This window comes from Drosophila ficusphila, unplaced genomic scaffold, assembly GCF_018152265.1.
Source record: "Drosophila ficusphila isolate 14025-0441.05 unplaced genomic scaffold, ASM1815226v1 contig_412, whole genome shotgun sequence".
In the NCBI taxonomy this organism is placed as follows: Eukaryota; Metazoa; Arthropoda; class Insecta; order Diptera; family Drosophilidae; genus Drosophila; species Drosophila ficusphila.
The window spans coordinates 1,932-253,133 of record NW_025064326.1 but is presented as its reverse complement, the minus strand read 5'-3'; the positions used below and the strand labels follow the sequence as shown (position 1 = coordinate 253,133).

General features: G+C 44.8%; 24 protein-coding genes and 5 long non-coding RNA genes across 52 annotated transcripts; 14 read left to right on the top strand and 15 right to left on the bottom strand.

Annotated features, from left to right (window-relative positions):
* The first annotated feature begins 1,037 nt into the window (after positions 1–1,037).
* LOC108091423 (protein arginine N-methyltransferase 8) lies at positions 1,038–2,626 on the top strand. The gene is made up of 3 exons (XM_017190614.1): positions 1,038–1,308; positions 1,367–1,596; positions 1,759–2,626. The coding sequence occupies exons 1-3, from the start codon at positions 1,099–1,101 to the stop codon at positions 2,393–2,395; spliced, it is 1,077 nt and encodes a 358-aa protein (XP_017046103.1). The 5' UTR covers positions 1,038–1,098; the 3' UTR covers positions 2,396–2,626.
* A 19,159-nt stretch (positions 2,627–21,785) lies between these two features.
* LOC108091417 lies at positions 21,786–22,765 on the bottom strand. Its single transcript, XM_017190609.2, has 2 exons — positions 22,148–22,765; positions 21,786–22,080 (listed from the first exon to the last, which is right to left on the bottom strand). The coding sequence occupies exons 1-2, from the start codon at positions 22,657–22,659 to the stop codon at positions 21,987–21,989; spliced, it is 606 nt and encodes a 201-aa protein (XP_017046098.1). The 5' UTR covers positions 22,660–22,765; the 3' UTR covers positions 21,786–21,986.
* Positions 22,766–48,593: 25,828 nt separating this feature from the next.
* Positions 48,594–49,512, bottom strand: LOC108091523 (ubiquitin-60S ribosomal protein L40). 2 transcript variants are annotated; one of them, XM_017190784.2, is made up of 2 exons: positions 49,392–49,512; positions 48,594–49,123 (listed from the first exon to the last, which is right to left on the bottom strand). In XM_017190784.2, exon 2 carries the CDS (start codon positions 49,108–49,110, stop codon positions 48,724–48,726), a length of 387 nt encoding a protein of 128 aa, XP_017046273.1. In that variant the 5' UTR covers positions 49,111–49,123; positions 49,392–49,512; the 3' UTR covers positions 48,594–48,723. The 2 variants fall into 2 exon arrangements, with proteins under 2 accessions (XP_017046273.1, XP_017046274.1); XM_017190785.2 differs by having other exon boundaries at positions 48,594–49,118; positions 49,392–49,472.
* Positions 49,513–49,724: 212 nt separating this feature from the next.
* LOC108091522 (cleft lip and palate transmembrane protein 1) lies at positions 49,725–52,101 on the top strand. The gene is made up of 2 exons (XM_017190783.2): positions 49,725–49,869; positions 49,947–52,101. Exons 1-2 carry the CDS (start codon positions 49,828–49,830, stop codon positions 51,855–51,857), a joined length of 1,953 nt encoding a protein of 650 aa, XP_017046272.1. The 5' UTR covers positions 49,725–49,827; the 3' UTR covers positions 51,858–52,101.
* A 2,519-nt stretch (positions 52,102–54,620) lies between these two features.
* LOC108091491 (cadherin-related tumor suppressor) lies at positions 54,621–79,360 on the top strand. The gene is given in 10 exon segments (XM_017190714.2): positions 54,621–55,134; positions 58,093–63,673; positions 65,988–66,296; positions 66,387–66,620; positions 66,693–66,894; positions 66,965–67,254; positions 67,828–68,136; positions 68,138–70,591; positions 70,652–74,205; positions 75,313–79,360. Coding segments are annotated over 9 exon segments (15,555 nt in total). The 5' UTR covers positions 54,621–55,134; positions 58,093–58,177; the 3' UTR covers positions 78,020–79,360.
* Positions 79,361–79,918: 558 nt separating this feature from the next.
* LOC108091493 (cysteine-rich with EGF-like domain protein 2) lies at positions 79,919–81,786 on the top strand. 2 transcript variants are annotated; one of them, XM_017190718.2, is made up of 3 exons: positions 79,919–80,469; positions 80,572–81,000; positions 81,471–81,786. In XM_017190718.2, exons 1-3 carry the CDS (start codon positions 80,022–80,024, stop codon positions 81,527–81,529), a joined length of 936 nt encoding a protein of 311 aa, XP_017046207.1. In that variant the 5' UTR covers positions 79,919–80,021; the 3' UTR covers positions 81,530–81,786. The 2 variants fall into 2 exon arrangements, with proteins under 2 accessions (XP_017046207.1, XP_017046206.1); XM_017190717.2 differs by having other exon boundaries at positions 81,080–81,786.
* On the bottom strand, positions 81,662–84,387 carry LOC108091492 (sodium/hydrogen exchanger 8). The gene is made up of 5 exons (XM_017190716.1): positions 83,605–84,387; positions 83,146–83,549; positions 83,029–83,093; positions 82,639–82,970; positions 81,662–82,584 (listed from the first exon to the last, which is right to left on the bottom strand). Exons 1-5 carry the CDS (start codon positions 84,282–84,284, stop codon positions 82,113–82,115), a joined length of 1,953 nt encoding a protein of 650 aa, XP_017046205.1. The 5' UTR covers positions 84,285–84,387; the 3' UTR covers positions 81,662–82,112.
* A 361-nt stretch (positions 84,388–84,748) lies between these two features.
* LOC108091510 lies at positions 84,749–85,371 on the bottom strand. Of its 2 annotated transcripts, XR_001771400.1 has the most exons (3): positions 85,220–85,371; positions 84,962–85,152; positions 84,749–84,908 (listed from the first exon to the last, which is right to left on the bottom strand). It is a non-coding gene; the product is annotated as an uncharacterized LOC108091510 (long non-coding RNA). The 2 variants fall into 2 exon arrangements; XR_001771399.1 differs by having other exon boundaries at positions 84,962–85,371.
* A 67-nt stretch (positions 85,372–85,438) lies between these two features.
* On the top strand, positions 85,439–92,316 carry LOC108091509 (S-adenosylmethionine synthase). Of its 6 annotated transcripts, none has more exons than XM_017190757.2 (7): positions 85,439–85,498; positions 86,244–86,465; positions 88,223–88,300; positions 88,664–88,786; positions 89,762–89,874; positions 90,551–91,230; positions 91,297–92,316. In XM_017190757.2, exons 2-7 carry the CDS (start codon positions 86,342–86,344, stop codon positions 91,403–91,405), a joined length of 1,227 nt encoding a protein of 408 aa, XP_017046246.2. In that variant the 5' UTR covers positions 85,439–85,498; positions 86,244–86,341; the 3' UTR covers positions 91,406–92,316. The 6 variants fall into 6 exon arrangements, with proteins under 6 accessions (XP_017046246.2, XP_017046248.2, XP_017046242.2 ...); XM_017190759.2 differs by lacking the exon at positions 85,439–85,498 and adding an exon at positions 85,599–85,762; XM_017190753.2 differs by lacking the exon at positions 85,439–85,498 and adding an exon at positions 85,770–85,887.
* A 246-nt stretch (positions 92,317–92,562) lies between these two features.
* LOC108091507 (ATP-binding cassette sub-family G member 4) lies at positions 92,563–97,772 on the bottom strand. Of its 3 annotated transcripts, none has more exons than XM_017190752.1 (10): positions 97,688–97,772; positions 95,297–95,616; positions 94,884–95,007; positions 94,741–94,828; positions 94,587–94,688; positions 94,377–94,522; positions 93,807–94,320; positions 93,571–93,739; positions 93,256–93,512; positions 92,563–93,197 (listed from the first exon to the last, which is right to left on the bottom strand). In XM_017190752.1, exons 2-10 carry the CDS (start codon positions 95,502–95,504, stop codon positions 92,769–92,771), a joined length of 2,037 nt encoding a protein of 678 aa, XP_017046241.1. In that variant the 5' UTR covers positions 95,505–95,616; positions 97,688–97,772; the 3' UTR covers positions 92,563–92,768. The 3 variants fall into 3 exon arrangements, with proteins under 3 accessions (XP_017046241.1, XP_017046240.1, XP_017046239.1); XM_017190751.2 differs by lacking the exon at positions 97,688–97,772 and adding an exon at positions 97,349–97,475; XM_017190750.2 differs by lacking the exon at positions 97,688–97,772 and adding an exon at positions 95,934–97,263.
* A 145-nt stretch (positions 97,773–97,917) lies between these two features.
* Positions 97,918–99,601, top strand: LOC108091440. The gene is made up of 3 exons (XR_001771397.2): positions 97,918–98,078; positions 98,613–98,695; positions 98,783–99,601. It is a non-coding gene; the product is annotated as an uncharacterized LOC108091440 (long non-coding RNA).
* On the bottom strand, positions 99,531–106,540 carry LOC108091477 (ATP-binding cassette sub-family G member 1). The gene is made up of 7 exons (XM_017190698.2): positions 106,042–106,540; positions 103,189–103,306; positions 102,199–102,388; positions 101,119–101,952; positions 100,882–101,050; positions 100,713–100,813; positions 99,531–100,651 (listed from the first exon to the last, which is right to left on the bottom strand). The coding sequence occupies exons 1-7, from the start codon at positions 106,223–106,225 to the stop codon at positions 100,151–100,153; spliced, it is 2,097 nt and encodes a 698-aa protein (XP_017046187.1). The 5' UTR covers positions 106,226–106,540; the 3' UTR covers positions 99,531–100,150.
* Positions 106,541–109,431: 2,891 nt separating this feature from the next.
* On the top strand, positions 109,432–111,748 carry LOC108091481 (glutamine synthetase 1, mitochondrial). The gene is made up of 2 exons (XM_017190701.2): positions 109,432–109,658; positions 109,869–111,748. The coding sequence occupies exon 2, from the start codon at positions 109,876–109,878 to the stop codon at positions 111,076–111,078; it is 1,203 nt and encodes a 400-aa protein (XP_017046190.1). The 5' UTR covers positions 109,432–109,658; positions 109,869–109,875; the 3' UTR covers positions 111,079–111,748.
* A 415-nt stretch (positions 111,749–112,163) lies between these two features.
* LOC108091483 lies at positions 112,164–112,953 on the top strand. 2 transcript variants are annotated; one of them, XM_017190704.1, is made up of 4 exons: positions 112,164–112,314; positions 112,438–112,542; positions 112,616–112,734; positions 112,815–112,953. In XM_017190704.1, exons 1-4 carry the CDS (start codon positions 112,271–112,273, stop codon positions 112,820–112,822), a joined length of 276 nt encoding a protein of 91 aa, XP_017046193.1. In that variant the 5' UTR covers positions 112,164–112,270; the 3' UTR covers positions 112,823–112,953. The 2 variants fall into 2 exon arrangements, 1 of the variants encoding a protein (XP_017046193.1); XR_001771398.1 differs by having other exon boundaries at positions 112,250–112,369; positions 112,438–112,953.
* A 2,127-nt stretch (positions 112,954–115,080) lies between these two features.
* On the bottom strand, positions 115,081–115,720 carry LOC108091411. The gene is made up of 2 exons (XM_017190602.1): positions 115,640–115,720; positions 115,081–115,584 (listed from the first exon to the last, which is right to left on the bottom strand). Exons 1-2 carry the CDS (start codon positions 115,718–115,720, stop codon positions 115,081–115,083), a joined length of 585 nt encoding a protein of 194 aa, XP_017046091.1.
* A 108-nt stretch (positions 115,721–115,828) lies between these two features.
* Positions 115,829–117,356, bottom strand: LOC108091480. The gene is made up of 3 exons (XM_017190700.1): positions 116,411–117,356; positions 116,116–116,329; positions 115,829–116,062 (listed from the first exon to the last, which is right to left on the bottom strand). Exons 1-3 carry the CDS (start codon positions 117,228–117,230, stop codon positions 115,855–115,857), a joined length of 1,242 nt encoding a protein of 413 aa, XP_017046189.1. The 5' UTR covers positions 117,231–117,356; the 3' UTR covers positions 115,829–115,854.
* Positions 117,357–117,373: 17 nt separating this feature from the next.
* On the bottom strand, positions 117,374–118,865 carry LOC108091478. The gene is made up of 3 exons (XM_017190699.2): positions 117,967–118,865; positions 117,694–117,907; positions 117,374–117,630 (listed from the first exon to the last, which is right to left on the bottom strand). Exons 1-3 carry the CDS (start codon positions 118,781–118,783, stop codon positions 117,420–117,422), a joined length of 1,242 nt encoding a protein of 413 aa, XP_017046188.1. The 5' UTR covers positions 118,784–118,865; the 3' UTR covers positions 117,374–117,419.
* Positions 118,866–119,789: 924 nt separating this feature from the next.
* Positions 119,790–120,573, top strand: LOC108091482 (RNA-binding protein 7; the record flags this gene model as incomplete). Its single annotated transcript, XM_017190702.2, has 1 exon — positions 119,790–120,573. A coding segment is annotated over one exon (672 nt), but the record flags the coding sequence as incomplete, so codon positions are not given.
* Positions 120,568–129,536, bottom strand: LOC108091484. Its single transcript, XM_017190705.1, has 9 exons — positions 127,393–129,536; positions 125,240–125,587; positions 124,697–125,184; positions 124,435–124,516; positions 124,339–124,381; positions 124,107–124,275; positions 123,847–124,046; positions 123,670–123,778; positions 120,568–122,299 (listed from the first exon to the last, which is right to left on the bottom strand). The coding sequence occupies exons 1-9, from the start codon at positions 129,403–129,405 to the stop codon at positions 120,730–120,732; spliced, it is 5,022 nt and encodes a 1,673-aa protein (XP_017046194.1). The 5' UTR covers positions 129,406–129,536; the 3' UTR covers positions 120,568–120,729.
* A 1,297-nt stretch (positions 129,537–130,833) lies between these two features.
* On the bottom strand, positions 130,834–131,469 carry LOC122320025. The gene is made up of 3 exons (XR_006245450.1): positions 131,434–131,469; positions 130,959–131,021; positions 130,834–130,866 (listed from the first exon to the last, which is right to left on the bottom strand). It is a non-coding gene; the product is annotated as an uncharacterized LOC122320025 (long non-coding RNA).
* Positions 131,470–133,642: 2,173 nt separating this feature from the next.
* LOC108091412 (ionotropic receptor 21a) lies at positions 133,643–136,534 on the bottom strand. The gene is made up of 5 exons (XM_017190603.1): positions 136,142–136,534; positions 135,741–136,022; positions 134,794–135,673; positions 134,534–134,726; positions 133,643–134,471 (listed from the first exon to the last, which is right to left on the bottom strand). Exons 1-5 carry the CDS (start codon positions 136,532–136,534, stop codon positions 133,643–133,645), a joined length of 2,577 nt encoding a protein of 858 aa, XP_017046092.1.
* Positions 136,535–136,747: 213 nt separating this feature from the next.
* On the bottom strand, positions 136,748–169,349 carry LOC108091512 (mucin-5AC). Its single transcript, XM_017190761.2, is given in 16 exon segments — positions 136,748–138,097; positions 138,160–138,358; positions 138,425–138,596; positions 138,599–138,861; positions 139,081–139,306; positions 139,792–139,985; positions 140,043–140,129; positions 141,616–144,594; positions 145,196–145,681; positions 145,980–146,026; positions 146,191–146,262; positions 146,265–146,703; positions 150,134–150,330; positions 150,475–151,046; positions 168,202–168,303; positions 169,269–169,349. Coding segments are annotated over 15 exon segments (6,171 nt in total). The 5' UTR covers positions 168,272–168,303; positions 169,269–169,349; the 3' UTR covers positions 136,748–137,929.
* Positions 169,350–172,746: 3,397 nt separating this feature from the next.
* Positions 172,747–173,241, bottom strand: LOC108091439. Its single transcript, XR_001771396.2, has 4 exons — positions 173,193–173,241; positions 172,994–173,087; positions 172,857–172,919; positions 172,747–172,765 (listed from the first exon to the last, which is right to left on the bottom strand). It is a non-coding gene; the product is annotated as an uncharacterized LOC108091439 (long non-coding RNA).
* A 6,120-nt stretch (positions 173,242–179,361) lies between these two features.
* LOC108091527 (apical junction molecule) lies at positions 179,362–183,885 on the top strand. Its single transcript, XM_017190789.2, has 4 exons — positions 179,362–179,984; positions 180,190–180,321; positions 180,385–182,858; positions 182,922–183,885. Exons 1-4 carry the CDS (start codon positions 179,847–179,849, stop codon positions 183,211–183,213), a joined length of 3,036 nt encoding a protein of 1,011 aa, XP_017046278.2. The 5' UTR covers positions 179,362–179,846; the 3' UTR covers positions 183,214–183,885.
* A 235-nt stretch (positions 183,886–184,120) lies between these two features.
* LOC108091528 (galectin-9) lies at positions 184,121–187,612 on the top strand. Of its 5 annotated transcripts, none has more exons than XM_017190790.2 (4): positions 184,555–184,699; positions 184,765–185,125; positions 186,216–186,331; positions 186,398–187,612. In XM_017190790.2, exons 2-4 carry the CDS (start codon positions 184,766–184,768, stop codon positions 187,419–187,421), a joined length of 1,500 nt encoding a protein of 499 aa, XP_017046279.1. In that variant the 5' UTR covers positions 184,555–184,699; position 184,765; the 3' UTR covers positions 187,422–187,612. The 5 variants fall into 5 exon arrangements, with proteins under 5 accessions (XP_017046282.1, XP_017046279.1, XP_017046281.1 ...); XM_017190792.2 differs by lacking the exons at positions 184,555–184,699; positions 184,765–185,125 and adding exons at positions 185,387–185,467; positions 185,766–185,863; XM_017190793.2 differs by lacking the exons at positions 184,555–184,699; positions 184,765–185,125 and adding an exon at positions 184,121–184,304.
* An 80-nt stretch (positions 187,613–187,692) lies between these two features.
* LOC108091422 (galectin-9B) lies at positions 187,693–189,157 on the top strand. Its single transcript, XM_017190613.1, has 2 exons — positions 187,693–188,945; positions 188,999–189,157. Exons 1-2 carry the CDS (start codon positions 187,772–187,774, stop codon positions 189,058–189,060), a joined length of 1,236 nt encoding a protein of 411 aa, XP_017046102.1. The 5' UTR covers positions 187,693–187,771; the 3' UTR covers positions 189,061–189,157.
* A 5,085-nt stretch (positions 189,158–194,242) lies between these two features.
* On the bottom strand, positions 194,243–199,214 carry LOC108091576 (protein atonal homolog 8). The gene is made up of 2 exons (XM_017190853.1): positions 198,823–199,214; positions 194,243–196,145 (listed from the first exon to the last, which is right to left on the bottom strand). The coding sequence occupies exons 1-2, from the start codon at positions 198,893–198,895 to the stop codon at positions 195,127–195,129; spliced, it is 1,092 nt and encodes a 363-aa protein (XP_017046342.1). The 5' UTR covers positions 198,896–199,214; the 3' UTR covers positions 194,243–195,126.
* A 7,916-nt stretch (positions 199,215–207,130) lies between these two features.
* LOC108091535 (lethal(2) giant larvae protein) lies at positions 207,131–214,129 on the top strand. Of its 7 annotated transcripts, none has more exons than XM_043207921.1 (9): positions 207,131–207,311; positions 208,494–208,645; positions 209,742–210,520; positions 210,585–211,776; positions 211,832–211,937; positions 212,073–212,715; positions 212,782–213,227; positions 213,533–213,641; positions 213,930–214,129. In XM_043207921.1, exons 2-9 carry the CDS (start codon positions 208,562–208,564, stop codon positions 214,063–214,065), a joined length of 3,495 nt encoding a protein of 1,164 aa, XP_043063856.1. In that variant the 5' UTR covers positions 207,131–207,311; positions 208,494–208,561; the 3' UTR covers positions 214,066–214,129. The 7 variants fall into 7 exon arrangements, with proteins under 7 accessions (XP_043063856.1, XP_043063857.1, XP_043063855.1 ...); XM_043207922.1 differs by having other exon boundaries at positions 207,146–207,233; XM_043207920.1 differs by lacking the exon at positions 207,131–207,311 and adding an exon at positions 207,366–207,462.
* Positions 214,130–216,335: 2,206 nt separating this feature from the next.
* On the top strand, positions 216,336–231,028 carry LOC108091438. Of its 3 annotated transcripts, XR_006245441.1 has the most exons (9): positions 216,336–216,410; positions 216,473–216,528; positions 216,625–216,765; positions 216,824–216,935; positions 222,652–222,714; positions 226,019–226,081; positions 227,849–227,911; positions 228,905–228,967; positions 230,734–231,028. It is a non-coding gene; the product is annotated as an uncharacterized LOC108091438 (long non-coding RNA). The 3 variants fall into 3 exon arrangements; XR_006245442.1 differs by lacking the exon at positions 227,849–227,911; XR_006245443.1 differs by lacking the exon at positions 228,905–228,967.
* Positions 231,029–251,202: the final 20,174 nt, after the last annotated feature.

Below are 251,202 nucleotides of genomic sequence, written 5' to 3'. Positions count from 1 at the left end.
TACGAAATTTTCTACTCCTACCCCTACGCCTGCTAAAAGAAGCAGGTTTTCAAGTACTCTAAAAACCTCCTTCCCACTTTCCCGCTGGGAAGCTCTTGACTCTCGGCCGGCATACAAAACAAAAAATTATTGCCCAAGTTCAAAACGAATATGTACATTTTTCTATACTTAAGGTGAACACTAGTTGATGCGTTCGTGATGCAAGAGAGGCTTTAATTAAAGGGCATATTTCTAACGTTCACCAAAATTTCTATGAGTGTACCCATCCCGGGAACCTGTCTTGTCATTGTCTTTTGACGCTGCGAGCGTTTATCGTCCGTCTGCGAGTTTGGGTGTGTATCATCCGCCTTCCTGTTTGAGCTCCGGCTGCTTCCTGCCCTCTTCTTGTGTGTATTTTTTACCGACGCTGATTTTTATTCCTCTGCAGGATGTGATATTTCATTTAGGGCCGCTTGCAGAGCAGCTTAATGCCCCCCTGCTCACCGCTGTCCCCCAGATATGAAGCAGATAGCTATTTCTCATCTTTATGATGTTTTCACGCTCTGCCGTGCCCTGCTTAAGTCAAGAATACTGCGATGCTGCGGTTGTTGCTGCTGAAGGCGGAAAAAATAAGGACAACGGCAAATGAAAGAGCATCTTTCACTTTTCACTTTCTCGGTCCCATTCCCACAATCGAATTGGGAATGTCCGGAAGCAATGTGGCCATAATTGCGAGCCCGACTAGACGAAGACATTGTTTTCTGTGTCGGAGGGATAAGACGACGATGACTGCGAGGACGGGCTGAATGATATCCTGCGTCCGGGCGCTTCCCCCGCCAAACTGGTTTGCTTCCCCGACCCAACATGGTCCATTGTTCCGGAGTATCTTAGAGGAGCTGGCTGGATGTATTAATAAAATTTATGTTTGCATAACGCTTATTTATGTGCGCTAATGAGCTTTATAATTAGTCAATGCCCGGCCGGAGCGGGAGAAATTTAAGAAATTAATTAGGAAAAACTCTGCGAATTAACCCATTTTACATTCTGCCCGACATCAACATACCTGGGAGATTTCCGTACGACGCATTTTACATGGTTTCCAAGAATTAACCTTCTCAGATGTTGGCCAACGTAGCAAATAAGGACTCAATGGTCGATGGCAGCTGTGCCGGAGCAGATCAAACTGCTGACTTGCCAAGGGACCAACAAGAGGTCCTGTATTTCACGCTCTATGGTCGTGTCGAAGTGCAAGAGTGGTTGCTGAAGGACACTGTCAGGAAAAATGCATTCCGCGAGGCCATACTCTGCAACGAGTCGTTTAAAAACAAAGTACGTAGCGCATCTTTAGAGTAAAGAGATTGATTTAAAATGTCCTGAAATTCCAAAGACTGTTTTGGACGTGGGCTGCGGAATGGGAATCCTTTCACTGTTTGCAGCAAAGGCGGGGGCCGCAAAGGTCCTGGCTGTCGATGCGTCGAACATTACAAAGTTTGCTCATCGGATTGCACAGGACAATGGATACGGCAGTGTTATAACTGTAATAAGTGGAAAAGTGGAGGACATTGAGCTGCCCGAGGATGTCCAAGAGGTGGACATCATTGTGTGCGACTGGATGGGGTACGTTAAATACCAAAGGCAAAGCTAAGTTCAAATGATAGCCACTCGAAAACCTAAAACTTGTATAATATTATTTGAATTTTTTGAGTTTCTATCAACTAATGGCTATTTTCTTACCTATGCTTTTCTTTTTCCCGTCCCAACCGAACCCCATTTCGTCAGCTACTGCCTTTTCTCTGAGAACATGCTTGATTCACTGATACTTGCGCGGGACAAGTGGCTGGTGGCCGGGGGCCACATCTTTCCGGACACAGCACAGCTTTATCTGGCGGCCATCGAGGGGCGGGACCAGGACCTCGGCTTCTGGCACGACGTGCACGGCTTTGACCTCTCGGCTATCCGGCGCAGATGCGAGGCAAAGGCGGTGGTGGAGCACGTGACCGCCGGTCAGGTGATGAGCAAGGTGTGCCTGGTTAAATCGCTGGACCTGTACAGCGCTGGCCGCCAGTCTGCCGACTTTCGATCCTTTTTCGAGCTCAAGGTCACCCGAAACGGCATGGTCCACGCCCTGACCGCCTACTTCGACGTGGGGTTCAGCAAGAGTCCGCAAGGAGTCAGCTTAAGCACTTCGCCCTGTGCTCCCTGGACCCACTGGAACCAAACCGTTTTCTACTTGGAGACCCCGCTTCCTGTCAAAACTGGCGAAACCATTAAGGGCGTGTTCGGGATGAAACCCAGTTCGGAGAGCATCTTCGACCTGGAGTTCGACATCTACATAGATTTCGAGGGCCGGAAGCAGTCGGTAACCACCCAGCAATGCTTCGTCCTGTCCAACTCCCTTGCATTGGGCGGAGTGTAGGAAAGAGGAGCCACAAAAAGTATCCCCGGATATACAACAAACGACCAGTAAAATGAATTAAAAGCGACCCAGGTTGCAATGTTTATATAATTTTATTGTGTGTAGGCACACAAAACAACATCTCTGTGTTGGTTTGCAGTCACAAAAGTATGAAGGAGAACAGGGAAGACGCTTGGTTCATGCCAACTTGCTCCCACTCTTTACATAAAAAATGTATACATATGAGTATAATAATGATTTTATTATCGATAACGAGGAAATATCAACCTATATTTTTTTCGGATTTAGTGATACATAAATCCGGTCCTTTAGTGACTTTTTTAAAGACGGCTAGTACACAATGTACACAAAATTTTGAAGTAAAGGGCACCTCGTGTTTGTAATTGTATTTCCATTTTAGGTGGTTTTCCATCCGCAGCAAGTGGCTACAGTCTGGTAAATGGTGCAAATAAGTGCAGCGCCAGCATTTAATTATTTAAAAATATTTTCCAATGTGTGTGCACCTTTGTGTGCGATGTGGTCGCATCTAGTGTGCACTGCTTTTAATTTATGCGTTATGTTCTTATTTTATGCACTTTTCCCTGTCTTAAATTTTTTATATTTTTACTGCTGCTTATTTATGCCTGTCAGTTAAAGCCATAAACCTGTGCATTAAGCGGATTCATAATATGGTCGCCGTAACAGTTCGGCTTTGAAGGCAAGTTTAAACCGCAGGTCCTGTGGCGTGATAAATGCTTTTAAATCGGACGGCCATTGCCCCAGTGAAGATTTTTAGGCCACTGTTTTATTCTGGATCACTCCTCGCGGACCTTTCAATCAAATTACAAGCTGTCGGCTTTTGCTCTGGCCCGATTCCCGCCACATTTCACTCGCAAATTGGCCCACAGAGGAGGGGCTTCTTTTGCGAACCGTTGACGGTTATGCAAATGTTAGGTAAATGCGCATAATAATAATTTCAAATAAATTTAATGTTCTCTGCACACTCCACACACTGGGCTGCAGGGCCCAAAGTTTGCTTAGCACAAGGTATCCGTCCGTAACTGTGTGCGTTCTCCTCCACGTCCTCGTCCTCGTCCTCGTCCTCGTCCTCATCTTCGTCCTCTACCTCGTCCTCGTCCTCGTCCTTGTGTGTACATGTGTGTTTGTAAATGGCGAACGAAACCGTTAGACACGCGGCGCCATCGTCAAAGCTGAAATGTGGGTGTGTGCGGGCGCGGGACCCCGTGCATGTGGGTTTGTTTGCATAATGTGCAACATTTTATGTTTTTATTACAGGCCAACGGCAGACACTGCCTGCTAGGCGTGTCTAATGGCTTTGCGGATACACTGCGAGATCAAGGGGGCAGAGCAGCAATGCCTAGAGGTACAAGTCTTTACTCAAGTTCCGTCGCAGCACCCGCAAAAAGAGGCAATGGTTCTCAATATTGTTATTATTCGGTTTTTTTCATTGTACTTTGAGCACGAGATCTCCCTTCATTTGCAGTGTAAAAGCTTAGGCTTTAGCCGCTACCCTTTTTTCGCCATTTACCTGGGCGCTGCAGAAGTGATGTGTAGACTGTTTGCGCTATAAATATAATAGTTCTCATTTCGGACTAATGCATAGTAATCCCAGGGCTTAGACCATTCATAGTGGGCCAGCGAAACTAAATGCCGCACGACGGTGATTGTTGACTTACCGCGGTGCCCGAGAAAAACAAGCCAACTGCAGGCGGCCAAACAAATCATTTTGCAGGGGGATACAGACGACGACACTCGGCTCGCGCGGACTTGGAAGCACGGCTTCGACAATTGGCAACTGGAAAGAGTTCTGCAGAGGCCGCTCCGATAAAATAATAATCCGGACGATATGCAAAGAGACTGCAGAAAATTTACGACCGCTGAGCGGAAGCAGCGGAACCGGAAGCGGCGGTGCTTTGACCACACATCCCCTGGCAGGACTCTCGGTTCTGCCAAAAACTCACAGCGACATTGACGTACTCGCACACAGCCCTTCCAGCCTTGATTTAGTGGCATATAATGTGCTGCCTGCTGCCTAGAAAAGGGGGGCGGTGGGCAGGGCATAAATCATGCAGCATTAACAGCTGCTTGGCCACATCAAATCCGAGTTAAGTTTTCCGCGCCGCCGGGTGCAGCGGAGTGGAATCCGGAAGCGGGTCCGTATCCGGGTCCAGAGCGGTCTGGTCTGGGTGCCTGTGAAACAATGCTCGAGCAGGGCCATAAAACAAATCGCTTTGGAATTGCAGTTTAAATATTTCTGCACAATTTTTCATTGGCCCAGTCAATGTGGCAATTTCCCTCCCACATAAACTCGCATGCAGTGCCGGTCTTGCATTATTTAACTTTTGCCAGCAGCGAAGGCGAGGGAGCCGAGGATGATGCTGAAATAATTTGCAGCTTGCAAACTGAAAATTTATGACTTCAGCAGTTGATTTCTTAGCCGTTTGAGTGATTGCACAGGGAGCTGAAAGGAGCCCTTAGAGTCCTGATCGACTGGCCACAACGTAAGCACTGCATGCACACCCTGATGCCCCAACTCGTACCAAACCTGCTATCTGTGTATTCTGCAATATCTTCGCTTTGTGCAGACGCATTCGGCAGGAAAATTGCTTCCTTTGGCTCTCGATGGCTCCGGATATGTGTCTCTCAATGCAGCCACCGGAGTGACTTCTGACCTGGTCCTGGAGGTCCCCCACTTCAGCCTTAGCAAACCGAACACTTCCGACTGCTCTGCTGATTTCGATTTGCTTTGCACTTCTCGTGCCAATGTATGCGAAATTAATTATACGAATTGCCATTTAAAGCAACTCAAGTGTTGAAAACTAATTAATTTGTTGGCTGGAGTACACACAGTCCGACGGATAGGGCAAATGTTTTCGAGATTGCAGTCTCCACTTGAAGACCGGATTCGTCCTTACCATTCCGGGTGACGCTTCCACATTAAAGCAACCCTTTCGGCCTTAAAGTCTAGCTTTGAACCCAGTAGGATCGGTTGGGTTTAACACGGATAAACATCCGCCAGGAAATGCCTTAGTAGATGACAAAGAAAACTTTCACTTCCTTTTGAAGTCGCCTCGAACGGCGAAAGGAGGCCCATCTTTATATTCCACCAACAATATATGCAGGCAGCCATGGCATTTAACGAGTTTCCCTTTGGTCGTAACCCAGGCTTCGTTGTGTGCTCCTGCCTGGCTGACTGCCTGGCTGCCTGACTGCCTGTTGTCGCTCGTAAATGCTTCGGAGAAGCCTTTGAATTGAACAATTTAAGGCCCTGCTGTCTGCGTGTGTGTGCGCCAGTATGCGGTGGCTATTATAGCTGCCGCAGTGGCTTTCGAATGGAAAGCGCCCTTTGTTGTTATTTTTTAGCGCCCCGGGTTATGAAAACTAAAACATGCACACTCATATGCGAGTAAAGCGAGACAGGGCAGCACTTTGCGGTAAACTATACACTTGGCACTTGACACCTGCAAAGGCAGCGCAGACACGACACGCATACGCCACGATGTCCCCAAATTGCCCTAAAAGCACAAAACAGCTAAAACATCTACCATACAAGCGACCGCGTCGAGGAAGTCTCAGATGCTCTTGCCCAAGCCTCTCTTGGACCTATTTTTCCGTTCCGTGGCCATTGTTTATGAGCACTGCTGGCTTTTCCCGCAGCCAGGCAAAGGCACAAAGCAAACAACTTCTATGTGTTGTCTGCGGACTTCCACGGTGTTGCTGTTGCGACTACACAGAACGAAAATAAATGATAAGTGGTGTGTTCTTTTTTAAGCATCACCACCGAAATGTAGATTTGCGATATCGGAAATGACGTACGAGATTTCCTTTTGTTGTATTATAAATTGCAAAAAAACCGCTAGCCAATAACGAAATCCTGCAGGAGGATTCAAGCCTGCCAACAACGAAGGGAAAAGGGAGCCGAGCTGCTTTTCTTTCTGTGCTCCAAGCTGCCTTTTGCATGCGGCTGTTGTCGCTTTAGGTCACCGTGTCAGCTCCGCTGCACCAGCAGAGCAGGGCTCCGAGAGCCGCTACGGCCAAGCGGACGGCCTTCACCCGGCTTTCCCACTCCCTTATCCCATATCCCAGATCCCTGGCTTGGCCTGACCTGAACTGAGCTGAACTGACCTGACCCAGCAATCTGCAGCGCGATTCCTCCTTTGCCGTGGAATCCGTTCGTGTGCCGTAGACACTTTTTACAATGCTGCTGCAACTGCTGCGGATTTTGGTGCAACGAAAACCGGCAATTAAGGGAGCGGACAATTAATTTTTTCTGCCTTCGTTTTGCCACTTTGGATAAATACGTATAGTACACTAAAAATTATTGAGCTAAACACGCAACAGAATGTCAAGCACGTGTTTTTTATTGTCCGACTTTCTGACAAAGTACAATAATTAAAGCGAGACACTTAGTTGGGCCTTTCTCAACTCACCGTCTCCGATATGCAAACAATGTGTTCCTAACAAGCGTCCGAGCACATCAGGCCAAAGAGCCATACAGCAAAATCAGAATCAGCAAGGCAAGCCAGAACCGGCGTAGCCTTAACTTTAACCACCATCATGCCCCTAACCCACTTTTTCCAATGTGCCAGCTGGCAGTCAGATACGCCATTCCCTGGCCTCTGGACACTTTCTTGCGGTGCGCCGTTAACTGATATGTCCATTGAAATCTAGCATGGCTCTGGTCCTCTGCGACTTACTCGACTCGGAAGTCCATAACAGAATCGTATCGTCAGGTTCTTCTGGCCCTAACTCGGTCTTCCGTTATTCCTTTGAGGAGGCCGGCAGTTCTTTAAGCTGCTTGACAGTGTGGTTTTTCAGGCAGCGTCACAATCGCATTAATGGCCAGGAAGTCGTTGGGGTGTGTGGAACATTTCAGCGAATTTTGTGCAAGCCATTCAAGTCCTTTGACTTGCTGATGTGCCAGCTGACGGAAAAGCAGTCGGAAAAGTGGCCTGGCCCTTCCGCATAAGTTGTCCCTTCAGCTGTTTGACAATTTCTGTTATTGAGACATATTAATACGGAGTCCCTGGTCAAAGGATGTTTTTGTGGTTGTTGTGGTCCCCACTTCATAGCAGCGCACTCGTAATTTAATGAGTGGTTGAGTTTAATCCACTTACATGCTTTATTGTGGTCGATTCTACATGACGAAAACGAATAAATGGATGGATGGCAGTCTGCCTTCTCACCCACGCCTGTCTGGATTCAATTGATTGCGTTGCGGTTGGCAAATCTAAAAACAAATGCTGACACTACATTTGATCTTTTTGTGCAGGTTCATCGGTTGGGCATTAGAGCCGAATTATGCATTTGATTTGTGTAATTTTGCGGTTCATTTCTTTATTTTATTAACTTTGCCTACGCGGTTGTTTGACGAAGCTGTTGGTGATAATGAACTGCCGGTGCCTCGCTAAATTAAAAATCCTATTCCCACAAAGGCCGCAGGCAGGCAATAAAATGCAGCGAAAAATCGAAAATATAGGACCAAGAATTTGACAGAGACATTTAACCTGCGGCCAAAAAGGGGAGAATCTGTGAAAGGGGAACCACTTAAGAGCAATCGGCGACGACACCACTGCCAAAGCCAAAAGCCGCAGGAAAATTAATTAAACTTTGCTTTGGCTGCCGGTGCCGGTGCCTCGAAGGAAATTACCCATAGGCAATATGCCACCACTCACTTCACTCCTCGCCAAAAGTCGAGCAGCCGAAATGCATTTAGCGCCCGGAACGCTAAAATGCAACACCCGCAACGAAAAGGTACACAGATAAAAATAACAGCTCGCCTTGAATTTATTAGAGACAATTTGTCATGCATGTACTTTGGTTCCCCTATTCTAGTCAATCCTCTCCGATTCAAATAGGAAACTTGGCCCACAATGTTTTGAAATATCATTTAACTGGATCATACACTTTTTATCTGTGCATGCAAAAGCCGTCAGCAAAGTTAATGAAGTTAAGCGGCATCATTTTGGCGGCTTAAGGAGCGGTGTCTGGAGGTGCAGAGTTGGGAGTGACAAGCACTTAGCAGCCGAGGTTCGCCTGAAATACGAAACTATTTGGGCTCATCGAAGCTCACTTTTGGTAAACCGTGGAAAACGGCAGCAGCGAGCGAGCAGAACATTAGGCACATATGTATATTCGGCAGTGATTTAAGCATTTTCAATTGTGCGGTTGGGTGAGAAACGCATACTTAATAAACACTACCTCAGGAGATGAAAAGGGGGTTGCCCGTAACTACTTAGATATGTTTTATAAGCTTCAAATACCCAGAAGATTTACTAATTGTTTGTGGTTTTAAAGGCATAACTTTAAAATACTATCACACTTCCATTCCCATGATGAGGTCAAATAAATTGTTTGATAACCATAAAGTTTGCTGCGTTGCCAAGATATACTTAGACTCAGCCATTGTAAGGAGATTTTCCTCAGCAAATCAGTCACGATCCCATTTAAATTTTTCCATTGCGAGGCTGCCAAAGTTTGAGTATTAAAAAATCACGACTTACGCTGCCAGGCTTTCTGCTCCGCCCGTCGCATTTATAATCTGCTTAAGTGTTGCAGGCCTGGCAGCTCCGAGGCTCTGGCCTATGTTAATTGAGCAAACATCAAAGGATGCCCAACTTTTGCCTACGGGCCTCTGAATTGAGATTCACGCCGACTGTGGGCCGGAATTTGCATAACTTCGTTAGACACGCGGTCCCACAACTGATTAAGGCGGCAGAGCTAAACTTCCCGTGCAACACAAACTCTTGTTTCACCTCAAGATGCATGCGTACCAGGGTAAGCCCCCTTTTCCCGCGTCTGCAAGTGCTTGTACTATCGAGCCAATAACTCATGTGTACTCTGCCGGCGGAGCAAGGACTTTGCAAGGAAGAGCGGGTTCAGAGGCACTGGGAGAAAGCCGCACACTGAAGTGACAGCCGAGCTTTCGAGGCACCAATATGGCAAAGTGCAAAAAAACTAATGCGCCAGCAGTAAAAGGAATCGTTGGCATTAATCTCTCAATAAATCAATCGGCCGAGAATGGGAGCAAAATGCCATTTGTGGGTGCGTGAGTGGGTGATACCATTTTTCTAAACGAGCATGAAGGCAGTCGTCTTTGACAAAGGACAGCCCCAAACGATTGCGAAAGTTTTGCAGATCTCGAAAATATTTAAAAACAAATAGCAACAAAATTTTTCCTAGCAGTTAGTGTACGTTAGTGTGTATATTTAAAAGTGGAAGTATGCAGTGAGCTAAGCAAGATTTAAGGCACTGAGCTCCCTTTTTAGTAGCAAATATTTTCCTTTCATCCGCCGTGTTGCTGGTGCGGAGCACCCAGAAATATGCAATGCTTATTCTCATTTTTGATTATTGCCGCTGATTGCGCGAACGTCGCACTTGCCATTCGTCTTTGTCAGCAGTGGGGGAGGAAGTCTGGGGGAGAAGGGGTCTCCTGTCAGCAGTTTCTATCTGGGGGACATGGAGCCTCAGCCCTGCGACGCTAACAAATTGCAGGCGTGGCAGGTGGTGCCCTCGAAAACATATTGATCTCAAAAGCTCGTGTCATAACGACAGCAACACAAGAGCTGCAGCAACGGGGGACTGCAGCCAGGTGCTGATTGCATTCGCATGCCAAAATCGAATAGTCGAAGCTTCGTTATGCTCCAGATATGCTCCAGATTCGCTTGTGACCCCGACCCGAGTTCATTTTTCATTCCAGCAGCAGTTCCCCGGCCTCGGAACTACTTTCGCCCGTACCCAGCCAACATTCACAGCTTAACACTTTTTGCCAAAGAAGATTTCTTCGGATAGCCAGAATGTTTTCGGGGCAGATAAGCCAGCAGAGGAGAGGACCTGCATCAGTAGGAGCGTGGGGAAAATGGCAACTTTTAATTCAATTCGGAGCGCTGCTTCCTGTTCATAGGCGAATAAAAATGCCTTTGTGCAAGTTTCCAATTGTATGAGCGTTGTTGGTGGTTCTACTGCCGGTAGTGGTTTTTCTTTTGCGCCCGAGCGGTTGGCTTCACTCTCATTTTATTTTTGCGGTTGCCACAATTTGATACAAATAATTCTATTATGGAACCCGAACGTGGACCCACACGTATTCACCAGTGGGCGGCCCAAGAAAAGTCCAAGGCAGACACCAGAACTGAAAACGTAATGCAATTGAAATGGAAGAATTACGAAGGAAACTGAGAGGGGTATTTATGTTATGCTGAGCAGATAGGGAATGCCAGTACAGCAACCAAAAAGTAATGGGTTGCCAAACCAGAAACTTTTCCTTTCAGTCAAAAAAATCTTTAAGCAAATAAATGAAAATTAAACTCTTAAATAATGAGTTATCGATGGCTATCAATGATTAATAGAACACAAGGCAGGGTATCACCGGAAGCTAAGGGAGTGGAGAGGAAATCAAGCCATAAAATCAGCTAAGTTGCAGACAGTCAGCTGGGCTACTTCTAGAACAGAACAGCAACAAAGTAGAGCTAACAGCCAACAGTCAAACAAAATCATAAAGCAAACGAGAGGGTGGCTGCACAAGGGCCTGGAAAACGGGGCCAGTGAGGATGGTGCAAATATCGAACGAACAATGGCGAGCTGAAGTAGCCGAGGAGTTGGGAAATTGAGTCGACCACTCGCTCTGCATTGGGTTCTTTAGAGGACAGCCGTTGTTGTTGAATAATCAAAGGATCACTGGGCGTCCTTCGATGCCACGATTTACGATTGGAGCCGAGTCCCTCGCACATTTATCAAAACCACTTTCACTTGGCGCAAATTCGCACATTTATCTTATGCAAGCCAGAAGAAACACCAAGAAGCGAACGGGCACAGGCACAAAACCAATTCTATTACAGCTGCTGGCATGGATTTCGGATTCTATGGCCATGGCACACAAAGTGTCCACGAACACGGCGACGGACTTTGGCCCGGCGAATGTGGGCAGTTTGCCACTTGCACGCGTGGCACAGGATTCATCCACCCACCGAATATACTATTTCATTTGCATTTTGTATAAGTCACATGGCTACGTGACCCACATGCACAAGACTCCGACTCTGCCCGAGTTTTTGCCAATAACAGAGTACAAACGAGCTCGGGCGAGGCGAGAGTGGGTCAGAAAGGGCTGCCAACGGGCATGGGAGCTGGGAGCTTGGAGGCTGGGACTTGGGCACGAGGACTATTGTGCAAAGACAAGCACAAATTTGTATAAATTTTCAATAAATTACATCAAATCAAGCTGCAAGCACTTGAAAACTACTAGACACGTGATTCTGAGGGACGAAGGCAACACTGTGTACCGACGGAGATTGGACGAACTTATTCCCAGCCCTATCACCTTAAAAAAATGTTCCGAGATCCTCTACTGCTTGCCAAATGCCAAATGAGCCTTAGGTAACAATTAATATTTACAAACAAAATTCGCTTTTTAATTGAAATTTCGGATGCCTAAGAATTCGATAAAATGAGAATTTAAAATTTACTTTTAAATTATATATTACATTTCAGTAACACAGTGCGGCAATCAACAGCTTAGGGGACAACGTACAGAAAAAGCCAAGAAGACCCTTCCGGACTAGAGTGTATTAAAAATGTGCCAATGTGCACGGAGCGAAGTACTTTGGTTGCAAATTTGTTTGCTGTGCCCGGCAAGGGCAAACTCCAGACAACGTTATGCATATGAGCTGCCTGCCGAGGGGGAAAACGTAAAGGGTTGCATTTGGCCGGGCAAGAGACGTGCGGAATTGCCGGCTTAGGCCTGTCCAACTTGATCGGCAGATAGTGCACGTAGCTGGTTCTGGCATTGGCTCTTCGATTCGCAGCCGAGTCAATGTATCTCAATTGCCATGTAGCCGTGTCGCTGACAGAAGGGCGACTCGACAGCCACGCGGTTTGACAAAGATTAATTCTAGTGTAGCACTCTCGATGATGGCCTGCAGGAGGGGCTTCACGGCGATATCCTCTCATAGCTCTCCACTGAGTTGACCCCTGACCCGCAGAAGCACATCAGCCCCAGCCAACGAAGCCACATAAAGCGTAACGACAAAAACATCATCAGCAGTCAGGAGAGAAGTGAGTGGAAAAAAAATGAAAAAGCAAAGGAAAACTGCTCAGTATCTGTGTGTGAAATTTGGCACTGAACCCGTGTTACACTGAAAAAACTAAAACTGTCCAAGAGCTTAAAACGGAATAATTACTTCAGTTTCAGATTTTCGAAATTCACAATGAAACCAACTCGTTTTGGGATTGTGCAAAAATGTTAACTAAGAAAATTCCAGCATCCGTAAGTTGCAACTAACCTTGCACAAATATTACTTTAGCGCCCAGAGATTCGCTCAATGTATTTCGGCTCAGTCCGGGTCCTGACTGCCATAACAATCTACACTTTTTTCCTGCTGATTCTTCGCACTGCCTTTCTGAAGCGGAGGAAGCGAAAGGGGCGACACATGCGGTCGACATCAGCGAAAGACAAACTCAAAACTTATTTACACTGAGGCAGGCATCCGAACACACATACGCATACTCTGCTCCTCCCATTTACAATGCATTTTGGCATGACCGCAGCATAAAAATTTGTAAAGAACTCTCAATGGGGCTCCCAAAACCAAAAGCCCAACCCTTCCGCCCCTTGAAACAAAACTGGGATCGTGGGCAAGGCTGTGGAATAGTTGGCCAGGAGCAGAGGCAAATGCGCAAAAAATTCAAAGGGGAAATGAATAAAAGGCCGGAAGCAATATGCATTTCCGCTGCCAGAAAAAATGTAAGCACTTTCCACTCTCCACCAGGACGAAAGGATGGGGATTGAAGGAGCATGCAGTGTAAACTAGGAGCATTGAAAAGTGCAAATGGAAAAACTGAACTGGCTGACTTGGCAGAACAGGACTCCATGTTTATGCTTTCCCTTTTGCTTTCTCTGTTTTCCCATTCTTTGGCAAGGTTTTTGCGGAGCAGAGCAGCCCCTCTCTAATATACATACTAAACCGGTAAACGTAACCGAAAAACTGTATTAAATTTGTGAATCCTGCTGCAAGGAGAGCCTGGCAATGTGTCAAGACACACGAAAGGACCTGCAGACTGCCTGGCTACACAAAAAAAAACAAAGCGGTTTTTTTGATACTTATTTTCATACTTCGACAATATTAACAGATATTATTTGTGTTCAATTAAAATCTAACTAGATTTCTTCATAAGAAGCTGAACTACAGAAGACAAGAGGACACAGTAGTGAAAGATGTCAACTTCCCCGACAATATTCGGAAACCAACAATTTTTGGCCGTGTAGCAGAGTTTTGGCTAGTTTCGGGTGGCTTTTAACTTTATTAAAATAGATGAAAGTGGGCAAAGCCGCCAGTGCTGGCTGGAAGAGCACTTTGCCAGAATTGTTAATACAGAAAGTGAGGGCGAGATGGCGACGCCAGTGTAACAAAAGATTTACAGCGTCCATAATGGGGACGAGCAAATAGTCGTCGTGCACTGCAGTCGAATGGATCAATCGAAATTCAAGAAGCGGGTCACAGAAAAGAACGCCCAGAACGAAGAGTTTCCACCGCTGCCCAAGGCACAAAGAGGCCGGGCTCTTCTCTGTTCCACTTTTAACGTCGCGAAATTGAATTATTAATTTTAAAATAATGCCCAAACAAAAGTCGATAATCCAAGAAGTGAAATGGCAGCTCAGCTACACCAAGCTACACCAGCCAAACAATCAAGCGAACACAATTCAAGCCCGAGGACTCGAGGACTCGGCTCTCCTCTCCTTGGCCCGCTGGCAGAAGAAGCAGCATAACATCCTGGCAAGGCGATACCTAAGAGCATGTCGATATTAGGCAAGATAAATTGAAAATGAATTGCACAGAACAGAGCGAAAAACGAGGGCCTGAGGAGTCAGTCGAAAACTTCCGCACCGAAATAAACATCAGCCAACACTTAACAACGGCTTTGTATTTGGAAACGGGTCCAAGTCGAAGTCGATGTCGGCGGCATTAAGTCAGTGGAAAACCATTGGCGATGGCATCGGGAGGATTGAATGAAGCGGAAACGGAAAGCAGGCTAATGAATGAAGCACAACGAACCAAATGAATGGCAGGGTCCTGAGTTTGAGTCTCGGCCTGGCCAGAACAACACGCTTCACTGCCTTCCTGGGAATAGTAAGGCGGGGAAGCGGCTTGTTGCGGTTTGGCTGCCTTCATAAAACGACCTTCACAGCTTATACACAAATGAATATTTGTATATGGCGGCGACACCGACAACGAGTAGAAGACAATGGTAATTTTCGCATTAGCCTTTGAAAGCACTACAGGCTGAAAAAATGTTTATTATTGACACATTCATTAACTGACAACTATATTTTTCAGATCGTGTGTTCAAGAACAATTGTTATTCCAGACTTACAAGCACCTTTAATGGGCCTACGCCTTTTATTCAAAGTGCATTTTGCAAAACATTTCTCTCAGTGCATAAAAGAAGAAAAACAGGGGCCTGGATATGCTGGGCTGATACAGAATTGCCACGTTTTCCGGCTTTGTGCGGGTTTGTTTTTGACTATACCATCACCATCACCATCGACCATCGACCATCGAGCGTCGAGCTTGCCTACCCACGTCACACTTCAGATAAGAGCCTTTGCATATTAGCCCCGTTTTTCAGACCGAAACCAGTTGCTTGTTGGATACCCGACAGGATATCTGGCAGGATATCGTTCATTAGAGCTCTAGAAGTCGCAGGCGAGACAAATGAACTGTTGCCACCCCCTCCTCCGATTCATTTGTTTAACAACGCCCCCGAAATGTGACCCACAGATCAAACACAAATCACTCGATGAGTAATCGCCGCGACAGTAATGAGAGTGACTTCTATTTTGACCTCGGCCTGCAAAAGTTTGCCATTTAACTTTCTAAGTTTGTTGTGGTTGTTGAACTCCCCCACTTCTCTCTTTCAACTCAAGTAAATCAAATAACGGACCCGGAACATTTTTTAATATTTGGCTTCTGATTTTGTACGATTCGGTCCTTCTGACGATGTTGGCGACTTTCTTTACCGGCGCAATTAAATTTTGGCTGTGTATGGGCATGGCATAGAGAAAGTTTTCAGTAAAAAGTTTGTGAAATGAAAACAATTTATGCTTTACATAAAGTTGCTGGATTGAAAGTGGTTATCGACGAAGAATTGTTGATCAGCGGATTAACAAAGTGCAACACACCTCACTCTAAGCTTATGAACGAATACGAGCACATTGGAAAGAGCTTTTCCAGTTTTAATGAGTTTCAATTCAGTTTTTGTTACAACTTTACAAGGTATATTAAAAAAAATTCGTCTAAGCATGTTTTTAATTCCCCACGGATGAGTTCCTTCCGAAACCTTTTAACCCAATTGCAATTGGCCTTTTCCCTTATCGGATCGGACGGAAAAAATTGTCGTTATTAACTCCATACTTCTTTATTTCGGGACTGCGTTGCACTTTACGGCTGCCGTCGGCCAAGTTGAACGGGCTTTATACGATTTTCTTGTCATTTAGCCTTGTTTATGTCCTTCTCGGTTGTGTGCGAGTATTTTCCGGTCAAATGTGTGTTTGCTGTATGGGGGAGCACAATCATGTACATTTTCCAGGCCTGCAATGTATACATTTTGGTTGGCTTACGAACTTTATTAACATATTCCAGAAAAAGCGAGACGTCGTGCCAGAAATGGCACATAAAAAATGAATCTGCTGGTCGTGCGCTGTCCATGCTCGGAATTCAATATAAAGGGCACAATGATAATATTATAAAATGCTTAACCAGAATATTGAAATGGGCAGAAGCAAACGATTTCCTTTATTGCCCAGTTTATGTGTAAAAGGGGGTAGGCGTTTGACTTTCATTAAATCACTTCGATTTTTGACTCTTGTATGCACAATTGACTTATTTTTGCTTCACACAAGAAGATTACTTGACTGGAGACAATGCACTTGCCCTCGCAATTTCGGTCCAAAAGCTTAAAGAGTCTCTACATTCTAATTAAAACTCGAAAATCATCTCCCAAGTCGCTTGCCTTTAATTAACTGTATGCAATATGAAAGCATTTGGCATTTTAATTAAAATTTCTCGGCAAGTCCAAGACGAAGCCTGGCGACGCGGTACTGGACATCTGTTCTGTTGTTCGTCGCTGATCAAATGCACAAAGCAAACAAACCTTAGGGTAAACAAGCAACAGCCATAGCCAGATAACTGGAAGAGTGGCCGGTTGATGGCAGCGATGATATTTCTGCTGAACAGAGAGCAAAACTGAACCAGAGCGCCCGCCACGCAAAATGTCAATAACAATTTACACTTGAGACGATATCTCAATATTGTTGCAGGCCAACAACACCAAGGCAGCAGGAAGAGCCACAACAAAAGCAATCAAGTGGATGGGAGTCCAGTCAAGAGCAACAGGAGGATACAATGCCGCTGACGGATTCGACGGGGGTCAGCTACTTTGTTTATTTAGCCGGCAGTACAACACTCCAAGCGAAAAGGAAATCGCACCATTTGTAGCTTCAAGTCCAGTTTTGAGTCGTCCCTCCCAAAAAAATCCTAAAAATCAAGGGAATAAATAGCCCGTCAACAGCTAATTCGACCAGGAATTAAGCATCGGACAACAAAGTACCAGCCATCTTATAAAGCGACTCCACTGACTTTTTATTTTTATACCCTTGCAGAGGGTATTATAATTTCAGTCAGAGGTTTGCAACACAATGAAGAAGACACCTGAGACCCCATAAAGTATACATATATACTTGATCACGATCCGAATCGATATACGTCTGTACGTCTGTCCGTCTCTGCGCCCGTCTGTTTCTATGTAATCTAGTCTCTCAGTTTAAATGCCGTCTTGCTGAAACTTTACCAAAAGTTGTGTAGTTATTGCACGCAGTATATAAGTCAGAACGGGCCGGATCGGGCGACTATATAGGATAGCTCCCAAAGGAGAAAATTAAATAAAATTCTTACGCAAATTTTATCAAAATCGGATAAGTATATCTTATAGCTGCCATAGAAAAATCGAAAAATCTATATATATAAGCATTTTTACAAATATTCTATTCTTGTTTGATATTATTGATTGTGTTTGATTTTCATGAACTTCAAGTTCATTATTTGATAAAATTTACCTTTTCAATTTTTTTGGTGTTCTTGAATACTTTCAAATCTTTAACTGTTGCTCTTAATTTCTAAAAAAAAAAAAAACTAGCCTACCTTAAGTCGTATTCTTCATCTTATATAAAATAACTTAATTATTTACTGTGTAATTGATGTACTCACTGCGAAAAAAAACTTGGTGCACTGCATCCTGATAAGCAGCTCCAAGTTACTTGTAAGATGATGTCAGCAATTTTTTTCTGCAACCAGTCAAATACACATCCAAAAACCTGAAATAAAAACAAAATAAATATTTAATTAAATTATTGCACTTCATTTACAAAAACCACGTCATCACTTATAACCATCAAAAATGGTACTCACATCTTTAGGTTTTGATGCACTGCATCCTGAAGTCCACTCCATGCAGGAAGGTATCGAGCACCTTTAAGTTCATGCCAAGTCATGATGCAGTGCATCCTCTACTCCGAGCAGGAGGATATACAAGACTCTATGCCAAGTCAAGTGATGATGCACTGCACCCTGATCCACACAGCAGGAAGCATCTGGCATCCATAAGCACAAGCCACGTTAGACCATGATGCACTGCATCCGGGAGTGGACTCCAGTAGGAGAAGTCCACCGGATACCCGCTCTCCCACTCTGGAACCACCTCCAACACACACGCACATACACACTTTTCCAGAGACCGGAGAGAGTTTCTCGGAGAAACTGCCGGTCATCCCGGAGAACTAAGAATTTGACCAAAATCATGTGGTATCCCATTAAGAATCAACCAGAACCACTTGAGAATTATAGGTGCAAGAAAACGTTAAAAAATTTAAATTATCATTTTCGATGACGTGTCCATATTAATGTTATTAACATTAAGTTAACATTTAATTTACATTATAATAAATTAACATTAAATTAACATTATATTTACATTATATGGATTTAAATTGTGATTTACCAAAATTGTCAACTTTTCTTTTCCAAATCAGTTTTTATGAACTTACTAAGGGATAAGTTAATTGACAATTAAATTGCAAAACCATTCGGTGGCATAGATGGTTGCGATTCTCTGGTTTTCAAATCTATACTCTGTTTGGCTGTAAGTTGTTTCTTGCCCAAAACAACCCAAAAATCATGTAAACTATTGCATAAAATAATAAAAAAAAACTTCGTTGATCTTAATAGAGAATGTCCTACATCGATGGATTCGTAATAAAATTTTTAATCGGCAAGGGTTTCATTTTTAATTTCTAAAGTAAGTAGTTCAAAAAGATGTCGTTATATGTATGGTGAACAACACCGTTCAATGTACCACCATACTTTGAATGTAAGACCCAGAAATAAAGTTCAATCCTTTTTTTCTATAGTTTACGAGTAAAGCGGATATCTCAAGAGGGTACGGATGATTGTGAATTGGGAACGGGAATGACCGCCCCATTCGATGAGTACTGCTCATTGCCTCGGCAAACACGATTCCTGTTCGACATTTTTTCTAAGCTTTGAGGGGATACGCATTCGTCCAAAGTAAACACGCTTTGAGTGGATGGATGTTGGCACAAAGAAAAGTCCAAAAGCGAGGCCCAAAGAGATTGAGCCATCCATCTGGTCATCTGACCCAAGTTGACTCCCTGGCCAGAGTTCGGCACTCCAGGGCCAAATGGAGCACCCTCTGGAGGATGCTGCTCTGTCCAGCTCCTTGGGTATTTATGCCAATTAGCTCTTGTAAATGCTAATTAGGAGCCGGAGCAAGAGTACACAGCTTGACGGGACAGCTGATAAATTAGCCATGAATATTCAGGGGCCGCGCGCAACAATATTTTCTGCAAATTAAATTATACATTTTTAAGCTGCCAAGCGCACAACTCAAAGGACATAGGACCAAAATGACGCCCTGGTTTTATATGCCTTTATATATATTATAGTTTTTTCAAATATTCAAAGTTTATTTTTAGCTTTTATATGATGTTCTTATCGTGTATCATTAAAAATATACCCAATAATTCTTGAATTTTTTCGAAGTGTAAACAGAGCCTCGTTATAATTATCCACTTGAATATGCAGCCTGTCGTCTTTGGTTTTAGAGCGCACCGCGATGATGGCCTTCATCATCCAGCAACGGTTACCAAGCCTACAGCCTACAAAAAGTCAATGACAAGTACGTTTTCCCTGGCCAGCGGTTGCTGGTTGGCAATGTTCCGGCAAATGCATTGCGCAAAACAGCGTGGAATTGCCTTTAAAAACGCATCAAATTATGCCAAAAGGAAAGCATTCACTCTGCGACGGAGCTGCCGCCCCTTCAAATTAATGCTCACAAAGCCCCGCCAAGGGGAGCGGGAGGTGGTGACTAAGTCTAGATGGCTACTTGGCGTATTTACCAGGCGCTTAACCGACTTTCTGCACGCACAGGACTCTTGCTGCATTACCACAGCCAACAGCCCAGCGCTCACCGCCCACCGTTTGGTGGGAAACATATTGGCAGAGCGGCTGCTCCACTCCGCTGGCAAAAGTGCTCCACAATGGCACTCGTTCAGACAATGTTAAATGCGCGTTCGTTGCGAGCTGTCTGTCAACTTGGCTCAAGTGGCCCCAGTCCCCAATCGCTCTGGCCAGAGCCAATAGCTGCTCCTCCGGGGCATCGCAGCCACTCGATCGATTCATTCCCCGCCTGACAGCGGCACAATGCGACCCGAATGCGGATGCGGAAGCGTAGTGCACTTGTCGCCATTATTGACATCAATGCATCGGAGCTGGCTTTTTAGCTGTCGCGCCAAATGAGGAGCGGCGGAGGGCGAAAGGGGCTATGTGGGTTATGTTGGCTGAACACTTTGGTGTAATTTCCAGTGAAGAACTAATGGGCGTGGCTTGGGCTTTGGAAACTGCCAAAAAAAATCCAGAACAATAGTTAGAAAATCATTCTGAGAAGAGTCAATTGGAACCTAGCCACATTTTAAAAATTAATACTGCAGTTTTAACTACAAAATCTGTACAGCCATTTATTTCAACCGTTTTATGTATTTCTGAGAGGTGAATTCGTGTTGATAGTGAAAAGCGTGTTGATAGTGTATTTAACGATTCGGGAAAATAAAAACGAGCATATTAAGAGCAATATTTGCCTTTTCTGCCGAGTCAAAAGAAGATACCCTTTCGCTTGAAAGCCATTTCTCTGACTTTACCCAATGCGCATTTGCGAAATGAGTTTTTTTCTCCAGGAAGCAGTCACCTCGTGGCGTTCGGAACAGATTTTACTGTCCGAGCAGACTCAAAAACCCTTTTATGCATTCTGCATACAGCCAAAAAGTTACTCAGCGCACAAATTGATTGCATAATACGTATACGTAATGCCGTAAAGGCCCCATTTCTGCCGGCGCACGCACAGCCTCATCAATAACTAAAGCCGTCAGCTTCGCCCTCCCATCGAAATGAAGGTGAAAAGTGGGCTGAGGAGGTGGGTGTGGCTGCCAAGTTGTTAGCACGCTCGACTGATGTTATTTTTTCCACCTTTATGAATTATTCGCAAACGCATTGATTCGTGTTCAGCTCAGTTCACCGCCGCACAAAAGCAGCAGGAAAGGAACTTGAAGGAGTCGAAGAAAAGGCGTTTTGCTGCGAAATTTTCATTTGGGTTTTATTTACGTTCAATCGAGGTTTCGCGAAATTAGTTAAGTTTCGCGTGAATTTTGTTATACTCGTACCTTGGCAAGGTAAAGTTCACATAGCCCCGCCTCGGGCGAGCAAACTTCTTAATTAAAAGATTTGCCCACTGATTGGGTGTTTGCCAAGGGAAAGGTAAAAGCAAATTCTGCGCCCGGATTGAAGCCATAGGAATTTATATTCAATTTGTTAAATGCATTCGAGTGCCATTGTCTGCTGAGATAATTGCCAGAGTTAAAACTGTGGTCGGTTGGCCGGATGAACTGCGGCCAATAGTTGGTGACCCCGACGGGTGACAGCGACTCCCCACCACAGACAGAGGAATGCCCACACCCACTCGCACAGGCTGGCCATAAATCTCATTTCAGTTTCGCATTGCGAGCGAAAATAAATTCATAGATATGAGCCGAATTACCCTAGCTGAACATTCGGCGTTGCACATTGAACAAATTTATTTACGGCAGTTTTCATTTTTACGACAGACCCTGCACAAAATAAAGACCAGTTCACTATAAGCCAACAGAATTCTGCACACTGCACACTAACGAAATTTTCCTAAATTTAATATCTGGCCCATGCCTGGATTTTCCCTTTAAGACAATGCTAAGTGCCCCTATAAACCAAGAAAAAAAGAAAACAGTATCATCAAATCCAGATTGACTAAAGATTTGTTTATTTAACAGCTAACCTTTCTTAGGCAATACTGCTTTAATTAATTATTATACAAAAAAACTTCCTTCGCAAAGCTAAACACTCTTAAGTGAAAAAAACTTTACTTTGATCCAATTACTTCCAAAACTCTTGGCAATATGCGCAGTTAGACACCATTGACATGACGCCTTTTACACATTTCAGGTGCTTTTGATTCTCAACTGGTTGAAGTTGAACTTGCTCATATATGTAGGGACAAGTTTGGAGCCGGGTTCCCTGCGAGGTCCTTGCTTGCTGCAAATTATGAGCAGGGATTAAAGGATTAAGACAACATTTAATTTGTTCTAATTTTCAACTTTACCAAGCGCTGTGGAAATGGCTCAAACTCTCGTTAGCTTCCCTCCTGGTCTGTTCGAGCTCGTCCATTTGGCGGCTCGAGTATTTCTGTTTCAGGAAGGACTTCAGTTGGTCGGCTCGCATGCGTTTTCGGCAATCCTGGCGTGCCACCTCGACAAACATTTTGGTCAGCAGCTCCTCCATCACCTGCTCGGCATTGGGCTTGCTCACCAGGCGGGGGTTCACGTAGTGCATCACCTGCTGCACGGTCTGCTCGTAGTCCACCGGCAATCCCGTCAGCCTGTCCAATCGGAACAGCTTTGGCAGGTTAGTCTTCGGTTTGAGCTTGGTTTGGACTGCAGTCCGCCGCCAGACACGCAGGTTCGGTGGCACAGAGAATTGCTTTGAAACTCGCCTCGAAGCCTTGAACCGTGTCTTTAAGAAGCGCTGCTGCTTTGGATTCCTTATGGGCACTTTCACCACCAAGTTCTTTCTCTTGCTACGGGCTTTACCCGAAATTCGCTTGGAGGTAAGCATTTCTGTCTCTGCCTATTTTTCAATAAAAACGATACAATTTTGTAGGGGTCCAAATATGTGTAGTGCCTCTAGAGGTGGAAAATTTCTAAACACCGCCTTCTCTATGCCAACTAGAGAGTTGAAACTTAAAAGCCTCGACAAAAAAAAATTAAATGGAGACACCAACGAGTGAGAAGGCGTTAGCCAACATAATTTCATACCGCGTCTTATCAACATTGCGAATACGTAATATTTTACTTACAGCCAAATATTACGTATCCGCAATGTTTCCGGTCAGATGTATTATTTTATGGCTAGCACGCACACCCAAGACGCACATCCATAATTTGTGAGCTGATGTGGCCACAGCTCAAATATGTGTAGTGCCTCTAGAGGTGGATAATTTCTAAACACCGTCTTCTCTATGCCAACTAGAGAGCTGAAACTTAAAAGCCTCGACAAAAAATAATTAAATGGAGACACCAACGAGTGAGAAGGCGTTAGCCAACATAATTTCATACCGCGTCTTATTAACATTGCGGATACGTAATATTTTACTTACAGCCAAATATTACGTATCCGCGATGTTTCCGGTCAGATGGATTATTTTATGGCTAGCACGCACACTCAAGATGCACATCCATAAGTTGTGAGCTGATGTGGCCACAGCTCAACTTAACTTTGAAACATTGTCACAAACAATACACGTGTGTTGCAATTTGCCTGTGATGTATCTGCTCTGCTGGTGACGTTGTGTGGGATGCGGGGTACCCAACGTTAAACCGCATTGTTTCAATGCAGCGATGGCGAGCAATATAAATTGTACATGAAAGCGGCATATGCATAAGTATGCAGATACGTTTAAATTATACGAGATACGGACAGCACGCAGAGTTAAAACTCCCGCCCACACACAAACGCGTACAACTACTATGGTGGCACACTCAGTTGGATTGCAAGCGCCGCAGCAGAAATAGAACAATAGCAATATAATTAATCATCCAAGAGCAGGCTAAGCAGAAACGGCTTGCTTTTAAGCAACAGCAAAACAACATCCCGATATCAGGATTCCAGCCGGAATTGCGACCGTCGCCCGTCAACCTCGTGGCAAGTCTTGAAACGACAATTGCAGACCAAATATTGTTGCAGCATTGGAAGCAACATAATTGTCGTCGACTGTTAGGAGAGTCGCATCTGAAATGCCCTACTTCAGTTGCAGATTGATTGAAGTTTGAAAGTTGTCAGTAGCATAAGCAGAGTGTCATTTTCTTTATAGTCATTATATTGTTTAGGATATTATCGTCTGTTTTGACCAAAGCGTTGCCCGAAATAAACTTTCCTTACCCGAAAAAATTCGCACACTGCAGGCCTGATTAAAGATTACTAATGGCACTCACTTGTTTATGGCACGGGGCGGGGCCAGGATGGGCGTGGCACTCAGTAGCGTTGTGTTCATGTTGCACAAAGATGCACTGCTGATGTAACCCGATGTATCTGCTGCTGCACTCTGTGTGCAATCAATTATGCTGGCAGGGCACCACCAATTCCAGACGCTCGCCCAAAACGATGCAGTGTGCAGCTGTCAGGAATCGGAAGCCCATCACCGATGGCAGCCTGACTACATTTCATTTCACTGGATTCCATTCGGAACTCTCAGGGGTTTATCCCCGGCTAAGTTCAATTAGAGCGGGTGTACGCAACGTGAAATTGGAAGGCATAAATGTCATTTTCTGTAACAAACGTCAAATTTGATTTTTTTTTTAAGCACACAAAGCCGGGCAGAAGCTTATACACCAAGGCAATGATTTCACACCTTTTCCCCTTCTCAAAGCTGGGGAGAAGGAAATGGATCAAATATAGATTTATGTGTTTCATGTCAAAATAAATGGATTTTACATGTTGCCACAAAGCGTTCCACGCTCGCCCGTCGCCAGAATCCTTGCGTCACACGACGTTAGGGCGCAGCGTCAGGACGATGACGACGAGCCAACCAACGGCTACAATGGCGACAACGCCCGACGACCGACGACCGACGACGGCGATGACAAACAGCAACAACAACGAAAATATAACGTGGCATTAAAATGTCATTTCATACCCATACAAACAAGCTCATATAACGCTTCCTTTCGTTTCGTTGGCGATGCAGGGCGGGTAGCGAAATATTAAGTTAATATGTTTGATCTGGAGAAAACTCCGCTTTGGTGCTTTGAAATTTAGCAAAGTGCAGACAGGATATTGGCAGCTGCTTGCAGCCACACAGGATATTAAAGCCATAAAGATGAAATATATCAGCACATTCCCGCTGGCAATCAGACCGAGTAGCTGCTTCCAGGTGCGGTATTCACCAGGATCCGAGGCTAGACAATTCGCCCTACAATGAGGATTATTCAAATTACTTTCTACTTGCGCTGTCTCCGAATTCGATAACCAGTCATCTCCGAGGAGGCCTTCCGCAGAACCTAAGAACCTTGCACGTCTATTTGTGTTTGCTTTCCTGATTTCCGATTCGCCATTCTATAGTATTCCCGTGCGACACATGATGCCGTGTCACATAATTTATCAGCGCGTTTTTGGCATTCAGCTCGCGTCCTGACATTGCCCCGAAAAGCCAACAAAAAATGCCTGCTCGCTGCCCTGCAGTGTCTCCAAAGTGGCACATGGCCTGCCCCAACTCATTCGCACACCACTTTGAGAAAATGCACGGAGAGCGAAAAGGCGTTTTGGCTTTAGAATTTATAATTGTAATTTTAAACCTGACGTAGCTCACTTTTATGCGCCTTCATTTAACAACCAACTTTTAACAAAAGCATCTTTAATAAGTAGTTGCAAGTAGCCCCGGTTTTTCCCAGTGCTGCAGAGGCAACCGCAGTTCGGATATGCCAGGTCCCTGGAGCTTTGTTTTCGTTTCTCTTCGTTCCTCCTGCTTTTCATTTTGATAAATATGTGGAGAGCAGAAATCTATCATTTCGCGTGTCGCATAAATAAATACATCAAGAGGCACCACCCGCTCCACCCTTCCGGGGGAGGAGGGACTTCAGAGGGCAAAGGGCAAAGGGAGCAGCACACAAACTGTTAATCAGCGGCAAAGGAGAGCTCCCTCCCCGGAGCTTGGGTTATTGTTGCTTTGGCTGTTGGGGAGTTGGCAATTTGTTTAGTCGTTAAACTTTTTTAGCGTTTCGTTATTTAATGCAAATTGATGATAACGGGCAACGCGCTAATGAGTGTAGAAATATATATACAAAGTGACGGGAAAAAGGGGCGGACATAACCCACTCTTTGGAAATACCCTAAACATCATCATACTCTTCGCTGGTATACAAATTTAATAAACGTCCAGTTTTCAGGGATCCATAGGTTATCAAAAGAAGCAAAGTACTGAAATAAACCTTGTCTACCTCTAATATTGAATGGATTTTTTACACACTTCTAAAAGGGCTCCTAGCTCCCACTAATTTATTTTCTACTGGACTTTCTATTTTCCCCTAAGCTTACACACATTCTTAAAGCCACATGTATCACGCACAATTGAAGCCCTGTGGTCGTCGTTTCACCCTTTTTGGTGCAACACCTTTTATGTGTCCGGGGAGCCGCAGTTTGTTAAATGAAATTCGTTAAAAGTCTTGCAGAGGAGTGGGGGAATCCCCGGATAAGAGAGTGAAATGCCCCGCAGCCAGCTGTTGGCATTGCCGAGAGCACTTTTCCTGCGTTCTCGGCTTGGCTTGGTTACGTGTGCAGTCAATTCCACTCGGCTGCCCATTGAAAAGTTTTGCACTTCGCTGCACAAAGGACATGAAGGCGAGCCTTCAGATGAATAAAGGGAAGGGAAGCATCATGGCCATGAGGGCGGGTGGTAAGTGGACCTTAATCGACGCGTGTCGGGCCAAAACTAAACACTAAGCATAATAACACAAGTTTGACTAACCTCCCACTGACGCAAAAATAATGTATGCGCCGTGGAAAGAATGTTGCAAGCTACACTTCCATTCTCGACTCATTCCTCTGACCTTTGGCACTTATATTAAATCACCACAAAAAAACGTCATACACCGAAAACAAAATTAGCATTTTATACCACCCAAACCTCGCAAAAACCGAAGGACGGAATCCTCCGAAGCGGGTAGCCAGTCCATTTCCTTTACTACCCGAAATACTTGATGGCCAAGAGCTCGATCGTAACATGTGGTATGGGGGCTGAACAGAGTGGGAGTGGAATGGAGTGCATATGACCGCCGGTCGGTGGTGATATGACCGCAAAACCAATACGAGTGCCAGGACGATTCGATTTAATGGAAACTCAACCGCAGAAACAGCAACAACTTAAGCGATTCAGAAATTGCAGCACACGCCGCCCAGCCCGCCTTCAATTGACACACTTTCCGAACAGCAGACACACTCTCGACGGCAGAAAGCAGCGAGAATATGGCCGAGATGAGAGGGCGTCCGGTGTCACGGGCCACGCAATTAGGGGGCTTTACCACTGACCGTCGAGCCTTGAACTGCGCTATCTGCAGCTGAAGTATGCGAAACCCATTACCGATATATTGAAACTTGGAAGTATTAAGCGAACGGCGAACCAGCAAAAACCCATGCGAACCGCGGCGCAATTACGGCCCAGAGCCGCGAGACCGAAGTCCGCAGTCCTCTTCAACGCGAGGGCAGTATCAATGATTCTAAGAAAATTATAAGAAATATGAAAAAGGTTATTTTATAAAGTAAAAAGAAAATAAATTTTGGTTTTAAATAACCCCACCACAAATGTTCAGAGGTATTGGCAAAGTTATGGGTTGCGAAAATGCCGTCTAGGGCCACCTTACTGCACATCATGGTAAACTTAAATAAAATCGGACATGAACAGAGGCCTAAAAATGGACCATCTGCAAACCGAAAACCTTGAATGCAGTTTCTTTAAGAATCCCACCACAAATGTTTAGAGGTATGCCACTTTGAAATCGCGTTAAAATTGGCGTAGTTATAAGTTGTGAAAGTTACCAGGGTTTCAGTGCATCTTATCAGCTGTTTAACTCTCATAAACCTTCGCGCAACCCTCGCCATTCTATACCTAAGCAATCGCACATTCAACACTCTTGGCTACACAGATGTAATAAAGTCAGTGAAAGCATAGCCGAATGGTGGGTCGATAGGAGCTGGCGTACTGGGCATGACGTCGATGCCATCGAAAACAGAAGTTTTACGATTAAGCCAAACGAAAAGAGCACAAGTCCTCCAGCAGTGGTTGGTCCACTTGCCTTTGGTGCTCGGCGGTTCCTGAAAAACAATTCAAGTGTTCCGTGAAATGAGTCGAAAATTGACATTCGATTTGCAAGACCATTGCACATAGCCGGCTGTCGCCAGTCGCGAATCGCGTATCGCGTGGGTGGGCGTGGCCGTCAAGTGGGTGTGGTCATGCAGCGATTAAAGCCGAGATCTGCGGTTAGGATCCGGCACGAACAAACAAAGCCTTAAAGTCAGGGCAGCCAGCTATTAATTTGGCGATTGCATGTGTAGTGCACATAACAGGATTGCAGAGTGAATTGGCAGCAACATTTCATTTGCACAGGGAAACTACTGAGTACGTGGCCGAAACCAGTTCCACGAATCCTGGCCTAAATAAATTCGACATGGAGCTCTGGCCGGGAACTCCCGGCTTCATTTGCATGCCAGTTAGGAGAGCTGCTCGGAAATCGTCACTTCTGAACTGAATTTGGGATAAATCATGAATACACATCGAAGGTACAAGAAGAAAATGTGTCGGTGTCGTCTGTGTTGACTCATCTGCAAAGTGCTGGCAGTTATGCTGGGTCTAAAGTGCAACACCGCCTATTTGTCGGCACGATTACTCAAACCTCCACTTCCTCTGGCTTCTCTTGGCTTAATGAGAGCACCGCAATGCTGACTCCGCAGTCGCCCGTCGCAGCTCATTAAATATTTAATTGTGAAAATTAGGGAATGTACCAGCACTGCAAAAACCTACGACAGCAGGACTCTCCTGTCTTATCACCCAAGTGTGCAGTTGCAGCTAAAATTCTGTCGGCAATTATTAACACAAGTTTTTAGAAAATTGCATTTACATGGTGTTCTTTTTCCACACAGTGCTATTGGCGCCAGGGGAGGGGACACAGCTTAACCTCCTCAACTGCTGTTCATGCAAATTCCTAGGAACTACACGGCCCTCGTCCTTGACCTCGTCGACGGCGCCTAGACCTGTTCTACACTCGCACAATTCCAAGACTCTCCCAGTTCCTTATTGATCGCTTGCGGTTGTGCACAATTTAGATCAAGGATACCGATAGGGCTCCGTGTTTATGCCAAAACCGTTTTGTCAATGCTGAAAACATTTATGCCAATTTGTTTTTTGGCGAGCTGACAACTCGACGCGACATCGAAAAGTCGATAACGAAAGTGGAGTATTACGCGGCTGAGGAGGCAGAGTCGTTGGGGTCCTTTGCGCCACGTCGTCGTCGCCTTAACGACAAAATTACGAAATTAAATTATTTTCAGGCGAATTTATCAACGTGAAGCCAACGCGGCTCCCGGAAATTGCTAAATATCTTTGTTACCAATTGACTTTTTACTTCCTCCAAGCAGCTCCCTTATAGCCCTGCTACGATTTCAGTACAAATGACATAATTATGACATAATTATGCAAAGAACACATGGCGGTTGATTTTGATCTAATGGCTGATCAATAAATTGGGTCTCTGGTCTGGGGTCTTAAAGAGGTTCCCCAGAACCCAGATTAAATTTCAAATGTTTAGCGAAAATGTTCAAATTATTAGCGAAATGTCAATATTATTAATTTTGGTATTTACATTTAAGCTAAACTTATAATAGTTAGTTGGCAACTGTGGTTCGAATTTAGGGAGAGAACGACTGATAAATACTTTGGCTGATTTAGAATCGGTGGTCTTAAGCCGCGTGGATGTGGTATCTCAAATTACGGACCGTAATCCAGATCCGGCTGTCCGCCGGCGGCGTCGACATTAAATCAGAAACTTTGCGTATTAGATCAGACCGAAACACGAACAGACACAAACACACATTGCCCATCAGTTGGTGTTTCGAACTATACCAATTTATTTGCGACACTGATTGGCGTATTGTGCTCACTCCGGCCGCACACTTCCTTTCTGGCTCCCACTTAGAGCCCTGTTCGTGTCCCGTGTTCCACCTCATGCGCCCGGGTTAAGCTGCAAACTAAGCCTCATTATACGAGCCCTCACTCTCCCACTCCACGTACCGTACCGGTAAGACATAGACAAGCTGCGCAACTGATTGCTAAATAGACAGGCAGCAAATACACATCGATAAGGCCGAGATAACGGACAGATTGTCTTTGGGCGGGGAAGGTGTGTGAGGGTGTGGGCGCGGGTGTGGCTATGGAAACGAAGACAACGTCGATGCGGACGCTGCCTGATTAATTAGGACATTAATTTTGCTAAATTACTCCAATACATTAGGGAGATCGAAGCCATTTGTCAAAATTAACCTGAGGACCAATGTAAATGAATTCGCTGCGCCGTAATGAAGTCCGGGATATGCCAAAGACGCAGCGGCGACCGGAATCGAGCTGCCGAACTTGGCGTAGATTGCGGCAATGACAACGATTACGAAGGCGTATCAATGACTGATGAGGGCATGGCTGGATGCCAAGCACGTGGTCCGTCTGCCTCGATTACTTTGCGAGGTCCGCCCCAAAACAGAGGGCATCAATCTCCTCCAGTCCTGCTACTTTAATTCCCTCGCTGCGACTCGGACTCCACCAGTCTGCTTAGTTTTAAGAACTTCGTCCCAAAGCGTTTCCGGTTTTAAAATACTATGCACTTGATTGTGCAGGCACCTAATAAGCGGTTTTTTGTTAGTACCAGGAGAAACAACTTTAATAACTAAGATTTATCTAGGCAAATAATTTTGTTGTTTCCGTGGGCCTCTTCCTTTAGTATGCTTTTCTCCACTATGCAGGACTCTTTCCCCCGACGGCTATGACTCAAATGTCAACGGCAGTCCGACTGCGGCTTGCTTTGATGTCCATCTGTCAGCCATTCAGTCTGTCAGCCAGTCAGTCTGTCAGTCAGTCAGCCAGTCCGTCGTTCAGTTAGGGGAGTCAGTGAGTCATTTAGCTGTAACCGGGAACAGGTTACCGGCGGACAGGTTACCGAATCGCACGGACCGCAAAGCTGAGCTTACCGATCCCAGGAGACGGAGTCAAGTAAAATTGGAAAAGTGGAAGACGCAAGCCACTTTTGTGAGGTCCGCGGGTGCATCGAAGAACTCCCCTTTCCTCTGCCTATACAGACCCCACTGCATTAATGGGCATGGACGACATTTCCCACTTACGATTGCAGGCATATGATGAAAAATGCAGAACGAGCCATCAACACACTGAGCTTCGGCGGCTCCGAAAACTGAGAAAATCCAACTCTAACGACGTAGATCATCAGCTTAAAGTTTCCAGGCAGCCACCGAAGACAAAGACGCAGGATGGAGGGCATGAGTTACAGGATAGTGACTACCTGCTACGCTGCTTTACATTTTTATGTGTGCTATTGCTGCTAAAGAACGGTGTGTGCAGGGTGGGGGGTGGAGGTGTGAGCGGCAGCATTAATAATTGAAATAGTCACTAACAGGAAGTTGAAGACGTTAATGGCGCCCAGCGAGGGCTCCCCTTTGCTATCTTCCCTCGCGCTTGATTGAGGTTTACTTTGCTGTTGCTTCTAATGCATAAACCATGCACAGACATCAGCAGGCGGCTCACATCACATCGGCGTCGCCGTGGAGTCCGGGTTTTAGCCTTAGTCCGGGCTTTTGCTGTGGTCTAGGCAACTTATTTTTAGCTCATTAAGGGCAAACGACTGCGACGGACAGAGAGCGCTGCTCAAGATGCCTCCTTCAAGTCCTTGTCCTTTTGCGCTGCTTCCTGTTTGTCACCCCGCCCTCCGCCCTCCGCCCTCTGCGGCGGCTTCTTGTGCGAGTTGCTCGTACTTTAAACTCGTCGTATTCCCAAAACGCTGGCATGCGTAATGAGCCTGGGCTCGGGTTTCTCCTCCGCTTTCTTGTTTTGTAATTTCGAAATCATTTTGCCGCGCTCCTAACACGGGAATGCGTGTTACACTGCTCCCGAGCAAAACAAATTTTGAAATCATGCTTTAAAAGCTGTACATTTAAATTTTACAAATAGGAATAGTTTGCACAGCGATACTCAAAATACCAACAGACCAATATGTGTGCCCGGATGAGGCAAATTTGATAGGAGAATGTAAACCAGGGTGAGCATCACTTTTCTCTCAGTGCTTAACTTTTGGCTACCGTTGAGGTCCTTTCCCTTCCTTCCGAGCACCCTTGGCTTTGTACTGCTCGGTTTTCTGTCTTCCGTCTCCCGTTTCTGTCCAGGGGCAAAGGCGTCGCCTCCCCAAACTCCCCTAGCAGTCATTTGCGTTTATTATCACAACGCGTTGACTTGCCCACCCCACTGCTCCCCCGCGGTAGCTTCAATACTTCGACTCGTACCGGGCATAAAGTGAGGTTATTCGAATTCTTTAAGGCAATCCGCTGCGACTTTAATACGCGCATGAGTGGGTGGCAGTGGCAAGGCGAAAGATGTGAGTGGCTTGGGGGAACGATGCGCCTGGCGCAAACTGTAACCGCCAAATGCCAAAAGGAAATAAATGTGCGACTTTGCAATGAAACAAGCATTTATGGTGCCATAAAACAAACCAAGCACGAATATTTCTAACTCATCTTAAAACAAATACATGCAGCGCCAGTTCTGTGTTTGTTTACTGAGCACACACACAGAGGCGCGCTTACGTAAGAGCAGAGCGTCCTCGTTTTCCCTTTGGTTCTGGTCCTGGTCCGCATGTGTTTGATTACATGGCCAAAAATGTTGTGTGTGTTTTGCGTTTACCACGGCTTAGGAGCTCGAAAATGAGGCTGAGGACAAGGACGACGGGTTCGAGGCGGTGGCTGGGGTTAAGGCGAAGTCAAGCACAAACTTGCTCCGATAAAGTTTGATTAGTGCGACAGACTACAACCTATCTGCCGGCGTCGTGGTTAACAGACACTTCTGTGTTTCGCTCAGTGCACACTCGCACATACGGTCTGGCAGAGGGCTTGTGTAGACCTCGACGAATTTCTGAAATTGTGATATAAAAAACCAGGCAAAGGCGGCCCGGAAAAGGACCGTGCTGTACTGGATCTGAGCATACAAAAACCGCAAAATACAAAACGCAAAATTACTCCCCTGGGACTGGGGGCAGAATGGTGGGGGCGTGGCCCCAAGCCAAATTACCGTCAGCTCGGCGGAAAATACTGAGAAGTAAGAAATGACATGTCGCATTTTAAAGTTGCGTCAACGTCAGCGTCAGGCGTCTCCTGTTCGGGAACACAAATTTCAGAACTTGAGAATGGGTGGTAAATTGTTTTAAAGTGCTTTGTTGGTTTTAGCTGCCTCGTGCTGTTCTTTTGCGGTGTCATTTAAATATGCACGCCTTGAAGCAAAATTATTCGCGTGCTAGACCCCCTCCCTTTTTTTCGACGGGCCACTCAGCCCCTTCGGCCGCAAGACACATTTACGGGTAAACAGTGTTAATGAAGTCGCATTAATTTAAGTGCGTTACACAGGACAACGCAGAAGGACTCGCCCAGGCACCGAGGCGACTGGCGAGGAGGCGCATCCATAAGACGAACAGCAACAGCTTTTCACTATTATATATATAAAGGGTTCAGAGAAAAATGATAAAACAATTACAGTTCGCTTTAAATACACAGCATAAAACTCAACCGAAATGGATGGAAAAATGTGAAATGTGTAACCGAAAATTTCTTGCTCATTCAATTTTCCCTCACTCAAGGCCGCATTTTCCCGCTGTGCACTTGAGAGACTCACACGCGAAGACAATGACAATACAAACATCGAGGAGCAGGGATAAATGGCCGAAACGGAGCAAGGACGAGCCCGGCAAAAGAGTTGCTGCCTGTCGTCCTTATTCTGGCGGGTGCTCCTGCTTGCTCCAGAATGAAGGAGGACATCGTAAACCGGCGACGCCAACATGAAAATCTTGTCATATTTTTCTTGTTTACACTCAACATCTTTGTACTTGAAGTCCCATTATGGTAATTATGATGAAGTAAACAGGACACAGTTGTTGTTTATTATAATTACCAGCAGTCGAGTCAGCAGACAGTCAGGACTGGAGTTTCATAATGAATTTGTTGCACTCTCCGTCAGGCCGAGGGATTTTGAAGAGCGGTGGGTGGGGTGGCCAACTTAACTAATTCAATTAGGCAAAGTCTTGGCACTGAGAACTCGCATCACATTAGAGCTGAGCGACGCTCGCCTGAAGCAGAACATTTAAAAGCCGACTATTTCCAATTTTTCTTTCACGCATTAACAGTTAAGAGTGCGAATGGTATTGGTTTTCATTGAAACTTTGTTGTTCGTCCTTTGTTTTGCGGTTATAATAGAAATTCTGGGCATACTTTGCTGCTGCTGCATTGTTTTCCACCAAGGACGAAAGGGAGTTCAATATAAACAAAAATAATCAATAGAAATTGTTATGCAAACAGCCTTTTAGCCCTTTGTATGCGTGTCTCCGCTTATTTGCCCAGGCAAGTGATGGGATGTGATGTTTGGCCTGCGCCCACGCAGGCAGACAAAGCACCCAGCCGAACGAAAAACCCGACAGCAGGGGAACCGGCAAAGGCGTTTCCGCTTCGAGCCCAAGGAGGTCCACAAGAACACACCCCCCACATCCCCACCCACAGACCCCCCAGTAAGCACCCACAATTCGTCCCTCACCCTTTCGCCGTCCTCTGCCAAATGCATTTTTAATAATGCAGCGGACGCTGCGCTGTCAAAAAACAATGACATTAATTAGCCGCTCTTTGTGAGTGCTGAACAAAAAGTAAATTTCTATGCAGCTGCGCTCGTTCTCCCTTATTTTCTTTCTCTTGTCCTGGCTCCTGTTGTTGTCCATTTCTTTTATGTGCACCAACAGCGGAAAAATTCATTACACTTTTTCACATTGTGCGCGTTTTTGTGTTCAGAACAAAAAGACGTGCCCAGACCGAGCAGAGAGCGCAGCGTGAAAAAGTTATCTAAGAGTATAGAAAATGGCCGGTGGCGGAGGGCTGCGCTGAAGGCCACCACTTCATATGCCTCCCACGGACCGCTGGATAATGAGTGATGGTTGTGGCATGGCCATCGGGGCGTATACGTAACGAGAGGGTGCCAATCAATCACACCTCCTGCGAAGTCATTCAGTAGATAGCTGCGTTTTACCTGGCTGAACAACTCGACCTTCCAAGCATGTGGAGAAAACATAAACCATATAACTAGTACCTGAAGTAATTTAACCAATTCGAATTGCTTCGTTCGCATTACAATTTTTTTACCCAGTAACTGTGTCAACTTTTATGATTAGATTTGCTTAAGTTATGTGAACGGCCAAGTACAACAACGTGGTACTAAGTATCTCTTTGTCGGTAAAGCACCACATCCTTGCTATTTCTTGCCTGTGACGTGCGCTCTTCTGGAGAATGCCGGGCTGACCGCTCTGTTTTCCCTGCTGCGTTTCATGTATTATTGCATACTTCTGCTCAATATGAGGACCTCCCCCCTCTTGACCGCCTGCCCGCTGCCCGCTGCCCGCTGCTCGTAACCCTCCCTCAACTTCCTCCTTCCGACAAGTGGAACGGGCTCAATGCGAATGGCGACTAATGTCCAGCAGGCACGTTTTAAGCGCACAAAGCTGTAAAATATGTAGCAGACTGGCACGCCCACACAAACACACGTGCACAGCCCCCACATTCGCACAGAAACGTAGACACACACACATCTGACAGAGCGTGTGTGCACACATCTGAGAGAGAAACAAAGAAAAATGAAAATAAACAAATCGCGCCATAAATTGCAACTTGGCAATTTTGAGAATGTAAACAGGAAATGGTTTCCTTCCTTCTCGCTAGATTTTTCATTATTCTGCGACTTGAATAAAATGTCATTACCGAAATGAACGCGGGCTTTAGCCAGGTTCTCGAACGGGGCGGAGCCCTAAAGTGCTAGGATTTTTATGCGCCGTAAGAAAAAGTTTCCTTACAAATGTATTTTTCCCCGCTATGTTGCATTAATGGTTACTACCATGTATGCAATGTGCAGTGAAACCGCCCCCTCTTCAGCTTTTGGGACTGCAGCTTCAGCTGCTCAGCTGCTCAGCAAGTTTACTTCAAGTTCCATAATTGCAGTTTGAGTGCTGCTCGGAGATCCCTCGCCCCTCTTTTCAGGGCAGCCCCACTCCGCGCCAAGTATTCGCACAATAAACAGGCGCACAAATCGGGCTAATTTCTTTTTTGAAACTTTCGGCTTGACTTCGGGCTTCGCTCACAGAAAAGTTAATTTGTACGCATCGCGACAAGGATTTGACGCATCAAGAACTTTGATTAAAAACACACACACACATTACAACTCTGAAATAGGATTTACACCTCCCATCACAAACACAAGCGCACGCCCGAATCGCCATATAAATTTGCACATAAAGTGTTCAGCGGCAGGCAATTCTGAGCGGCAGAGAGAGTTTCAATGCTACGGAAAAATATATAAAACAAATTTATAACAAAAACGTGATGTGGTTATAGATGGATGGGCTGAATGCCTGGAATTGTTTCTGCCAGGTCGGGTCAAAGGTAGCGCTCCGAGCGAGGTGCTTCGCACACATGCAGAAGAGAAAATACACACGAAAAATTTGGAGTTAACCAACGGCCCGCGAATGTTAAATCTCAATCAATTTAAAAATCAAAAAATTCCGAAATAGTTCATTATTTTTAAAAAGAACGACATTTGTTTCCTGCTCAAAAAATATTCCTTGCTTCTTCTTATTTCTTGCAGTTATCTTTTTGTACACGAAAACATTTCCCACTCGAACCGCGTTGCACGCCCTAAGGTCAACTGGTCGGGATCACATGTGGATGCCGATGCCGGACCGCTTGTTTCAAATAATAATTATTTTCCTTTGGCTGACATCTTTAATTATTTTGACATCCCAATGCCAGCAACCAGCAACTGCAGGGACGTGTCAGATTCGTTTATTAGGTGGGTTGGATTAAAAGCTCTAAGCAATTCAGCTGCCTGACCGAGAAGATGGGGAAAATCACGTGCTGGCAGACCGCCTTTTTGTTTGGCATGGCAACCTACACCGTAGTCGACATCGGGGCCAGATCGATACACGAGTAGACGGGCCCGTCAATAATCAATCCACTTCAAATTTGTTTGGCTTGGCCTCGTCTGCTTTGCTAATTACGGAAACACGTTGTGAACTGATGCTCCCAAATGTAACTGTTCGTTATTTTGGGATGATTACATAGACCTAAGAACTCAAACATAAAACATTTCCTGGTGTGTTCAGGTTAGCTAGTATTACATAAGTGAATTTTTAAATCCGAAGATGGCAACATTTGAGCAGGACGCAGCCTTCTGGCACTCAAGCACATGTCACAAGGAAAGGGAAGGAAGGAACGAAGGAGGAAGGAGCCCGGTTATTGTTGCCCGTGGCACTCACGGTGTTTGGTTAATGCGTCGTCTTCTTCCTCGCAAAACCCACTCCTCCGGCGACCGTTTTCTTTTCGCTTACTCGTTTTATTTTATTGTATTTCGTTTGCGTTTGCCATTACTCGTAGAATGCCATCTCGAAGTCCCTTCCTTCGTTCCTCCGCCCCATTTCCAATCAGTGAGCAGCAACAATCGAACGCTCCCGGCTCTTGGCAGTCGACAGTCTGAAGTCTGGAGTCTGGAGTCTGGAGTCTGGATTCTGAAGCCGAAACACCACCAACTCGGGAGGAACTGCAGTTGGCAGTTTCCAGGCGAAATGCTTTTTACTTTTCTGGCTCTAATGGACTTTTTTGCGCCATCTCCGCTCCTTTCTGCCGGATGTGTGAAATCTTTCACATTTTTCAAGTCACCCCAAGTGCACATTAACCTCGTCGCAAACTGCTGAATTTTACCAGCAGCCTATTTGCATGTGTTATCTGTGTGCTGCGAGTACTCCGCAATTTGGCGCTGGTCAGCCCGATGATCTGACCCGATTCTCGGCCATTATGTTCCGAACTTATCGATGTGGCCACGCTCCGCTGCTCCCGCCCCCTGTGGGGAACAGAGGCGTGGCCTGGACTTCGCCCCAGCCGCCGAAATTTTGAATTTTGATTGGCATCAGCGTGCGGTGCAGTGTTCCGTGATTATCGCCTAGTTGGGTACAGTGTCCGCTGTCCGAGATTCAAAGTACGGTCTTTGAGCCACACTATGTGTGTGTCAGTGGCCGGTTTATGCCAATTTGGTCATCAAAACTGCATAGTGTTCATGATGCTAATTGCAGGGCCGCCGTGCTTTGCTGACTAATTTTATTGTTTGCCACGAGCGTTGATAATGCAAGAGGACTCGATGGACCGCCAATATGGCCAGCCTATGAGTTTATCCGATTTCAATGAAAAAACCTGTCAGCGAAGAGAGTGATTAGCCGATTTGGCACTCCCTTTTTTTTTGATGAACTGGCTTATATAATTCAAAGGTATCTTAACATAAATCAAATTAAAAGAACCCAAGATTGTATACATGCAAAAAAAAAGTGTTTTCATTTTAAAATAATAACCAGCATTGGAACATTAACTTTGAATACTGCCCTTAATAACCAAAAAGTTGAATTATAAAATCATTTGAAGGAACAGTAGAAATTTCTTTCAATAGAGGACCATAAATAGAAGCTCGAAAAAGGACTCGATGAAATCGCAAACGATTTCGAAAAACCCTAATTTTATTACGGAGCATCAGTGTGCATTCAGCGAAAAATTTAATTTTCCAAATCACAAATTCTTTATTTGTGACCACGAGCGGCTTTTTTAGCTGCGCTTTTGCAGCCTTGAAAGGTTGAAGGAAGGCTTCTAAAAGTCTGATTTTGCAGGGCTGTTTTTATTGAATTTCTGCATTTGGTCTACCCAATGTGCGCATCTTCTCTGGCCTGGATATACAAGCTTTCGTCTGGTGAGTCTGCTATGTCAAAGAAAGAAGAAAAACCGGGCAGAGCCAGCAAAGCCATGAAAAATACAGTAAACCCGCTTTACTTTCGCATTCTATAAATTTTTTCGTTACGTTGCTTCGTATCCTTTCCTTGTTTGCGGTCTGCCTGTTCCTTCAGCAAGACTCCCCTGATGCATTTCGCTCTTGAAAGGTAAGAGAACCGACCGCTTGCAGGTGGATGGGTGGTGTTCCAACTGACTGAAGCCAAGCACGCGATATAAACTCACCCAGCAGCCAACCAAAATAGATATATTTTTCGGGGCATCTCACAGAGAAAGCAGCTTGGGAAAATAGCACAAGCGGCAGAGCGGAAACGGAAAAGAAAAATATTGTTTCAATTCAATTGAAACTAAAATTGCACGATTGCAGCCAAAGCAGACGATAGAAGGACCGAACCGGATGCCAAGGAGATGGCGCAATGTGCCAGTTTCCAGTTTCCCCTTTTCTACTCTCATAAGGTACTATAGTATAAACAATAAACAGGAGGAAATACAAATGAGCGGACGCAAAGTGGTATCAGGATTCAAGTCTTAGCCGACTTACGGGAAAAGGTAAGAACTAATGACATTACATAATCAATTACTTAACTTACAACATGAAATTAGTGAAACTAATTTTCCTTGTTTAAGTTTGGTCCGTCGCAAGCCCAAATATAAATGCCTAGACTCTCTTGAAGGCCGACTCCCGAGTAATCTGCCGCGTATAAAACCGTGCATCTTTATAAGCTGCTTAGTCCTGTCAACAGTCGCCGGAGTGTCTGGACTCCAGATTCCTGAGCAGAAAGTATCTCAGCTCCCTCGGCGAAGTCATGCAAGTATTCTGACAGGAAGGTGCTGGTCACGACGTCAATCCCCGGATTGGGTCAACCTGCCATCTCATAAACTCTTGATGTACTGACAGGAAGACAGCAGGCGGGGCCGTGTAGCAGCGCATAATAATGTTTGCATAGCTTTTGGGTTTTATTACTCGGCTGTGTAAATGCCAGCAAGGCACCGTGTCGTTCTGGTAGCTACACGGCAGACAAGATCTATCTGAACCAGAGTTCGATCACTCCTAGGTAGGCAATCGTAATCCCCTCAGGGTACTTAGAATAAATTGTACCAGTCAAGAATAGAAATTTATTTACATTGACAGAAATACTCGAAGTAGTTGTTTTCGTAGCTAGCTGACTCCGTAGCCAATTGATAACATTGGTAACATTTGATTCGTTTTCTAAGCTTCAAGTTAAAACTAAAAAGGTGCTTGCGTCATAGTCAGACGTACATTAGTCGTAAATGAGAGCTCAACTAAAATAAAAGGCTGTTTTGCACTGTGTACTGAAACCTTTCCATGGCGCTGTCTGAGTCCCCCATCTTGCCGCGTGACAGCGGCAAGCCACTTCGCTCCACCCCCGGCAGTCATTTACATGTTTCAGCCGGCTACCATCTTATCTGGGGGCTCCTCGGCTGTCTGGACGAGTTTTGGCCGTCTTGGCCACTTTCTGTTTTGCTTTTGTGCATTTTTGAGTTAATATGCTTAGCAGCGCATTTTGTTGTCCCCGACGACATCGTCTTCTTGTCGAGGAGGAGAGAAATTGGGGATGAGGAGCTGGGATAAGGACAGTTCTCCAGGAGCTTATCTGCTCGTGCTTGTCAAAAATTTTGGGGCTGCCCATCCGACTTTTGCTTTAAGAACTCAAACATTTTACCCTTGTACTCTTGCTTGTTCTTTGACCATTTTTCTTGGCCGCCTTTTGTTTTAGTTGGTCGCTTTGTTCTGCTTTGAAGTTTGCTGACTGGTCTTTAAGGACATTGGAAATTGCGGTCAGGACAATTAATTTCCGGTTGAAGAAACTTTGCTTCAGTTTTTTGGCAGCCACACGATGCGATCCCATCCCACTTCCCCGATGGTATTAGGTGGACATTATTATTGAGCGTAAAGCAAAGCAAAACTTTCGTCTTGCTCGACTCTAATCGACCTTGTTCTAGTCTCCCCGGCCCGTTTTCTTTTTTATTTAGAACAAAGAAACTTTTTAGCAAAAGGTGTGGATAAGTCTTAGTTAAAGGCTGGATAGAGAGAGGACTCCAAGACCGCAAAAATTCTTTTAACACAGACTTTTATAAGTTAAAAATCACTTGTCTTAGTTTTAGCGCACGTTGCGTATGCCTAACAAAGCGGCATTGGGTTTTCACGTCTTTATGCATAAGAAAACTTAATATATTTAGAAAAATGCAAACTCTAACTCGATTTTCATTTTGAGTTACGACAATACATTGGGTAGATTTGCGAGGTTTGGCTTGCCTATACATGTTCTTTAATTACTGATGTCGCCGAGTGTGCGCCTAAAGTACACAAAAAGGGGCGCTCCCATGTCCCTTGCAGTCTATCAAACGCATTTACCAACACATTCCCACTACTTAGCATATAAAGGAAAAAGGCTAAAAGTGTCGGGTCCGTTGGACGCCTCTATCATGCCTCTATCAGGACTGCGGAGGGAGTTTATTAATATTTCAGCTCACGTGCACAATCTGCACTTAGAGGACCCTTCGAGGTTTGAATTTTTCACATTTTCGCCAACTCTTGAGATGGTTTCTGCCTAGTCTGTTTGCCCCGCTTTCTATTGGGAATGGAAGCTAGTCGTATACGTAATACGCATAGCACTATTCTTCCTTCTAAGTGCTTAGCTATGTTGTACACGCACTTCCGTGTGTCCATGTGTGTGCAGGGTCAAGCAAACAAGCATTGTTAATGGTAAGGAAGATATTTGCAATGTCCCGACACAATGCGGCCGCAAATATGCTGGCTCCTTGCTGGGGAAGTGCTCCTGAGCAGAATGGGGAAACAAAACAAATTTGAACTGTAAAAAATGGAGGTCCCTTCCGGCTGCTTTCACGGATGCTGCCGCAGGTGCTGTCCTTAGTTGGTGGGTGGGGCCAACTTGACATGTCATCAAAAACACATTAAATGCGTTTTTTACGACCTCGTTTATCCAAACTGTCGTCCACCTGTTAAGCTCAGCGAGGGGGGCGGGAAACGATGCGGAGGCGGAGAAAACCGCCGTCAGGACTATGACCGGAAATTGCCGTTGCGTGGTAATTGAAAAGTTTTTTTCTGCCCTGTGCGCCTCTGAAGCTGTTGGCAACAAAGTGGCATTTCGGTAAATTAGTTATATAATCGTTGTGCTCACCAAGAACCACAGCTTCAACACAAAAAGTTGCAGACGACTTGACAAATTTTAGTTTTTTGTCATGCGAATTTAAGTTTTGTCACTACGAACATTAGCAATTATTTTATTTTCCAACATAAGACACATCGCTATACGGGAGAATGTTGTTAGTGCTCCCAAAAAGTCTAAGTCAGCCCAAACAACTAGACTTGAGCCAAAGCTGATAATAATAGAACTGAACATGATAAATGTGGAAATTCCCAAATTGTACATAGACTTGGGACATCATTTTACTAAGGTTCAATGCAAGGCAATAATAAATTTAGCGACACAACATTCCCCCTCATTCGTCGATCCACCACATAAATGACTTCTAGGTAGACATTTTGTGGGCGCTGCATTTCAGCTTTCACTGCTTTTGTTGCTGCATACTTCTTCCACTGGAGTAATGCCTCAGACTAAGTTAAGTTAATTAAGATAAGTGGCCAGACGCAATTTACGTTTCAAATTTATATAAGCTTGTCCGCCATGTAGTGTACTGTGGTTTTTGCTTGTGAACTTTGCAGTGTCAGGTTGCAGCTGTTTTAAAAGCGGGCCGTGGCAACAAGCATAGGGGACAGAACACAATTCTACGAAGTCCTAAAAAAACCAACGTTGCAAGCTTTTTTTTGGGACCGCCTGACTGCTAATAATTATTGTGTTAAAATTCACGCCTCGTTAGATCGAACTTGTCACTTTATGCCCTAAAGTTGCCCAGTCGGAAACTTTGTCTTTTGCGGCTCTCATTAACTTTCCTAATTAAACGGCTAGCGAGTGGTGGAGGGAGAAAACCAGCTGGTTAGTAGGAGTTCCCCGTCCACTTCCTGATTTTATACCCTTGCAGGGGGTACCCTTGATAACGATCGCCATACTGAATCCTATATCTGTCAAAGATTAAGTGTGCGAATTAACAAACTGGGTTATTTTTGTGCGTTTGGTTAATTAAAAGATTCAGTTTTGACTGCAAGGGTATATAGCCTTCGGCTTGCCGAAGCTAGCTTCCCTTTTGTTTTTATTTAGTTTCGCATTACATCAAAGTCAAATGTGAGTAAGCCCAACTTGCAGCGAGCATTTGAACGAGCTAAGGATTAGGTTATCGCTCAAATGCGTGCAATATAATTATGTGTTGCCTGACATGCTTGCTAAGTACATCACAATGGGATCAGAGGTTGGAGGTCGTTGGATCATGTGCAGTGCCATAGATAACTTAATTTGCACTGTTGCGAAGGTTAGGACAAAAGGAATGTCTATTTGGCTAAATGGCATTGTATCGTGGCTTAGCTTCGCTTGTTTAGTTTTCTTTTCTGAAAAGAAAACTAACTTTTTTACATATGGCAGGGATGGGTGAGATGCACTTATGGCATGAACCTAAATTAAGGGCAGCTAGGGAAGAGCCAATTATTTAGTGTCCCAGCCTGGCAGCTAACACATAGTGGACCTCCACTAGGATGCAGATGGTGGACGGTCCACCTTGGAGCGTTTGCACAAAACTAAAACAATGCAGCTAGCACAGCAAGTTGCGAAACTTTGGGCAAATGTTTGTCGCCTAACTGTGGACATTATTCAGAAATGCATGAAATTTACAAACTTGCGCTGGAACGTCATTCCTCAGGGAGCAATGGTAATCGAAGGGTTGCAGGCTGCTTGGAAGTCCTAGCCGGGAACGGGCACCTCCAATTGGGAAATCGATGAACGCCAGTCGGGGCGCATAATTGCATGAATAATTAGGTGCATAGCTGTAAACAGCGAAGTGGCTGACACATATTACCCGTTCGCCTGCCCCTTCCCCAGCTACTACAAGTGTCGATGGAGCTCGGCACAAAGTGCTAAGAATCAATGAGCCACTTGTCAGGGACATCGGCGAGTCAGTTGACAATTTTCTGGAACATCAATTGGAGGTACAGAGAAAAAAAGTCTACATATAAAGGTAATCTTATCACGCAGTTTAAAAAAAAAAAACAACATACAAGAAAAAAGAGTTGGAAAACCAGTATTAGAAGTAATGTAGAATATAATATTTAATCAAAATCTGAAAAAATACACTTGCTTCTTGAACCAACAACCACAGTCAGACCAGTAGAGCGGGGGCTTTTTTCTATGCTTGGCCCACAATCCTAAAAAATCACATTTGATATGCAGAGCAGTTGTGAGTTACAAAGCATAGGAGCTAGAAGTTTTTACTGCTGTGGGAGATTGGAGGTGAAGCAAGGATGTTCTCAGCCTTTCCGCAAGGGACAAAGCGCACCGTAAATTAGGAATGCGCTTTTAATGCATCGAACTGCATCCATTCTTGCTTTCCCAGAGAAAGTTCCATTGTGCACAAGGACACCTGTGAAGGCTCCCCCTATACATGTATTTTTATACCTTAAATCTGCAAACTGACTATCTGCCAGATTTAATTTATGCAAAAGTAGCACTTTTCAGAGCAGGCCCGCAGCTGGGAAGGTCGACTGCCTTGGCCTGGTCTAACGCAGGAGCAAGGAAGGAGCCCGGAAAGGCAGTTTACTGTCGATACAGATGGTCAAAATTAACAAGTTCCAGCGCATGTCCCTGGTTTCTCTATTTCTCAAGCACCCGTATTTGTGTGTGTTTGGGAGCACAAGCAATTTGTTGCAAACTTTTTTGATGCTGGCTTTTGTTATGCCTCTCTCTGGCTCGAGACTACACCACCACCATCTTCTCGGTCTTGAACCTCTGCAGGAATCTGGAGCGAGTCCAAAGGCAGCTACACTCAAATAAAGTTCCCTCCTGCTGGGAACGATGAAGATGATTACTTAAAACTGTGAAAAAGGAAAACCCAATAAAACAAAATAAATTCAAATAATATTTGGATAAGTTAAACATTTTTTCGGACCCTTCACTTTTTTAATAAAGAAGCTGCCTATAGATCTATAGGGTTTCTGGACGCACATTACCTTCCGTGTTTTTTGGAGATTATCTTTGCTAGCTTTGCAGGAAACTTTTAAAAGATCGTAAATTTCTGTTGTTTTGTAAAATTGATGAAGTAATTTGTTTGGTGATTCGCAAACTTTACGTGTCAATATTTTTAAAATACAGCAAAGTTACCCAAACTGTGCGTACATACACAACAGTCTTGAGGGAGTCAACAGGGACACGACCACTTGAAGTGGGAGGCGAAGAGAGATGGACTGGTCAAAGTCTGTTCTGTCTGGCCAATAAGCCGTTTGCATTTTTAATGACTCGAAATTGTGCAAAGTGCCACAACTCGGTCTGAAAGGAAGCAAACGGAGGTGAAGTGGCAGGAAGGACAGCAAGCCAGAGAGACATTCGAGAATATTTGATTTGAGTTATGCTTTTATCGCTGTGGCACCCCTGACTAAGTTTTTACTTGAGTTTTGGAAAGTGAAAAAAAGTTGCTCGGGGAACTGATTCTATTTACCACCTATACAACAGGTCCTCAGAAACCACATTGCTTAGGAAAATTACTGAAAAGGGTGCAGGGAACTCAGGATGCAAACGTTGGAAAACAGCAAAAGCTCAACAGGAAAAAAAAGTTTACTCTGTTTACCCTCAAATAGTTATAGAAATAATATTGTGGATAATGCAAATAGATTTGGGCTTGTAACTGGGTTAAGCGCTTAACTTAAGTCGGCAGTGCCTTTAAAATGTCAGGATGACTTCGCGCGACCCCGCAGAAAATCAGAATTTTACAATTGGATTGTTTCCACCCACTTGGAGCTAGCGAAGGGCGGCACTTGAGTGTATTTTTATAAAGTATTTATCAAGGAAATCAATATGTCGCCTAACCGATTGCCCATCCCGTCCATATGTACGTACATATCTGTATCTGGGTATCTGCCTACTCCTAGAAGCTTCCGCTCATATCGGGCATATGAAATCGTGAGCATTTACTTCCGGCCATTTATCCGCCCTGCACCCTCCGCACACCCTCCGCACTCCCTACGGACACAATTGAAATTGAATAAAATTACTTTTCATATTATTTGCGATTCAACGAGAGACAGAGACGGCAAATGGTGGTGCCAGAAGTGCTTATCTATGGGAAAATGTTAACTGTATGAGAGCCATAAACTGTAGATATGCAAAGCTCCCGCCATTCTATCGGAAGAAGGCTGAGAATACGTAAAAACAAATAACAATTTTGCGCTCAAAATAGAACACAAACAACACAAAAGACAAAGGGGATGGGATATCGATGGAAGGTGGGGAGCAGAAGTCTGCAGCCAATCTCATTCACATATCTTGGTGGAGGTAGTAAGGGGTAGTAAGAATAAGAAGGCAGCCAAGTATCGATTTATGCATATTAAATTACACGCACTGCCTTTACAGTTCTCGCTCGAATTCGTATACGCACACTGAGAAAAACATGGGGTTTTCTCTTTAAAATAAAAATATACCTAACCCATTGGAGCCCTTCCATTAGGTTGAATTAGAGATTATTTATCTCAAAAGAAGAAAGTGTACATTTATCCAACTAATTATTAGCCCTTCAAGTTTATCAAAAACAATAAATTTGCCCACATTCCACATTATCTTTTGCAATTTAGAAATTCATATTTTTTCGATGACTTTACGCTTTTTATTTATCTGTGTACGCCGAAGCAATTTATATTTCCTTATTGCGTGTGTATTTCTGACATCTCAGTTGAATAGCCTGGACTCGCACTCCTTTCCGCTAGCGCCTTCAAAATCATTACCATTGGGATTTAATACATACTAGCGCCCAATTTATTAACGTTTGCCTGTTTCCCTTATCTGGGATGGTCCTGCCCTGGAACCGTTCTTTTACGTTGGCAGGACACATGGCGAGTCCAAAGAAAGGAAGAAAGCGCTCCGCAAAAGATGCAGTAGCACGGATAAGAGCAAGGCAGAGCAGGCAAACAAATGCCCCAGCAGAGGCAGAAATTTATTTCAAATTGAAAATTCTTTCCGACGGAAAAAATGTTTTACTCCCACTAAGCCAGTGGGTCCGCTCCATCTCAATCCAAATTCCAAGCCGCGGAGTGCATATTTTAGAAAAACTTACTGATGGTTGGAGAAGGTGGAATCACTTTCCTCTGCAGCAAGCGGGAATTGGAAAACTATCCAGGCTCAGAGGAGTTGACTTTGTAGCACCAGCGGCAGTCATAACTCACGCAATCTCCAACAACACATAGAAACAAGGAAGCCGCCAAGGAAGCCTCGAAAAACGTTTAATTTTTAATGAGCACTTTTCGCTATGAAGTGGGTTGAGATGAAAAAAAAAGGGCGGAGACAGTTAGGGTTCAAGTAGTTGTTCCTGCTCGGCAATGCTAATGGTAGCCAGGATCTACACCCAAAACGTTTCCAGTGTCAGACCAGTGGAGGCATCCCGGATGGGGGCATTCGGGTCACTCGAACCCACTCTTAATTATTCTGGTCACATCTGTAATGTAAACTGCGACCGGGCCATAAAAGTTTCTACCCACACAACATCGAAGGCGGAGGCCAACATGATTATTTTTTGGGATTAGAAGACAAAGCTCAAACTTAAAGGGGCGGCGGGTGTCCGCCCTCAAGCGTTGAAAAAATTAAAAACGATATGGCTTCACAGTGATACCGAAATTTGCAAGGTTTTTTCATACTCTACTTTTTTATGGTATCCTATCACAATTACAATTTATACTTTTTGCTACTATGAATATATATATTTTATCAACGAAAAATTTTACCTATTTACAATTATAACACCACATCTAACTTTAAAAAAAAACACTGCGTCAGCTTTTGTGTGACACAGCGATTTAAACTCTGGCCAGCTTAGGCTGCTTTTCCCATCACCTTTCCCTTTATTTTCATTAGGGCCACGGTCATTAACAGTTTACAACTTAATTTGATCCGCTGTTTCATCGTTTGTGCCCTACAGGTAAAAAAGCGCTGTCCAGCACAACCACTATCCCGTTCTCGTCCTGGGACATCTGCCTGGGTCACCCTCATCAGCAATCATAATTATAACTTTTCAGACTTATTTTTAACTACTATTAAATTACTATCTACATTTTATAAAAACGGACGACATACAACTTCATTATGAATAGCAGACGATGGAAAACATCCAAGTCTTTGTATCCACAAGGATACGTATCATTCAGCTTGTCGAATCTACATTCCTTTCTTGCTTTTAATTAATGTTGACCGTAATTAATGCCGAGTCTGCAGCCGTTCTTCGTTCCCCGCATGTTATCAGGAACAGTATGGACCATTAGCAGGTAGCGACAAGAAACCGAGATCCTAGCCTTTGGGTTATAAAGGAATTCATAAAAAAGCTGGTCGTTGGCCCACCAAGTGCTAGAAATGGCCAAGATGGTCAACAAAGTTTGCAATTGGCAGCAAAATTGCCCAATGCGCCGGCAAGTACGCGCCGCTTTTAGCGGTCAATGAAACCAATTAACTGTACTATAAGTGGTTTTGGCTAAAAAGGTCTGCATCCATCCGTGGCCATCCGCAGCCAGAGCTCCAATCCTCTTCTGCCAACTTTCGCAGACCAGACCGCAAGGGTTTCGTGGAGCAGGCATATGGAATATCAATTACTTGCGGTGGCTCGCCCGCTTCCTGGTAGCTAGCAGAACCTGAAAAGTAGCTCAATAACCAGCTCCCATCTCGGAGAGGCCAGCTAACTTCTGTATAAGAGCTTCCTGGAGACTTTGAAACTCGTTCTGCACAGACGAGACCAGAACAAAAACATAACATAAACATACACGGTGTAAATAGCTGTGCCTTGCTAGCAAATACAATACATTTCAAGAGATGTGATTTCACAAAATGTACATATATTTACTTAGATGGTTAACCATGGACTTGTCGATAGAAAGACCAGCTGGGATCGTCGGATCAGCATCTACTTCAACTTCTTCTTGGGGCGCAGATTGTTGGTGTGTCCGCACTTCTTCTTACGGCAGTTGGTGGCACGCGGGTGCAGGCGGGCGTAGCACTTGCGGCAGATCATCTTGTCGCAGTTGTACTTCTGGGCCAGGATTCTCAGCGAGGGCTCAATAATACCACCACGCAGGCGAAGCACCAAGTGGAGGGTCGACTCCTTCTGGATGTTGTAGTCGGACAGGGTGCGTCCATCCTCCAGCTGTTTGCCGGCGAAGATGAGACGCTGCTGATCTGGGGGGATTCCCTCCTTATCCTGAATCTTGGCCTTCACATTCTCGATGGTGTCCGAAGGTTCCACCTCCAAGGTAATGGTCTTGCCGGTAAGGGTTTTAACGAAGATTTGCATGGTGGCGGCTTCGCTGCAAAGCACAATACTGTAGTAAGACCTACTGAGATTTTCAAGAATACTTTGTTCCGAAAGCATCACATTTCTTGTTTGTGTGGCGCGGCTTCGAGGTTAGGTCCGACCCTCTGGCATGTTTCCCATTGTAGGAATGTCAGCTAGGATCTTCAGCCTCGGTTTTACGCATTTCTCATTTACAAACACATCACTTTATTATAGGATAACAGTTTGCTGCCATGCCTTCGGGTTTTTTCACGTATTTTTTCTTTATTTTAGTAACTTACCAGAAGAAACGTGCAACCAAATGCTATTCACAAGAGAAAAGAAAGTGTGCCCGCCGCTTGGCACTTAAAATATACCGCTCAGACTTGAAATAAATACTGAAATTTAAAGGGCACTGGCGTGAGTACACAGGCGATATTTGTCAAGTGTTTGCCTTCATCACTTTGTAAAGAAAACAACGAAAAGGTTACAACAACAGCCATTAAGTTTCAACAAGAAAACCTACTAAATAACATCGGTAAAATATTATCGGCACAATATCGAGTGTCACGAAGTAATATGTGTTGATGGTGTAAAAAGTACATATTTAAAAACCGGATGATTATATTTACTTTCGAGATACGGGCACACTGTTTTCAACTATTTGGGCAACTGGAGCGCAAGACTTGCGGAAAAAGGGAAAAAGGGGATAGCGTGGATTACCTTTAAAAACACAACATGTCGAAAGCAGGTGAAGGGCTGCCCGCAGAGGAGGGAGCGGTAAGTAGTCGGGAATGAATCCAATCTTTGCCCCCCCGACTGCCTGAAATGCCGACCTGGTTTTGTGATTTTTCTAGGTGGTTGCTGGGAACGGGAACGCTGAGCTGGCCAACAAAAATGCGGGCGGCGCTGAAGGTCAGCAGCAGCCCCCTCAAAATCAGCCCACCCGCATGGAGTCATTCTTTGCGATGACTAAGTCCCTGATCCTGCGCGCTCTGATCATCTACTTCGTGAGTTCTTTCTTCCGGCGTCCTGCTCCTGATGCCACCTCACAGGACAAAAGCGTGACCAATGCCGGTCCCAAAATTACGGCGTGGAATTACTTCGAGAATGGAACGAACTTTGACCTGCACGTGTGGTTATCGGAACATCCAGATGTAGTTAACTTTCAGCAGAAGGCGAATCTTCTTTGGCTTCAGGAGGACCTTACTTATGGAGATTGGATCTCAGGCGCCAACGGCGATGGCATCTATACACACAGTCTAAAACTAAAGACAAGTCAGCATCTAATGAACAACGGTAGTGTTTACCTGCATGCATTCGTGACGCGTTCTGGAAAGAGTCCCGATCCCAAATCCCCACACTATGCGACCAACGGGCATATGGGCCACCAGCACCATCAGCTGAACAAGTTTAAGAAGCTGCGCGTCAACCGAAACTATAATCTCCTGGCTAGCGAAAAAGAGAAACTAGAACACGAGCTGAAGCACGCTAATCTTAAGGACACTATTGTCTCCCACTGGCATCCCAATCTCACCGTTAACTTGGTGGTGGACCAAACAAACTGGGCCCAAGGATCGGTGCCGCCGCCACTCGACGAGTACGTGAAGTTCGTTGATGGAGGAAAGACTTATCTGCCCATTGTTTTCGTTAACGATTACTGGAACCTGCAGCGAGAGTACCAACCCATCAATGAAACTACTCCCGAACTTGAGCTTCACCTAACGTTCCAACCGCTTGGCATGTTTAAATGGCAGTTGTATGCCGCCAAGCAGATGAAAAACAAATGGGCCGGCAACATGCTCGGTGAGCTGATGGCCGCCAGCCAGCCGGAGGAGAGCGATGAGGACCAGGACTCTTTGAAGGAAACGCTATTAGACACGAACATATATTTGCTTGGTATAACGGTGGCCGTGTCTATCCTGCACTCGGTGTTCGAGCTGCTGGCCTTCAAAAACGACATCCAGTTTTGGAATAACCGCAAGTCATTAGAAGGACTGTCCGTACGGTCCGTGTTCTTTGGGGTCTTCCAGTCCCTTATCATTCTGCTGTACGTACTGGACAACGAGACGAATTTCATGATTCGCATATCCTGCTTCGTGGGCCTAGGCATCGAGGTGTGGAAGATTCACAAGGTGGTGGACGTAAATTATGACCATGGCCAGAAGCTGCTAGGCGTGTTCCCGCGAATAAGCTTTCAAGACAAGGGCTCCTACTCAGAGAGCTCCACCAAAGACTACGACAAATTGGCCTTTAAGTACCTGGGCTGGGCCTGCTTCCCGCTGCTAGTGGCTTACTTTGTCTACTCCCTCATCTACAACGAGCATAAGGGCTGGTACTCGTTTGTGCTTAATATGCTTTACGGCTACCTGTTGACATTTGGCTTTATCCTAATGACACCGCAGCTGTTCATCAACTACAAACTTAAATCGGTGGCCCACATGCCGTGGCGCATGATGACCTACAAGTTCCTCAATACCTTCATTGACGACATCTTTGCGTTCGTCATAAAGATGCCCACCATGTACCGGCTGGGGTGCTTCCGCGACGACATTATCTTTTTTGTGTTTCTGTACCAGCGCTGGCAGTACCGCGTTGATCTCAAGCGAGTGAATGAGTTCGGTTTCTCTGGCGAGATGGAGCAGCTGCAAGCCACCAAGAAGCTAGAGGGACAAACTCCCAACGGAGCTATCGAGGCTCCTGCATCGGTACCTGCCTCTAACACGTCAACGAACAAAAAGACAGCCGCACAAAAAAAGCAGGACTAGAAGGAGTATCACTATTAGCCACATTATGCAATAGCATTAGAAGACTCGTTAGGGGAAGACGCAATACCCATATACTCCACTCCCAATATGTATGTAATCACTCTCCAGTATACATAGTCAAGTAACCCGCTTGCATCATTCTTAGGGCTAATTGTATGTACGCATGTTTGTGTTTTTGTTTTTTCCGTTCCTTCGCGCTTTTTACAGCAGCGCTGAAAGATCAAATAAATTAAGTGTGAGATGAGCCATGTGCGTCGTGTTATCTAATCTTTCAAATATTGCGCGGGGTCATAAGTATCTAAGAGATAAGCAGCTCTTCAGATATAGATAATGGGATGTAACTGGGTGGTTGAGATTAAAGTTGCCTGGGTAAAGGGAATTGTTAAATTTTTAAATTTTATTTTAAGCTATTCTGATTTGAAGAAGCCGGTTAATAACAAACAAAATAAAAAGATTTTACAACACTATACATCGTCAATTTACAGCACTGGGGATTAAGCGCGCATTCATTTGAATTCAATAACAGTTTTTTACTTAAATCTGATTGCAATTAATATGTTATAATCAAAATATTAAAGCGGAATAATGTTTTTGTTTAATTAGCCAATTAGCCTACACAAAGAAACAAAATAGAAAAACAAATTAAGGGTGGCTAATTGTGGGTCAAAACTATGCCTTCGTAAGAGGAACTACAGAATCACACCTACAAAAACGCTACGGAGCAGCCTCTGGACTTGATACCGACTTGGAATTCGTATGGGTTCACTTCCAAAGCATCGCCCACACCTCCTCAGGTTGTGCGATTAAGTCGGAAATGGAACCGAACCAGCGGTACCTGATGTGGTAGAAGTAAGAGAACTCGCGAATTGAGTTCTGAAATCGAAAGAGCCACAATAAATGCAACAACAACATGTTGCGTCTTAGGCTCAACTATTTTTATTGCTTTGCCTTGGTGACTCCAGCTATGCCAGTACTTGGAGCTGGAGCTGGACTTTTGCGTGTTCTTGTAATATTTCTCAAAAGATAAGAATGCGACTAGACCAGGCTGCTGCTGCTGAAGTTTCTCTTGCCGAGAAGGCATTTGGCCTGGCATTTAGGCACCGACCACGACCAAGACGACATTCATAAAGAAATAAAATCGGACAAAACTCTTGTTATGCTCTTTTTACTGCACTAAGTGACAGTTTTACGAGCCAGCCAGCAAGTCGCGGACTCGGTTTAGGTTGCCTTTTTGATTCGCCGATTCTGTGGCTCTCTGAGTCCCAATCTCCCAGAAAGGTACATGTGGTATGTTTGCACCCGACCCTATTCCCTAAGCATTGTAGAATCCCTGAATTTTCACACAGATAACAATCAATGCAAAATCGGCGGTCCGTTGCTTAGTGCTTTTTAGAGTGCTTTGAGGTATTCCTGGAATTTCTCCAGTCTCAGATTCGAATTTCCAGCCTAATAAGAATAAATATGGCTAGCCAGCTTTCAGACCAGACAAAATCTCATTCTTTGTTGATTCTTTTCTTGAATACACTGAGAAAAGATTAAAAAGCAATCCTCGAAAAAAATAAACTTCATTTTGACCAGCGATTGCCTGATAGATTAGTTTATCCAAATCTTTAAATTGTTACTTAAAGGAGGAAATCCAAGTGAGGATTGGTTTGGAGAACCTAATTATTTTTACTGTACGCTTACACGTTTAGGGCGCCCAATGCACGCATGGAAAGGGAAGATTTGAAGCAGAGATGGAGACGAGAGCTCGATTCACACCAGCAACATCACCATCACAAAAAACAACAAAACCAGCGACAGCTTGCTGGAACAGCGAAGGGAAGTAAAACGCAGGTCCCAATCACCAAACACCGAAATTCCAGAAAGCCAAAAAATGAGGCACCACCAGCAGCAACAACAGCGGCAAAGTAAACGACAACTAACCATAAGAAAAATGACCAGCGATAATTTTAATTTGAAACCAGTTTCTATGCTAAACAAAATTCTACGGCGCTGCCCAAGACGGTCCGATCGGAGCGATCCAGGGAAATAACCAAATAAAAGAGCCCACAGAGAGCGACTCTCGGAGGTTGGGAGGCCAAGCCAAAGAGAAGTTCGAAAGAATTTCTTATTCCAAGTCCGTGTCTTTGAAGTGAGGAGGGCTCCTCCCTCTGCTCCTTGGACTGCAGTGGGACCGAGTGAGCACGACTGAGCGCAATAACGAAAACAACTTCTGCACGAAAACCAATGATATGGATATTTGCTTTTGTCAGATTGATGAATGTAAAAATAGAAGCGATTATTTTTGCGATTATTATGTAAGGCAATTTAAAAACGATTTTTAGCCTGCTAGTTGGATCTTAGTACTAACAGTCAAATAGCAACGAAAGAACAAAATGTATCTTTCAGTGTGCCTAACTCAGAGAAGTACCGCCGTACCCTCAGCGGTCTAGTAATTTTTATTGTTGCTGTGTATGGGTCGCCGGTGGCTATCCAATCTCGTTGAACTGGACTGGACCAAGACCGAGATGAAGACCGAGACCAAGAGAGCGTCGTTCCGAACAAGAAAATGAAAAACGAAACTGCAACAAGTGAAAAATGTGTTGCAGATACAACAGGTAGAGCTGGGAGAGAAGAGCCGAGGAGTTAGAGAGCCGTTCTCCCAACTCGGGGGTTTCTCTCTTGCTTGGCTCAAAACCCGTCTGACGGCTTTTCTTTAGCCTGGCTCTCAGGCGAATCTCTGTTGGACCCAAACTGAAGCCACTCAGTTCCGTTGCGACCACTAAGCGAGTGGTTTAGGCCGACTTCTGAAATTCAAATCCGTGGGCTGAAAGCGCGCGTGCCTTGAACGGTTGACAAGAAAGTGAAGGTGCGTCCGTGTTCTTCCAGGGTATCCCTGTAAAGTTTCCTCCTTCGAAAAGAGCATCCTTTGTTACCCTGTGGTGCGCGATATACCACCCACAAGCTGATTCGAGTCCCGAGCAGCTGGCCCCAAATCGCCCAACAAGTTTACCAGTGTGTTTATGTGTATGTGTCGCCGTTGCAAATTTTTATAAGTGAAAAATTCCAACAACGTTGCTGCAAGCAGCGGCAACAACAGCAACCAGCTACAAGCTATATACAAGAGCGAAAAATGAGGCAAAACACGTTTTGCTCAAAGAAAAAAAATATGCTGCGTTTGATGTCCGTACGTGTGTGTTTGTGTGTGCCCCCGTGCGCGTAACTGTGTGTGTGCCGTGTCCGTGTGTGCGAGTCCACCAACACCAAAATGCTTGTAAAAATGTGAAGAAAAATGGTAGGTACTCATAAACATTCATAGTGGAGCTATAGACTTTGGTGGGGACAGGACACAAAGCCATTTGAAACTCGATGAGGTTTTCCTTTTCCATGTCTTGCCAATTTTAGCCAGTGCATTTGCATAAAATCAATTATCGAGCAGATCGCAAATCACTTTTACCCTACCCACGCGCCCTCATAAAGCAGTTTTAGCCAATGCATTTAAAAACCAAATCCGAATCTGGTATAAACAATTAACAAGAAAGCTTTTGATTACTTTAAGCGTATGAAAAAAGTCTGCCTACTGACAAAATAATTCTGAAATAATTACAGCTTTCTAAGCATTTTATATAACAACTGCACTAAAAATATATTTCTATAACAAAAAAACAAACACAATGCAAAGGGCGCACAAGATTATTTGTAAAACTTTTATAAGTACACGGATATAAAGGCAGTTGTGTGGGTAAAGGTTGGCTTTTGATGTTGTGGTCGGATGCTGGGGCTTAACCAAAAGCAGCGCTGAGATCTCAAGTTATGTTAAGTTGAAACGTTTCGGTGCCACGTAATGACTGAAAACTGTCGTTTTTAAAGGTTTATTTGTTAATGTCGGAAATATCGAAGAACGGGAGAAAGAAGAAGGAAAATATCCCTGGGCAGACTTGTGACTCTGGTTGTCTCTCTGCAAACCTTATAGCTGGTATCTCTCAAGAGGTACATAAATGTAAATGAATATGGAAATATGAAAACACGTTTTTAACTTGGCTGTGAGATGTAAAGTGAAAAGCTCAAATAAAACAAAAATTAACAATAACAAGAATTACAATCGGACATGCTCCCACTTTTTTGCTGCCGCTTGGGGCAACATCACAAAATTTGACCGATTCTTTCGATTCTGCGTGTTTTTTTAGCCATGATATTTGGCCGGACCCTGCCTTTTGCTGTGAGTTTTTCGGGGTAAATTTGCATTGCAAATTGTCGCATAAACTAGCCGGGTCAGGCACAGGCTATGCTATTTATGAGCTCTTAAAAATAGCTCGCACAACAGCACAACAGCAGAATAGATTTTTATGGCGTGGAAACCAAATGCGCCGTAAGCCAGTACGAGAAAGTGTAAAGGAGATGGATAAACAACATGCACACATTAATCAAACAAATGTCTATTTTTGGTTTTTTTTTTTTGTTCGACTTATAATTTTCATTTTTCCATACTTAAGCAGTAAATAAAGAACTTCAAATGGGTTTAAGGGGGTCTTATTAATCTCGAATCTCAACCATTTTAACTGATGTGTTTCAATATTTCCTTATGGCTTTATATTTAAAAGATTCGCTGAAATTATTTTTTCACCTATATACTTTTCGAGGGTTATCAAAGGCAGTTTGGTTCATACTAGTTATGTTTAGAAATTGGATTGCTAATGCAATCGGTATTCCATATAACCAGAAAACCGACAGTCTCGGACACGGACATACACCTTTATATAGCTGTGTCTTTTTGGGGTTCAATAAAGAAAACAAAACATTAAAACGTAAAAAAAACTTTTGAAAGAAACCAAAACGGAATGAGAAGATTGCCAGGAACACTCCAGCAACAACAACATTAAGAGCTAACAATACCATTAGAGCAGGTAGATTTTTAAGATTAATGAACGGGTCGGCGTCTAAAGCGTCAGACAAAAAAGAACGAAATTTACTACCCATTTTTAGTTTCGTATCTGAGGACAACGAAATCTTATTCGATTCCAACCAAGCCCTCGGACCCGTCCCCAAGCCCGCATTTTGACAGATTCTGCGGGTTCGGTGCCATGGGTTCTGCCTATTTTGTTCATCTAGTGATAGTACACAGATATTATAGGTACATATTTGCAATAAGCAAAAATTATTTTTAAGCATAACATTTTTGGAAAACCAACAATGAGAAACTGAAAAATGTATTCACTAAAATAAACCTCCTATTTCGTCGATAGTCAGGGTATTTCACTGCCTACCATGATCGATTCGGGAGGCTGTGGCGTTTATGGCGTTTGAGTGTTAATACGAATACGAATCCGTTTGCTGGTTTAATGCGCTGCTCTGTTGTATGAAGGTTTTTAAGCTTTTCGACTTATGAGGAAGCGGTGGTAAGGGGGCTAGTCGTCTTTGTATTGATGTCTGAGAGTCTCAGGTTAACAAGAGATTGCCCACAAAGCATTAATTTGGTCCAAAGCTGACACGCATGCTGTTAATGGAAATTTTCCCTTCATTCGGTCGTTGTCTCCTTCACCGTTTCTGTTCCAGCGGGTCGGAATTTCGTGTGATTAATAGACGCCGCCGAAATCTTGATTAGATTTTCCTTATAGTCGAAAACAGCAGTCCCACCGGACGAGGTCTCTGATTTTCAATATAGCTCAAGCTGGTTCAGAACTTTATTCTTTTCCGTTTTCCCGAATTTCTCAGTCCGAACGAAGCCAGGTTGTTAGAAGGGATTTGTTTCAATATCCTGGGGTCGATAAATGTAAATAGTTATATTAAAAAGCCTAACGATACATAGAGGTATATAAGCTCCTCTGTTGGCCACCAGTGAGAAGTGTACAAACAAATGTTAATCAAACGATTTATTTTATATTTTTAAACTTATTAGTACCCAAGTTAGTACATATTGAAGTAATACTTCTGTGTAATTAGTGTTATCCTTAACTGACCGTTTCTATCAATGTTTGTTTATCATTTCCAACTATTAAATTCAGATATTTATGGTTTGCCACATTTTTGTTGCCAGAAACACCAAAACCATAACGATAGTCAGCTTCATGGTTTAGCGCCTCATATCGCAGTAGATTACTTTTTTATGCTCGGCGAAGTATGAAATTGTAGAGATGCTTAACACGCGGGACTTGTTTATTTAAAGCATAATTTCAACAAGTGCAGCTGCTAATAAGCACTATAAACTATTTTAATTTATATCGTTTAACTTTATTGTGTTTTTCTTTCGTTTCAGTCATCGGTCGGTGAATCAGTCGAGTGATGTTAAATGATGAATTCCAGCATTCATTCAGAGTGCAAGCCCCAAGAAAAAACGACAAATGACAATACCGCAAATTAAACAAGTGCGAAGAGGAAGTAATAAAACAAGAGTGAACAGTAGACCGAGCTTCCTACCCGCTCCGAAAATGGAGCGGCTCCTGCTCCTGATTCTCCTGCTCCTGGGCCAGGAATCTTTGTGCCAAACAGGTGACACCAAGCTGGAACTAATGGCACCGCGTGGCCGCAGTTATGCCACCACATACGAACAGTACGCCGCCTTTCCGAGGCGGAGGAGCTCCTCGACAGCGGGCGAGATGCAGTCCCGCGCCGTGGATACCAGCGCCGACTTCGAGGTGCTTGAGGGTCAGCCGCGGGGAACCTCGGTTGGCTTCATTCCCACAAAGCCAAAGTTCTCCTACCGCTTTAACGAGCCTCCACGAGAATTCACGCTCGATCCGGTAACGGGGGAGGTGAAAACGAATGTGGTGCTCGATCGCGAGGGAATGCGCGACCACTACGATTTGGTGGTGCTCTCCTCGCAGCCCACCTACCCTATTGAGGTGCGCATCAAGGTTTTAGACATAAACGACAATTCACCGGAGTTCCCCGAGAAAAGTATTGCCATATCCTTTTCTGAAAGTGCCACAAGTGGAACAAGACTGCTCCTCGATGCCGCCACTGATGCCGATGCCGGCGAAAACGGTGTAACTGATCAGTACGAGATTGTGGCCGGTAATGTAGACAACAAATTTCGATTGGCCACTACGGCGAATCCTAGTGGAGACACTTCGTATTTGCACTTGGAGACCACTGGTAATCTCGACCGCGAGTCGCGCGGCAGCTACCAGCTGAACATCTCTGCAAGGGACGGAGGAACTCCGCCACGTTTCGGCTTCCTGCAGGTGAATGTCACAATTTTGGATGTGAACGACAATCCTCCAATATTCGATCATAGCGATTACAATGTGTCACTAAACGAAACAGCGCTCCCGGGAACTCCGGTGGTGACTGTCATGGCTTCGGACAACGATTTGGGGGATAACAGCAAGATTACCTACTACCTGGCTGAAACGGAGCACCAGTTCACAGTCAATCCTGAGACGGGCGTCATTTCCACAACAGAGCGAATAAACTGTCCCCAACAGACGAATGTCAAGAGCTCTAACCAGAAAAGTTGCGTCTTCACAGTTTTTGCCCGGGATCATGGATCTCCCAGGCAGGACGGACGCACCTATGTCACCGTCAACCTGCTGGACACCAACGACCACGACCCCATTATAAGTTTTCGCTACTTTCCAGAAGGCGGCAAGGTGGCCACTGTGGATGAGAATGCCGTAAACGGTACTGTAGTAGCAGCCATAGCCGTAAAGGATTCCGATTCCGGTCTGAATGGCAGGACAACGGTGCGAATTGTTTCTGGCAATGAGCTAGGGCATTATCGCCTGGAAGAGGCAGCCGACCTGCACATAGTAAGGGTGAACGGAGTCTTAGATCGGGAGGAGCTCGGAAAATACAACTTGACTGTGGTGGCAATGGACCAAGGAACTCCAGCAAGAACTACAACGGCCCACTTGATTATAGATGTGAACGATGTTAACGATCATGAGCCGGTGTTCGAAAAGTCGGAGTACTCAGCGGTTCTGAGTGAGCTGGCCCCCAAGGGCAGTTTTGTGGCCTCGATCACGGCCACGGATGAAGACACCGGCGTTAATGCGCTGGTGCACTACGACATTCTCTCGGGCAACGAACTCAAGTGGTTCTCCATGGACCCTTTTACGGGCCTTGTCGTGACAGCCGGACCGCTGGACAGGGAGGTGCGTGACAGCGTGGAACTGAGCATCTCAGCGAGGGACGGAGGCCCGAATCCGAAGTTCGCCTATACGCAGCTGAAGGTGACCATTTTGGACGAAAACGACGAGGCACCTCAGTTCAGTCAGAGCCAACAGAACATAACTCTTGGTGAAGATGCTCCGCTTCAAACGGTTGTGGCCTTGCTGACAGCCACTGACCACGATCAGGGCACCAATGGTTCATTGACCTTTGCCCTGGCGCCCAGTGTGGAGCGCCTGTACCCGCGACAGTTTGCCCTCGACGCGATAACGGGCCAATTAACGACCCGTCGGTCGCTCGATCGTGAGAAAACGGCAAGCTACGAAATTCCTGTCATCGCCCGCGATCAGGGAGCACCCACACCCCAATCGGCCACTGCAACCGTTTGGCTGAGCGTGGCTGACGTGAACGATAACGATCCCGAATTTTATCCCATTCACTATATCTACACGCTCAGCGATGGCGATATCCAATCTAAGGAGAAGCCGAAGGCAGGCGGAGAAAGGACCCTGCTCCATGTCACGGCCACAGATCAAGACGAGGGCGATAATTCCTTAATTGAGTACAGACTTGAGGCAGGTGGCGAGGGCCTGTTCCAGCTGGACGCGAGATCCGGAGCCGTCAGCCTGCGCGGCGATATTCCCCCGTCCATGCACTTAAAGTCCCACTACAGGCTTCAAATCTCAGCACGTGATGCCGGGCAGCGAAGGAGCCAAAGGGATGCCGTCGTGGAGATTGTGCTCAAGTCCAAGGCGGAGACTCTCGAATGCGGCCAGGAGGGACAGAGCGGTTATGAGTTTCAGATGGTCGAGGATCACGAGCAACAGAAGCAGCTGCCGGGTCGAGAGGTAGGGATCGTGCAAGCAAGGGCCCAAGAAGGAAAGCTCATGCTGCCCGTCGAGTATGACATCATCCACGGCGACCCGGCTCAGAGCTTTGCCATCGACCATAGGAGTGGTCGCATCACCACGGCCCGCACTTTGGATCGAGAGGAGCAGGCACACTATCGCTTGACGATTTTGGCCAGCTCCAGTTCCAGTTCCAGTTCCATTGTTTCGTATGGTCTGTGCAGTGTGCATGTTGCCATAATCGATCTGAATGATAATGCACCTATTTTTGCCCTGGATCGTGATTCAGATCCCACGATCTGGCTGCCGGAGAATGCGGCGGTGGGCCAGGAGATCTATTTGTCGAGAGTGCGAGATCGGGATGCGGGTGTAAACAGTAGAATAAGCTACAGCCTTACAAATAACCCCGAGCAGCAGTTCCGCATTGGCCAAGTTACGGGAGTCCTCTACCTGCAACGACCCATAAGAGCGGAGCCCGGATCGGTGATCCACGTGGAGCTGATGGCTACAGATGGGGGCAGTCCACCGCTCTCCAGTAAGTTGAGTCTTTCAGTCAGAATAGCGGATGTCAACGACCACACGCCAGTGTTCGATCACACTTCCTACGAGACCTCGCTGCTAGAGACCACGAAAGTAAACACTCGTTTTTTTGCTCTGGGCGCTACTGATATTGATCTGGGAGACAATGGCCGAATCTCGTACGAGATAATCGACGGCAACTCCGAACGCATGTTTGGTGTTTTTCCCGATGGGTTTCTCTTTGTAAGAGCTTCACTGGACCGCGAGGAGCGAGATTACTACGCCCTGACAGTTTCTTGCCGAGACGCGGGCCAACCGTCCAGATCATCCGTTGTGCCAGTGGTGATCCACGTGATTGACGAAAACGACAATGCGCCACAGTTCACCAACAGCACATTTACATTTAGCATACCAGAGAACGCACCCGCGGATACCTTTGTGGGAAAGTTGACAGCTGTGGATCGTGATATCGGGCGGAACGCAGAGCTCAGTTTTACTCTTTCCAGTCGGACCCAGGACTTTACTATAGACGCTAGAAATGGTTTTATTAAGACTCTGCGTCCCTTTGACCGCGAGGCTTTGGTTAAATTGAGCCGAAGCACGGAAGCGGGCAACGAAGAAGAACGAAACGCTGCCAGCCAGGGATCCCTGGCAGGCAACTACATGCTGCTGGAGGCCACCGTGTCGGATAATGGCAGTCCTCGTTTGCAGGACAAAGTCAAGGTAAAGGTGATCGTCACAGATGTTAACGACAATGCACCGGAATTTTTACGAGCCCCTTACCATGTCACTATCTCTGAGGGAGCCCTAGAGGGAACTCATATTACACACGTGTTCACCCAAGACGCGGACGAGGGTCTGAATGGAGATGTTTATTACACATTAGCCAAGGGAAACGAGGCCGGACTCTTTACCCTGGATAGCGCCACAGGGCAGTTATCGTTATCCCGCAGATTGGACCGGGAATCCAAGGAAATCCACATCCTAGTCGTTGTCGCCCGGGACGCTGCTCTCAAGCACCCGCTAAGCTCCAATACCAGCATAACGGTTTTAGTTCTGGACGAGAACGATAACGCTCCGGAGTTCACACAGTCCAGTAGCGAAGTGTCCGTACTTGAAACTAGTCGAACGGATACGGAGCTAATGCGCTTTCGAGCTAGTGATGCCGACCAGGGAGTCAACAGTCAGGTGGTGTTCAGCATATCGGCGGGAAATCGCCGCGATACTTTCCACATTGACAGTCTTACCGGTAGCCTCTATCTGCACAAGCCTTTAGACTACGAGGACGTCACCAGCTACACCCTTAATATTACGGCCTCCGACTGCGGCACTCCCTCGCTCTCTACTACTGTAATATACAACGTTCTCGTAGTGGACGACAACGACAACCCACCGATTTTCCCCAGCACTGCGATTGTTCGTCAGATCAAGGAGGGAATACCACTAAAGACGCCTATTGTGACCATTACGGCTGATGATCCGGATTCGGGACTTAATGGCAAGGTAAGCTACGCTATTAGCAAGCAGGAGCCGCAACTTCCGGCAGGACGACACTTTGGCATAAACACGGAGACGGGAGTGATCCACACACTGAGGGAGATAGACCGCGAGACTATCGACACCTTTCGACTAACTGTCGTCGCCACGGATCGGGCTCAACCGTCTGAGCGGCAGCTCTCCACCGAGAAGCTTGTTACAGTCATCGTCGAGGACATCAACGATAATGCCCCCGTGTTTGTGTCCATGAACGCGGCAATCCTGCCGCGGCCCAAGGTCCCGACATCCAAGGGGAGCACAATTGTTATGCAGGTGGTGGCGAAGGACGCGGATTCATCGAGCAACGGTCTCGTTAGCTACGAGATTGTTAGCGGGCCACAGGAAGTGTTCCGCCTTCAACGGAACACTGGGATCATTACCTTTAATCCCGGTCCCCAGTTCAAGCCAGAGGTGCGCTATCAGCTGACCTTGAAGGCCACAGACGAAGCAGTCCAAAGTGAGCGGCGCAGCAGTGAGGTGTACATCACAATCATTACGCCGGGAACCGGCCAAGGTGAAGCTTCTGAGCCGCAGTTTGAGCAACCGAATATGCTTGCCGGCTCAGTGTACGAGAACGAGCCGATCGGCACGAGCATTCTTACAGTGAACGCCCATCTAGAATCCGCCGAGATTGAATATTTTGTGACCAATGTTACGGCGTTTGGATCTCACAAGCAGGTGGATCGGCTATTCGACATCGATGCCAAACTGGGAATCCTTTCCACAGCCGCTGAGCTTGACCGAGAAGATGGACCCGACGCATACGAGGTGGAGGTGTACGCTATCGCTTTAAGCGGACCACCACGAACGTCCCGCACCACGGTAAGTTTTCCTATTTTCGCAGACACAAAAATCAATCAAATCATTGTACTTAAATGTAGTTTTGTTAAAATTTTAAAATTGCATGTTTTTTAACTATGCAACTTTTGTGATAACAAGGTTTTTGAAACCGACGAAAAGTTTAATCAGATTCCGATTACTAACATAAAGAGGTCTTTAAACTTACTTTGAGGCCAACTTTTCCTTTACTTTGTAGCCAAAGTCTGAGTTGGGAATGGTGTTCGAAAGATATTGTGAATATGGTTGCTTTTCCCTGGTGTATGGTGCCGTGTCGGCCATTTCTGGGGCAGTCTCAAGGGCTTATCAGTGCAAGTCGAGACCGCACTAATGCGCTTTTAATGTCTTGTGCTGATATGAAATGTTGATTACATGCTACAGAGTTCCAGAACTCTGGCCTCGGCCCTAAGTTATCCTTTTCTGCACATGCACGCGGTTGTGCCTTCAGATGCAAATTAACAGAGCAATGCAGACCCGCCGAACACGTCCCTGAACCCTTCTATCTGTTGAATGAATTTGATGGGGCCGGGTCGCAGGAGGAAACCAGACCGACCTGTGTATCGAGAAAATATTTTACATCTCAGCGCTGCATAAATGGGCCGCAGGGATAGAATTATAATAAGTTGCTTCATTGGCAGATGCCTTTAATTATGCCCAGTACCCTACTCAGCCGAGTCGAAGTCTTGCGATCGCTCAGATACCGCCCCTCTTCGGTCGAAGGGTATTCTCAGACCTCAGAAGACTCTTCATACTGGTTTCGAAGCAAAAACCGAGCGACAGAGAACAAAGGCAAAAAAACGCAGCTCCGAAATCCATTCCACTCCAGTCGGCTCCCGGCAGTCGGCTCATTGGGTCCAGATCCCTCTCCCCTGCAGGCAAGCATCGGAGTCCCTCTCCAAAAACTTCTCCTGTGCCCCTTCCTCAGTCGTGCCACCGCGTGTTCATGGCCAACACGTCGTATGCGTAGGTATGCCAACAATGCACGCATGCAAATGTGTGTAAGTTGAGTTCCAGTTTTGGGGAGAAAGATACACACAGATGCACTCACACAACCTTGGGTTAGCACAAGCAACTATGGTTTAGTGGATGTTTCGACCGCTGGTCCTCGCGTGTGAAGAGCGTTTCAATCAATTCCTTCCCGCACTGATTTGAAAGGATTGTCATGTTTTTAAATTTGTTCATTTATTTTAAATATTTTCGACTGGGGTCCTAAAAAGCAACTTCATCAACTCTCCGATTCGATATCAGTGGCATTAGTTTATTGATTTGTTATATTTAATTTTTAACCAAAGAATGTGAGTTCTTTTTAATCCCTAGTAACACAATGGCTTTAGGCTTTAACATTTGTAAACTAAAATAAGTTGAGATTTGTATCCATCATAACATGCTAATAATAATAATTCCATTTATAAGAAAGCAAGCCAGCAAGTCAATGTCCGCTGATCCAAATCTGGATTAGAGTTTTTCGCAAATTTATGGACATACCAACACAAGTTCTTATCCCGTTCCGCTGCAAGTCGTGTTCTGCTGGGCTCAATCGTGGCCATTAAGCGGATTGACAAATGGTTACACTTTCTGCAGCTGCACCCGCTTTCCACCTCCTTAAATTAGCTAAATTAGCCGTACACATTTCACACGGCCTCGGGCGGGCGATCGGTGTTTTACTTATATGGACTTCCAACCAATGCACTCGTGAGTGAAAGAAGATCCCCAATAGCAGCGCGTCACATTCGTGTTTTTTAAGTTCGAGTAGACTCATAATTCTAATTCGCATACATTGTTTTTATAAATTTAGTACCACCTCTCCCAGCACCGTATTAACTCAGTCGTTCTATTCAACTATGTAAAGAATTCTGCATATTCTTTTATTTCTGTTTTATTTCTTGCTGTTTTGACTAAAGGGTTTTGAAATGGTTTTTTGGTTTTAAATATTGCATTTACTGTGTTTTCTCCTGCTGAACTAAAAAAACGCGGTCTACACTATAATTCGCTCGATCATAAACAAGCGGAATGGTGCGCAGAAAGTTCAAGCTGACAACTGGCTTTCTGGTATATGAAAGCCATTTCCGCGTATAAGCGGGTCAAGCCGTGACCAGGTTAAGAAAGATGAGAAATGCGATTGACATTGCGACAGAAATTTGGGCACATAAGTTGATGCTTGTACATGGCATATTGTGGGCATTTAGTACCATAAATGGAACTAGTTTCTGCTCGTTGCCATCGCTGATGTCAGTTTGTAATTCTTCTCCCAAGTGGGTCAGTGATATTGACGCAACGAATACGCTTTATCCCCCTGCAGGTCAGAGTAACAGTTCTGGACAAGAACGATAGCCCCCCGCAGTTTTTAGACACCCCGTTTGTATACAACGTCAGTGAGGACTTGGAGATCGGGCACACCATTTCCACACTGCGAGCCCACGATCCGGATACTCTTGGTTCGATGACGTTCCTGCTGATTGACGGACACGATGAAAAGTTCCTCGTGGAGGCCACAACTGGCAAGCTTCTCCTAAACGACACTCTGGATCGGGAGACGAAAGACAAATACGAGCTCCGTATCCGCGTATCCGACGGAGTGCAGTATTCAGAGGCATGCGCAACCATCCAGGTAGGAGAGCTACTCAAATGAACACTACTAGCGATTTTAATTCTAAAATTAATACAAATAATTAAATAATATTATTTTGCCCCTGCGCAGGTAAGCGATACCAACGACAACCCGCCCATGTTCGAGGACACCGTGTATTCCTTTGACATACCGGAAAACGCGCAGCGAGGTTATCAAGTAGGCCAGATTGTGGCCAAAGACGCTGATCTGGGCCAGAATGCCCAGCTTTCCTACGGAGTGGTGTCGGATTGGGCCAACGACGTTTTCAGTCTGAATCCGCAAACCGGGGTGCTGACCCTGACTTCTCGACTAGACTACGAAGAGGTAGGAGCCCAACATTTGACCCTTGAACTATACTAACTCTACTCAATTTTTTCGTTTGACCCTTGCTAATAGGTTCAGCACTACATCCTAATAGTGCAGGCCCAGGACAACGGTCTTCCCAGTTTGTCCACAACTATTATAGTGTACTGCAACGTGCTAGACCTGAACGACAATGCTCCAATTTTCGACCCAATGAGCTATTCCAGCGAGGTCTTTGAGAACGTACCTATCGGGAAGGAGGTGGTCACTGTATCAGCCAAGGACATTGACTCGGGTAAGCCGAGCAAATCATTTGCTGCAACCTTCTGCAGATCCCCAATGCCTAATGCCTTGGCTTCTTGCAGGCAACAATGGGCTTATTGAGTACAGCATCACCGCGGGAGACGCAGACTCCGAGTTCGGGGTCGACAGCAACGGCACAATTCGCACCCGCCGTCAGCTGGATAGGGAGCACCGATCGGCCTACACACTAACAGTCACCGCTCGCGACTGTGCTGATGAGTTCGCATCTTTCACCGAGCTGGAGGAGACGCAGCTTAAGCTCAAGTACCGCTCGCCCAGACGATATCAGCAAACTCAGCAGCAACAGTTTCTGGCCCATCAAAAGCAGCAACGGCTGTCGTCGACTGTGAAGGTAATTTGCTTAAAGGAGTTGGGATTTTTAGCGCCATATGTTTGTATTATTAAAATTTTTTTTTCCATTTTTATTGTAAAAATTTCGTAAAAATTTCGAGTCAATTAGAGTCAAACTAACGGAGTTACAGCGTTTTAAACGACCGAATTCGGACGTATTTTCACGTATAAAAATACTTTGAATCGATTTTCCCGAAAACGTTATTTTGAAAGTCGGTGAACATTAGAACTCAAAATCTTTACAACGCACATCACTTTTTATTTTTAAGATGATCCGTTAACGCCCTATGATGTTCACCGCAAAACAAATTTTTCTTTAGGCGCTTCGGTAGATTAACCGACACAGTCTTATTTATAAATATTTTTTAATAATTTTCTAATACTCGTCAAAAGTTAAAAAATAAAAAGTAATTAAGCTCAATAAAATAAACTTACTCATTTCGCCGCAAAAAAATTCAAACTTGGCCCTTTTTTTGGCCTTTAAAACCTTACACATTTAGTTGTTATTTTAAAATGGCAAGGAATACAATTAGCAAAGTACTAATCCCCACTATCTGCTTTACCGCACATCTAGGTAACGATACTCATCAAAGATGTCAATGACGAAGTGCCCATTTTCGTTTCCGCAAACGAAACCGCGATCATGGAGAACGTGGCCATCAACACAATCGTTATCGCTGTCAAAGCCGTCGACAACGACGAGGGCCGAAACGGTTACATCGATTATCTCATGAAGGATGGCAACAAAGAGGGCGCGGGTCAATCGGAGCCCCTGCCCTTCTCACTCAACCCCACCGACGGACAGCTTCACGTAGTTGATGCTCTCGATCGCGAGTTGCGTTCCAGCTATCTTCTCAATATCACAGCCACCGATCGCGGAGAGCCCCCCTCAGTCCACGGAGTCGCAATTGCTAGTCCGCATTCTTGACGAAAACGACAACAGTCCCGTTTTTGATCCCAAGCAGTATTCCGCCTCCGTGGCAGAAAACGCCAGCATTGGGGCCATGGTCCTCCAAGTATCCGCAACTGATGTGGACGAGGGCGCCAATGGGCGCATACGCTACTCCATATTGATGGGAGATCAAAACCACGACTTTAGCATAAGCGAGGACACGGGCGTAGTACGGGTCGCTAAGAATTTAAACTACGAGCGGCTATCGCGCTACTCACTTACAGTTCGCGCCGAGGACTGCGCCTCTGAGAATCCTGCTGGCGACACTGCGGAGCTGACTATCAACATCTTAGATATAAACGACAACCGGCCCACATTTTTGGACTCCCCTTACTTGGCGCGCGTCATGGAGAACACGGTGCCCCCCAATGGCGGATATGTGCTTACGGTGAACGCCTACGACGCGGACACACCGCCGCTCAACTCGCAGGTACGCTACTTCCTGAAGGAAGGCGACAGCGACGTCTTTCGTATCAACGCCTCTTCGGGCGACATTGCGCTGCTGAAGCCTTTGGACCGCGAGCTGCAGAGCGAGTACACCCTGACACTGGTGGCTATGGACACGGGGTCTCCTCCACTCACGGGCACTGGAATCGTGCGAGTGGAGGTACAGGACATCAACGACAACGATCCGGTGTTTGAACTTCAGTCCTACCTCGCCACTGTTCGCGAAAACCTGCCGCCGGGCACTCATGTCCTGCAGCCGAGGGCCACAGATAAAGACGAGGGACTAAATGCCAAGCTCCGCTTCAACCTTCTTGGCGAGCACATGGCACGCTTCCATATCGACTCAGAGACGGGGGAGATCTCGACAGCCGTAACTCTGGATCGTGAGGAGTCAGCAGTTTACTATCTGACGCTCATGGCTCAGGATAGATCCGTTACCGAACCCCGCGCCTCATCTGTAAATCTAACGATCAGTGTGTCCGATGTCAACGATAACGTACCGAAATTTGATTCCGCCAGCTACAGTGTTGCAGTTCCGGATAGGCTCAGTATGGGCGAGTTTGTCTTTGGAGCCAGGGCTCTGGATTTGGATGAAGGCAAAAACGCCGAAGTGGAGTACAGAATCAGTGGAAGAGATCAGCGTTACTTCGACATTAACCCCAAGACGGGAGTGGTAAGCACAAAGGTGGAGCTTAAAAGTAATGGCAAGCTTGCCGCTGATTCGACCTACACAATTATAATATCTGCCATTGACCACGGTGAGAGTCCCCAAAGTTCCACTACTGAGCTGACGGTCGTGTTGCGACCACGAGAGCTTTTTCCCACCTACTCCTACATGGCCAATAGCCACTTTACCATGTCGGAGGATGTAAGGCCGGGCAAAATGGTAACCAAAGTTAGTGCCACATCTCCGAAAAAGGGATCGGCGGGCAAAGTTCGCTATGCCATAGCCGGCGGAAACTTGAGAGATGCGGTTAGAGTAGACGCCAACAGTGGGGTTATCAGCGTGGGACAGGATGGCTTGGACTATGAGTTGACCAACCTGTACGAGATATGGGTAGAGGCAGCCGACGGAGATTCCCCAAGCCTACGTAGCGTAACTTTAATAACTGTCAACGTAACGGACGCCAACGATAATGCGCCCATCATGGAGCGACCTTTTTACAATGCCGAAGTTTTGGAGGAGGAGTCGCCGCCTCAGTTGATAGCCGTTGTTAAAGCCAGCGATCGCGACTCCGGCGAGAATGGAAGGGTTACCTACCGCTTACAGAATGATTTTGATGGCACCTTTGAGATAATGGAATCGGGCGAGATTTATACCACGATGCGACTTGATCGAGAGGAGATTGGCGACTACGCTTTTGTGGTGGAAGCTGTCGACCAGGGCGCACCCCGTCTGACGGGAACGGCCAGTGTTCTGCTGCACCTGCTGGATAAAAACGACAATCCTCCAAAGTTTACTCGCCTATTTTCACTAAACGTAACCGAAAACGCCGAGATAGGGAGCTTTGTGATCCGTGTAACTTCTTCAGATTTGGACCTTGGTGCCAACGCAAATGCCACCTACTCGTTCAGCGAGAATCCTGGCCAGAAGTTTCGCATTGAGCCCCAAAGCGGGAACATTACTGTGGCCGGGCATCTCGACCGCGAGCAGCAGGATGAGTACGTCCTCAAAGTAGTGGCTTCGGATGGAGCTTGGCGTGCCGAAACACCGATCACTATAACGATCCAAGACCAGAACGACAACGCGCCAGAGTTCGAGCACAGCTTCTACAGTTTTAGCTTTCCCGAGCTGCAGCAGTCGATTGCTCTTGTGGGTCAAATAATAGCCACTGATCGGGATAAGCAAGGACCCAACTCTGTGATCTCCTACTCGCTGCAGCAACCTTCGCCCATGTTTAGTATTGACCCGGCTACGGGAGAGGTCTTTAGCAAAAAGGTTTGTATTTGTATATATTTTATTATTTTATTTGATATAAATTTCCAAAATACAATTAAGGTGGTACGCTTCAAGCACTCCCAGTATACTCGCTCCCCGGAGAATATGTACGCCTTCACCGTCTTGGCAACCGATAATGGTAAACCGCCGCTGTATTCCGAGTGTCTGGTAAATATCAACATTGTCGACGCCCACAATAGTCCCCCTAAGTTTGAGCAGATGAAGTATCTTGCGCCGTTGCCAGAGGACGCGGTGCGTGGCCAGCGCGTTGTTCGAGTGCACGCGAACGACAAACAAGATATGGGCGCCAATGAGATAGACTACTCCCTGGTCACCTCCAATCTCAGCTCAACCTTCGCGGTCAACAGACATGATGGCTGGATCACTTTGGTGAAGCCCCTTCAAGTGCCTCCTAACTCCCGATATGAACTCACTATACGGGCCACCGACCGAGGAGTTCCGCCCCAGACAGATGAGACTGAAGTTGTTATTGTGGTGACCGGGGAGAACCTAGACACCCCAAGGTTCTCGGTTAACAGTTATCAGGTGATTGTCCCAGAGAACGAGCCCATTGGATCTACCATCTTAACAGTCGGTGCAACAGACGATGATATGGGGCCAAATGGCATGCTTCGATATGCTATTTCTGGCGGCAACGAGCGTCATGACTTCAGCGTGGACGAACTAACAGGAGGCATTGTGATTCAGCAGCAGTTGGACTATGATTTTATACAGGAGTACCATTTGAACATTACGGTGCAGGATTTGGGCTACCAGCCACTTTCCGCCGTAGCGATGCTTACTATAATCCTAACAGATGTCAACGACAACCCGCCTGTATTTGATCAGAAGGAATATCATGCTTATATAGCAGAAAACAAACCTGTGGGCACCTTTGTATTCAAGGCCCACGCAACGGACAAGGATTCGCCGAAAAATGCTATTATCCATTATGCATTTCTGCCCAGTGAAGCGGACAGGCATTTCTTCAGTATTAACCAATACAATGGCTCCATATCCTCTGCTGTTTCCTTCGACTACGAGGAACGCCGCACCTACACACTTCAGCTGAAGGCAAAGAATCCGGACTCGAGCATGGAGAGCTACGCAACCCTCTATGTGCACGTACTCGGCGTCAACGAATTTTTCCCACAGTTCCTGCAGCCAGTTTTTCATTTCGATGTATCGGAAACATCTGCTGTAGGCAGCAGAGTCGGCGCTGTTCAGGCCACGGACAAAGACAGGGGCGAGGATGGACGCGTTTACTTTCTACTGGTGGGCTCCAGCAACGACAAAGGATTCCGAATTGACACGAATACTGGCTTGATTTATGTAGCCCGGCATTTGGACCGCGAGACGCAGAACCGAGTGGTATTAACAGTGATGGCCAAGAACTTCGGCAGCATTCGAGGCAATGACACCGACGAGGCGCAGGTCATCATCTCGATTCAAGACGGCAACGATCCGCCCGAGTTCATAAAACACTACTATACCTCTACTGTTTCCGAGGCGGCACCAATCGGTACAAAAGTCACTACAGTTAAAGCAATTGACAAAGATGTACGGCCACAAAATAATCAGTTCAGTTATTCAATAATCAACGGCAATCTCAAGCAGAGCTTCAAGGTTGATGTGCAGACGGGTGAAATTAGTACGGCAAGCCTTCTGGATCGCGAGGAGATAGCCACTTACAACTTGGTGATTGGAGCTATAGACACTGGGCTGCCCCCCCAGACGGGAAGTGCTACAGTTCACATAGAACTAGAAGATGTGAATGATAACGGCCCCACCTTTACACCTGAAGGTCTCGTCGGATACATTTCCGAAAACGAACCGGCTGGTACTTCGATTATGACCCTAATGGCCAGTGATCCAGATCTACCGCGAAATGGAGGGCCATTCACCTATAACTTAGTGGCTGGAAAGCACAAGACTTGGCTTAGTGTGGATAAACACACGGGTCTGGTTAAGTCGACAACCACTTTCGATCGAGAGATCACAGCCATTCTGGAGGCCGTAATCGAGGTGGAGGACAGTGGTAAGCCCAAGCAGCGATCGCAGCATATGCTCACCATCTCAGTACTCGATCAGAATGATAATCCCTCAACAACAAGAAGTTTGCATGTCGCTGTCAGCCTGTTTAACGGCGATCTTCCCTCTAATGTGAAACTCGCTGATGTGCGTCCGAACGACATTGACATTGTAGGCGATTATCGCTGCCGTCTTCAAAGCGCCACCCAGAGCCAGTTGCAACTTAGCATTCCGCGGGCTTGTGATTTAGTTACCACATCGCTTACCACGCCGGTAGCTTCTGTTTTTAGTTACACAGGGAACGATGGCAAGCATGGGGATGTAAGCTCTAAAGTGAGTGTAGCATTTCAGAGCTTTGACAACGAGACCCTTGCAAACTCAATATCTATTATGGTGCGCAACATAACTGCTAACCATTTTTTGGTTCATCATTACCGCCAAATGCTAGAGATGGTTAAGTCACGTCTTGGTAACGAGGACGAGGTCTTTTTGTACAGCCTCCTCGAAAGCGGTGGCGGAAATTCCACAAGTCTGCAGGCCCTGATGGCAGTACGATCGGCCAAGAGGATTTACCAGCAGCCCAGGCATTTAATTGAACACCTGCGGGAGAAGCGGGGCGCTTTTTCCGAACTCCTGCAAAAAGAGGTGATCGTAGGCTACGAACCTTGCACCGAACCGGGCGTGTGCGAAAATGGCGGCGTTTGCAGTGCCAGCATTCGGCTGATGGACGCCCACTCATTCGTTATCGTCGACAGTCCCTCCCTGATGTTAAGCGGGCCCCGCGTCGTCCATGATTACAGTTGCCATTGCACCAGCGGTTTCTCGGGAGAGCAATGCAGTCGAAGACAGGACCCATGCCTACCAAATCCCTGCCAAATGCAAGTCCAGTGCCGTCGTCTCGGCAGCGATTTCCAGTGCGTTTGTCCGGTCAACCGGGACGGCAAGCAGTGTGAGAAAGAGCGCAGTGATGTCTGCTATAGCAAGCCATGTCGCAACGGAGGAAGTTGTCAACGCAGCCCCGACGGATCGTCCTACTTCTGCCTGTGCCGTCCTGGATTCCGTGGCAGTCAGTGCGAGAGTGTGTCCGACTCATGCCGACCCAATCCGTGTGTCCATGGTGGCCTCTGTGTCAGCCTAAAGCCGGGATACAAGTGCAACTGCACGCCGGGGAGGTATGGACGGCATTGTGAACGCTTCAGCTACGGATTCCAGCCGCTCTCATTCATGGCTTTTCCCGCCTTGGATGTTACGACCAACGACATCTCAATTGTCTTTGCCACCACGAAACCGAACTCCTTGTTGCTGTACAATTACGGCATGCAAAGTGGCGGGAGGTCGGATTTCCTGGCCATCGAGCTGGTGCACGGTAAAGCATATTTTTCCTCAGGTGGAGCACGTACTGCCATTAGCACAGTGGTCGCCGGGCGGAATCTGGCTGACGGAGGATGGCACAAGGTTACGGCCACTCGAAATGGACGAGTAATGTCTCTGAGCGTGGCCAAGTGTACAGATTCCGGGGACTCGTGTACAGAGTGCACGCCTGGAGACACCAGCTGCTATGCTGACGAAGTGGGACCCGTGGGGTAAATATATTTCTTTCTTACCAAGTCATATTAAGCTTTGCATTTTTTATGCCATGTCTAAATAATATTATAACGTTTAAAAAGTACCAACTTTTTTGTCATTTTTATGCACCAATCATTGTGTGCACCAATTATTGTAATAATTAACGGGACACTTTTTTATATGTACCCTTGCAGAGCAAAAGGGTATAATTTCAGTCAGAAGTTTGCATCGCAGTGATGGAGACACCTCAGATCCCATAAAGTATATATATTCTTAGTCAGCATCACCATCTGAATCGAAATACGTATGTACCTCTGTCCGTCTGTCCTCCTGTCTGTTTCCACGCAAGCTAGTCTCTCAGTTTTAAAGCTATCTTGCTGAAACTTTACCAAAAGTTGTGTAGTTATTGCACGCAGTATATAAGTCGGAACGGGCCAGATCATCCGATTATGTCGGATAGCTCCCATACAAGAGGTCAAAAAAAATGGAAAAAAATTATAACGCCGTAGTTTTTTATCAAATTGACTTGATTTCTTTCAGATAGTGTGGATAACTCTATCATATACCTGCCATAGGAAAGATCAAAAATGTACATATAAATATTGAAAAAGAATTATAACGTCGTTGTTTTTAATCCTATGAGCATGATTTTTGGAACATCGAGTTTTTCAAATACCCTTGAATAGAGAAAAAAATTTAATAAAAATCAAACTACTATATCATATAGCTTCCATAGGAAAGCTCAAAAAATCTATATAGAAATAACGGAAATAAAATGATAACATCGTTGTTTTTCACAGGCAGTCATGATTTTTGGAGATGATTTCTAATGACTCTTGAATTTCAAATTAAATTTCATCAAAATCGGACAACTATAACAAACAGCTGCCATATAAACAATAGTCGAAAATTTGGAAAATTAATAGAAAAATCGTCATACCTTCGATGTTGTTAATCCTTTATGTATTTTGTTCGACATATTTGACGACTGCAAGGGAATATAAGTTCGGCTTGCCGAAGCTAGCTTCTCTTCTTGTTTTGTTTTTGGTTTGGCCAAAAACAAGTTATCTTTCGCAAAATATTTACTAAAACGAATGAACAAATCTTTTGGTAATCTTCCACAGAACACTCAACTTCAACAAGCAGCCATTGCTAATTGGGGGCTTGTCCTTAGCCGATCCAGTCCTGGAGCGACCTGGCCAAATACACAGCGACGACCTTGTGGGCTGTCTGCACAGTGTGCATATCGGGGGACGTGCCTTAAACCTGAGCTCCCCACTCCAGCAGAGGGGCGTTTCGCCGGGATGCAATCATCAGGCCTGTCAACCAGCACTGGCTGCCGAGCGCTGTGGAGGTTTTGCGGGGCAGTGCATTGACCGGTGGTCAAGTTCTCTTTGTCAGTGCGGCGGATACCTTCAGTCGCCTGACTGCACGGACTCCCTAGATCCCATTACCCTCAGTGGAGGCGCCTTTGTGGAGTTCAGGATCTCCGAGATATATCGCCGCATGCAGCTTCTGGACAATCTTTACAGCAGAAAGAGCGCGTGGTCCAACGATGAGCCGCGGGACCTTCGTCAAGCCGAAGCTGGAAACACTACCACCGTCTCCCAGGACCATGAGGTGCCCAAAGTACTAAGCGTGCTTTTCCGCACTTACAAGGAGCAGGGTCAGATTCTTTATGCCGCCACTAATCAAATGTTTACCTCGCTGTCGTTGCACGAAGGCCGCTTGGTGTACTACTCCAAGCAGCACCTGGTCATTAATATGACTGTGCAGGAACCTGGTTTGCTCAACGATGGAAAATGGCACAATGTAAGCTTGTACAGCGAAAGTCGAAGTCTGCGGTTGCTCCTCGATGGCCGCCAGGTGGGAGATGAGCTCGATATTGCCGGAGTGCATGATTTTTTGGACCCCTATTTAACCACATTAAGCGTGGGCGGAGGAGTCCAGGAAGATGCCTTTGTTGGTTGCCTAGCGAACTTCACACTGAACAACGAGCTGCAACCGCTGAATGGATCCGGCAGCATCTTCCCCGAGGTTCGCTACCACGGGAAAATTGAGTTCGGTTGCAGTGGAGACATTGGTCAAGACGCGGCTCAAGTGGCTGATCGGCTCAGCATTGGCATCACTTTGGTCATAGTTTTCTTTGTCATTTTGGTTGTGGCCATACTTGGTTCCTATGTAATCTACCGATTTCGGGGAAAGCAGGAGAAGATCGGCAGCCTAAGCTGCGGCGTGCCTGGGTTCAAAATCAAACATCCTGGCGGAGTGCTAGGTGGCAGTCCATCAGTGCCGCAGAGCCAAGCGGACCATGTTTTGGCCCGCAACATGCATCCTAGCGATGTACCATCTCCTCCAATTGGCGGCGGAGACCACATGCGACCGCCTGTTGGACCCCACCACTTGGTGGGCCCCGAACTGCTGACCAAGAAGTTTAAGGAGCCCACCGCGGAACTATCTCAACCGCAGCAACGTCCGCAGCGTCCGGATATCATAGAGCGCGAGGTCGTGGGCAAAAGCCCGCTCATACGAGAGGAGCACCACCTGGCAATTCCGCCTCTCCACCCTCTGCCGCTCGAGCACGCCAGCTCTGTGGATTTGGGTTCAGAGTATCCGGAGCACTACGATCTGGAAAACGCAAGCTCTATCGCGCCCTCGGACATTGATATTGTGTACCATTACAAGGGCTATCGGGAGGCCGGTGGTCTGCGAAAGTATAAGGCCACAGCACCGCCCGTTTCTGCATATACACACCACAAGCATCAGAGCTCCGCCTCTCAGCAGCAACAGCACCGACATGCCGCTCCGTTCGTGACCCGAAACCAAGGTGGCCAGCCGCCACCTCCGCCCACCAGTGCCTCCCGCACTCACCAAAGCACTCCGCTGGCGAGGCTCTCGCCCAGTTCCGAGCTGAGCTCCCAGCAGCCGCGCATCCTTACCCTACACGACATCTCTGGAAAGCCTTTGCAAAGTGCCCTGCTGGCCACAACTTCCAGTTCTGGCGGCGTGGGTAAGGACGCTCACAGCAACAGTGAACGTAGCTTGAACAGCCCGGTAATGTCGCAACTATCTGGCCAAAGCTCCAGTGCCAGTAGGCAAAAGCCAGGAGTCCCACAGCCTACGCCGCAGCAAGCTTCAATGGGTCTGACTGCCGAGGAGATTGAAAGGCTGAACACGCGCCCGCGGACCTGCAGCTTGATATCCACCCTGGATGCCGTCTCATCCAGCAGTGAGGCACCCCGAGTATCCAGTAGTGCGCTCCACATGTCCTTGGGCAGCGGAATGCACAACACGGATGTGGACGCCCACAGCTCCACCTCCACCGACGAAAGTGGAAACGACAGCTTCACGTGCTCTGAGATCGAGTACGACAACAATAGTCTGAGTGGAGACGGGAAGTACTCGACCAGCAAGAGCCTTCTGGACGGGCGCAGTCCAGTGGCCAGAGCCCTTAGCGGGGAGCCCAGCAGGAACCCTCCGAGCGTGGTCAAAACACCGCCCGTTCCGCCGCACGCCTACGACGGCTTTGAGTCATCGTTCCGCGGATCGCTGAGCACGCTGGTGGCCAGCGACGATGACATAGCCAACCACCTAAGCGGCATCTACCGCAAAGCCAATGGCGCAGCATCCCCGTCTGCCACCACGCTCGGATGGGAGTATCTTCTCAACTGGGGGCCAAGCTACGAAAACCTAATGGGTGTGTTCAAGGATATCGCCGAACTTCCCGACACAAACGGACCGTCGCAACAGCAACAACAGCAGCAAGCCCAAGCCGTGTCCACGTTACGGATGCCATCGAACGGACCGGCGGCTCCAGAAGAATACGTCTAAGCTCTAACATTGCACTTAAAACTGCGTGGAAGAGATCAGAAATTCCAGGAAAACGCATGTGTACATTTTGTGAAAAGTTGCATCCTTCCTTAGTAACTGTTAAGTAATGCCATTTTGATTTGCAATGTACAACGAAACCGTAATGAGGATAAACGATAAGTTAAACAATCATGCACGGGTAGTAGGATCGTGTATTTATAGGATTACAATGCTTATGTGTCTTATCTTATCCGAATGCCTTGTATCAAGGCCAAACATCCTAAGTGCACTTCCGTTATGGGTTTAAAAGCAACTATATTGACTGATATTACCGTATATTAATATACTCATATATGAAGGACAATTTTTTAAATTGATTTCTGTACTTGTGTAAATGTTTTCTGAGTGCTATATTAAGATAGTTTGGACAACAGTATGTAATCATTTTCATTGCCACTTAAGAAAAATTAACGTTGTTCTAATTTATTAACAATTTCGCCAACACCCCCAAACTACCTTAGCCGTAGTCATAGTAAATTAGTTTCAAAAATACTTCGCATTCATTTAGATATAATTGTACATGTGTGTAAGTTTGTATTTCTAATTTTTAGAAAAATGTTATTTAATACATATTAATCATAAACAAACATTTTGGGTTGCTTGCATAGCTCGTTTGTCTTTACAGTGATTATAGTATTTCAAGTTATGCGCTGGTCAATAAACACCGGAAAGAGAATATGGCCAACCTGAACAAGGCAATTACAAAATAATTTTTCTAGAAGTGCCGTTTTGGACATGAACAAAAATCCCACCACAAATGTTTAAAGGTATGCCACTTTGAAATCGCGTTAAAATTGGCTAAGTTATAGGTTGTGAAAGTACCGCCTAGGGCCACCTTACTGCAGATCATGGTAAACTTAAATAAAATCGGACATGAGCGAGAGCATAGACCATCCGTAAACCGAAAACCTTGAATGCAGTTTCTTTAAGAATCCCACCACAATTGTTAAGAGGTATGCCACTTGGTAATCGCGTTAAAATTGGCGAAGTTATAGGTTGTGAAAGTACCGCCTAGAGCCACCTTACTGCAGATCATGGTAAACTTAAATAAAATCGGACATGAGCGGGGGCCAAAAAATGGACCATCCGTAAACCGAAAACCTTGAATGCAGTTTCTTTAAGAATCTCACCATAAATGTTAAAAGGTATGCCACTTTGTAATCGCGTTAAAATTGGCGAAGTTATAGGTTGTTTCGTTATGAGCTTTGTAGGTGCAACAAAGGGTCCCTGCTTCAGAAACTTAAATATAAGAACTTCCTAATATAATATTTTAAAGGACGTAAATTTATTTGAATAAATATTAAAAGACACATAATCGGAGAGTACTTACAGATAGCATTTGTCCAGATTCATATATTTGTCTACTCATATTTTAAAGAACTTAATGCAGCTTCAGAGGTACTGTCTTACTTTGATCACACACACAGAAACAAAAAAAATATGAAAACAATGTCCACACTTGGGGACCATTTTTGTATGGTAAAAGAGCCCGATTTATTTATTTTTACATTTTTTATTGCACTTAGCGCGAGTTAAATTTAATTTAAACTTGAAGAATTACGGGAAGGCAAGTCGAGCGAAAAAATGGCGAAAACAAGATGGCCGCAACAAACTTTCAATCGTCAGCGTTTGTATGCCTTTTTGTTGTCTCTTTTGTAAGAGGCAAGCTTGGTAAAGCTTGTCGCCTAGTTTTCTTACTGACGATATCGGTTAATCACAGTAAATAAGTAGTTTCACAAATAAAAAAACATTGCACAAATAAAAACAATCAATGTGGGTTGTGGATTTGATTTCGTATGTCTGTTAACCGGCACATCGATATTATCAGTGTTCCAACAACCGATAACCGCTACATATGAATCGATGATATCGGCAAGACCCCATGCGTTTTCCAACACTTTTGTGTATTTTAATTACACGTAAACTTGTGATTCGCCGGGCAAAAAATCTTTAATCCTTTAAAATGAGAGCAAAGTCCTATTGGCCAATCCTACTGCCGTTCCTAGCGATGGCAACGGCGTCTTTTTCGGGCGAAAAGCCAGTTCCTCCACCCTGCAGGGCCTGCAGTCAGCTGGTAGGCTCCTTTAAGGCAGGACTCGAGCGTACCAAGCGTGGACACGGGGGCGGGGACACTGCCTGGGAGGAGGAAAAGTTACGTTCCTACAAAAACAGCGAGGTGCGGCTTGTGGAGATCCAGGAGAAGCTCTGCTCGGACTCGGAAGTGGTCAACAAGGACCACTGCCACAACCTGGCCAATGAGCACGAGGCGCTTCTCGAGGACTGGTTTACCAACAAGCAGGGAGACAGTCCCGACCTGCAGTCCTGGCTCTGCATCGATCACCTAGCCGTCTGCTGCCCAGCGAACAGTTACGGACCGGACTGTCAGCCCTGCACTGACTGCAACGGAAACGGTACGATTTGATTTCTATATCCTGTTTTTTCTTAAAAGCAGGCTAGCTATGAGTATTTTTTAAGCAGTTTGAAAGCGATTAGTTAACCCTTTAATGTTTCAGGTAAATGCAAGGGTGACGGAACTCGAAAGGGTAACGGAAAATGTAAGTGTGATCCAGGCTATTCGGGACCGAACTGCAACGAATGTGGACCGGAGCACTACGAATCCTTCCGCGACGAAAAAAAGCTTTTGTGCACGCAATGCCACGCCGCTTGTGGCGAAGGCGGCTGCACTGGAGGCGGTCCGAAGAGCTGTCGCAAGTGCAAGGAGGGTTGGAGCATGGACTCAGAAGCGGGCTGCGTAGACATTAACGAGTGCTTGGAGCAAAAACGCCCAAACTCGTGCCGACCGCAGCAGTTTTGCGTGAACAACGAGGGCTCCTTCAGCTGCCTGGAATGTGATCGGTCCTGTGATGGCTGCGACGGCGATGGACCGGACATGTGCAAGAAGTGTGCGGATGGATACGCGATAAGGGACGGCAAATGCCACGGTAAGATACACAGGCTTTGAGCTACTAAAATAAAATCTATATATATATATCTACATATTTTGCGGCTTGACCAACAAAGACCTTTCTGCGGAGCAACGCAGCAACTACGTGAGCTATACGCGAATGCTCACATACTTTGGAATGTGCGTGGCTACCTGTGTCATCTTTCAGAGCTCCACCCACATTGCCTGGGGTTGTATTGTTGGGGCGGCGGTGGCAGTGTACATTGCTGTTTCCGAGTACTGGATTAACTCGGAGGCAGAAGGCGGGCGCCAGCCCGAATTCGACACGAAACAGCTGGAGGAACTAATCATGAAGTCGTTATAAGTCAAGCTAAGCTGGGTCGAGGGACACTCATCGGACCATAGTGTTAGATTTATTCTATGAATAAGATGCACGAGGGCTTTGAACCGCAACATTCTTGATTTACTGTTTGCTTGCGCTCTAACGTTTTTGTATTTTGTTTGCAGTCAGCAGCGAATCAGATTCCGAGGTGCACGGTGACGAGTCAACGCACGAAGAACTGTAACGCACAGTCATGCACATCCTTTAGTCAATTTTAGTTTATTAGATCATATTATTACCAATCGATATCGGAATGTGTATTGCCAAAGTGTATTTAAAAAACTAATCTTTACCTCCAAAAATGTACAAAAGTTTATAATTTTGCAATTATCTTGTTAATGGTATCACAATTAGATATTTATTATATTTGGTTTCAAAAATTTTAAAAATAACAAATACAGCCAAAACATGCATACATTTTAGTATCATTAACCATTTTAAGCGTGTGTTTCTGACTTGGGCTGGTTTTGTCACGTTCAAATTGCCATTTTTAAGACCAAATGTCTTGTGCAATGGAATACTGCTCGAAGCGGATAAATAAAGGAACTAGCATAATACAAACTTATCCTTGCAATTGGGTCTAACAAGATAAGCGTCTAGAAACGAGGAAAATATATACACAAGTTAACAAGTACCACCACCGTTTTTCTAAGTAACACGGATAAATAAAAGAACTATAAAAAAAAAGTAATAAATACGATCGTTGACTTTTGGCCACCAAGGTGTCTTAACACAGCCACAGAGTTCTCCAAAACATCCCTGAATCACTACGATCGCGCCAGATGGCTCTGACTTGTACTGGCCGCCAACCCGATCTCTTCATCCGACTCATCCGAATCTAATGGACTCACACGAATGGCTTGATACCACTTGTTGGTCAGGTCGGCCATCTGCGACTTGCACTCGTGCAGTTCCTGACTGTTAAAGCGTCGTGTAAAGAACGGAATAAAGTACTTGCGATCCATGCGGCCAAAGCGATCCCTTGCTTGTGTAAAGGTTACATCCTCCTCTTCGGTGAGCTCCGACAAGTGTTCTGAGTCGATTGCCTGGCCCCATTCGCGGGTCTTTGACAGAGAAATCGACTTCGACCGCTTTCGGCCGCTGGCCCGACGTCCTCCATCTTCAGTGCTATTTCGCACAGAACCACGTGTGCGGCGTTTCTTACCAGGCTTAAGGTATTTCAACAGAGGCATAGTAGAGCCTCCCAATACTAGCGTGGTAAACAGCACGATGATCAATCTAAAATTTAGAAATTTTTAATGACTGGGAGTTTTTTAGACCGGATCCGCTTACGTAGTTGTTATGATGACGTGGCGCTTTTCCTGGCTGTCAAGGTTTAAGTGCAAAGACAACGCGTAAGAAATGGCTCCTCGAAGACCCGAAAACCACATGATGAACTGCATTTTGTTGTTGATCTTATGCTCGCGGAATTTGTTAACCAAGAAGGCCAGAGGAAAAATGTTGCAGGCCCGGCCAATTAAACAGAGCACTATAGCCCATATAACAAAAGAGAGTTCTACTTGGTGCTTGAATGAGAAAATCGCCAGGCCCAGATAGGCAAATACACATGTTTCAGCAATAAATGCCAGTGTCCTCATTGTCTGTTGCATGGTGATTTGAGTGACCTGCCGTAATACCCTTTTAATAAATGTAAAGTATAGTTTACTTAGGCAAAACTCTTACCGTGGACAGATTGAAATGCGTATAGTGAGACATGACGATTCCACAAAATAGTATAGCCATGATGCCTTTTGGCGAAAAATATTATTTTTAATTTCAAGAAAGAGAGGGCAAACTTACCACTTAAGTGTATTCCCTCGGCCAAAACGTAGGGGGCGTACGTAAACATAAGCATCATGGCAAATTCAAGGGACGGATGCTTCCGCAAATCGATGTGCTTGAGGAGCAAAGCAGATATCAAGGCAAAGATAACTCCAATACCCGCCGACGCGAAGAACATAGCGCAGAAAGTCTTTAGCGCACTAAACATTGCCTCACCAGTGCTGGCCTCTGCGTTTGCGTTGGCCGATTGGGTGATGGAGGCGGTGAGCACAATAGATATAGCGTCGTTTAAGATACTCTCACCGAACACCAACATGTTTAGAATTGGGTCCACGTCAAGAGCATGAAAAATAGCGACCGTCGCGACAGGATCAACAGCCGAGATAAGCGAGCCAAAGGCAAACGACTCCGAAAAGCTCAGGCTATGGAATTTAAGAGTTATAAAAACATTGGTTAAAGAATTAATTTGTAAATTACCGAAACGCCACCTCTGCCAGGCCTAGCAGGTAAATTCCAGCTCCAATGACTAGTGCAGAAATCGTTGTGCCGAATATGGCAAAAACCAGGATGGAACCAATGTTCTGAAAGAAGTTTCCTTTGTGCAGATTGTAACCGGACTCGAATATAATTGGCGGTAAAAGGACCAAGAAGAAGCCCATTGGCGAGAAAACCTCCTCGCGCTTCCAGCTGCCATTCTGTCCGGACATTATGTTCAGCGACAAGCCGATGAGGGCGCCCAGGAAGACCACGACAATGCTTTCCGGCAAATACTGAAATCCGGTCTGCAGCATGGAGTGGATTAACAGGATACCTAGCATGATCACGCAAATTACAAAGAACAAGGAAAGCGAGGAGTTGTGCTCCTGCTCGACGGCATGCGAGTCAATGAGTGGTGGCTCCGTGATCACTGTGGATGCGTTTCCCTTCCTTGTGGTGTTTACTGCACTCACAGGAGCAGCAGTTGCCGAGGAAATGTTCCCCAGTGGACTGTTGACCGCCACATCGAATGGGGGGTGAGAGTTACTACTTTCAGGCGTGGAGTTGTTGATGGTCGTGATGTTGTTTTGGAGCTCCTTTTGTTGTCCACTGCTGTCTTCCGCCAACACATGTAGGAATATGCAAAAAACAGCCGCGTTGCAGGCGAGCCAAAAACGCATTTTGACCGAAAAATTGTGACGTGTTCGTTAATAAGGATCGCATTTAACTTTGCACAATTTGTTAAATTTGTTTTTCTTCACGAACAGCTGTTTATCGGCCTATCTGACGTTTATCAAAGCAGAGTTGCCACACTATTTCGGTAAACAGGCGCGTGCTTTTCCAAAAATTCAAACTGGAATTGTGCATGTAATAGCGTTTAATTGATTTAAACTATACTGCACAAACAAGAATATTAATCATCACTTCGCAATATGCCCAGTCACGCGGGGCTGGGGTCAGTGCTGATAGCTCTTTTGCAGTTATTTTTTTTTGAAAATGGGGAATATTAAGAAAGATAACTTATAATCCATCTTATTTTAAAACAAATAGTTTGACAGCTGCAAATTAAAATTGGGGGGTTTACTATATATACCTTTTTAACAATAAAGATAGCTGTTGCCAAGGAGAACAATTTGAAATAAAATAGGTGAGGGAAACTTTGGTTTTACATGAAAAATTCTACAAATTTAATTCATTGGCATTTATAAATAATGTACATGCACATCTGTCCAAAATATTTTTAAGGCACACGCGATGTTCTTCGGGCCCCAGGGGGTCACAGCTAATTTGGAAGATAATGGGGCCTGTTGTTTTCGGTTATTTTCAGTGGGTATTAGAAATTTTAAAATCTACATACATGCACAAAGCTGATTGCCAAGCGCCTTGATCTTGGCAGACCTTGTTTGTCTTTAACATGACGTAAGCACTTTTTCGATTACCCAGATTGTAGGAATGGTAGAAAACCCTAAATTGGTGTTCGATTTCCCTTGACCAGAGAGTGTCGGATGATCTTTTCCAGCCAGGTCAATCACTCCAGTCTGTGGGAAGCTAGGATTTCAACATACTTAGATTTCCATTTAACAAGTCGCCTCGTATTGCGATTTTAAAATATCACCGTATATGTAAATCTGAAACGCTGTACATAAGAAAAACAGAGAGTAATCCTAAGCAGATCCCAAAAAGTGAGAATATATACATAAGCGCCAAACGCGGTGTCACATAGGTTTATTCTGATAAGCTCCTATTTCCTGCCTACTCATCTCGCCAAGCTGGCTACGCAAATTTATAAATTAGCATTCGCCTCTAAAACTCGACCGCAGTCAAACACTGGCTGAGCAGGAAGCAAGTCGGGACTTTAAGCAGAATCTCGTCGAATCCTTCGTTTAAATTCGAGGTGAGTATAAAGGATCAGTAGCCAGATCCAGTGAATTCGCTTCCTAAAAGGGTGGCAACGCCAGGCGAGGAAACAGCTGTTTTCCCATCGGGCAAAATCAAAAACGTGGAGATGCTGATGAAGTAAATTTACCCGAGAGTCCCAAGAACGCCCGAAAAGTTTTGCGGCCCCCACGAAGAGCGCCAAAATAAGCCCCAAAATACGTACTCCGCCAGCCAAAGAGAAGCAGAAGCCCGCTCTCCCGCTCTCGCACTCGCCTCAGAGGTATAAATTCAGAAAGCCGTGAAAAGTGTGCGCTCTTTTTCTACAGAACCGTCGCCAAGATAGGACGTTTGTTGGCTGCGCCGCTGATTTGGTTGCCGTCGCTGAAACAGTAGAATTCAGAATCAGTGTGTATAAATTATTGAACTAAAAGCCGTCAGAACACGCACATAAACCAGCTCTCGCCCAGCGACTAGTTTTATTTTTGACCCCGCGTAACGTACGTGCCGTGTGTGTAGCTCCAGTTCCATTGTGTGGTAAACAGCACGCCGCATAAAACTTCATGAAAGAAAAGCGATTATGTAAAAAACTATACACAGCACGAAAAGCGAGCAAAAACCGGAAAATCCCAACAGCCTCAAGGCAGCGGGGCGCGGATTCGCAAATGCGAAAATAGCTGTGTTTTGTGAGAGTTCGGAAAATCAATTTCGTCAAGCGTTTTTAGCACCCAACCAATGTGCCTGTTCTCTCTCTGTTCCCACAGCTCCACCAACAGCCAATCCGACCGGAAATCGTGTTGAAGCCCTTCTCCTCTGTCAGACCGACCAACTTTGAACTACAGACTCCCAATTATCCCGCAAAATGCCGCAAAAGACAAACGGACACAGCGCCAACGGCTGCAACGGCAGCAACGGAAACTCCTATGACATGGAAGACGGAGCCACATTCCTGTTCACTTCCGAATCCGTGGGCGAGGGCCATCCAGGTGAGTCTTCGATTGCATCCGCGCCACCTCAAATTGCATCACTGCGCCAGGGCCCCTGCGTGCGCGCTGTGTATTTGGACTCGAGCATACACAAATGCACACTCGGCTGCGCTGAGGGATGTACGTCTGCGTCGTCTGGTGGTGCTCATAACCTTACCAAACTGCTTCTCCAGGGTCTGAGGCCTAGCTGGCTGTCTGGCGAAGCCCCAACCCCTGAATTCCCCGCCCATTCCCACTCCTCCGCCGTCTGCTGCCTGAGATCTAACAAAATGGCGACTGAGTGCTTTGCCGCATACCTTTGTTGATTGCTACCCAATTTGCGCTTCTTTTGTACCGGCTGCGAAGGGGATAGATGGGTAGCGAAAAACGTGCTTGTTTGCTCAGCGTCTTGATGTGTTTGTGAATTATTGTTCCACCAGATCGCTGGAAGTCAGTCGTAGCAGGCGCCTTTCCTTGCAAAACCAAGGACTCCGAATCCTCTCTGCACCTCGCGGCGCCACTGCCGGCAGCCTGGGCCACCAAAAAACAGCTGGTCACTCTCAGACACCCCCCACAGCGGGGAGGCCAAACCTCGTATTTGTGGGGCCGACGCAATTTATAGACTGGTTCTTTATCGCTCGCGGCTCTCACACACTCATGGTACCTGCGTCATGCGCACCATGTGCTTCTGGCTCGCTGGGAGCGTTCTCTGCCAGCTTTGGCTTGGCGCTCTTCGACATTGTTCATGCACTTGTGCCGCGCAGAAGGTGATCAAAACAAGGGCCAAACTAAAACAAACCCACGTTGCCTTTGTGGAAACCCACGAGTCAGTTTTCAAAGCTTATCTTTTAGGCGGAATCGCTAACCACGTGTTCTGCTTGAGCTCGGGCTCTCCGCCGCTGCCAGAGTTTGTTTATATCAGCGGGAACGAGCTGAGTATGAATGTATTTGACAACATATGCTGATAAGGGGGAGCGACCTTTTATACTACGCATTGATTACTTTTACTGCTATATTTTATAATGCTAATTAAGTCGGCTTGGCAAGTCAGCCCTAGACAGCCCTGATAATTGGCGCCGGAAGCCACCCAAAAGAACCCACCCCGAAGGGTTGACATTAATTTCACCTGTCTTCCTGAAACGAATGACTGACGGACTTATTGGAACAGGAGTAGTCTAGCTGGAAACAGGGAGTTTTTTTTTTTCATTTCAAACGAAAGTCTGAAACCCATTTTCAAACCCCAAACTTACACTCATCCCTTAACCCAAGGCGATCATACGAAAACGAAACGCCATTTATGTGAGTCAACACTTTTGCAGTTTTGCCAATTTAGTATCCCGGTGCTGACGCAATATTCCACTTCAATAACGCTGTTTCTACGGAGCCCCTAAAGCCGGAGGGCGGGCTCCGGTTACGCAGCAAGTTTTGGCACAAAGCACTGGCAATGCGACTGGTATCGAATGAATCCGAGTCTAAGGATTTCATGCGCGAGTCGGCGTCGTTTTCCGATATATTTTGTTTGGACAACGCCATCGTTGCTGTTGGGCTCGTGTTTTGAGTGATAGACATAAAATGGCATTGAATTTCGCTAGCACTCGCAGAGTGAAAATTAAAATAAACCGCATGGCCTGGCAATTTTTCGGTGTCGCCTAGCAGGCGACAAACGTTGGGGGAGCGCGTGAGTATTTGGCACATCCGCTGCCCCCTCTACTCCCCCGGCGATGCTTGGCAGTGCACCTTCTCGTACCTCTCACTAACCTTCTCCCTTGTGTTTGCAGACAAAATGTGCGACCAAATCAGCGACGCTATCTTGGATGCCCATCTGAAGCAGGACCCTAACGCTAAAGTGGCGTGCGGTAAGTAATGGGAACCATGAACTGAGTGCTTAGTGGACCCTAAATCTGAAACCCCATACGCCAAGGCTGCTGACCTCTTTAAAGCTACCGAAATCGGTGTTCGGTTAAGCTCTCCCAAAGGCGCAAAGGGATCATATTTGTCTTCGAGGGCGGCAGACCATCAGAAAATAAACTCATCCATAAAGTAAACATTTGCGCAGCAATCAACGCGTGTGCAATGTTTCTGCAAGTCGCCAAAACCGATGCCCATGATCAATAAACAAAGTCTAGCGAGCCGCCCAAGCTATGGGAAGATTTCGGACCCACTGAGGGGACTCGCTCTGCTGTCACGTCTGTTATAACTCTTTGTTTTACTGCATCTAGAAACTGTTGCCAAGACTGGCATGATCCTGCTGTGCGGCGAGATCACATCAAAGGCCGTTGTCGATTACCAGAAGGTGGTGCGCGAGACAGTCCAGCACATTGGATACGATGACTCCTCCAAGGGTAAGCGTCCATCTAGCAAACTAAGCAAATATATTTGTGGGCGGGTTGCAGGATTCGTTACTTAGATCTCTACCAAACACAATATATATATTCACCATAAAAATAAAATCAAAAAGGTTTCGATTGGAAGACCCTGAATCTGCTTGTCGCCATCGAGCAGCAATCTCCCAACATTGCCAATGGCGTGCACATCAACCGCGAAGAGGACGACGTGGGCGCTGGTGACCAGGTACAGCAAAGCTTATCCGTTCTTCTACTACCGCCTAGCACTAAGTGATGCGGAGAGTGTGTGTGCGTTCGTTCGTTTCGTTTCCATTTTGTTAAGTGTTTCCTAAATCCTTTATTTCGCACATTAACTTGGCCCGCTCGCAGGCCAACAAGGGATTCGTCATACCCATTCAAGTTACCCCAACACATTTCAACAAGATTAAGTTTAGAGCTGCTGATTGGAATTCAAAATGAATTCAATCATTACCAACCTCTCCTCCTAACTGGGGATGCAAAGTAACCAGTGCAAAAACGAGAAAATAAAAAGGAATGGACTACATTACATACAACACATTTGGGTCTCGCTGCGGGTGTTCTAACCACATAAATTGCATATTACCAGTCATTCGAGGCCACTGAAAGTCAGATAGTTGAACTAAAAATATCCTGGGGAAATCGAACTTTTGCATGCGGCATGTATCCCTCCATCGGAGAAGACTGTAAGTTCTACGGAACAAAACGATTCAGAAATTAGGGTAACACATTGTAATTCTGATGATGAATCGCAATTAATTTTAATCTAGAATAAAAGGGCGAAAAAACCATATTATTAACATTACTTACAGACATTTTCCTGTGTGTGTGCAACATTGCTGCGCTCTTTTCTTTTATCTTTCTCTTTTCATATGTGACCAAACACGATACAAACCTAAACCATATTTTTTACGATAACGTGTAATTCGCCATCGCGATTTAAACTCACTAAAGGTTTTGATTTCAAAACCTGCAACGTGCTTTTGGCATTGGACCAACAATCGCCCGAAATCGCTGCCGGAGTGCATGTCAATCGCGCTGAGGAAGAAATCGGTGCCGGAGATCAGGTCTGAATTAGAAGCAGTAAAGCTGGCAGTCTCGGCAGGCCGGGATCGAATGCCCTTTTCAAAGAGCGACGTTTTCCAATTCCTAAGACTTTTCATTTGACTTGACTTCGGGTCGGATGTCAGATACTCATGGTGGCTGGGCGCTTATGAGCTCTTTGGAAGGGGCGTTCCCGCCAAATGTAAAATTTGTGTTTATTGTTTCCTTAATTTATTCTCGTAACTAATCGAAGAGGTATAAGACGATTTTAATGCTATAATACATCTTTAGTTCTCTTTTGCCACTTTGCCATTTGTAGCGCTGCAATATTGCTCAAGAATGACACTGCCCACACCTAATCGCCTTAATTGTTATTTGAAGCTCAAAATCTATTTGTTGATCGATCAAAACATTTCGTTATTTTGTTTCAAATAACAACTGCATTAATTAAAGACACACCACCGCATATGCACCAATAAAAACATTTATGTACTCACATCTTGGCTACCAAGTTTCATAGCGATCTTTCGCAAACCAAAACTCGTCACACATCTTACCATATGTTCTTTATTCACCCTCAACTTATCTAACATTATTGTTTTTATCACTAACGCTACTGACACTTATTGGTTTTGGTTGCTTCTGTTCGGTGATCTGATTCAAGGAACTTTTCTAAAGTGACAAATGAACTCTTTGCAGGGCATCATGTTCGGATATGCCACCGATGAGACCGAGGAGTGCATGCCCCTCACCGTCGTCCTGGCCCATAAGCTGAACGAAAAGATTGCCGAGCTACGCCGCTCTGACGTCTTTTGGTGGGCTCGCCCCGACTCCAAGACGCAAGTCACCTGCGAGTACCTCTTCAACCAGGGGTCAGCAGTGCCGAAGCGAGTCCACACCATCGTGGTGTCCATGCAGCACTCGGAGAAGATTTCGCTGGAGACCCTGCGCTCAGAAGTAATGGAGAAAGTTGTGAAAGTCGTCATTCCTGTCAAATACATTGATGCCAACACCATCGTGCACATCAATCCATGCGGTCTCTTCGTCATCGGAGGACCGATGGGTGACGCAGGTCTAACGGGCCGAAAGATCATTGTGGATACCTACGGAGGCTGGGGCGCCCACGGTGGCGGAGCCTTCTCTGGCAAGGACTTCACAAAGGTAGACAGATCCGCAGCTTACGCGGCTCGCTGGGTAGCCAAGTCACTGGTAAAGGCTGGGCTCTGCAAGCGCTGCCTCGTCCAAGTTTCGTATGCCATCGGTCTGGCCGAGCCTCTGTCCATAACTGTGTTCGACTACGGCACTTCCCACAAATCACAAAAGGAACTCCTGGAGATCATCCGGCGCAACTTTGACCTCAGGCCCGGCAAGATTGTCAAGTAAGTGGGAGTCTCTAGTTACTGCAGCATTGTGAATGTACTCACTGTTTACCTCGTTGTCCACAGGGACTTGAACCTGCGTCAACCGATATACCAGCGCACCAGCACCTATGGCCACTTCGGACGCGCCGGCTTCTCGTGGGAGGAGGCAAAGCCTTTGGAAACTGGCAACTGACTAGACGCTGACGCGCCACTACCGCAGTCACCGTGTGCTAAGAGATGGAAGCCATCGTCATCGTCATCAGCGTCAACATCAACAGAAACCATAACACCAACGTAATTTTTAATTCGTTTTTAAAGTCAAAAGACGGCGGAGCTAGCTGCATTGTCATGCGACTTCCTTTGGGCTTACGTTTCTTACTACACCTGCGCTCTTCGCTATATAATTTAAACCAATCTGATGTGTGCAGTCTTTTCACACAACATTAGTTGTAGACGTGTAACTATCCGCATATATATACTTAATAGAGAGCTCCACCACAATTGATGAGCTTTAGTTATTCATATACATAGTATAGTGCCGTCACTCAGTTTTGTTATCACAAAAATTAAAGTAGTTAGTCTGACCTTCAAATATCTGCAATATTGGAACTGTATAAAACTAACATCCAACGCCAAGAAGTGGTGCACCATTCTCATGCCCTAATTGTACACATATTTTTGTATCTTTTAATATTGCTATATGTTGTATATGTTTAACCAAAAGTTTTTAAACAACTCGATTGTATGTAAATTACACACTGTCTTTGTATTTTCTGTAACCAACCAACCAACCATAAGATAATGTATTTTCCTTTACAAAAATATATTAATAATACAGATGAAAAGTTTGTAATTCATAAAAGACCTGTTTACATAGACTTGGCATTTCCATTGTGAAAACAAAAGAAATCAGTGCCATGTCTGTGTTGCAATCAAAAACAAAAATAAAAACAGTCAACTAGTGTATCCTGCTTCTGGTATTTGACACAATTGTGAAAAGAAAAGTTTAACCTGGAATTAAGTAATATTGTACATGACAAGCTAACTTTTACATGACAATGATCATTGAAATAAATGTATTCGACTGTTTAAGATTAAACAATAGTACATTAAAGGGTTACTTGGTGTTTATAGAGCAGATAGAGCATACTGCGCAACGCAGTTTTGTTCCTATCGTTTGAGATCGATTGTGAGTGTGGTTCAAATTAATGGTGTGCTTTTAGGGATTATCTTAATCAGACATCATAGCATAGGGCTGCCTTAGCTGATGGTTGTTATAAAAAACTTTAGTCTGGCTTATGGAACGAGAGTTCACCCAAATATATACTTGAATGCAATGGTCCTCTGTCATTCACGTGCAGAAATTTAGAAAATTATTTCATTTTATTTCCTTAGGCTTATTAGGATATCACACAATTCCCCGTATCAATAGTAATCTTACTTCTGACGTGTTGTACGACCTACAAATATAATATATGGCTTATTTGAAGTTTTAGAACAATCACCTAAATCCCACTACAATTTTTTCACGGAACCGGCACCAACAGGCCCACTACTTAGTAATTGTATGATGTGAAGTTGAAATATTTAGTTAACAGCTGAAGGACGTAGGCGACAATCGGGTTGAACGCCGATTTTTTCAGTCGCTGTCTTATCATAATGTACGCTGCGACTGTGAAGAGCAGGTAGAAGCCAATCAAGCAGGACAGAGACCACAAATAGTGCATATTCTCGAAACCCAGAAAGGCCAGCAGGACCTTCGATTTCTTGAAGGTGCAAAAGATCTCCGTATCCTCGCAAATCGTGTCGGCGCGTCCGTAGTCGTACAGCGAGGCGACGAGTCCCTCCATTCCATGGCGAAGGTAGCTGAGGTGCATCAGAAAGCGCATCAGGGGGGATATGTAGGTTCCTCGGCCGTACCCTATGCCGTATATGGACAGCAGGATCAGCGGCACGGCGAGCACCGGCCCCATGAACATCGCGTTCTGGAAGAGGGGGAGGAGGTTAAAGCGCTTGGCAAGGAGACAGAGCTCAAGAGCTTACCACCAAGCTAAGCCTGCTGGAGATGAGCAAGCCAAAACTGTCGGAAGTGAGGGCCGTGACAAAGGCTATCGTAAACAGCATGGCGAAGCGGAACCACTCGAGTGGTTGGCTGGACATTAAGTACACAATGGACAGATATATGACGGCCAGGATGAACATGGACGGTAGCTTGGAGCAAACCATTGCGGCGTAGTATGAGCTCAGCCGGTACCATTGGTTGTTGTACTCCCTCTTCAAGAGATTGATTTCCGTGGGAACTGAAAAGCGGTGTTCGTTATCTAGCTCATGTGCTCGGGAGTGAAATAAGCCACTTACAGTATAGGAGCACTGGCATCATAGGCAGGTACAGGTATGCTATCACAATAGTGAACATAAAACCAAAGTTGAAGAGCGCTTTAGAGGCCGAGGTGCCCATTCCGAAGTAGAGCGACCCCACCAGCAAAGCCAGCACAATGTTCATGCAGAACTTCAGCTTGATGTACGACTGAGAAGTAATTGAAATTGTCATTGAAATAGCCACCAATACTGGCGCGCTCCCCCTGCTCACTCACTCTGTCCCTCCACATTTGGATGAGCATCCGCACCAGGAGCAACTTGTACTGCATCCACCAGCTGCACTTCGCTCGCAAGAGCTTCGGGCTGATCTCCTCTTCAAAATGCTCCACTTCGTAGAACGACGATGCGCCCGACGTGGTGTCCGTTTTCGTGGGTGTCGCTTGGCCGTCGTCTGACGGAGGACTCCAGCGGGCCACCTTGCCGTTGCCGACCGCCTCCACCATTGGCTCGTGGTAGGACTCGCCGTACTCAAGGCACGCCACCTCGATAATGAAGTCCGCCGGGTTGTGCGTTATTGGACAGTGCAGGCCAAGGTGCTGCATGTACGGCACAATGTTTGCCCCGCTCCCCTGGTAGATGCACTGACCCTCGGCCAGAACGTAGACTGCGTCGAGCATCTCGAAGATCTTGGCGGACGGTGTGTGGATTGAGCAGATTACAGTGCGTCCGCCGGCGGCCAGCATCTTCAGCAGGGCGATGCACTGAGAGCTCGACAAGTCATCCAGGCCGCTGTTGTTTTGGTGATTTATAAATCTTTAATAGGTAACTGATCCGTAAGTACTCACGTCGTAGGCTCGTCCAGAAAGATGACAGGCGGGTTGTTGACCAGCTCGAGCGCTATGCACAAACGCTTTCGCTCACCGCCCGACAGTTTTGGAGTCATCGTGTGCTGGGAACCCTTCAGCCGAAGCATTGTCAAAATTTCGTCAATCTGGGCAGTCAGAATAATTGAATCATGGCTTTGCCTTGCCACTCTCTCTTCAGATTCACCTTACCACTTCAAGCTTTTGCTTTAGATTGAGTTCGTTTCCCAACTTGAGGTTCGATGCCAACAGCATCATTTCGTGCACCGAAAACTGCGGATCCAAAACGTCTGTCTGTGGATTCAGAAGGTGTTTAGTGGAACGCAGTCGAGTGAAAATATAGTACCTGCATAATGTATCGGGACATTTTGCGGAAGACTCGCATATCCCGCGGACTGTTGTTGACCAGTATCTCGCCCGCACTACTGACAGCGCTATGAAATGGGATTAGTTATGGATTGAATTGCGTATCGACGATCTGCGCCTTACCCAAATCCCGCCAACAAGTTCAGAAGAGTGGTTTTTCCCGCTCCTGAAGGTCCCATAATCGCGGTGAGTTCGTGAGAATGGAACTCTCCGTTGACTCCCCGCAAAATCGCCTTCGTCTTCGAGACTTTAGGGAGTGAAGAAGGAGAAAAGAATTCAGTAGAACAACAATATTACATTGTGAGGTATCTTAGTTAATATTGTCATGTCATTAACCGCAGTAAATGTAGAATTATATGGAATAATTGCACGTTAAAATGTGCATTTTAACATCAGAAAACAAGCGGGTTGTGGAAATGGCAATTACTTTGGAAATTACGTCCAATTATCGTTCTTAATAATCCATTACCAGACACGAATATATCCATTACCAATTACCCAACTGTGATGGGCACGAGCAGAACCTAGTCACTCACCATTGGTCCGGTCGGGAACCTCATAGCTCAGTTCCGCGAACTGTAGGTTCACCGCTGGCCAGGATGGCAAGTACTTTAGCCCGTTGGCTGATCGAAAGTCTTCTGAATGATCGGGCAGCTCGAGGCTGACGGCATTAATGTCGCTGCTATATTGGAGCGAGCTGTGTTGAGAGTTCGTGCTGCCTTTTAAGCTGCTGGCAGTCTGCATCTTGAAATTCCTAGAGTTCCCCGATGTTTTGATCCGATGTCATTGCTCCTCAAGTGGACGATTTGGGAACTCTTGATAACAGACTTAAAAATTTCACTTCGGGTCTGAAACGCTAATAGAAATTGATTTAGTTCGCATTCGCACAGTATTTAGCTCTTGGCGATAACCCTCCGATGGGGTGTATGATCCCAGCACTGAAATCTCTTACTCGTCCGAACTCACTTGATGGCGCAGATGCATTTGTACACCGGAATTTAATTAGAAGAGATTACCGTACACAAAAAGCTAATAAGTTGGCGGGTTTAAACCAGTTTGTCAAATTTATCTTCTTCGCTTGTTTCGTTTGTTTGCTACTTCGAGTCGAGTTAATTATAAGCGGCAATTTCATTTTGCCTAAAATGGGTATTCGCATTTCTCAAAATTACTTACGCGTATCAGAGAGCTCCCTTTTGTTCTGGAAGCGAATTTCGCACTAACCGAAAAACATTCCGCGCAAATACATTCCCCACAAAGGGCGGGAATGCGCGATCGCTGCCTCTGAGCACAGCCCGAAAAAAAATAAGATTTTCAATTGATGGAAAGCAGTACACAGTTCGTACACGACTGACAGCCTGCTCGAGTTCTGACCGAATGACTGGCCGCCTGATTGAACGTCTGGGGGTCTGGAGATCTGGCAGTCCGGCTGTTTGCTGATCGAATCTGGGTGTGGGGGAAGAGCAAGTGTCACGGAGTGTTGTCGAGCGGCTTTAATCGGCCCTGCCAGCCGACTGACATACACTGGGCGGCAGTTTTGCAGTAGCCACTGTGCAGTTTATGTGCCACTGCACCACAGAACTTTCGGGGAATTTCAAGTGCTATCAGGGAGTGAGCGAATCCATAGCGGAAGTTTTACTCGACGCTATATTCGAGACGCTAGAGCGCTAGCTGATAAGCGGGCGGACAGTGCGGATGCGCGATCTGGGCGCTACTCTTTCCACGCTTTATGTTTCCCCGAAATTTACTGATTGCGCACATCAAGTGCGACCGAAACGCTTTTTCGCTTTTTCTGAGGAAAGCATTTACCGGCACCTTCTGAATACAAATTAAAACGGGAAAGTGGTGACCATTGCCCCCACTTTTGATACCGCTTAACTAGGCTAGGTGTGCGTGCTCGTTGCCTTGCAAATGCTGCCTTAATAATGAGCAAGGTGTTTCCTTCGGCTCGTCTAGGGTATTCGTTAGGCGACCTGCGGGAAGAGTCTTTGTCTTTTCGTCTCTGACCGTTTCTGTGTGAGTAATGGCGCATGTTAATGCATTGAAGCGGCGAATGTTGAACTTTGTTTCGGCTGGTGATACATGATCAACAATTGTTCGCCGGGTAATATTAATATACTTATGTACATATATCTAAGAAGCACCAGTTCACTTCACGACATATTCATCAGCTTATTCGTCGGTTAATCGGGACTTGTGCTTTTCGAAAACAAAGCAGTTGCGAGTCTCCAAAGCTAATGATCACACAGCTATCGGCCCGTTTTGAGCAACGTGCGATGCAGCAACCACGCGAGGGAGCAGCTGTAGTTGATAACAACTACCTCTGCTGACCCAGAAATCGATTAAATAATTGACTGTGCCCGTGCCACTTGGAAGCGTGGTAAACAGAGGTCTGTAATTTCTATCGCACTTGGTGCACGCCTGCAGGCACTCGCATTCTCGCAGTTGTTCCCGACTTTCGGGTGCAACGACCGCGGGTAGATACAGCTTGAAGCTCTGTGAGAGCGCCACTCGCTGTCACTCGCTGCCACTGGAGCTGCGGAGGGTGGATTGGTGGACTGGTGGAGTGGTGGATCGATAGGGGCACTTACTCCACTTTCTTTTCGCAGTGCTGCAGTCGCTGGCTTTCCACTCTCTTTCTCGTGGCGGCAACCGCGACGGCAGCGAGGAGGCACCGACTTGTTGCACCGACGGCTGACAATGAACTGAAGGCGAGCGCAGGAAGAACTCTGCGGTGACTGCTACTGTGGGCACTAGATTTGCGCAGCCGAGGCTCGGTTCTTCTGCCCTTCTAGCCAGGAAATCGCAGGCGAAACCTGTTTCTCAGACTGCGGAATCCACTGGAACAGGATGTGGCCAGTCTATTTATATCGACTCCACCCAGAGGAATATAAATTCACTTGAAGGGAACTTCGCTGCATCTGACCTACCTCAATTCTCTTCGTGGCTTTCGTTTTTCGGCCATTTCAGCAGTCACTGGTCGGAACTGTGTAGTATGTTATGCCTTGCGAAGCGGGAACGTTTACTTCTAATTGAATGCAAAACTCTTTTGTTGCATGAAATTGAAATTCATTCGCTAAAGGCTGGCCAAATGATGGTGATTATCATGAGCTGCACGCTGCCATTACGAACAATTTCTAGCACATCTGAAACTAAATTGCACACTCATCGCAAGAGCGTGAAGAGAGGGCTCTGCGATTTTACAATTTTTCCCTAAGGTATTCAGTTGTTTCCACCTGTTTGCGTTGGTTCTTAAGAACTTAAATATGGAACTTTGAAATAAAGCTTCAATATAATAAACAAGAAAGGAAGCTAACCTCGGTAAGCCGAAGCTTATATACCCTTGCAATAATCTCAAAAGTTGTACTTCAACATCGCAGTAATAACGATTTTTCTACTCATTTCTCCTATATTTTCACCGATTGTTCCTATGATATCTATATGATATAGTCGTCTGATTTTCATGAAATTAATTAAATTATTTATTAAATAAAATCATTAATAATAATTACTTTCAAAGGCATGCCACTTCAAAATCTGATTAAATAAAAAAGTTATGGACTTAGAATGAGTACATTTTGTCCAATTTTCAGCAAACCCATGTTTTGAAAATTTCGAAAGGGGTTGTATCATATTTCAAAATATTAATCAAAATTAACTAGTTTTTGATAATGTATTCTTGTTTTTGTAAATATCAGGATATCGGTTTGTTTTAGGCTCTTTTAATAAATTAACAACACCGAAAATTTGACTATCAATCAAAATGCAAAACCCAAAAAAAAGTATTTTAAATGTGAAATGTTAATTAAAATCTATATAATGTAAATACATATATATATATTATATTAATAACAGGCTGCAAAATCAAGGATTTATGACAGGGACTTGGGACTACTTGGAGTGATCTTTAAGATGCATTGAATCAATAACCCAAAGAGGTAAATACCTTTTTTACTAACAAATTAATACGGACTATTACTATTTGTATTTATTTATTTTATTTTTTGTTTCTTATTTAATTTCAGGGTAAAGTGTAAATGATGCGGATATAGTGGTTGCAGTGATTATCTAACTTCAAGAAGACGAAAGATTGCAGTGCACCAAGGTTTTTTCGCAGTGAGTACATGAATTAGACAGAAAATAATTAAGTTATTTATTTAAACATTAAAAATACGACTTAAGTTAGGCTACCTATTTTAAATAAAGAAATCAAGCATAAGTTAAAGATTACAAAGTTACGATAACAACAACGTTATCATTTTTTGCATTTATTTATATATATTTTTATGTATATCTCGATCTTTCCGATGGCAGCTATATGATACTTATCCAATTTTGATATACCTATCCAATTTTGATAAGATTTAATTCTAAATTCGATAGTAGTCTATAGATAGGTGTCTCCTTCAATGCTTTGCAACCTTCCAACTGAAATTATAATACCCACTGCAAGGGTATAATAATGTACGTTACCAAAAGATCGGACCTCACACATATTTTTTGAAGGGTGAAATTAGGTGTTAAGAAGGGTACTTGAAATATATCAAGTGTGTATAAAAACATTATGTGAAAGATATAGTGGGTCGAAATCAGAGCGGCATTCGACGGGTATCTTTCTTTTGACAGACGTTGAAGAACTCGTTCGATGTTAGCGAATTTTTCGGCAGATGGCGCTTCAAGAGCTTTTCTACACCCCAATTCACACAGATCTACAAAAAATGGGTTTATATGATCGGTTTACCCTATATTTCCTTAGCAGAAGCTCCACGATAGTATGTTGTATATAATTTCTTTATTTCCTCCAAGAATGTACTATTTATAAATACAAACGTGATTATAAAATATGTATATGTTGCAGACACTTAAATACCATTTGGATTTATAGTTAACCTGTATAGTTGGTATAAAATATTTAGAAAAGGCTTACAGTTCCTTGCATAAAAATATCTGTACTTGACAAGGATTACATTTTGTTTTTTCTCGTTTCGTTTAAGGACACAACATGTGTGTTTAAAAGTTTTACTCACTGACATTTACAAATCAATTGTGTAATACATGTGGAAATGTATTTTAATATTCTTTTTGTTTTTTTGGCAAAAATTTTATTTTAATGTTCAATAACCTATTTCTTCAGTAGTTTCTTACATGTTGTGCTTACAGTGATTTGTTCTGATCAATTGTTGCAAGGCTTCGCTGCACCTGCGGCTGGAATCGAGGTAACGATATGCGTGAAACCTGCTTGCATCGCTTATATTATTGATTCGCAACTACATACTAGGCAAATATAAATTGTACAAATTAATGAATAAAAACCCAAGAAGCTCTGTTGAAAACTAAAAGTAGGTACATAGAAAGCTTTTAGAACCGAAATCAACAAAAATCCGCTAACAGCCCTAGCGCACGGTCTTCAGCTTCCAGCGCAGGAAGAGGTACGCCGAGATGCGCAGCACCACGAAGATCACGATCAGGGCCACAATGTCCAGGGTGAAGTTGGCGTTCAGCATGTCCAGCTCCTCCAGCGTCGTGCTGGGCGACTTGAAGTGGCAGTAGGTCTGGAAGCAGCGCAGCTTTTCGCGCCCGTAGCCGTAGGTGGCCAGGGCCGTGCCCTCGAATCCGTACCGGATGTAGGACAGGTAGGTGATCCACCGCAGGTACACCGGTATGGCGTCGAAGGAGACGAAGAAGCCGGAGAAGAGCAGGAAGGGCACGGACATGACTGGGGCCAGGAAGACGCCGTTCTGCACGTTCATCGCCGCCCCCACCACCAGACCCACGGACTGGGCCACGAACGAGATGAGCAGGCAGGCGGAGAGGAACATGGAGAAGCGGAACAGCTCCCACGGCTGCGAGGTGAAGTAGTAGACGATCGACACGTAGATGACGCAGAAAATGGCCTGGGGAATATGCCTACAGTTAGCAAGTATTCTGACAGGAGACGTTCCGTGTGCAACTCACCTGAAAAGGTAGATCGGCAACCGATATGGCCAGGTAGTAGGACTTCAACGAGTACCAACGATTAAAGTTCTCCTTTAACAAAACGGGCATCTCAAGCGGGACTAAAAAAGCAAGCAAGACAAAAAGTTGTTAACCAAAAGCGTACAATAGGCAGTCGGCCATCTCTCACATGAAAGGATCGTAATGGTCATGGACGTGTACATGAGGAAGAGCATGTTGAAGAACAGGAATCCCAGGTTGCTCAGGACTTTAGCTCCATCGTTGCCGATGTCGTAGTAAAGGGCGCCGATCAGGAATCCAACCAGGAGATGGGCGAATAATCTCAGGTACATAAGTGTCTAAGGAGCAGGAAAGCGAAAAGTTGATTAATCCGTCGTATCAACTGGTACCAAACAATGCCACTCACCCAGTCGCGGTAGCTGAACAGCAGGGTTCGCTTGAGGACCACCCAGAACTGGTGGAACTGCGAGGTCGGGTAGCGCTCCGGCGAGGCGATCTCCTCCGTGAGCAGGGCCGTCGTGCAGTTGACGGACTTCTCCACGTCGATCATGGCGTCTCCCTTCTCGTTGGTGGTCACCAAGGCGGAGCTGCCGTTGCCCTCCTTCACGATGTCGTTGACCATGCCATTGAGCAAGCCGTTGTTGAGGGTCAAGTTCTCCTCGTACTTGCTGCCGCTGACGTTCGAGGCGTCGTTCTTGTCCAGAATAGCCTTGAGGTTCTGCACCTTGACCAGGTCGTTGCGGGCCTTCAGTCCGGCGTAGTCCGCCGCCGAGCGGATGTCCCGCTTGCCGTTGTCGATGGCGTCCACCAGCTTGCGCGTGTGGTCGCCGTGCTCCCCGCACGACACCTCGATCACGTAACTCGCCGGGTTGTGGTAGCTGGGGCACTCCAGGCTCAGGGTGGACAGGAAGGGCACCAGCTGCTTGGTGCTGCCCTGGTAGACGCACTGCCCGTCGGCGAGGGTGTACAGCTGGTCGAACATCTCGAAGAGGCGGGCGGAGGGCTGGTGGATGGTGCAGATGACCGTGCGACCGCCGGCGGCCAGCATCTTAAGCAAGTGGATGCACTGGAAGCAGGTGGAGCTGTCCAGTCCGGAAGTGGGTTCGTCGAAGAACATGATCGGCGGATTGCTGACCAGCTCCAGGGCGATCGAGAGGCGCTTCTTCTGGCCGCCGGACAGGTTGCGCGTCATCGTGTAGCGATGTTCGCTCAGGCTGAGAGTCAGCAAGATGTCATCGATCTGGAAGAGACAGGGGACAGCGGTTGTAGCAGGGTGGAAGTACGTTTATTTTCGTCCGGATCTGGCAAGATGACTGGCTATAATTTCTGTAAACAAACAGATCTTAAGACCATGCTGCGGAACTGGTTCTGCAGAAGCGGATTGAGCCAAAAATAAATCTGGCATCTGGCGAGGAAGCTTTGATTAACCTTGTCTAATTGCCGGACTGACAAATCAGTCTGTCTGCCTTCGGACTTATCGGCTTACCATCGAGTGCTTCTCGGGCTTCGTGAACTTCTTGCTGAGCTTCAGGTTGGTGGCCACTGTCATCGCTTCCTGCACGGTGAGGTTTCCGTGCAGCTGGTTGTCCTGCATGATGTAGGCGGAGAGCTTGCGGAAAGCGCTGAGGTTCCGCTCCGCGCCGTTCATGGTGACGCTGCCCTCGATGCTCGTGGTTCTACGTGAAAAAAAGAGGAGAAAGTGTAAGTGGTGTGGGTTCGAGAAGTGGTCCTCATTGGAGCAGGAGCAAAGGACTCAGTGGAGTTACCATTTTGTTTCTAATCAGGAAACCATTTACTCAGTTAGTTATCTTGGGCCGAGAAAATTGCAAATAATCGGACGTGTACTTGATTGTGTTTATCTACGTTTGCTTGAATGTGATATACAAAGTATTTTTAAGCACGCGATCGGACAACTTGAGTCCGAAGTTCAGCAAACTAGTAGCGAGTTCTCCCTCAAGTATTCAAACTAATAAAGCACGACGACAACGCTTATGTGACGGTGGGCAAGGAAACGGCAAGCGATTGTCTGATTAGAATCCGGTACGATATATCAGGAAAGTATCGACCGCTCCCGGTAACAACAGAAACAACTGGGCGGGTTAGCTGAAATGTTTACGATTACCATGCGATACAGCAAAATTTAGCGTTTTCAATAAACTAATAAAGATAGACCGTCGAAGGGAAGTCGCTGCGAATCGGACCAATATGTGTCTCGCATAAATTATACAGCCACAAAGAGCGCAGCGGCGGAAGGGTCGTCGGTTCAAGCTCCGAAAGAGGCGGAGTGCTTATCAAGTCGCAATAATTTCTGCTGATAATACAGGGCTGGCTAATAAATGGACTCGCACTCGCCATCGCACTCGCACTCGCGCTCCCGTTTTGCCGTGTTCCCTTGCGTCGGCGCAAGGTCAAATCGGTTCGCCGCTTCGACTGTTACTTGATGTGAATGCAAATTATCAGGCCCAGCCAAACTTACTTGTAGCCGGACAAAATGTTGAGCAGCGTGCTCTTGCCAGCGCCCGATGGCCCCATGATGGCGGTGAGCTCTCCCGACCGGAGGCGTCCGCTGACGCCCTTCAGAATGGTCTTGGCATCTGTAATAAAAGCCACGAAATTAGTGTTTGGGCCAATCTCTCATTGAGACTAAAAATAGTCGGCGTTTGGTTTGGTTTGGGTTGAGTTAGATCTTACGTCATTGAACCCAAGTGCTGCTACTTGAATGCGGCTCCGAATAAACTAGCAAATAAGCGCTGCATTGGTCATCAGACGAGCCAGTGAAGAGCCGATAGGTAAACAAATATGAAAAGTCTGACAATCAAAAGGCATAGCCCGGTCATTGGCCCCACCGAGTTTTTGGCTTCCACCTCCACCGCCTTTCCGACTCGTCAACACTGCCAAAACCCAAAATCGCATGACTGATGCTTGAAACAGCCGAACTCCAGCGATTCAGCAGCCCATTGAGCGAAACAATAAGTCTCTCGTTGCATTCGTCGGAGCCAAATAAAAATGAACAAAACGACTGTAATTCTTAATGGGTGAATACCTAACTAGTTATGGTAACTGTTGGTCGGTTGCTGCTTGGTCGGCCTCAGATTCGGTAACTTCGCGCATGTGGTCGAAATGGAACTGTCTCAGATGCGGAAGTGTCTTATCGGCACCACATAACTGAAAACGAATAGATTCGCACGGAAAGGCATCTGTGCTGTACGGAAAATGCAAATAAACCCGTTTTCTTTGAGGCACGAGCATCGCTTGCCGGCTTCAATCTGGGCAGAAGATGGATCCGCCGTTTCTTGAAAGTCGGATTGCGGCAGCCAAGATCGAGGGTCTTGCGACGGCAGTTAAAGCTAGTTGCTCGTAATCGACCATTACGAAACACTCCCATTTAGGCGTGCATTAACCAACTAGTAGAGTACCGTGACCTGCTCAGAAGTAAAACTTTTATTATACTCGTGCAGGCGCTGTAATTTTTATTCGACGGCTTACTTAATGCGTCTCACTTCGCAGGCTGGCAGTGAACCTCAGCTGTCAGGCGGCGACTAGCCAGTTGTACGTAAAGTCGTAACCACCAGCTACCAGCAGCATACGCAACGTCCCGCACTGAACCGCAGCCTGGGTTGGCCGGCTCTTGCCATTCGGCTGTAATGGCACACAAAAACTGGGCCTGAATAGCCACGCTTGACAAACACCAGTCCAACAGTCCAACGCTAAGGCCAATTGGCAGCGTTGAAGTCTGAGGGGCCGGGTTAATCAACAAGTGCAGCCGCTCAGATTTTCCAAGGGCACTGCAGTCGCTTTCGAGAATCCAACTCGCCAGACCCGCCCGACCAGGGGCACTTATAATTGGGCATCCGAGAACGCTCCGCTCGCAGATACTCGCCTCTGGCTTTTTGTTTTTTTGTTTACCCCAAAGTCGCGCATTTAGCAGCCAAAAACTACGCGAATTCCAGCGCCAGTTGCCTCAGCCACTTCTGTTTTATTTTGTATACTTTATTATCCCACAAACTTAGCACGTCTCTGAAGGCGGCGTGCCATCTGCGAATCTGTTGGCCAGGTGAGTGTGCCTCAACTGGCCAGTGTAAATACGTCTGTGTATTCGCATATTCTGAACGACTTAATTGAGTCGGATGGCCGACCTTTGTGTATTGCGGCAATTCACGGCCGGGCAAAGTTCAGGCTGCTGCCGCCTCCAATTACTTTTGCACTTGGCCAGCCCAACCTGAAACTGGCTCAGACAGGGATGCATCGACCGTTGCACCGTTGGCGTCCTTGGCTCCGTCCAACTGCTTCGGAGGCAGTTCGATTCGGAATCGGGGAAAGGGTTTGTGGCTGAGCTTTTTATTGATTGACGGATATCTGAGAACAAAGCAGCTGCGCCCGTCTGAATACCCAATTATTGGGAATATTATCGCCGTCCCGCATTAGGAATTCAAAGTGGCCCCAAGGGCCGCTCCCGTGGATTCAGCCCCTGCATTTCCCGGATACTAATGGGTAGCTTGTAACCCGACCCAACCCCACCAGAGATGGCTATCCGGTAATGACTAAGCCCTAATCGCTCTGCTAACACAACAAGCACAAACCGGCGCAGCGAGCAAGCACTCAAACTAGAAACTGGAAAACAAACCTCTCTCACTTCAGCAGTTCGGCACGCCAGCATAGAATGCTTTGCTTATTAACAGCGCAGATCCCAGCCAGCCCCCGTTGTGCTCCACCCATGCCCCGTGTGTGTATCTACACAGACGAACTCGCGGAGAGGAGTGCGAGTACATGGCTCGCATTCCAGATGCTACAGCGCCGAGCCAACTTGTTGACTGCTGACTGTTGACTATTGGCTGTCCCACTGGCGAAAAGCGTTCGCCTCTGGATTGCTGGTTGCCTGCGACGTATTTGGCACGGCTTATCGCTGAGGAACCCACTGAACTTTGGCCACCAGTCGCCCTTGTGTAACTGGGAAGCGGATCCGTCGGGTTACTCAGCGCTACACCACAAACTCCCCCGTCGCTCGCAGTGTGGCAACGCTCGACGCGATACGCAGCCAGTAGAACAAAGAAACAAGAAATCATCGCGACGCGAAGCGCAGCTAAGGCAAACAAGTAAAACCCGCTAAGCCCGGGGAAGTGCGTATTAGCAGCCGGGGGCTCCAAAGCTCCAAGACGGAGCCCCAGTGGCGCATGTGGGGCAGCACCGCCAGCAGTGGGCTCCCCAGCACAAAGAAAGCGAAAACGAGCAGCCGCTCACACACACTACTTCTGTTCAGGAAGTGGATACGCTTTCGGTGTGGATGTGAAGGTGGATCGGGATTGGGACAGGCGGTTTTCGGGGTACTTACTGCTGCGGTTTCCCTCCTTGACGCGGTACGTCAGGTTGTGGAAGGCGAGGTCCACCGCCGGCCGCTTGGGCAGATGCTGGAGGGTCTTCGGCTGGGCGGGCACGATCTGGGCCTTGGGCTGCCCCGCTCCGGCGGATCCCAGCCTGTTGTCGTTCAACAGATTCGCGTTATCGTTTTTAGTCATCTCGTCTATCTCGTCAGCTACCGTAACCAGTAACCAGTGGGGGTTAAAAGTAAAATGCAACCACTGCGATGTGTTTATGTGTATGTATTCTGGGTAACTTTGGCACTGACAGCACTTCTGCAGCCCCTGCTGCCCTTCGTTCCCGTTTGGGTTGAAAGTGGGTTGGCGTTTACGTTTACGTTCTCGACTCGATTCCACCACCGTGCGGTGAGAGAAATTTTCCACCCGTGTGCTTGAAACGGAACTGCCGCTTCTCGAATGGCTTGACTTGACTCGCTCGCGCCGCGATCGCAACTGAATCGAGCAACTGCGGCGGTGGAACAGCGCCAGAAAAGTAGCGGCAAAGGCAGAGTGTGCCGTCGCACTCGACTGCGCAGCCCCATGCCCCGTTTCCGTGGGCCAGAGCGGGACGGCACTAGGCGCCAGTTCTGGTTCGGATTCTAGAGAGACAGCGGAGCGCAGAGCGCCTGTTTGGGGGCTCTCCGCTCACCTCTCTTAGGCGCCAGCTGATTCTTCCAAAAAATCTCTGACAAGACCCACCATTTGGAGTATTTTCCTGGCTTCTTAGCCATGGCTTTGCCTTCTACAGATATTGAACAAGCCTTGCGGCCAATCTTCCAGTTGATAATCCTATCAGCCTCTGATGGAGTGCTCTTCGAGTCCAGTTCGTATGATTTTGATCGAGGGTGGAATCCAGTTGCACTACTAATTAAAAACGCCTGCCAAGCAATCGAACTATTGATATTTGCAAGTTAAATTACAAGTTCACGGCCTGGGGCTCGCTCATGACTCATGGGTATTGCTGGGGTTTATCTGAGGGTGCCAATCTATAGCTGATAGGGGTCTCCATTGGGTTGATAAAGCGGTTGTACTTTGGCTCCCCTCGGGTTGTACGGAAAACGAATTTAATGGGCTCCATTTGCGCCATTCAACCGGCAAGGCAACAAGAAATTCCACTGCCATCCGTCCTTCACATCAAGTTTGACAATATGAGCGCTTTTAATAGTCAACTCGGCAGCGTGGGTATGTCACCAGCTCCCTACACTTCATGTGGCATGAGGTCATTTGAGGCGCTCTGTCTACTGGACGTGGGAGGTCCTAGAACTTGGCTCCATTGCGGAGTATAAATTATCTTGTATGCCTTCTGTGGTCAAAATTATCACCAAACGAGCCATTTTATAGTTCAAGTTAATCTCTAAGATTGGATGAGGAGCTTTTGTTTGGTGTTATTTTTGCTTACAAAGTTTAGTTAAACTGGTTTATTCTTGTGCCTAATAGGTTGCAAATTAAAAGCGTAATTGGTCCACAATTGGCCGGAATTTTAGTGCGAGCCCCAATTTACCCGATTTTTCCTGCACCAGTTTCTGTGTTTGGCCCAAGCAAGTGGTTCCAGTTATCCCAAGATTACCAATTTCACCCATGTTATTTCCAGATGACTATTGCTGTGGAATTTTTAAAGCTAGTGTAATTTAATCTCGGGAATCGCCGACCGGTTTTATTAATTTCACTTGTTAATTTGAATTAATTTCTGTTATTCTGCTGCAGTGCATTTTGCTTTAGACCCCACCTGGTTTAACTTACAGGTTATTGTTTTCCAAAAACTGCTTCCAGCTGCAAGTGTTCATGATGCTTTGGATTTAGCAGCCAAAAAAAAAAAACACAAAGCAACAAGTGGCCTTCACAAAAGCCAAAACATGGGCTGTATTGCCAATAGTCCGCGCACTAAGCCTAATTCAACAGTAATGGAGATATTTTTTCGGCTTGTATGGGCAACTAAGCATTTAAATATGCATTTTTCTGTGAGGAAAACGTAGTTTTTTGCGAAACGAAACTAGAGCCGGCCATCCAGTGGAATCGATGCCACGCAACTGGAAAGCCGCATTACGAGTGGCTACGAGTGCTGCAGTCGCGGACGTTGTGAAAATTCGCACAAACACTTTTCTGTTTTGTATATGTGCAAGTTGCCTCTTTTCCCTCGCTTTCCTTGTTATGCCAACCTGAAGCTCGGCCAAAGTTGTGTCAGCCGGCCAAAACAAAAAGCTTGTTTCCCGCACTGGCTTGTTGGCGGAGAACTCGCCAATTGTTGCACTGCGGCAGCTTGCTTTAAGGCCGATACCCCTATAGACTTGTCTGAAAAATATATATTCGGGCTTAGCAATGTAGAAGATTATCGAGGCAATCATTTGTATTCTACAGAGACACAGCCTAAAAGAAGGCAATACTTCGTGTAAGCACTATTAATAAGATTTGGCCTAGTACGCATAATATTTACTCAAAGCAGTTTGATATCTATGAGCCTCAGATTGCTGATACGCAGGCTCTGTGATGTATTGATACTAAGCCAATTAACGTGATTATTTTGGGCTATGTAAGTGCGGCAAAATGGCTTCAACGCAGTAACCAGAAATTGGGGAAACAGCTGATAACTATTGCTTGCATCGGATACATTTAATGGAACACAACGAACTTTGTACTCGGCGTGTATCCAAAACAAAGGGGAAAGGCGCAGTGTGGTGGTTGCTACGAAGAGAGGGAGAGAAATGGAGAGAAAGGGAGAGAGAGAGCGCATGTACATGTAGCTACTCTGCCGTGCAACAGCAAGTTGTTTATGGATCTAAATTTGTTGTAATGCTGTAGTAAGGGGAACCTGAAGCATCTGCTCCAAAAGGGAATAGTACCATTTGTTTTTGGCAGTGAACAAGAGGGGAAGATGCACAATAATAACAATTGAATAAAAACGGTTCTAGGCTCAAAAATGTTTCCTTTTGAAAACTTATCGTGGACTTGAGATTGAACTTTGTAAATATAAATCATGGAAATCTTGTTCCATTTGCTGCGTCTGTATTAATATTCGGAGTCAGCAATATCGACCTCGATATCGGGCTTTCGTAGATCTTTCGTTTGCATAGCGCCTTATCGCACAGGTGTTTTGCCATGAGCATTCGTAAATACATACTTCTGTTTTGCTTTCGGCGTTTGCATGGTTCTGCTCCCCAATGCTTTGTGGGGCGTTTTACAAGGGCCCAGTAAAAATCGTTCTAGTCGCCCGCCGTGCTCGCCGAGAGATGCCTCCGAGTAGCCGATAACCGTTGGGGGCTCCTTGCCCGCTCCCTCCCCTGTTTTTGGACACTCTCTGGGAGGCCGCTGCCGGTCTGCGTCGGCGTCGGAGCGGCAACGCGATAAAGAAAACCCGAGGCGGCGCCGGAACGAAGTGAATCGAAACGAAAAAAAGTGAATGTTGTCGCGCTAACTGTGCTCACAAGCCTCCCAAATCTCGAATTGGTCGGGTGTCCTCAGCAGTAGCTCCGCAGCAACTGAAGAAACAGAAGCAGAAAGCAAAAGTCCCGCAAGCCGAAGACCCCTAAAGACCAGCCCAGCCAGCGACTAACCTGCAGATCACATAACTGTAAAGTGGACAAACGAGCAGTGCACGGTAAGTTGGGCGGGAGACGCGACTGGACTGTGAGGTTGAGGCACCTTTTTACCTTGTCGCCACGAAAGCGCCATTGCAAGGAACACAATTACATAAAATACGTGCGGGCGCCAGCATCCTTGCGCTGCTGCGCATCCCCACACATCCCCACACTCGCGGCCAATACATATCTAACCGTGTCCTTTTGCCCTTCTCGCCGTCTCCTCCAAGGACAAACATGGCATTCCGCGTGGCCGGACTCTTCCTGAAGAAGGAGCTAGTGACTCCCGCGGTGCAGCAGCTGCGGCTGCTGCGCACCGCCAACACGGCCCGCTCCCAGTTCCTGGCCAACTCGCCCAACACCGCGCTGGACAAGAGCATCCTGCAGCGGTACCGCAACCTGGAGACGCCAGCCAACCGCGTGCAGGCCACCTACCTCTGGATTGACGGCACCGGCGAGAACATCCGCCTGAAGGACCGCGTGCTGGACAAGGTGCCCAGCTCCGTGGAGGACCTGCCCGACTGGCAGTACGACGGCAGCTCCACCTACCAGGCCCAAGGCGAGAACTCGGACACCACGCTCAAGCCGCGCGCCATTTACCGCGACCCCTTCAAGCCGGGCAAGAACGACGTGATCGTCCTGTGCGACACCTACAGCGCCAACGGAAAGCCCACGGCCTCCAATAAGCGGGCCGCCTTCCAGGCGGGAGTCGACAGGATCGGCGACCAGGAGCCCTGGTTCGGCATCGAGCAGGAGTACACGCTGCTCGACGTGGATGGTCGTCCGTTCGGCTGGCCGGAGAACGGCTTCCCGGCCCCGCAAGGACCCTACTACTGCGGCGTGGGCGCCGACCGCGTCTACGCCCGCGACCTCGTGGAGGCCCATGCCGTGGCCTGCCTGTACGCGGGAATCGACTTCGCCGGCACCAACGCCGAGGTGATGCCCGCCCAGTGGGAGTACCAGGTGGGGCCGAGCAGCGGCCTGAAGGCGAGCGACGACCTGTGGGTCTCGCGATATATCCTGCAGCGCATCGCCGAGGAGTACGGCGTGGTGGTGACCTTCGACCCCAAGCCGATGGAGGGCCAGTGGAACGGGGCCGGCGCCCATACCAACTTCTCCACGAAGGCGATGCGCGCCGAGGGCGGCATCAAGGCCATCGAGGAGGCCATCGAGAAGCTGAGCCGGCACCACGAGCGCCACATCAAGGCCTACGACCCCAAGGAGGGCAAGGACAACGAGCGGCGCCTGGTGGGCCGCCTGGAGACCTCCAGCATCGACAAGTTCTCGTGGGGCGTGGCCAACCGGGCCGTCAGTGTGCGGGTGCCGCGGGGCGTGGCGACGGCCGGCAAGGGATACTTCGAGGATCGGCGGCCGAGCTCCAACTGCGACCCCTACGCGGTGTGTGGGGCCATCGTGCGCACCTGCCTGCTGAACGAGTAAAGTGTGGAGTGGGAGAGTTATATCCTCTGTATATAGTGTATTACGGAACTCTAGAGCGATCCGATCATTTGGACTATTTCAAGTCGCGTGGAGCAACACTTTGTTAGCTTGTGCAAAAAGACAGGAGTGAGGAGGAGGCGCGAGGAGCGTGCGATTAGCATTTAAGAATGTGGGTGGGTGGCAAGAACCGAACAGAAAGGAATATTCTGCCATACAAATTTTACAAATTATGTATACCTAATCGTTGAGTTAATCTAAATAATAAATAACATGTACCCTACGTTAACGCGCTACCTTAGAGGAAATCGAAAGTAATTCGCCTTTGACTAGATTTTGGCCCGTAGGATTTCCGAGATCAAAAAAGAAAAGAATATCACTGAAATTTGTTGATATATTACTCATTCATATCCACACGCACGTACATATGAACGGCAAATTGTTTGTAGAACTAATTGTTGAGTAAAATTTTAAAGAAAAACATATATATCTCTATATGTAAGAACCGTCGTTGAATCTTTCGCATCTCACTGTTCGCGAGCATTTTACAAATTTCTATATGTACTTATATTATATTATAAATGTCTCCTAGTACAAGCACCCTGAAAATTAAGAATTCCAATGCGATTCAAATAAACATTTCAAGTAAAGGCAAAGTTGTAAACAAAACACATTACTAAAATCTGTTTTCTTTGCTTTTTGGCGAGCTATCAAACGCGTCCCGCTGCAATGGCTGTGAAAATCAGAATTCTGAAATATAGAACAGCTTGTTTGTAAATAAGTGTGACACGGGGGCCAAAAGCGAACCTTGTTTTCAATGGAAACTTTTTCACCAGAACAAGCTGCCTGACACTGAAAGTTTCCGCGGTCTGCCATGTTTTGTTTTACCTACAGATCTGGATGTTAGGGACAAAATGTTTTCGTACAAATCCGATGCATGAGCCAGTTGATAAAAGGGCGGGTGCACTCGGTTAACGAAATGCCCATACAAATCATTAGAATCAAATATTGATTGCCCAGTGCGGTGAACTCAATCGCCTGAAGAGAGCCCTCTTCACTCATTTGCCTCGAATTCCGCATACCTTTGCATACCTATTTTTATTTTTGCAAGTGCAGGACGGGCTCGTGGTTGTTGACATTCTGAGGTGCAGCAGTTTGCGTTGCTTGTTTGCCGAGGCTCTGCTGCGAGCGGATTATGGATTACGGGACATGCAATTGCAACGGGCGAAAGATAAGACGGTCCGCTTCATTAAATACAGTGTTTGGTGCCTATAAGGGACCACCCTTCACCGCTGTACGCATTCCCCTGCCCGAACCCAAACTGTCCAGACGAGTATCTAATATACCCGTTTTTCATTGCAGCTCGTGGGTCCAAAAGGCGGATAGCATGTTCAAAAATCGAAATCAAGACGCCAGCTTGCTATGGCCGCAGAACTTGAGAGTTCCGCACCACCGCCCAAAGACCAGGTTATTGTGACTTAAATCTGGTTTATTGGTATGCAGGAAACGGGTTCACAGATGTCAACATCTTACAATGCAGGTCTAGGAAGATCCAGTTATGCTGCCTAAAACGAGGCGATTTGCATGAAATTAAATGGTATTTGATTTCCAAACTATTGATAACGAAATGTATTTCCAGCGAAGAGCGCAATCTTCCCGGTGAGTCAATTGATAAGTAAGCCCCATAAGAAGTCCAGCATGTAGCTAACTTACCTATATATAATATTTTCCATATTTAGGCAGCTAAGTCGTCTATAGTCTTAATGGTTGTCCAAATCAAAATTATACCCAATCTAATTTGCACACTGATAAAACAAACCAGAGGCGGCTCATCAAACATTAGCATAGAATTTGAATAAAACAGTTAATACGAACGGAGTTTAAAGTCCGAGTCAGCTGATAAGGCAGTCAGGCCACGAATTTGGCCTTCCGGCAGACCGGACAGTGTTTGCCATTATCTTCGCCAGCGTGCCATTTTAACTTGGTCAAATGGCACCGGCTGCGCAGCGTTATCTCGCGGTCATAAATCATACCGCCTGTGGATGGGGAGTATAAAGAATATGTCTCTGCCTTTAGAATTTAATTGATGTAATCAACGTTGGTTTCTCATAACGTGGGCGAATCATTCCACTTATACCTCTGCATGTTTAAGCAAATAAATAAATACATGTATATACGTATTCACTAAGAATGGGCGAGGAAACACGGCTGCGAAGCGTGATACTCGAGTTCCCCGACTCAGAGTCTACAGTGAGCCCCAGAGAAAAATCCCCTGCGATCGACCTCAATCGTCGTCCCTGCGTCGCCAGTCGCGCATTCAAATTTCCAGAAGCCGAAAGTGGGTCAAGAACCCGTTGGTCCTCGCGGCGGGAGAAGGGAGAACTACTGATAGCAACGGATTTACAGCTACATCGAGGCACATCGATGGGCGCAATAAAAGGTGGCAAAACAGAGCAAACCTGTTTATGGAGCGCAGGTGAAGTAATCTTTGCTGGGGGCACTGTTCACTTTTGAGTGTGTTGTTTCAATTGGGCCGAGCAACTGCTTGTTGAGATTACGCTTTACGGCTCTACTTATAGCCCGTCCATAATTGATAGCCCGATCCGAGATATATGGCCAGCAGTCCGGCGACTGCAAGCAGATATCAACACGGGCAGGTCCTGTGCCAGATGTCCAACAGAAAATTGGTCACGTACCGCATAGCTGAAAAGTGTTATTTCTTTGGAGCTTTTCTTCGCTTTATCTATGGCGCGTGTCGATATCGTGGGGGTCTTCCGAAAACGCAGACATATTTATCTAATTCCCCACTGCTCACGCCGTTCGCAGTGTTTTCGTCGTGATGGGCGACATTATTTTATCTGCTGGGTACGATATATATGTAGATACAAAGGCTGGAATGGCTGACCAAATCACCCAAAGGCAGGGTGTTCTATTCTAGTGTTCCTTGGTATCGGAAGATCTTCTGCTTCTAATTTATTGGCCCAATTCCTGTCTCTTGCTTTATTTAGCCAATCCTGACGTTACTTTCCCTGTCTGCCAGCAAATGCGAGTGGCAATATTTGCGTCATCGCCCACACGCGTCTACCAAGTGATCTGCGTTGCGTTCCTTGTCTTTTTTGGCTCGTTGAATCAGACAAAGTTCAGTCCCCCGATCCCTGGGGTAATCGCCACAGCGAACCGATGACGGACATAGCCCCAGCCAAAGGTCGTCCTCTGTGGCACACATTCATGGCGCATTATTTTAATTTGTAATTATTATTAATTGGTTTTTTTTGTCAAAACTGCGATTGTGCTATCTTTTTGGTGACCCGCTTTTATTTGGCAAATGAGATTACAATCACTGCTTCATGCTGAGCTGGAACACATATGTGAATGGGTCACAAGAGGCAGAGATTACATTATTGAGTAAACAAAAGGGCGAAGACTTTGTTTTTGTGCAAGTCGGTTGATAAGGGCTTTTCGATAAGCGGGCAGAAATCATACTGGGAGTTGTTTACCCAGCTTGCACAGGACTGTGCCTAAATGATATAAAGGCTGACAGGCAATTTAAGTGAACTGATTTTATCCATTACGAGGCCACTTTCTTTGTTCGGGGACTTGCAGCCCGTTCGAGTTCGTTAACCCGATGTCCATCTCGCCTTATTCGATTCACTGCTCATTAGCTAGCCCCAAATTATTCGGGAAGCCATAAAAGCTCTGACAGCTACAGTCCTTCCATATTGGCCAGGCCTTGTCTTGGTCGATGATTATAATTAGTCTTGAAAAACCTCAGAGGACCCAAAGGCTCACAAACGTTAGTTTTATTTACAGTTGCCTCGTCATTTTGTTATCATAAAAAAAAGGGGAAAAGAAATACGTATTTACTTTTAAATTAAACGCCTTAAATTGAGTCTTTGGAATTGGAAATGTGTGGTATACTTTTTAGAACGGCCTCTCTTTTTACGGCATACTAACAGGCTGCCGCAGGTATATACAATTAGTGTAGAGTTCTATGATTCTGCTGCATCACTCATTCGACCCACAGGACCTCTTCACAATCTTCCCGGCCATGAAGTAGGTGGACAGCGGCCTCAGCCGCCGACTCCGCGGCACTTCCTCGAACAGTCCGCCTTTCACGGAGAAGGTGTGCTTCGGCTGGTAGAGGAGGCTCAGCAGGGGGTTCTTGGGGCTGACGCGCATGTTGTTCATGGCGTAGGTGCCCTTGACGAGCGGACAACTCAGCGTGTAGTTGCTCTGCTTGAGCATGTTGTCCTTGGCCGGCTTGAAGAGCGGCACCGAGTTGAGGACGTTCTGCAGGTCGCACAGCTTGGTGGAGGCGTTGTAGATGGTGCGCGCCTTCTCCCGGGCGGAGTGCTGCTGGATCAGGATGCGGGAGACGGGCGAGGCTATCTCCTCGTTAATGGTGGTGACCGAGCCGATGCCGGATTGGTTCGAGAACGTCATGTTCACCACGAACCGCGGTCGGTCGTCCGTCCAGTTGGCGTGGGTGAACGTCACATAGTAGCAGCTCTATCCGGCGCATTCAAACTAAGTAGGTAATTTTTTATATTTTTTCAGTACAGACCTCCTTGCTCGATATCCCTGTGAGTTCAAGCAGGACCGTCAAAGCCGTGATGGCCACTACCAATCCCCATCTAGTTCGCATTTCACCCAAGACTAGCGTCCATTAAAATAGCTCACTTTTTGCGAACCCAGCTGAGGGAATTACAAAGCAATTAGCAGCCTCAATCAAATTTCCATTAGCCAATTAGAGTTGGCAATTACGAATCAATTTATTGCCTAGTGCAAAATTTCAAACTTTTGGGCCAGGTTCAAAATCTGGCTTAGTTTGTGGGCTATGCGCTCTGACCCCGGACTCTTCAGCACATCCGGAAGCGGGCGGCTCTCCTCCGCTTCGCTGGGTGCGCCATCGGCCAAAATAAAGCGCGTCATGAATATTGCGTGGGGCACTTGGATGTACGCCACCCGCTTCACCTCCTCTCGGAACCTGTGGAGCAGCAATAAGCATTCAATCGTCTCCGGATCGCTACCTTATCTTACGCCTCGTAAGTGTGAGTCTCCAGTTTAGCTCCCACGCGGCGCAGACAACACTCGAACGCCTCGTAGTAGGCGCTCAACATGTGTTCGAAGTGTATCTCCAAGATAGCCGTATCAACGCTAGATAACAGGAACGAGATTATGTCATGTACCACGGAGTCGTACTGTGCCGTCTGGAAGTCGATGATTTTCAGCCCGTTGGGTGTTCCTGAGGGCTCTGGAGATTGCGAATGAAAAAGGTTTACTTTATCTGTGTAAAGAAAGCTAGCAATAAACACGACTTCGCCATAAAACTGACCGTAGGAGAACATCAGGTTGTTGATCCAGAAATCGCAGTGGATAATGCTGGTGAATGGTCCGTCAGGTCTGTCCGGGTCCGCGGCCAGGAACTCAAAGAACTCGTCCGCTAACTCCGCTACACGAGCCACCAGCTCAGAGTTGTCGTTGGTTGCCCGTCGGACGTCCTCCAGGGTCTCCGCCTTCATCACCTTCTTCCACTCCGGGGCTGCGGCATGCCAATCGAACTTCCTGAAGAAGGGCTGCACCTGATCGCGGAACACTTCGGGCTTGAGCAGTCGCAGGGCGAGGGGCAGGGCGTGGAACTGCGCCATGGAGCGGAGGGCTAGCAGCGTGTGGGGCAGGTCGAAGGGCACCAGCCTCCGGCCGGGCAGGAAGCCGCTCTGGCGCACGTTCTCCAGCACCAGCACGGCGTTCTGATCCACCCTGCCGGAACTGGGAACGAGGGACACGCGAGACCCGAAGTAGCGAGGGAAGCCCTTAAACTGGCTCTCCACTGGGATGCCAGCCTCGTCTTGGAGCGTAGTCAGGGCGGGGGCCAAGACCTTGTAGACGGCAATCTCTGTGGGGCAGGTCCGCTCTGGCTGGAAGAACTGCCAGTACTTGGGGTCCGTGGGAGGCAGCTTTGCCACCAGTTGCTTCTCGAACATCCCGCCTTCGGGACGCTGCAGCTGGGCGTGGATTGCCAGGAGAACGCTTCCGTAGTTGTCGCCCGGCTGTGTCAGGCTGCTCGCCTGATAACTTAGAAGACGGGCCCCCGAAAGGTGTGGTTCAACCACGTCACAAAGGCTACGGATTTCTGGAAACCTGTCCGCCTCCATGTTGTTCAGCTTGCGGAAACTTTGGTTGTGTTATCCCTCAATCGGGAATATAATCTTAACGAGGTTTTAAGGCCTGCTCGAAATCGGCGTGATAAGTTTTTTGATAACAGAATTATTTGCGTGGAAAGATAAGTGAGGAGGTGTTAGTAAGTAAGTTAAGTTATTTATTTCGTCACTGGAAAAACATGATCAGTAAAAAATATTAAACTTCTTTCCTAGTCGCAAAATAGCCTCGAATTTGGTCACAATAGATTTAATTCCAGTATTCTTGGACAGCATCGACAAATCCACGTCTTTAAAGTTTTCGGGAATCGTGCTGCTGTCAGCCAAAATCACTTTCATCATAAAGATAGCATGAGGCAGCTGTAAGTGTGCCACTTCTTGAACCTCTTTCATAAATCTGAAATACAAAATTGTAACACTTAAATATCCCCACTTAAATATCTGCGGAGACTCTTCTTACTTCTCGTGTGTGTAGTTACTGGTGTCCACATTCACTTCCCGTAGGGTCTGAATAAAGAACTTGTAGTACATGCTCAGGAAATTGTAGTAGTTATCCTCCAGGACTTGTACATCCACACTTGAGAACAGCAAAAAGATGACATCGTGCACCAGCGAGCCGTACTGGGCGATTTGAAAGTCCACTATTTTCACCTTGACTGGGGTGCCATCTTCGTCTATCGGAATGATTCAAAGCTTTTAAACCTACGCCGTTCGAACCTTTATGCCCCCTTACTGTATTTCAGCATCATGTTGTTGATCCACAGGTCTCCGTGCACGAGGGTCGTGAAGGGGCCATCGTCCACATCCTTGCTGGCTTGAAAAGCGTCAAACTCGATCAGCAGCTCTTCGACCCGCTTCACGTCCCGCTCCTCGCTGGCCACCGTCCTGATGTCCTGCAGTATCTCAGTGTTCATGAGCTCCTTCTCGGCCGGATCCATGTTGCAGTTCATATCGAACTTCTTGAAGTAGGGCCGGACAAACTGCTCGTACACCTGCGGCTTCTTGACGCGCAGAGCGATCGGCAGGGCGTGGTACCGGGCCAAGTAGTGCAGGACGAGCACGGTTTCAGCCAGGTTGTACGGCCGGTATCTGTTTCCCGGCCGGTAGCCGTGCACCGTGACGTTCTCCTGGACCAGAACGGCATCCCGATCGACTGTCGAGGAGCGGGGGTCTAGCGAGATGCGGGAGCCGTAGTACCGCGGGAAGCCATCGAAGAGTTGCCCGGGCAGGATGCCGGCCTCTAGCTGCAGCTTGTCCAGCTCGGGCGACAGGTACTGGTAGACGGCGTTCTCCGTGATGCAGGTCCGCTCGGGCTGGAAAATCTGCCAGTATAGGTCGTTGGTGAGCGGCGGAAGTTTGGCTATCAGCGGCAACTCCTGGAAAGCGCCGTCTGCGCTCCGGATCTTCGCCTGCACCGCAAGCATAATGCTGCCGTAGTTGTCGCCGGGCTTGGTCAGGTAACGGCTGACGTAAGAGTCCAAAGTGGAGCCCTCCGGCAGATGGGGCTCGATCACCTGTGGCAGGTCCACGACTTTCGGAACTTCCCCCATTGCTGATCACGTTGTGCTGCTACGCACCCGATTTGTGACTGACTGGGTCCGCCGATTCCGGGTGAACGTGCTTTTCTACCTACGGGTTGTGCCTGGTATCGAAGGCATTAAACCCACAAACGTGTGTGCGTCCCTACATGTGGTAGTCTAGTTTATTTGTCAAGTTGCGAGCGACGCTCCGCAAAATATTGGCTCAAGTGGCGTTGATAACGTTTATAGAACCTACTCAGCACTCACTCAACTTGGGTGTATATTCTATTCTTTTTTAATCAAAGTGTATTACAAAACGAATAAATTTACATATTAAAAGTCGAAATGCATTTTTAACTAAACGAAAGACGTAAAATAAAACAAGTATTGAGCCTTTTTTAAAAATTATCTAATTGTGGAATTTCGAATTCCGGGAGTGCCATCGGAAAATACATTTTTTTATTTTATATTGGAGCCGAAAATTTGTTGAAAGCTTTCGAGGACCATTATCCTTAGTTCGAGGGTAAGTCATGGTCGGACCAAAACATTTTCGCCCCCTCAATTGTTTTCGTGACGCTCGCATCCAACGTCCCCTAACTAAATAGTAGTTTTGATTCATATCACCGCTGCGATGCGAGATGAGTTGTGCAAAGCTAGTACTACAAGAACAGCTCAATCAATGGAGGCGGCGATGGCGACGACAACAACAGGCAACATCAGCAAGCGCGGCGCTTAATTAAAATGTCGGCGTTATCAGGATGCCTATGCACCGCGCAAAGTGGACTCACCTCAGTGGCGGGCAAATTCAAAATGCCTTTACTCACCACTCGGAGTCAACATACACCTTTTCATTTTTTACAACACTGCTGCTGTGACAAGACATCGATTTCGAAGATCGAAACATCGATAATAACGTTGGGGCACTACTGCACACCTCTAATTGAAAAACAAGCAAATTGTGTTTTGATAAAACCAAAAATGGATTTGCAGGCGTTGATGCAGCAAATGTACAACGGCACATCGGCCATGCCGATGATGCTCCCGTCCGCGCACATTAACGGCCACGGGTACGGCCCCCCACAGCTGCTGCAGCCCTTTTTGCCCGTTCCCCCTCAGCGGTGCAGTCGGCGACCTTGCTGAGGAGGAACTCGAGGTTGAGGACGAAGAGGAGGACGAGGATCAGCGGACGCTGTTTTGCGCCAATCTGGACGAGCGCGTGACGGAGGAGATCCTCTACGAGGTGTTTCTGCAAGCCGGTCCCATAGAGGGAGTCCGGATACCCACGGACAACACGGGGCGCCAACGAAGCTTTGGGTTTGTCACCTACCAGCGCTTGTGTGCGGTACCCTTTGCCTTGGAGCTTTACCAGGGCCTGGAGTTGTTTCAGAAGAAGATCACCATCAAGCAGCAGGGTGCTGACAGAGCCAAGCAGCCAACTTCCTTTAACCAGAATCGCCTGCGCAACCCGTTCATGATGGAGGCGCCATCACAGGCATCGCCCCAGCGCCATGCTCGGCACAGTTTGCACGGCGCCAAGCCCTACGACCGCAATCCGTTTGGGAAGAACGGAGAGGTACGGCGCCGCAGTGACAGCTCTGTAATGGACCGTAACCGACCAATGAAGCAACCGCAGCAACATCACCAGCACATGCAGGGCGGCAGCCGGAGGTCGGACCAGCGCAACTACAGCAAAGGCAGGTTGCCTTAGAGCATGAGAAAGATTTTAAATAGCTTCTAGGTGTAGCTTAAGAAAAAGATTAAGATAAAGTAAGGGTGTCGTCATGTTCTAGTATTTCCAATGAATGCAGTTACAATTTCGAGCTATAACAATGTTTTTATTGGTTTTTTAGATATAGCCTATAAATACACTGAATAACGTTAGAACGTTCTCAAGTGCTTGTGTTAAATATCTAGTTCAATGCGTGTCCTTATATGCAAGCTTTCAGTGACTGTACAGATCAGATGTCATAGCGATATTAACGTGTGATGCTTCTCAGCGTCTTCTCCACATTCCTGTAAGTGCGCGGGGGTATCACCTCTAGCAGCAGTCGCTGGTAACTATGGTGTTCCGAAAGGGCACGGAACAAGGACTTGGCGTAGCTGCGGGTCTCCAGGCTGCCCTCCTGCAGCAGATTGGCCCCTACCACGAAGAACTTGTCGCGGCTCTCGCGCGCCATGGCGTAGATTCGATCGCTGCCCAGTCGCTCGACCAGTCTGAAAAGCAGTTTCGCGGATGTGGTGCGCACCAGGGCGTTCTGGTGCTGGGCTCCTTTCGACGCCAGGATATTTAATATCTTCAGCGGCTGTGCGTGATCCACCATCGACTCCAGGGCGCGTGTGGCGTCGGCGCGAAGGAAGCGGTTGGTGTCGGCCGTGCGGTGCAGAAGGGCACATACCAGATCGTCGCACTCCTGCTGGAGGCTGTTCGACTTGAGGGAGAACAACTCGGCGGCGGCTTGGCAGGAAGCACGAGCCACCTGGGAGCGCAGGTTCCGGACTGAGCGGGTGAGCTGAATGCAGGTCATATGCATCTGATTGTCCAGTGTGTCGGCATGGTAGCGGATCAGCCGCACCATGCTTTTCAAGCCAGTCATGTTCATCTCCCAGTTGCCCGAGTCCAGCTGGTCGAAAGTCTTTAGCAGGGCCTCGCGGGGCTTGTCAAAGCGCACCATGTTCTGCGGGAAGAGCTCCGCCTGAGACATTTTAATGGCCAGTTTAACGGGTGAGACCCGTCGCTGTGCCCTCAGGAAGTACGATGTCTTGGACTTCTGCTTGAGCGGCGTATGTTGGGCTTTTCCGGGGATGCCCGCTTTTTCCATCTGGGAACCGGACTGGGAGGTGTTGTCCGTAGTGCTCGTGCTGGTGTCCAGGGATCCCTGCTTCGATCCTGGCCTTGCCCCATAAAGCGAGTCCAGGGAAATGCTGCGAGAGTGGATCACTATGTCGTCGTGGGGAGGAACCAGCTTTGGGGCAAACGCATGGACTTCCAATTTGGCAGATTCGCTCGCAGCTTCAGTCTCCTCCTGAAACGGGTCCACCAACGTGGACTCTGGCGGCGTTGCCTCCAGGTCGTTCTGTACTTCCCCGACTACCACAAAACTGTTACTACCCTCAATGTCCTCCTCTATGGGCAGCGATTTCACCGACTGGGCTCTCGAGAGCTGCGGTGTGGTGTCCTCCAGCTGTGTTTTTATGCTCTCCGTTTTGCTGTGGAGGCTATTCTGGCTTCCGTTGAGTTTGAGCGACTCCTCGTGGCGAGCGAGTTCCGTTTCCGTTTCCGTCTCGTCTTCCACTTCGTCCACAACCAGCTCCCCGAAGGCCTCGACAGGATCGTGCTCCAGGCTCAGCACCTCCATCTTGGCGTCGGGACGGAGGCCGCTGGACGAGGAGGATCGCTTGCCAGTCTCACTCTGGCTGCCAAGCGACTTCGCCGAGGCTGTCGACTTTTGCGAATAGCTCGTAGACCTTACGGAGAGAGGAGAGCCTTCTGCCACGTCCTTGTCTGCCGCCACCAAAGGCTCAGCTGCCTTGGCAATTTCCCCATCCCTGTGAAGGGCAGAAAATAAACAGGTTAGTATAAAGCTGGAAAGATTTGTAATCCACTTACAACTCCTCATACCCGGCAAAAACCGTGACTTTTTTAGTGTCGGCAGGTGGTTCGAATACGGCAATAGTTGACTGATAATCGGCTAACTGTCTATCTGTATCAACATTCATCGATTTTACGGACTCTAGAGCTGTGTCGGTGCAGCAGGTGCCGCAGACCGAATTGTGGCCGCAAGGAGCCCCACGTATAGTGGAGTATGCCTGCGCGGCCCTGTGGCAGATGCATGTCTTGACGGAATGGAGAAGGGTACGTGTCTTTCGCAGCAGATCGGACGGCTGCGAGGCGCAGGATAAAACATTCTGCATTTTTAACCCTAGCCCGATTCGATTGGATAATTATCCTGGCTGTTTTCTACTGGACACAACACATACTCCAGCTAACCGCGATTGCCAACCACTTCGAGCCACTCAACTTTGCTGACTGTTTGCAACACTCGTCGCCATTCGTTTTGGCCATTTCCATACCGGGAACCCACTACAAAGCCAAAGTTGCAAACGAAAAACAGGACATTGCGTTTTCCAAGCAGTCACCAATACACAGCAAATGGTTAAAACGACGCCACCCCCGCCCCCCACTGGGCGCCAAGTCAAAGCCACAGAAAGGTCGTGGGATAGTCTGGCGCTAACCAGCAACGGACTTCCAAGCTAAGTGGCCACTGGTCTTCGCGGAGTAGTGGCATTTGCCTTTAGGCGTTCCGGTTTCTGGACAAGGACCTCTTAGTCATCTTCGTGCGCCTTCGTGTTATCGTGGAAAGTTCCGAAGTTGGCAATACAACAAGTTGCCATGTCCCCAAGAATACTTAAGAGGTAATTATTGAAAGCTTGGACAACGAGAGTAGTTACCCTTTCTGCACAATTTTTACCATTATTTTTAAACTTTAAACTTTACAGGAACTAAAAAAAAACCCGGCAAATAACATTAAATCAGGCACTTTAATTGGTAAAAAAAAATTAGTATGCCGAATCGGCAGTGGTCACTTGAAGGTTTGCGGCGACGTTGATCGATGTCCCTTGCCACTTTCTTGAGTTTCACCAGCGCGGTTTCCACTGCGCATTTAAATTATTTAGGTTAAATAACCCGACACCTTTAAGGCTGAAATTCGGTGAGGAGGTGCGTGTGCCGGGCGCAAAACTGAATTCGTTGACGGGAACTCGCTCCTCCCCATGAGTTCCACCCCGGCCGGTGCTCGAATAAATATCTGAGCGGGGTGCTCAAAAATGTAGGTTAACTTTGTGCAAGGGGAAATCCCAGTGTCGACTGAATGGTTTTAATGCCGGTGCCTAAATTGAGATATGAAGTCAACACTTACATCGACTTTGCAGAGCTGGCGTCCTCGTGGTCCGCCGATTGCTGGTTGTCCATGGAAAAGCGGTTCTGCCGCCCCAGCGGCGATTCGATTAATTTGCCCCTTTCGAAATCTAGATACCAATTAAAGTAATTATGTTAACGTGGAAATTGGTCGGGAGATCACCGAGGGGGAACCTGCCTTGAGCTAGTCCTGCGTTGCGCAGCTTCGTAAAAGAGTGCTGGTGGTGGAGCTTCTTGCGCAGCACCTGCTGGGACTTTGGGTTCGTATAACTGACTTTCGGGTACGCCGGTCCTTCCACGGAGAAGGAGTTTGTGCTGCGGTGCATGCCTCGCATAAAGTTGTTAACAAAGTCCGTGTGCTGGCTCATAGCGGGAAACCTGTGGTAACGATTCACCATTATTAAGCCATTTTTTTGTAGTGCCTATAACATAATTGACCTGGAGTTGGCAAATTGACTTCCGGCGCGGGAAGAAAGCTGGATGAAACTGCCCGTTGCACTCCCACTGCTGCAGGTGGTGGTCGTGCTGTCAGTACTTCGTCCATCCATCGAAGTATCGGAGCACGCCTTGGCCACCAACCGCCGATCCACAAAGGACTGATTTCCTACTGGAGAAGCAGAAGGTGATGTAAAGTTTCTGAAACATTAAACAAATAGTCTATACCCCTTACCATTGTTCGTCCTAGCCCCAAAACTTAGTCTTTGCGAAAAGTTCTAGAAGTAAAAAACAATTAGCATTCGTTGTCGGTACAGTGCTTTACACTTACATTTGTGGGGCTAGTCATTTCAAAAGTTTCGGGGGGCGAGTGGAAGGAATGGCGATACAGGCTCTCGTTGGGATGGCTGAAACTGAGAGTGTTCGAATGAGTTCTTATTAAGTTTGTGCTACTGACTTAAAATATTTATAAATTCCAACTTGTATTAACTTTTTCTGATACCCAAAAAATATTTTGCTTCGGTTGGTTGACACACTTTTCACAAATTCCCTGTCGGAACTCAATTGTAATGCATATGTCTTGACATTCGTACCTGTGAAACGCATCTTTTTTGACCAGTGCTTCCGCGCTCTCAACTACGTCCCGCTGACTGGTTGCAGCCCTCATGCGTCGCTTCTTGATGGAGTTGGGCGAGGCGGACCCCTCCCCCAGGCAAATCCAGTCCACATCCGCTCCGGAACGCATGGATCTCGGCTGATCGGTCTGGTTAGAGGCGAACAGAACCCCACTGTCAGGCGTCACAATGGGCAGCTGCAGGCGCGAGAGGCGCGCACTGGCCGCCTCCAACACAAGGGGTCCGAGCTCCACGCCTGCGGCCATTTCCGAGACGATGGCGAGGACCTTCTTCGTCGACGAAAGGTCGGCCAGGACGGCGACCACCTCCAGGGCAGCCTGTCGCACTCGGCGTTTGCGATTGAGCAAGGAGTAGACGGCCTGGGTCGTCAGGAGGTTGATGTCGAAACAGGTGCCCGGGAAGGTCATCAGTGCAAAGATGGACATCCGGAGCGCATGGTCCCGGAACTGCGGTTAGTGGGGATGAGTTTAAGTTCAATTTCTTAAAAAAAAAAACCCTTGCCTTCGAACTCTTTGCGTGCAGGAAGTCCGGCGAGGTCAGCTTGGCCACAATGGTCCCAGCGGGAAGACGCTGCATCAGGGCCTTGCAAGCTCTGTTCGCTCCAGCGTTGCCCTGTCGACAAAGGCCCGTCAGGATCTGCGGTGTGCGCTCCTCTAAGTTGTCCAACGGCAGACGTGAGATCAGGTTGACCAACAGCTCTCGCTTCAGCTCCGCCACCTCCAGGTGGCGCTCCGATGATAGAAGGGTTCGCAGCAGACTGTCAAGGTGCGGCTGCACCAGGGCCAAACTCCTCGAGGAGCTCAGTGCGACCTCCAGTTCGGCGAAGCCCATCAGACGGTTGCGCCAGTCCTGCGAAAAGCGCCAGGAAAAATGAATAATTGCTAAGTACACTTTGTCGTGGCTAGTGTTTTATGGCCTATTTGCGCTAATTTGGCGAATTCTGCATAAATATGTATGCCACAGAAATTATTTGTAAAGGCCAGTTTCAACGACTAAATGTGCAATTTATGGCATAAATGGTATTCTATTAAATTTTTATACTCGTGCCGAGGCTATTATAACTTCTGACAGAAGTTTGCAACGCAGTGAAGGAGAAGAAATTGTAACGTCGTTGTTTTTATCACACTAGCAGGATTTTTGGAGTGTTGAGTCATTTAATACATAATGCATACATAATACATTAAATACATAAAAGTCGGACTACTTTTTATGTGGCTGCCATAGAAAATATAAAAAAATCTGTATGAAATTAGTGAACCAAAATTATAACATCGTTGTTTTTCAGGAGCTTTAAAATGGAGGGAAAGGCATTTTACTTAAAATGACACTTTGAAATTGGAATTGAAATTTCAAACTGACTTGTGAAGCTTATTGACTATCTGGTTAAGCTTAGTGCTCTTACCCTTAAACCTGCTTCAAATAAGTAATATTAAAGGAGTGAAGCTTTTGAATTTTTTTGGCGGGCCAGGTCTGGGTAAGGACCGAGGAGCCAGTGGTCGGCAATCGCGTACCGCCCTGCTTGTATTTGGTACGCGCTATAATTTCGGTTAATGTAATTTATTTTGTGCCCGGACTGACCCAGTTCTTGTCACGCTCTGCTCCCTCCTCTCCCAACGTCCAGCGTCTTCATCAAACATCGTTCAGAAATGGTGGTCCTGCCATTTTATCGTCGCATACGAGTTGCAAGCTTTGCGAAAGTTATTGTTCTGACTCTTGTTTTTGTGCTTGGCGCTATGAAAATCGCGTGCAGTTAAATGATTGACCGGTCAGCTACGCCACTGCCGGGTCTCTTTGCTACAGCTGCAGCTCCCCAACAAAACAATCCAATCCATGCAACATGCAACTGTTACCGGAATCAGAAAGTTTTTGTGCACCACTCAAAAAGTTGGTTGTGATAAGAGGCATATCTGAGGCATACAGCAACTGCCTCCTGCCTTACATCACGTTTTATTCTGCTGACGCACTTTTCAGAAATTATCAGAAAATATAACTATTTTGGAGTTCCAAAACTTGCAATAAACCTTTTAGCTAGTAGAAATAGTTGCATAGAAGACGTATTTTATTATTTTCAAGTTTGGTTACTTGCTCTAGCTTCCAACGAACGTTATTCAACTTGTTCGACAACTACAAATTTTCACAACTATTTTTCTTTCGACCCTATACGTCAAAAAATTAATAGGTCATTGGTACAAAAGCTTGGCTGAAGCCGGCATTGTTTTCTATAGTCACCCATATGATTGCTGGCCAGAAGGGGAGGGAGGAGGAGCTTATCGGTGAAATTTTCATTAATAAGCGAGGGGTCGCCGGTGTAAGCGGTGTAATAGCGATTGTAATGGCAACACCGGCTGGGGTGGAGTGATGCGTGTCTGGTCCGCAATAAAGCCGGGCGGCTGCCATTATGAAGGCAGAAATATGAACGCATATGAAATTGTACATATCCTAGTGACCCAGTTAGGACCCGAAGCGCTCGGCGACCCGGAACCCGCGCTGGGGTAGCGTGTGCTTTAATTTCATTGCTTTATTTTTGGTCGCAGAAAGTAGCCCAGGCGAGGATTCGGATAGAGGAGTGCAATTACACGGGGACTGCTAAATGTCGGCCACTAATTTTGCTGCAATTACGGCGATTTGGCTGGTAAGCGTGCCAGGGAACTTACCCCAGATCGCAGATCCATCAGCGTCTTTATGTTGACAATGTCCAGGTCCTCCCAGGACTTGGGCGTCGCCGGCGACTCGGCAGACACTGCAGAGGCGGCTCTGGTACCCTGCGGCTGTGTAGGCGAGGCAGAGGGATTGCCGGCTGCAGGAATGGCCCTCCCATCCCCCAAGTCCTCAGACCGGCGGAGGGATCGCGGCGAGGGATCCCGCTGCAGGTTGTGCAACACCTCGATTTGCTTGTGCGGCACTTTGGGGCTGACGATGTTGCTCCCTGTCGGGCTGGAACTGCGGCTTCTGAATGCCGGCGAGCGGGGTGATGGCGATGGCCTGTCCTCGGCTTCTTGTCGCTGGCGGGGATTGCTGGACTGCGAAGGCAGATCAAAGGTCGCGTCGTTCTGATGCCGCGGTGACTGCGAGCTGAAGGGTCGGGCCTGCAGCAGGGGCTTGGTGTTGTCCGAAGGGATCTCCACGACGAGTGCCGTCGTCCTGTCGTTGCTGGGCGGTCTTGGTGCAACCAGGTCGGGCTGCTCCTCCACTGGCGAGGTCGTGGGAGAGGGCGAAGCATCCTCCAAGCTCAAGGTGGCAGCACTCTGGGCGGCCGCAGCAGGGCTCCGAAAGTGGGTCGTGGAAGAGGCGGCGTCGCTGTCGGGAGTCCGCATCTTGACAATCTCCCCGCCGAAAGTAACGCGCTTCAGCGCGCGGGACGGCGTACTTGGTTCGGAAACACTCCCAGGCTTGACGGTGTGCGGCTCATCCAACTCCGAATCACTTATGACCTGCACAATGCCTGCCCCAGTATTGAGCTCGTGGCGGCTGTTGGCGCTGGACAGGAGGGCGTGGCACACTAGATTTGCAGACTCCTCGTCCTTGGAGCAGCTTCTGGCCGGACTGTCCGAACCCTCTGTCTCGGTGTCCGCCTCTAGGATGCGCATGGTCACTGTGTCGTCGTTGATCTTGATCTCGGTTTCCATTATGACTTTTCCCTTCTCTGGACAGTTGGACTGCGACTGGATCGAGGAATCCAAGCTCTGCAAGGCGCTGCTGCTTCTCCAACTTTGTTCACGCGGAAGGGCCCGCCAGGCCCCCGTTTTCAGCTCGCCTGCGTTTTTCTTTGGTTTGCCGGAGACCCCGTAGACCTGGCATAGTCGAAAGTATTTCGCTAGGGCATCGCCGCGACCCACGCCACTCATAATGTCCTCGAACTCGTGAACCCCCAAAAGCTCCCTGATCTTGGTTAGGACGTTCACTGTGATTTCCTGCTGGGCCAACTGGTCCATGTGCTGCGCCACCCGGTCCAGTGTGCTCTGGGCGATGAGGTGTCGCTGGGGAGTGTGCATCGTTGATTGCAGGAGGGCGGGAAGGGACAGCAGCACTCCGCAGCTGGGGCGACCCATGAGGCCGGACTGCAGCTGCAGCTGGGCCTGCTTCGTAAGTCCGGCGTCGAGGACCTCGAGCATGACCGCCTCCGGGCTGGCGGTCTCGGCCAGGTAGACCCGCAGGCAGTCGAGGGCCCCCTTGCGCACAGTTGGCGCCTGGTGGCCCAGGTTCTCGACCAGCAGCCCGATGAGCTGCTGCCGCTCCATGTAGCCGTCGGCTTCGTCTTGCATCACCACCAGAACGTCGACGAATACGCGCAGGGCGTGCTGGCGCACCTGCCATTCCGGATCCTGCAGCCGCTCGCGAAACTCGGCGAAGAGGGCGCTGGGGCAAATGGTTTCCGGTAGGCGGCGGGTGCGCAGGATGTGCTCCCACAACGGCGTCAGCTGCACGGCCCCGATCGGGGCCTCCGCCCGGCGCATGGTTTTTATCAGAGAGGTCTGCTCCAGCAAACCCCCACTGCCCACTGACTGATTGTTATTGCTGTCCTTGACTTCACTGCCGGCTCCACTCACGTAGGCGACACTTTCGCTGTCCTCGCTGTTGGCTTGCACTTGGGCACTTTTCGCAGTTGTTAGAGGGAGCGACACATCACTTGTGCTATCCTTGCGTTCCAAAATTCGACGAAAGAACATGCTTGGCCGCGGACCGTCTCTGACTGCGATTATCTAACTAAGAGGCTCCGGAGCATTCACTGGGTCCTAATTTTTAATTGTCACGCAGGCTCACATCCGGTCGAAAAATTCCTGCCACTACCTTCAGCCTTTTTTCATTTTCTGCGAGTCTTACCAACTTGTCTGACCATAACAAAACCGTACGACTCGGTAGCAACGAATGCCGAATTTGACCGCTTGCTAACCACTTTTGTAGCCAAAAGTTGGTTGCTAGAAGTTGGCTGTTGTGAGCACCACCAACTAAGCCAAAAAACAACTTCAACTGCGCATGTCCGCTCGCTCTCATGCTTTGTTACCAATTGTTAAACACCAGACATGAAGACCGTAAGCCCGGCTTAATTTAATTAAACTTACTAAGCTTACTAAGCCCACACAATTAAATATGTGTTATACAGAATATAAATTTAAAATAATTTACAAAGGTGCTAATCCTAAATATATTTAATGGGCTTTCGGAGCATTTAACAAACATTTCAGAAACTTGAATACGCGCCTTTGCGAATATAACTTTGTAATTTAATATAATATAATATAATATAATGTAAAAATAATAATAATATAATAGGGTTTAATGATAATAAGTAGGTTCCTATTTATTAAGGAGATAATAAAATTGAAATGAAATAAAATGTCTTTGGATATTTACCAGATGCACGCTACTATGAATTATGTTCGCCTGGTGTCTGAAATCTCATCATACAATCGATAATAATTTAATAATAATAATTAAATAATTTTTAAAATGATTTAAATCGCGTTTAAATTGGAGAAGATATGGAATCTGGAAGTGCTGAAAAGTCCACGCAAAAGAACATTATCCAAAACTTGGAAAAATCTGACATGAACAGTGGTCAAAATATTGATCAGCAATGAAAATTTTGAAAATGCAGTTTCTTAATGATTAAGAGCTAAATTGCGAATTTATCGGTGTCAATTTATCAATTTTTTTGAGAAAACGGTTAAACAGGGCCGGCGGAAGGTGTATACCGGGTGTTGAGCACTCCACACGCCAAATCTTAGCGGGTGTGGAATTCAACACCCCAAAATGCTTGACTTGTAGAAAAAAATTTATTTATATCCATTATTATCAGTTGAATGTATGATTCAAAACTGTTTCTCCGGCCCTGCATATAGAGTATATCGAAGAAAAACGAAGAGAAATCCCGCCTTTACCACGGCCCAATTAAATCAGTTTCTATTTAAATAGATAGATAGTAACTCTCCCAAATACTTCCCAAGTTAAGCTTTTTCCAACTTAATGTAAAAACTACTTAAATAATTATGAGATTATCATAAATAAATCTTTTCAGATTGGTACTTACTCAGTTAGCTCCTTGATCTGCACTGCAATCTTTCGTCTTCTTGAAGTAAGATGATCACCGCAACCACTTTATTCGCAACATTAACACTTAACACTTTACCCTGAAATTAAATAAGAAAAAAAAATAATAATAAATAATTTGTTACAAATAATAATAGTTAGAATTATTTTGTTAGTAAAAAAAGGTATTTACCTCTTTGGGTTTTTTATTCACTGCATCTTGAAGTTCACTCCAAGCAGAACGGAATAGTCATCACTGTAATGAAAAGAAGCATTCCAAAATATTAGTTAAATTATTTTATACAAATCGGTTGTTTAAAAAATACATACCCCAATGAGGTGATGCACTGCATCCTGGAGTGGAGTTCAATAAGATAACCACTGCAACCACTTTATCCGCAACATGTACACTTTACACTTTACCCTGAAATTAAATAAGAAAAAAAAATAATAATAAATAATTTGTAACAAATAATAATAGTTAGAATAAATTTGTTAGTAAAAAAGGTATTAGTAAAAAAGGTATTTACCTCTTTGGGTTATTGATTCACTGCATCTTGAAGTACACTCCAAGTAGAAAGGTATAGTCATCACCTGTAATGAAAAGAAGCATTCCAAAATATTAGTTAAATTATTTTATACAAATCGGTTGTTTAAAAAATACATACCCCAATGAGGTGATGCACTGCATCCTGGAGTGGAGTTCAATAGAAGATCACGCCATTCATAATTGATCCTGCAGCCTGTTGTCCAGTCCATTTATGTGGTGTCAGCATAATATATATTTCCGGTAACCGCATTCTTACAACTATTACTATATATACCTATACTATATATATTTATATTATATGTCGCTACTTGTTTACAATTATTAATTGTGTTTGATTTTCATGTACTTCAAGTTCAATATTTGATAAAATTTACCTTTCAAATTTCTTTCATGTTCTTGAAAACTTTCAGATCTTTATCTGTTTCTTTTAGTTTCTTTGTCAAAATATTTATGATTTTTTAAAATATATAACTTAATTATTTATTGTCTAAAGGATGTACTCACTGCGTAATAACTTTGGTGCAGTGCATCCTGATGTCGAACTTCAAGTTACAAGTTGGATGGTGTCACCAATTATTTTCTGCAATCAGCCAAATACACAACCAAAAACCTGAAAAAAAAAATATAAAAAAATTGAATTAATTGACTGCATTTTTTTTACAAAAGCCACGTCATCACATAATTAAAAAAAACTGCAACTCACCTTTTCAGGTTTGGATGCCCTGCATCCTAGAGTCCACTACATGCAGGAAGGGATCGGGCACCTTTAAGTTCATGCCAAGTCAGGTCATGATGCAGTGCATCCTAGGAGGAGTCGACCCCTGGTGCACTGCATCCGGGAGTGGACTCCAGTAGGTGGAGTCGACCCAAGATGCACTGCATCCGGGAGTGGATTCCAGTAGGAGGAGTCGACCCATGGTGCACTGCATCCGGGAGTGGACTCCAGTAGGAGGAGTCGACCCATGATGCACTGCATCCGGGAGTGGACTCCAGTAGGAGGAGTTGGCCAGATACTCTCTCCCACTCTGGAACCACGTCACTAACACACACGCACACACACACACTTCCAGAGACCGGAAAAAGTTTCTTAGAGAAACTGCCGGTCATCCCGGAGAACTGAGAAATTGACCAAAATCAAGGGGTATCCCACTACGAATCAGCCAGAACCACTTGGGAATTATAGGTGCGAGAAAACGAAAAAAATAATTAATTATCATTGTCGCTGACGTGGCCATATTAATTTAATTAACATTTAGTTAACATTACATTTACATTATATTAAATTAACATTATTTTAACATTAAATTAACATTACATTAATATTAAATGGATTTTAATTAACATTTTACATTTAAAATAGTTTTTTTTACCTGTTGCATTTTGATTGATTGGTGTTGTTGTTTTATTAAAATTTATACTTACCTATATTATGTCAACAGTGTTTCCCTCATCATGATTTGGAATGATTTTGAAACAAAAGGGGCGGGGGGGGGGATATTGAAAATTTGTGAGGTCATGACCCCACTCAAAACTGTTTCTCCGGCCCTGCGGTTAAAGATAAAAAGCTGAAATTTTTAACTTTATTTGGAAACATATTTATTTTGCGAAAAAAAATTCGAAATCGAAAAAATCAAAAAAGGGGTGGGAGGGGGCGTTCCTCAGTGGCGGCATGTCGGCGAAAAGGTGTACCGCTTACGGAAGTGATTCAGCCAAAACGGGTAATCGGAAACACAAAAACCAAAAGGATTCTTAAAGTGTACAGTACTGTGCATAAAATGAACTAGGATCAGAAAAAAAAAAATGAAAATTGCAAAAGTTATTAGCTTTAGAAAAAAATTTACGATTTTCTCCCTTTTTTTCTCATTAATTATTTTCTCAAATAAACTGTTTTCTATATTTTTTGATAATCCTAGTTCATTAGTTAAAGGAAACAATTAGGAAAATTTAAAAGAAAATTTGATGACGATTGGCTAACGCCTTCAATTACTTCCGTAAGGTCCGAAAACGTGGTTCCGAGATAAGCGCGTTTAAATTTGTTGCCTCCAAATGGCCGGTGCTCGACATGTGCCCCATGTAAAGGCCTGTAACTCTTGTATTTTTTCAAATTTTGATCTGAAATTTGTTAAGCACATTCTTAAAACATATACGAAAAGCCAAAAAAAAAATCGATTTTTTTTCGCCACAAGGTGAGAACCTGCCTTAAATGATTTTTGTGTGTTGTTTGGGCTTAATATATAATAACAAAAACTTCAGGAAGTATATAGGTATCATAAAATTTTATAGGTGAACTTTAACCAAACTGCATGAATTGTAAACCAACAAAACTTTTACAACTGCTTATTTTCAGATGTTTCTCCGTCTTCTGGGTTGGGTCCAAACAATTCGTCAGGACTGAAAGAAACATCTGAAATATCTTTTTCGGCACCAACCATCTGAGCCATGAAATCGTCTAAGCGCTCTAGGGACGCGATTGCTTCCTGGGATTCTTCGTCTTCCAAGTAATGACACCTATCGGCGCCAGAGTGCGAGTGCTCATGGGGGGCTGCCTGCTGGCCGGAGCTCTGATCAGGTCGGCTGTAGCTTCCGTACAACTCGCGCAACGTGGTGCGAGTGAGATTGAACTCGCGCATTCCAAAGCTCATCTTCTGGCCGCCCTCGCCGGCTTCGCGCCGGCTGGTCTTCCGGTCATCATGGGCCAGTTGCTCGGCCTCCGTCCGCGGCATCGCCCCACTTTCCGCAGAGCTGTGGCGGGAGGACCAAGAGCTGGAGGCGCGGGAGCGCTTGATGATTTGACGGCACTTGTTCGTTATTCCCCCAACGATCTCGGACACGAGGGCTGTGGCGCCCAGAAAGTAGCCAAGCGCCATAAGCAAAAACATGCCCTCCGTATCCGCTGTGGTCAACTGGCGCTCCTCCTGGATTATTTCCCTGAGAGAGTTCGATGAACTGGCCTGCAGCAGACGACCTGAAGCCGAGCGCTGCATAACCCAGCTGACCTCGTTGTTGATTTTGGCTATAAGACCGCTCTGTTGGGCCAGCAAAATCATCGAGTCGATCTTGCGCTTGTACACGGACTCTCGCGGGAATAGAAATCCTATTTGAAAGAGGGCGAAACACTCCTCACTCAGATGGAGCGCCGATCGGCGCGATATATTTCTGGCAAAAGACAAAAATTAATTTTAGATTTCAGATTCAAATACCAGACCGATCTTCCTTACTCGTCTGAGAAATTTGACTGAACCAGGTACTCAAGCTGAGCCTTTGATCCCAGAAAGGCGTAGTTCCAAAAGAAGCTTTGCGTTACGTTGCCAATGCCCTCCTCTAGGGTCCCGACGAACTCCATCTTCTTGTATAGCCTGGACGTCGGAGTGTGGGTGGAGTTCTGGAACCACGTCTCCCAGCCCCCATTGTCTGCACAGTGAGTAAGTTCCCAATGTACGAATGCGATCGAAATGTGTCTGGCTTGACATTAACTCACCCAGTGTTCCCACCCGGAAAAACAAGCCCAGCAAGTCCAGCACGGAGTCGACGGTGTCGGGAAACGCTGGCAGCGTTACAAACGCAATGATGGAGCCAGTGTAGCAGGAGGTAATAATGATTGTGAAGAGCCAATACGCGCCAATCAGGAGACGGGTGGAAATCTTTTGCGTGTTGCTCCACGAGTATTTTCCGGTAAAGGTGAAGGCGTTTGTGAACATCCCGAAGACGTACCAAAACATGTTCTCCACCTCTCCCCAGTTGCCCATCAAGTGGCTAAGAGTTAATCGGTCGGTGAAGACAATCGGAAATATCCCTCCCAGGTACACGCAAATCAGAGCCACCCAGACGGGCCACTGGAAGGGACCCATGATGGCTCTGTATTTTGGCAGTGCCTTCGAGGCGAGTGTTATGAAGGCTGCACAGTCGCGCGAGTGTCCCACCGACATGTCGGAGTCCCGCAGCCTCTCCTCAGTTATGTAAATACCGGACATTCCTATGTCTACGGCCTTCTTCACAATCAGCTCCTGTATGTTGTCGACTACTCCACGCTTAAGGGTCTGCGCTGGGGTTTCGTTGATATCCACCGAAAAGTTCAGGCGCTTCGAAATCATGCTCAGCAGCCGGAACTCGATGCCATCCCAGCGTAACTGGCTCATCCCGGAGGAGTCCAGAGTGCGAATGCGGAAAATGAAGGGCGGCTGGTTGGCGGCCGAAATCTGAAACCGGTGCCCTGCGAAACCATACTGAAACTTCGGTGGGAAGAGATTGACGTGCGGCCGGGACAGGGCGCCCTTTATCCAGCTGGTAAGAACTATGGGCGTATTGGAGCCGAGGCCATCAGCGTACAGTTTGTGGGTGTACAGTACGTAGGGACGCTCCTGTGGTTTAGTTCAGTCTATTTTATGGACGCATATTCGTATTTTTTATTCAACACTCGATACTCACGCGCATTGGATCGGCCATAAGAGACTCGCCAATTACCAACAAATTAACAATGTTCGAGGACAACTCTGATGACAGAAAATCCCGTAGTTTCCATTGTGTGGACCTCGAAACAAGCACTACGCGACTATCCGTTTGCGGACCTAGGATCCTCCGCGTCATTAATGGGTCCGAAAGAAAGAGAATGTAGCTTTTGCAGTTGCTATCAATATGGCTTGTAAACCGGGAATTTTTTGCTTCATAGTCAGCGTTTATTTCGCCATGGTAAAAAGTAATAGGGATAGTCTGCCAAATGGTAAAAAAAACGGTTATTCTGTTTCCTACAAACCGAGTTATTTTTCTTGAATGCTCTCCACTCCACTCTCATTTTTTTACATTCAGCCTCAGTGAATGGCTGGACTTACCTTGAACAAATTCTCAAGAATCAGACCGTCTGATTTTTCTACAAAACTGTCATAATAAATAACCGGTGGGCATTTGCTTAGGTACTCCTTGGCGATTTTATTCACAAGGCCCACCAAAGAATTCGTCTGATCGAAGTTGTACGAATTAACGTGAAACTTGTTTGCCAAGAGCTCCGCTCGTGGCTTTGGGTTGCCATAGAATGTGGGGTCAACACGGCGCTTTTCACGTAATTGATCAGAATTTTCAGCACTGCAGCTTCTCGGGCCGTAGGTTTCTTCATTTAACTGATACCGTTTGATGAGCCGTGCGCTGACGCACTTTGATTCGCAATCCACTCCGGTGATAGCCCATGAAGCCATCAATAAAACCAAAACTACCGAAGCTTCCCACATTGCTAGTGGAAGTTCTGAGCTCGATGTGTTTTCAGTTCTGAACATGTAGTCCTTTTTATACTCCTTTACAAATCATGGTTGCACGCTAGGGTTCATCACCTCATCAAATTATATAGCACTCAATATTGTTGTGAGCACGAAAATATTAATTGTAACACCTGCAGCAAATGCTTTTTATAGGGCGTATACCCTTTTATACTTCAATAATGGAGCTCAATTTAAATATTACATTTTATTACACACTTGCATACATTCGTAAAAGTATATTCTTTATTTTTTACACAGATTAGCACAAAATACTTAATTCACTCGTTTCGTCAATAAGCTCTCTTATATTGCGTCCTGCTGTAAATAGTTTAGCTTTCCATTTGTATATGCCCTTAAAATATATTCAGCTTGACCTATTCGATTATCATCTCCTATTATTGCATTTTGGATCCCCTTAATACTTTCGCATATATATATGCCTTAAATGGTAAATAGGCTTGAACATCGTTTCAATGAACTGAATTTATTTTTTTTTTAAAGCACGGCTAAGTATTGGCAATCTTTTCGACTTATTTATATATTTCTTGCTCATGTTCCTCTTTTTGTATATTCACTGATTGACTGCCCTTGGGTATGCCTTAGCTACGACTAAGAATTAAACTATATCAATAAACTGTCGCCTACTGCATTAAATTTAAAAATATGAATGTTAAGGAATGGTTCGGGGGTGGCAGAAAATGGTCTGATAAAACAGTACTAAAGTAGAAGTTTGAGTGAGTGTTTTTTTTTTCATCTTAAAAAAAACTCAGAAAGATTTCGATATACATGGAATAAGGGATGATGTTTTCGAAAAGTTGTGTGTACATCTAAAAGTATATAAATTCATCTGTAACTCTTTATCACAAGTGAAACAAAAAAGTACATTAGGCTAATCTCTAAATGCTTTCCGTGGCTAAAACCAAGGACTCGGTGCATCCAAATCCTACTATTATTCGACAGAAAGACGAGGTGCACCAAGCACGCAATTTGTTAAACTTAGTTTTCTATTGTCCTATGCCTAATTGATTTACGTTTACAAACGTCCTGCTGGGATTGCGTGTGCAACTTCAAGAATATTCGTATACGTAAAAATCTATAGGAATTTACAGACATAGGTATTGAGTATTTAAGAGGGAATAAATAATTTGTAGTAACATGCTCCAAAAAATTATCTATGTTCGTTGTTTCTCTCTAAGAAATTAGCTAAAAGTTTTAAATTAGTTAAACAAAATTAACGAGTGAATTTCGTATTTTGGGCTTCAATAAAGGGTGGCTTTTTAATTTCGGCGTCTCAGTGAATGGAGTGTTCCTTCTTGCCTACTGCGAGCCTAAGATCCCAATCCCCAAAGTGTTGGGCGATGCTGAGTCTTATTGCGCCGGTTCGTCAACTTCATTGTCGATGCGGGAAGATCGGATTCCGGATTTTCCAGTCCATGGGTAAATGTCCGGGCAAGGCTGACACGTTTTCATGTATCGAACGCCGGACTTGTGCCACAGGTTGCACACTTTGGGGTTGTTGCAACGTTTCGGCCGATCCTAGCAAGTAGACAATTTCAATAAGGCCGCGAACCAATTATTCATGTACTGTGAACACTTGCCGAATAATCGCATTGAAACGGCTGGAACGAGTTGATGCGAGATGTCGGTGTTGGGTCTCGCACCCACTGCAGAGCCTGCCAGTTTGTTATGATCCACACGTCCTGCATCGCGTTGATGGCGTCGAGGAACTTGATAAAGCCCTCTTTGTGGTGGGGCTGTGTGAACCAGGCAGCGTGGTAAAACAGTCCGAAAGGAGCTCTGTAATTAAACGTTATTTATTGGCCAAAAGTCAATTGTGAATGTTTATCAAGAAGCCCTGCGTACCTGTTCGTGGTGTAGTGGCGCTCAAAGTTCTTCATGATCATCTTGGTCACACCTTCCGCATCGCTGGGGTTCGAGCAGGCGTCGCCCATCGAGCAGCGACCACCGTTCAGGTCCTGCCACATAACCATGGGTACTTGCCACACGCCCGGGTACGAGCGGGTGGGGCAGGGGGAATCATGCAGTCGTGGAATATCTTGTAGTCCAGGGTGTAGGGCCAGGAGGGCGGTCGGTTCTCGTAGACAGGCATGGAGGAGTCGTAGGTGAAGTTCGAGTCGTACAGCATTTTGTACATTTTGTTCCCGCCCACTGAGAGGAAGGGTGCGCGCATGCCCCGCACGTCCGACAACTTGACGCCTCCGTACGCAGCAAGGATCTCCCGCTGTCCAGCTATTTCACGGGTCCACTTTTTCTGCGAGAACTGCTCTCCGAAGCTGTGACTGTATTCAAATGGGTTTGCGGTTATTATACGCAGATGCGTTTCATTTTCGTTAGTTAAGCGGTGTGGTTTGTAAAACATTTAAAATGGTATGTAGGTGCAGTGTGGCTGAGTTGGCTAATTGGCTAACTAAATAACTACTGTGCTTAGGCGATGCCTCTACTAGTTGTCATTGCAGTGCGTTCTGTGGCGAGGTCGGGATCGAGCTCCATCTACTTACGAAACTGTATGGGAGGCCATTTCGTGTCCATCGGCGTAGAGATTCTGCACCTGGCTGTAGTCAGTCCATTCGTGGGAGACGTAAAAGGTGGCTGTGATGGGGCAGCCGTTGGGATTGACGCGACCCTTCTCGAAGAGGTCGGTGTACAACTGCTTGTTCAGGTCATTTACGGAATCATCAAAGGTCAAGAGAACGATCTGAGGTATGCTTTCAACGGGAAGGTCGCCTAGCAATGCAGATGAAATGCGGGTGATGAAATGTCGGAAAATCACAGAGCAGTGATAGAGCAAGCTAGAAACAGGTGCTGACTATGACCTGGAGGCGTTTGGCGGGATGTAACCTTTGCTGATGGGAAGCGCCTTCACTTTCTAACGCAACTTACGAAACAGTGTGGGAGGCCATTTCATGCCCGTCTGAGTACAGATCCTGTACCATGCCGTAGTCGGTCCACTCGTGCGATAGGTAGAAGGTCCCCCGCCAAGGACAACCGTTGGGGTTCTTCCGCGACATATTGTTAAAGAGTTCCTCGTAAAGATCGATATTTATAGTATTGACGGCATCGTCAAATGTCATCAGTACGATTTGTGGTGTCTCCGAGGCGCTTAGGCCGCCTACACATTTGTTACCATTAACTTCAGTATTTATAATCAGCGCCTTGGCCCGCCGTTACCTTCTCTAAAATAAGCTTTGCCTAGTCAGGATCGTACTTACCAGGTATTTCCTTGCCTCCACAATAACAGTCTGGCAACAGGCAGACGTCCTTCCTGCACTTGGCTGCAGTTTTGTCGGGCGTTGGCTGTGGGTAAATGGGATCCGGGCGGGTCGGTGGGTACCGATATATATCCACAAACTCTTGGGCCTTTGACACAATGGTGCCCGACGGCTTCAGTGTGGGACGAGTTCGGCTTAAATAAAAATATTTCATTTTTACTATGTCACAATATTTTTAAATACTTGCTTACGGTGGGTGGGTTCCGCGGTTTGGCGTAGATGGGACGTCTCGGTCTTGGTTGGCGTAAATGGCACTACCCCGGTTTCTGTTGTTGTTTCTAAATATATTGTTTGTACATTGGTTAAGAATAAAATGAATTGAGGCAAGATGAAGTCAATAAAGAGTTGCTCTACTCAAATAAAATTTTAGTTTTCACTGACATTACATGTTGGTGCTACACAAATAGGCAAAAAATATGCATGAACGCAAGGTTAGTTGTCCCATACAAGTTATATGTTATTTTGCAGTGTACTCTACAAATTTTTCCCATTACCTTATATAAGACCAAGTAAACCTTCACCGGAAGAACAATCAAAATTTAATTGTCCAATTTGCTGTAAATATTTTTGTAGTGAGAACCAAAAAGTTTTGTAGCATACTTGTGTCACGTGTGAGGGCTTGACGGTAAGTTTAGGCTGAGAAAAGACGAAGATGTTTATTTTATAGGAACCTCAGTACCTCAAATAACAAGACAAAGGATTCAAGCTATACTAAAAATAGTCGAATTTTATAATTAGGAACATCTCCAGAATCAAAACGATAGGGGCCTACATCTAAAATTGGCAGACGGCTTTGAGATATAGGTTAACACTGAGCTTCAAACGCTGAGTTGTTGGTGGCGACTAAATTTCTGCTCGGTAAAATGTGCGAAACAATTTTGTAAATTTTTTATGTTGCATATTAAATACGGGATGCTTATTTTAGTTAATTTAACTGGGGAGGCTGAACAATCTTTGTTTTCACCACGCGATCTCTATTTAATGCATTTTTAGTTTCTGTAAATAGGAAATCTTGCAAACCAATCTATCTTGCAATAATTATATTCTTACGTTATAAAATTATATAGTGGATGGTTTTAAAATTATTTTTTTTAGAACTCTAAGATCTCTAACTTCTTAGTTCTCACTTTGCGATCTGCGTCACAGTATATTATCTCTAATTTTTTAGCCAATTGATGTGTACAGTTAAACAGAAAATAATATTTAAAAACAAGTTGTTTGGGATTCATTACGGGCCACCACCAGTATGATAACCGTAATCGGTTAACGGAAATGCTAATAGAAAACTTCTACAAATCGTTTACCAAAGTGTTGCTTGCAACATTTTACCCAGCAGCTGAAATTTAGTAAGTTCTAATGTCAGAGGATTCAGTGAAGTTGGACATTACTATTACTGTGATAGTTTATACAGAAGTACTTAAAATCGAACTCTGTTCAACAGGCGTTGGTTGTTTAGCACAGATACTGCGGCTCGACAGGAAGCCAACAATCAACACCAACCAAGTGAGGGTGTCTATAGATACGTAGATTAGAGGTAGGTGAATGTGAGTGGTATGAGAGTCTAAAGAAAGCTTGAGAGCAGTACAGTACGATACAGTACAGTGTTGAGTGGGAGGCTATATGGTTGGTTGTGTTCAAAAACAAATTACGGTGATTCAAATAGAGAATAAGTAAGGAGCTAAACGAGTAAGAAGAGTAGAGTGGTGACTGGGGTCAACTGAACTTAGAAGCAATCGGTACGGGTACGGGTACGGGTATCTATACCTTGAGGGGATCTCGTTGCACTTGGCGCTCAGCGTGCTATCAGAGCACTTCACCGATGCTGGGGCTACGGCGCCATGGTGGCTGCTGCTGCTTGTTTGGTGTTGGTGGATCTTATTGTTGGGGGCGAAGCCGAATTGGAGCTTTTGGGCCTTGCCCGCCGGCACTGCTGGCTGAGAGGTCGAGGGGCTAGAGCCGAGGGCAGCGGCGGCAATCGACGACTTTATGACACTGTTAACCCTCGAGGCGCGCGCAGTGGGCAGTGCAAACGGGGAGGGTGTGGCTGTGGCTGTGGCGGTGGCGGTGGTGATGACGGGGTTCGGGGAGTCTGACGGGGCTTTCGGGGTTCTAGCGGTGCTAACTTCGGGAGGGGTCAGGGTGGTTCTTGCGGTGGGGGTGGGATCGGTGCTCAATAAACTAGAAGTGGGGGCAAAGAGGTACTCTTTGGACTGGCTTGCTACTTGTCGCATTGGAGCGGTGGGTTGGAAGTTCGCTGCCGTGGGTCGGGTGGAGGGCAGTAGGGCAACTGGCGCTGGCACTGGTGTGGGACGCGTCTTTGTCGGGATTGACTTTATTGTTGTGGCTGCCGATCCCTCGCTGGGCAAGTACAGCTGCTTGACCTCGTCCACCGCCGCCTTTGTCTCAGGCAGCGAGTACTCATCGACGAACTGGGAGGTTCCGCTCTCGTTGCTGCCGCTGCTGCTGTCACTCTCGGCAAGGAATTGCCTCAGCTGCTCGATCACGTTGGCGGCTCGGTACTTCTGCTCCCGTCCCGAGCCAGATGCAATGTAGCCGGCGTTCTGAAGGCTCTCCGCCAGCGTGCGCTCCGCCGTCGGCTGCCTGTACTTGTTGGAGTAGAGGAACTTGACGGTCGGGCGGTCTGTTATCGCCACCACGTGCTCGGTGGAGCTGAAGGCTATCCCAGTCCCGGCCTCTTCTATGCTGTTCTGCTGCCTGGTCTCCAGCGGCTGGCTGATCAAGGGCTCAGCCCGCGGCTCGTCTGGGACGCTGGCTTCATTTTCGATGGGCTTGCGCTTGAGCGACTTGCTCGGAACATCGTGTTCGTTATAAGCTGCATCCTTCGCCTGCAACGCGGCTTTGTAGGCTTCGTATTTTTCCTGCGGCTTAGCTGGGGGCTCGCCAACCGAAGTGCGCTGACCGTTAATGACCCGGACGCGCTGGGGCTTGCGTTTCGGGTACGCACTGCTATCGTAGCCGGGGGCCGGCCTGAACTTGGGCGCATAAGTCGTCGGCTCGTCCACGCTGTCCACGAGGGCGTTCAAGGTGGCCGCTGTGTAGCGGGAGCGACCGCGGGGACGGACTGAGGACTGCGCCAGGCGGATGGGCAAGGAGGCGACTACTGTGGAAACCGTGGTTGGAGCAGGAGGAGCAGTAGCCACTTCTGGAGGCGGTGCCTCCGTGGTGCTGGTTGTGGTCGTCGTCGTAGTGGTGGTTCGCACCATGCTCGGCGCAGGTCGCTGTGGACTGAATGTGCTGAGAATAGCGTCGCTCACGCTGAAGTTGCGAGCGTTTCCCGTCGCCATTGTGGCCAGGACATCTTGGCTGCTGTTTCTGACGGCTTTGGTGATGAACAGATTCTTTGGTGGCTTCGGCGTGGTCTGGAGGAAGGGCGGGAAGGCAGGTGCGTTCGTATACCGCGGTCTAGCGGTCGTCCGCAGTTGGTGGTGTACGTTCTGACGATCGTCCTGCAGCAGATTCTCGAGGCTTTTGTAAGGGGAGACAAAACGCGTTGCAGGGTTGGCAGTCACGCGGTTCAGATTATCTTTGAAGTGATTGGCGCGGACCGCATAAGTTGGCCCCGAAACTATATACCGCTCGGTAGTGGGAGCGGGCAGGGGCTTAAGTGTTGAAGTTGTTTTAAAGGTGTTGTTCGAGGCAGTAGTATCATCGAGCGCTGTAGGAGTTGATGTGCTCGAACTGGCAACTGCACTCGTGGTGGGACTCTGGGTTGGCCTGTAATAAGCTTGTTGAATGGTGGGCCTTCCATTGCGCCATATCCGAAGGGGTGGCGCATAAGTTGTGGGAATAATCTCCACGAACTCCTCAGATATCTTAGCCGGCGTCGCCGGGGTGGTAGTGCTTGTGGTGGAAAGCAGAGCCTTGTCTGCGGAATTCGACTCGGATGCATTACCCTCGCTTTGATTCTGCTCTACGTGCAAACTGAAACCATGGGACCCAGTTTGCAGACTGTATTTAATTGGTTTACTGGGTCGCGTCGTACTCGCGCTCTCCATCTGTTCCGACGGTGGTACCATCGATTCACTGCTAGTGGGAGCTCGAAAGCTCTGTGGGGCCACATCGGACGTAATGTAGGTTTGAATGCGTTTGCGTAGTGGCTCCGGCTCCCTCGAGCTCGACTCCAACGAGTAGGCTCGATAGGGGACGTCCCGGCTCACAAGCTTGTCTTGCACCGAGTTCAGCAGGTTGCCACGTGGACTGGTGCCGTAGGCGGCGGCATTGATGAAGTCGAGGAACTTTGGCGAGGTGCTGGTTTCAAAGGAGCGGCTCCTTGGGGGCTCGGCCGTCTGCACGTTGACATTCTGGCTCTCGTCAAAGACCGTCTCCACGTGCTCCAGTTGGTTGCTGGCTGGGCTCTCCTCCACCAGCGGCCAATGCGTCGTCGAGGACGGGGGGGTTGGGGAGGCAGTTTGGGTGGGGACTTGGTCTGCAAGCGGGATTGTTGGCTGGCGATTGGGCTTTGAGTTTTTCTGAAGTTGAAGGTAGCCGGTGGCGTTTGCTTGGGGCTGGATGTTTGAGACGAAGCTAACCAACGACTTGGCGAGATTTTGCAGCTTTGATTTGAGAAAGGGATTGGAACTATAGGTCGAGGGATTCGGAGGAGGTGTGGAACTGGGCGTGGTGGGTGCCTGGCTGGGAGTCTGTGTTGTGGATGTGGTTGTGGTTGTCTTTGATTTGTTGGGTACATGTTGTCTATTTGGCTTTTTTGCATGCGCTTTCGAGCTGTTGAAGAGACGTGTATTTTAATAAGTAATCACATGGGTGTTAGTAAATTATTGTTTTTTGGGTAGGGGAGCCTATTTGCCTAGCCTTTTGGTTCTCAGTTTTCAAAATTCATTTTAGTTTGTGGTGGACTGCCAGCTGCGACAGTTGAAAATTACGAATAGATACATGCTCATGCGTACTTATTTTTCGCGACACCTAACGGTTATCTTATGAGTAGTCATGCTTTGAATACGATTAATTAATCACATTGCAGAAGAAAACAGAAAGACAGAAGGTGGCACATATGTTCAAACAGTCAGCAGAGATTCAGGTCTTTGGCACGATGCAACACGAAGCGATTTCACTGATGCTGTAGATATCAGTAGCATGTTAAAAAACTGCCTAAACATGTCGGGTGTAGTTGTGTGTTCTGTATAGTGTGATCTTTCAAAGCCAATTTTTCAAACTGCACTTGTATGACGGAATGAGAGCTTAAAGACTAGCAATAGTAATGAAGCCAGCTAATGACTGAGTTGCAGTTGCGTTAGAGGGCGACTGCCAGGGAGACTTCACTTAAGACAGTCTTTTAGGGCGCTATCGCAATGGCTAGTGAAAATACCTTGCTGGTTTTTCTGTTGTCGTTGGTGGAGGTGGTGTGGTGGTTGTTGTACTTGTAGTTTTTGTTGTTGTTGTGGACTTTGTGGCCTTGGAAGTTTGTGTGGTGGTGAAGGAACTCTTGGTCGGACTCCTACTAGTCCCCGAAGTCGGTTTGGTGTTCTGCGAGCGTGTCGGTAGCACCGTTGTGCTCCTAACGGAGGAACCCACTACATTCGCGACCAGGTCGTAGTCATCCGCACTTGCTTGGGGCCTCGTCTTGGGTCTGGTCAACGGGCCCTCGCCCTGGTTGTAGTCCTCTGCCGACCCGAAGGCGTACTCCGCGGAGCTGGAGTAGCTGTAGTCGGCCAGCCCGAGTTCCGGAACATCGGGAGTGGTGAGGGTGTCGTAGTAGGTGCGGGCATCCGGACGGGGGGCAGACGTCGGCGGGGGCGGTGCGCTCGAGGGGGTCGCCCGGGAGTCCAGTCTTTGGATGGCCACCTGTTCCGGCCTGGTAGATAAAGTGTATTGTGGTTGGGTGTATACGTATTGGTCTGGCGGTTGTGACGGAATTTTGATGCAGTGGGGAGTCTTTTGTGACTGTGTAGTTGTTTTTTTTTTTGTATTTTGTGGGGCTCTAACTATTTTCGGGAAGCGAGATTGAGAGGACTGCTGGTGCAGGTGGGCTAATTTGCTCTGCAAAACTGACTGTTTTTGGCTGGGTGAGGTATTTGGGTGAATTGCTTTCCTTGTGAAGTCCCCAGCTTGAGTTACGACGCAATTTAAGGCCAGAAGTGAATGCTACTTACCTCTGGGGCGGCGGCGTCGGCTGACCGTACACATTCTCCTGCTCGATCTAAAAATACAGTTCAATTCACCATTTTGTATAACTTGGATAGGCATTTGTACAGAGGCAACTTGTATCTGAATGTCGGTGTGTAATTATTCTAATCGATATCGAAGAAGTTGGTCATAAATGGGATTCCCAGATCGCCCTCGAACTTCTTCTTTGGCTCTCACCTGCGCATTAATGTCCTCGTCGTAATCGGTGGTGTAGGTCAAGGCGGGCTGCTTGCCGTAGGAAGGCTTTTGGGGGGCGTCGGGGTAGCCGCGAGCTCGAGGGGGCGGTAGGTGGAGTGCGGCTGCTGCTGCCGCACGGCGGGCTGGTACTGGGGGGCAGCCGGCGGCTGCTGCTCCTGTTGCTGCTGGTACTCTATATCCCTATATAAATCGATATCGTCGTCGTAAACAGAATAATAGGATGAATCATAGGGATGCGATGGGGCTTGTGCCTGCTGCTGATGTTGTTGTTGTTGTTGTTGTTGCGGTTGCGCTTGTTGGAATGGTGTTGGCTGTAGCTGTTGCTGCTGTTGCTGTTGCGGTTGTTGGTAACCGCCCCCGTGGTTAAATATGGATGCATTGTAGTAGTTACGATTGAGTTCTAACTGTGGCGATGGAGATTGTGGCGTGGGCTGTACAAATATATTAGCGGGTGGCGGCGCCCCTAGCGATGACGGTGAGGATGACTCAACTCTGTACACGTTGTTGTTTCAGTTGTTGAAAATAGTTTGGTGTAAAGGAAGTGTTGTGTGAGTAACGAAGATTATTTACATTGGCGAAAATTCCCGTCAATTAAGTGTGTAATTTATGGAGAGGCAATTGTGACAAGTTCAAAACAGGGGAGAAAAATGTAAAACGAGATCAAAAACAATTCAATTAATCAAACAAAATAATGAGTACCACAGATGAGCAGATGGCGGATATGAATGGGGTTAGCAGGAAATTAGCTCGGGTTAGCGTTTGGGTTTTAGTTATAGTTATAGTTTTAGTTATAGTTATAGTTAGAGTTAAGGTAACCACGTCCAGAACATTTGTTTAGTCAACTGTACAGCTTTGGTAAGTTCGATCCTTGCGATCAAAACGTAGACGTATAAACAGTATTGTCGCCAAGTGGGAGGGCAGGCGTTGTGTATTAGCTATATGTACATAGAACGCTTCGATTCTTGTATTCACTGGTTTGATTTCTTGTGTATCTGTGTAGCGCCACAATGTAACTCAACTAACAGGGATTTTTCGGCTCGAATAGTACCTGTGTCTGTCTGCGCCTTGGCCGCCATGTATAGAGTTCAGTTGCAGGCCCCCCACGTTACTCTGCTTGCTGGAGCCCAAGCCGCTGTCGGAGTGGTTCTTCGGGGCGGAGACTTGTGGTTCCTGGGCCGGAGACATCGTCACCCACTTTTGTTGACCTCGAGTGCGGGGTCGCGTTGTGTAGCGTGCTCGCGTCGTCGGCGGCGCCGCCGTGCTGGAGGAAACTGATCCCGGATTTGAAGTCGGACGCGGGCCGCGTGGAGTCGTGGAAACTTGGGTGGTGGGCAGCCGGTTGAGGGTTGAGTTGAAGTCCGGCAGCTGGGGCAGGCGCTGCTTGAGCTCCTGGAATATGTCGCTGGGGAAGCTGATAAATGACGGCACGCCGGCCTCGGAACTTGAGTGGTTCAACTGCGAGAAGTTTGGGAACGGGCGGCGAGTTGTCGTCGCCTCCAGGAAGCCTGTCTGGAAGTTAGGCCGCACTTTGCCCAGCGACTCAGTGACGGCCGAAGCCAACTGTGGGCGGGGAGGGGCCATTGTCTCCGACATGGGCATGTAGGGGGGCATTTGGGACGGAGGCTGCACATCCTCGTCCTCCTCGTAATCCTCGTCATAGTAGTCGACGCCCTCGAGAGTCGTGCTGGGCGGCGGCAATCGCTCAGTGCTGGTCGATGTGCTGGAGGCGGCACTTTGGCCGTGAGCCTGCTTGTTGAGTTGGTTTTGAATGCCCTTGATGAAGCTCTCGTACCCCTTGAGAGCCCTCGTGGTGGTCGGCGTGGCAGGCGTGGGTATGGTCGGCTTGGATCTCAGGCGCGACTTGGCTGACGCTGGACTCGGCGTGGTCGGAGTCGCTTTAGTTGTGCTGGTACTCGTACTTGCACTTCCTGCGACAGGACGACGAACGACCAGCGCGTTGCGCAGGCTTTCGTTTCCGTCGCTGCTGACCTGCTTGAAGAACTTGATGAGCGGATTTACGGCTGGGTGGACGGTGGCCAGGTCGCTGGCCTTTAGGTTGGCCATGAACTCGTGGATGTTGAACTGGAAGTTGGCCGGCTTGGACTTGGGCGTAGTCGCGGCCAGGTCGCGCATCGGCGCCTCTGTGCTGCTGACGGACTTGGTGAAAGTCTGATAGGATTCCGGCATGGTGCTGTTGCTGGCGTAGCTGATGCCCACGGGCAAGCTTGAGAAGTCGCGGAACGGAATCTGCTGCAGACTATTGGGCCTGTTGTAGGCCAAGTTCGGAGCGGAAACCACGTTAATGCTCTGGGTGACCTGCAGTGGCGTGACAGGCGGCCTCACTTTCACCGCAGCGTGCCCGATCTGATTTGGCTTGACCGTGCTGAAGACGCCCTTCATCTTCTGGTTGGCCACAACGTTGTACTGGAAGTAGTTGCTCTCGGTCGTGCTGCGCTGCGGTTCGGTGGACCCAATGCTGTACTGAGATACCAACTTGCCCTGGTAGTTGGCCGTATGGGGGCTATGGGGGGTATGGGGGACCTGGTCCGGCTGCTGGTTGTTGAAGAACCCGCCTACGGTGCTGTACTGGGCGTTCGACGTGACCTGATGTGCTGGCTTCGAGGGGTCTGCGGGGGAGTAGTAGGCAAAGGGGGTCTTCGGGGTGGTGCTGGCTGTGGGCAAGGCGTTGCTTCCCGGAGTGGCAGGACTCACAGGCTGGTTGTCTAGGTGGAAGTAGGCAAAGTTCTCTGCCTGCAGGTGCTTGCGCCGCTCTTTCAGTTCCTTGAGCTGCTGAATCAAGAAGGGCAGCAGGTCGCCCGGGCTCGAGTGCTGCTGTTGGTTGTTGGTGGGCCGTGGACTGCTGGGCCCGGCGCTCGCCGCTCCATAGTAGCTGCCTGCTATGGGCCGAAAGTCGTCCTCCAGTGGCGGCGGGGGCAACGACAGATTGTACCCGGTGTACACCACCTTGGGCTTCTGCTGGCCCAGTGGACCAACTGCTGCCGGGGCCACCTGCTGCTGTTGGTGCACGTACGCCTGGTAACCGGGGCTCAGCTGGTTGTAGTTTTGGTGGCCGAAGGACGGCTGGGCATGGGCTGGGTTCGGCGGAGTGAGGTATGGGTTGTAGCTGCCGAAGCTGTAGCCCGTTTGCGGGGGGTATTGGGGGGAGGGGGGTGCGTCGATGGCACGGTAGTTTTGTCCCGGCCACTTCGACGAGCTGTGCGAATGTGGAATGGGTCGCAGCTGACGCGGCCGTCGCTTCGACTCTCCCGTGGCCGCATCCTCCCGATCCGCATCTCCTTCTTCTCCCTCTTCTGGCTCGTCACCTTCGGCGGAGCTCTGCTCGTAGCTAAACTTCATATCGGTCTTATCTTTGGGCTGACTGATCTTCGAGGAATATTTTTGCGGCTTGGTGACAGACGGCGCCGCCCCGTCGAAGCTTTCTTGTGAATCGTTTGAGTTGTTGGCGGTATCGCCACCTACCGAAAGTGAGTTTTGGATATCGGGCTCCACCACTTCACTGGAGGTATTTGAGTCGACAGAACCCTCTGTTTCAATGAGCTCTGAGGTCTTATTTTCCACGACTTGCTCGCTGAGGTCGCGGCGTTTGCGCCGCATGTCTCTATCGAGTCGGTTGCTGGACAGTTCGTATTCGAGCGTCTGGTCGTCGTCCAAGTTTTCGCTGTTTGTGTACAGTGTTTTCCGAAGGCGGTACGGTTGTCCGGAGTTAAAGGTCGGATTGTGGTTGTGTCGGTGTACGTTGGAGCAAGATAAAGAGATAGTGCAGTATGCGTTGTATGAGAGAAAAGAGCATGTAACATGATGTTGCATAGAATTTGGATTTGGTTTAGCGTAGGTAAAGTGGTGGTATCAATTCAGAAGCGACGATATGTGAAAACTGCTTGCAGCGGGGATGAGTCCTTACCTGTAGGCCGTTCCAAAGGCATACGATCCAATTTTGCCAGCTGGCGGAATCGCGTTGATACTCGCCTGGTGGATAATGCCGTCGCGATCGCGCTGCACCTGGCTGACGGTACTCGGCTGGCCACGATAAACCCTCTGCTGGCGATCGGACTCCTCTTCTTCAACGGGCGGGAGCGTCTCCTGGGCATCGGCATATAGCTAAAGGTTGGTATAAAAGTTTTAGTTTGCATTCGGTTCGGACCTCATCTCAAGTAAAAATGTATTAAATTTATATAATTCAAAAGTGCCCATAATATGATTTATTTCTCTTAACCCGTTCCTCGGATTTCCCCCAAAAGTTACCTTTGCAATGTCTTCTTGGGAGTCGACCAGCAGCTTTGGTTGACCCCGCGACGTGATCACTGGGTTGGGGGCCACTCGGAGCTCCGGTGGTGGGGGCGGAATGTGTTGCACCTGCGCCTGAATCACCTGCGGCGGAGAGCGGTGGTATTGTGGCGCCACCGTGGGCGCCTTCTGGGAGCCGCCCGGACCGCTGAAGGCGGCCCCGAAGCGAACCCGGCTGGGCACGTGCTGCTGCTGCTGCTGCTGCGCCTGGGAGTGCGTCTGGCTCTGGCTCTGGCTACGTGCGGAGCTAGGCTCCGAGGATGTGTCCACCAGCTCACAGCCCACGTTGCGGGGCCAGTCGCAGGTCTGCAGCTCGTGCGAGTACATCAGGCCGCCCGTGCAGCTCTCGAGCAGGGCTCCTCCGAAGACGCACACGTAGTACTGGGTGCAGTCCGAGGGGTGGGGGTAGTAGCCGAACTCCTCGGGGCAGTCGAAGCTAAGGCCATTGGCGTTGGTGGGCTTGGGGTTCGTGCCGAAGCTGCGGGAGCTGGTGACGCGAGACGCTCGTTTGCTCTGGGCATCTGAAGATCCTAAAATAGAAGGCAGACAAAAATAACTATTGATTATTTGAAACACGAGCTTTGCAAAGAGGACTTGCCACGGATATTTACCAAAAACCCACTTCAATGTTTTATAGTACCGTAAAATGAATATCCGATTGTCTTGCAGTTGTAAGACTCAAAGCAACAGTGGAATGCGGTCAATGACTGCAGCGAGCGCCGCCTTAAAGTGCACAGGCGGTCTGCATGTCTGCGCAGACAATTGACAACTTTTTGCTTACCCCCTGCATTGTTGTTCTGTAGCTTGGCCTTCTCAAACTCTGCCAAATGCCGCTTGCTTGAAAAACTTATCCTAATTCATAACAACAGTGGCTGATTTCAAAGGTAAAAATCGTATGCGGTAGAAGTAACTGCAAAATTTATATGATTGTGAATAACTTTTCTTCGATTCTTTTTCCAGAAAGTATTTTTTTTCTTCGTCATCTTTGTGTATGCGTACGCAAACAAAAACTGTAATCGCAGGTTATAAAGTTCAGTTTAAATATTGGCTTAACGGACCATTCAAAGTTTGTTACCCTCAAATTACTGTACATCCAAATGCGGGTCTCAATAATATACTTTTGCCCGTTATGACAATTGCCACTTGCAGCATCCAAATCAAAACAATTAGGGCCAAACCCTCCTTTTGTCGTTAAAGCGATTTTATTTGAATCCGTAACAAATAATGAGTGGCAGTTCGCTGGCAAGCAAGTTTTTATAATAAAAACGTGCCGTTATCAGCCCGTTTTATGCTTCAAAAAGGTAAATGAACACAAGAGACAAAGAATATGTACATAAGCATTTTTTATTCTGGAAATTTGCGTTGGAACAATGAGGACAAACTGATATTTGTTTCTAAAAAAAAATCCGTTTAGTATACAAATTGTAAACTTCTGACTGAAGTTCAAATACCCTGTCCAAGGGTATAAAAGTTGACCTCAAACCGCGTTGCCCAAGACGGAATTAGTTTGGCCTCTCGTCGGGAAAATCAGCAGCCAGGTGAAACCGTCGAACAATTGGCTCAATTTGAATTCAATTGAAATTAATGCTCTCCAGGTGAAGCCGAGTAAGGCTGTTCCAAGGCAACCGCGCAACCAATCGCATTGATTATGTGGGGAAATATTTGTTTTATTACTTGACGGTACTCAATGGATTGGACAAGCCTAACACGCGCTAACACGTTTCATAACAAATTGAAATTAAAATCTTTTAAATGTTCGCAAATGATTGCTATTTCAAAACTAAAATGTATATTTGAAAGTAGCAAATAGCATCTAAAATCAAGCGTCATCTAATAATATCTAAATTTAGTTTCTTAGTCAAGAAAACAAGTGCTGGAAATATAAAATTGTTATGTTTACTTTTTGATACAACATTTTAGGGTAAAAGTATTTTTGTTACTTTTGATAAACCGTTTTTTTTTAGCACTATATAACATTACTTTTACAATAAATCAGTTCATAAAAAAGAAAAAAAAAGGGCGGTTTTCGGACTGGGGGACTCATTGTAATTGGGCGCAGATGATTTGCAATTCACAACGCTTGGCCGAACGTCTCCCACTGAGCCTGAGTGTTCGCGAAGTCGACAAGCAAAGAGTCGAAAACAAGCTTGAGCGGCATTTCAATGCACTGCCGTTATCTCGTTTTCTCGGGTGTGTGGCAAATCAGATATAGAATATTTGAATAAATCTCCAATGGCTTTTAGGTAGTGCTCTCGTACAAAATAGTGTCAAGGCTCTGGGATGGCGTCTAGTTGGTATGCAGCGTAGAGGGTACGATCCACAAATTGTGCAATTACCGCGCAAAAACTTCGCACTTCAGAGCCTGTCGGCGGAGCCCCACGGCGAATACCAGCGTAGTTGGGCTACATTGACCCAGTCAGGGCAACTGATATACGGCGGTGGCGCACAATGAAAGCAAATCACGTGCCAATGGTAATTGACCATGCAAGAGCCCAGACCTGCCATCAGCTTTGATGACATTTGTATTAGGCAGCCCACACTTGGCAGGCCCGTCTCCGATTGTTTGCTGCTGGCCGGCAACGAACCAGCTTGTCATTGCGTTTGTGTCGTCGCCGCCAGAGCTCTGCAGTTGGACTTTCCGCTCCACTAAACAATGCGACTATGTACGCTCGGACGGTGCGAGCGCAGCGCAGCCAACGTTGTGGCTAATGCCGAGCGGGCAAAGGCTTAGCTAAAGCCGAAGCTAGGCTCAGGCTGAAGCCCGACTTGACTAGACGGCTTTGTTGTTATGCAACGAGCAGTAATTCGACCATAAGGCTGATTGGTTTTGGTTCGGCTTGCTATTCGGTTTGTTTTATTTTCCCCTGCTTCACTTGTTAGTGTAAGAGCACAGCGAATTAACGTCTTTGCTTGGAACCGAAGGACCATCATATGACTTGATATCCGTACCGCAGCTAAGGCAGAAGCACCTTGCCCCCTAACTTTTCCGCCAGTGACACAATGGGAAACGTAACGAAAGCCGTAAAGTTACGAGCTTTGCTTTTACAGGTGTTGCGCTCAAAGTGCAGTCGACCAACCACTTTTCAGCCATAAAACGCGGGCTGATGAGCAACTTGACTTTAGTGTCATTCGGAAGCGGCAATAAAACATGCCGTTAACGGCAGTTGACCCAGCTACCGTCTTCGTTTATATTGTGAATAGCGGGAGGTTTTTAATGTAAATCAATACAATTTTCGTATCTCAAGCCGATGAATATTTATAGGCGGACCGCAGGGGTGCCAAGTTATGTTAAGTCTTAGTTACGGAGTTTACACCCAGAAGAGGCGACGATGGTGGCTCGCATTGATTAGGCGTTTTCGTGCACAAGGCGTTAATTTATGCAAAGCACTACTTGTTTACTGTCTCACTGACGCGGTGCCACTATTAACTATTAACGATGTGTGATGATACGCATACGTCGGCTGCGTCAGCGGTGTGTCACCATTGTTCGGCCCAATTGCCATTAGGCCGCAAGATAGCTTGGCGAGGTAGCATTTCAACACTGCCTCCGACTTATGCGGGCCATAAAATTGGCAACCGCGGATAGCAATGCCAAATTTAGACAAATGGCGCGAACCATTGCACTAATTGCCACCTCGTTTGGATGCAGACCCAAAATCTGATTTATGTCGACCGTAATGAGCTTGGTGACCACGTTGGAATGGGCATTGGAGGTTGTTAGGACAGGTATAATAGGGTCTTCGAATTAGTCTGCTTACACGCGTTCGGAAAACCTGAAAAGGGTATTTGTTTCTTTGTGTGCCTTTTAACCAAGTCGCCGTCAGATCGACCTCCTTTTTCACGTTTAAACTTTTAATCAAGCGAAGCTGGGCAACAGAAAGCACCCGACAAGTTCGTTGCCTAAGTCTTTCGATTGGCAGGGTGCGGTGCGCAATTAAACGCACGCTCAGCACTCCCGCAAGACGGAAATAAATGATTGTCTGACTAGCGGCTTTCGTTTGTTTCATTTTCGATCGAGTGCACAAATCAATGGAAGGGGCGACCCGTTAAACCTCAAGAGCTGCGGTGGCCAAAGTGACCACGTCAATCGTTCGTTGCGTTGCGAGGTCTCTCCCAACACGAAAAGTAGACAGTCTGTCTACAAATACATACATTCATTTGACTTCAATGCTTACGCGCAGGAAGCAGCCAGCGATCAGCAGCAGAGGAATCAGTTTCGATTCCAGTCGAGCTTTTCCTTTCTAAAAAAAACAGCTGCATTTCCTGCCAGCAGACTGTGTGCATAAAGCGACTTGCGAGTTGAGCCCCCTTGTTTTAAGTTTATTGGCAATGCGTTTCAAATGCCGTTTGATATATTGCTATAAATAATCAAAGTCTAAGGAGGTGTAGCTATACCTATTCACTACGTCCATTACTGGTGATTTAGATTTGCCTGTACTGCTGGGCTCTGCAAAGAAAAACTAAGAAATCTCTCAGAAAGAGTCCATTGCTGTTCGGGCATAGCGAATGTTTTTATGCTATCGGAGTTAGGCAATTGCTATCTCAGCGTTCGGAGGCATGACAGATTTAGGGGACTCGGGTAGTCAAAGATAACAAGAAATAAAAATGAAATAATCGCCATCAGCAGTGTACCCATTTTCAAGAGTAGGTACCACAAAACAGGAAATATGCCACACTTACTCTTGCCTCATGACTCTTGCCCGGTTGCTTTCCTTTTCGAAGCTGTGGGCCACATTCAAATACTAAGTGGGGCTCCGGCCTCAAGCGCTTTTCGGCTATTATGCAACTAGTCTATCGACTGGCTTTTTGTTGCCACACATACAAACGACAATGTACATTTGACTGGTACTCTGTAACGGCTTGCTTTTCCTCCGAACTCTTTTGGGGGAAGGACCCTCAAATTTGCTGCCCAAGAAAAAGCTTTGAAGGAAGAGCTGCTCCTAGTACCACCGCAAGCTAGAAACAGTTCTACTTTTTGGAGTCTGGTATGCAGTTTTGCTCGAACTGCATACATCTTAAAAGGCAAAAAACATATTTGGTTGCTGGTCGAGCCAGTGTTCAGTAAAAGCATAACTTCACAACAGATTGTTGTTAAGCTCCTTCATTTGATTGGCATAGCCACATGGACAAGTTGTCATTTGACTTTCGGGGCACGCAACATAGCTGACTGGCCAGTTTGTGAACTCGTTAAGACGCTTGTGGCACACAATTTGATCAGCCGGGCCACTTTTCAAAATGTTAATTGGCCGCACGCCTGTTGCTCCCGATGGCTAGCAAAGTTGCCTTCTATCTTGTCTGCTTTAACATCCAGAGGGTGTGCACGTCTTTAATATTATATATAAGAGTCGAAACCCATTCAAGCGAACCAATTTTGGGTCTAGAAAAAACTCCACCACATTTCTGGCCATAGTTACATTTGCATGTAACTTGTTCAAAAGTGAATGCTGGCCAGCATTGGCGACAAAGGCTTAAGAAAACCGCGCAAAAGTGGGTCAGACCGAGGCTGTTGCATAACTATTGGACACACAGCACGGCACTCACCACCGAGGCATTCATGCTAGCTCGACAGTATGTGTTCGTATCTGAGATCTTTTGCTAGTGGCAGCAACTAGACCACGCGACGGCAACTTGCTGCCGACTGCAACGACAGCGAAAAGACTTCGTTGTGGCGCAAGGCTTGCCCGAGCCACGCCCACTTTTAAATCGATCACTTTCGCTTGCTGCAATTGCAGCCATTCGATTTTTGTGCTGGGCAACGTCCGCGGTTCGTGTGTCGCATTGGCAATGAGGCAGCAAACACTTAGTGCGGCGGACAGTCTAGCTAAAGCGAGAGTAGGGTGCTACTCAGACCGGGAATTGGGTATTAGGGTAACCCGTTATTTCCTCCTCAAATACGGAACACTTCGAGGGCGATCCTACTCCAGTTGCACTGGGAAGTCTTCTCTCCTGTTGACGCTCCATGTTTAAATTTGATAGCTTTTTCTGGGGCTCACCGTGATATCAACGTGTTTGGGAAAACGTTATGCTAAATAAGACTACAATTTTGTTAAACTATCGGCATACACGTCTGTTCAAATACCAATTTGGAGTTTACCTTGACCAAGCACATCTTCTTCAGCGATGGGAGCTAGTCTCATGCCAGTGAGGGTCATGGTGTATCACAAGCCACATCACAAGTGCAAAAAAAGACAAAAAGGAAGAAGTGGGCGATGGCAGTAACAAATTGCAAAGGCAACCAACTATAAATTGGCAAAACATCCAACTCAGCTACTTGATAGCCAACACGAAGGAAGCACTTACAAAGAGCCGAAATTTACATACAGTAAAAAATTTCTGCTTCAGCGGATTCCAGTTTACTTTGGCTTTAACTGCAGCAGCTTAATTTCAATTGAAAGAAAAACGCCTCTATGGCATCGTCTGCTTCGCAGGTCAAGGTACTATTCACAATTGGATAAAAAATGTGTTTTGGTTTCTTAGGATAGGGGCACAAACGGGAGGTACGCCACTAAAAAATCGTATTGTTTTTATTATAAGGAAGTGGGGTTTTGGCTCCCCTTTTGCTCAACAATCTTGGAAAAATCGTTAATAATAGATATAAAAAAGTGACCATTAATAAACGACAAATTTTTAATGCATTTTCTTTAATAATTTGACTACAAACATAAAAAGATGTTCAAGTTGAATCATTTTTCAATCACCTTTAAATTGGGAAATTTAGAGACTAGAACTGGGCAATTGTAGACCCCCCTTTAAAGTTCTAAAATAAATTGGAAAAATCGAATATAGACATTTTTCGGATATTTAAAAAGGGGTTGTATAATAAAAATTCCAAAAAATTAAAATCGGATCGAAATTAAAAAAGTTAGTTTAGAAGTCCCATGGTCCCATTTTGGCAAACCCATTTTTCGGAAATTTGAGGAAGGAACAATTTGTTTTTAAATAACCAGATTTAGTAAGTGTTCATTCTTCCATTTTCTGAAGAACTAAGAGATTTTTTGGAGAAATTTACTCGACTATATTCGACTTTTTTTATTCACTTGGATCTTGGATGCATTTTTGCGTGAGATAAATGTTGAACTCATCTCCATCAAACTTTAGCAGACTACAGGGGTACTTGACACGGAAACGTGTGAGCAATTTTAAAAAGAAAGATTGAAATCTTCCGCATTGTGAAGAAATTGCGTTCAATTATTGATTTCCCAATCATAATAAATAGTAAACTTTTTCGCGGAGCTGTTGGGGCGATGGGAAGACCACTTTTGAAAATCTGCAGCTTACTTTCGTCTAGTGTGGAATAGTGAAAATTGGGATATTGAACAAGCACATGTGACTGCGACCCACTAAGAGATTTGGTCGTGACTGCTGCTACACATAACTGGCTGCTTCAATCGGGCCTGAACCAAGCTAGCGCTGCGTACGCGTGGGCCACTCCGTTGGCCAGGCCCGTTGAGCCTTGCAGGTCTGGAAAAAGCTTGGAGCAAATGCAGTCGAGAGCCAGGCATAAATCGATGGCTGCGGTGCACTTCGATGCCAGTGATGTAATCTAAGAGCCAAGTATCGAAGCGCGGCCAGCGCAGTTACTCGGGCCTTGCTTCAACCGTCGCTACTGCTGTTTGCGTTACACCTACTGCACGATATTAAAACGCAGCTTGCAATTAACATTCCCTAGCCGCATCACAGGGTATGAGCAGCTGGCTGATCCATTTGAATTTTAAATTTTCGCACGGCAGGGAAAGCCAGCGCGCAGTTCACGGTTTAATGGCAGCCTGGGCAAAAGACCTTGTTCGCATTGTTTGGCAACGATTTTTCTTGGGGGGAATAGTGCAGGGATCTTTTCCGGTTTTAAACTTTCACGTGTACGTTTCTGTATTTCAAAGAAAACCTTTTCAAGCCGTCACACATTAATTTTGGAAATATAAACAACACTTAAGTGTCGCCGGAATGTCACATATGAAAGTCAGAGTAGCACAAAATAACAATATAAAATATCATTGTAAATATGAAGCAAACTTTTTATTTCCTCTTTTCTTTTCGAAATGTCGAAAGAAAATAAAACGGTTCCGCCCAGCCCAGTCTAATTTAAGCCAGGCTCGATCACCGGAGTAAATTCCCTTTGCAGACGGAAAAAAACTGTTACAATCGATTCAAACCAATTACATTTTACCCACGCGTGGGCCGCCAAATCGTAGTCGCTGCAAGATTAAATTTTAGATTCGTATCGATAGAACCACGACAAGTTTTGGGCAAATGTATTTCGTGGAATACTACCAATTTAATACTCTGGAACTTAGCACCTTTATGCATATAAATAAAAATCGCCATTTGCACAAATTGGGTCCTTTCGCTGAAACATTACATCGGCAAATATGTACAATTCGATCTTAAATTCTTCAACATTAAATATGGGGCAGCTAAAGTCATAGCCATCCTACATTACTATTAAAATTTCTGTTGTGGGCGCCTGACGACATTAACTTCTTATGGCAAATACAAAAAGACAAAGGCAGCACTCGTAAGCTGGCGTCTCGGCACAAAAATCCAAAAGTGAACGGCGTGTCGGCCCCAGGACTGGACCAACTTCCAACTTTTGGCTTGGTCTGCTCCGTAGCACTTTTTGGGTGTGCCAGAAAACTAGAAAAAGATTGCGCTCAAAGCTTATTATGTACAAAACAGTTTTTAGCGTTAGCTTTAGGAGCCGACCCGTTTTTCCCTTACTTCCCAAATCATTCGGTACAAAGCTTAAATTTACTTATTCTAGAACAAGGCTTGTAAGCAGCGTTCGCTTAATTTTGTTTGCTTTGCGGCTGCGGCTCTCATAACTCCGTCCAAAAGTCGAGTCAGCAACTAATTCAGGGTCACTCAACGCCTTGGCTCGGCGGCCGACAGCAGCGGTCTGTAAAAGGCGGCGGTTACGGCCAGGCCAGTTGCGCAAGAGAACGCCACCGTCGCCAATACACAACTAAGAAAAAGTATCCATTATGGCTTGCGTCGGCGTCAAGTCTAAGTCTAAGCCGTGCCGAACAAGACGGCAACAGTGCGCCTTATAAGACAGTTCAACAAGTACGGTAACAAAAAGAACAATGGCGAACACAATTACACCAGGTTAATAAAAGCAAAATTAGCTGAATCTAATTAAGTTTTTTATTTATCGGAGTTTGCTCGAATTTATGTGTGTGCTCACAATTTGAGAAGCTTTTTTAACAAAATTACTCGTTCATTTTCTATTTTCATATGGCAAAGAAGTTGTAAAACGAATAAAAAATTTAATTTGACAGTCAAAAAGATTGGCAAAACGGAGCGGTGACTAATGCTGCTTAAAACTGAGAGCGATAAATTCTAAACGGTGGGTATTAAGGCCAAACCCAGAAAATAGAAATCGAAAGGTGGCCAAGGTAAGGAGTGGATTGATAATTATTTCATTCTCCGTCGCCATTTCTGTGCTCCAAAAGAACTTTGAAATTAAGCTAACGCCCACCGTCTGATGGAGCTACCCGTTGACTCGACAACTTGCGATCAGTTATGCAACACAAAGTCGCCTTCGGGCGCAGTTCGATTTAATTTTGGCGAACTAATTTTTAGAATTCAGTTAAACTTCAGATTGGCGCAGACCTAGCAATAGTCGATTAGTTGTGTGTCCGGCCACCCAGTCTCAGCCCAGCTTTTCAGTTCCCAAGCCAAGCTTAACTAAGTAGCTCGAGGGAGTGTCTGGGTTGCGGAATTCATTAGATCTGACAGCTCGCTTATAAATAATGTGAACCAATTAAAACCAGATCCCCATAATGTCTTTTACTTACATTCAGCAGCCAGCTGCAGTTGCTTAGAAGTTTCCCCACGAGCACTGGGTACACTGACATACAACACAAAAGACTTGGGCAAAAAACTAGTCTTTTGTCTTAATGCCAGCAGCATTTTCAACAGCAATACATTTGTCTCAGCTAGTTCACCTTTGCTGCACGCACCCCTGCGCGTCAAATTAATAACATGTGTTTGAGCTGCTAAGAGGCAACGTCAGCCGCATGCAGGTCGTGATTGTAAACTTATTTTTCCAAAGATGTATTCTTGTGGATTGTTCCAGTTTCTGCCTCTGTTTCTACCTCTGAGCATGAGACTTTGTTTGCTTTGCAGCCGAAACGATGCCAAGGCTGGGCATTCTAATTAAATGTTGAATATGGTAATGTGCAGAGCACTTGTCTTAGCAGGGCTTGTGCAGCAACCACTGCTGCTGGGTGTGAGCTGCCTGGCCTTAGCAAAATTTGGTGTATTAATCTCCCAACGAAATAGCTAATCGGTCCGAAGATAAGACAGCACAAGTATCCATGTGTGGGGACCCTACTAGCGGTTACGATACTCAAACTCCGAGCCTGGATTAATACTGCAGAGCGAAATAGTTGCAAGTCAGCACAAAATGCATTTGCTAACGGCTACAAGCGACCTTCACCTTTTGCTCATCGCTGCTGAAGACTAAACACGAAAATGAAAAATGGCAACAGATAGTTTTCATGAAATCAAATGGCAAAGTGATGCCTAGCGACTTAACTTGTTTTTGGACGGGCATGAAAACACTTAACAGTGGCCATGCGCGGGGGATTCCCGAAGCGTAAATGCCGCCGCCAGCACTCACCAATTTCCTGGCTAGCTGGGGAAATGTTTAGGCTCAGGTTGATGTCAACCTAGCAGTGACGTGGAGCTCCAACCGCACCTTGTCCACCCTGTCATTGAACTTCAAGCGATGGCACACGTTTGGCTGGTAAAAGCAACCAGTAAGACCAGCAACACCACACTTACATGTACCAACATCAATATAGCACGGCCAGGAAAACGTCGGAAAACGAACGAATATTGAAAAGCGAAAACAACATAGCATCTTACATCTTGTGGCAGCCTGGCTGGCAACTGGTTAGCGGTAGCGCTATTACAAGACGGCAACTTTTCGTTGGCCATGACACTGGAGGGGTGATTAAAACGACGTCTGGCTTTTTCGTTCAGCTGCGGGAGTTTTGAGGTTTGATGAAAACGAAATCCAAAAAGGCTTTTAGGTGGGGCAATTAACCGAATGGATTTTCCTTGTCTGTTTTCTGCGATAAACCTACCTCGAAATCGACAAGAAATTACAGCCCAGGAAAAACTCTAAAGGCCTAGGAATACGGCCACACACCGGGCATCCTAATTTATGCGCTCCCATATGCTTAGCACTTAATGAATTCCTCTTTTAAAGAGCGCTACTTCGAACACATACGACCAATAAATTGCAGGGGCTACGTATGCGAAGGCAGTTGACTCTGATCGCGTTTGGTACGACAAAGCTTCATCAACAGCTTTTAATCAAGGTATCTAATTGGCAAGTCAAACACTGCGAAGGCAACGGTTATTAAGATGAAGGCAAAGTCAAACCGCAACGAAGAAACACAAAAATTATTGACAAAACCAAAAAATGTCGATAGAGCTCCAACCCGACACGCACACACGGAGCGTTTGAAAATACTTTACAATTAGCTAGAGATCATAAAAATTATTGGTGGCTGTACAGCATTCATATAAAAACTACCACATATTCAGCGCTAAGGAAAACAAATGGTTTGCAACGTACACCAACATCAACCAGCTTGTAAAAAAGCCAAAGTCAAGGACGCATCTTATGTCTGCTGACATAAGTGGGCAATGCTCGGAGCTCTGAACTTGAGTTTCGGTCTGCGGCTCAAACTTATTTGCTCTTCCCGTGATTGACACATCGAGTATTTCGTTAATCACGCACGTAAATGCACTTAAGCGTTGCTAACTATTGATTTCTTTTCGCCATGTACCTCAACTGGAAACTTCGGATATTTCGGTGTTAGTTCATTCGCTGAATCTTTAAATAATACTATGACTAATCAGTATTAAGTATACTTTTGAAGCATCAAATGTTCGGGTAAGCGGATATTATGAGTTCGTTGCGAGTTGCTGTGAATTGCTATCCGGTTAGCTTGATTAAGTCGGTGTAGCAGCCTGAAGACTTAGACATCAAATAAATTATGCGTATTTAAAATGATGTTTCTGCCAATACCGCTTTGTAAGAGATTTAAGCCTTACCTGATGATATTGTGATAGGATCGGACTCTGAAAAAAGAATTCAAGGCCAATAAATTGGCATCCGTCATTTAACACCAAACACGTACTACCTGCTGGGTTCACACAAATAATAAGCCCACCTTAACATAAAAATATATTTGCCTGAAATCCCTCATTTTCCGAGAGAGCTTTGAAATATGGCATTACATTGGCATAAGCATGTTAGTTAGTAAGCATGTTAATAAGATATGTAGTATAGGAAGGGTGTATAGATGGCCTATCGGTGGCACATCTATAAATTATGCGGCCCGAAACGCACTGTAAGATACCAGGACATAGGGCTGGCACAGAGCAGTCCGCAAAATTAATGCTGGCATGCAATCAGAGCAAAGACATCTCGTAAAACACAAGAGAAGGCCGTACGCCGCACTCAGTAAAATGAAAGGAGCTCGGGACGAAGCGTATTGTTAGTGAGTCCTACGCAATGTCGTCCCGCGACTTATGTGACGCCTTTGCGTACGAGGAGACCGAATTTATGGCGTTTTTACATGTGAGTAAAAAGGAATTGGCATGCTTCGGGATGACAGCTTTATCTTTTCTGGAACGCACTTTTCGAACCTGCACATAAACCTTTCTTGTTCGGCTTTAACACTGCGGCCGAGATCTGAATCTATCAAATCGACGAACGGCATTGAAATGGTTGTGCGGGCTGAAAACGAACAAACCCATTTGCTGCAACACAACCGTTTTCCCACGCTAACCGGGGCTGGCTGGACCACACCCTGCTCAAGTACGAGTGCAGCTGATCAGGGGTGACGGCAGCGTGACCATGCAAATTACACAGCTGCGGCTTAAATGTCAACTTTCCTGCCTTAAAATTGGAACTAGCCACAACCACAGACTTAAACTGAAGCGAATTCGGCGAAGCCAAAAATAATTCTATATAAACTTTTGTTGGACAGTTAACCCTGCTGCTGCTGCACAAACCTCAAAAAAAGAGATTCGAGATACTCTGGCAACGTGGGTTATAAATAACAAAAGTATTTGATGACTTATATTAAAACCAGTTAATGAAACATGGCCAATAACCATACGACTCACCAAGAATTGTGATAAATATAAAAAAACAAGTTAATAAATAAGAAAAATCAATAAGCCAAAACACTGATGTTTTGAACAGACATCTTGTTAATAAATGCTGTGTTTAGTCTTGCCAGCTTAATCTTTCAGGTGAATAAGAGATGATTTAGATGATTTGACTGCCAGAAGATTGAGTATACGATTAAGCCAGTATACTTAATCTACTGGCAGTCAAAATAATAGCTGTAGCTTTTTTAAGGGGTTAATAGTCCAAGAATAACTTACGTTTCAATTTACAAGAAATAGAGAAGCAAACTTCGCCTATTTAAATGTCATTAAACTCTTCGATTAATGTGAAACCTGTTGCTTTCCACGCGTGCTTCTTAAATGACATTGAAAAAATGAAATGCTGCGACTTCAGCATCCCACTGTCATTGGTAGGAGTAGTTGGTGCAGCTTTTGAAAACACGAACAGCAAAAACGGTGCGTTAAATTTGCCTTTTGGAAGCACTATAAATGTGATCAACAGGTAAATTTATGGCAAAACAACAATTTGGTGCGCATAGGCATTACACTGTGTGCACACGATGTACGGATGAATTAAAGTGCACCTATACTTGCAACAAATAGATCGGCACGGCTCTGCAACAGCGCTGTGCCCGTGGAATGAACGATCCCAGAAAGCTGTGCGTAATCGGTTCAGCTGTCCTGCCAGTCATTAAGCTTGACACCGAACACTTAATGAAGCTCCTAACGACGCAGATGAGTGCAGTTATGCAACCGCCGGGCACCACTAATCGATAAGCTCACATACTTTCACACCGGCCAATATTTTGTCACTGTGCGACTGACTGTGGAACAGTCTTTTAAGCGGGCCCACTGTTACGCACCGAAGTCAAGCTGGGGCCGGTGAAAGTGAAAGGTGAACGGCACACTTGGTGCTGAAAAGTGTTTGAAAAGCAAAAGTTGCTCCTCTGATGTTCCACAAAGGAGGAGTGCAGCTGACTGGCTGCAGCGTGCCCTTGGGAGTCTTCTGCGCTGATTCCGACTTTACAAATACACATATGTAGTAGCGGCTACGAAGCAAGAGCCAACGAAAACGGCATCCCCAACGGCAATTGCGTCAAGGTCGTTGCATTGTGCATCTTCGAAATCCAGTTTTTATATTTATCTACCCACAAAGGAGACAATAAAAAACAGCAACATGCGACAGCGGGCCTTGTTTTCGACCACTGATTTAAGGGATAACGTTTTTTTCTTATTCTTGGCTGCAGCTGCTTGGCTGCACATATAGTAACTGTAAAGGTATGGCAATTTATGGAAGTGACGGAGTGGCAGACATGAGTCCTTTTACCAAATTATAGTAAGACATTTTCCGCAGTGGTGCATAGTATTTACCTCTTGTGGTCCGCCTTCAAAATAATTCGGTTGAACTGAACTGGCCTTTCTAAAATACTTGTTTACGTAACCTTGAGATTTCCCATAAACGCAATCACCACTGACTTTCGAGAACAAGCTCAAGCGTTCCAAGATTCCTTATTCTACATTGAAACTCTGAAGCCCTTAATTCAGGTATTTGGCAATGGTAAAATGAGAGTTTGAAACTGCTATTATTCGGAGATGAAAGCGTTTTCCACCGTATAGAATGGCCGACGATGAACCACAGTCTGACTAATCAATTATAAAGACACGCAGCTCCGACGTCGGTCCGATGAATGCAACCTGCCGTAAATGTAAAACACGCATAAAATAATCGTAAAAATTAAAAGTTTTTACGCAACCCAACACACATCCAACTGCCAGTCTGGCACTGCTGCGGTGAAAGAAATGGAGATCCATTTTGCCGCGGCAGGAAAGGTGTTAGAGTGTAAAGTGGAGCAGCGGCATCGGGCGCCATTTAGTTCCACGGAGCGACGCATAGACACGTCAAGAGCTTCATTCACATCGGTTATGGATGTTGTCGGGCTGAGGCAATACTTCAAGAGATAGCTCATTGCGCAGCGAAAATAATTTGCAGCTTTTATACGGTAACATGTGCATTTCAAGGTGAGTAGCACCATTAATACCGAGCTCGTAAGGGCAATCGTTAGGTGTAGGGGAAGTTGGGTGTTGGGTGTTTGCTGTTCGCTGTTTGCTGTGCGCTGTTTGGTAGTCTATTGGTGCTCCTCGCACCGTGCTCAACAACAACTTCCAATTCAACGCAAATTAACTAGAGCCTTTCGAAACCCAGGGATTACAATGGTTATGTGCAAATGTATTCAGCTTGCCTGGGACTGGTTCGAGTACTGCTCGAAAGCGAAAGTGCACCGCTGTGCATGCAAAACAAAGTTGCGCCACTGCTGCTCGTGCATGCTCGCAAAGAGTGTTCAGGTTACACTCGAAACCTAGCCAAGTAATTTAATGACGATCTTCCGCATGAGCTTACACTTTCGCACGGTAAGCATTGACACCGCCTGAGGTAATAAACAGCCGGAGGCACAATGGTTCGGCAAAGGCGTGGTGATAGGTGAATTGGCATTGACACTTCGAGTAACGACCTATTATCGACGGATCACTTAACGCGTCTGGGCTACAGATGCTAAGCACAGGTGGGTAGGCCCCCTAATTTTTATGTTCTTTCAACAACTTTCGCCGTCCGGCTCACTGACTTGCCTGTCTTTCCACCAGCCTGCGATTTTCCCATGCAAACCAGTCGCACAACAGCTTATTTTGTTTAACAAGTTTTGATACATTTTTGTTAGCAGTAGCTCATGAAACAATTTCCGTTCGCCTCAGCCGAGCCAGCGGAGACGCGAAACAACCTTAACCTTCCGCAAAGTCAATAAAATGATTTAAAAATGTTGGTATATATCAATGAAATTAAAAGTCTTGTCATTGCTGTTTACCTCTTACCCTATATTACCATTATAGATATTTTAAATCATTTTGTTATGCACTTTTTCATTTTTCAGCATTGTGTCTTCATTAAAAATATCTGTTTGTCGGCCCGTTAGGTTTACTTTCTATCTCTAGCATTTCCCAATTAATATTGGGTCAAGAACCAAACCATCCTCGTATTTATTCAGAACATTGTATATATTGATTTCGTATAAGCTTGTGTCCTTTGAAGCGACCATTAATCCCAGTAAAATTTTAACAAGCAACTTTATCTATAAATTGTCTGTTTAGAAACTTTTTAGACCTTTAAATGAAATAAATGAAACTTTAAGGAAAAGCGAAAGTGTCGAAACAAAACGAATCGCTTTATGTGATGCATATTAAGTACGTGCACGCAATTTTTAATTGGTTGTGGTAAAAACGAATAACTTTCTTTATTTTATGACATCTATGACATAAAGAATAATGTAAAACCTCTAGCAACTTTTTAATATTGTTATTTGATTGATCTTTATAATTTACACGCAATCTAACCCCCTTTCCATTATCTCTTTGCCAAACTTTTGAATATTTAAATGTGGACAAACAACTGAACTGTTTTGCAAATTATTAACAGTTATTATAACCGCAATTTGCTCGGTTACACCGACACACTCACTCACTTAGCCAAACACTTATTTAACGCATTCGAGCCAGTGTGCTGTATGCAATTAATATCTATGCCATAAGCTGGTTGGCTGGTTACTGGCTGATTGGCATACCTTACATAATTCCATTACCATTACCCAGCAGTTCGTTGAGTGGACAACCCAAGCTGACCAATAGCTTGACACGGTTCGGCTTGTTACGCTCGAAATGTTCGATTATGTTATTGTTTGCTGGTAAATGGAGCAAGTGATCAAGTCATATATTTACCCACATGTCTAATTAGTTGTCTCCTTATGTAAATACTTTTACCCGTGTATGTATCTATTTACTTTTCCCCCGCGCCCGTTGACAAGCGACAAATCGCTCAAAATAAATATACCTTTTGGTCATGTCTTAGCAAAACAACTTGGTCGCCGGAGTAAGTGATGGTCAGCTGGTGGTTTGACTTCTTTTAAGATTATTAAATTTGACATCAGACTCTTTGTGAGTTCAGACAAATCGGCTAAGGCAGAGGCTAAAAACTTGTTTGCCTTTTTCGACGGGCACAGAATATTTCCATAACAAAAGTCCCGAATATGTTAGAGGCAAAGTTGAATTAGCTTTTAATTTATCTTAAGACTTAAAAGAAAAAGAGTGGCCCATGGGGGAATGTATTCTCTCCGACTCCTACTCTTACTTTCAGATAAAGTAAAATAAATTTTGGTTTGGACAGTAGAAAGCCGGAACTCACATATTGTACTGAATGCAATCGCTAGAGTAAATAACAGACAATTAATAAAACAACGAAGACATTGCGGAAATATTTTGAACTGTGTAAGTCCACAGACTTGGGTACCATTCTGCTGCACAAGCTGTTTAAATGTTTGCTCCCTAGAATTTTCACGATTAAAACTCTCCCTAGGTACCACTAGAATCTTCGTTAAGGATAGTGAGTGAGGTGATTCAGCTTTTTTGGGAAAGCCCATTTGTCGTTGGGTCTCTGCCAGTTTTGTTTCTCGAGGAGTGTCACTCATGCAAATGGGCATTACTCACCTGCTTTGAACAGCAACAGACATAATCCCAGCAGCCACAAAATGCTTAGTCGACAAGATGAATACTCCATGTTGCAGGTATTGCGCGTCGTCGTAACTGTAACTGTAAATTTTCTTGATGTGGTTGGTGCGGTTGCGTTTTGGGGTTAGTTCACAGAATTTAAAATACCAATAGGCAAGCTCTGGTCGAAAAGAGCTGCAGCACGGACCGACGGGGCCACAGTAGCAGCGGCAGTGGCAGTTGCCGTTGAGAAAAGCTCTGTTTGTTGCATACAATTGCTAAATATCTAAGAAGGCAGTGTCGCAATCTTTCAATTTAGATTTTTGTAGAGCCTTGTGTTACAATTTTCTTGACTATGGGTTTTGTTTCTGCCGCCGCTGCGGCTTTGGCTGCAACTGCGACTGCACTTTGCTGAGACGTGTTTGTATTGTTGTAAGTAGATTCAGTTGCTGCCCCTATTATTCGAGCTTTCGTTTGTGGCTTTGTACAACGCGACGATACATAGTTAGTTCACACACACGTTAACAGATTACAACACTCAGTTTTTCTTCATTGCTTTTGGCAAGCGTTTTTTCGGTTCGGTTTTAGGTTTTAGTTTTTCACTCGCAAGTTGCCATGGAAAAATGGCTTGGCAAAATGCAAAGAGACGATCAAGACGAAGATCAGATTTCCCATACGGTATTTGCGAGCAATACCAAATCGGAAAACAACGTACGAGCTAGTTTGGAGCATGGAGAAGAAAATGCGAAGCAAAATAAAACAAAACTTGCACGTTTTTTATTTTGTTTATTGATGCTTGTATATTTAGCGAAAACTTTCTTTTCAACGCAAAGTGCGCCTATCAACACACACGCTAGAGCTCGTTCACTTGACTACGAAATGCAGTTGATCGCACTTTCTATGTAGGTTTTTTGGGCGAGTACAATTTTCCATTTGGAGTCACTGTTAATATTTCGGCGCGTAAACAAATCGATCGGAAGTTAATCCAGCCACGAAATTGGCTGTGGCTATGCCCAATTGTTTTTAAAGCTTAACAAGTTCGGGTGGCCCTCGAGAGTCTATCTTACCGTGCGCCTAAGCGAACCACACGTCCTAATCGGAGCAACTTTACAACGCGACTGTGCGGAGCAAGCGTGTTGAGGCACTCTGCAAGCCTGAGCTGCCATTTGAGTCGATCTCTGCTCTCTCTGCTAGTTGCTAGTAACAGACTGCAGCCTTTGAGCCTCTCTCTCACTCTCCTCTCTCTGTATGTTTCCGGTAACAGTTCGCTTAAGCCGCTGTTGCTCTCTTGAACCCGCTCAGGCGTGAATGCTAGTTTCCAGTAACAGATTGCAGCCTCTTGAGCCTCTCTCTCACTCTCCTCTCTCTGTTAGTTTCCGGTAACAGTCGGTTTAAGCTGCTGTTGCTCTCTTACACTCGCTCAAGCGCGAGTGCTTTTGAAAGTAAGAGTAAGGCTGGTGCTTGTGTAAACAAGACTAACTTGTAGCAAGTGGCTGCTTCTGATCTTTCTGGCGGCTTGGGCAAATTATTTTACACCAATTACATTGAAATTGTAGCCGGTTTTCTTTTTGAATCTGAGTGCTTGACTGAAAATGTAACCCACAGTGCCCAATCATTTGCAAACCAGATACTGCCACAAGGCGACTTAGTTTGGTAGTTTTCACTAATACCAATGAAAACATTTACACCACCAAGTCTGCTGCAACCTGCACCTTCTCTCTCTGCAGCCAATGAGGGTTGGCCTGGCTGGGCAACTATCAATCATGGCGATTGTGAAATATTGTTACAATTTGAATAACTATTTAGTTTAAGCAACTGAGGCTGGCAGTACACTGGCTCTTGCTGGAGCGGATCAAAAAATAGCGATTAATGAATGCTTATTTGGCGAAATTGTAGCCGATTTCAGACACCTCTCGCCAAGAATCGATCTGCCCTGCTGTTGATTGTCCTTGATGGATTCGATATGCCATGCCCCGCGCATAGCTTACCGCTAGCGTTTGTCCAACGAAGACAATTTCGAGCCAGAGAATTGAAAGTGAAACCAAGTTGGAAGCACGGCAACGACCAAGAACTGGGCCAAAGCAGCCAACCAAAGCCAGGCCTTAGCAGCAAACACCAGTCCGAGCTCCAGTAAGAGGGGCTCCGGTGAACGGCTGCCCGACATGATGGCTTGAGCAAGGCACGAACATTATTATATTTCTGCTTTAATTTATTTATTGGTGGATTGTGTTTCACACGATTATTTCGCGAGTCGAGGGCGAAGCGTATTCTACCTTAGTAATTTTTACTTTGCTAGGAAGTCTTGTATTTTTTACAGTTCAGCCGCCACGAGGCCACCGGAGGGCCTTCAGAATCATATTGTTAAACCTGCGCTTTTAGAATTTTAATTTAATTTTAAATTGTCCAAGAGAAAGTTATAAGTAAGTGGCAACCAACGTTGCGTATAAGTGATGTGTATACAGATTGATGTTTGTTCAAACTACTTAAAGTTAAGTCCCCCTTCCCGCGAAGCTGTCGTTGTTGGACAGGTGGTTATTAGGTTAAGTGAACTATTTCACAAATTTTTTAATGTGGTCTTATGTCTTAATTACAAAAATGAGCCAACAGTTGGCAGTCAAATCTTTATGAGTGCTTACAAATGTCCTACAATTAGTCGTTTGTTGTCCCTCCAAGCTTAGCTTTTTGCAACTTTTTTGACTCCGTCCGTCAGCAACGCAAAAATGCTAGCCATTCACTTTATAAATGGGCGGTGCAAATTTATCAACGCTTAATAATCCCGTTTCCGTCTCAAATTATTTTGGCTCCTTTTTACTACTATTTAAACGTTTTTTATACCACACAATGAGCCCAAGGGAGGGCATTGGTAGACATATCTTCATATACGTTGGGCTACAAATTGATACAGTATGCGAGTAAGCCGAACAGTACAACTTGGCCTTCAAAACTTGGACACAACTTTTTCTATAAAGAGCTTATGGACTAGTAAGCCTACAAATAAACACATACACTTAATTACGCATGCACTCTAAATCTTTTAGGGCCTTCATTGAAACCAGAATCCATTGTGTTCGGCTCTCGAAAAAAAGGAGTGCTGCACTTAAAAATGAGATAGCAATCTGGCTTCGACAAGACACAGTTTATATACCCTTACAGGTTAATATGAAATCTCTTAATACACTATCTCTCCAAAAAATTTTTCGTTACGAAAACTCCTTTAGTTTATCCAACGCTTATGATTTTGCTATACTGTTCACTTTTTGTCCCTAAAATCAGGTTTATAGAATAACGGTAGTACCGATAAACAAACTTATAACAACGATCTAAGGAATGGCTTGCCCTGATCATTTTTAACTTCCGTTCCTTGTTTCATTGGCACAACTGTGATAGCAAGTCTGTCGGCGACTCAGTGTTTTTCTGCCTTTCAATTTGACGACTGGCCCATGGTAGAGTACGTAAATTGAGTTGCCCTTGTCCAGACAATTCAACTTTGGCTATTCGTAGTCCAATTTATTGCAGCCATTAACTTGGTGATACGCAAAAACCGTTCGATTGTCATGGAATTCCTTCACATACAAGCTCACGTTAGCTTAAAGGTTTTGTGAAGCATTATAGAAATAAATTTGAGTTAAATGACTTGAGTTTGCACGCATGTTGTTCGCCTTTCTAATTAAATTAAATTAATGATGTATGATTCGAACACAGCGAAGACCATACAAGCCAAAGTCACGAACCATAGGCGCACCTGCCAATCAACCCAAGTAATTTTACTTGCAACTCAATTTATCTAAAAAGAAAAACTAAAACTTAAAACGGCTTATTTAAGGCACCAAAAAATCCCCTTAGTTAATAGATAACAAAAAAGGAAGCTAGCTACGGCGGGCCGAAGCTTATATACCCTTGCAGTCATCATAAAAGCCGAAAGAAATGCATAAAGGCTAACCAACATTGAAGTAATGACGATTTTTCTATTTATTTTTCCATATATATTCACCGATTCCTATTTAATTTAATTTAAATTTATTTATATAAAATCTATTAAACCACATTACTCTAAAGGTGTGGTAAAATTCGATACACTTTTAGCACACCAATTTTTCGGAAAGTTGCAGGGCCGGCGGAAGGTGTATACCGGGTGTTGAGCACTCCACACGCCAAATCTTAGCGGGTGTGGAATTCAACACCCCAAAATGCTTGACTTGTAGAAAAAAATTTATTTACATCCATTATTATCAGTTGAATGTATGATTCAAAACTGTTTCTCCGGCCCTGCATATAGAGTATATCGAAGAAAAACGAAGAGAAATCCCGCCTTTACCACGGCCCAATTAAATCAGTCTCTATTTAAATAGATAGATAGTAACTCTCCCAAATACTTCCCAAGTTAAGCTTTTTCCAACTTAATGTAAAAACTACTTAAATAATTATGAGATTATCATAAATAAATCTTTTCAGATTGGTACTTACTCAGTTAGCTCCTTGATCTGCACTGCAATCTTTCGTCTTCTTGAAGTAAGATAATCACCGCAACCACTTTTTTCGCAACATTAACACTTAACACTTTACCCTGAAATTAAATAAGAAAAAAAAATAATAATAAATAATTTGTTACAAATAATAATAGTTAGAATTATTTTGTTAGTAAAAAAGGTATTTACCTCTTTGGGTTTTTTATTCACTGCATCTTGAAGTTCACTCCAAGCAGAACGGAATAGTCATCACTGTAATGAAAAGAAGCATTCCAAAATATTAGTTAAATTATTTTATACAAATCGGTTGTTTAAAAAATACATACCCCAATGAGGTGATGCACTGCATCCTGGATTGGAGTTCAATAAGATAACCACTGCAACCACTTTATCCGCAACATGTACACTTTACACTTTACCCTGAAATTAAATAAGAAAAAAAATAATAATAAATAATTTGTAACAAATAATAATAGTTAGAATAAATTTGTTAGTAAAAAAGGTATTAGTAAAAAAGGTATTTACCTCTTTGGGTTATTGATTCACTGCATCTTGAAGTACACTCCAAGTAGAAAGGTATAGTCATCACCTGTAATGAAAAGAAGCATTCCAAAAAATTAATTAAATTATTTTATACAAATCGGTTGTTTAACAAATACATACCCCAATGAGGTGATGCACTGCATCCTGGAGTGGAGTTCAATAGAAGATCACGCCATTCATAATTGATCCTGCAGCCTGTTGTCCAGTCCATTTATGTGGTGTCAGCATACTATATATTTCCGGTAACCGCATTCTTACAACTATTACTATATATATACTATATATATTTATATTATATGTCCCTACTTGTTTACAATTATTAATTGTGTTTGATTTTCATGTACTTCAAGTTCAATATTTGATAAAATTTACCTTTCAAATTTCTTTCATGTTCTTGAAAACTTTCAGATCTTTATCTATTTCTTTTAGTTTCTTTGTCAAAATATTTATGATTTTTTAAAATATATAACTTAATTATTTATTGTCTAAAGGATGTACTCACTGCGTAATAACTTTGGTGCAGTGCATCCTGATGTCGAACTTCAAGTTACAAGTTGGATGGTGTCACCAATTATTTTCTCCAATCAGCCAAATACACAACCAAAAACCTGAAAAAAAAATATAAAAAAAATTGAATTAATTAACTGCATTTTTTTTACAAAAGCCACGTCATCACATAATTAAAAAAAACTGCAACTCACCTGGTCAGGTTTGGACGCCCTGCATCCTGGAGTCCACTACATGCAGGAAGGGATCGGGCACCTTTAAGTTCATGCCAAGTCAGGTCATGATGCAGTGCATCCTAGGAGGAGTCGACCCATGGTGCACTGCATCCGGGAGTGGGCTCCAGTAGGTGGAGTCGACCCAAGATGCACTGCATCCGGGAGTGGACTCCAGTAGGAGGAGTCGACCCATGGTGCACTGCATCCGGGAGTGGACTCCAGTAGGAGGAGTCGACCCCATGATGCACTGCATCCGGGAGTGGACTCCAGTAGGAGGAGTTGGCCAGATACTCTCTCCCACTCTGGAACCACGTCACTAACACACACGCACACACACACTTCCAGAGACCGGAAAAAGTTTCTTATAGAAACTGCCGGTCATCCCGGAGAACTGAGAAATTGGCCAAAATCAAGGGGTATCCCACTACGAATCAGCCAGAACCACTTGGGAATTATAGGTGCAAGAAAACGAAAAAAATAATTAATTATCATTGTCGCTGACGTGGCCATATTAATTTAATTAACATTTAGTTAACATTACATTTACATTATATTAAATTAACATTATTTTAACATTAAATTAACATTATATTAATATTAAATGGATTTTAATTAACATTTTACATTTAAAATAGTTTTTTTTACCTGTTGCATTTTTATTATTTTTTAAAAATATATTCTGTTCAATTCAGGATCCATCATACACTGGTCGGCATATATATTTTGACAAAATAAAAGTGAACTATTCTCGAAACTTGAACTTGCTTCTTTTAACTTTTGGTATCAATGGAAAGGTAATTCAAATGCCGTTTGAATGATACCATACTTTTCTCAACTCATTCGGTATTTATTGAAAAGGGCCATTTTAAACAAAAAAGTAAAAAAAAACTTTTTCCCTCGGCTTCAAAACTAAAATTAAAAATATTGAAAATTTGTGAGGTCATCACCCCACTCAAAACTGTTTCTCCGGCCCTGTAAATTTGGAAAGGGTTTCATCATGAAAATTGAAAAAATCGTTCCGTTCCCGGTTCCGACTTATACATTATGTGCAATAACTAAAGTAAAGTATAAGCCTTAAATCTAAGAGACTAGTGAGAGACTAGTTCTGAATAGAATCAGACAGAGGGACAGACGTACACGTCTGTCTATTTTGAATCAGATCGTGGTGCTGACCAAGAATATATATACTTTATGGGGCTGAGCTGTAAACTTAAATAGACCAACTATACATTAAATTCGCGAAAAGCACATATTAACAATGGTTTCTAGTGGTAGCTGGCTGACCTTTCCACTTGGCGTGAAAAAAGCAGTACTGTAGATTGAGGAACAGGGGTGTGGCTCGTCGACTATGGAAAATGGTTGGAGGCTACATCGAATAAAATGAATTGTATAGAGCAAGCTCTGAGTAAATGTAGACGGCGACGAGAACCACAGCTAAGTTGCTATTACCCGTCCCGCTGACCACGCCTTAAATCGTAGCAAGTCAAAAGTCTTGCATTCAGGAACTATGAAATTACTTAACAAATGGTTTGCCTTTGAAAAGCCAAAATTTCGCTCGTTGCTAATAAAAACGATGTATTTTTAAGTTAGATAGTTAGATAACCAAAATAATATTTTCCATCATTCTTAGAGCATGCGACCGTATACCAATCGTGATTGTAATAATTGTAAGTGTAATAGTTGTCTTGCTACGTTCCAGTTTTATATTGATACAGGATTTAAAAGTCATTTGAAATGAGGCCACTCTGTCCGAAGCTCATAGCCAATTAAATAATATTGTCACGCTAAGAAACAACGACCAGCGCCGTAGGTTGAATAAACCGGATTTAAATGACAATCTGTAGCAGTATTCAACTACACCTCCCTTTAGCAGCGCCAATACCACTTCAATTTCAACACGCTAAAGTGTATTACCTCAAGGTCGTTCCGTCGGCAAGACTGTTACCAATCTAGAAATCGCCACCAGTGAGGACTTGGTTCCGCCCGAGACGTTGCAATGCGGAAGAGACGTGAATAACTTGTTCTTGCCAGAGCCTTTGCGGTAACTCTTACGAGTACTTCCTCCTAAAGGAAAAGGCAACACGTCGAGTAATCGGGTATCGCTGCGCTGGTCCATCTAGTTCAAGTCTTGCCTCTAAAAGAAGCTCCAAATTCAGCCTGGCCAAGAAGAAAGTTATGTGGAGTTCGGATATTTCAGTGGGCAATTAGTATTGCTTTTTCAACGCAACACAACGCGGGGGGCCTTCCAGATGTCTGTGTATTACAAAATCGACGAGCTCGTGCCTTCTGAGTATAACGAATGCACATTAGCCAGGCGCTCTGTACGTTGTTTCGTCATTATCCCGACCCGCCCACAATTGTGAGATCGGCGCTCTGCATTCTGGGACAACTAAGTCCGCATGGCGAATGACACAACTATTACTTTCATTGTAGGTCCGTTCATTCAGCTGCGTTTGAGTCTCACTTCACCGCTTGAACTGTAACTGTAACAAATTGTAAATCAAATTGCCTGAGTGTTTTGGGGCTTTCTGTGAGGTAATACCCAATTGCTTTTATTTAACTGGGAGCACTTTATGAGGTCAGGGTGCCATAAAGTCCACAGATCTCCTTTCTCTATTGGTGAATTGCAACTACAGAGAAAACAATAAAATTAAACAAAAGTCAGTTAGTTGTTATATCAGAGCTAACTGAGACGATATTATGGCTTATCCTTCGAATCAAGAGTGTTTAAATAAACTTAAAAAATACTCGTTTGAGCCGCACCCCGACGGTTAGGATACGACTAGAGCCAACTCCCCAATGCTTTGAGGCGGCCAATGCACTACATTCAGAGCAAATTCGTAAAAACGGCGACAAAAGGCGCGAAAGGCAGTACACGATCCACAAACAAACTCGTGGAGGCAAGACCAGGCCAGTATCCACCTCAGGCTGGTTCATAACAGAGAGGTAGAGGGATACATATCAAACTGGTCATGGATTTCGGGTGAACAGCTTTTAAGCAGATTAATTAACATCTATACAACTAAAGTTCGATGCAATTACGATTGTCGACAATGTTAGAAATCGAAGTCGGGATATTGGAATCATAGTTAAATAAATACACTGTGGAATGATGCTCTTAATTGGCAACTAATATCTACCTGTTCATTTGGTTAAGCCTTTCCAACTTGACATTTAATCCGTGGAAGAGCATTCTGTAATAACGAATAGGCGTGTTCTTTAATGACTTGTCTTAAAAAACCCATACCAGCCATCCTCTGCCCCACCCAAACAGCACAAAGTTAAGAGCGCGCATACACCAAATTCAAGATTTTTGATCCTATCAAATTGAGTGCAATTGTTTTGGGTTTATAATTCAATTCAAGTACAATATGACAAACCAACTTTGAGATACTGAAGGTGCGGCCCCTGCCTGACCAAATTTAATTTCAATTCCTTTTCAATTCAAACAGCCTATGCAAAACATTTTTCACAATGTGCTACCCGCACCCAACTTCCAATTGAAGTTGTTGAATGCTTCGCGATGGCGAGAACTCAGCTCTTGAAAGCTCCACAGACCCAAGATTAAAATTCAAAATGTCTATGCATTTCTAACTATTTTACACAAATTACACAAACATATTTTCCCGTCTAAAGATTTTATTGGTTACCTCTACTGGTACCCTATAAACACAATAAATCTGGAGCTATTTTAAAGTAAACATACACTTTAGTTTATGATACACCTCATAATATATGTAAGTGTTAAGTCCCTTCTACATATATGAAAAAGTTACACCGCTGATGATGAACATATATATGTACCGTGTGTGGTCGGGGGTGTTTCCTTCACTGCGTTTCAAGCTTCTAAATAAATTATAAAGTATAAAAACTTCAAAACAAAAGATATGTGTTAGTTATTTTAAACTCGTAGCTAACCGAATCTTTCAGCCTAAACGTATGCTTGACTACAATGAAAGCTTGCATCTTTATTTCATTAGCGGCATTGGCCTGTTCGTATGCTGCATATAAAAAAATGCTTAAAACTAAATATACTCCTGTTTTAAATGAATTTCACCCACACATATGCACAACCCCCTTAAAATAACAAAGACGTTGCCATAATCAGGGGGCCACATACAGGCTGTATACATAATAAGTTTAAAAGGTTTTCAATACAGCTGTGGTAGGTTTTTTCTTTGACCAATTTGGAAACTCGTGTTTGCTATGTTGAAAATTTATTTGAATATAGGTACACGTGTACGGCATTTATTAATGTCTGCCAATTGAAACGCGGAAGTTACCCGTTTACAAAAATTCATTGCATACCATACGGCGAATGAATACATACAAAACTTCGGTAAGTATATTTCATACAGAAGTACAAAGCCTGTTTTATAAAGAAGGAGAGTTGTATCTATGTTTAGCTACTTATGAACACTAGAAAACTACAATTATAGGAGGTTGGGTAGTTGTAAAAAGTCTATGGTTTTGAGTTACACTAATTACAAACATTTGAGTCGAACGCAGTATATATTCAGAAACATTAATATGAAACAATTAACAAAACGTTTGCCTACTTATTTGTTTTAAGTCAAATAAAGATGCTTTGCTGTCCCATCTTTGGAACCGTTATCTAAAATGGCTAGGTCTACAGTGTGACCGAAAGATGTCTTAAAATTGCTTTGTTGGAAAAAAAAAATGGGTAATTCCCAGTTTTCCTTATTGTTTTTTTTTTTTTTGGTGCGCCTGCATACAAAGTTTTTCGGTATTTCTCATATTAGAAAGCATGATAACATAAAAAAATAGCAAGAATAGAGAATAGAAGAGGAACAAGCACAAATGCGTACTAAGTCACTCACACACAAGCAAGCAGTCAGCGGCACCAACACTGGCAAACGAATCGACTTTCAAATAAATCGACTGTTTAGTGCCCATTAATTCTGATCTTGGCGATTACAGTCGTGTTACCTATCAACTTGTGATCAACTGGTGGTGTACGAGTCCGCCCGCTCCTCCTAGGCTCGATTAATGCAAAATGTTATATTGCAGCTCAAACCGTTGCACTACAAAACTTTCTCAAATGTTTTTATTTGTCCGGGCCAAAAGAAAAACATGCTAAAAAGAAAACTCGTCCAAATACAAGTGCACCATTGAGGGCACATGGATAGAGCGGAAAACTGGCTGTGCGACACGAAACAGACGGAAGGCCAGGCACTCACACACACTTGCACCACAGCTCTAAAAAAACAGATACGAAAATGGTGTTTGTATGTGTGAGTATAAGCAACAGCCAGGCCGCACGCACACACCATTACTTTCATCAACGAACAACGTAGGCGAGAGCAGACGAAGAGGAAGAGTACGTAAGCGGTTGGTTGTGTGCGTGTGCAATTGCACTGGTATAGGTGGTGGTGAATGTAATGGCAAACAGCAGCAACGTTTATTTCGCTCAGTTTTATTTCGGTTTCTCGTCGACACGCAAGTGAACCCTGGTGAAATCGGCGTGGCAGAAGTATTTTTCAAGTGAATGAAACTACTGCATTACCCCCGGAGAGCAAGTGGGAGGCGTTCTTCATAAACAAGTTACGCCGCGAAATAATTTTAACAAAGAACTCGGGAGAAAAATATATTTTTCCCAAAAACATAGCATAACGAGTGCGGACAACGCAAAAAGAAGAAAGCGAAATGTGAGTTGAGAGCAAGATCAGTTTGCTCCTCTCTCTCTCCGATGCGGACTTGCGCTCTTCACTTTCAACGTTCCATACAGTTACAGTTTGTTATTATTTGTTTTTTACTCTGTCATTTGTTTTGCCATTTTGCTCTCAGACGACTTTCCCAAACTGCAAGTGTACATTTACGAAAACGAAGTGGAGTGCAAGGCAAGCCACATTACAAATGGCAGTGTGTGTAAACTCGTCGTGAAATTGTGAATATGGATGCTCAGTTTGAGCACTTGTGCCGCATTTGCGCGGCCAATACGAAAAGCAAAACTAACTCTGTTACCGAGAGTGTGTTCATATTCAAGACACAAGGTCTGAAGGATAAAATATCGCGGCACCTATACTTAAATGTAAGTAAATATAGAGGATTAACATGAGGCAGTTATATCGCGCTACGGAATATTTAGTACGGAAACTCAAAAAATACCGGTAATGTTATGCGCCATCCCTGGAGGTCACCACTGAGCGCGAATTTTAAAAACATACATCAAGTCAACAAAGCAACAGCTGACTCGCAGTTCACAATGGAATGTTTCTTAATTTAATCATTTTTAGGTGGCTGAAGATGATCCACTGCCCAAAGTGCTATGCAAGTCCTGTTATCGGCAGGTTGAGGCCACGGCATCGCTCTCAAATATAGCTAAACACACTCAGCTCGTGTTTCGGGACTTTTTACTTAGCACACTAGTAAGCTGTCTTGATCTCCTCGGGTTTTAAGTACTTATGTTCCTAATCGACCCATATTTTCAGCCGAAGAATGACCGCGAGGCAGCTGCCGCGCGGCTGAACGTTCCACCAGCGTCCCAGATTTCTGCCCAAAGCGAAGGAAACCAGCGGCAGCCCGATGAATTCCGTCCTATTATGCTGACCCGTGCTCCGGAAACAACCACTACATTGTCCAGGCCCCAGGAGGGCCAGAAAGCCAGAGAGGTAAATTTGGAGTCTTGTCGGGGAAGCCCTCTGTCTGCTTCATTACCATCCTCTGGCACTGGCAATGTTCCCAAAACAGGAAAGAATATAGTGCCGGCGCGACGCAACAGCGTGTTTATGGATAGCTTCTGTGGATCAGCCCCCATGTCTATAGCACAGCGCTCCATGCAGCATCTTCCCTCTTTGGTTCCTCTGAATTTCGAGCCATCGGCTTCAAGTGCACCCAAGAAGAACCCAGACACAAAACTGGGGCCAGGAGGAGTAATAAACTTTATCCAAACCCATGGTCGCATTACAGGCAATGTGCCCGTGTCCGGTAAAGAGAGGAAGGCCAATATCAACAGTCGGAAGGACATAAGAAACACAGCTTCAATGCCATTAACTCTTACCGCCAGCAACGCAGGAATGCCTAATCTACCTAAAAATTTGTTTCAGCAGAAAAGCAGAAATCTCAAAAACACTCTGAACAATATTAAGGCCATGCGGAGCGGACAGGTATCACTGCTTAAGTCGGCGCAAGTTCAAAAACCAGCTGATGGTATAAGACCACTTGTTACTACTACTTTAGTGCCCCAATATGGAGGGGAGCCTTCGGTGGAAGAAGCTCTGCCGGAGCACATGATTTTTGCGGCGCCAAAAAAGAAAAGGGAGGATGAACTGAGTCCTCAGACGGATCCACCGAAATTAAAAAAATACGCACCAAGTAAATCCAAGGTAATGTCTGCCACTCTGGACTTACTTTCGACGGTTGATCCGCCAGCTTCATCCGCATCTAAATCGGCGCCCAACGTAAGAAACCTTACTGATGCAATCTCTTTGGGAAGCGTTATAAGAGATCCAGACTTATTGATGCTCATTCTAAAGGCACTCAAGTGGTCAGTTACAACAGAAAATTGCGAAGAGCAAATGACACGGTTAAAAAGTTCCAAGTTTGCTGTTATTATGTCGGATAATAACCTCCTACAAGACACAGATCTCACCCAGCTTTTAGGCCCATACTTAGCCCCAATGCTGTCGGTTGTTCAGCAACAAGATCAGCTACCGGTATCATCAGCTATCGCTTCTACAAACATGACCACTTCTGTGCAAGTTACGCAGGATGTACTAAACCTGTCTGACTTATCAAGTACAATGCCTTACAAACTGCCGCCAGAGACGTCGGTTCAGTTAGTGCCTTCTAGTCCCACAGAGCAAGAAATGCCGCCACTGCGGCACACAAAGGCGATCGGCGTTTCAGTAAAACGTCCCACACGAATGATGCGTTCCCACGACTTGCCTATTGGAGACAAGTCGGGCACGATAACGACGGTTTCAGCTTCAAATGCAGTGCATATTAGTAATGAACTATCTAATATTAACGCAAAGCTTATTTCACAATTCGGATCAAATCCAGCCGATGCGCTGAACGAAGCGCTTATCTCTCTTCTTAACCAGCACCAAAAAGTACCGAAAGATCAGCGCCACACTAGCCGGCGTCGTAGTGGCAGCTTAGTTAATTTGGAAGATATTGTACTGGTCGAACCACAGCCGCCATTAGAGGCCGAACCTTCAGCTGAAGAATACTCTGAAAGCGTCAGCTTTTTTCCGCAAGCCCGATCAACACCTGCTGACGTAACCCGTCCAATTGTTAAAAGGCGTAAGACTGTTATTCAATCTTCAAAGCCTTCCACAGTAGTAGATTCTAATCCAGAAAAACCTCAAACTCTAAAGAATACAAAAGATCAGTGCTCTTCGAAAGAGTCAGCTGTGCCAAGGCAATTGAAAAAAATTGAAATTGAGGATGAATCGACAGTTAAGGTAAAACCTGCAGGTGAGCCGTCCCAGGCACCTACAAGTACCGTATTGGAAAATGCAAACGAATCCAACGTGATGTCTACGAGTGCAGAAGATCATTCTGTAATCATTGAGTCAGGCGCAGAGAACGAGGCCAGCGAGGATACTGAAAATAGCAAAGCTGGGGCGGTCTCACGAAAGTCAGAAGTCAAGGCAGTGCTAGGACAAAAGCTTTTGGAGGCAATCGGCCTTCCTCAGTTAGGAAAGGACATAGCGCCCGAGAGTTCGCGGGACACCCTAAGAAGCGCTTTAAAACGATCTATAAAGCAGGCCCAGGAGCAACAAAAGCAGCTGAAGCGAGGCAAGCAAGAAGAACCTGTAAAGCAACTGGCAGACTCAACAACAAAGATCAACTCGGCTGAATCAGCAGACGAGCATAAAAAAGCCATTGCTGAGCGAGAACTTGCCCTGCTGAATCGTGGCCAAAATTCCGGGGAAGAAAGCAAAGTTTCCGTTAAAGAGTGAGTTTCACATATTTTTGTTTGAAATATCATATATCTTATAAATTATTAACAAATATTCAGGGAAACGTCGGAGCGGACTGATGTTAGTTCTTCTTCGTCAAGAAATCGCCGAAGTCGTAAATCCAAGACAGACGCCACGGCCGAGGATTCTGGCGATGAAGAAAAAAAAAACATTCGATGGGATGAAGACGATGACTTGCCATTGAAAACAGATGCAGAAAAGGCTGCAGGGCGGAATGGCAACAGCAGCAATCGCCCGACTCGCACTAGCAAGACATTATCGAAATACTATAAAGGACCTTCTGCTAAATCACAGCATGCCATGGGTACACGCTCGACGCGGCAGCGTTAAGATGTTGTTCTACCAAACACAAGCTGATTTTTTGCAGATTTATTTTAAGCAAATTTAAAAATAGCTCCTCCCGTTGTAAAAACTGAACTGTGTACAATGTACATGCAAATGAAAAAAAATTGTTAAGATATACTACTAATTAGTATTAGTATATTGTAAAAGTCTAGAGCTCACAACCCAACGTTTTGACTAATGAGTAGTAAAACTATTTGAAAACGATACAACTTAAAGTATACTCTCAACTGTAAACATATTGAAGAATTAATAAGCACTAAAGGGCTTCTTGATCTTTTGATGTATACATAAAAAAAAAACTTCGAAGTGTTAAATTGAAAAGAAATTTTGGTCTTTAAACCTTTAGGTCTTTTTATAATTATATTTAATTGCAAAAACAACATTGTTTACAAACCAGATGCTATGAATGCTAAAAGGAAATATACATTATGTTTATCAAGTACATATGTAAATATAAATTATTATTGTCATTAATGTTCACCAACAATTCGAACAGTTCTCTGACTTAAACAAACTTATGTGAAATGAGAAAAAAACATTAAAAACAGAAATTTTTTCTTTCTTTTCTTAAACATTTACCAATAAATTAAACTGCTTTTTGTAACGGCTATTAAAAGTTAATTTTTTCTGATATCCCAGAGCATAGATTAAACAACCGATCATGTACATAGGAATGTGTCTCTACAAAATTACTCAACCGACACCGCAGTGTCTGAGTCAACCGAGTCACTTGATAAATATTTGCAAAGCAAAGTTTCAGTTCAAAAAGCCGTGCGACGGCTAGCGGTTGCTGAAATTGAGCAAGCAAAATATTTTTAGCTAAATTATATTATATTCAACAGATCAAAGAACGTTTTGCCATTAAATTTCGTGAAATCGTAGATTAAAATTAAAATTAAGCAACCAACTTGTGATAGTGAAGCGATTTTAACCAGTGAACAACATTAAAAAACTTAAAATAGTTTATATTTTTGTTCTCCTGAGACATATTTGTTTTAGAGAACAAGATGAGTTGCTGCTGTGGAAAACGAAAGCGAAGCGAGGATGAAGAGTATCTGCGGTTTATCAATAAGGATGTAAGTTAAAATTACTGAAAATATAAATTCATTTTTGACAAAAAGCCCCAGATCTGTTATGGCAACTTGTGAAAGACAACGCCTGTACAGACATAGACGCATATTTCGAAAAGCCCCATGTGTATTATACGTATATGTATAAGCACCCCCACCCATGCGCCATGCATGTATGTATGCGTGGACAACGCACGTTATCAGAATCGTAAAAGCTATTTTGGGGTCGATAAAAAGTATTGAGCTATTCGTGGCCCCGGTCAGACCAGCATAAAAACTATTTAGGAATAGTCGAGGTATAAAAAAACGCAATAGCCATAAGCAGCTGACTATATTAAATAGCCCCACTGACAGTACATCAACCAAAAGAGAGTGAGAGAGCTGGAGAGCTTGAGAAGAGCGTAAGCTGTCCCAGAATTCGCATCTGCATCGCGTAAAATCGCTAACCCCATGTTTTTTTTGTTAGTATGACGGCAATATTACTTCTGGCCTGCCACTCGGTTCGCGAACTCGTCAATCTGACAGATGCGCTGTGGCAAAACGGCTTTAATATCGAACGAAGCCTAATTTATTACCGTAGCAAGCGCCGGTTGCAACTGTTTAGATTTCATTGCCGCCAGTTTTGGTTGCGTCAGTCCATGGTTGAACCTGACACTATGCAAAGGAGGACAGACATCGATTTTGCAGCCATTGAGGCGGGTGCAGATTGCAGTATGGACGAGACAAGGAAGGATCTTCACCTAAGGTTTCAGCAAGCTGAGAGCCAGCACCTAGTACCTTTACATAGCTTCAGCGACATTGAGGTGGTGGATGGAAATGAGTTTAAAGTACGTAACCAGAAAACTCCAGCGTTATCGCCCAGATTTCAGTAGTATGTTTATACTGAATGTGTGAATTCTTATATATACATATCTATTGTGTGCCTGCTCCTCTCTTTCTGTGTCTTTGCTCTGACGTTTAGCGTGCTCCACTGTCATCCCCCCATTCGCTTGGTTCGGGAGCTTTTACCAGCTGTTAACCACAGTGGTGGTTCAAAAAGGTGGAGCACAAACTTTGCTTTATATTGTTCTCAGTCGAGGCAAGGTTCTTGTAATTATCTATAGTTATTGGCATTCTCATATTGGACGACAAACTTCTGACACAAGCTTAATCAGCAGCTTACTCGCAGTGTAAATAATTGCTTGTGCATCTTTAAGTATTCAGTATACAGTGCCTTTTGTTGAACAAGTTTAAAAAGCTTTTTCGCGTTGTCATAGCGGTGTAGTTTTTATTCTCTTGGTACGACTCATTCGCGAAGCGGAAACAAACGAACAAATAATAACAACGGCCCAATTGGCAGGAAACTCTATTCAACCAATTTGGAGGACTGTTAGCGAGTGAATTGTTCAACTAAAAATACAAAGCCACTTAAAATTTAAAAAATTACAATGTTTAAAATAAGTGTATATTTGAATCCTTGATTTCTAGGACTGAGAGTGTCCCTTAGACGTAAAATGTGTCTTAGAATGATGTGTGAAAAATTGCTTTGCTGTTGTACCAAGGCGAAAAAGGGTGGTTTGAATGAGGTAAGCAGTTAACATTTCGGCGAAGGCTTTGTTCGGCTAGGGGATTTATAAAATACAGCTATCACACAGTTCAAACGGCACAATACAAAAAGTTGGCTTGTGTTAAAAAAAACTTCATTGCCACATAGAAAATTTAAGGAAGGTGCGCGCACCCAATCCATACTGATGCACCATATAAGGGTGGTAGCCTTTATTTCAGTAGGCCAGGAATGTTTGCTTTATTTTACACTTATCGGAACTAGAAAATGTTGTCCTTTCTTGATATTTACCAAGAACTTCCTAAACAAACATCCAGTATTGTAATATACATCAAGTGTAGTGTTAAAGTTTTTCCATCTATCGTTTTTTGTAGGCTTCATTTTATGAATACGCAGATGCAGTGCCAAAGTACTACAACGACGAAATTGGCCAATTGGACGAAGGAATCAGTTTTACCGTTACCGGCAATTTGGCAGTGAACTGCGAGAGGTAAGCTAAATATACGAGGCCACCTTCCTAAGCCTATAAATATATAACCTTTTTTACCTTCCTCAGATTCTCCATCAATCTTGTTTATAACAACGAATCGCGTGACGTGGCTCTTCACATTAATCCTCGGCTGCCTCAAAACTACATCGTTCGTAATACCAAAGTACAGGACTTATGGGGCAGCGAGGAAGTTTCCTCGGCGTTACCCTTCCTTCTTAGTCGCGGGGAGAAGTTTTCTATTCAAGTGCTCGTTACTGACGCGTGCTACATGATATCGGTAAACGGTCAGCACTTTGCAAAGTACACTCACCGGATTCCTTACAAAGATGTCCGCATCCTAGAAGTCAAAGGCGACGTGAGTAACGTCGAAATGCATCGAACTTTGGTCTTAAACTATCCTCAGCGACTTCCCGAATCAGAAGCAAAAAACATAGAGCTTAACATAAATGATCAGTTTGATGAAATTGACTCCGTAGTCGAGGAGGCTGTTAAAATACCTCACGAGTGGTGCCTTATTAGCGCGCCGATTACACAGTCGGACAGTTCACCAAAGAGTTCACACGATTCAAATGATCTCGGTCTTACCTTACCTTATTATGGGGCACTGCCTCCAAGATCGTTGGTCGAAGGTCGATACTTGAAGATTGAAGGGCGTGTACGACTGCTACCGCACTCGTTTTACATAAACCTACAAAAGGGGCAGGACATTTGGCCACATCCAGTCATAGCATTCCACCTAAACCCCCGTTTCTCAAAAGCTAGCAGCGGCGCCATCGGAAAGGCGGTCGTGTGTCGTAATGCCTGGTTTGATGGGGCTTGGGCACAAGAGGAGCGTTCTGAGTTCGACACAAACTTCCGTCCGGGTCGAACTTTTAGTTTGGCGATCGTTTGCACCAAAACCGCCTATGAGGTGTACGTCAATCGGCAATTTATGACGGATTTTAAATACAAGGTTAGCCCTGCACTGGTCGACACCGTCTACATACAAGGAGATGTTAAGCTGTGGAACGTAACGCTGGAACACAACCCTATGATAAAGGGCAGGAATGTACGCGCCTATCACAACCCATGTTTGTATGATGATAATTAGTAGTATTTTGTAGCTGGGCTTCTTCAACTAGCTTAAATGTTATTGTATTTTTATTTTATTATATAAGTAAGAAACAATAAGACAATATAAAAGAAATATGCAGCTGTTTTACTATTAATCTTTTCTAAGTGATGTAATATATTTTTTGTAACAATTAAAGAAGGACAATGTCCGATTTTCCTTATTGTAAATGATATTTGGCTGGGAAAAAATAGGGATGTATAAATTTTGAACGTTCGGATATTAGTGTCGTTTTCTATTTCGTCAAAATCGGAGTACCTTCAATTCGTTTATATTTTGTTAATACTATTTAAAACCCAAAATCCTGGTTTTCAACGTACGGATTGACTATGAACATGGAGAGAAAGTTTATGAGCGTTTATCCTGGAGCTGGGACAGTGGCTCTACGGCGGGTCTTGGATGATATGTCGTTGTTCTATGAAGACCGCTCTTCGGCACACCGACGCAAACACTTTAAAGTGCTCCAATGCCCGAGGCCTGGGCTGTGTTTCGTCTTTCACGGAATGATTCTCAATGCATGTGAACATTTTGTCATTGATTTTCTTACAAAAGAAGGGAGCGAAATGAGCGAGGACTGCGATGTGCTCCTGCAAGTAGGGTCGCGACTCCCTCAGAACTATATTACGCGCAATTCACGCCTTAAGGGAAAGTGGGGTCCCGAGGAGAATTCCTCTTATCTATCTTTTCAACTGACCCGCGGACAGTCTTTTTGGATGCAAATATTGCTAACTGAGGAGGGTTTCTTGATTTCAGTGAACGGTTTTCACTTTGCAAAATATCTTCACCGTATGCCATATCGGTGGCTCGAAGCTGTGGACGTACTAGGCGATGTCGCTAATATTGTAATCGATACATATTACGTCTCAGAGTATCCTATACGTTTAACGCACTCATTGCCACGACCTATTCCACTTTTATACGATACGGCTGTAACAAAATTTCTTGAGGATGGCGATAACCTGGAAAACGCTTGGAAGGTATTATCTTCTCTTGCAAAAATGTCATCCAAGAAATACCTGTACCAGCCCAGCCTGCCCCTTCCCTTCTATGGAAAGCTGGGGAAAGATAAGAACCTTATTGAAGGTCGGGCCCTTCGGATCGAAGGTCGCGTTCGGTTAATGCCCCAAAGATTCAGTATAGCGATCCAGAAAGGTCAGGAAATCTGGCCGCAACCCACAGTGTCCTTTTATTTCAGCCCCTGCTTCTTGCGGAGCAGAAATGACAAAATCGGTAAGGTTATAATTTCACGACGCGCCTATTTAAATGGTAAGTGGGTCAACTGCACCGCGTCGCGTCTAAATACAAGCCTAAGACCTGGCGGCGCCTTTGTCATAGTTATTGTGTGTAGAGATAGTTATTACGAACTTTTTGTTAACAATAAGTCCTTATTTAATTTTAAGTATCAAATGAAGCCAGATTGTGTGAACATTGTAAATATCCGTGGAGACATCAAGCTTTGGGAAGTTGTAATGGAAGGCAGCCAAGTTTTAAAAAGGCATCGAGGTAAGCTCCATATTTATACAAGTTATATTTTGTTTAATTAAGAGTTTTTTAAGGCCGTTCGGCAGTGGAACGTGCTATAAGTGCCTGGAAGCGCTCTGAGGAACCACGCCCCTAAATATAATCGTTTTGGCCACGTAACTATGTTACTTGAAATGAAAGCTCTTTGCAAATGCACAAAATGTACTAGATAAAGCAAATACCCCAAAATGGAATTTCAATTTGGTCTCTTCCAAACTTATCCGTCCGAACAGATTGTTCTGCAATTAAAATAGCTTTGCGCCCTGGAGTTAAGGCCTAGTGCGCAGAGCTCCGGCTCATAAATGTCAATGTTTAGTGGACGTCGACTCAGAGGCTGCCCATGCACAGCTTGTCTACTCGAAGACGACGCTGCTCCTTCGAGTCAGGCTGCCTGAAGGGCCTCGGAATATGATTATTAAAAATGATAATCGATTAAGGACACAGTATCGCCATGGCGCAAAAGTCGTTGCTTGGCAGACTGTCCTGAGTTGACGTTTATGTCTACATGTGTTTCCAAAGACAGTTGACATTGTTTTGTCATGGCCAACAAAAAGTGGTAAAATCAGCCAAACCGAAAACGTCAAGCCTGAAAGGCTGGGCAAGGAAAGAAGCAAAGCGTCTGCCAAGAAAAAATATTATTTATGGTTTAAGTTTGTACGTGTTACGCATGCCATGGATCGTTTTGCTAATAAAGTGGATTACTGATGACTGATGTGACTATATACCAAATTTGGCTTAATTTCTTATGTCCCTGCAATGCGCTAAAATAGACATTTCCGACCCTACTGAGCATATGGAAAAATTCCGAAAGAATCAGCTGTGAAAGTATTTCAAGTAAAATACAGGAACCGGCCTATATTAGATCACTTAATAATATTAAATCCTCGGTTAGGATTGGAAATCGAAAAAAGTTACGAAACTTTAGATAGTTCGTTGAATAGGTAAAATTGCTAGATTGTCCCAAAAAGTTCGTAACATCTTGGTTTTGGAATACGATCAAATATTTTTTGTCATCCCAGGAAAGTCATGTTGCACGAGTTTTGGCAGGTGGGAAAAATTGTTACAAGTCCAGTTGCATCAATTTACAACATAATGTTGTCCCCACTGGCCTGCGCCGATTATCCAAGACAGGCGCAAATTAGACAGAGCTTATCAATATTCCGAGGGTGTACTTTTGTTCAACAGAGGGCCGAGGAATCGATGCCTCCGCGCCACAGTAGCATTGTGTACATTCTAAATTAAACCTCAATCGCGGTTTTTTCCTCCATTCCTCCTGCTTTCCCTTGGTGTTCCTGTCTTGGGCTTGCCACAACAGCTGCCATTGCCAATTGTTTGAAATGGTCAACGGAATGCAACCCGGTTCGACGCAAGTATCCAGCGAAACTGAATGCTCGTGGCAAGCCAAATTGCAAGCCGTCCAAAAAAGAAGTTATCGAAAAATTGGTGCGTGGATGACTGGGATACATTTTTGTGGAACTTGGTCTGTCGACGTCGATGCTAAGAAAAAACCGCGAAATCAATCACTTTTTTCTGGGCTGCGGCAGCTTTTTTTATATAATCGTGTGCTTGTGCTAATCCCGAGGATTCACACAAACTGATCGGAAAGCAGTGCCAATGTGAATTCGCTCTGTCAGAATCAATTACAGGCCACAGAAATGACAGCAGACCTTATATGCCTATAATAACAAGGACACTTGAAGACTGAAAGCACCGACTAGGATCGACGTTTCAGCTATGATTTGTTCGTTTTCGCTTATAAAAGCTTGTCGCTAACCCTTTCAGGCAGCGCTAAACTTACGAAATCGAAAGATGTTGCTTATTTATCCAAACATACATTTTAGAGCGCTCGTTTCTGGTTTAAAAATGCTGTTTTTATACCGACATGTTTGAATGTGTGCACCTCCAACAAAGGGTCCAACGATCAGACTGGAGCACCGGCTCCCGATTTCTCAGAACATCGCTCGAGATCAATCTTACACTCGTTTGATTGCATATTTTTAAATGGTAGTTGGACACATCGTTCGACCGCATCCTTTTTCGGTGTTGCCGCTTCCATGCCGTCCACCAGTAGCCAGCGGCGTCGGCGTCTGATTCTTTGCTCCTTGCTTTGTTTTTTGAACCCTCCTTATGTTTTCAATGCTCAATGAAAGACATCGATTTTAGTGATTTAATTGCGGCCGAGTCGAGCCGAGCCGACTACTACATTTTGAGATGTTAACAGTTCTAGGGTGTAAGCATTTATTTATTCGCAAAAATATAATTAACTTATGTAGTGACAAAAGGCACCGGTAAAGTATCGGTGTACTATATAAAGCCGAAGAATTAAACGTTCTATATGACAGCTTGATCAAGTCGAGTGGATTTTTGCTACCCACATTTATGCTACACATTCTGCTTTGAGTGTGGCTCAGACAGAGGAGTGGAAGTTGTATAATAAATTCTTCTAGCTAAATATATTGTGTAGACCTTGTGGACCTGCTGGCGCCAAAGAACTGCGCATGTCTGAATTCAGTCCTGGATGACCAGGGTGAAAGTCGTCACAAATGGTTCCACTAGGCAACGTCAAATGCTGTGCGCAAATAGACGACGTCATCTTGCAGTCGTTTAGGTACATTTTTCAGGAATAAGGAAGGATTCAACTATATACGTATATTGGTCAATGGAACTTTTAAAACCAAACCCTAACATGTTTTTGAAGTCGTGAATACAGTTCTTATAAAAGAGTGTCCTGCGTATAATCGAAACTTGGCAAAAGAGGACATGAGCGGGTTAAACAAAATTTCTTCAATAAATCGACTGCTCAAGTTTCCACATTTAAAATTGTAATATTATTATTACTAATTGTATGGTAAAATTGTTATAAAATGCAGTTTAGGGCCCCCTTTTTGCACATCATCGTAAACTAGAAAAAATCGGACATGAATTGGTGTCAAAAATGAATCATCAATAAATGGCAAATTTTGAATGCATAAAAACTGCAGAAACTGCAAGAATTTAACTACAAATACTTAAAGGTATGCCACTTTGTAATCGCATTAAAATTGCGTAAGTTATGGATAGGAATTGTGCAGTCTTAAGCCCCCTTCCGTAATTCATTGATAACTTGGTAAAATCGGACATGGACCGGGGTGAAAATGTCGACCGTTTAAAAACGAAATATTTTGAATCAAACTTTTAGAGGTACGCCACTTCGAAATCGGAATAAAATTGAAAGAGTTAAGGCAAATAAAAGGCTTTAATTTAAATGTATCACACGAGAAGTACTTGACATGCATTTAGCCTGCAATAAAGAATATCCGTCGCGCCGAGTCGCCTAATAGCTTTCATTTATTTTCTTTCCTTTATTTTTTAAGGTTTTGTTTGGTCAACAATGGCACTACAGCAAGACCGCCTGTCTGAGTTCTTTTTAAAATTGTCACTGGTGCCTTGTGATCGAGGCGCCAACAAGTAATTGAGCGACTAGGCCCCAGACACACATTCTCACATCTTTTCCTAACATCACACCTTTCGCGCTACTATGGTATTTTACATTGCTTCTTTTTAAATAACGTCAAATATACACAATCAACACGTATAATTGATCGGCTGTGCATAGAAATATTCCCAAAGGGCATAAAATCCACTGTTATGTTTTCAACAAGAAAAAACTAAATAAGTCAATACAATTACTTATATTGCACAGTGAGGTATTGTAGTATCAAGCTCGAAGTGCAAGCTACTCACACATTTTCCAAGCCGAGAATAGCTACAGCTCAAATAAAAACCAAAACCAAGCAATTTAGCATGTAAACAATAAGCCGGCTTCTATTTTTAACCCTTCCTTTAAACGAGTAGTAAATTTTTGGTTAATTATCAAAGTAGTCCATGCAGCATTGGCAGTGCTAATTTTTACGCATATTTAATGAAAAGATCACGCCTATCCGCTCAGCATGTGATGCCAAGACGATACGTAGTTGTTCGGCTCACCCTCGCAGCAACGCGATGGGGAGCACACGCGCAACTGGCAACTGCCCCGAAATAGACCGACGTCTCCAACACCTGTGACAGGTGCGACAATATTTGACGTCTGCTATAACTTAAAGCTGCAACTACATTTGGATGTGGTATTTTTAGACGACGTTAAAGCCAATATTTACTTAACAATTTCTCAGTTTGCTCTGACTAAAACAATATCTCGCCACGACATGTGATGCACCGAGTTACCGTAGTTTACTTTTTTATATTGTTTACACAAATGCTAATTTTTGCATCGGCATCAAAAGTCGACTCATTAAGCTAAGCATGGCAACAGATGTCAATATCTTAAACGTTATTGAAATGCCTGAGCGCCGAACATCAGCTTGAGTACAAGAATTTTCAATAAAAATAACGAATACGAAATATACATAAACGCTCTTTGGGTAATGCTTTTATGTAGATATGGGATCACATCAGTTTAACTGGCGGGTTTGCAATATATTGTAGTGATTACATCAGCTTTCCTTGGGTTTTTAAAAAACTGCAATAGTAAAAAATATATTTGTAAAATATAATAAAAATAAACTCAGTGAACTCTATTATTGACAAATTGATTTATCATGCGCCAAATGTTTAAAAGATCGTTGATTCAATATATTAAATTGATATTAATAAACAACCGTTTTGAGTGCATAGAGAATGCGGGTAATTTCGAATGGGTGTTTAAAAACTTGCTTAACCATCTGGCTTTCGTTGAATAACGCCTATGCTTTACTTATCATATGCTGTTTAGAAACCGCTGTAACTAACCTGTTTTATATAGGATTCTTAGCTGATGTAATTTGTACTAGATATTGCACTGGGTCAGGTAGATGCAGCCAGTCGGAATTCGTAATTTCATAGTTAACCGGTTTGGGTCGTTTCTGAATACGTCATGAGTGCGAATGCACTGTATTAACTAACCGTGATATCGGTAAACTTTGTGCCGCTAGATAAGTTAGCAAATATATTTCTGAACTGATAAGGGGACTATGGTGCCAAAACGCGTTTATAATAACACGGATGCGTTCGGGTGTACTTAAATCGATCGCCTGCCATTCTGTGCGCACCTGTTGAGTTTATAATACCACCAAATAGCTTGTTGCAAACGATAAGATTAGTTTTCGTATAGACATAAATTACCCCCAACTCTTTTACCTCCATATGGTTTTTGTGCTTGTGTTCAATCTTAAGTACTCGAGCACCCAAATGACTAATAGGTTAACGCCTACCTACCCGTCTTCCTTAACACAATATAAAAATACATTTCCTTTTCAGTCAGATTTGTATATTTTCTGCTTTTATGGCACTTACGTGTAAAACAATGAGATTACAGTTTTGGAGTAAAAGACTATAGTTATACACACAGACTAAATTTTTTCTTGCTTTCAATTTGGTTCAGAAGGTAGTCTTAAACGAAGCCTAAGTTAGATTTTAAAGAATTTAACTGCTAAAATCTTTAATTTTTCATATGCATTATCTTCTTGATAGAAGAATAAAAACTGTATAACTTCTCACATTATTGCTTATTAACAAATTGTATAGGGTTTATGGTTAAGAGGTACGGGTAAATGTTTTTATTAATGCACATTTAATTATAAATGTCAAAAAAGTATAGTGAAGTTTTTTCAAAGATAATTTTATATTCATTTCCTGGTTAAAAGCTTATATATTTAAACAAGAATTCTGTTTAAAACAAAATCTTGATAAAACATTGTAGATGTATATATGTATTTATAATTTTTAAGGTTTAATAAAAACGCTTATTGTCTTTTTATTTTGTTGGTGCTTAATATTTGTACTGCATAACACGTTTCAGTAAAAAGCGATTTAAAATTAGGATCACATCGCTGGTATATTACTCTAAAAATATGAATATGAACAATTTGTATGCATGCATACCCAAAAAGGTTAGTTTTCCGTCTACTTAAACTTATATGGGTTGTCTAACCTGACAGAGCCTGGAAAACTTTTAAAGCTATTTGGCCACTTGTGACCCCAATTATTTTTAAGACTCAGGGCGTTTAGGTAGGAATGCTGAATGAAGGATAGGCCTAAGTTCGAGCACACTTTGTTATAAGAAGTAGTAGCAGTAATCAGTAATGGGTTATCAGTAATCAGTCGCATTAAGTCTTAAAACGCGTCCTAATCGACCAAGTTAGACAGTTCACTCGTCTTTCTTCCGCTTCACTTTCCCCTCAGTTTGAATGGTCGAAGTTACGGCCTCCAAGCACTCAGCAATGGAGGGCTCCGACTGATCAGCGCTGTAGTCCTCGCCAGCCATCCTGCTCAGCGTCAGTATGTACGAGCAGGCCACCCGCAGCACGGAGAGCTTGGATAGTTTTTGAGTGCTCGCGTAAGCTGGAACGGCTTGGCGGAGCGTCTCGTAGGCGGCAGATATAGTGTGGACACGGGTCCGCTCACGAGCGTTTGCCTCGATGCGGCGCTCCCTGGTCATGTTCTTGTAGTTGCGTTGGTGCTGGTGGGACCGGGAGGAAGACATGTCAGACCCCAAGCCCGCCCTGCTCGGCTCGTCTTCGTTTGGAATAGCGTCCAGCAATGTTGATGCAGTTGATAGCTTTGGCGCCTTTTTTAGCGGTTTTTTAGAACTTGCTGCTTTTTCACTTAGGAGGTTAGAGCAAATATCCGTCTTTTGTGCCGCATTTTGGACGCGTTGAGTTTTCTTGGATACAAGGGCAAGTGGTTCTAGCTGTTCCGGATGATCAGCCAACGGTCGGTGCAGAGTGGTAACTCCCGGATGCCTGACAAATATGTGGGCCGGGTTTGGCATCATTTCGTACTCCAAGCTCGGCGTAGCAGGCAAACAACTGTTGGGTGGTGGGGAGTCTATGGCAGGAGGTGTCAGCATTACCGCTGAATCGGCAGACGACGTGTAGCGTATACGTTTTTTGAGCGGGCCAGTAGCATGCATACTCGCACTAGATGGAGGACCAAGCATCGAGCTTGCCGCGGATGTCGAAGAATCCACAACTTTGGAGGGCTCCGTGCTCTTGCGTTTGTTGCGGACAAGAGGTATTGGTCTAAAGTCCGCCGAGTCGTGTGTTCCTTGTGTTCCGATGTCGGGACTGCCACTGCGCGTGTGGTCATTGGCCAGATCGTCTCCGCCTTCGCTTTCCGAACTGGCGGAACAAAAGCCCGCATCACGGTCGTTGGAATTGGGTGAACCTAAAAATAGCGAAAAAAAAGAGTTAGTTGTCTTCTATCTGTGACGTTTTATACCTAACCGGTTACTAATGTTAGGTATTTTGTATTGGTAAATTAAAAAAACCCCCGTTTTCGCGGAACAGACTGCCTAACAGAGTTGTATGCCATTGTGGGACACCTATTCTGTTCAATATTATTAACTACCAAATCATAAATTTTTTACAAGCTCCTCGAATACCAAGTTACGTATGTTGAATAACGGCTAAATATGTACCTCCTAATGTCGCATTCAATGTCCTGAGAAACTATGATTTACTTTTACTTAATGCATTTAAGTCTTCAAGTACAAGCGAGTGAAGACAAGAATGTAAAGTGAAATTATGCATTAATCACGAAAACGAAACCTGTTTCCAGCCACGTCAGTTTACCACTGACCTCCACAGGTATTGAAGTGTTTAAACACAGCTTACTTGTTAAAAGTAATTTATTTCGCGTCTGGCGAATGAAGGCAGTTCAAGTTCAGCAGCAGGGAGCCGAGCCACTGCATCAGGAGCCAACAACCCAGTAAGCTGTTTATAAAATCACAAAAAATATAAGCAAGCATACATACATGCATGTCTTTTTTCACGGTTAAAACAGCTAGGTGAGAGCAAAGTGCAAGGGCTTAACTCAGCCAGGATATATTATATTATATATAGGTATTTTGATATGTTCAATAGAAAAACAGAAGCTAATTACAGAAACAGCTGTCGATTCGGGCAAGCGAAGTGTTCACTGTTTCGCTTTGCAATTCAGAATATAACGTTCTCTGTCATATCTTGATACGTCTGGGCTTTCATGTATATATTTTAGTTTGTAGAGACGTATATACAAATGATTTATTATAACATTTCAATTTCCCTGCTTTTGCACAGCCTAATTTCTTTACACCATCAACATGAGTGGTATGGTTACATTTTTCAGTGGATATGCTTTTTCCATGTTGACCTAACTATTTATAAGCACGATATTCTCCTATCTTTTCTAATTTTAGAAAATAAACAACGAAAAAAGTATAAGCAACTGACTAACACTGCGGCCGCGAAATCAGGCTGTACAAACAGCAGCAGTGCTATAGCTCCAACTTCATCACTTGTCTTGGGCGGGTTTTATTCAGCAATTTAATTTATATTTAGAAAAATGTTTACTTTACGTTGTCGTTGTCGCGGGCATCGTCTAAGCCAAAACACCTGTGCACAACAGATACATTGTTAGATTTAAAGTTTCCCTTACCAGAAGTTCAAAGATGCGACCAAAATCAAGAGCAAGTCTAGACTAAGTCCCTACTATATTTGCTCGACGCCCGTTATAGCCCCTTTTAAGGTCCAAAAGACACTTTATTTTAATGCAGCCGATGCGTCTTCAGGTATTAAATCCAATCTCGAAACTTCTAGTTAAAAATTGGCAACTGTTCTCCAGTTATTTGCCTTTTTTCTAAGAATGAATGCCCTCCTGTAAAAATCAGCTAAAACCTACTTTAAAACGGCAGACATTAACTGTCAGAGACATAAGAAAATCCCATATTCACGCCAAAAGTCAATGAAAGGTTATCATCATAGGCGGCTTTTGGCTGACGGTCGGTCCACTGGGAAGCGTTCCCTCTGTGGGAAGCCTCATCTTATCAAAACAAAAAGCACATATACTGGTACGTACATAAAAGTTTGTATGTTAAAACGACTATATGGTGTATATTGTAGTAAAGTGACGCATCACTTTTATGAATGAATCGCAACAACTCAAGCATATGATGCAGTATGGTGACTTACTTGGCGAGGACCCTTGTAGGTGACCAATTAAACATCCTACGTCTAATTTCCGAACTTCACGTGACTCTCGAATAAAAATAAGCCCATCACTACTTTGCGGAGAACTATTGAACAACTAATATTGTGTACAACTATATAATAAAAGGTTGAAAATATGGTGGCTTTGATCCCAATTAAACTAAAGCCACTCTACACTTTTAAAAACTGCAGTTATCGGCAATATATAAAAATAAACGTGTTAGGCTGTTTCATAGTGGAATAAAAGTTCGTGATTACTTATGGGTTGAGCATAGGGACACGCCACCAGTGAAAAGGATACACATTGCTAAGGCCAACTGGAGCTCAAGCTCCGCAGACAAACAAATTGCCAATATGCGCAAAGTGCCTGGCTGACATATGCGCCACAAACCCCAAGTTGAACGACGGTGGCGACAAATAGTTGGCGTTGTTTACGTATCTGTCTGTACCTAAATTGCCACCCTCAAAAGACTGCTACTTTTGTGATTATGCTGCATCGCTTGAGTCGGTGGGGGCGTACATTGCACAGGGTTGCTGCGCATCTGCCCATTAAATGTATGTTCCGGAAGTTATCTTCAGCGAACTTATTTTGTCATATGGCTTTATACAACATCTACTTTTCCTAAGGACAGAATTTGCCATTGTTGTCGATTTTAAAACCGTTTGCCCAGCTCTAAAGCCAATTAATCCATATATTGCGGAGAATGGTTTAAGTTTGACAAAAATATAATGAAATTAACTACGGCACAAGAAATAACATATGTGTTTGCGTAACATCTTTTTTTTAGCATTTGCTTGTATCTAAATGCAGGCGGTGCAGATTTTGCAGACAACAGGTGGCACTGTCTTTTGTCTTTTGCGTGCTTTCTACTCACCTTTCATAATAATTGCCGCTAATTCCGATGCGTTTAGTTGCATGTATAGTTTTTCTGGGTTGATAGTCGCCATAGTCGCAACAACGTTAATCCAATACCGATAAAAGGAAGACCGTAATCCAAAATGTGTACCACTCGGTTTTAAACAAGGCTTTTCGGTAAGTATTATAAATTTGTTTGCCAAAGCTGAATTGATGTCAACATTAACTAAGTTATATATTTCACATAAGGTATTTATGGCAGTTCCTATAGCCTGCACTGCCTCAATTGAAAATACGAACAGAGCCTATATGGACTTGGGCACAATCTGTAGGTTCTTACAATTTTCTTCTCGGTTTTTTATTTTCACTATATCTTGCTTACTCATGCGACCGGAGCACGACCGTTCACAACAAAAGTATCTGACGGATTAAAAGTGTCTGGGCCTGCGGCCGGCTTCATGCTAAAAGCAGCACGCGGTCGAACTGCGTTTGGTTACCAGTGTTGCTGATTCAGCTATTTAAGGCATCGTTCTGAAATGTATGGGAACTGTAGGTCACTTTCAATAGGGCTAAATGAAACTCATTTTGCTAAAATAAATTGGCCAAAGAGTCTTGTTCCATTAAAATGCGTATCCAGTGAATAAAATTGGGTGCCATAAGTCTTAGCTAGGAAAAATCTGTTGTAACTTAAGATTTTTTAGGGAAGAAATGTTAAAACACCTATGATAAAATGTAATTTATAAAATATTAATAGCGGCATAATGTAAGGCGAGAGTTCGCAACACCAACAACTGCGACGACCAACAGAGGTTTGATTCTGTTCGCTGTCAAACATGTTTGACTACCGCTACATCAGTTTTATGAATGAAAAACTTCGAATGCATGTGATTTACCAAACAGATTTCAATTAAAAAATCTACTTTCCTACTTAAGCTATTGAGGAACGAAAAGGTATAGGGATGAACTTGTTTAATAGTACCTTTTTATACCAATTTATAGGCTTAAAGTTTATCCTTCTTCTTAACAAACTGTACTTGCTTTCCTGAAATTGGCTTCAAAAAAATTAAATTCTACGAATAAGTTTGTATTTTGCAGATCATGCTTTTATACGCCACTATAACATTAAGACTAATATTGTTAGATTCTTTTTGTCTGCCTGCATGATATTTCCAGCAGATGTAGACAGGCACGAGTTCCTGGCTGCCGCTCGAAATACTTTTGAATGATGACTTTCGTTTTTTTAAGGTTTGTCTTGCTCTATACCACTGCGATTGGGCTGCAGGCTAACCTGTTTTTTCGATTGATCAGGCTCTGGCTTTACAGTTGCCGGAGTAGCAACCTGAAGAGTCCGCTTAGCTACCGTCGGGATCCAGTCTTTTTGTCGTTTTCTTTTGTCAAGCTGGAAGTTCAAGGATAAGGAGCTGGACCCAAAAATGGTCCGTGAACGTGATGGCGAAATTTGATCTGTCGCCTAAAAATAAAGTTTTTTTCTTTTAGCCCCGGCTAGAATTACTTCGGAATTATTTGAACAATTTTTTTTAATTTACTTAAGTTGCAGATATTGATTTGGCTTCTGCACAAATCTCAAGTAACGGGGTTATACAAGTGAATTTGGCTTCTACACATCGTTTTGCATGTCTGCCAGCAACGATTTTGAAAAAAATGTAACTGGGAAAACAAGGTAACTATTATTATAAATACATAATATAATTTTTATTAGTGTGGTAGAATGCAGGTATTTCTACCTGCACAGATTGGACATGGCGCTACGAGCGAGGAGTAGGGTGCGACCCGATCACTAATTGCTTTCAGAGTGCTTGGACTAATTTTTGTCCTTTGCCAATCTTTTCACTAGACGCCTGGGCAATTGATAAATTTCTGGAAATACCCACTGAAGGCAGGTAGTACGCGATTCTTAGAACTTCCATACTAAATATCTATTTCCTGCTGTATTTTGTACATATGTACATTTTTGTAAGCTTACGTTAAGGATAATCAGTTTGCTCCTTTTTTTTGGTCGGTTAAATAATGAACTGCTCATATTGGGAAATCAATAGTTTAAGACTCTACGCACAACCCATGCATCCCAAATGTGTGCCCTTAGCACACATACGTACAAATGTTTTTCAAGTAAGAACGTAACGATTCCGTAATATGCACATGTTCCCGCAGGTGACGTCACGTTTCTTCTTGTTACGTTTCGTAATAAGGGTTGAAGTGCAAGTAGCCACCGGCCTTGGCACGTGATAACGAGATTCAGATAACCGACTCTTCGGCATACTCGATTGATAATAAAGTTGTCCTAACTCAGTATCCAAAAACATGGTTTTAATAAAATATTGGAAACAAGGACCTTCTGTCCGACATTTGATTGTTGCACTTCTGAATTACTTATACTCCCACTTATTTAAAATTCAACAAAGCGGTGGTATTGCAATGATATATGAAAAGCTGCCTTTTAAAAAAACAAAAGTATTTGCAGAATCACATACATACATATGAATATGAATGGAACATATGGGAGGCTGAGTCACATTAGGCGGATAAGGCACTTTGAAAGTCTGTGCCAACATATGTGCTCCCAATCAGAGGCGGATGCCAGGGGGACGACCCCTTTTCTTCCCAAATTATACAGTTTTGTTTTTCCTAAAAATGTATGTTTATATCGGAGTTGGTGTCGGGGTTTAATTAACAAAATATTATTCGTAAGTTACATTTCAATCTGGACCCTCACCATGGGCTGAGTACTGCGCATGGCCCAGGGGTACGCCCATGTGCCTTGTGACCTTTGCGACGTCAGCCAGATTTGCAATTTTTCATGGAAACGCCGCTGGCGGCGGCAATGCACATATGCTGACCAGAAGGATGGGAAAAACATACATATCCTTAAATGCAAAACGTGTGAAATTTCCACCCAGTTGTGCTCAGAATGGACACTACATGTCTTTTAATATTCTTGGCTTGAAGAAAAAGCGTGAGAGCCTATGAGAACCTAAGTACTTGTACATAAATATATTAGGAAATGCGATCCGCAGAGAAATGTGCGGTTATGCGAAAATATTCTTAGAGGTTCAAAGGCTGGGAGCCCAAAATCTTTAGATCTATGGTGTTCGTATGCATGATGCCAAAAACGTGATAGCCGCAAGCAAAACTTAGCAGCAGCATTGAATGTATAAAACTTGCGTGCCAGAAATCATACCCATGATACGCAATCAGTTACCTCAAAGTACGCTATTAATGTCAAAAAGTTAAAAATCAGAACTGCCGACCAGACACATCGCAGACAACCCCCACAAAGCAATTTGTAAAGGATTTTGCACGCAAGAAAATAAGCAGGTACATGAAAATTCACTGCGTTCAGACTTCCCCACTTTAGTCATTCCCACGCTCCTGGAACAAAAACACCCGCGAGCGCATCAGAAAAAAGTAAGCAAAGCGTTGGTCTTTCAGTTGACCGTATCTGCTTCGATTGCCACCATTTGCCCCCAAGTTACAAAAATACAAACACTTCTGTGCACGTGAAATTACACAAAAGCAGCAGAGAAAATTGTTAATACGAAAGTCGAGATCGCTCAAAGCTAAAGAAGCCAATAGGCCCGCAGCCCCATATTGGAACCAGGAATAAGTTACTTAATATAATGTCTTAGCATGTGGTCATGCTGGTATGTCGTGCGCCTCAAAACTGTCTATTTATATCCGTTAATGTGTGCACTTTCAGTTCTTTGATAGAACTCTGAGGCACTCTTGTTTTTGGAGCCCTGTGTCACTCATGCTGAGTTCCGCAATGAGTGCAAACATATTTTAGATTCGCTTGTCCGCTGTGCCGAGAATGGCTTTAGCAAGTCGAAGCAATTTGTATTGGAGGTTAAAAGTAACCTTTTTACTTTTCAAGCAATATGGGCACTTGCGAAAGTGAATAGCGCAATAGGCCAAGCAAACATTTTGACGTATTAGGGATTTGCTGTACCTGTCCTCGAGAGACCCGTAATGCACTCACTGCTATTGTGCTGTCGAAAATCCTTGTCATAAAACTGCATTGTTGATCTGCCTTTTGGTGTACAGAAATATTCATTTTTGTAGTCAACACACAAAGAGCCAGACAGAAGACGATTTGGTTAAATTTTGGCAGGCGCCAGATGCACAGCTGGGTGTCTTGGCCTCGGCAGCGCGCTTGCAGTGTCATAAACGCAATGCAAATAAGTAAAGCAGCCAACAGGTCCAGGCCATCGATCGTGTCTGGTTTTTGACCGACCAGATGCTTGCAGTGGTCGCGCCTTGACGTTGTCACGCATAAGCGTAGCCGGAAACCCAGCTCATGGATGAAGCGCTCCCGCACTAAAAGCGGCCCCCTCAGTACGCCCATGCTGCCACATGCCATCCCATACAGCACCATGCCACTGCGATGGTCTCGGGCTGTTAACCACTCATTTGCCAATGTTGGCGCATTCGCATTCGCCGCTTCTGCTTGTCGCCGGCTCAGTAACTGGTTTGAATTCCTTATTTGCGTGCCGAAAACATCTGTTGCTCTGTTTATGCGCCCGAATTCGAAATCCAAAAGCTGATAGTTTCTGCATAAACATAAGGAAAATATTTTCAACTGTTTTTTTTTTTTATAAAAAATGGTACAATGAGACACAACACACCAACACATTTTTGGTAATGTCTTCTCAATCTTCACCTATCCCTTTACGAGTTTTTGGTACTTTTTCCCTGTGTATGTGTTTGCACGAAAAGCTCCGTCGTTCCTTTCAGTGGTCTGTATTCAGCCGTCTGTGTTCTTTTAGAGACACCTTGTCAGGAAAAGGCGCAGACCAACTGCCACTGCTGCTGCTGATGTGCTGGCGGGCTTCGCTGTTGATCGGCGATGTCCTGCCAAAATTAATAACTGCAACGTGCGGTTGGGCTTCTCAGGTGCATTTGGAAAGATATCCAGTGAAGCGGAGCTAAGCAGCAGGTAAAGGGACCCTGGCATAGGACTGAATGGTTGTAGCTAATACATCGCATATAATGTCCGATATAATATAAATGGTTTTAATTTGAATCTACTAAGTTTGGTTGAGATTTTGCTTAGTGAGTGGCAAAGAAGCTCTGCCGCTAAGTATTAAAGAAAAATAGATTATAGTTCGTTTAGGCATGTGTTTGTATGTGCGCTGACCTCGAACCGAAGACAATATCTTTTGAACTGGTTACAATTTTTTCTATCGGACTATCGTGCAGATTTTTATACTACGGCAAGATGTTGTAGTATTCTACTCCTCACCCACATTCGCATTTTGATTCACTTTTTTTAGAATCGTGGTAGAATAAATATTTTAGAATATCTAAAATTTGATATCACTGCAATAGTAAATAGCTTCGGATTGGTGAGGTCGTTTTCTTTCCTTGTTTGATTTACCACACACTTCAGACTGTCTGGCACTGCGCAAAATGATTTAATCTTGGCACCTCGAAAGGTGCTAGATAGTTAATTAATATGGTTTTATTTGTGCGTGTCTACTAAAAATAGTATTGACTATTGAATAAAAATAGTAACTTATAATTAGATTAACACGATATCGTCATGTTCCCTCGGCAATATGAATAATTATTTAATTTCGCCTTAAAAGTGCATTTTTCGCATTAAGAAAAACCGTTAATTGAATATCGAGTGTTAAATATGATAGTTATGTCCAACTTGCAATGAAAGGAGCTTATTGAATCTGCCTAACTTCTTCCATATACAGGGGCGGACTCAGAGGGGGTGACCGGGGGGTCCGGACCCCCCAAAATCTCAGACTTTTTCAAATTCCCTTACAGCACACGGTCTTTCAACCATATAAACTAAAAAATTTTTTAATCGGACCGGACCCCCCCAAAACTAAAAAATTTGCGGATCGGAGATCCCAAAATTTTTTTCTGTGTCCGCCCCTATCCACATACATATATATACTATCATACAATAATATATAATATAATCAAAATGATGTAAGTATGCACTGTTTAAAATGCTTATGTAAAATATCGCCACCAGGTAGTATAGCTTCTCGAAATCCGAATTCTATAGATCTAACAAGCTGATGCCACACAGCACATAAAAGACAATTGGCGCCAGCCGTGAAATATGTAGACAATTAGAATAGCATTTTGGCGTTGCTCTACAAACCGATTCATTAAGATGTTCGGATGCATATATTTGTGTGGCGATCTCGGCGCAGGACTCGAAGCAACATCTTGTCGGAATGTCATTAATTGGACTTTGTACCCGGCGGCAGATTCTTTTTGGCAACGTTTGGATGGGTGGTGGCGCATTTGGTGGCATCTGTCGCTCAAGTGTCTTTGGTTTCTGGCACAAAAGTTCAGCACGAAAAGAGCGGAGGCGTCCCAGACTGCATCGCCTGTGGACATACCATTGCGATACAGCTGCAAGTATTTTTTTTTCAATGTACTAATAGGGAATTAAATCAAATTAATCGCGGATGCAGATTGCAATCGACGGTATGCTGTATTTCCCAAATGAGGACAATAAGTTAAAATAATTTAAGGCTGCAAAGTAATTAATGTTTTGCGTTTAAATACACAACCCGCATATTTATGTGATAGCTCTAAATGCCTTAAGACGTCGACGGCGAAAAGGCCCAACCCTGGAGTAAAACGCACATAATCAAATCTGGCGTCATCACAGCTGACCAATATAGAGATATCACCTCCTTTTATTTATACATATATCTGTATGTATGTTTATATCAGCAGGGGCGGATTAAGACAATTTGCCGCCCTAGGCAGTTTTGATTTTGCCGCCCTAGACTGCAGCCTAATTTTCACCTTTATATCATTGTTTTATTAACCTTGTGTTACACGGTTGCATGAATTTCCACATTGAAATTTGGCTTTTTTCAGCAAAGGTCGAACTACTCGAACTACTCGATGGCTGCCGCGAACGCGCGGGAAATTCAAACGCACGGCAATTTTCGGTTATAATGATTGTGCGTTTGAATTTCCGCGTGTTCGCGGCAGCGAAAAGAAGTATATTGAACAATATGTTAAAGTTGAAGACCTTAGAGTAAAAATTTTTTGTGTCTATTAAAAAGTAGTATTTTATGTAGTGTTAACAGTCGAAATTTGCCGCCCCTAAAAATTTGCCGCCCTAGGCAGCTGCCTATGTTGCCTATTGGTAAATCCGCCACTGTATATCAGGATGTGTGGTAATGATTGTTAACAGTACGTCATAATTTGTCGCCGAAGCAGTCTGGTCTTATCCATAAAACTTAAAAAAAGTATACTATTTGTCAGTTTTTTGTTAAACTTAAATTTTACGCACATGATTTTTAAAACTTAATAATCATTTCCAAACACCATGTTTTGGTAACGGAGATTATTGAGGCATATTTCATAATTTTTGGTGTACGTATTGGTTTGCAGTCGATTCTTCAGTGAAAGGTTAACAGAAAATAATACTAGCTTTTCCCTTAGCTGCCCAATCGGCACTTCTAATTATACCGACACCCACATTAAAATCTTTTCAGCCTCGCAACAACATATACGCCAGTACCAAGCATGCAGTTCGTAAAAACATAGATCAACCCGAGGCTGTTCAGCCGGAATGCGTGTGGATCGTTCTACATTTCTCACCAAAGAGCCTGCAGCTGTTGTCCGTGGGTGAAAGTAAAACTTGCTAAAGACACTTGTCTTTCGGCCGGGATCGTATTTAATTGTTTTTGAATATAAATATATACCGTTATTCGTCAAAGTTATTGATGCCCTTTATTATAATTATTTGGATATTTTCTCATAAACTTCTTAATGTTTATTAAACATTATGGCCGGTTCTTACCCTACAAAAATTAATGTGTTTTTTTTTCGAACTGCAAAAGAGTCGTTTGCCCATCATACACAACTTAAGGATGGGCGGATGTTAATAACTGCAAAAAAAATTGTTTTCCACCTTACACAATTTAAAAAAAGAGCCAACTTAAGGATGCACAAATTTTTAAAAATAAAGGAAAGGAAAAGAATGGAAAGAAAGGATTTTACACGACGTTCTATATATGTGTATATGGTGGGCATCGCATTCAGGTTAAAGGGCTCCCGCTGCGACCAAAGTGGTACAAATTTTATCTTCTATAGTATAAAAAAACAGCTTAACTTTGCTTTCAGCTTAAGCCATAATTGTTGTTCTCTATTTAAAAAACCGTTAAGTTGTCAAGTTTTAAATATTTAGTGAACGGTAACACTAACATGAGTCACCCTGTGCGACTAGTCTTCGCAACACTGCTTCTAACAAGGATCATCGATTGTCATTTAAAACACTAGGGCTGCAAAAACATCGATATAATCATTTGTTCTTTCAGCTCTAGCCAGCTTCAAGTGATCGCCGACTTTGTGTTGAAAATGACGCCGCGCGTCCCATTTTCTGTTAAAGAAATAGTTCGAGTCGATTAAAATAAGTGCTAGGTACATAGCTTCGCATGCTCGTTATAAAATCGACATATTTCGTTATCAGTGTTTGCTCTACTTGTTAAGTTATTGAGCGTAAGTAAATGTAACTGGAGCGAGCGTCCCTCACATACATGCACATTTATGTAGGTGTGTCAGAAAAGTAATCAAGCGTTTTACTCAGAAGCCACCGCCTTAACTCTGCAAGGAAATAAAATAGTATTATAACTGGCTAAAATTGCACAAGGTAAAATTGTTTTTATGAAATGTGGATCGTTAATTAGTGTAAAACAGTATTTCTTCTAGCATAGTGTACATAAGTATCTATGTTTTCTTCGAGTACGCGTATTCGGTGAGTCAGCCACGCAAACAGTCCACTTTTGTCATTTTGTTGTGGGTTTTCTTGTTATACCTGCCATTCGCAGATTGGAGGGTATTTTGTATTGAAACATATATTGCAAGAGGGAGCTATGCGGCCTTAATAACCATGTGCGGGTGTATATACATATCTAAGTAGACAAAGGGTAGACAAACAATGGAGGGGTACTTTATAGTCGGTACTCCCTCCTCAGGTTCACTGGTTTTCTATGCTAAGTTTATGTGTGTCTATTTGGGCATATCTGAAAGAACGAAAAAATGCGGGCTTAAAATCGCAGGTTGGTTAACCACTTTGATCGGCAACGTACTTTAAATTAGGTCATCGCTTAGCACACATGCACTTTCAATTGTTGGTTTGTTGGTTTTACTTAACATTTTTGTTATCACACAAATCTAAAAACTATTTCAACTTTCTGATGTGGTGGTATTTCAATCGATTTATCTCCCACTTACCCACTAAAACATAAAATCTTACATTTATACTATTGCGAGTTAATTTTCATGTGCAACGCAGCAAAGCGAGTTTATTAACATGAAATATATATGTATGTAATTATGTAGACACCTTAGAAAAAGTACGAATCCAGCAGGCTTACTTTTTGCATTTAACGTTTTTATATATGGTTGCATATATTTTATTTGCATATGTATGTATATATATATTTACTAATAAAACTGTTCAACGTTCCAGTCGCCGACAACACAATTCTCTTACATTCACTGTAAAACTCAACACAACTTGCTTGGCAACTTTTAAAAACCAACTTTTAGGTTTCTTTTTGTTTTATTACAAAATTTCAGAACAATACATTTTTGGATACTTTTTCTATGTATGTAAATTAGTTGAATAACTTTCATTTAGCTTTTTTTGAGAATAAAATTTTAATTAATTATTTTCAGATAAATTTAAGCAAGGACGCTTTGAAGACTTACCACTCGACGGTCAACTTTTTTTGAAAGTTAAAAATATGTTAAAATTTATCCGAGGAAAGGGTCAGCAGCCCAGCGCAGAAAGGCAACGCCTACAGAAAGACCTTTTTGCTTATCGTAAGGTATGTATATGTATATCGTTTGTGGCTTACCTATCTCAACGCAACAGCTTACATCATTTCGTTTACTTTATTTTCAAAATTCTTCGCTTTCTTATAAAAAGGTTCCACAACTTAAAAATTTGTTAGACAAAAGTCTTTAAAAATTAACAATGAGAAAATACAAAAATGTATAGTTGAACACTACAATTATTCTTGTAAATAAGGCCCATTCGGGGCAACTCATTGTTAATGTTTATGTACATATATTCAATGACATCATTCTATTTATTCTTAATGTTACTGCGCACTTTGACCTGAACAAGTCAATTGTCGTTTATCTTTACCAAATTTCTTTAATTAACTAACAAGAAAGGAATACGGTTTTAGCAAGCCAAAGCCTTTAAAGCTTTTTAGATTCATAACATTAACATACAATGCTATGGTTTGATATTTTTTATTGACACACATATTTCATATTTCTCTTATTTACGGTAACTTAAAAGAATTTTCGGTATTTTAAAATTAGTGAGCAATATTTTTAGCTTTTTGTGTATGTACTTTTGTTTGATCAAGTAAAATCACACAACGCTATCAGGCCAAAGATTAGTCACTACCCAGGAACATAAAGGGACTGTAGTTGATAAGATTAACTTTATTTGTTAAATGGGCTTGGTAAAATGATAGGCTACAGAAAAACGTCCATATCAAAGAACAATAAATGTTTAAGTAGATAGGAACAGTTGATACTAATAAGACTCCAAACAGATTACAAATTTTAGGTAGAAAGAATTTATTTACATCCAGAGCACAATAATTGCCAAGTTTAATTATGTATATTTTAAACAAGCCAGTTTTAAGATTTTTTTTTGTGATGTTGATCTTCTACATAAGATGCAAACATAAACTAAAATGATTATTATTCCCTTTGCAGAAGTATATACATATAAGCAAAGCAAAGTTTTTTGTTACACCACTTAGTTATGCTCAAATGGTTGGAAATTTTTATTCGCAAGCTTAAAAACTTAAAACAAATCGTTCTTAAACGATTTATAACGCGCATGTTATTTCTTAGTTACAACAATTTTAATAAATTTATTTTGCCTGTATTTTTCTTTAGACCGTGCAGCATGGATTTCCACACAAACCATCGGCGTTTGCGTATGATCCTATCTCCAAACTCATGGCAATTGGCACGCAAACAGGAGCCATGAAAGTTTTGGGTCAGCCCGGAGTCGAATTGTACGGACAGCATACTTTGGTGAACAATTCTGCAACGGAGCTTAATGTTCAATTGCTCGAATGGGTTTATGGAACTGGTCGCATACTTTCTTTGACAGCGGCCAACCAACTTATACTGTGGGAGCCAGTTGGAACGACATTGCTTCCGATTAAAACACTTCCGTTCGACGGCAAGCTTAAGAAAGTTTCATCCCTGTGCTGTTCTGTAAATAAGGATTTACTATGGATTGGAACGGAAGGTGGCAACATCTATCAACTTGATTTAAACACATTTACAATAAAAGACCATGTAATTTACCATGATGTGGTATTAGAGCAGGTCCCACCAGCTTACAAGCTTAATCCAGGCGCAATTGAATCGATTCGTCAGCTTCCAAACTCCCATAACAAGCTGCTTATAGCTTACAACCGAGGTTTGTGTGTTTTGTGGGATTTAGAAACTTCCTCCGTGGAACGAGCATATATAGCACCAGGCCATGGGCAAAGCGTTGGCCTCTCAGTGGATTTCAGGGGATCTGAATTCAGTTGGTACCATGCTGATGGTTCATACGCTACTTGGAGCATAAGCAGCGCGGAACCACCAAAAAACGTTAACTACGTTCCTTACGGCCCTGACCCGTGCAAAAGCATAAATCGACTGTATAAAGGAAAACGAGGGTAAATATAAAAACAATTGAAAATTAAAATATATATTTAAACCTAAGTTGGTGTTTTGTTTTAGATCGACCGACGTTATTGTTTTTTCCGGCGGCATGCCACGTTCAGCTTATGGTGACCACAATTGTGTCTCCATACATGCCAGCGATGGACACAAAATTTGCTTGGATTTTACATCTAAGGTCATTGACTTTTTCGTAACATATAAAAATAATAGTGATGACGTCGAAGTGCTAATTGTCCTACTTGAAGAGGAACTATGCGCATACGATCTCACTGAATCTAATATTTCTGCAATCAAAGCGCCGTATCTTCATTCGGTGCATGCATCAGCGGTAACATGTAATTACTTAGCTTCACAAGTAACACAGTCAGTATACGATAATATTTTACGAGCGGGCGATGAGCAAGACATTGACTACAGCAATATTGACTGGCCTATTACTGGCGGTTTACTTTCGGCAGATTTGGAAGAATCTGATGAAGAGGACACTGAAAAATTGTATGAGATTTTGTTGACTGGACACGAAGATGGTTCTGTTAAATTTTGGGATTGTACTGGAGTATTGCTTAAACCAATTTATAACTTTAAAACGGGAAGCATATTTGGAAGTGAACATGACTTCCGGGATGAAGCGGCTGCAGACGTAAGTGCAGAACAACTAGATGAAGGAGAACCGCCATTTAGAAAGGCTGGTCTATTCGATCCATACTCTGATGATCCTCGCTTAGCAGTAAAGAAAATAGCATTTTGCCCAAATACCGGAAAGCTCATTGTTGGTGGAACAGCGGGCCAAATAATTATAGCCGAATTTCAAGAGACTTTCGAAAAATCGTCTTTAAAATATAGCTCTATGAACATGGTCAGCGATCGAGATGGGTTTGTGTGGAAGGGTCACGATCAATTAAACGTGCGCTCAAACTTATTGGAAGGTGACACGAGTCCTATAGCTGAAAATGGCGTACAAATAACCGGGGTTCTGCAAGTCTTGCCTCCAGCCAGCATTACATGCATGGCACTTGAAGCGAACTGGGGCCTTGTATCCGGAGGAACTGCGCACGGTCTGGTCCTGTTTGACTTTAAGAACTTTGTCCCAGTGTTTCATCGATGTACATTAAATCCGAATGATCTCACTGGAGCGGGCGAGCAGCTGTCTCGACGCAAGTCATTTAAAAAATCATTGCGGGAGTCATTTAGAAAACTTCGAAAGGGTCGATCGACACGAAACAACCCCAGCAATCAGGTGCCGACTACTGTAAGTAGCATACTAGATTTTTTTTTAATTCTTAACCTAAAACTATTTTTTGTAGCTGGAAGCACGACCAGTTGAGAGGCAAATAGAGGCCCGATGCGCTGACGACGGACTAGGATCAATGGTGCGATGTTTACTGTTTGCCAAAACTTATGTTACTAATGGTGAGATCATTTTTAATATTATTACATGGTTTATTGCAACCTTTTGATGTCGGGATATTATATCGAAAACATAAAAAAATGTTTGGCACATTTGTAAAATTATTATCTGTTAAAAAATACATTTTGAATTTTCAGTCAACATAACATCCCCAACTTTATGGTCAGCCACAAATGCCAGTACCGTCTCGGTTTTCCTGTTGCATTTACCCCCAGCTCAGACCGCAGCAACTGCCGTACCATCGGCAAGTGGCAATGCTGCACCACAGACGCCACGTCGCATTTCTGCTCAGCTTGCGAAAGAAATTCAACTAAAGCATCGTGCTCCTGTGGTTGGTATTTCCATCTTTGATCAGGCTGGTACTCCTGTTGATCAGTTACACGCTGGAGAAAACGGTAGCCCACCGCATCGTCTTCTTATTGCTTCTGAAGAACAATTTAAAGTGTTTTCTCTTCCGCAACTCAAGCCGATAAATAAGTATAAACTTACAGCTAACGAGGGAGCTCGAATTCGTCGAATCCACTTTGGATCGTTTCGTTGTCGCATATCGCCTGAGTTAATACAAAACCTGCATGGTGGTAGCCCCACTAAGTCCACACGATCGCATGGCGATGGAGAAGGGTCTGCAAACATTAGTGCGAACTTGAGTGCTAGTCGTGGAGATGTGTATCACGAAATTGCTCTGATCTGCTTGACAAACATGGGCGATATCATGGTTTTGTCAGTCCCTGAATTAAAGAGACAGCTAAACGCTGCTGCAGTGCGTCGCGAAGATATTAAGTAAGTCACAAACAGGTTCAAAATTTCTTAAGTATACATTATTATAAATGCATTTTCATCTTGCAGTGGAATTTCTTCACTTTGCTTTACCAACTCTGGTGAAGCTTTGTACATGATGTCATCTTCAGAATTGCAACGCATTGCTCTAGCCAAGTCCAAAGTTGTCCAACCCACCGGAATTGTTAAAGTAGAGCCTTTGGAAGCCCAAGAATCAACTCTGGAAGAAGAAGAAGAAGAAGAAAGTGATAAAGAAGCGGCTTGTAATGTGGAAGATGCCAATATACTTGACAATAAAAAAAAACAAACGGCTCCAGTGCGCGGTAAACCTGCAAACGAAAACTTAGACAGAAGTAGTCTTCATCTAGCTAATGGAATTTGCAACAGCAATTTACCCAATTCGGCCAACGAGACTATCAGCAGCTCCATTGGTGACATCACCGTAGACTCGGTGCGTGACCATTTAAATCTTACAACAACCACTTTGTGTTCTACGACCACAGAGGAGACTGTGGGTGAGTAAAAGCCCATATATTATTTCATTTGGCTTATTTTGTTTGTCTTGTTGTTGTCCCCTTAATATTACTTTTCGTTTTTATTGGTTTTACAATGTTGGCCATATATGTATGTTTGTACATATTTGAATTTAAATTCTTCTTAAATTGTTGATTTTAGATATGTGACCCAAACAACTAAAGGCGCTGATACATTTAACTGAATTTGAAATCAGGTCCCACCTTTTCCTTAAAGCTTTTCATGACTGCCCTATCACTTCTTATTTGACATTACTCACTATATTGACATCTTTAAATGAATTTAGGTCGTCTATCAGTTCTAAGCACGCAAACAAACAAAGCAACTACTACCGTAAACATGGACGACATTCAGGATATAAACATTTCCAATTTAGGGGAAATGGCATCAAAAAGGTGTGTACCTATGTATTTATGTGCATAAAGTTAGCCAAACAACTTTTGAAATCCAAATTTTTTTATTTTTCATCAGTTGGCGTTATTTATCCGTAAATTATTCGTGAAAGAAAAATTCATATTAGAAAAAATCAAATCAACTTAGCAGAACATACCATAAACTTAAAAAAAAATTAGGCGGCAAATTGTTTTGAATTTCAAAAGTTTTTTTCTATCTTTATGCACATGTACATATTAACAATAAAAATAAAATTTTGAATTACACTATTAATGATAATTATTGCTTAGCAGCCAAACAACGGAATCGAGTACTAGCTCTGTAGTAATAAAATCTGTTATAACAACCATATCACATGAAAAGACAAACGGCGAAGGCGAAATTAATACGACGAAAAAAACTGTTCCCGAAGAAAGCCAGTTTTAAGATTAAACAGACATAAGCGGTTAAAATAATAGCACAAATAGCTAAATATAAACATTTTAAACTATTGGCATACATATTTGCTTACGAAAGTAAAGCGTATAGTGTACTTTGAAGAATTTTAAATTTAAAATTTCAGTGCAAAAGGACAACCGGAAATTTCTCCGAGGAACATTGTGCTATAACTCTGGCTGCGGCTGTTTAATTTCACCTTACACCAGGAGGTGTAAGAAATCCCTTACCGAAAATTTACCAGAATTTTTTTTTGTGTCGGTAAATAGGTTGTAAGAAATGTTTTGCCAACCTAGACAAAATATCTTACGTTGTTTTACGCAGTGACTTTCACACAAAATTATTGTGGATACCATTAGTCCACAGGCAACTATTGCCTTTTATAAATCATCCTTTTTACTCTGTAGCACCTAAACTTTAACTTAACATAATTTTAAGTTTGCTTTATTCGAAAATTTGTTACAACTATATAGTGAAATCAAAATATTTCCTTACATAAAATTCTTAAAAAATTATAAATGTAATGGAAACTATTCCAACTTATCGCATTTCCATGAAAAATTTGAAAGCACGATCTTTTCTCGATCTAAACTAATAATGTAAATACTTAAATGTGCTCTCGTGAATTGTCAATTTTTACGCTTTGGCTCGCAAAAATATATAGTTTTGTGCAAATGTTATTTTTAAAAAATAGGGAACAGATCTTAAAAAGTACAACATATAACAAGTATGCCTTTTCAACAATTTTATAATTTGATAAGGAATTTTATAAAGTATTAAACTATTAATAAATGAAAAAGTTTATATTTATATACACATAAAAAAAATATATTGCTTTTTATTTTAGCCATATTTAAATTTTAATGCTAACTCCAAGTTTCCTACAATTCTAAGAGTACTTAATAATAATCGTATTTATACTGCTCCAGAAAATTATTAAGGAAAAGTCCTATTCTTCATGGATTCTAAGTTCCTTGTCCAGTTATAGTTTTCACTTTCCCCACAGTCTACTCTTCTTCAAGCACAGTTAAATATCTACGTTTATTATCAAGTTAATGAGTTAACCACCAAACATTCCTCTTACATAATTTTTTTGTTGGGATTTTTTTGTTGTTGTATATTGTGTTGAAACACCTTTTGCAAGAAAATGCTGTGCGGCGTTAACAGCCATATGCGTTTCTATATACATATATATATATAAGAGACAAAAATTAGACAAATTTGGTCAAGGCTATTGAAAAAAGTGAGGGTTACTTTACCGTCTGTACTTCGCCCTCATATTTACTGGATTTTTATGCTAATTTGATGTATGAGTTTGTATGTATGTACTTGTGGGAGCATGTGGGAGCGCAAAAGGCTGGTGCCAGTGAGTTTTTAAATTAAATAAATACCATAATTTGTATACTTGTAAATTTATTAGGAATTAATTAAAAATAAATCCATTTTAGCGGAACGTCGAAAAAAATCAAACAATACAATCGCAGAGAAGTCGTGCAAAGAGCACCGTGGCAGCCCAAAATGCTGTAAATTTAAAAATTTATTCGAAATCAAAATCTATATACATATGTATTTGTTATTGTGTTATTAGTTGATCAAAAATAATAGATTACATACTTTTAAATATGTATATAGGTGTGAATGCCACCCGACTTAGAATTTTCTAACGAATTCTATATATAGATCATAGATAGATTTCTACTTACCGAGATAAAGACAAAAAAAACAAAGTTTTTTTTAATGATTTTATGGCATTTTTTGCATATGTTTTTTTTTATTTTGTTTGAGCAAGAAACGACTCACAGCCGAACAAAGTCAACCTAACGAAGTTATATTATATTGGTATTTAGCATTTTTTAATATTTTTTTTTCTTCAAGACTAATATGTCGAGAATATTGTGTGAAAATCTGAAGTCATTTAGAGTCAACCTAACGAAGTAACAGCGATTTAACATGCCGAATTTGAACAATTGTCCAAGGCAGGTGAGTCGAAACTTGTGCTATTATATTTAAGTAGCCGTTGTGCAGTTGGCGATAAGGAGAGCCTAGAATGCAGTCAGGACCCCAATTTTTGGGAGAGCTGTCTAGGTAAGGACCCTCGCTCGCCTGGCATGCCAACAGCAAGGCCTTTGAACTTCATAATGAGGAGAGCCGAGTTGGCACAGCAAGGACCCCAGTCCCCCCTGTATTTGAATTTAGCTTTTTTTATATTTTTTTCTTAAATCAAACAGGTGGTTGTGTTCTTGGGTGTCGTTTCGTGGAGCGTGCCGTGGCTAGTGGATATCGCCAAGCTGGTCGATTTGGTCACATTGGCAGTATTTGTGGCCAGAAATTGGCAAGTAGGTTTTAAATAGGAAAAATTTTTAATTAAAACTACAATGTTTTTGTTATTAAATTGTAGATTCTGGCATCTGGATGGAGTAGGCACTCGGCATTGGAGGCAGTGGCAGCAGAACGGTGAGTAAATCTTATTTTGCACCTGTTTTGCGTGTTACAATTGCTGTTTGTTTACATTTTTCTTGGTGTTGGTGCCGCTTTTATTGTTGCTTAAAGGTAGCTAGCAGGTAAGTGTAATATTTGTTATGATTTCCACCTCTACGGAGGGCCTCCAAAGAAGGCGCACATCCCTTGCAGCAGCAAGGCATGGAGCAGCCAATGACGGGGCTGCGAAAGACCAGTGAGAGGACTCGTATGGTGAGTATTTTAGATCTTGTGAATTATACTCTAAATAATATATTTCTTTCAATTTCAGGATTCATTGAATTATGATCAAGGACTCTAGTTCCAGTTCCTATAGCGTGTCGCAGGCTGGTCACGCTTGTAGATCACTGCCCATCAGCAAAGCTCCAGCAAGTCCAAGGCAGGTGAGTCGAAACTTGTGCTATTTTATTTAAGTAGCCGTTGTGCAGTTGGCGATGAGGAGAGCCTAGAATGCAGTCAGGACCCCAATTTTTGAGAAAACTGTCTAGGTAAGGACCCTCGCTCGCCTGGCATGCCAACAGCAAGGCCTTCGAACTCCATAATGAGGAGAGCCGAGTTGGCACAGCATGGACCCCAGTCCCCCCTGTATTTCTATTCAGCTTTTTTTTTCTATTTTTTTTCTTTAAGACTAATATGTCGAGAATATTGTGTGAAAATTTGAAGTCATTTAGAGTCAGCCTAACGCAGTTACAGCGATTTAACAGGCCGAATTTGAACAAATTTTTTCGTATACTAAGTATATTAAATGCGCTCCCCGCGCAGCTCCCCCTCTATTTGTATTTAGCAATTTTTTAATATTTTTTTTCTAACAGACCAATATGTTGAGCACATTGTGTAAAATTTTTGAGTCTTTTAGAGTCAAACTAACGGAGTTACAGCGCTTTCAACGACCGAATGTGGTCAAATTTTTCGGTATAAAATCACTTTTTTGCGCGCGCCGCGCAATTTCGACCTCTTATTTATATGTAAGATTTTTTTTAATATTTTTATCTGATAGACCAATATGTTGAGCACATTGTGTAAAATTGTTGAGTCTTTAAGAGTCAAACTAACGGAGTTACAGCGTTTCAACGACCGAATGTGGTCAAATTTTTCGGTATAAAATCACTTTTTTGCGCGCGCCGCGCAATTTCGACCTCTTATTTATATGTAAGATTTTTTTTAATATTTTTATCTGATAGACCAATATGTTGAGCACATTGTGTAAAATTGTTGAGTCTTTTAGAGTCAAACTAACGGAGTTACAGCGTTTTCCCCGACCGAATGTGGTCGAATTTTTCGGTGTAAAATCACTTTTTTGCGCGCGCCGCGCAATTTCGACCTCTTATTTATATGTAAGATTTTTTTATATTTTTTTTCTTAAAGACCAATATGTTGAGAACATTGTGTAAAAATGTTGAGTCATTTAGAGTTAAACTAGCGGAGTTACAGCGTTTTAAACGACCGAATGTGGTCGAATTTTTCGGTATAAAATCCCTTTTTTTGCGCGCGCCGCGCAATTTCGACCTCTTATTTATATGTAGGATTTTTTTTAATATTTTTATCTGATAGACCAATATGTTGAGCACATTGTGTAAAATTGTTGAGTCTTTTAGAGTCAAACTAACGGAGTTACAGCGTTTTCCCCGACCGAATGTGCGTTAAATGTTGAGTCATTTAAAGTTAAACTAGCGGAGTTACAGCGTTTTAAACGACCGAATGTGGTCGAATTTTTCGGTATAAAATCAGTTTTTTGCGCGCGCCGCGCAATTTCGACCTCTTATTTATATGTAGGATTTTTTTTATATTTTTTTTCTTAAAGACCAATATGTTGAGAACATTGTGTAAAAATGTTGAGTCATTTAGAGTTAAACTAGCGGAGTTACAGCGTTTTAAACGACCGAATGTGGTCGAATTTTTCGGTATAAAATCCCTTTTTTTGCGCGCGCCGCGCAATTTCGACCTCTTATTTATATGTAGGATTTTTTTTAATATTTTTATCTGATAGACCAATATGTTGAGCACATTGTGTAAAATTGTTGAGTCTTTTAGAGTCAAACTAACGGAGTTACAGCGTTTTCCCCGACCGAATGTGCGTTAAATGTTGAGTCATTTAAAGTTAAACTAGCGGAGTTACAGCGTTTTAAACGACCGAATGTGGTCGAATTTTTCGGTATAAAATCAGTTTTTTGCGCGCCGCGCAATTTCGACCTCTTATTTATATGTAGGATTTTTTTAATATTTTTATCTGATAGACCAATATGTTGAGCACATTGTGTAAAATTGTTGAGTCTTTTAGAGTCAAACTAACGGAGTTACAGCGTTTTCCCCGACCGAATGTGGTCGAATTTTTCGGTATAAAATCACTTTTTTGCGCGCGCCGCGCAATTTCGACCTCTTATTTATATGTAAGATTTTTTTTATATTTTTTTTTCTTAAAGACCAATATGTTGAGCACATTGTGTAAAATTGTTGAGTCTTTTAGAGTCAAACTAACGGAGTTACAGCGTTTTCCCCGACCGAATGTGGTCGAATTTTTCGGTGTAAAATCACTTTTTTGCGCGCGCCGCGCAATTTCGACCTCTTATTTATATGTAAGATTTTTTTATATTTTTTTTCTTAAAGACCAATATGTTGAGAACATTGTGTAAAAATGTTGAGTCATTTAGAGTTAAACTAGCGGAGTTACAGCGTTTTAAACGACCGAATGTGGTCGAATTTTTCGGTATAAAATCCCTTTTTTTGCGCGCGCCGCGCAATTTCGACCTCTTATTTATATGTAGGATTTTTTTTAATATTTTTATCTGATAGACCAATATGTTGAGCACATTGTGTAAAATTGTTGAGTCTTTTAGAGTCAAACTAACGGAGTTACAGCGTTTTCCACGACCGAATGTGGTCGAATTTTTCGGTATAAAATCACTTTTTTGCGCGCGCCGCGCAATTTCGACCTCTTATTTATATGTAGGATTTTTTTTAATATTTTTATCTGATAGACCAATATGTTAAGCACATTGTGTAAAATTGTTCAGCGTTTTCCCCGACCGAATGTGGTCGAATTTTTCGGTATAAAATCACTTTTTTGCGCGCGCCGCGCAATTTCGACCTCTTATTTATATGTAAGATTTTTTTTATATTTTTTTTCTTAAAGACCAATATGTTGAAAACATTGTGTAAAAATGTTGAGTCATTTAGAGTTAAACTAGCGGAGTTACAGCGTTTTAAACGACCGAATGTGGTCGAATTTTTCGGTGTAAAATCACTTTTTTGCGCGCGCCGCGCAATTTCGACCTCTTATTTATATGTAAGATTTTTTTTATATTTTTTTTCTTAAAGACCAATATGTTGAGAACATTGTGTAAAAATGTTGAGTCATTTAGAGTTAAACTAGCGGAGTTACAGCGTTTTAAACGACCGAATGTGGTCGAATTTTTCGGTATAAAATCCCTTTTTTTGCGCGCGCCGCGCAATTTCGACCTCTTATTTATATGTAGGATTTTTTTTAATATTTTTATCTGATAGACCAATGTGTTGAGCACATTGTGTAAAATTGTTGAGTCTTTTAGAGTCAAACTAACGGAGTTACAGCGTTTTCCACGACCGAATGTGGTCGAATTTTTCGGTATAAAATCACTTTTTTGCGCGCGCCGCGCAATTTCGACCTCTTATTTATATGTAGGATTTTTTTTAATATTTTTATTTGATAGACCAATATGTTAAGCACATTGTGTAAAATTGTTCAGCGTTTTCCCCGACCGAATGTGGTCGAATTTTTCGGTATAAAATCACTTTTTTGCGCGCGCCGCGCAATTTCGACCTCTTATTTATATGTAAGATTTTTTTATATTTTTTTTCTTAAAGACCAATATGTTGAAAACATTGTGTAAAAATGTTGAGTCATTTAGAGTTAAACTAGCGGAGTTACAGCGTTTTAAACGACCGAATGTGGTCGAATTTTTCGGTATAAAATCACTTTTTTGCGCGCGCCGCGCAATTTCGACCTCTTATTTATATGTAGGATTTTTTTTTAATATTTTTATCTGATAGACCAATATGTTGAGCACATTGTGTAAAATTGTTGAGTCTTTTAGAGTCAAACTAACGGAATTACAGCATTTTAATAGACCGAATGTGGTCGAATTTTTTGGTATAAAATCACTTTTCTGCGCGCGCCGCGCAATTTCGACCTCTTATTTATATGTAGGATTTTTTTTTAATATTTTTATCTGATAGACCAATATGTTGAGCACATTGTGTAAAATTGTTGAGTCTTTTAGAGTCAAACTAACGGAGTTACAGCGTTTTCCCCGACCGAATGTGGTCGAATTTTTATACCCTTGCAGAGCAAAAGGGTATTATAATTTCAGTCAGAAGTTTGCAACGCAGTGAAGGAGACACCTCAGACCCCATAAAGTATATATATTCTTGATCAGCATCACCATCTGAATCGAAATATGTATGTACGTCTGTCCGTCTGTCCGTCTGTCCGTTTCCGCGCAAACTAGTCTCTCAGTTTTAAAGCTATCGTGCTGAAACTTTCCCAAAAGTTGTATAGTTGTTGCACGCAGTATATAAGTCGGAACGGGCCGGATCGGCCGACTATATCGGATAGCTCCAATACAAGAGAATGAAATTAAAAATTCTCACTCTGTTGTTTTTGATCAGATCGACTTGAATTCTTCAAGATGGCGTTTTCTAACTGTTATTGAATTTCGGATTAAATTTGAACAAAATCGGATAACTCTATCATATAGCTGCCATAGGACAGATCAAAAAATATATATAGAATTAATGGAAATAAATTGATAGCATCGTTGTTTTTTATCCCACGAGCATGATTTTTTGAATATCAAGTTTTTTAACAACCCTTATATTGAGAAAAAAGTTTCATAAAAATCGGACAACTATATCTTATAGGTGCCATAGGAAAGATCGAAAAATCTATATAGAAATAACGGAAATAAAATTATAACATCGTTGGTTTTTATTTGATAAGCATGATTTTTGAAATTTAAAGTTTTCTAACGACTCTTCAATTACGAATTAAATTTGATGAAAATCGGACAACTATATCATATAGCTCCCATATGATCTATTGTCGAAAATATGAAAAATGAATAGAAAAATCGTCTTAGCTTCGATGTTGTTTAGCGTTTATGTATTTTTTTCGCCATATTTGATGACTGCAAGGGTATATAAGCTTCGGCTTGCCGAAGCTAGCTTCCTTTCTTGTTCGGTATAAAATCACTTTTTTGCGCGCGCTGCGCAATTTCGACCTCTTATTTATATGTAAGATTTTTTTTATATTTTTTTTTTTTAAAGACCAATATGTTGAGAACATTGTGTAAAAATGTTGAGTCATTTAGAGTTAAACTAGCGGAGTTACAGCGCTTTAAACGACCGAATGTGGTCGAATTTTTCGGTATAAAATCCCTTTTTTTGCGCGCGCCGCGCAATTTTGACCTCTTATTTATATGTAGGATTTTTTTTAATATTTTTATCTGATAGACCAATATGTTGAGCACATTGTGTAAAATTGTTGAGTCTTTTAGAATCAAACTAACGGAGTTACAGCGTTTTCCACGACCGAATGTGGTCGAATTTTTCGGTATAAAATCACTTTTCTGCGCGCGCCGCGCAATTTCGACCTCTTATTTATATGTAGGATTTTTTTTTAATATTTTTATCTGATAGACCAATATGTTGAGCACATTGTGTAAAATTGTTGAGTCTTTTAGAGTCAAACTAACGGAGTTACAGCGTTTTCCTCGACCGAATGTGGTCGAATTTTTCGGTATAAAATCACTTTTTTGCGCGCGCCGCGCAATTTCGACCTCTTATTTATATGTAAGATTTTTTTATATTTTTTTTCTTAAAGACCAATATGTTGAGAACATTGTGTAAAAATGTTGAGTCATTTAGAGTCAAATTAACGGAGTTACAGCTATAATGCCGATGACAAGACAATATTAATGTTATTAAAATTACATTCACATTACATTAACATTACATTACATTAATATTGCCACGTCATCGGTAATTATAATTAAAAATTGTAAACGTAGTGTTGCACTTATTGTTTCCAAATTTAATTATGTTTTTAAAACATTCCCGTTGCAGGTAATGCTGATGCCTTCCAGCTTTTAGTGACCTATCGGATGCAGTGCCTCCAAACACTATAGGGTGAGTACCATTTTTTTTTAAATAAGTAATGCACTTCATCAATTGATACGTTACAGCGTTTTAAAAGACCAAATTTTAACGTCTGCTAGTACTTTAAATGCGCTCCCCGCGCAGTTCCCCCGTCTATTTGTATTTCGCAATTTTTAAATATTTTTTTTTTAAAGACCAATATGTTGAGAACATTGTGTAAAAATGTAGAGTCATTTAGTGTTAAACTAGCGGAGTTACAGCGTTTTCAACGACCGAATGTGGTCGAATTTTCGGTATAAAATCACTTTTTTGCGCGCGCCGCGCAATTTCGACCTCTTATTTATATGTAAGATTTTTTTAATATTTTTATCTGATAGACCAATATGTTGAGCACATTGTGTAAAATTGTTGAGTCTTTTAGAGTCAAACTAACGGAGTTACAGCGTTTTCCACGACCGAATGTGGTCGAATTTTTCGGTATAAAATCACTTTTTTGCGCGCGCCGCGCAATTTCGACCTCTTATTTATATGTAAGATTTTTTTATATTTTTTTTTCTTAAAGACCAATATGTTGAGCACATTGTGTAAAATTGTTGAGTCTTTTAGAGTCAAACTAACGGAGTTACAGCGTTTTCCCCGACCGAATGTGGTCGAATTTTTCGGTGTAAAATCACTTTTTTGCGCGCGCCGCGCAATTTCGACCTCTTATTTATATGTAAGATTTTTTTATATTTTTTTTCTTAAAGACCAATATGTTGAGAACATTGTGTAAAAATGTTGAGTCATTTAGAGTTAAACTAGCGGAGTTACAGCGTTTTAAACGACCGAATGTGGTCGAATTTTTCGGTATAAAATCCCTTTTTTTGCGCGCGCCGCGCAATTTCGACCTCTTATTTATATGTAGGATTTTTTTTAATATTTTTATCTGATAGACCAATATGTTGAGCACATTGTGTAAAATTGTTGAGTCTTTTAGAGTCAAACTAACGGAGTTACAGCGTTTTCCACGACCGAATGTGGTCGAATTTTTCGGTATAAAATCACTTTTTTGCGCGCGCCGCGCAATTTCGACCTCTTATTTATATGTAGGATTTTTTTTAATATTTTTATCTGATAGACCAATATGTTAAGCACATTGTGTAAAATTGTTCAGCGTTTTCCCCGACCGAATGTGGTCGAATTTTTCGGTATAAAATCACTTTTTTGCGCGCGCCGCGCAATTTCGACCTCTTATTTATATGTAAGATTTTTTTATATTTTTTTTCTTAAAGACCAATATGTTGAAAACATTGTGTAAAAATGTTGAGTCATTTAGAGTTAAACTAGCGGAGTTACAGCGTTTTAAACGACCGAATGTGGTCGAATTTTTCGGTGTAAAATCACTTTTTTGCGCGCGCCGCGCAATTTCGACCTCTTATTTATATGTAAGATTTTTTTATATTTTTTTTCTTAAAGACCAATATGTTGAGAACATTGTGTAAAAATGTTGAGTCATTTAGAGTTAAACTAGCGGAGTTACAGCGTTTTAAACGACCGAATGTGGTCGAATTTTTCGGTATAAAATCCCTTTTTTTGCGCGCGCCGCGCAATTTCGACCTCTTATTTATATGTAGGATTTTTTTTAATATTTTTATCTGATAGACCAATGTGTTGAGCACATTGTGTAAAATTGTTGAGTCTTTTAGAGTCAAACTAACGGAGTTACAGCGTTTTCCACGACCGAATGTGGTCGAATTTTTCGGTATAAAATCACTTTTTTGCGCGCGCCGCGCAATTTCGACCTCTTATTTATATGTAGGATTTTTTTAATATTTTTATTTGATAGACCAATATGTTAAGCACATTGTGTAAAATTGTTCAGCGTTTTCCCCGACCGAATGTGGTCGAATTTTTCGGTATAAAATCACTTTTTTGCGCGCGCCGCGCAATTTCGACCTCTTATTTATATGTAAGATTTTTTTATATTTTTTTTCTTAAAGACCAATATGTTGAAAACATTGTGTAAAAATGTTGAGTCATTTAGAGTTAAACTAGCGGAGTTACAGCGTTTTAAACGACCGAATGTGGTCGAATTTTTCGGTATAAAATCACTTTTTTGCGCGCGCCGCGCAATTTCGACCTCTTATTTATATGTAGGATTTTTTTTTAATATTTTTATCTGATAGACCAATATGTTGAGCACATTGTGTAAAATTGTTGAGTCTTTTAGAGTCAAACTAACGGAATTACAGCATTTTAATAGACCGAATGTGGTCGAATTTTTTGGTATAAAATCACTTTTCTGCGCGCGCCGCGCAATTTCGACCTCTTATTTATATGTAGGATTTTTTTTTAATATTTTTATCTGATAGACCAATATGTTGAGCACATTGTGTAAAATTGTTGAGTCTTTTAGAGTCAAACTAACGGAGTTACAGCGTTTTCCCCGACCGAATGTGGTCGAATTTTTCGGTATAAAATCACTTTTTTGCGCGCGCTGCGCAATTTCGACCTCTTATTTATATGTAAGATTTTTTTATATTTTTTTTCTTAAAGACCAATATGTTGAAAACATTGTGTAAAAATGTTGAGTCATTTAGAGTTAAACTAGCGGAGTTACAGCGCTTTAAACGACCGAATGTGGTCGAATTTTTCGGTATAAAATCCCTTTTTTTGCGCGCGCCGCGCAATTTTGACCTCTTATTTATATGTAGGATTTTTTTTAATATTTTTATCTGATAGACCAATATGTTGAGCACATTGTGTAAAATTGTTGAGTCTTTTAGAATCAAACTAACGGAGTTACAGCGTTTTCCACGACCGAATGTGGTCGAATTTTTCGGTATAAAATCACTTTTCTGCGCGCGCCGCGCAATTTCGACCTCTTATTTATATGTAGGATTTTTTTTTAATATTTTTATCTGATAGACCAATATGTTGAGCACATTGTGTAAAATTGTTGAGTCTTTTAGAGTCAAACTAACGGAGTTACAGCGTTTTCCTCGACCGAATGTGGTCGAATTTTTCGGTATAAAATCACTTTTTTGCGCGCGCCGCGCAATTTCGACCTCTTATTTATATGTAAGATTTTTTTTATATTTTTTTTCTTAAAGACCAATATGTTGAGAACATTGTGTAAAAATGTTGAGTCATTTAGAGTCAAATTAACGGAGTTACAGCTATAATGCCGATGACAAGACAATATTAATGTTATTAAAATTACATTCACATTACATTAACATTACATTACATTAATATTGCCACGTCATCGGTAATTATAATTAAAAATTGTAAACGTAGTGTTGCACTTATTGTTTCCAAATTTAATTATGTTTTTAAAACATTCCCGTTGCAGGTAATGCTGATGCCTTCCAGCTTTTAGTGACCTATCGGATGCAGTGCCTCCAAACACTATAGGGTGAGTACCATTTTTTTTTAAATAAGTAATGCACTTCATCAATTGATACGTTACAGCGTTTTAAAAGACCAAATTTTAACGTCTGCTAGTACTTTAAATGCGCTCCCCGCGCAGTTCCCCCGTCTATTTGTATTTCGCAATTTTTAAATATTTTTTTTTTAAAGACCAATATGTTGAGAACATTGTGTAAAAATGTAGAGTCATTTAGTGTTAAACTAGCGGAGTTACAGCGTTTTCAACGACCGAATGTGGTCGAATTTTCGGTATAAAATCACTTTTTTGCGCGCGCCGCGCAATTTCGACCTCTTATTTATATGTAAGATTTTTTTTAATATTTTTATCTGATAGACCAATATGTTGAGCACATTGTGTAAAATTGTTGAGTCTTTTAGAGTCAAACTAACGGAGTTACAGCGTTTTCCCCGACCGAATGTGGTCGAATTTTTCGGTGTAAAATCACTTTTTTGCGCGCGCCGCGCAATTTCGACCTCTTATTTATATGTAAGATTTTTTTATATTTTTTTTCTTAAAGACCAATATGTTGAGAACATTGTGTAAAAATGTTGAGTCATTTAGAGTTAAACTAGCGGAGTTACAGCGTTTTAAACGACCGAATGTGGTCGAATTTTTCGGTATAAAATCCCTTTTTTTCGCGCGCGCGCGCAATTTCGACCTCTTATTTATATGTAGGATTTTTTTTAATATTTTTATCTGATAGACCAATATGTTGAGCACATTGTGTAAAATTGTTGAGTCTTTTAGAGTCAAACTAACGGAGTTACAGCGTTTTCCCCGACCGAATGTGCGTTAAATGTTGAGTCATTTAAAGTTAAACTAGCGGAGTTACAGCGTTTTAAACGACCGAATGTGGTCGAATTTTTCGGTATAAAATCAGTTTTTTGCGCGCGCCGCGCAATTTCGACCTCTTATTTATATGTAGGATTTTTTTAATATTTTTATCTGATAGACCAATATGTTGAGCACATTGTGTAAAATTGTTGAGTCTTTTAGAGTCAAACTAACGGAGTTACAGCGTTTTCCCCGACCGAATGTGGTCGAATTTTTCGGTATAAAATCACTTTTTTGCGCGCGCCGCGCAATTTCGACCTCTTATTTATATGTAAGATTTTTTTATATTTTTTTTTCTTAAAGACCAATATGTTGAGAACATTGTGTAAAAATGTTGAGTCATTTAGAGTTAAACTAGCGGAGTTACAGCGTTTTAAACGACCGAATGTGGTCGAATTTTTCGGTATAAAATCCCTTTTTTTGCGCGCGCCGCGCAATTTCGATTTCTTATTTATATGTAAGATTTGTTTTAATATTTTTATCTGATAGACCAATATGTTGAGCACATTGTGTAAAATTTTTGAGTCTTTTAGAGTCAAACTAACGAAGTTACAGCGTTTTCCACGACCGAATGTGGTCGAATTTTTTTAGTATAAAATCACTTTTTTTGCGCGCGCTGCGCAATTTCGACCTCTTATTTATATGTAAGATTTGTTTTAGTATTTTTATCTGATAGACCAATATGTTGAGCACATTGTATACAATTTTTGAGTCTTTTAGAGTCAAACTAACGGAGTTACAGCTATAATGCCTATGACGTGGTAATATTAATGTTATTAAAATTACATTCACATTACATTAACATTACATTACATTAATATTGCCACGTCATCGGTAATTATAATTAAACATTTTAAACGTATTGTTGCACTTATTATTTCCAAATTTAATTATGTTTTTAACTCATTCCCGTTGCAGTTAATGCTGATCCCTTCCTGCGTTTAGTGGCCTATAGGATGCAGTGCCTCCAAACACTATAGGGTGAGTACTATTTTTTTAAAATAAGCGATGCACGTCATCAATTGATGCGTTACAGCGTTTTAACAGACCGAATTTTAACGTCTACAAGTACTTTAAATGCGCTCCCCACGCAGTTCCCCCGTCTATTTGTATTTCTCAATTTTTAAACATTTTTTTTCAAAAAGACCAATATATTGAGAATATTGTGAAAAAATGTTGAGTCATTTATAGTCAAACTAACGGAGATACAGCGTTTTAACAGTCAAACTAACGGAGTTACAGCGTTTTCAACGACCGAATGTGGTCGAATTTTTCAGTATAAAATCACTTTTTTTGCGCGCGCCGCGCAATTTTGACCTCTTATTTATATGTAGGATTTTTTTAATATTTTTATCTGATAGACCAATATGTTGAGCACATTGTGTAAAATTGTTGAGTCTTTTAGAATCAAACTAACGGAGTTACAGCGTTTTCCACGACCGAATGTGGTCGAATTTTTCGGTATAAAATCACTTTTCTGCGCGCGCCGCGCAATTTCGACCTCTTATTTATATGTAGGATTTTTTTTTATATATTTTTATCTGATAGACCAATATGTTGAGCACATTGTGTAAAATTGTTGAGTCTTTTAGAGTCAAACTAACGGAGTTACAGCGTTTTCCTCGACCGAATGTGGTCGAATTTTTCGGTATAAAATCACTTTTTTGCGCGCGCCGCGCAATTTCGACCTCTTATTTATATGTAAGATTTTTTTTATATTTTTTTCTTAAAGACCAATATGTTGAGAACATTGTGTAAAAATGTTGAGTCATTTAGAGTCAAATTAACGGAGTTACAGCTATAATGCCGATGACAAGACAATATTAATGTTATTAAAATTACATTCACATTACATTAACATTACATTACATTAATATTGCCACGTCATCGGTAATTATAATTAAAAATTGTAAACGTAGTGTTGCACTTATTGTTTCCAAATTTAATTATGTTTTTAAAACATTCCCGTTGCAGGTAATGCTGATGCCTTCCAGCTTTTAGTGACCTATCGGATGCAGTGCCTCCAAACACTATAGGGTGAGTACCATTTTTTTTTAAATAAGTAATGCACTTCATCAATTGATACGTTACAGCGTTTTAAAAGACCAAATTTTAACGTCTGCTAGTACTTTAAATGCGCTCCCCGCGCAGTTCCCCCGTCTATTTGTATTTCGCAATTTTTAAATATTTTTTTTTAAAGACCAATATGTTGAGAACATTGTGTAAAAATGTAGAGTCATTTAGTGTTAAACTAGCGGAGTTACAGCGTTTTCAACGACCGAATGTGGTCGAATTTTCGGTATAAAATCACTTTTTTGCGCGCGCCGCGCAATTTCGACCTCTTATTTATATGTAAGATTTTTTTTAATATTTTTATCTGATAGACCAATATGTTGAGCACATTGTGTAAAATTGTTGAGTCTTTTAGAGTCAAACTAACGGAGTTACAGCGTTTTCCCCGACCGAATGTGGTCGAATTTTTCGGTGTAAAATCACTTTTTTGCGCGCGCCGCGCAATTTCGACCTCTTATTTATATGTAAGATTTTTTTTATATTTTTTTTCTTAAAGACCAATATGTTGAGAACATTGTGTAAAAATGTTGAGTCATTTAGAGTTAAACTAGCGGAGTTACAGCGTTTTAAACGACCGAATGTGGTCGAATTTTTCGGTATAAAATCCCTTTTTTTGCGCGCGCCGCGCAATTTCGACCTCTTATTTATATGTAGGATTTTTTTTAATATTTTTATCTGATAGACCAATATGTTGAGCACATTGTGTAAAATTGTTGAGTCTTTTAGAGTCAAACTAACGGAGTTACAGCGTTTTCCCCGACCGAATGTGCGTTAAATGTTGAGTCATTTAAAGTTAAACTAGCGGAGTTACAGCGTTTTAAACGACCGAATGTGGTCGAATTTTTCGGTATAAAATCAGTTTTTTGCGCGCGCCGCGCAATTTCGACCTCTTATTTATATGTAGGATTTTTTTAATATTTTTATCTGATAGACCAATATGTTGAGCACATTGTGTAAAATTGTTGAGTCTTTTAGAGTCAAACTAACGGAGTTACAGCGTTTTCCCCGACCGAATGTGGTCGAATTTTTCGGTATAAAATCACTTTTTTTGCGCGCGCCGCGCAATTTCGACCTCTTATTTATATGTAAGATTTTTTTTATATTTTTTTTCTTAAAGACCAATATGTTGAGAACATTGTGTAAAAATGTTGAGTCATTTAGAGTTAAACTAGCGGAGTTACAGCGTTTTAAACGACCGAATGTGGTCGAATTTTTCGGTATAAAATCCCTTTTTTTGCGCGCGCCGCGCAATTTCGATTTCTTATTTATATGTAAGATTTGTTTTAATATTTTTATCTGATAGACCAATATGTTGAGCACATTGTGTAAAATTTTTGAGTCTTTTAGAGTCAAACTAACGAAGTTACAGCGTTTTCCACGACCGAATGTGGTCGAATTTTTCAGTATAAAATCACTTTTTTGCGCGCGCTGCGCAATTTCGACCTCTTATTTATATGTAAGATTTGTTTTAGTATTTTTATCTGATAGACCAATATGTTGAGCACATTGTATACAATTTTTGAGTCTTTTAGAGTCAAACTAACGGAGTTACAGCTATAATGCCTATGACGTGGTAATATTAATGTTATTAAAATTACATTCACATTACATTAACATTACATTACATTAATATTGCCACGTCATCGGTAATTATAATTAAACATTTTAAACGTATTGTTGCACTTATTATTTCCAAATTTAATTATGTTTTTAACTCATTCCCGTTGCAGTTAATGCTGATCCCTTCCTGCGTTTAGTGGCCTATAGGATGCAGTGCCTCCAAACACTATAGGGTGAGTACTATTTTTTTTAAATAAGCGATGCACGTCATCAATTGATGCGTTACAGCGTTTTAACAGACCGAATTTTAACGTCTACAAGTACTTTAAATGCGCTCCCCACGCAGTTCCCCCGTCTATTTGTATTTCTCAATTTTTAAACATTTTTTTTCAAAAAGACCAATATATTGAGAATATTGTGAAAAAATGTTGAGTCATTTATAGTCAAACTAACGGAGATACAGCGTTTTAACAGTCAAACTAACGGAGTTACAGCGTTTTCAACGACCGAATGTGGTCGAATTTTTCAGTATAAAATCACTTTTTTTGCGCGCGCCGCGCAATTTTGACCTCTTATTTACATGTAAGATTTGTTTTAATATTTTTATCTGATAGACCAATATGTTGAGCACATTGTGTAAAATTTTTGAGTCTTTTAGAGTCAAACTAACGGAGTTACAGCGTTTTCAACGACCGAATGTGGTCCAATTTTCGGTATAAAGTCACTTTTTGTTGCCACCTTTATAGTGTGACCATAGTTTCAGAGCAGCCACCTTTTGAGCGTGACCAATAGTTTCATAGCAGCCACCTTTTGAGAGTGACCAATAATTTCATAGCAGCCAGCTTTTGAGAGTGATCATAGTTTCAGATCAGCCAGCTTTTGAATGTGACCAGAGTTTCATAGCAGCCAGCTTTTGAGAGTGATCATAGTTTCATAGCAGCCACCTTTTGAGAGTGACCATAGTCAACACATTGGGGGCACCTGCTCATCCGCCCCTCCGCCTACTCTTGGAGGGCACCTGCTCCTCCGCCTACTCCTGGAGGGCACCTGCTCATCCACCTTCTCCTGGAGGGCTTCTCCGCCTACTCTTGGAGGGCACCTGCTCATCCACCTTCTCCTGGAGGGCACCTGCTCCTCCGCCTACTCTTGGAGGGCACCTGCTCATCCACCTTCTCCTGGAGGGCACCTGCTCATCCACCTTCTCCTGGAGGGCACCTGCTCATCCACCTTCTCCTGGAGGGCACCTGCTCATCCACCTTCTCCTGGAGGGCACCTGCTCATCCACCTTCTCCTGGACGGCACCTGCTCCTCCGGCGACACACTCGGGTGGAGGATGTGGACACTAGGATGAGAAGAACATGGTATTAATTGGACTGCAGCTGTCTAAGGGCATGCACAGTTCCTATTATCGAAATCCCTCTATCTAATCTACTTCAGAAAAATCTTTTTTTTTTTTTTTGTAATTGCCTTTGCCTGGACTCGAGCCCAGGTCTTTTCGGTTCGTGGTCTTGCGCTTAAGCTGCTAGGCCATCGACCGCCCCCGACAGGCACTGCAATAAGGCGCAGTATAAAGTAATTTTGATAGTTGCCGGCAGGAGCGCATCGGCTAATGTGGGAAAAAGTGTAGCATACGTGTTGGGCGCACGGTGAGTGCCAATTTGACACACTAAAAAGCGCCACCGTCGCGCGCGGTAGTACCAATTTGAAACACTAGAGAGCGCCACCGTCGCTCGCAGTAGTACCAATTTGACGCACTAGGTGGCGCCACTGTCGGGCGTTTTAGTACCAATTTTGGCCACTAGGTGGCGCCACTGTGGGCATTTTAGTACCAATTTTGGCCACTAGGTGGCGCCACTGTGGGCATTTTAGTACCAATTTTGGCCACTAGGTGGCGCCACTGTGGGCATTTTAGTACCAATTTTGGCCAATAGGTGGCGCCACTGTGGGCATTTTAGTACCAATTTTGGCCAATAGGTGGCGCCACTGTGGGCATTTTAGTACCAATTTTGGCCAATAGGTGGCGCCACTGTGGGCATTTTAGTACCAATTTTGGCCAATAGGTGGCGCCACTGTGGTCATTTTAGTACCAATTTTGGCCACTAGGTGGCGCCACTGTGAGCATTTTAGTACCACTTTTGGCCACTAGGTGGCGCCACTGTCGGGCATTTTAGTACCACTTCCGGACACTAGGTGGCGCCACCTTCGGCTTGCAGTAGTGCCACTTTCGCCCACTAGGAAGCGCCACCGTCCCGCGATTTTTACTATTGCATACTTTTAGGCCCCCCGTTTAGTGTGACCGTATCCTAGGGTTGCCACCCTTAGTGTGACCGTACTTTTAGGGTTGCCACCTGTTCGTAGGGTTGCCAGACCAGGCCATCATCCGCCTACTCCTGGAGGGCACCTGCTCATCCACTTTCTCCTGGAGGGCACCTGATCCTCCGGCGACACACTCGGGTGGAGGATGTGGACACTAGGATGAGGACAGGGTATTGGACTGCAGCTGTATAAGGGCATGCACAGTTCCCTACTATCGAATCCCTCTATCTAATCTACTTCAGAAAAATCTTTTTTTTTTTTTGTAATTGCCTTTGCCTGGACTCGAGCCCAGGTCTTTTCGGTTCGTGGTCTTGCGCTTAAGCTGCTAGGCCATCGACCGCCCCCGACAGGCACTGCAATAAGGCGCAGTATAAAGTAATTTTGATAGTTGCCGGCAGGAGCGCATCGGCTAATGTGGGAAAAAGTGTAGCATACGTGTTGGGCGCACGGTGAGTGCCAATTTGACACACTAAAAAGCGCCACCGTCGCGCGCGGTAGTACCAATTTGAAACACTAGAGAGCGCCACCGTCGCTCGCAGTAGTACCAATTTGACGCACTAGGTGGCGCCACTGTCGGGCGTTTTAGTACCAATTTTGGCCACTAGGTGGCGCCACTGTGGGCATTTTAGTACCAATTTTGGCCACTAGGTGGCGCCACTGTGGGCATTTTAGTACCAATTTTGGCCACTAGGTGGCGCCACTGTGGGCATTTTAGTACCAATTTTGGCCAATAGGTGGCGCCACTGTGGGCATTTTAGTACCAATTTTGGCCAATAGGTGGCGCCACTGTGGGCATTTTAGTACCAATTTTGGCCAATAGGTGGCGCCACTGTGGGCATTTTAGTACCAATTTTGGCCAATAGGTGGCGCCACTGTGGTCATTTTAGTACCAATTTTGGCCACTAGGTGGCGCCACTGTGAGCATTTTAGTACCACTTTTGGCCACTAGGTGGCGCCACTGTCGGGCATTTTAGTACCACTTCCGGACACTAGGTGGCGCCACCTTCGGCTTGCAGTAGTGCCACTTTCGCCCACTAGGAAGCGCCACCGTCCCGCGATTTTTACTATTGCATACTTTTAGGCCCCCCGTTTAGTGTGACCGTATCCTAGGGTTGCCACCCTTAGTGTGACCGTACTTTTAGGGTTGCCACCTGTTCGTAGGGTTGCCAGACCAGGCCATCATCCGCCTACTCCTGGAGGGCACCTGCTCATCCACTTTCTCCTGGAGGGCACCTGATCCTCCGGCGACACACTCGGGTGGAGGATGTGGACACTAGGATGAGGACAGGGTATTGGACTGCAGCTGTATAAGGGCATGCACAGTTCCCTACTATCGAATCCCTCTATCTAATCTACTTCAGAAAAATCTTTTTTTTTTTTTTGTAATTGCCTTTGCCTGGACTCGAGCCCAGGTCTTTTCGGTTCGTGGTCTTGCGCTTAAGCTGCTAGGCCATCGACCGCCCCCGACAGGCACTGCAATAAGGCGCAGTATAAAGTAATTTTGATAGTTGCCGGCAGGAGCGCATCGGCTAATGTGGGAAAAAGTGTAGCATACGTGTTGGGCGCACGGTGAGTGCCAATTTGACACACTAAAAAGCGCCACCGTCGCGCGCGGTAGTACCAATTTGAAACACTAGAGAGCGCCACCGTCGCTCGCAGTAGTACCAATTTGACGCACTAGGTGGCGCCACTGTCGGGCGTTTTAGTACCAATTTTGGCCACTAGGTGGCGCCACTGTGGGCATTTTAGTACCAATTTTGGCCACTAGGTGGCGCCACTGTGGGCATTTTAGTACCAATTTTGGCCACTAGGTGGCGCCACTGTGGGCATTTTAGTACCAATTTTGGCCAATAGGTGGCGCCACTGTGGGCATTTTAGTACCAATTTTGGCCAATAGGTGGCGCCACTGTGGGCATTTTAGTACCAATTTTGGCCAATAGGTGGCGCCACTGTGGGCATTTTAGTACCAATTTTGGCCAATAGGTGGCGCCACTGTGGTCATTTTAGTACCAATTTTGGCCACTAGGTGGCGCCACTGTGAGCATTTTAGTACCACTTTTGGCCACTAGGTGGCGCCACTGTCGGGCATTTTAGTACCACTTCCGGACACTAGGTGGCGCCACCTTCGGCTTGCAGTAGTGCCACTTTCGCCCACTAGGAAGCGCCACCGTCCCGCGATTTTTACTATTGCATACTTTTAGGCCCCCCGTTTAGTGTGACCGTATCCTAGGGTTGCCACCCTTAGTGTGACCGTACTTTTAGGGTTGCCACCTGTTCGTAGGGTTGCCAGACCAGGCCATCATCCGCCTACTCCTGGAGGGCACCTGCTCATCCACTTTCTCCTGGAGGGCACCTGATCCTCCGGCGACACACTCGGGTGGAGGATGTGGACACTAGGATGAGGACAGGGTATTGGACTGCAGCTGTATAAGGGCATGCACAGTTCCCTACTATCGAATCCCTCTATCTAATCTACTTCAGAAAAATCTTTTTTTTTTTTTTTGTAATTGCCTTTGCCTGGACTCGAGCCCAGGTCTTTTCGGTTCGTGGTCTTGCGCTTAAGCTGCTAGGCCATCGACCGCCCCCGACAGGCACTGCAATAAGGCGCAGTATAAAGTAATTTTGATAGTTGCCGGCAGGAGCGCATCGGCTAATGTGGGAAAAAGTGTAGCATACGTGTTGGGCGCACGGTGAGTGCCAATTTGACACACTAAAAAGCGCCACCGTCGCGCGCGGTAGTACCAATTTGAAACACTAGAGAGCGCCACCGTCGCTCGCAGTAGTACCAATTTGACGCACTAGGTGGCGCCACTGTCGGGCGTTTTAGTACCAATTTTGGCCACTAGGTGGCGCCACTGTGGGCATTTTAGTACCAATTTTGGCCACTAGGTGGCGCCACTGTGGGCATTTTAGTACCAATTTTGGCCACTAGGTGGCGCCACTGTGGGCATTTTAGTACCAATTTTGGCCAATAGGTGGCGCCACTGTGGGCATTTTAGTACCAATTTTGGCCAATAGGTGGCGCCACTGTGGGCATTTTAGTACCAATTTTGGCCAATAGGTGGCGCCACTGTGGGCATTTTAGTACCAATTTTGGCCAATAGGTGGCGCCACTGTGGGCATTTTAGTACCAATTTTGGCCAATAGGTGGCGCCACTGTGGGCATTTTAGTACCAATTTTGGCCAATAGGTGGCGCCACTGTGGTCATTTTAGTACCAATTTTGGCCACTAGGTGGCGCCACTGTGAGCATTTTAGTACCACTTTTGGCCAATAGGTGGCGCCACTGTATTGAAGTACCACTTTGGCCACTAGGTGGCGCCACTGTCGGGCATTTTAGTACCACTTCCGGACACTAGGTGGCGCCACCTTCGGCTTGCAGTAGTGCCACTTTCGCCCACTAGGAAGCGCCACCGTCCCGCGATTTTTACTATTGCATACTTTTAGGCCCCCCGTTTAGTGTGACCGTATCCTAGGGTTGCCACCCTTAGTGTGACCGTACTTTTAGGGTTGCCACCTGTTCGTAGGGTTGCCAGACCAGGCCATCATCCGCCTACTCCTGGAGGGCACCTGCTCATCCACTTTCTCCTGGAGGGCACCTGATCCTCCGGCGACACACTCGGGTGGAGGATGTGGACACTAGGATGAGGACAGGGTATTGGACTGCAGCTGTATAAGGGCATGCACAGTTCCCTACTATCGAATCCCTCTATCTAATCTACTTCAGAAAAATCTTTTTTTTTTTTTGTAATTGCCTTTGCCTGGACTCGAGCCCAGGTCTTTTCGGTTCGTGGTCTTGCGCTTAAGCTGCTAGGCCATCGACCGCCCCCGACAGGCACTGCAATAAGGCGCAGTATAAAGTAATTTTGATAGTTGCCGGCAGGAGCGCATCGGCTAATGTGGGAAAAAGTGTAGCATACGTGTTGGGCGCACGGTGAGTGCCAATTTGACACACTAAAAAGCGCCACCGTCGCGCGCGGTAGTACCAATTTGAAACACTAGAGAGCGCCACCGTCGCTCGCAGTAGTACCAATTTGACGCACTAGGTGGCGCCACTGTCGGGCGTTTTAGTACCAATTTTGGCCACTAGGTGGCGCCACTGTGGGCATTTTAGTACCAATTTTGGCCACTAGGTGGCGCCACTGTGGGCATTTTAGTACCAATTTTGGCCACTAGGTGGCGCCACTGTGGGCATTTTAGTACCAATTTTGGCCAATAGGTGGCGCCACTGTGGGCATTTTAGTACCAATTTTGGCCAATAGGTGGCGCCACTGTGGGCATTTTAGTACCAATTTTGGCCAATAGGTGGCGCCACTGTGGGCATTTTAGTACCAATTTTGGCCAATAGGTGGCGCCACTGTGGTCATTTTAGTACCAATTTTGGCCACTAGGTGGCGCCACTGTGAGCATTTTAGTACCACTTTTGGCCACTAGGTGGCGCCACTGTCGGGCATTTTAGTACCACTTCCGGACACTAGGTGGCGCCACCTTCGGCTTGCAGTAGTGCCACTTTCGCCCACTAGGAAGCGCCACCGTCCCGCGATTTTTACTATTGCATACTTTTAGGCCCCCCGTTTAGTGTGACCGTATCCTAGGGTTGCCACCCTTAGTGTGACCGTACTTTTAGGGTTGCCACCTGTTCGTAGGGTTGCCAGACCAGGCCATCATCCGCCTACTCCTGGAGGGCACCTGCTCATCCACTTTCTCCTGGAGGGCACCTGATCCTCCGGCGACACACTCGGGTGGAGGATGTGGACACTAGGATGAGGACAGGGTATTGGACTGCAGCTGTATAAGGGCATGCACAGTTCCCTACTATCGAATCCCTCTATCTAATCTACTTCAGAAAAATCTTTTTTTTTTTTTTGTAATTGCCTTTGCCTGGACTCGAGCCCAGGTCTTTTCGGTTCGTGGTCTTGCGCTTAAGCTGCTAGGCCATCGACCGCCCCCGACAGGCACTGCAATAAGGCGCAGTATAAAGTAATTTTGATAGTTGCCGGCAGGAGCGCATCGGCTAATGTGGGAAAAAGTGTAGCATACGTGTTGGGCGCACGGTGAGTGCCAATTTGACACACTAAAAAGCGCCACCGTCGCGCGCGGTAGTACCAATTTGAAACACTAGAGAGCGCCACCGTCGCTCGCAGTAGTACCAATTTGACGCACTAGGTGGCGCCACTGTCGGGCGTTTTAGTACCAATTTTGGCCACTAGGTGGCGCCACTGTGGGCATTTTAGTACCAATTTTGGCCACTAGGTGGCGCCACTGTGGGCATTTTAGTACCAATTTTGGCCACTAGGTGGCGCCACTGTGGGCATTTTAGTACCAATTTTGGCCAATAGGTGGCGCCACTGTGGGCATTTTAGTACCAATTTTGGCCAATAGGTGGCGCCACTGTGGGCATTTTAGTACCAATTTTGGCCAATAGGTGGCGCCACTGTGGGCATTTTAGTACCAATTTTGGCCAATAGGTGGCGCCACTGTGGGCATTTTAGTACCAATTTTGGCCAATAGGTGGCGCCACTGTGGGCATTTTAGTACCAATTTTGGCCAATAGGTGGCGCCACTGTGGTCATTTTAGTACCAATTTTGGCCACTAGGTGGCGCCACTGTGAGCATTTTAGTACCACTTTTGGCCACTAGGTGGCGCCACTGTCGGGCATTTTAGTACCACTTCCGGACACTAGGTGGCGCCACCTTCGGCTTGCAGTAGTGCCACTTTCGCCCACTAGGAAGCGCCACCGTCCCGCGATTTTTACTATTGCATACTTTTAGGCCCCCCGTTTAGTGTGACCGTATCCTAGGGTTGCCACCCTTAGTGTGACCGTACTTTTAGGGTTGCCACCTGTTCGTAGGGTTGCCAGACCAGGCCATCATCCGCCTACTCCTGGAGGGCACCTGCTCATCCACTTTCTCCTGGAGGGCACCTGATCCTCCGGCGACACACTCGGGTGGAGGATGTGGACACTAGGATGAGGACAGGGTATTGGACTGCAGCTGTATAAGGGCATGCACAGTTCCCTACTATCGAATCCCTCTATCTAATCTACTTCAGAAAAATCTTTTTTTTTTTTTTGTAATTGCCTTTGCCTGGACTCGAGCCCAGGTCTTTTCGGTTCGTGGTCTTGCGCTTAAGCTGCTAGGCCATCGACCGCCCCCGACAGGCACTGCAATAAGGCGCAGTATAAAGTAATTTTGATAGTTGCCGGCAGGAGCGCATCGGCTAATGTGGGAAAAAGTGTAGCATACGTGTTGGGCGCACGGTGAGTGCCAATTTGACACACTAAAAAGCGCCACCGTCGCGCGCGGTAGTACCAATTTGAAACACTAGAGAGCGCCACCGTCGCTCGCAGTAGTACCAATTTGACGCACTAGGTGGCGCCACTGTCGGGCGTTTTAGTACCAATTTTGGCCACTAGGTGGCGCCACTGTGGGCATTTTAGTACCAATTTTGGCCACTAGGTGGCGCCACTGTGGGCATTTTAGTACCAATTTTGGCCACTAGGTGGCGCCACTGTGGGCATTTTAGTACCAATTTTGGCCAATAGGTGGCGCCACTGTGGGCATTTTAGTACCAATTTTGGCCAATAGGTGGCGCCACTGTGGGCATTTTAGTACCAATTTTGGCCAATAGGTGGCGCCACTGTGGGCATTTTAGTACCAATTTTGGCCAATAGGTGGCGCCACTGTGGTCATTTTAGTACCAATTTTGGCCACTAGGTGGCGCCACTGTGAGCATTTTAGTACCACTTTTGGCCACTAGGTGGCGCCACTGTCGGGCATTTTAGTACCACTTCCGGACACTAGGTGGCGCCACCTTCGGCTTGCAGTAGTGCCACTTTCGCCCACTAGGAAGCGCCACCGTCCCGCGATTTTTACTATTGCATACTTTTAGGCCCCCCGTTTAGTGTGACCGTATCCTAGGGTTGCCACCCTTAGTGTGACCGTACTTTTAGGGTTGCCACCTGTTCGTAGGGTTGCCAGACCAGGCCATCATCCGCCTACTCCTGGAGGGCACCTGCTCATCCACTTTCTCCTGGAGGGCACCTGATCCTCCGGCGACACACTCGGGTGGAGGATGTGGACACTAGGATGAGGACAGGGTATTGGACTGCAGCTGTATAAGGGCATGCACAGTTCCCTACTATCGAATCCCTCTATCTAATCTACTTCAGAAAAATCTTTTTTTTTTTTTTGTAATTGCCTTTGCCTGGACTCGAGCCCAGGTCTTTTCGGTTCGTGGTCTTGCGCTTAAGCTGCTAGGCCATCGACCGCCCCCGACAGGCACTGCAATAAGGCGCAGTATAAAGTAATTTTGATAGTTGCCGGCAGGAGCGCATCGGCTAATGTGGGAAAAAGTGTAGCATACGTGTTGGGCGCACGGTGAGTGCCAATTTGACACACTAAAAAGCGCCACCGTCGCGCGCGGTAGTACCAATTTGAAACACTAGAGAGCGCCACCGTCGCTCGCAGTAGTACCAATTTGACGCACTAGGTGGCGCCACTGTCGGGCGTTTTAGTACCAATTTTGGCCACTAGGTGGCGCCACTGTGGGCATTTTAGTACCAATTTTGGCCACTAGGTGGCGCCACTGTGGGCATTTTAGTACCAATTTTGGCCACTAGGTGGCGCCACTGTGGGCATTTTAGTACCAATTTTGGCCAATAGGTGGCGCCACTGTGGGCATTTTAGTACCAATTTTGGCCAATAGGTGGCGCCACTGTGGGCATTTTAGTACCAATTTTGGCCAATAGGTGGCGCCACTGTGGGCATTTTAGTACCAATTTTGGCCAATAGGTGGCGCCACTGTGGTCATTTTAGTACCAATTTTAGGCCACTAGGTGGCGCCACTGTGAGCATTTTAGTACCACTTTTGGCCACTAGGTGGCGCCACTGTCGGGCATTTTAGTACCACTTCCGGACACTAGGTGGCGCCACCTTCGGCTTGCAGTAGTGCCACTTTCGCCCACTAGGAAGCGCCACCGTCCCGCGATTTTTACTATTGCATACTTTTAGGCCCCCCGTTTAGTGTGACCGTATCCTAGGGTTGCCACCCTTAGTGTGACCGTACTTTTAGGGTTGCCACCTGTTCGTAGGGTTGCCAGACCAGGCCATCATCCGCCTACTCCTGGAGGGCACCTGCTCATCCACTTTCTCCTGGAGGGCACCTGATCCTCCGGCGACACACTCGGGTGGAGGATGTGGACACTAGGATGAGGACAGGGTATTGGACTGCAGCTGTATAAGGGCATGCACAGTTCCCTACTATCGAATCCCTCTATCTAATCTACTTCAGAAAAATCTTTTTTTTTTTTTGTAATTGCCTTTGCCTGGACTCGAGCCCAGGTCTTTTCGGTTCGTGGTCTTGCGCTTAAGCTGCTAGGCCATCGACCGCCCCCGACAGGCACTGCAATAAGGCGCAGTATAAAGTAATTTTGATAGTTGCCGGCAGGAGCGCATCGGCTAATGTGGGAAAAAGTGTAGCATACGTGTTGGGCGCACGGTGAGTGCCAATTTGACACACTAAAAAGCGCCACCGTCGCGCGCGGTAGTACCAATTTGAAACACTAGAGAGCGCCACCGTCGCTCGCAGTAGTACCAATTTGACGCACTAGGTGGCGCCACTGTCGGGCGTTTTAGTACCAATTTTGGCCACTAGGTGGCGCCACTGTGGGCATTTTAGTACCAATTTTGGCCACTAGGTGGCGCCACTGTGGGCATTTTAGTACCAATTTTGGCCACTAGGTGGCGCCACTGTGGGCATTTTAGTACCAATTTTGGCCAATAGGTGGCGCCACTGTGGGCATTTTAGTACCAATTTTGGCCAATAGGTGGCGCCACTGTGGGCATTTTAGTACCAATTTTGGCCAATAGGTGGCGCCACTGTGGGCATTTTAGTACCAATTTTGGCCAATAGGTGGCGCCACTGTGGTCATTTTAGTACCAATTTTGGCCACTAGGTGGCGCCACTGTGAGCATTTTAGTACCACTTTTGGCCACTAGGTGGCGCCACTGTCGGGCATTTTAGTACCACTTCCGGACACTAGGTGGCGCCACCTTCGGCTTGCAGTAGTGCCACTTTCGCCCACTAGGAAGCGCCACCGTCCCGCGATTTTTACTATTGCATACTTTTAGGCCCCCGTTTAGTGTGACCGTATCCTAGGGTTGCCACCCTTAGTGTGACCGTACTTTTAGGGTTGCCACCTGTTCGTAGGGTTGCCAGACCAGGCCATCATCCGCCTACTCCTGGAGGGCACCTGCTCATCCACTTTCTCCTGGAGGGCACCTGATCCTCCGGCGACACACTCGGGTGGAGGATGTGGACACTAGGATGAGGACAGGGTATTGGACTGCAGCTGTATAAGGGCATGCACAGTTCCCTACTATCGAATCCCTCTATCTAATCTACTTCAGAAAAATCTTTTTTTTTTTTTGTAATTGCCTTTGCCTGGACTCGAGCCCAGGTCTTTTCGGTTCGTGGTCTTGCGCTTAAGCTGCTAGGCCATCGACCGCCCCCGACAGGCACTGCAATAAGGCGCAGTATAAAGTAATTTTGATAGTTGCCGGCAGGAGCGCATCGGCTAATGTGGGAAAAAGTGTAGCATACGTGTTGGGCGCACGGTGAGTGCCAATTTGACACACTAAAAAGCGCCACCGTCGCGCGCGGTAGTACCAATTTGAAACACTAGAGAGCGCCACCGTCGCTCGCAGTAGTACCAATTTGACGCACTAGGTGGCGCCACTGTCGGGCGTTTTAGTACCAATTTTGGCCACTAGGTGGCGCCACTGTGGGCATTTTAGTACCAATTTTGGCCACTAGGTGGCGCCACTGTGGGCATTTTAGTACCAATTTTGGCCACTAGGTGGCGCCACTGTGGGCATTTTAGTACCAATTTTGGCCAATAGGTGGCGCCACTGTGGGCATTTTAGTACCAATTTTGGCCAATAGGTGGCGCCACTGTGGGCATTTTTAGTACCAATTTTGGCCAATAGGTGGCGCCACTGTGGGCATTTTAGTACCAATTTTGGCCAATAGGTGGCGCCACTGTGGTCATTTTAGTACCAATTTTGGCCACTAGGTGGCGCCACTGTGAGCATTTTAGTACCACTTTTGGCCACTAGGTGGCGCCACTGTCGGGCATTTTAGTACCACTTCCGGACACTAGGTGGCGCCACCTTCGGCTTGCAGTAGTGCCACTTTCGCCCACTAGGAAGCGCCACCGTCCCGCGATTTTTACTATTGCATACTTTTAGGCCCCCCGTTTAGTGTGACCGTATCCTAGGGTTGCCACCCTTAGTGTGACCGTACTTTTAGGGTTGCCACCTGTTCGTAGGGTTGCCAGACCAGGCCATCATCCGCCTACTCCTGGAGGGCACCTGCTCATCCACTTTCTCCTGGAGGGCACCTGATCCTCCGGCGACACACTCGGGTGGAGGATGTGGACACTAGGATGAGGACAGGGTATTGGACTGCAGCTGTATAAGGGCATGCACAGTTCCCTACTATCGAATCCCTCTATCTAATCTACTTCAGAAAAATCTTTTTTTTTTTTTTGTAATTGCCTTTGCCTGGACTCGAGCCCAGGTCTTTTCGGTTCGTGGTCTTGCGCTTAAGCTGCTAGGCCATCGACCGCCCCGACAGGCACTGCAATAAGGCGCAGTATAAAGTAATTTTGATAGTTGCCGGCAGGAGCGCATCGGCTAATGTGGGAAAAAGTGTAGCATACGTGTTGGGCGCACGGTGAGTGCCAATTTGACACACTAAAAGCGCCACCGTCGCGCGCGGTAGTACCAATTTGAAACACTAGAGAGCGCCACCGTCGCTCGCAGTAGTACCAATTTGACGCACTAGGTGGCGCCACTGTCGGGCGTTTTAGTACCAATTTTGGCCACTAGGTGGCGCCACTGTGGGCATTTTAGTACCAATTTTGGCCACTAGGTGGCGCCACTGTGGGCATTTTAGTACCAATTTTGGCCACTAGGTGGCGCCACTGTCGGGCATTTTAGTACCACTTTTGGCCAATAGGTGGCGCCACTGTCGGGCATTTTAGTACCAATTTTGGCCAATAGGTGGCGCCACTGTGGGCATTTTAGTACCAATTTTGGCCAATAGGTGGCGCCACTGTGGGCATTTTAGTACCAATTTTGGCCAATAGGTGGCGCCACTGTGGTCATTTTAGTACCAATTTCTGGTGGCGCCACCGTCAGGCATTTTAGTACACTCTTTTGGCCACTAGGTGGCGCCACTGTCGGGCATTTTAGTACCACTTCCTAGGGTTGCCACCCTTAGGTGGCGCCACCTTCGGCTTCGGGTAGTGCCACTTTCGCCCACTAGGAAGCGCCACCGTCCCGCGATTTTTACTATTGCATACTTTTTAGGCCCGCCCCGTTTAGTGTGACCGTATCCTAGGGTTGCCACCCTTAGTGTGACCGTACTTTTAGGGTTGCCACCTGTTCGTAGGGTTGCCAGACCAGGCCATCATCCGCCTACTCCTGGAGGGCACCTGCTCATCTACCTTCTCTTGGAGGGCACCTGCTCCTCCGGCGACACACTCGGGTGGAGAATGTGGACACTAGGATGAGAGAACAGGGTATTGGACTGCAGCTGTCTAAGGGCATGCACAAGTTCCCTACTATCGAATCCCTCTATCTAATCAACTTCAGAAAAATCTTTTTTTTTTTTTTTTTGTAATTGCCTTTGCCTGGACTCGAGCCCAAGTCTTTTCGGTTCGTGGTCTTGCGCTTAAGCTGCTAGGCCATCGACCGCCCCCGACAGGCACTGCAATAAGGCGCAGTATAAAGTAATTTTGATAGTTGCCGGCAGGAGCGCATCCGCGGATGTGGCAAAAAGTGTAGCATACGTGTTGGGCGCACGGTGAGTGCCAATTTGACACACTAGAAAGCGCCACCGTCGCGCGCGGTAGTACCAATTTGAAACACTAGAGAACGCCACCGTCGCTCGCAGTAGTACCAATTTGACACACTAGGTAGCGCCACTGTCGGGCGTTTTAGTACCAATTTTGGCCAATAGGTGGCGCCACTGTGGGCATTTTAGTACCAATTTTGGCCACTAGGTGGCGCCACTGTGGGCATTTTAGTACCACTTTTGGCCACTAGGTGGCGCCACTGTCCCATCCATCGGCCCACGTGGGCTTTAGTACCATTTGGCCACTAGGTGGCGCCACTGTCGGACGTTTTAGTACCACTTCCGGACACTAGGAAGCGCCACCTTCAGCTTGCAGTACTGCCACTTTCGCCCACTAGGAAGCGCCACCGTCACGCGACTTTTACTATTGCATACTTTTAGGCCCCCCGTTTAGTGTGACCGTATCCTAGGGTTGCCACCCTTAGTGTGACCGTACTTTTAGGGTTGCCACCTGTTCGTAGGGTTGCCAGACCGCTGTTTTCGCACTGTGTAGCCCCCAGGGCCCCCGTTTAGTGTGACCGTATCCTAGGGTTGCCACCCTTAGTGTGACCGTACTTTTAGGGTTGCCACCTGTTCGTAGGGTTGCCAGACCAGGCCATCATCCGCCTACTCCTGGAGGGCACCTGCTCATCCACTTTCTCCTGGAGGGCACCTGATCCTCCGGCGACACACTCGGGTGGAGGATGTGGACACTAGGATGAGGACAGGGTATTGGACTGCAGCTGTCTGAGGGGGCATCATGCACAGTTCCTACTATCGAATCCCTCTATCTAATCTACTTCAGAAAAATCTTTTTTTTTTTTTTGTAATTGCCTTTGCCTGGACTCGAGCCCAGGTCTTTTCGGTTCGTGGTCTTGCGCTTAAGCTGCTAGGCCATCGACCGCCCCCGACAGGCACTGCATTAAGGCGCAGTATAAAGTAATTTTGATAGTTGCCGCCAGGAGCGCATCGGCGGATGTGGCAAAAAGTGTAGCATACGTGTTGGGCGCACGGTGAGTGCCAATTTGACACACTAAAAAGCGCCACCGTCGCGCGCGGTAGTACCAATTTGAAACACTAGAGAACGCCACCGTCGCTCGCAGTAGTACCAATTTGACACACTAGGTAGCGCCACTGTCGGGCGTTTTAGTACCAATTTTGGCCAATAGGTGGCGCCACTGTGGGCATTTTAGTACCAATTTTGGCCACTAGGTGGCGCCACTGTGGGCATTTTAGTACCAATTTGGCCACAGGTGGCGCCACGGGCATTTAGTACCATTTGGCCACGGTGGCGCCACTGTGGGCATTTAGTACCACTTTGGCCACTAGGTGGCGCCACTGTCGGGCATTTTAGTACCACTTTTGGCCACTAGGTGGCGCCACTGTCGGACGTTTTAGTACCACTTCCGGACACTAGGAAGCGCCACCTTCAGCTTGCAGTACTGCCACTTTCGCCCACTAGGAAGCGCCACCGTCACGCGACTTTTACTATTGCATACTTTTAGGCCCCCCGTTTAGTGTGACCGTATCCTAGGGTTGCCACCCTTAGTGTGACCGTACTTTTAGGGTTGCCACCTGTTCGTAGGGTTGCCAGACCGCTGTTTTCGCACTGTGTAGCCCCCAGGGCCCCCCGTTTAGTGTGACCGTATCCTAGGGTTGCCACCCTTAGTGTGACCGTACTTTTAGGGTTGCCACCTGTTCGTAGGGTTGCCAGACCAGGCCATCATCCGCCTACTCCTGGAGGGCACCTGCTCATCCACTTTCTCCTGGAGGGCACCTGATCCTCCGGCGACACACTCGGGTGGAGGATGTGGACACTAGGATGAGGACAGGGTATTGGACTGCAGCTGTCTGAGGGGGCATCATGCACAGTTCCTACTATCGAATCCCTCTATCTAATCTACTTCAGAAAAATCTTTTTTTTTTTTTTTGTAATTGCCTTTGCCTGGACTCGAGCCCAGGTCTTTTCGGTTCGTGGTCTTGCGCTTAAGCTGCTAGGCCATCGACCGCCCCCGACAGGCACTGCATTAAGGCGCAGTATAAAGTAATTTTGATAGTTGCCGCCAGGAGCGCATCGGCGGATGTGGCAAAAAGTGTAGCATACGTGTTGGGCGCACGGTGAGTGCCAATTTGACACACTAAAAGCGCCACCGTCGCGCGCGGTAGTACCAATTTGAAACACTAGAGAGCGCCACCGTCGCTCGCAGTAGTACCAATTTGACACACTAGGTGGCGCCACTGTCGGGCGTTTTAGTACCAATTTTGGCCACTAGGTGGCGCCACTGTGGGCATTTTAGTACCAATTTTGGCCACTAGGTGGCGCCACTGTGGGCATTTTAGTACCAATTTTGGCCACTAGGTGGCGCCACTGTGGGCATTTTAGTACCAATTTTGGCCACTAGGTGGCGCCACTGTCGGGCATTTTAGTACCAATTTTGGCCACTAGGTGGCGCCACTGTCGGGCATTTTAGTACCAATTTTGGCCACTAGGTGGCGCCACTGTCGGACGTTTTAGTACCACTTCCGGACACTAGGAAGCGCCACCTTCAGCTTGCAGTACTGCCACTTTCGCCCACTAGGAAGCGCCACCGTCACGCGACTTTTACTATTGCATACTTTTAGGCCCCCCGTTTAGTGTGACCGTATCCTAGGGTTGCCACCCTTAGTGTGACCGTACTTTTAGGGTTGCCACCTGTTCGTAGGGTTGCCAGACCGCTGTTTTCGCACTGTGTAGCCCCCAGGGCCCCCCGTTTAGTGTGACCGTATCCTAGGGTTGCCACCCTTAGTGTGACCGTACTTTTAGGGTTGCCACCTGTTCGTAGGGTTGCCAGACCAGGCCATCATCCGCCTACTCCTGGAGGGCACCTGCTCATCCACTTTCTCCTGGAGGGCACCTGATCCTCCGGCGACACACTCGGGTGGAGGATGTGGACACTAGGATGAGGACAGGGTATTGGACTGCAGCTGTCTGAGGGGGCATCATGCACAGTTCCTACTATCGAATCCCTCTATCTAATCTACTTCAGAAAAATCTTTTTTTTTTTTTTTTTGTAATTGCCTTTGCCTGGACTCGAGCCCAGGTCTTTTCGGTTCGTGGTCTTGCGCTTAAGCTGCTAGGCCATCGACCGCCCCCGACAGGCACTGCAATAAGGCGCAGTATAAAGTAATTTTGATAGTTGCCGGCAGGAGCGCATCCGCGGATGTGGCAAAAAGTGTAGCATACGTGTTGGGCGCACGGTGAGTGCCAATTTGACACACTAGAAAGCGCCACCGTCGCGCGCGGTAGTACCAATTTGAAACACTAGAGAACGCCACCGTCGCTCGCAGTAGTACCAATTTGACACACTAGGTAGCGCCACTGTCGGGCGTTTTAGTACCAATTTTGGCCAATAGGTGGCGCCACTGTGGGCATTTTAGTACCAATTTTGGCCACTAGGTGGCGCCACTGTGGGCATTTTAGTACCAATTTTGGCCACTAGGTGGCGCCACTGTGGGGCATTTTAGTACCACTTTTGGCCACTAGGTGGCGCCACTGTCGGGCATTTTAGTACCATTTCAGTACCACTTTTGGCCACTAGGTGGCGCCACTGTCGGACGTTTTAGTACCACTTCCGGACACTAGGAAGCGCCACCTTCAGCTTGCAGTACTGCCACTTTCGCCCACTAGGAAGCGCCACCGTCACGCGACTTTTACTATTGCATACTTTTAGGCCCCCGTTTAGTGTGACCGTATCCTAGGGTTGCCACCCTTAGTGTGACCGTACTTTTAGGGTTGCCACCTGTTCGTAGGGTTGCCAGACCGCTGTTTTCGCACTGTGTAGCCCCCAGGGCCCCCCGTTTAGTGTGACCGTATCCTAGGGTTGCCACCCTTAGTGTGACCGTACTTTTAGGGTTGCCACCTGTTCGTAGGGTTGCCAGACCAGGCCATCATCCGCCTACTCCTGGAGGGCACCTGCTCATCCACTTTCTCCTGGAGGGCACCTGATCCTCCGGCGACACACTCGGGTGGAGGATGTGGACACTAGGATGAGGACAGGGTATTGGACTGCAGCTGTCTGAGGGGGCATCATGCACAGTTCCTACTATCGAATCCCTCTATCTAATCTACTTCAGAAAAATCTTTTTTTTTTTTTTTTTGTAATTGCCTTTGCCTGGACTCGAGCCCAGGTCTTTTCGGTTCGTGGTCTTGCGCTTAAGCTGCTAGGCCATCGACCGCCCCCGACAGGCACTGCATTAAGGCGCAGTATAAAGTAATTTTGATAGTTGCCGCCAGGAGCGCATCGGCGGATGTGGCAAAAAGTGTAGCATACGTGTTGGGCGCACGGTGAGTGCCAATTTGACACACTAAAAGCGCCACCGTCGCGCGCGGTAGTACCAATTTGAAACACTAGAGAGCGCCACCGTCGCTCGCAGTAGTACCAATTTGACACACTAGGTGGCGCCACTGTCGGGCGTTTTAGTACCAATTTTGGCCACTAGGTGGCGCCACTGTGGGCATTTTAGTACCAATTTTGGCCACTAGGTGGCGCCACTGTGGGCATTTTAGTACCAATTTTGGCCAATAGGTGGCGCCACTGTGGGCATTTTAGTACCAATTTTGGCCACTAGGTGGCGCCACTGTCGGGCATTTTAGTACCAATTTTGGCCACTAGGTGGCGCCACTGTCGGGCATTTTAGTACCAATTTTGGCCACTAGGTGGCGCCACTGTCGGACGTTTTAGTACCACTTCCGGACACTAGGAAGCGCCACCTTCAGCTTGCAGTACTGCCACTTTCGCCCACTAGGAAGCGCCACCGTCACGCGACTTTTACTATTGCATACTTTTAGGCCCCCGTTTAGTGTGACCGTATCCTAGGGTTGCCACCCTTAGTGTGACCGTACTTTTAGGGTTGCCACCTGTTCGTAGGGTTGCCAGACCGCTGTTTTCGCACTGTGTAGCCCCCAGGGCCCCCCCGTTTAGTGTGACCGTATCCTAGGGTTGCCACCCTTAGTGTGACCGTACTTTTAGGGTTGCCACCTGTTCGTAGGGTTGCCAGACCAGGCCATCATCCGCCTACTCCTGGAGGGCACCTGCTCATCCACTTTCTCCTGGAGGGCACCTGATCCTCCGGCGACACACTCGGGTGGAGGATGTGGACACTAGGATGAGGACAGGGTATTGGACTGCAGCTGTCTGAGGGGGCATCATGCACAGTTCCTACTATCGAATCCCTCTATCTAATCTACTTCAGAAAAATCTTTTTTTTTTTTTTTTGTAATTGCCTTTGCCTGGACTCGAGCCCAGGTCTTTTCGGTTCGTGGTCTTGCGCTTAAGCTGCTAGGCCATCGACCGCCCCCGACAGGCACTGCATTAAGGCGCAGTATAAAGTAATTTTGATAGTTGCCGCCAGGAGCGCATCGGCGGATGTGGCAAAAAGTGTAGCATACGTGTTGGGCGCACGGTGAGTGCCAATTTGACACACTAGAAAGCGCCACCGTCGCGCGCGGTAGTACCAATTTGAAACACTAGAGAACGCCACCGTCGCTCGCAGTAGTACCAATTTGACACACTAGGTAGCGCCACTGTCGGGCGTTTTAGTACCAATTTTGGCCAATAGGTGGCGCCACTGTGGGCATTTTAGTACCAATTTTGGCCAATAGGTGGCGCCACTGGCATTAGTACCAATTTTGGCCACTAGGTGGCGCCACTGTGGGCATTTTAGTACCACTTTTGGCCACTAGGTGGCGCCACTGTCGGACGTTTTAGTACCACTTCCGGACACTAGGAAGCGCCACCTTCAGCTTGCAGTACTGCCACTTTCGCCCACTAGGAAGCGCCACCGTCACGCGACTTTTACTATTGCATACTTTTAGGCCCCCCGTTTAGTGTGACCGTATCCTAGGGTTGCCACCCTTAGTGTGACCGTACTTTTAGGGTTGCCACCTGTTCGTAGGGTTGCCAGACCGCTGTTTTCGCACTGTGTAGCCCCCAGGGCCCCCCGTTTAGTGTGACCGTATCCTAGGGTTGCCACCCTTAGTGTGACCGTACTTTTAGGGTTGCCACCTGTTCGTAGGGTTGCCAGACCAGGCCATCATCCGCCTACTCCTGGAGGGCACCTGCTCATCCACTTTCTCCTGGAGGGCACCTGATCCTCCGGCGACACACTCGGGTGGAGGATGTGGACACTAGGATGAGGACAGGGTATTGGACTGCAGCTGTCTGAGGGGGCATCATGCACAGTTCCTACTATCGAATCCCTCTATCTAATCTACTTCAGAAAAATCTTTTTTTTTTTTTTTTGTAATTGCCTTTGCCTGGACTCGAGCCCAGGTCTTTTCGGTTCGTGGTCTTGCGCTTAAGCTGCTAGGCCATCGACCGCCCCCGACAGGCACTGCAATAAGGCGCAGTATAAAGTAATTTTGATAGTTGCCGGCAGGAGCG

Bases quoted from the DNA above. Each gene is read 5' to 3' on its own strand.
- LOC108091423 (XM_017190614.1), top strand. From the start codon at position 1,099: ATGTTGGCCAACGTAGCAAATAAGGACTCAATGGTCGATGGCAGCTGT. The intron at 1,309-1,366 runs GTACGTAGCGCA...GAAATTCCAAAG, and splicing joins ACGAGTCGTTTAAAAACAAA to ACTGTTTTGGACGTGGGCTG. The intron at 1,597-1,758 runs GTACGTTAAATA...CCATTTCGTCAG, and splicing joins ATTGTGTGCGACTGGATGGG to CTACTGCCTTTTCTCTGAGA.
- LOC108091417 (XM_017190609.2), bottom strand. From the start codon at position 22,659: ATGCTTACCTCCAAGCGAATTTCGGGTAAAGCCCGTAGCAAGAGAAAG. The intron at 22,081-22,147 runs GTAAAGTTGAAA...CATAATTTGCAG, and splicing joins AGCCATTTCCACAGCGCTTG to CAAGCAAGGACCTCGCAGGG.
- LOC108091523 (XM_017190784.2), bottom strand. From the start codon at position 49,110: ATGCAAATCTTCGTTAAAACCCTTACCGGCAAGACCATTACCTTGGAG.
- LOC108091522 (XM_017190783.2), top strand. From the start codon at position 49,828: ATGTCGAAAGCAGGTGAAGGGCTGCCCGCAGAGGAGGGAGCG. The intron at 49,870-49,946 runs GTAAGTAGTCGG...TGATTTTTCTAG, and splicing joins TGCCCGCAGAGGAGGGAGCG to GTGGTTGCTGGGAACGGGAA.
- LOC108091493 (XM_017190717.2), top strand. From the start codon at position 80,022: ATGAGAGCAAAGTCCTATTGGCCAATCCTACTGCCGTTCCTAGCGATG. The intron at 80,470-80,571 runs GTACGATTTGAT...TTAATGTTTCAG, and splicing joins CACTGACTGCAACGGAAACG to GTAAATGCAAGGGTGACGGA. The intron at 81,001-81,079 runs GTAAGATACACA...TGACCAACAAAG, and splicing joins AAGGGACGGCAAATGCCACG to ACCTTTCTGCGGAGCAACGC.
- LOC108091492 (XM_017190716.1), bottom strand. From the start codon at position 84,284: ATGCGTTTTTGGCTCGCCTGCAACGCGGCTGTTTTTTGCATATTCCTA. The intron at 83,550-83,604 runs GTAATTTACAAA...TAAATTCCATAG, and splicing joins CTGGCAGAGGTGGCGTTTCG to CCTGAGCTTTTCGGAGTCGT. The intron at 82,971-83,028 runs GTAAGAGTTTTG...GTATTACGGCAG, and splicing joins CGCATTTCAATCTGTCCACG to GTCACTCAAATCACCATGCA.
- LOC108091509 (XM_017190757.2), top strand. From the start codon at position 86,342: ATGCCGCAAAAGACAAACGGACACAGCGCCAACGGCTGCAACGGCAGC. The intron at 88,301-88,663 runs GTAAGTAATGGG...TACTGCATCTAG, and splicing joins TAACGCTAAAGTGGCGTGCG to AAACTGTTGCCAAGACTGGC. The intron at 91,231-91,296 runs GTAAGTGGGAGT...CGTTGTCCACAG, and splicing joins AGGCCCGGCAAGATTGTCAA to GGACTTGAACCTGCGTCAAC.
- LOC108091507 (XM_017190752.1), bottom strand. From the start codon at position 95,504: ATGCAGACTGCCAGCAGCTTAAAAGGCAGCACGAACTCTCAACACAGC. The intron at 94,523-94,586 runs GTAAGGTGAATC...CTGACTGCCCAG, and splicing joins TAAAGCAAAAGCTTGAAGTG to ATTGACGAAATTTTGACAAT. The intron at 94,321-94,376 runs GTGAGTACTTAC...CCAAAACAACAG, and splicing joins TTTCTGGACGAGCCTACGAC to CGGCCTGGATGACTTGTCGA.
- LOC108091477 (XM_017190698.2), bottom strand. From the start codon at position 106,225: ATGACTAAAAACGATAACGCGAATCTGTTGAACGACAACAGGCTGGGA. The intron at 101,953-102,198 runs GTAAGCCGATAA...TGTCTCTTCCAG, and splicing joins AGCCCGAGAAGCACTCGATG to ATCGATGACATCTTGCTGAC. The intron at 101,051-101,118 runs GTGAGTGGCATT...CCTGCTCCTTAG, and splicing joins TGTTCAGCTACCGCGACTGG to ACACTTATGTACCTGAGATT.
- LOC108091481 (XM_017190701.2), top strand. From the start codon at position 109,876: ATGGCATTCCGCGTGGCCGGACTCTTCCTGAAGAAGGAGCTAGTGACT.
- LOC108091483 (XM_017190704.1), top strand. From the start codon at position 112,271: ATGGATTACGGGACATGCAATTGCAACGGGCGAAAGATAAGACG. The intron at 112,315-112,437 runs GTCCGCTTCATT...TTTTCATTGCAG, and splicing joins AACGGGCGAAAGATAAGACG to CTCGTGGGTCCAAAAGGCGG. The intron at 112,543-112,615 runs GTTATTGTGACT...CTTACAATGCAG, and splicing joins CACCACCGCCCAAAGACCAG to GTCTAGGAAGATCCAGTTAT.
- LOC108091411 (XM_017190602.1), bottom strand. From the start codon at position 115,720: ATGCGAACTAGATGGGGATTGGTAGTGGCCATCACGGCTTTGACGGTC. The intron at 115,585-115,639 runs GTCTGTACTGAA...TGCGCCGGATAG, and splicing joins CAGGGATATCGAGCAAGGAG to AGCTGCTACTATGTGACGTT.
- LOC108091480 (XM_017190700.1), bottom strand. From the start codon at position 117,230: ATGGAGGCGGACAGGTTTCCAGAAATCCGTAGCCTTTGTGACGTGGTT. The intron at 116,330-116,410 runs GTCAGTTTTATG...CGCAATCTCCAG, and splicing joins CAACCTGATGTTCTCCTACG to AGCCCTCAGGAACACCCAAC. The intron at 116,063-116,115 runs GTAAGATAAGGT...GCTGCTCCACAG, and splicing joins GAGACTCACACTTACGAGGC to GTTCCGAGAGGAGGTGAAGC.
- LOC108091478 (XM_017190699.2), bottom strand. From the start codon at position 118,783: ATGGGGGAAGTTCCGAAAGTCGTGGACCTGCCACAGGTGATCGAGCCC. The intron at 117,908-117,966 runs GTAAGGGGGCAT...TCATTCCGATAG, and splicing joins CAACATGATGCTGAAATACA to ACGAAGATGGCACCCCAGTC. The intron at 117,631-117,693 runs GTAAGAAGAGTC...TTTGTATTTCAG, and splicing joins AGTAACTACACACACGAGAA to ATTTATGAAAGAGGTTCAAG.
- LOC108091484 (XM_017190705.1), bottom strand. From the start codon at position 129,405: ATGTTCTTTCGTCGAATTTTGGAACGCAAGGATAGCACAAGTGATGTG. The intron at 124,517-124,696 runs GTACGAATGTCA...GAACACTCTCAG, and splicing joins AAAAAAGATGCGTTTCACAG to TTTCAGCCATCCCAACGAGA. The intron at 124,382-124,434 runs GTAAGTGTAAAG...TTTTACTTCTAG, and splicing joins AAATGACTAGCCCCACAAAT to AACTTTTCGCAAAGACTAAG.
- LOC108091412 (XM_017190603.1), bottom strand. From the start codon at position 136,534: ATGTGGGAAGCTTCGGTAGTTTTGGTTTTATTGATGGCTTCATGGGCT. The intron at 135,674-135,740 runs GTGAGTATCGAG...ACTAAACCACAG, and splicing joins TTATGGCCGATCCAATGCGC to GAGCGTCCCTACGTACTGTA. The intron at 134,472-134,533 runs GTAAGGAAGATC...GTCTTTTGCCAG, and splicing joins CAGTCAAATTTCTCAGACGA to AAATATATCGCGCCGATCGG.
- LOC108091527 (XM_017190789.2), top strand. From the start codon at position 179,847: ATGGATGCTCAGTTTGAGCACTTGTGCCGCATTTGCGCGGCCAATACG. The intron at 179,985-180,189 runs GTAAGTAAATAT...AATCATTTTTAG, and splicing joins CGCGGCACCTATACTTAAAT to GTGGCTGAAGATGATCCACT. The intron at 180,322-180,384 runs GTAAGCTGTCTT...CCATATTTTCAG, and splicing joins ACTTTTTACTTAGCACACTA to CCGAAGAATGACCGCGAGGC.
- LOC108091528 (XM_017190790.2), top strand. From the start codon at position 184,766: ATGACGGCAATATTACTTCTGGCCTGCCACTCGGTTCGCGAACTCGTC. The intron at 185,126-186,215 runs GTACGTAACCAG...CGTTTTTTGTAG, and splicing joins TGGATGGAAATGAGTTTAAA to GCTTCATTTTATGAATACGC. The intron at 186,332-186,397 runs GTAAGCTAAATA...TACCTTCCTCAG, and splicing joins TTGGCAGTGAACTGCGAGAG to ATTCTCCATCAATCTTGTTT.
- LOC108091422 (XM_017190613.1), top strand. From the start codon at position 187,772: ATGAACATGGAGAGAAAGTTTATGAGCGTTTATCCTGGAGCTGGGACA. The intron at 188,946-188,998 runs GTAAGCTCCATA...GAGTTTTTTAAG, and splicing joins AGTTTTAAAAAGGCATCGAG to GCCGTTCGGCAGTGGAACGT.
- LOC108091576 (XM_017190853.1), bottom strand. From the start codon at position 198,895: ATGGCGACTATCAACCCAGAAAAACTATACATGCAACTAAACGCATCG. The intron at 196,146-198,822 runs GTGAGTAGAAAG...CGCTATTTTTAG, and splicing joins AGCGGCAATTATTATGAAAG to GTTCACCCAATTCCAACGAC.
- LOC108091535 (XM_043207921.1), top strand. From the start codon at position 208,562: ATGTTAAAATTTATCCGAGGAAAGGGTCAGCAGCCCAGCGCAGAAAGG. The intron at 211,777-211,831 runs GTAAGTAGCATA...TATTTTTTGTAG, and splicing joins GCAATCAGGTGCCGACTACT to CTGGAAGCACGACCAGTTGA. The intron at 213,642-213,929 runs GTGTGTACCTAT...ATTATTGCTTAG, and splicing joins GGGGAAATGGCATCAAAAAG to CAGCCAAACAACGGAATCGA.